This window comes from Thamnophis elegans, chromosome 7 (genome assembly GCF_009769535.1).
Source record: "Thamnophis elegans isolate rThaEle1 chromosome 7, rThaEle1.pri, whole genome shotgun sequence".
Taxonomy (NCBI): Eukaryota; Metazoa; Chordata; class Lepidosauria; order Squamata; family Colubridae; genus Thamnophis; species Thamnophis elegans.
The window spans coordinates 35145051-35388843 of NC_045547.1; the positions used below are offsets into that span (position 1 = coordinate 35145051).

Here is a 243793-nt window from a genome sequence, read left to right on the forward strand (position 1 = left end):
TTCACCCATAATATCTCTGCTTCTTTGAAGGTGTCTTCAGTTCGCCATGTCCTCACTGGAAGTCCTAAACCTAAAAGAAGACTTTTAGACCAAGTTCATACATCTAAACATAAAATATCAGGGCTGGAGGCAAGAATGGGATGCTGAAAAACAATCTCCAAAGAAGACAGTGGCAACTTCTTTAAAATACAGCTTTTAGTATTTCTACCTGGGAAACATGTAAATGCGGTCAACAAATGGTGAACTTGGTTTGAAAGAAACTTCATCAGACTAAGCTATAAAGTGCAGCTTAGATTGGTTATTGTTTGAAATAAGTCAATTAAGTTTTATAATATTGTGTAACATATTATGTTAACCTAGTCAAGCATAATATGTATGATATGGTCTTCCTATCATTTCCTCAACTTTTTTTTCTTTTTTCAGAAAATTTGCTCAGGAAAAAATACTTTAAAAATGTAGTCGCCAATGTCTTTTTATTAGCAGGACATGATTCATTTGTCTGAAATTAACCTTAGAAGGAGGGAACTTTCCAGAGAGACAACTTCAAATAAGGTTTCCACTGATAGTCCTTCAAAGTACAAATGCCAGACACAAAGGGCCCTTAGTTCAAGATAATATAAGCAAAACCCATATTTCATCAGTATATAAAACTATTGATCTTGGAAAGAAGAACATTAAATCGAGTAATTTCTTCTAGTCCCTTCACCTGATAAATGGAATTCATCTATATCGGTTTAAAATCAGATACATGCTAAGGCATGAAAGCAGACTGAACCACATTTGGAATATGTGATGATGATGAATGCATCTACTATGTAGAGTGCTTTAAGGTAGTCATATCTTTCTACAGATCAAGAATATAGTAGAAAAGGTGGGGTAATGTAATCCATAAAATGCACTTAATCAATTCTGCATTTTTAAAAGTGTGATAAGCATAACATCCTTGTGTCCTGAATCTCAGTAACCTTATCATCCTATGTATTACTGCAGATGACAATAAAAATTAAAACTCTAAACGAAGTGTTTGGTTAGTTTCTTCAGAAAACTGTTTTTGCTTGCCATACAAGATAATTCTGATTTGTATTCAATTTATTAATCCTCATTAGAACTCCCACATCTGGATTGCAAAAGTCAGACCACTGATTTTCTGTATCTGTTTGCCTCCATCTAAGGGCTGTCCAAATGTTTAAAGCCTACATATGGTAGCCTTACTTTAATAAAAATTCTAACAATATGGCAAAGATATGACTGCTTTGTCTAGCGATTAAGGACGATGTTTGAGCGACAGAGGTCCAGATCTATCTTTAGCCATAGAAATTCAGTGGATAACAGTTGGCCAAATATTGTCTCTCAGCCTAACTCGTTGCTCTTGTAGGTTTAAAATAAAGTGAGATCCACTTGCAAGAGTTCCTTAAGCTGATGAAGGAACAGAAGGATATATAAGTAATATATGCGCACATACATATATTGCCAAATAGTGGCTTAAAACTGTGAGCAGTTTTAATTTGTAGCAGTAGCATATCTGTGGATAGAGAAACAGCATTTCAAGGCAATGAATGCTGCATCGGAAATAGTAGCATACTTCTTCTCGTGTTTGAAGGGACAGCCTGTACTCTTCCTGGACAGAGTTCCTGGAAGTCCATCACAACAGCATGATAGAACAGTTAGTTGAAGGAGCCCAAATGCTGGATTCAGTTTGGAAGGCAATAGAAGTTTGTCACCATAGGGAAAACAGAAACGCCAGAGAAATTGGCTGACAGATCTTAGTGCTCAGCAATTGCCAGAAAGGCTGATTAGCTGATAATTCTGTTTTCTCAAGTATATAAACATTCCGATGTACGGTATAGCATATTGATCTCCAGATAAATCTGAACATACTCAGAACATCCAGAAGAGACTTGATTCTGGATTCTAGTTAGAGTCAGAAAAATTGGGGAGTGGGGACTGGATTATCTGCAAGAGCTACTGCATGTCTGGGAAAACTGTCATTGGGAATAATAAACTTTTTTCAGGTAACAGATATTGGGTGAAGAGAAAGAAAATATATGTTGTAGGACTTACACTAAAAATTGAAGTTTCAGAGCAGGAATCATTAATTACAGTATGTCAACAGCCAACTGCTACTTCACATCAATTCTGAAAATCACGAAGAAAGGTGCCTCTTAAGCCAGGGGAAAGGTGGGGAAAAGAACTGTTGGGTTTCAATTTCATTACATATAGGAGGGCACCACAATCCTTCAATGACAGAAGAAATGAGCTACATAAGTGGCTTCCTTCTAGCATGTATTAAAGATTCTTATCTAACAGTGCTATGCTGTGTTGAGCTTCTAAGTAGCTTTTGTTCAGATAAGCTGGGAATCCTGAGTAATATGACAAGTTGGCAGACAAGTTGTATATGTGCCCTGAGCAATATATGCACCCTGTTTATATATCCTTAAGCTAGCCAGCTGCCTTCAGGTAGGGAGCAGCCAGCCAATGGTTGAAGGCAGACTCAACAGCCTGTCTGGCCAACTTCTAAATGAGGGAGGGTAGTGCCTTTTCTATTTGCTTTAGGCAGCAAAACATTTTTTGTTAGCCTAAGCCATGAAGAGGAAAACAGGCAAAAACAAGCCATCCACTGCCTGAGGTAGAGCAGCAAATTCACATCTTCTGACTTGCCCGACTTCAGGGCAAAATAACCAAGGCCACCCAAGCTCTGGCAGCTGAGGCGGAACATTTCAAGCTCATTTCTCTCCTCCCTCCCTGATGGTAAGGATGTACTGGTATGTAATAAGTAACAGTTTGTTACTTATTTCCATGGTACCCCAAAACTGATAATGCTCACTTAGGGTACAACCAGATGAATACCTGTCCTGTTTTCTTCCAGCCCACTAGACACAAAGTATGGCAGCACTAAATTGTTCTGTTTACATAGCTGATTTCTACCCTATTATGGACCTGGGTCACTGCCTCATCAATGAAGCCGATGAGTGATATTGTTTTACCACTTTACTATGGGCAAATTAAGGTACAATGATTGATGGCTTTTCTAGGGCTGGAATTGCTCTGTCTACCAATTGCTCTCCTTTAATATCGCTGGAGACTGAGGCTGGGAGAAGTGAAAATTTGTAGATAGCTGGAACACTGCAAAGGGATGGGATGGTAGAAGCTTAACCGGCTTCAATAAAGTAACCAACTGTGAGTTCATGCCTTTGGCCTGAACTGCTCTGCAAAGCAACCTGTCAGTCAAGGATCACTCTGGGGGATAATGCAAACTCAAGTGTCTGCACTTCCCCACTGTGTAAATGATCAGTATTGTGAAATGCTGAACGGCACGGGCCCTTCGATCTGCTACATCCCATTAAATGATCTGATAGTCAGTTGGAGCACTTCTTTCTAATATAGGAAAAAAATCTGCTTTTAGAGCCCCACCTTTCTCCCTGGCAAAAGCAGCCAAAAATCCAAAAAAATATGCAATCATTTCTTCTTTTCTTGGTATCCATCTGAGTTTGTTATCTCTGCCTTCCTGTTCCTTTTTTGTTTGTGTGGTTTTCCTTGTTTTTAACATTTTTAATCATTATGAACTATCTAGGATCACTAGGAGTTGAACAGCATATAAATGTAATTTATTATTATGTGGTTAATCTTTGGTGAGATTCACAGCCTTTGGGGCTGGTTGGTAGCTCAACAGCTCGAGTCCTAACCAAGGACCTGGGAACTGTTAAGGTAATGTCAGAGGATATAAGCTGTTCCAAGTAGGGTGGTTTTTGGTAAAATCAGAATGTTCAAGTCTGATAAATTTAAAATTTCCAAATAGAGAGGTAGCCTTTTAGGTATTGCTCCAAGGGCTCCAATTACAATCGGGACAACACACAATTTCTTTTTCCACAGTTGCTCAACTTCAATTTGCAAGTCCCGGTACTTTGTAATTTTTTTCTTGCTGTTTATCTTCAATTCGTGCATATCCAGGTATTGCAATGTCAATGAACCATACTTTTTTCTTTTCAACTATTGTTATGTCAGATGTGTTGTGGGCCAAGTGCCTGTCAGTCTGAATTCTGAAGTCCCACAAGATCTTGACTTTCTCATTCTCTAAAACCTTCTCAATCTGATGTACTCAGTGGTTTTTGCTGTACTCAAATCCAAACTTTTGGCACAATTTCCAGTGAATGATCTTAGCAACGCAGTCATGGCATTGTAGGTAGTCAGTTTGTGAAATTTTGCTGCACCCGCTGATCAAGTGGTTGACTGTCTTGTCTTTCTCATTACAGAGCGACATTTGCTGTTGGTGGTAATATGTTGAATTTTTGCCTTCATGCAGTTTAATAATAATAATAATAATAATAATAATAATAACAACAACAACAACAACAACAACAACAACAACTCCACCGTTGCCGGTCCTAAGCCCGGATGAGAAAGGAGGAGGGTTGGGGTCAGGTTGACATCTGGTCCTGTAAAAACAAACCCGCCAACCCATACAATATGGTGAAAAAAACAAATAAGAATTCCATACCGCATCGTTCGTCGCACGGGTTAACAAGGGCCGCAGCGGATGTTGGGGTCCCTGGACATCCGTCGACAAGTGGGCTACAAGTGGACCAGCCAACAAAACGACAAAAATATAGTGCAGATGAAAACCGTGCTATAATGGCCTGTTACTACAACTCAGAGCCAAAAAAAAGAGGTTATTTAAAGCAAATGTATGAATTAGGCATTTGACTCATTGCCACATAGTTGGATCATAAAATGCTTAGAAACAACTGGCATTAGCAAAAATATTACATCCTTTACTGAAAAGGCGATGAAACAATGGAGAACTGAGTTGGCAGTAGGGAATGAGATCTACGGAATGGTTAATATCAAGCGAGGAATTTTCCAGGGTGATTCACTTTCACCTCTTCTCTTCATCATCGCAATGATCCCACTATCAGTAATCTTTAAAAAAATGAAATTAGGCTACCAAACAGCCAAAGAAGCTGAAAAAATTTCGCATTTACTATATATGGATTGATTTGAAACTCTATGGAAAGTCAGAAATAGAAATCCAATCATTGACAAATACAGTCCGAGTATTCAGCACCGATATTTCAATGCAGTTTGGCATGGAAAAATGCGCCACTGTATCCATAAAAAGGGGCAAAATCACTGCATGTGAGGGAATTGAAATGCCCAATGGCCAACTAATTAAATGCAAAGAAAATGAAGCCTACAAATACTTAGGCATTCTGCAGTTGGATAACATCAAGCATGGAGAAGTAAAAACTATTGTCAGGCGAGAGTACACCAACAGAGTTAGGAAAATTTTGAAATCTAATTGAATGGTGGAAATACAATCAAGGCCATAAATACCTGGGCAATACCAGTTATAAGATACACAGCTGGCATAGTTAACTGGACACAAGCTGATTTGGACCTTTTGGACCGAAAAAACCAGGAAACTAATGACAATGCACTACAGTTTACATCCACGTGGTGATACTGATAGACTATATCTGCCCCGAAAATCAGGTGGCAGAGGATTATTACAAGTGAAGCAACAGTTGAAGAAGAAAACATGCACTGGCTGATTATTTAAAAGAAAGTCAAGAACATCTATTAATCGAAGTAAAGAACAAAATCTACTGAAGGCCCAACAGACAAAACAAGAATACAGAAAAGATGTGATAAATCAAGAATGGAGAGTTGGCAGAACAAAGCACTGCATGGTCAATTTCTGGAAAAAATAAAAGATAAAGTGGACAGTGAACAAACTGGTTATGGTTAAAAACAGGTACATTAAAGAAAGAAACAGAGTCACTAATCCTGGCTGCGCAAGAACAAGCTATCCGCACAAATGCCATTAAGGCCAAAATTGAAAAATCCTCTGATGATGCCAAATGCAGACTTTGCAAAGAAGCTGATGAAACTGTTGATCACATACTCAGCTGCTGTAAAAAAAATCGCGCAGACTGATTATAAATTGCGGCACAATTCAGTAGCACAAATGATCCATTGGAATTTGTGCAAAAATTATAATATTAAAACAGCAACAAACTGGTGGGAACATCAGCCTGAAAAAGTCACCGAAAATCAGATGGTCAAGATCTTGTGGGATTTCCGTATACAAACCGACAAAATACTGGCGCATAATACACCAGACATCACACTGGTTGAGAAAAATAAGGTCACAATCATAGACATCGCAATACCAGGTGATAGCAGGGTCGCCGAGAAGGAACATGAAAAAATCGCAAGATACCAGGACTTAAAATCGAAATTCAACGACTATGGCACAAACCAGCAGTGGTAATTCCAGTGGTAATTGGCACACTGGGTGCTATTCCAAAAGCACTGGAATTACATTTAAAACAGTTAAAAATTGACAAAATCACCATCAGTCAAATGCAAAAAGCCGCACTGCTTGGATCTGCACGCATATTAAGAAAATACGTTACGACGTCCTAGGCCCCTGGGTGGGGCCCGACTAGTAACCAATGCCAAATCCGGTGAAACAACTGGCCGCTGTGATACAATTGTATAATAATAATAATAATAATAATAATAATAATAATAATAATAATAATAATAATAATAATAATAATAATAATAATTCAAAAATCTACTGAAGGCCCAACAGATGAAACAAGAATACAGAAAAGATGTGATAAAATCAAGAATGGAGAGTTGGCAGAACAAAGCATTGCATGGCCAATTTCTGGAAAAATAAAAGATAAAGTGGACAGTGAAAAAAATTTGGCTGTGGTTAACAACAGGTACATTAAAGAAAGAAACAGAGTCATTAATCCTGGCTGCGCAAGAACAAGCTATCCGCACAAATGCCATTAAGGCCAAAATCGAAAAATCCTCTGATGATGCCAAATGCAGACTCTGCAAAGAAGCTGATGAAACTGTTGATCACATTCTCAGCTGCTGTAAAAAAATCGCGCAGACTGATTATAAATTGCGACACAATTCAGTAGCACAAACAATCCACTGGAATTTGTGCAAAAATTATAATATTAAAACAACACAAACTGGTGGGAACATAAACCTGAAAAAGTCACCGAAAATCAGATGGTAAAGATCTTGTGGGATTTTCGCATACAATGGACAAAATACTGGCACATAATACACCAGACATCACACTGGTTGAGAAAAACAAGATTACAATCATAGACATTGCAATATCAGTTGATAGCAGGGTCGATGAGAAGGAATATGAAAAAATCGCAAAATATCAGGACTTAAAATCGAAATTCAACGACTATGGCACAACCAGCAGTGGTAATTTCAGTGGTAATCGGCATACTGGGTGCTATTCCAAAAGCACTGGAATTACATTTAAAACAGTTAAAATTGACAAAATCACCATCAGTCAAATGCAAAAACCCGCACTGCTTGGATCTGCACGCATATTACGATAATACGTTATGACGTCCTAGGCCCCTGTGTGGGGCTCGACTAGTAACCAATGCCAATCCAGTGAAACAACTGGCCGCTCTGATACAAACTGTTGTTGCGATAATAATATACCCTTCATCCAATATTCCAAATATCTAGGAAATTCTTGATTTTTCCTTTAATAGACTGAGAGCATTTTGTCTCATCTAGATTAAGATCAATGTACTTTCTTTAATACAGTATATTATTGATATCAGATACCTCTTTTCAAACTTTCTTGGATAAATCTATTGTTCCCAGAACAAGCATGTAGATTAAGAATATCTGAATCAAAGGAATTAATTTAAAGGAATGTAAAAATTGCAATTTTTTTAGCTGTTGGGGTGGGAGTGACTTCTCATCTATTTATATCTAAACCACTGGAAAAGACATTGCAGAAAAAGCATCTCTTGCTACTCATTATAAGATAGCCAGCATCCTTTTCAAGCAAAAGACACATAGGGAATCTGTTCTCTATGTGCAGAAGTTTCCAGAATTCATTTCCAGCCTCTTCAGATATGACCAAGAAACATTCCCATTTGCTACTCTGAGCTGCCAGCGAGTTTCTGTGTTAGTAGGAAGGAAAAGGAAAACTCATAAGATAGCTATAGTTGTTTTCTGTGTTGATGTACAAGTGTGGTACATCAAGGGTCAGATTTAAGGAATTTTTGAAAATTCCTCCCAGGTCATATTTGCCTCACGGAACAAAATATCCTGTGCCACTGCTGAGTCTTTTATGATCTTAATCTCTATTGCAGAGTTTCTCAGCCTGGGCAACTATAAAATGCCTGGACAACTCAGCTCCTCAAATTCCTCAGCTAGTTTAGCACTGTTCTAAACTGCATGATGCTATGGACGTTGACACTGACTAGATTGACCCTCTGTTAATCAAATTAAATGTGAGATTATCAAGATGAAAGACAACTAGGTTGGTGTTTTCTAACCAGGCTTATACTATTACCGCTGAAAAAAGGCAGTCCTGTGTCTTGAATATAGAACAGGATTTGCACCATTGGTGAGATTCAGCCAGCTCGCACCTATTCAGGAGAACCGGTTGTTTACTTTCGAAGCAGTTCAGAGAACCGGTTGTTGGAAGAAATCTCATTTTGTTTTTTCCCACTTTACAGGGCTAATCCTGTAAGGAAGGCAGGAAGGAAACATTCTGGTGTTGTTTCTAGCCTAATCGTTATTGCCCTGCTTACAGAAACTGCCTCTCCAGTTAACCCTTATTACATTGTAACACCTAAGGGAAAGTGCCCATCGGCCTGAGTGACGCTGAGTTGGCCACGTCCACCCAGTCACATGACCACTGAGCCCTGCCTACTCACCTGGTCATTAGAGCAGAGAACCGGTTGTTAAATTATTTGAATCCCACCACTGATTTGCGCATGCTGCATTGACCTGATTTGCGAGTCACATCTGCATCAATGCCCTTTTGCATAAAGTGTATTCTGTGTGCAATTGGCCTCACCCTGTAGTGAGTATGGCGTTCAGAAAAGAATCCCAGATGATGCTGATTTTTTTTCTAATCTATTCCTTGAACAGGAAAGGTTATATGCATCCCAGCCCCAGAAAAGTCTCCAGATTGCTTAACCTTTGAGTCCCATGGTCTACAGAAAAAAAATCACAGGCATGTCAAAACAAGGCATGGATGTTATTTATCCACGAATTCTGACATGTATGCAGAATGAGGGTGAAATTACGCCAGCCTGAGGCTAAGTAAGGTGGGATAAAAGGGGGAAAAAAGTTTCTCAGCTCCTGCTCTGCTTTTTATCTGCTCATACAGATTTCCTTAATATTTTGGCTTCACTTTTCCCCCCCTCTTCTTAGCTCATTCAGCAATAAGGTATGAAAATTGTTTGCCAGATGCTCCTGAAAAAATGCAATCAAGGGAGTGACAAGAATTTGTATTATTTCTTTTCTAGGTTGCTGATTATGAAATAATTCTTATCTCCTTGTGATTCCTTGCACTTGGGAATGGGAACAATACGTGGTCCACAACTTACAGCCATTTGTCTAGTGACCATTCAAATTTACCACAGCACTGAGAAAAGTAAGCTGTTCTGATCCCCCCTCCGTATGGTGAGGCACGCTGACACAAGATTACTGCTAGACAATTTATTCACAGTAAATTAACACACTGACAAGACTTTGGCAGCAACCCAGACTTCCAAGATAAGAAATACATATGAGAGCTTCTCCAGCGTTGGTATATTAGTTGAATCCTGCAAACAGCCTCCTCCCAAAGTCTCTCCTTATATACTCTCTTGGGAGGGGGCCTAATCACAACCACCTGGGCCCAATTATCTCCTTTGTCTCCTTAATTGCTGCCGGTGTTTATCCGCCTGCCTATGCCGGGCGTCCGGGACAAATTCCCTCTAAACCTCATCACTGCTCAAAGGCCTGATGTCTTCACCATTGCTCCAGGGCCTGACGTCATGGGCACACTCCCTTTGGTTTTCACCGCTGCTCCATGCTTCAGGCACCTTCTGATGACCAACCAGCCTCTCTGGTCCCTGCTCAGAGTCTGAACCCTGTCCAGGGTCCTCCACATCTTCCAGAGCTGACCCATATGGCCCCTTGCTATCAGAGACTGTTTACAGCTCCAACGGCTCTTGCTGGGCCACAACAGTAAGCTATGACTGTTTTTCACACCTACAACCATTGCAGCATCCTCATGGTCATGTGATCAAAATTCAGATGCTTAGAAACGGATTCATACAGTATTTTTGATGGCTGCAGTGTCCTGGGGCCTAATGATCACCTTCTGCACCTTTTTGAGAAGCAAAGTCAATGGAGAAGCCAGATTCACTTAACAATCCTTTTACTAATTTAACAACTGCAGTGATTCACTTAATTGCAGCAAAAAAGGTCGTAAAATGAGGTAAAGTTCATTAACAACTGTCTTACTTAGCAACAGAAATTTTGGGCTTAATTGTGATCTTAAGTTGAGGACTACCTGTATATTTCAGTGTATGTGCCTCCCAGTGGTGGGTTCCGGATTCCGTTCCAACCGCTACGGCATCACCCACATGGACATGCACAGTGCACATGCGCATGGTGCGCATGCATCATACTTGCCTGCAACGCTTTCGCAAGCCTCCGCGACACTCCAGCTGCTCATGGAGCATTGCACAGGCGTTGTATGCACCATGCACGTGCGCGGAAGTGTGAAAAGCTTAAAGCACAGGTAAGGAGCATGGGCGGGTGGCTCCTGCTCCGGGCAGGATCCTATACGCCCGTACCGGGGCATACTGCCTGCAACCTACCACTGGTGCCTCCGGAAATGTATTTTGGATTAGAACAGTCTTTCAGAAAAAGGAATCAAGGTCTGAAAAGAGAAGACTATGTACACACAATCTAAAACTCTTCAACTATATCAGTTGAAAAACATTTTTTTAATATAATAATAAATGTATTTACAGCCAAAGGATCCATGTAGGAAATTACAAATATAATCTAAAATTTGGCATTAGATAAAACAATTTAACAAAAAAAAGTAAGAACTGCACAAAATATTTAAAACTCTGGCTTATTGATATGTTATCAAAGACCTTGTTTTTATAGCTATAGTTAAAAATCTGTTGCCAATATAACTATAGGAATTTAATTTGTGAGGAAAATTAACATACTGAGAAATATCACTTCTTGTCCTGATTTTGAAATAGGCCAGATAATGTCCTGCCTTGTAAACTCTTGTAAACTCTTGTAAAATCCAAGTACAAAGAAGTATACTCCACTGTTTCAAGATGAATACCACTACAGGGACATCTTTGAGAGATAGGGGTTTTTTGAATCTATCATGGACCAAATGTTTTTTTAAGATTTATTGTGTCCTACTTTTATTATTTTTATCAATAATTCAAGGAGATGAACATTCTTAATACTTCTTCCTATTTTCCTCACAACAAAAAACGTGTGAGGTGGGATAGGTTGAGAGAGAAAGTGATGGCTCAGAATCACCCAGATGACTTTCTTGACTATGGCAGGACTAGAATTCAAAGTGTCCTGACTTGCAGCCTTGTGTCTTAACCCCTACACCAGGGGTACTCAACCTTTTTATACCTACCGCCCACTTTTGTATCTCTGTTAGTAGTAAAAATTTCTAACTGCCCACCAGTTCCACAGTAATGGTGATTTATAAAGTAGGGAAGTCAATTAAATTAAAAAAAGAAAGTGCTTCAGTATCGGACACAAACTCCTACCGCCCACCATGAAAGCTGGAATGCCCACAAGTGGGCAGTAGGGACCAGGTTGACTACCACTGCCCTACACCAAACTGGCTCTATTTTATCTATTTGATGGCAACACATTTAATCTGGCTTTTGAAAAGGCTCTTCTGTATTTAATTACATGTGAACTAAAGTTAAATCTGGAGCTGAACAATATATTTGCAATTAATTCCAAAAGGACATATGGGGGGGATTTGGTTGCAATGTCAGCCACCTGATTGAATGCCAGTGTTGATTTTATTTTTTATTTGTTTCTTTTATTAAGGAATGAAATGAAAATGTTTTACTAAGCCAGTTTTCAGCATCTGTATCCTTTCTCATGCTCTATAAATAAATGTAGACTATATGACTTCAGCAGCATCATTTGGCTGTTTTTGATGGTTTTTTAAACAACTTGTCTGACTGAGATTTCTGGGAAATCTGGAAGTTTCCATTTTTTATCTTGATTATTAAGCTGCTAAGCAGCTGGCTTCAAAATTGTTCTTGGATAAGAAATTATCTGGAAATCTGAGAGCTGTAGACTAGATTGGAAAATTTTTAAAAAATCCAGAAAGAAGGCGAGAGTGAAGCATTTCTGACTTATTGCCAAGAAAAAAAAATGTGTCCATGTAATTATTAGTTGAGCCCAATTCTAAGGAGTCTTTATATTAATAGCATATTCTAATGCAGAATAAACACAACAAACTTTGTTTTCTTAAACCAATTTAAGGGACTTATGAGGACTTCATGATTACTCTGAACTTCCTAAAGATGTCTCTGCTAATGGGACAGTTTGTTCTGTGAATAAAAAAATATTTTATCACCCCTTTTGGCTAGGATGTAGCAGCAATTGAATTTGCCTTGTAATTTTTTATGTATACAGATAACAACACATCTTGGTATTAGAAAACACATGTTAATAGAACAATGGAAAATTTATGGTGATGAGCTGCATCCCATAATGAGGCTGTCACTCCAATGATAATAAATATGTAATATTTTAATAACATGCTTTAACTTAACTGCAAACCAGCATGGGGAACCATTGGAAATGCTTCATTAAAGAGAGCCCCCAGGTGGGAGAAATATATGAGGTCCTTCATTGATAATGGTTTGAGGTCCTAGAAATCCAGTGATGCATTGGTGGCTATATTTGAAAGCATGAACCAGGACAAAACAAAAACTAAATTTAATATAATTTAAATTTCTTGTACTTATTTATTCCTAGTATTTAATAATTTCTTCCTTCTATAACAGTAAAAGTTACAGTTCACTGACAATTTTTGAACTATATTCACAAAATTGCTTTGTCTGGTCTCATTCCTAGATTCAAGCTATTATGCCAACCCAGAAATCTACTCAGTTTCCAAGCCCAACAATTGGGTCAGTTGTTCATTAAACCACTTTCTCTCGTTAGAGTTGTACAAACTAGAAATCCAAATACTTCTAAGCCACTGGCCTTCCATTGCCAGTTAAGAAATGAGGACCTTGCTAAAAAAGCAGCTGAAATTTTGTACTCATGCCATTACATAATGTATTGCAAAGACTAAGGAGCCATAGAAATGTTTTCCAAACATTGATTGGTTGCAGCTTTCAAATATTCTCACTACTCCCAAGGGTGCTTTTTCCTTGAAGACACTTCACTTCTCCCGCAAGAAGCTTCTTCAGTTCTGTCTGTCAGAATATAAGCTTCTTGAATGAGAAACTAAGTATCTTCAAGGAAAAACAAAGGTAGTTCAGTTGCCTTGAAAAAGCACCTTTGGGACAGCCATGACCGAGATGACTCAGAATTTCCATGGTCATTCTTACTACTCACTGCCTGGCCGGTTTGGAAGGGTATGTTGATAAAATGAAGATCCACTTGTACTCTCTGGCACAAAGACTTGTGGGATATCTGGCAGGACTATTTCCCAAAATTGTAATCCTTGAGGCAGCCCACATTATTGTGTGCTGCTAGAGCCAATATAAAGGAGCTTACGCTGAGTAAATAGCTGTGAGTTAAGCATATTGTGGGATTAATTCTTGAAACTATACCCAAGCTCTGCAGTCTGATATTATGCACCCTTATGGAAGAATATTCTATTCCCTATAAAAGTTAATCAGAAATATTGAGAAAATACTTAACAGATAGGAATATACATTTGTATGATTCCTGCTGCAGTACCTTAAAAGGACCTTTTATTTTATTTATTTAGTTAGTTTGTCAAACATGTATAAGATAACAGGTATAAATATAAATATGGACATGAACAAAGGAAATGAGTACAAATAAATGGGGACAGTAGGACAGGGACGGTAGGCACCCTGGTGCACTTATGCATGCCCTCTTTATGGACCTCTTAGGAATGGGGCAAGGTCCACAGTAGACAGTTTAAGGTTGAAGCTGGGGGTTTTCAGGATGTAACAATGGAATCAGGTAGATCATTCCAAGCGTTGACCACTCTTGCTGAAGTAGTATTTTCTGCAATCAAGTTTGGAGCAATTTACCTTGAGTTTGTACCTATTGTTTGCCCATGTATTATTGAGGTTGAAGCTGAAGTAGTCATGTCCTAATGTCCTATAAACAGTGTGGATTCCAAACAGATGAGCTGTATTCGAGAACTGGTCTGACAAAGGTTTTATATGCCCTAATTAGCAGTACAATGTCACTAGAGAAGAAGCTTCGCAAAATTAGGTGAACAACTCTTAATGCCTTTTTGGTAATGCTGTTACAGTGAGCTCTGTACAGACAGAGCGAGGGTTCTGACAGAGTGAGGGTCATCTACGAGGTCGTATCCACCCAGCTTGTATTTGGTGTTCTGATTTTTTTTGCCAATGTGTATCACCAATGCCAGCTGTGTTTGCGCAAAAGGTGGAGTGGAAAGATGGAAAACAACAAGAAGTTGTGGTCCTGCTAATTGACAGCAAACCAAAACAAGTGAGTCAAAAGATATATACGGAAATAAGTCAGGTTGAATTTTATGAGCAACCTCCCCCATGTCTGGCATCAACATTCTCAGCAGGGTTCGGTTAGGCAGAGCATATGCTTCATGTTGTATTATGCATAAATATGTGCTTATTTTGAAAAGCACACAGCTGGATTAAAATGTAAAATTGGATTCAATTTGCCTCTTTCAAATTTTTCCATTTTTGTGTTTTCAAATGCTTAGGAAAATATGAGCTCCACAAATACGTTTATAGTCATGAGTGTTGTATTCTGTATTTGTGACTGATTTAGTGAAGAAATAATGTGTTGGATATTTTAAGTTTAGTTAGTTTAACCTAAAGGGTAAAGCAAAAATATAAATCAAGTTGATAATATGAACCAGCTGTAAGAATTTGTGGCATAATGGGGACAGAGAGCAACAGATATAACAACTTCAGTCCACCTGTTTTTCCATCCTTTGCACTGCATATCTCCATATATAAAAGGCAAATACCACTCACTCATCACGAAATCTCCAAAACCGTAAAGCCTACAAACTTGAAATTAGGCATATATGTTCCTCTTGGCTTCTAGCTTCCAACTGCCAGTTGCCTTATATTAACATGTTCTGATGCCAAGGAGTTAGACATTCTACTACCCCTCCCCACCTGAAAATAATTCTGTTCCAACTGCCAGTTGCCTCACATTCCGTTACCTCAGTTCAAACTGGCAGATGTTGCACTCCTTCACTCAGAAGCAGTCTGGGGCTCCTTACAGTACTAAACATTGGTACCTCATCAAAATGTCTACGCCTTCCACCTATGGAACGGCCTCCAGACTCAAGGTGGTGGGAGCGATATTCCCTTATGTGTTTCAATCACTGACCACCACTGAACCAACGGATTGAACCGGAGTGAACCGTATTTCTCCTGCATTGCCTGATCACATAGTTTCGTCACAAAGCACGGATATTCAGCTAGTTAAATATAAGAATAATACTTTAGTTTCCTTTGCAGATCTAAGTTGACATCTATAGTTTATACACCATGTCATCTAACAAGTCTTTTTTCTTGCTACTTTCAAATTGCTCAGTAGGGAAGTCCCGTTTCTTCTAATCTGCAGATCCTGCCCATTGGGCATTTGAACTTTTACAGGAACTAAACGAGAAAAAATCTGTTAATTCCCCCTCCACGAAAATAAAACAATTCTGTTTTTCCTCTCCCTTTTAACTGCTAATCCCAGTATTTGTATGAAGCTACTTTGTTTGCTTGCAAAAGGGAAGAAAAGAAAACCCTTCTGAGAGGCTGTTGATGGAGAAGGAAAATAAATAATTATAATATGTAAACAAATACCTCTGGATGGAGCAGCAGTGTGGCAATGAAACCTTCTAGGAGAAGCCTTCCTAAATAGCAACAAATATGATATAGCAGCTGCAAGAAAGCTGCATTCAGAAGCCCTCCCACGTGACAGCAAACCTGATGGTATTACTTTAAGCTGAATACAAAAATCTTTCTGTACCATTTAGGTGGCTCAGTAATTAAGACACTGAGCTTGTCAATCAGAATGGTTGGCAATTCAGCAGTTCAGCAGTTCAAATCCCTAGTACAGGTCTCCTGTGTGAGCAGAGGGTTGGACTAGATGGCCTCTAAGGTCCCTTCCAACTCTGTTACTGTTACTGAGATCAGAGAAAAGTAATGAATTCACAAATACCAATATATGGCTGCTCCATGAATGAGGAGGTAGATGCAATACTTTTACAGGTTCAGGGAGAGAAAATTGATTGCATATCTGTAACCTACTGGTTACAAATGGAAATAAAATTCTGAAACTCTGTAGAGGGGTAAGGATATATGGTTTCAAAGATGGCCAATAGGATCAGACCCATTTGAACAGAAGTGAGAGTTTGAATTGGTTTTCCATAGGGCTGCACTCCAACTGTGAAGGCCTCCTGGGTCCTGCCAGATGAGATTATTTTGTAGAGTTGCCGAGCCTGCTGGATGAGATAAACAAAGGAAATTGGAGATTGGAAATTCTGGAAATAATCTGGCCCTATGCCATGAAGAGTGATAGAGGTGATAGATAACCAGCAACTTGAATTTCATCCAGAAATCTATAGGAGGTAGTGCAGCCCACAAAGTAGAATGTTACATGGGCTCATTAAGGTACCCATAACTATTTAGGCCATGCAGTCTAGATCATTTGCAGCTTCTGGATAATTTTCAAGAGCAGATTCATGTTAAGAGCATTATAGTGGTTCAAATGGAAACGAGTGATTGTGGACAGGACTTCTTTATCTGGGTACAAGTACAATTGGTGCTTAAGGTGGATCTATGCAAAACTCTTCCCTCCAACAGCAGTCAAAAATTCAAGAAAATTCCTAAATAGCATACCACTTCAGTTTGGGGGAGTGCAGTCCCATTCAGAATTAAAGGAGGAGATTCCCCTAAATAAGGCATCATAAAGTCCACATCTTTTCTATGCTTGTCTAAAAATGCTAATAATTTGTATGATCTTTTAAACATTTGTTTGGAAATTCTGTTTTGTATATTAAACAAAGGTATGTGTTTGGAAGTATCTACGTATAAGTATCTATGGATGATGTATGCATCCATATAAAATGGCAAGTATGTACAGTATGCTAGAATTATCAAATCTAGGCTGCAGGAATCTGGGTGATCTGCATATAGGAGTAATGATGTAGAGTTTTCTGTATCTCTTTGTTACTGCCTCATGAACATCTGGATTTCTGCAGCCCTAATGTATACCATTAGGCACTTCCCTCAAAAGGTTTTCAATGTATCTCCTGTGCTCACGATCTGTAAATTCAATTTTTTTTAAGATGTAGATTAAATGAGGGCTGAAGTGAAACGCATAATATCTAAGAGAGAGGAAAGATTAGAAAATTGTAATTATCTGTTGAAGGGAAAGTCAGTAGTCATTATTTTTCATAACGTTAGTTTCCTTCCTTCCATTCATTTTTTATTTTCAATAAATTTCAATTTAAAAAAAGAATGCATGAGTCAAACTGCTAGGCACAATGGGAGTTTAATCTGCAGATCTTAAAGGCAGCCAGTTACGGAATATCACCTTATGGATTTTGTTAAAATGTATGACAGATTGGAATCTTTATCTTGAAATGTTAATCCCTCCCAAACATTCACAGCACGCAAGTCTTAAGGCATAATAACATTACATGGTCTGGACTCTAAATTTGTTTTTCAGTCACAGTAAATTCTCTGACACGGCATTAATGCATTTAAGTGGGGGGAAAGCATGAGTTGAGATTTGACTTTTACCAGTAGAAATAGAAGCTCTCTTTTTCTCAGTTTGGGGTTTTGGATGTTCTAATTTATTAAAGCAGGGGAGGGGAAAGATTAAATACAGTTTATATTAAACAGCATACACCCACATTTTTTTAGAACAGGATAAGTTTTCAAAATATTGAGCTTCCCGGACATATGACTAATATCAACTGATATTTTTCAGTGCTTTCATTAGGAGATCGTTTCCTCTCAAGTTCGGTTCAAGAAAACACATTGGAGGGTTGTTTTAATAAATCTAATAAAGTTTGTGTGCTTACCATTTGGGGTACCATTCAGAGGTAACATTTATGACTACCTTATCCTGAATGGCCCCTTCATACTCTATTATGACATGACTCAGTGAATATTATGATGGCAGATTTTTATATGGTTACTTGGAAGGCCAGAATTGTGTATATCTTTGACACTTATATATTTGTCAGAAATGTTAGTCCTGTTTTCTTTTTGTTATTTTTGTTATGGTGTTATATTGTTAGCTTGTTGTTTTTGCTTTTAAAGGAAGGTATGCCTTTACGGATTATGTGCCATCAAGTTGGTGTCCACTCACAAACAGATTTTCTCCATGACAATTTGTCCCTAACCTGGTCCTTCAGGTTTTCCAGAAGTGATGGTTATCCTCTTCTTCTCTAGGTATTTGCATAATATGTCTGAAGTAGGATCATTTGGACCTGGTCATTTGGACCTCAAGTGAAAATTCTGTATTACTCTGTTTTATGAACTGTTTGTTTCTTTTTCTTGGCTGTTGATGGTATTCTCAGGAATTTCCTCCATCAAAGTTCAAAAGTATCAATCTGTATTGTATCCTGCTTCTTTAAAGTCCCACTTTTGCTTCTACTATATCACAAAGAATATCATTGTCCGTTTTTTATATGTGTAGAAACATCGTGGCCCCTGAATATCTTTTTCAATAACTTTATGGATACTCTACCACATACTAATCTGAGGTTTATGTCTTGACTGCTTGTTTCTTTATTAATCTGCTAGTCAGTGTTGACTCCTGATTACTCCCTGGACTAGTCCCTGTAATTCTCATGGCAACATGTTTGGGAGTGAATTGCCCTTGCCTTCTTCCTTAGAGAGAGAGAGTAACTGACCCAAGATTACAAGGCTGTTTTATGCCTAAAGTAGAATTCACAGCTTACTGGTTCCTAGCCTGATGTCGTAACCACTATACCAAACTGGCTGGTGGTTGATCCTAAAAAGCAGAAGCTATCTATCACTTCAATATGTTTGTTGTCACTTCTAAGGCTGGTTGGTGTGCCCGTTATCATTAGTTTGGTCTTCTTTGTATTAATTTTAGTCCTGTTTCTTACTGGGCTCCTTGACTTATTTCTAGAACTTGTAGATCCTTTGCAATTTTTGACTATTGGTGTAGTATTATCAGCATAATGCAAACTACTGATATTTCTTCTGTTAATTTTAAACCACGCCCCTCTTCTTTTAATCCAGCTTTCCTTCATTAATTAATTCATTATATGGGGTGAATAAATAAGAGAAGAGTATGCAGCCTTGACTCATTCCTTTTTCAGTCTACAGCCGTATTCTGTTCATACTGTGACTTCTTGACCTGTAAATTAAGTTTCCCATGAGGACAATGTGATCTTCTAAGATTCCCATTTTTCTAAGCACTTTTCACAGTTTGATATAATCAACACAATCAAATACTTTTCTATTTTCTACTGACTCCTTTTTTATATTCTTTGGCTTTCCCAACTATCCAGCATGCGTCAGCAATAACAACTTATGTTGCTCTGCCTTTTTTTAAAGCCAGTTTGAACTTTTGACATCCCCTTTTCTGTGTAGAGCTCTAATCTAATCTACATTACATGATCCTAAGCATTAGTATGTTAGCATGTAAAACTAAGATTACCAAGTGACAGTTTGCATACTCTGTTAAATCTCCTTTTCTTATATTGGAATTTGACTTCTTCCAGTCTGTTGGCTATTGTGTTAATCCTCAGATTGGCTGCCAAAGCTTGATTAAAATCTTTACTGCCTCTTGGCTTTGTTGCTTGCCATGTTTCTGAGGATAGTCCATCAGTTCCTGTAGCCTTCATACTTGGTAATGACTGGATAATTGATCTAACTTCATCCTCTAGTACTAGAGGTTCTTGTAAGTAGGGAATATTTTTTTAACTATATCAAATGTTGACGTATTTCAGTATACTCCTTTTCCAAATCACCAGAGGGCAGGACAAGAAACAATGGATGGAAAGTAATCAAGGAGAGCAGCAACCTGAAATTAAAGATAAACTTCCTAACAGCGAAGACAATTAACCAGTAGAATAGCTTGCCTTCAGAAGTTGTGGGTGTTTCGTCACTGGAGATTTTTAGGAAGAGACTGGACAGTCACTTATCTGAAATGGTATAGAATCTCCTATTTGAGCTGGTGGCTGTACTAGAAGATCTCCAAGATCGCTTACAGCTCTATTCTGATGAAATTAGTATTTGTCCATTGGTATCTTTCAGTGCACCAATTGAAGGTTGGAAACTTCTTCTGAGTTCTGATATCTTTGGAAGGCTTTCCTTTTTTTTCTATTTCATCTTCTATGTGTTTACATATGTTATTGTAATACTACTACTTGTGTCAGCATTCCAAATATCATGCAGAATTAAATCAGAGTCCAAGGCAAAGCTATCCTTAATGTTCCAATTTAATAAGACAGACATGTTGACATCGTGCTATGGAATCCCAATACTGGAAATGATATCAGAATTCCATCCAGTTAAAAGTTCATGATCTTGTCCCCACACCCACAATTCATCACATAGTCCAATCTTCTTCTTCCACGCTGGCATCCACACCCAGCTGCTTCCGGTCAGGTGTGCTAGTGCTGAGACAAAAGACGACCTTGGCTTCTAGAAAAGAATGATAACAATATATTCCACAATCTTACTCCTGTCTATTCCCCCCTCCCATCAACTATACTAATAAAACAGCATATTGAAATAAGAGAAAGTGTGGCAGGCCAAAATTCTAAAAGGAATATAATTGCAGGCCTGACAACTTGTTTCTTCTAACTGGTCTCAGAAACTCACTGTTAAGAATCTTCTTGAGATTTTTGTCTTTCTCTCCTTTGGTTTCTATTCCCTTCTTTACAATTACTATGGTTTGTTCAGACATCAGTTTGATTTCTTCTGTTTCTTCGTTTTTAGTATTTTCTTTTCACCTTCATGTTTGATAGCATCTTTAAATTTAGCCCACTATTCCTCTCATTCTCTATTAGTGAGGTTAAGGATGCCAAAGTGATCCATTATGTTCTCCTTGAAAGAGTAAGGATATGCTCAAGATCATATTGTGGAAACTGGTTGGCTTTTTTCCGCTTTAGCTTAACTTGGAACTTGCATATAAGCAGCTCATGATCTGTTCCATAGTCAGCACCTGGTGATGTCTTTGATGTTATAAACGAGTTATGTTTTTTATCCAGGTGGTTTTCTTGGTAAAAAAATATAGTAGTGGTTTACTATTGCCTTATTTCATACAAACAAATAAGCAAATGTTGTGTTTCACAGTGTGTTCTTCCTGTCACAAAACATCTTCATAAAGGAGAAGTGTGGGATGATGAGGCTTTGGCATTTAGCCAAAGTGACCCCATGCACAAGCTAATGCATTAGGAAACTCCCTTGGGTCTATGTCACTTTTTCCCTTTAAAATAATTGCTATGTAGCTAAGGTTTTATTTTTACTTGCTGGTGCAGAATAAGGATCTGTTGTTTGACAACATAATGACACTTAGGAAATGTTTCTTCCTGTCTCTCTATGAGATTCTGGATAAATCACTGAATGTCTCCAAGAACATGTCAATATTGCATCATTTATATTACTTGTTTCACTTTTATATTCAAGCAATTATCGCTTGCTTACAATTCATTTTCAGCTAAATATTTAGTGTTCATGCATCCTTGATTTAATAGGGTAGTAGAATATCCTACCTTTTGTTTTAGTACAGTTTCTAGAATTATCAATCAATCATTCTTTTGACATAGAAAAATAATTATAAACAATCATTTAATTATTCAATATCTTTTTATTACTCATCAACTGAAAACCGCTAGAACATGAGACTTTTAGAATAGTTTTCAATGGCAACTGTAATGTATAAACCTGTAAATTTAAAGATGTTCAATATCCAAGACGTGGCCAGAAACAATCCAGCATGCTTTCCCTCTGGACGTTAGCATTCTGTTCTTGTTATAGTCATGAAATCTAGAATGACAGATCAACATGTATTTCAGCCAACATTTTTCCTATGTTGGCGACAGCAACTTCCCTTTTGACTCCAATTTCTTAAGAGGTTGTTAGCAGTTTCAGGGCAAATGGTTAAGGAAAAAAATGACTCAGGTTTGATTCTGCTAATTCTAAAATTGTGTTTATAAATCTCACATCATAAGAATCATATTTATAGAGATTTATAGTCTAGTATATTTCAGAATTGTAAATGGTGGCTAGCCTTGGACACCAGAAAAGCAAAAGAACCAATCTGTTATTAATAAATGTAAGTAGAATTATCTAAGTGAAATCACAGGGATCATATTCTAGTTTTCTAAGAAACATTAGGAACATTAGGAAAGATTGAGATGAAAACTAAAATGCATAGAAAATTATATTCTTTGCTGCCATCTTGGAGTTTGGTTTGTTTCGAAGTCCAGATCCAGTAGTCATAGTGTTTAGATATTTGGGGACTGGATTTTGGATCTGCTACAAGACATAAGTACATTGTTCCTGTTGATTGTAGTAAAAATTAGACAAATTAAAAAAATAATGCAAGCTAAATTAGGTATGCACTGTGTACAGTTCTTACATTTTTTGTCCAGGAATGGGAATTTTAACAAGTAAATGTCTTAAAACAGGAGCATTTCTCTTTTTTCAGTCTCATCCAGAAACCTGAAAAAAGGTTAGGTTCCTTTGAAAAATAACAGAGAGATGCCACACTTGCACAAGATCCTCATCAAATGTCTGTTTTTTGAACGACACGTAACCCAAGTGCCTAGACATGTTGATTCCATATCTCAAAAATGCAGTTTTGAAATTCTTAAGGAATTCACTATCTTACTGCTGAACTCTTTATAACTATTCCAGTAACTGAAGGACTTCTGAGGACATCATATTATAGCCTTCTATATTTTAGTATTAGTTATGGACAACTATGTGGGAAGATTGGGGCCTTCTTAAACTGTGGTTCAAAGGTTTACTGTTTGAGATGAGCTCATCTAGACAAAAAATAGGGGGGGGTGTTAAATTTGCCAGTGTGCACAAGTGTCTTTAAAAAGTTGTCTCTATAATTATCTGTGTAGACGTGCAAAACAGTACTGTGTATAATTCTTCTTCCAAGGGCATAAGCATAGCCACAGAACCCTATTACATTGTGTTTTATTTTTCCTCTACTTTGCGTGTCTAAAAGTTATTTTCATTATTATACATGAGAGGCTAATCAGTGAAGCTGTTCTACCCCTTCTTTTGTTAGGATGTAGCTCTTCTCTACTCCTTACACAATACCTTTGGCCAAGTCATTTCCCTATTTATAAATATTGCAAGTATTTCAGGAAACTCTGAAACATTCAGGATTCTTTCAACACCTAGTATTCAAATTGAGGAAACAATTTTAGCTTCAATGTGGAAAATATCCCACATGCAGACATCATTATATTAATAAAAGAGTTCACTACACTGTTGGATTAATTATGCATACACATATAGCCCTTTTTTTCAGGTGTTTGTGGTTGAACTGGGTTTGAAATTTCTCCAGGGAAAATAAAAAAAATTTTTTTAACAATTTCTTAAGGGTAGGATTTTCTGTAGCACCACTGCTGAAGAAATCTAATTAAATGAATTCCTTCTTAATCTCTTTTCGTGGGATTTAATGGACATGAAGAAAGGATTATACAATAAAAGTCAAGCCATTCAAACACAGCCTTCAACTACCTGATAACAAATAATGTAGAACAGGGCTGTCAAACTCGTAGCCTGCAGACCGGATGCATCATGCGCTGGCCACACCCACACCCAGTTTAGCGAAGGGGGTGGGGAAAGGCATGATACATCACATGATAATTCTGTGATGACATGAGTTTGACACCCCTGATGTAGAAGAAAATCACAATCCACCATAACAATTTCTCCTTTGATAGAATTTCTAAAGCAAATTGTCTTTCCTCTAATTGAATGATAATTTGTAGGGTAAAGAAGGAGCATCATTTAACTGCAAAATGCTATTCTGCAGGAACATGAAGACTTCAGTGGCATGGTAAAAAAAAGTGTGAAAGCCTAATTTGTAATAGCAGGCATCAAAGTGATTTACAATTGACAGATCTTCATAGCAACCTTAATATTAAATTGGCTTTAATCAAGTCACATCTGAAAGGCATTGGGAGAGGTGATCCAATTTAAGCAGAACAGCCAATCCAATACATTATACACAATATAGCTCTCTGTATGAGCCTTCCATCTGTCTCTGTAGCTCTTTTGAAAGTTGACTTACTACTTTTTAAATAGGTAAACTTGAAACTGATGTGAAAATTGTACTATTGGAATCAAAACATTCTGAGTGTGGAGTATTTTAAACACTAGGTCCATGCAAAAGGGAGGGGGGAATCCTTCCAGATCAAAATTACTATTGGTTCCTCATGAGGAGAAGGGTTATTTTAGTACTCTTCAAAAACTGAGCCTTGAAATCTTTACTGTTTTCTTACTCAAAGTTCTACTAATAGATCCTGATTAATCTCCCAATCACTCTTGGTGCTTATTAGTTACTTATTAGAGTAGAATCAAATAACACCCATTAGTTAAAAAGAGGAGATATTTTCTATATTTTATTTTTCCATTTGGGGACCAGATTTGCATGTGATTTGTGTGACAGTGCATGCAACTGAAATGTGTGCCTATGTATATTGTTGGGTGTTTTTCAGATTGGATGCTTGGCATATTGCAAGAGATTTGCTTTGGCAGGTCTAAGCATTGAACAATCCAGTCCTCAGCTGTACCATTTTGATTCATGCAGCTCTGGCAAAACAGCATGATTTTGACTTAACAATTCTGGTGTGTTGATTAGTTCAACTAAGAGTAGAAAAGTGAAGTTTTGGGATGAAAAAAAATAATGAGATAAAAACGAGATGCCAAAAGCATAAAAGATGATGATTTTATGATTCCTCATTTTCTCTTTTTCATCCTAGTACTTCATATGGTAAGACAGAGGTTTCCTTCAGAACCATTTCCCTTACCTGGATTATTGATTTTGGAAACTTCAGGCATCAAAGATGGTGACTGAAGAAGATAAAGAGAACAAACCTGTTTTTTACTCTCAGCTCTGCTCTTTTGGCCAGTCACACACAGGAGCTATTTTGTGATTTCTGCATTTGGCCATTCTGAGAAGTTCTCTTAAAGCTGAACCCTTTTCAAAGAGACAGTGTGGTGACTGTTTGATGGCAGTAGGAAACATTTGGGCTAGAAAGGGCTAGCCATTCATGAGACAAGCACCTTGGCATGGCTTCAATTGACTGAATCAATGTAAAGGAACAAAACTGGCTACTTAAAGTGCCAGTGACAATACTTTTCTTGCAAAGGGCTTTTCCTTTACAACAAAACATTTAAAAAGAAGGTGCTTTTACGGGACTCTGATTTCCTTTTTCTAAGAGCAATGTGTAAAAATAAACAACACCTCCTTTCATGATGGATATGAGAGAACAAAAAAATCATTTTTTTATTTTTCTACTTAATATTTTCTATTATTTCTTCAGCCAAAGTTTTCATTCTGATAATGAAATGGTTCTCAATGGCCTTCCTTATTTGTTTGTTTGTCTTCTTTCGTATTTCTTATCCCCACATCCTTTATCTTTTGTATTTCATATTCATTTGGTTGAAATGTCTTTCTTTGATTCATTTATTTCATGTTAACTCAGAAGATTCCTCATCATGAAAAGTGTCTGTAAAAGTTCCTCACTTTTTTTAAAAAGGAGACAGCTGAACCTACATTTATTCCTCAAGTATTTTAGGAAGTTTTAAACAATTTGTGAGAAGGAAAATTTCCTATCATATAGGCATGTTAATTGATTCTGTTGCAGAGTTCAGACAAGTTTATGGCATAAAGCAAAATCTGAAAAATGCTTATCAGAGGCAAATAAAACTTAGATGAATGCATACAAGATATGCAGAAATCCTAGTTCAAGCTATATTCAATATTCTGTAAAAACTATTGTCTGTTTCTACCATTCCATATGAACATTCTTCCAATATAGTATATATTCCTGGAATATGAGACTTTTATCTCACAACTTTATTTATTCAGCAATGTAATATAATTTATTCAGAGTATAATGCAAAAAGTATGTAATATCTCAAAAAATCAAAATGAAAGAACACAGGATTTGAGAAAGCAGCCAACACTTTTATGGAAATTGATTCCAGAACAGAATCATAACCGGATTTAAATGACAAGCTCATTACAGAGAGGACATTTTTCTAGGTTGCTGTTGATTCCAGTAATTGCAGTTGTCATATTTCTGTTGCGGAGCTGAAAAAAATTCAGAGCTCCTCTCTGAAAAGGTTGTCCTCTGGTTTAGAAGTTTTTTTCTGAAACAATGCAGAATAAAGAGAAACACATCATATCATGAAGGAATATAGCTTGACAAAGGAGTTAAGCTTAAGCCCTTCCACCTCCAATTTATTTTTCAATTTTAGCTCAGTGTCACTTGTACAAATCAGAAACATATAATCCTAAAAATAAAACTACCTTACCATAAAAGTGAATCATTTCTTGTAGCTTAATGACAAAACAGATGTTATGTATTTCAAAAGTCCCAGATTCCGTTTCTATCATCACCAGGTAGGACTGGGAAAGTCTCACCTCTAAAAACTTGTAAAACTTTATGCACTATCCTTCATTACCTGGACCAATAGCCTCCTTCAGGAACAAAGCATTTTCCTCTTGAGTAATACATAAATAGGATATTGAAACTGAATTTTAATACTTTAAAACAGAGGTCCCCAGAACCTGGGCCGTGGTGAGCAGTAGTCCATTCAGAATTGGGTTGTGTAAGTGGAGCTGTGCACATGAAATGGAGTTGAGCACACACACCTGCTGCTTACACAGAACCATTTCCTCTACACAAACACAAACACACAGCACACTGCTCCGCTAAGCCAGAAAGGTTGGGGACCACTCCTTTAAAAAATAGAGGTTTTTTAAAATTTAATTATCCTTATGAAATGAATATATATCTTTCATGGAATCTTTCTCCTCTTCAGGACTCCATATTACTGAAAGTAAAATTATGTTTAGATTCTCTTAATCTTAGATAGGCAAATGCTGGACAAATGGGCAGATGCTGGAAAATATTCTTGTGCTCTGTTGATACTTAATCATCACTCAATTACATATTCCTTGATAGAAAGCAATTTCTTTCATTGTCCTCATGATGCTGTTCTCAGCTCTAAGTGTTCAGGTATTAAAGTAGTCTGCTCCCCCCCTCCCCATTTCAATACCATCCAACAACCGAGGGCAGATAAGTAAACGCTGGTAGGTTTTGCCACCTATTTAAAGAGAAGATATTCAGCTGAAGAAAAGTGGGTATGAGCTTGTCCAGCTGCCATTCTGTGACTTAAAGAGGTATATACTGGCATGTGCAATCTAAAAAAAAAAAAAAAAACGCCCACAAAGAATCGAACAGTGACAGACAAAGCAGCCTCAGGAAGACAGAGCCTTGAAATCATACTCTCTCCATTTTGTCTCATAGATGGGTGTTTTTCTTATTAGCTGGTATAAAGTAAAGATGGAGGAGGACACTGCCAGAGGATTAAATTAGTTACTTTGCATACAAAAAGTGTTACAGAAAAAAGTAGAACGCCATTATTGGCAATGATGGCAGATGGAAGAGAGTGTGGCAATAGGAACTGTATATTGCATGCCAATATTGTTTTCTGACAACTGAGAAATTCGTGGAGAGCAGCACTTGTGTTTAATAGTGGAGAAAGGGCCTAGGGTGTTTAATTAGCAGATTGTTGCCCTTTTTGGCTAACCGCCTAAGAATCTATGCAATGACTGCATTCGAATGATACATGGCATCTGATGTGCTGAAGTAATAGTAGTCATGAATCAACTGTTAGGCTGCAAAACAGGTTTGAAAACAATAAGCTAGTTATTGCTCAAAGACTAAGTATTTTACAAAACTGTTAAGCCTAAGACTTTTTCCTTAAAATGGGTGGGCTCCTAAGTGTTCCTATGGTTTATAATAGAGACAGTCAAGTGCTGAAATTCAATTTTTTTTATACCGGTTCTGTGGGTGTGGCTTGGTGGGCCTGGTGTGGCTTGGTGGGCGTGGCAGGGGAAGGTTACTGCAAAATCCCCATTTCCTACCAATCAGCTGGAACTCGGGAGGCAGAGAATAGATGGGGGTGGGGCCAGCCAGAGGTGGCATTTGCCGGTTCTCCAAACTACTCAAAATTTGCACTACCAGTTCTCCAAACTACTCAAAATGTCCATTACCAGTTCTCCAGAACTTGTCAGAACCTGCTGGATTTCACCCCTGGCATCAGGGCTTTTGACAATACATTGTATGCCATTTCTGATTATTTACATTACAAGAATGGCTCTTGGTTTTTAGCAACATCACTAAGGTTTATAATTAATTCTTAAGATTGCTTCTGTCAAAGAAGTGAATCAATTTTATGCTTATTAATTCCCAAACCTTGCCCAAGGTCTGAAGTATCTGTACACACAAAGTTTACCACACTTCTCTATTTTTCCATGAGTCTAAAGCTTCCTTTCTCTAATCCCTAGAAACACATAAATAAACATAAACTCAGAATTTCCAGAAGTTGGAAAAACAAATTGTGCAAAGGAGAAAACATAAAGCACTGAATGTAATCATTCAAACTAGTCCAATTTGTATTACCTATTCCAATTCTAGAGTTTCAGGTTTAAAGATTAATAACTAATAGAACACGTCTAAATGTTATGGAATTGCACAGCTTTTCAAAAGGAAGAAGCAGTTCTTACATTAGCTAATGAGGTAACATTTTCATGTGATCATCTTTCCGAGGATGAGCATGAACTCCAAATACACTTAGGGAACACTAGGTGGGAAAAAGCTGATAGGGGATAGGAAGAAATGTTTTGAAACTCTATAGTTTTTTAGGCATAAATTTGGAAATGATGTTGACAAGAAGAGAAAAGCTAGCACCAAATTTCCAGGATGATGTCAAGGATATCGCAAGCTGTTGACTAGTCAAGGAATCATGTGTGCAAAAACTCATCTGTATACTCACTTCTCCCTTTTTCTCCAAGAAGGCATTACAAAAATCTGTTATTCTCTCCACAGAGACTTCATCCAAGAGCAGCACATCCTGCTCCTCATCAGCAGTGTAGAAGGCAGCCAAGGCAGGTAGCTGGGACTTCTTTAAGTGGAAATAAGACAGAACCCGATCATTACCCTGGATGCTGATGTCCACCAGGATAAACAGAGCCTTCAAAGAAAGAACAAAAACAAAATTTTAAAAAGTTCATGGAGCAGATTTATCATGATGAGAAATTAAAGGACGATAAGGTTTCACCAGAGTTGTCTTTGTAAACCCTAAGGCTTATAAATTTATCCAAAGAAGTGTAAACCTGTTGCAAGTATATTCATTAATTTTTTTATAAGTAATCATAAAGAGTATTGTAGTTTAAATTCCACTAATGAAAAAAGAGCATGAGAAAAATATTTGTATTAGCAAATCGTGCACGCACCAAACTGGCAATAACGCCAGCAGAAACCTACCCCTGCCCAGATACTATATAATAGAAAAGCTAAAGAAATATAAACATAGTAAAATATACCCTGAATGTGCTATAAAATATTCAATATTTTTACAGTCACAGTTGTCTAGCAATATTAAACAAAAATGATCCAATTAACTTTTCTTACTGCTGACAAAATAATTATCATTGTAGCATGGTGCCAGTAAATGGGTTGTGGAATGGAACAGCTGAATATTGAGCCTTCTTCATTGCATCAGCTTTCCTCTAGAAAATGTATGTGGATGGAGCATATGTTCCAAGTCTGTGTTTACAAAAAATTGATTTCTGTTTGCTAACCTAGTTTTAACACACACACACACACACAAATACACAAACATTGAAAATATGATTACGCTTATAATTTGAATTAATAATATGAAATGATAGAAAGAAAAGATTAAAAACTCCTAGGTGATTTTTCTAATCAGAAATGTGCACTTAAAATTGGGTCCTTCCAATTCCATGTATTTATTATATATAAAATTAAAAGTTTGCTGTGTCATTCTTAATTTGAGCGGGGAAGTGGTGGGGTTTTGTGCAGTATCACACTCACATTTAATCCTCCTACTTCCCCCATTTGTATTTTAATGTATGAAATATGATGTAAGCAGAACTAGCACTCCCAAAAAAATCTTTTGTGGTATTGACTAGGAATATTTCAGACTTACCTTGCTTTGAAAGGCTACTGCTGCTTCACGGTACTTGTTAATCCTCTCAGTATGCAGTGGGGACGTCTTGTCACTGAACAGAAGAAGATGGGTCTGAACTGCACTATCAAAGAGGCCTACTGCAGTCTGTCATGATTAACAGATGAAGTAATATGTTGATTAGAGAATGGCAGCATTAATCCTCACATGTTCAAAATAATCCTCAGCCACGAGATAAATTTATAATCAGGGGTTGGAAGAGAATGCAACTGAGTTGAAGGGCTAGAGAAACAACAAAGGCAGATGATACTCAATATCAGAAGTAGGCATTGTAGAAATCACAAACACCTGTTTTGGTATCTACAAAGCTCCATTTTTTAAAAACTGTCCTTTAAATCACATTTACTTTTTTTTAAAGTGGGAAGCTTGTGTTTTCTAGTTGAAACTGAAACTGTAAATAGCAAATAAAAATGGTGAGTGACTGCAGATAACTGCTTAGTTTGGAACTGCATCCACCTGCCCAGAAAAATGACACAGGTACATCAATTATAACAGGACTAAAAAAGTTCCAAGCATGTCTGCTAAGCTTTGAAAAACAGACTGAACTGACTCAAAATTGGTTACTCTTTTGAAGTTTGCCTGATGTTTGATCTGTTTCATTTTGTGGAATCTCTTTGTTTCTTTTTAAGCCATTTGCTAGTGGCATTGCTGATATAAACACAATTTCCAAATGATGTATTTAAGGCTATTGAACCAAGATATAGGGTTGGTTTCAACGAAATAAATATGGAGAGGAGGAAAGTATGACTAGTGTTGGCACATCTTCTACTGAGTAATCTGTATACCTCATCCCCTATATTTGTACAGCAAACAAGACATTGATAAAAGGACATGAAAGAAGTTGTGTCAAAGGCTAAATCTCCAACCTAGAGCCCTGATGCAATCATCACTGAAAGTGGAACATTTTCTTTAACGTTCATTTTAATGTTGTTGTTTTTTGTATTTGCCATAGTTGTTGCTGTTGTACATCTAAATATTTATTTGAAGATTGCCACCCCTCCCTCCATTTTACTTTACTTGATACCTTAGTAGTACTCATCCTTAATTGGTTCCAGGAGGTGTAAAGAGTACCAAAAACAAGGAGTACTAAACAATTTTTTCCCATAAGGAATAATATAATGAGTCATAAAACAGCTGACACTGACAAATTCTAACTTATGTGTTGAGTACAAACAAATGATGAGTACCAGGACAAATTTTTCATGCCAAAATGCATTGAGTACCAAATTAGATGAATTTCAAAACAGTTGAATACCAAGGTACCACTTTACTTTACTTTACTTTACTTTACTTTACTTTACTTTACTTTACTTTACTTTACTTTACTTTACTTTACTTTACTTTACTTTACTTTACTTTACTTTACTTTACTTTACTTTACTTTACTTTACTTTACTTTGCAATTTAATAGAAAGAAGTTTCAATAAATTTAATGCTACATTTTTCAGTTTCAGTTTTCTTTGTTTCTTACTCATTTAAATATTTAAATACCATGAAATTTCATGTCTCAGTAATTTTTAATAAATGGATTGTTTGCTTTCATCATGAATTTAATTAAAATGGCTGTATGACATGGTGTGCTCTTCTAAGTCAGAACAGAGTGAAAGCAAACCTGCTGAAAATACTGAAATGACCACATGTGTTCTCTCTAATATTACACTGATAAATTATAAAAACATAGCAGAAACCTGGAAAACACCATCTGGAACTGGAAGCCACAAAGTTAAGGCAGGTTGGGAGAGGACACTAAAAGAAGGCACACATCACCTGGGGGTGGGATGATGGAGCAGCACACACTAAGCCTCTGTGAGCAGCTTCCAGTCCCCCTTGGCATTTATTGCATAGTCTCTAGGTGGTAGATAATTTGTCATCTGACTTTTCCTTTCCCCTTTCTCCCCCTGACACTTCCTGAACTGCAGTTGCTGCTCCCACAAGCCAAACAGAGAACTGGAGAGTCTGCAGCTGAGCTGCTGCTCCCTCATGTGCCTCATAGAACCACAGTAAGAGAAAGAGAAAGACCTCTGTGTCAAACCCTGCCAGCTTTTCCATTAAAAAAGAGGAATATGTGAGAGCATTCCAGAATTAATAAGAAAAGGTCAGTGAGTGCACTTCTTGAAGTACCTTCCAGCTCAGGCCACTGGGACTCTACATTGTGGGAGGTCCAGAATATTCTGCCCTTCAGTTTCAAAGCTCCATTTCTCTTTCCATGAAAATAGCTAGACTACAAAACTCAAGAAAAGACCAAGTCAGACATGGGCGATGCTCTGACTATTAACCCACAACAGGACAAAAAAGAAATCTCAGCAAGAGATGCATTCCTCACATGCAGAGTTGAAATGCAAAGATCTATTATAAACCTTCAATTACACCTGTGCAACTTTTTCCAGAGCAAGGACTCCAACTTGCTTTTGAAAGGCATTGCTTGCAGGTCATATTTTAAAGGAGCGACATTAGAGCAAGAAGCAGAAGAAAGTATGATGTTTACATTTAATTACAATTAAATATACTTATAGCAATAGCAGTTAGACTTATATACCACTTCATAGGGCTTTCAGTCCCCTCTAAGCAGTTTACAGAATCAGCATATTGCCCCCACAGTCTGGGTCCTCATTTCACCTACCTCGGAAGGATGGAAGGCTGAGTCAACCTTGAGCCAGTGAGATTTGAACCGCCGAACTGCAGATAGCAGTCAGCTGAAGTGGCCTGCAGTACTGCACTCTAACCACTGCGCCACCTCGGCTCTCTCGCAGTTATTTCTCTTTTTTAGAATTACAGTGGTATATTGGTGCTCAGCTGCTTTGAAATTCATTAACTTTGGTATATAACGCATTCTGACATGAACATTTTGTCCCATTACTGATGGTTTAGTGCCCAATGCACAAGCTAGAACTTGTCAGTGTCAGCTGCCTGGTGACTCACTACATTATCCTTATGGAAAAAAATTTCATGGTACTCATCATTTTTGGTACTCATTACACCTCCCAAAACCAATTAGCAATGAGTATTGAGATACCCTGTATTAGTCATTAATTTTAGAGGTCTCTGGAAATCACATGCAACCTAACTCTGCGGTCAACATAACTCTGAGGTTTGCCCTTTCTGCTCACATATGCCACTGTGAATTATTTAGGGTAACAGATAATCTGACATTAAAACTTTCCTTCTAATATATCAATTCTTTCCCTTATAACAATAAACTGAACCTATTATTATAAACTAAAGCTAAATCATTATAAACTCAGCAGTCAAATAAACTGTACTATTTAGGTTGTAGAAAATTCATTTGTTACCATGGGGTTGTACTCAGTCACCCAACGGAGTTCATTCATCCTGACAAAGCGACTCAACATTGCAACATCGACTTTATTACTGTCCTGGATTTCCAAATCTTGCCTTTTGTTATCCACCTGAAATAAAGCAAATAATTTTGCTATCACCATTGCACTTCAGCTACTGTTCTTTAAAACACTTGCAGAAAGCATTTCAAGGGCAATAAGAAATAATAGCCAATAATAATCCTTCAAGACCCAGACATTACTTCCCCACTTTTGAGCATTATGTTTTTTACACAGATATTTAGCCTTCTGCCTCTCTCCAAACTTGGCTTGGCTAGATAAATAGCTAACATAGATTTCTGAACTATTAGCAGTTGAATTAAACTAGCCTGGATTCTAAAAACTAAGGTGGATTATTAGGTGTTTGTGGGACTTTGGGAATGAGACCTTTTTTATTTTAAAAAAAATCTAATTTCTACTTTTTGCAAAAGTTCATCTGCTAATTTCATTACTTCTAGGCTTAATAAACACTGGCATAAGCATGTGTGGATTTCCTGGAAACATTGTGCAAGCAAGAACCCTCTCCAATAAATACAGGCATTTTTCCAGAAGATCAAGGAAAAATATTCAGACTCCAAACACTCCATTTTGGGGAACAGATTTCCCACTGACATTTTCTGGGATCTTATTGACAGTTCCTTAACAGACATGCAAGTAAGAAAAATTCAAGTAAGTAAGCAAATTCCAGAGGATTAAGTCAGTGCTCAGTTAAATTTCCTTATTGATGTATGCATGGCTGTATAGCAGAGATGTCTAACCTTTTTGTCCTTGTGTGCCAAAGTGTGTGCTTGCCAGTGCGCATGTTTGTGCCCACACCTATAATGCAATGTATGCACAACAACCCCCTTTTGGGCCCCAACCCCCTGCGCATGCACGCACAAATCCCCCATACTCCCAAGCCCCTCATGCATGTGCATGCGACTCTTCCTCCCACAACCCATTTTGGGCCTAGCAGGCATCCCTGAAGCCTCCTTGGACCAAAATGGGATTCAGGAGGGCGTGCTGCTCCCCTCATGCTCCCTCTCGCCCCCCTGACCATGCGCACATGTGTCCTGCATGCGCAGCAGAGACCCTAAAATCAGCTGGCCAGGGGGACGCATGCATGCAAGCACGGTGGAGCTGAGCTGGGTGGCGGCTCGTGTGCCCGCAGAGAGGGCTCCGCGTGCCGCCCGTGGCACGTGTGCCATAGGTTCGCCATCACAGCTCTATAGAGTATAAGTGAATGATTTGTATGAGAAAGGGAGGGAGAGAGGGAGAGGGAGATCCTGGGCAATGCAAATCTCCATATTCTATTATATCCACCAAGCATATGTGTTCTTTTCTCCAGAAATACCTGTCCCAGTCCTTTTTTTAAATAGAAACTGTTTTGACTTTGTTATTACTATATGCCTTCAAATATCAAAGCAGCCATTAATGTCAATTACTCTTTGACTGCTGTGGGAAGAAATCAAAAGTAACTCCATAGAAAATAAGGTACAAAACAAGTGAGAGCCAGAACACATAAACTCTTGAGATACTTCCAGTGACCATTGGAGTCAGTGGAAAAGCCTTTACTAGAGGTTGGATGGATTACAGACTGTAAAAACAGATCAGCCTTATTCCGACAGTGTACATATTTGTTGTTGCATAAAGAGTCTCCTATATCAGAGAAACAACATGTATATGTATGATCAGATAGACCTTCTTAAGGAAATTATTTGGGGAGGGTGAGTAACTAATCTAATGCCACTGGATTGTGCCTGGATTAGTGTGGTTAGTTTTGATTGCAAAACTCTGGTACTTATATGTCATCTTAATATATCCAGAAACCCAAAAGAATGTCAAGTATTGAACATAAACCCATCAAAAGTATTTAATAATCTACCCAGCTATCCCCAGTTTGATGTTTTCAACTTGTATAGGACTGTAATTCCTGTTGCCTTCAGTTTACATGTTAGCCTTATATAGTAATCCAATACAGCAGTTAGTTGGTTATTTATCCCTCCATCTCTACATAACAAGGGAAGTCCTCATTTGGTTTCTGGACCTGGGACCAGCAAATTTATTACTAAGCACAATAGTCATGTGACCGTAATGGACTTACCATAAGTCATGGTTGTGAATTATGATTTTACTTCCATATTCTCTATTTATCTGCTTGTCAAAGTCATTTGGGAAGTACACAAATGTCAATCATGAGATTAGAGAATGCTGCAACAATCATAAATGCATATTTGTTGTGAAGTCCCTAAATGGCAATCTTGTGATTGTGGAACACTGCAGCCATCATGTATGTGAGGATTGATTGCAAGCTGTTGTTGTTGTAAATTCAAATGGTTAGGAATGAAACAGTCAGTAAGCAAGGACTATCTGTAATTGACTGGGTTGAACAGGTCCTCTTCAATAGTGGAACGGGAAAAGAGGTCTTCAAGTGAATCTTGATTTCTGGCAATTACTGTACATGGATAGGTCCATGCAGTGTTCTTAGCAACAATTTTGGAAATCGGCTTACCACGGCTTTTTTCCTAGAGTTAAGAGAAAGGGTCTTGCCCAATGTCACCCAGCTGGTCCATTCCAGCATCTTAACTACTATGCCACACTGGATGTCAATGGAAGTATTAATTGGATGAATTGATTTTTTTTATCAAGCAGATACATTCTGTAATAGTTTAAGATGATAAAAAGCACTTATTCAGACATCATACTAACTGGCCAAGGAAATCTGCTACCAGTATCTCTACTCAAAGTAACTTAAAGATTTTTCTGTACAAGTCAGTCAACTGAAAGTTCAACTTAATGAGTGGGGACTGTATTTGTAATGCCTACCCTGTGCCTCAATAAGGAAATTGTTAGTTTAACTACCTCTCAAAAGGGGGAAAAACCATACTTAATTTGTAGGTATGATTTATTTTCACTCTCTACCTCTTAGTATTAAGCCTAAAAACAGGGGGGGGGGGAATCAAGGTTTATACTAGAGAAACAAAATATGGTGAAGGCCCTAAAACACAGGTGTCAAACTCGATTATGTCACGTGATGGATTATGTTGTAACACAGTGTTTTTTGCCCTTGTGGAGCTGGAGTGGGTGTGCCCTGCACGTGGGCCACCCCTGCCCTGAAATATGCAAATGGAACATACAAGAACAACCAGACATACCCTGATTTCCAGTTTAACTGCCTTATTTTTTTTTCAATATTGTTGAAATGATCTATTTTGAATGTTGAAATGTTGATATTAAAGTCAAAATAATGTTGGAACACTTCTGGTAAGACAGAAACAGCCAGTTGGAATAGGCCTTTTTAGAACTGGGTCATTCCAACCACAAAATCTTTTAAAGCAGTAACAGACAGTGCCAGCTGGTGTCTTTTCAGATTACAGAAAAGCAACTGGCTTGCTTAATGCTTTTGCATGTTTAGACATACATACATACATACATACATACATACATACATACGTACGTAAATACAGAAGCAATCCAAGCCAAACCTATCAAAAAGACATTTTATAATATAGAATTATGCTAGAATACTAGTGCAATAAATAACTAAATGTTATATTAGCACTGTAACTCAGCCAATCGTTCAACAAACTTGCTATTTCTCTCCCTTTCACTTTTCAAATTCTGAAGGAGAACACTTAAGAAAAAAGGTATTGTATGCTACTTTGGGTTTCGTGGAGCCAAGCTGGATAAAGCAGGTCATTTATTTCTTCATAAAGTATATAATCTCCATGCAGTGTATACAATTCTCCTGGGATGAAACTAAGCACAAATTCTCCAAGGTAAAATGGGGATGCATGGATTTGGGGGCAGCAAGACAATGAACAAGCATATTACAGAGAATAAGCACAGCAGAAATGCTACTATTTAGCTTTGGGTGGGGGAGTATAAATTACCCAAATGTATACAAATGTGTACTGATTAATATGATTTGATCTTGCTTTTTTCAATGCTGGAGTCATTCCAAAATATTCCACTGACTTTGAGGAGAGAAGTTCTTTTTTTTAAAAAAAAAAGAAGGATCCCCATTGGATATCTTTCCTATGCAATATATTCATAATTTGTTTCTACTACTCCTGGAACCATCTCTTCATATCTCTATCTCTGCCTTCATGAAGGTAATTGCTTTGCCATGTTTATAGTATCTTAAACCAGACTCAACAATGCTGTTATCCTTCAGCTGTAACACTCCCGTTTTCCTAATGCATCATTTGCTATTTTTTCCTACAAAGGAGGAGGACAATATGGGATAGTTACAGGCTGTTTTGATTGTTTGCACTTAAGAGTTTTCCCCATTCAAGTACTCCTAGGTAAATGATCAGTGAAACACGTAGTCATGGAAACTTGTTTGACAATTGCAATTTAGGTAAATGAAGAGCTCATACCAAATAAGTTCACTCCTGCTTTTATCCCTTAAGTCCTTGTCCTTGGAGAATACTCTAAATTTTTGTTCTGTAAATAGTGCCTCCTCAATTGATAATATTGTTGTTTTTAACATTTGTTCTGCTTCATTGTACGATTTACTTGTTTTGTATTTGAGCTCTCTAGTTCTAGATACTCAACAAGTTTAGCTTTTCAGCTACTTGTTATAGTATCTAATACTACTTTGGGGGCTTCATTGGCCCATAAACATCCAGTTGGTGTCCATGGAAAAGGGAGGATTAGAACATGGACTTCCCTAATCTTAGCCCAGCATCCTAACCATTATGTCATGCTGGCTTTTATTCCTCATTGACATGATATAAACCATCAATATTGAGAAGGCATGATTCCATAGTTAACAGGATATAACAACAAGTTTTGTAATGAAGCATCTTGTGGTTTGGGCAACTCTTCATTCAGCTTCATCACTTTACGTTTGAGGACTGCCTGAGCAGGATGCTCAACAGTCCATTGAGTTTTTAAATTCATACAGCGCAGCTGAATCTAATGGAAGAAAAATAATTCAAAACTTGTCCTAATATAGTTTAGGGTTAAAACTAATTTCGTCTTACTCCAAAATTTGTTGAGTTAGGAAGTTGCAAAACACTATCCTTGTGACTGACTCACTCAAGCTTGTTTTATGAACCAAACTTTAGAATATCATATAGATTCCTACATACCATAAATATGACTGAAGACAAGAACCCATTTATACCTATAGCTGTAACATTTAGATATTATTCAAGGAAGAAGCAGAACTGCAAAACAAAACCTACCATACGAAAGAGGGAGATGGTATTTTGGGTGATATTATAGTGAGAAAGAACTTGAGAACTGGTGCAGATCCCAAATGGTACATCTGGTATATTTTTTACCATGGTAAGGAACTCTAAGGCTTCGGGTTTTTCTGAATCCTGAAAAAATAATGAACAAATTGAGAAAGATTTTGCGACACTATGATGGATATAGAGATTGGTTTTTGTCCCCAGAGCTATCCTATTCATAATTCTAGGAACAGGAAAGGGTATAAAAATTCTCTTAGAGCTTTTCCTGCAGTGCAATTTTACCATCACAGAGCATGTCCCACTTCAGAAATTTAATTTAATGCATTATTTAAAGAATGGTTTATCTGCTGCTATCATTCAATACTGAAGCTCTCAGAGCAACAAGCAAATTAAGCAAAAGTGTATTTGAGGTTTTGCCAATTTTTTAATTTATTTTAGGTACAAAGGTAGATGAAGAGGAGGAGGAAGAAGATACAGTAGATAGAAAGATGATAGAGATAGATATACATACATACATACATACAAACATACAAACATACAAACATACAAACATACAAACATACAAACATACAAACATACAAACATACAAACATACAAACATACAAACATACAAACATACAAACATACAAACATACAAACAGAAAACAATGAAAGAAAATGTCCCTGCATCCTGCATCACATCAAAGTTACCCTGATTATTGACAATTAGACAATCCGTGTCCCCTTGGGTCATCGTTCCACAGATACTTTATTATTAGATTTCTCCACACCTTCAACAATAGCAGAGCTTCTAATGTACTGCCTTCACTGGAAAATTTCTTTAAAATTCAGGGAAATATTCAGACATGTAGCTTTCTTGAAAATAGCCGATGTTGAGCTATGTAACATAGTCAAACATCTACAGTTGATTACAGAAAATATTTTGTAATCATTTTTATGTCGTAAAATGTTTTATAAAATTTGCAAAAATTCAACTCTCCAGGAGCCATGGGTCTGGGATTTTGGATACATTCTGTAAATTAGCCATTTGATGTACCTTGGTTCAAAAATTATTGCCTTGTGATGCACCATTTCACTCAGTTAAAGGTTACAGAGTTTAAATTGTGTGTGTTGTGTATGTGCACGTGGAAATGGTGGAAAGAAACATCAACCTGCAACAGCCTCCCCCAATATGTGGTTATTCAGAGGGCCAGTTGGGAAACAAGAGAGTTACAAGCCAGCTCTTGACTATGCTTCAGGGGTGGGTTACTGCCAGTTCTAACCTCTTCTATAGAAGAGGTTCCACAAATCTACAGTGCCGTTTAGAACCAGTTCCAGCTCCCTCCTCCCGCCCGTCCGCACATCATCAAGATGAAGAGCGAGAGGAGGAATTCTGGGAGTTGAAGTCCACAAGTCTTAAAGTTGTCAAGTTTGAACATCCCTGGGTTTTTTTTCTAAAGGGTTAGGGGTGGAAGGGTCTTATAACTTGACAGCTTTAAGACTTGGGTGCTTCAAATGCCAGAGTTTCTGAGCCAACATTTTGGTTGCTAAGCAAGAGTGTTGTTAAGTAAATTTCACCACATTTTACAAGTTGGCCATGCCTACCCAGTCACATGACTGCCAAGCCACTCCCACTCAGTCACATGGCTGGCAAGCCACTCCCACCCAGTCACATGGCCGGCAAGCCACTCCCACAAAGCTGGCCACATCTACAGAAGAGGTTCTAAAAAAAATTGAAACCCACCACAGTTGCCCTATGACAGCAAACAGGTCATCTGTGATGGCCCAGTTGTTGGTGAATTAGAACTTCCAGCATCTTCTTTACTAGTGGTTGTTATGGCAGGATTTGGTAATTGTGGGTCAATAATATCAAAGGGACATGGCTCAGTGGCTAAGATGCTGAGCTTGTCAATCAGAAAGGTTGGCAGTTCAATGGTTCAAATCCCTAGCGCCGTGTAGCAGAGTGAACTCCTGTTACTTGTACAAGCTTTTGCCAACCTAGCAGTTCGAAAGCATGTAAAAATGCAAGTAGAAAAAATAGGAACCACCTTTTGTGTGAAGGTAACAGCGTTCCGTGTGCCTTTGGCATTTAGTAGTAATTCAGTAAGAATTTCTTCCATTTTGACTGTCTTTTACATTTAGCAGCAATTTAAGGGGAGAATGCTGACATCTGGTGGATATTTATTTTCAGACTCCATTGAAGATGCATTTTAAGATTACTTAAAATATATAAAACTCCAGAAAGGTCTTTTATGTTTGTAATTTTTTGTAATCTTCTCTAATAATAATGAAACAGCATGATTTAGAGAGTTAAAACTGGCATATTGGTTTATTACAAAGTGTTTATTATTGCTGTTGTATTTCTATTCTTAGAAGCGTTCTTGGAATATTTTATCACTGGTGTCAACAATATTTAGCTATGTTCAGATATAATGTCCTTGCTACAGGAAAGGAGATTCCTGTTCCCCTCAAATAGCATAATGTTTTGGACTATCTTCATGGAAAATTTAAAAAATGCCCTTTTAAAACCACAGTAGAAAAATATCTAATGTGATCACATTTTTGTAGGTAGAATTTACATGGGCCTTCCTTAATTTCACATCTGTTTGATAAATTGGACTATAATTATCATAATTCCCGAACAATGTGGATCAAGACTGTGAGTTGTAGATCAATCATGTTTAATAGACTTTATTGATGCCCTTTGAGGAGACTCCAGGGGAGACCCTCTTGTAGCTCTGGCAGCTGCAGGAAGGTATCATGTTCTCCAGCTGGCTCTGATTATGAGAAACAACCTTCAGAAAACATGTTGAGAAAATAAACATACTATGTGCCCTTGAGGTTAATTTGGCACTTATTCGATAATGCAGCCTTCCCTAAGCTGATGCCCTCCACACTTTTTTGTCCCAGCATATCCTGGAGGGTAGCAGGTTGGAAAGTACGGCTCTCATGATTTTTAACTCAGATTTGTCTTGTGTCCTGTAACAGGCAGATTAATCTTTCCTGGATCAGTTGATATTACAGCATTTTATAACATGCTAACTACCGGTATACCTTTCCAACTTCCCACAATAAGTTTCTCAATTAGCAAAAAGTTGTTAATTTAAAAAAATTTCTATGGCATTTTTTTAAAAAAAAATCTTTAAAAATAGTATAGCATAGAGAAATAAAAATATAAAACATTCATACAGAGTTTTCAAAACAATGTTAAAGTAGCAAGGACTGTTTAAAAGTTTGAATTAAAAAGACAAATCTTGATTCTTTTTGAGACCAATGAGGAAAAAGTATTTCATGTGGGATTGAAAACTGAAACTGGCCACAAGAAAGATGGTCCCTTAGATCAGTGTTTCTCAATCCAGCAAGTTTAAGATGCATATTCTTCAATATACTATATATTATTATAAGGGACTTATAATATATGCAAAATAAATAAATGAAATAAATCTTGGGGGGGGGGGTTTGATACGGCATGCCAAATATAGTTCCCTTAAATATAGTTTATGAAATCAAACACATTTTTCATAGTTGACACAATGTGCTAAGCTATGAATCATAGGTAATAAGCATAATGGCTAGGTTTGACAAGTACTAAACCCAAAGCAGGCAAACCACAGTGCATTTTCTGTAAAACCAATCACTTAGTATCTTGTTGCATTTCAGCAGACCTCAAAGAATCCAACAACTGCCACCTCAGCTCCATCAATGAAGGCTGCAGTACTTGGGATATCTTCCAGAAGCACAGGCTTCCTTTCCTCTTCGATAGTATCTGGAGGAAATAGAAGGAAGGTACTGTTTAACTATCATCTTTTTATGGCCAATTTCTAACTATTGTCATAATGACCTGCTTTGAATTTTCATATTAGCAAATCTTCATCTGGACAAATTGTTTGTTCACATATTTATCTTTAAACACTGCCTGGGAATAACATAACAAATAGAAAAAATGTCCTTTTCTGGTTTTGGTGCCACCTGCCATTAAGCAAGATCTGTTGCAGCATGGAGCATTCTTGGATGAGGTTCCTAATGTTTAAAATTCCACTTATCAAATAAGGCCCAATACCATTGGATTTTTCAGATGGGGAAATCTGCTTGTTCATCTGGTTTTTAAGAGATGGATGGAGCTGAAGGATGACTAACTGCATTTAGGCTTCAACTCTTCCTCATGACAGATATATTTCCTCTTAGTGTTTCTTTTCTGCAGCTCAATTTTATTCTTCTTTGTTGTTTTTTTCAATACAAGACAAAAGCATGAATTGTTTTACTATGATCCATGGCATTATTTCCCATCATGAAGAACTGAGACTGCTGTTTGAGTAATTTCATAATAAACAGGAATGAAATAGAAATTTGGTTATGGTGATCCCATATGATTATACCGATGAAGAGGGCCAGTCTGTTCTACAATCTCTTTTTTCAAGGTTTCCTAAGAAAATCATGCATTTGATCTTCCCTGAGATTTTCCTAACCTACTTAGATACTGAGAATTTTGTTCTAGCTGGGAGTTGAGCCTGGTGCTTACTATAACAGCATCCCCAGATAGGTTACCTTTCCTTAATCCAAACTAGTATAGTAACTATTTTTCAAGGCACCTGAGGGTAGAACAAGAAGCAATGGGTGGAAACTAATCAAGGAGAGAAGCAACTTAGAACTGAGGAGAAATTTCCTGACAGTTAGAACAATTAATCAGTGGAACAGCTTGCCCCCAAAAGTTGTGAGTGCCCCAACCCAGAAGTCTTTAAGATGTTGGATAGCCATTTGTCTGAAACGGTATAGGGTTTCCTGCCTAGGCAGGGGGTTGGACTAGAAGACCTCCGAGGTCCCTTCCAACTCTGCTATTGTATTGTATTGCTTACTGCAGGTGATGAGAGCAGGAATCCAGTACCTTTGAAGAGCACTAACTTCTGAAAGCTGATTTAAATGTTGCTGTCCTAGAGTAGACTATTGGTATGTTTCTTGGTCTATTCACTATCCCCTTTTCTAAATTTGAGACAGGCTTTCTTACCTTCAGAGGAAGAATTTTTCTCTCCAGATCCAAAAAGGAACACACCACTGAGGAAAACTAAAAGAAAGGTAAGCATGAGGGAGTTTTCCATTGCTCTGACTTCTTTTCTCCTTGTCAGCTCTTCTGTTTCAGGCAGAAAAAACACCTTTGAGCTGTCACTTAATCAGACGTGACAGCTTCAAAAACTGTGGGAGTGAAACAGTTGGGAATGGCCACCTGTACCTTTTTTTCCCTCTGATGTAATAAATCTAATTATTGTATTGTGCGACAAACTCCACTTTCACAGCTTAGCAAATAAAAAGCAAAAACATTGAAGTTCAGGTAAGTTAACATAGACAGAATTTGCTGCTTATTTCTGTACAACCGGGCTAGCATTAAAACCGTTTTTAAAAGTTTGTTTAATGTTTTAAAAATCACTATAGATTTTGAATTGATTAAATCTTTATATGTCATGAATTCCAACCCCCTCCCCCCGGGTGCCTGGGGAGACGCAGAGGAAAGGGAAAGGGGGGGGGGGGTTCAAAGATGTTTGCACAGATACTAGCATGTTGTCAAACATTAACTTTAGAACTTCATTGCCTGTGAAACTAGATAGCAATATTTTAATTATAAAAATCAACCTGCCAATTTCACTACATACATATTTTCAATTGAAACAAATATTTTCAATTGGTTAAATATTGCAGTTCAATTTTCATAGATGTTATTTGTACTTGTTTGCTGGCCTTTATTAATGCCACCCAGAAATCTTATGGACTGGAATTTAGAGTCTGGAAAATCTTTTTTTCTGAAACTTTGTTTTGTGGCTGTTTCATTTAACCTCTCTTATCTCATGCACATTTTGCCTGCACCACCTTCCACCATTGTATTTTAGGTTTCTATTAAATGAGCAGTGGTTTCTCTTACAAATTTCTGCCTGTTACACAGAATAGCATTTGTAAATGGAACATTCTTCAAGTTATTTGCTTATTTATTTTGTTCCTTAATTCTGTGATTCTCAATATAGCCTTAAATCGTCAACTAGTTCTCATTTCACCTCACCTCCCAGATCAACTAGAGCAAACTGTTGATTTTTTTTGTAGCAAAATGGTTTATATTTTAGAGGAGAGAATGTGACACAGATGCACTCGCCTCCTGCAAAGAAAGACCGTTGGCTTACCTGAACGGTCGTTCTCAGGGCACTGCGAAGAGAGTCCAAATGCTGGGTTAACACAGCCTATCTGCTCTTGGACTGAGTGATGTTTTTGTTGACCATGCCTCCCTTTGCCTGCACATGCTCAGTTCGAAAACGAAGGCACCGTCCTGTAATCATTACAGTCAATACAGCCACATCATTCAATATACAAACACCCGGGTGGGTTTGGACTCTCTTCGCAGTGCCCTGAGAACGACTGTTCAGGTAAGCCAACGGTCTTTCTCCAGTGCACTGCTCAGAGAGTCCAAATGCTGGGACATGCCCAAGCTATTGAGTCCCAGGGTGGGGAAGCGCCGAAGCCTCTGGCATTTCAGTCACTCTTTGTAATACTCTTCTGCCAAAGGAGGCTTCGGCTGAGGCAAAGGTGTCAATCTTACAGTTTCTAATAAAGGCCGTGGGGGAAGCCCAGGTGGCCGCTCTACAAATGTCTAGGATAGAGGCCTGGGTTGCCCAGGCTGCAGACGTTGCAGCGCTCCTGGTGGAGTGAGCGGTGACCCGTCCCGGAGCCGTCTTGCCCTGGTGTTCATATGCCAGTTTGATGCAAGCACGCAGCCAACGGTGTGAGAGGAGACCTTGCAGCCCAGGGACGCAGGGAGGAAGGAGATAAAGAATGCCTCTGACCGGCGGTAGTCCTTTGTTCTCTTTACATACGTGCGCACGGCCCATCTCACGACCAGCTTGTGCCACTCACGCTCCTTAGGGTGAGAAGGATGGGGACAGAAGTTGGGCAAAATAAGCTCTTGAGTCCTGTGAAACAGAGAGTTAATTTTCAGAGCAAATGACGGATCAAGTCTCAATATTACTCTGTCCGGGTGAACTACGCACAAATCCTCCCTGACAGAGAGCGCAGCAAGCTCGGAAACCCTGCGAGCGGATGTAATGGCCATCAGGAAAGCGGTCTTGATGGTGAGGTGGCGGAGACTGGTCTTTTTCAAAGGTTCAAATGGGGCTTTGGTCAGGGCCTTAAGCACAAATGGAAGATCCCATGACGGATACCGGTGAACAGCTGGAGGGCTGATGTTCGCTGATCCCTTGAGAAAACTCTTGATCTGAGGGAGCTGACTCAGCGAGCGAGAGGCGCCCTTTGCCAGGATGGTAGACAACGCTGCAACCTGGTATCTGAGGGTGCTGACTGTAAGGCCCTTATCCAGACCCTCTTGCAAAAAAGTCTAGGGTCTGAGGGATCGAGACTGAGGAGGCCACTATGTTCTTAGTCTTGCACCATTGTGAGAAGGCGACCCAGGTGGCATCGTAGATTCTAGTTGTAGAGGGCTTCCTGGACGCTTGGATTGTTCGAATGACCTGGTCAGAGAATTTTTGCTTTCTCAGGAGCTCCCCCTCAAGTGCCAAACGGCTAGCTGCAGCCACTGGGGCTCCGGATGGGTGATGGCCCCCTGGCTGAGGGCAATCTTGTCCCGGGGGATCCTCCAAGGTCTTTGAACTGAGAGGCTGACCAGGTCTGCGTACCAGGGCCTTCTGGGCCAGAAGGGAGCCACCAGAATGAGGTCTGCCTTTTCGGTCAGGAGTTTGTTCACCACTTGAGGGATGAGCGGAAGTGGAGGGAAGGCATACAGAAGTCCCTGAGGCCACGCTGACCTCAGAGCATTTGTTCCCTCCGCCTGGGGCGAGCGGTAGCGACTGAAGAAGTGTGGGAGCTGTGTGTTGTTGTGTGTGGCAAACAGGTCTACCTGTGGCTTGCCGAATCTCCTCACGATCTGATGGAACAGGTCCGGGTGCAGGCGCCACTCCAAGTGGTCGATGCGTTGGCGGCTCAGCCAGTCTGCTTCCTGGTTGCTTACGCCGGAGATGTGATCTGCACTGAGAGAAGCCAGATGACGTTCCGCCCACCTGCCCAGCACTTCCGCCTCGAGCATGAGGGCCTTTGACCGAGTGCCCCCTTGCCGGTTTATGTGCGCTTTTGTCGCCACATTGTCTGTCATCAACAGTACATGAGCCCCTCTTACTAGAGATGCGAACTTTCTCAGCGCTAGGCGAGCTGCCCTCAGTTCCAGCCAATTGATGCTGTGGGCGGCCTCCCTCTGAGTCCATTGGCCTTGGGCTAGGTGGCCCTGACAGTGGGCGCCCCACCCCAGGAGGCTGGCATCCGTGGTGACAACTAGTCTCTCCGGCTCCTTGAACAAGCAGCCCTTCCTGACTGCCTTGGACCTCCACCATGCCAGAGACCGGATCACCTTTCATGGGAGCCGAACCCGCTTGAGTGAGTTGCTGTTCTTGGCCCTCTGCATTGGCAGCAGAAACCACTGCAGCTCCCTGGCGTGAAGACGAGCCCAGGGAACCACCCCCAGGCACGAGATCATTATCCCCAGGAGCTGGGACAGCTGAATGATGGGTACCGACCTGGCAAGGCTGCAGTGCTTCACTCTGCGTCTCAGGTTGGACAGCCGGTCTGGCGAAAGAAATACCTGGCAGGAGGTGGAGTTGATGACTGCACCCAGGTGCTGTATACAGGTGGATGGTCGGAACTGACTCTTCTCCATGTTGACAGAGAAGCCATGGTACTGCAGGGTCTGCACAGTTAGAGAAACATCGCGGTGTGCCTGCTTGGTGGTGAGAGAGTGAATGATTATGTCGTCTAAATAACATTCCAGACGAACCGGATGGTTGCGGAGATGAGCCGCTAGCACTGCCAGAATTTTGGTGAATGTTCTGGGCGCAGATGATAGCCCGAAGGGAAGAGCCCTGTACTGGAAATGCTCCCCTTCCGCACAGAACCTCAGGAACCGCCTGTGTGCCATATGGATGGGGACATGCAGGTAGGCCTCTTTGAGACCTATTGATGTCAATAGGTCCCCCTCCCTCACACAGTCCAGGATGGAGTGGAGTGACTGCATCTTGAACCTCTTGTAAGCCAGATGCTGATTTAGGCTCTTGAGGTCCAAGATGGCCCTCCACCCCCCTGAACTCTTGGGCACTAGGAAGAGGATCGAATAGAAGCCCCTCCCCTGCTGATCCCTGGGGACTGGCTCTATTGCCTCTATCTCTAGGAGATGGCGGATTTCTGCCCTCATGCACTCCCTCTTTTCTGGGTTCCTGGGGGTAGGACAGCGGATAAACTTTCTTTGGGGAAAGGATAGGAAGTCCAGGACAAGGCCCCTGCGAATGGTGTTGAGGACCCACTTGTCCGATGTTATCTCCTCCCACCTGTCGGCATACAGCTGCAGCCGACCCCCGATGGGGGGATCCCTGCGACTGTCAATTTCCTTTATGAAAGGGCCGGGATCCACCACTGTTGTTTCCTCCTCCTCGGAATGGTCTCCGAAAGGAAGACTGGGAATGGTTGGCACGAGCCCCGAAGGATCTGTCTTGGTGCCTATCCCCACCTGCCTGAAAGGGCCTCTGATAGGAGGAAGGGTGAGAAGATTGCCCTGGTTCCTGGCTCCTGTAGGGTCTCTTACGAAAGGATCCCGCCCCTTTCCGGTCACCCCTTTTAAAGGTTGCCGGAAGGATCTTGCGTTTGTCCTTGGTTTCGGTGACAAACTTGTCCAGGGCCTCTCCAAACAGAAGGCCCCCTTTAAATGGGGCCGATGCCAGCTTCCATTTAGCTTTCATTTTGGCCTGCCAATGCCTGAGCCATAGAAGGCGGCGGGAGGTGATATTGGAAGCTAGAGCTCTGGAAGAGAATTTTGCTGCTGCCAAGGTGGCATCCGCCGAATACTCGACAGCGGTAATAATCTTGGTTAGCTCATGGCGCCACCTAGATTTACTGGGCGGGGGTCTGGACCTGAGTTGGCGCAGCCAGAATAGGGTGGCCCTAATAAAAAAGGAGGCAGAGGTGGATGCCTTGATGGCCCAGGCAGACGCCATGTGTGTCTTCTGACATGCCTTTTCTGACCTCTTATCTTCTGCCTTAAGTCCCTCTAGGAGCTCAGCCGGCAGGTTGGAATTGGAAGTCAGAGACACGACTGGGGCATCTACTTCCGGGAATTTGAGGATTTCCTCCATTTTATCTTCTACTGCATATAGAGTTCTATCCCCCCCCACTGGGGTTGGTCAGGGTGCCCGGCTGTAGCCACTGGCGCTGCACCGCGTCCATAAATAGGTCTGGCACAGGAATAACCTCGGGAGTCTCTACCGTCTCTTTGAACAACCCATGCTTAAGATCCTTGGAAGTGGAAGCCTGAGAGGCCTCAGGTCTGGAAGTGGGGCCTAACTCTGTGGCCGTCATGGCTTTGTGTAAGATAGACTTGAATAATGACGGCTGAAACAGGCCAGTGAATTTTGGCTTGTCAGGGGCAGGGTTCTCATCCTCGGAAAGGACGAAGATCTCCCCTTCTTCCTGCTCAGAACTTGAAAGCCCAGAGTGGGAAGGGCTTGAAGATGGGGAGGAGGATGCAGGCTCCTTAGAAGTGGAGGCCCTAGGTTTGCGTTTTTCCTTTGGGGCCTTGCCCTTGCGAGAGCCTTTGCGCTTAATGCCCTCAGCTATCCCTTGGGAGATGGCTAAGGAAATTACCTCCCTCATTTCATCGGAAAGAGCAGGGCTTTTTCCCCTTTTTCTCTTTTGTTTACTGGGCCTGCGCTGGCTAGGCCTGCCTGAGCTGGGTCCACCCCTCCCAAGGGGGTAGTTCTGGACAGAATCTCGTTCCTCTCCAATGGAGGAGCTAGGGGAGTCGGGGTACCCCCAAGATGCTTCAGGAGATGGATCCCTAGATGCATAGTTATTCCCAAACAAGAATTCACTTTCCCCGGGGGATTGGGCCTCACGATCAGGGGAAGCTGACTCCCTGCTGCGACGGTCCGGGCTAGGTTCTGGCTGAAGGGGCCTTGAACCCTCCCTGGGATCCACTGTGGCTCTTGGAGAAGACCTTTCAAGTGAGCCTTTGTGCCCTATGCCTTTATTTGCAGAGGGATCCAGCTTGCTGCGTTTGCTGGAGGGCCCCACCTGTTCCCCTAAGGCCTCCCTGCATTCCTCAGCCATTTCAGGTCCCCACGAGGCCTGGAATATAGCTGGGTTTGGGATGGGCACGCGCTGGCCTTTGCGGTCCAAAAGCGCTGGCAGAATCTCCAGGAGGGAAGGGCCGCCTTGGGGTCGTATTCCTTCCTCCCACCGCCCTCGGTTCCCCGAGACTTAGCTTATTTTCCGGAGGGAGAGACTAGCTGGCTCCCCAGTCTAGTCTCCAGCCTCCCTGCGGCGTTCTGCAGTCGTTGAGGGCTCGCTGAGGCTGGGCTCTTCTTGCTGTCCTCGCTCCTCGCACGCTCCGAGCTTTGCCGCTCTGCACAGTGAGTTGGATCGATCCAAAATGGCGGGGGTGCGCACGCAGCCACTTCCCGCTCTTTCCAGCCTCAAAAAGCACGCGAAGACTCCAGCCGTCGCTGCTGATGCCGGGCAAAATGGAGCAGGCGAGGGAATCCTAGCAATCCGGCTCGCCAGCTTTAGAGAATTCCCAGAGCCTTCGCTGGACCTTTCCTCTCCGTGGGACGCCTAGCCAGCCCCCGCTGTGCAAGCCTTTTCAACCCCCTGCAGTGCTTGCAATTAGCAACAGCAGGGAAACCCGGCAGCCCTTCTCTTAAAGCGACAGAAACCTCAATGGAGGCAAAAGGACAGACCTGATGTAGAAGCGTGATTTCCTTTATCTGAGAAGTTAAACGTGGTCCAAATTGGGAAACTTTTTCCAGCCTTTCTGCTCTTAGACTGGAGCTCTCCCAAAACAGTCCTAGCTCGGGCGGACTGAGTTTTCGAACTGAGCATGTGCAGGCAAAGGGAGGCGTGGTCAACAAAAACATCACTCAGTCCAAGGGCAGATAGGCTGTGTTAACCCAGCATTTGGACTCTCTGAGCAGTGCACTGGAGAAAACTCCAAACCCTACAGGTTCAGTCATCATTGGCCATTTTAAAAAAGGATGCTCCCCCAAGCAATATGTACTGCCTACACCTAACTTAAGCAAAGGAATAAAAAAAATAGACCCATATACTGATGACAAACCATATTCTTCCTATAAAATGATGCAAAGTCTGGATCTTTGGGGAGGGAGGTGTGAGGCAACTTTGCTTGATAGTCCTAATGTATAAAGGGGAAAATACCATATTTTTCGGAGTATAAGACACACCATTTTCCCTCAAAAAAGAGGTTGAAAATCTGGGTGCATCTTATACACTGAATACAGCATTTTTTGCCTCCTGAAACCCTGCCCTCTTCACCATAGCCTTTAGGAGGCTTTCAGAGTCCTCCTGGGGGCTGGGGAAGGCAGAAATGAGCGAAAAATAGGTCAGTTTTTGCGAAAAACGGGTCTTTTTTGCTCATTTGTGGGGGGCATTCTCCCAGGAGCACTCTACAAGCCTCCTAAAGGCTATTCATGCCCCCTTTTTTGGGAAAAAAAACGGTCCCATTTTTACAAATGCAAAAACTTTTTTTTTAATTTGCCTCTTCAAAATCTTGGTGCGTCTTATACTCCAGTGTGTCTTATACTCCAATGTGTCTTATACACCGAAAAATACTTAAATCTTTGTATTGTGAGAAACACAAGAAGTTCACTCTGAAGCAAAGGACAAAATTGGCTTTATTTTCAAAGACACTGTTATCTTTACAGGCCAGGTCAGGAAGCGCATCCTATATTAATAGACAAGGCAACTCCAAATGCAATTCTGGGAGCCAAATTTAAACAAGACACTATCTGTTGACAGAATTTTTCATATAAGGCAAGGGGAAAGAGAAATTCTAAAGCCAACTTTCTTTCAGTCAACTGATGTGCCATGATAGCAATTGGTTAAAGTTGGTGACTATGTATCTTCTGACCAAAGGCACTTCAAGAATTGATCCTGTGCAACCAGAGAAATGCTTTGTCCCTGTTGATTTTTGTGTAATTATTTTCAAGGTAGCAGGAAGAGAGACAGATTCTCTCCAATAGCCTATACTGGCTAAATTTCTTTTCACAATAGAAGGGTTGGGTTATCTGGAAGAAGCATGGCATGCATGTGCCAGAAACTGACACACTTGGAATAAGCACAAGCAGCAGAAGAAGCAAAAAGAGAAAACCGGGCAAAATTCATTCTGTCCATTCCTTTTTAATAGCCAAGTTCCATTCCCAGGTGAGATGGTTGTGCTTATCATCATCAGTGAAGAGAGACTTATTGCAGTAGTTTCCTCGGGCCACTAGGCCCTTTGGTGCTTCCTCAATAGGCGTCATGAATTCATACTCTTCTGGCCGTGGCCCATAGCTACCCACCATGAATACAGCCTTATCCACTAGGAGAGAACAAGCCATAGAAAGACAATGTATCAGAAGGTGGGACAGAAATAGAATGGAACACAAAACACAAATAATTTTAAAATGCAATACAAACATTTAATTTAATAATGATTGGAGTTTTCCATCACCTGGATTGAATTCAGATTATATCATCCTTTAGTAGATTTATCAGCAGTTCCTACTGCAACTAACACTCAGAAAACATCCCAGAAAGGAATTTTAAACATTAATTAATTTATATTCTCTATATGATAGAAAATAACAACAATAGCATCCCCAAAACTTTCAAAATGCAGTTTGTAAAAAATGCCCCAAATCCTCCCAAGATTATTAAATGTTTCCACATTTCAGTGTTTTCACATAGGTTTTCAACCTCCCTCAGTTTCCCTAGAGATTAGATCATTGCTTCTTCAGAATGTCATTAAAACCTAACTGTTTCAAAGGATCATGAGAATGGACTTGCTGTGAGTGGAGAACTTCTGGTATTGAGAATCTGTTTTCTGCTTGATTATTTCTTTGGGGTGGAGGTTTATTGAAACGGTTTTACATTTTTTGTTTTATGTGTTTGTTTTTTTTGTTAATACAATTTATTGTGAGCTACTGTATTTTTCAGAGTATCAGACGCACCTTTCCCCCCCTAAGAAGGGTGAAAATTTGGGTGTGTCTTATACACTGAATGTAGCCAAACACACCCACCAGCCCCAACCTTTTGGCCTCTGTCTCCCAGCAATTTACCTCCTTGCAGCGAACGGAGACTTGCGAGGCTGCAATAGGCTATAGTAATCCCTGCAGCCTGAAACAGCTGATGATCAGGAGAAATTGAAAGTGAAACGCTGTTTGCTTCACTTGGCAAATTGCTGGGAGGCAGAGGCAGATTTTTTTTTCTTGTGCTAATCGGGCTGTTTGCTGCAAGGAGGTAAGTCAATAACTATAAATGCCTATAGAATGCTTGAATTATTAGACTTATTTTTAAAGACTGCTTTATTATTGTTCTAGACAGCTTAACAAAATGAAGAAGCTTTTTAACATAAATGCTTGATCTGAAGAGGCCCAGTGCTATTGTATCTTCTTTTAAATAGCAGAGAATAACTATACTTCCAGAAAGCACATCAATTTTAACAGCATCTGTATAAGTATAGTCTGAAATGTAACACTATAAAGTGTATATTGTCTGTACTGTTTGCTGTTTATTGCGAGGAGGCAAATTGCTGGGAAGCAAAGGCAGATATTTTCCCCTTGTTTTCCTCCCCAAAGCTAGGTGCGTCTTATACTTTGGAGCGTCTTATACTTCAAAAAATATGGAATGTAAGCCTCTTAACAGACTTTTCTGAAACTTTTATACAGGGAGGGAGGGAGGGAGGGAGGAAGGAAGGGAGGAAGGAATTAAAATTAGGATAGAAGAGGCAGCCCAAGTTAGCTCAAGTCCTGTGATATTATACATATAAGATAATTTTCTCTCTGGTGTCTGAGCATACTATAAAAATTTCTCTAGATAAGGGGTTTTCAGGCATCTCTATATATATGCCCAGTGTTTACCCAGTGAAATATCAAGAGAATAATTTCTGCTCCTATGGATTGCAGTCTCTGTATTACAGTTTAGAGGCAAAGGCTTTCTGCCATATTTGCACTGTACAAAAAGGGAAAGGATCACTTTATCTACAAAGTGTGAACGGTGAGTTATTCAGTGCAATCACATCAAGGTGATTTTTGAAAGAACATGCAAGCAAGGCTATATTTATAGTAGTATCATCTACAGGTATTGAAGAGAAGAAAAAATGATTTCACATATTCACCTTTCACTCCTTTTCGGTAAGTATTCTGGAGATATTTCAAACCAGATACAATATCTTTGTTTACCTGCAAGAGAAAAACTGCCCATTGAGTGAGGTAATTCAGTTCAAATTATCAATACCCTTACTTTGGGATATTGTAGGGAGAAAACACCATTCTGTAACTAAACTAAACAATTTATTCATTTATTATTTCAGTTTATGAGGCTCCTGTGATTAGGAGACTAATCATCAAAACCTAAATTGAAAATACAGCAAAAGGTAAGTTTAACAGCCCAAATCTTCATAAACTCAACCATAAAGGACTGTAGTTCAATTTAAGATTCCTCACAGCAGCTTGGATAAATCACATCAGATCTTCAGCTAGTTTTTATGTTGTGCCAACAAATGAAACTGCTTAACTGCCGCTATCTCTTTATGAGACATTTGGAATTTGAATTGATGTAAATATCAGTGGAAATGAACCGCTATATCTATCTATTACTAGCTATTTTTGTCCAATTTTGGTTGCTCTTCTTTAAGAGGAGGAGGAAATAAAGCAGTTTTCAGCAATGTAGCCTTTCAGTGTGACCACTTCTGCATTTTGCCCAGATGACATTTTCCATTAAGGGGCCATTTTACATTATAGTGATCAAATAATGTTTGGGGGAATGGCATATTTCTGAACAGATTTTTAAAGACCAGCAATTGCATATATTCAGGATTAAATATATTTGGGGAACCTAAATATATTTTGGGACAATACACTTCTTAATGATATTTGTTGCAAATGCACTGTTCTGAAATATAGTAATAGATCTGTAACCTAAACAATGATAAATATTAAACTAAAACAATAAAAAAGCCAATTTAAGAAAAGTAATGGAGTACACATTTCTTTTCATTTTTTTGCTTCGAATTAAGCTGCACAAGCAAAAAATAAAAACTTTTTATCACTTTTGCTGTATCATAATGTTTCATTTAAGTTTATTTTGTCTTTAGTGGAATACAATTAATTAGTCCAGTCAAAAGAATTAAGGAATACAAGATTCACTGGGAATACTTTCCTTTCTGCCTGTAGCTAAGGAAAACGTCTTATTTTGGTTAATGCTTTATTATTTTAGTTGACAGGTGTGACATTTATGAACCAGCAATGTACACATTTGCACGACAAGAGGCTGTAGTGAACATATGCAGAATGGAATGGAATTCAGGTCCGGAAATTTTCTACGAGAAAGACACTTACTTTGAAGTGGATCTTGACTCTATATTCAGCTCCTTCTTTTAATACAAAGGTCTCTTTCTTCAGAGCCTCAAGGTCCCCTGGAACAGGGAAAATGCCTTAATCAATCAGGTTAAAAGATGTGGAAGAGAACAGCTTTCTTCCTATGGATTCATTTGATTGCTGTACAGTGGAGTGCCATACATTCTGTGCATAAGCAGTGCTGTGCTGGTACACATTTAAATAAAGGCTTTGCTGGCTCCATTGCTACCACACAGCTTGTTACCAAATAGCTGATAGGCACACTAGGCACAGTAGCTCAGTTCTGCTCTCACCCAGCTGGCAAAATTCCAGAAAATCAGCTCTCACAAGCCAATAGGAGCCAGCTCTAGCACTTCGTTGCATATAAGCATACTTTTGTTGCAAACATCTGTTAGTATTATGCTTGTTTTAAGCAGCATGTGGTAGTTTTAAAATAAACAAACAATAAAGAAAATAACTTCACTCAAAGAATTCTAAAAAAAAATCACATGGAAAGAGGGTTTTTTTTAGTTCTAACTCCCAACTCTTCCACTGCAACATAATGTTTTTCCAAGGAGACAGAAGCCACCATTTTATGTTTAGTTTATTAAATATGTTATTTAAATGTACCAAATAAGTATGCAGTATCTTGCCAATGAACATGAAATGTGAACGTGCATGCATTAATGAACCAGAAATGTCTATAGAATGAATTGTGAATATGTGCACAGGAGCACACTTGTATCATTCAACTAAAAAACACTATGCACTGGAAGCATTCTTGCATAGCTATCAAAATGCATATTTGTGTAAGTAAAAGCTAGCAGCATTCACCCAGATTGTATAATGCATTTATCAACCAAGCATTTGTGGACTTGCTTCCCCTAGAGATTTCAGCTACAGAGGAAGCATCTTTGCTTTGCTAAGCCACGACTTCCTCTCTTATCAAGCAAGAACCCATATAAGGCAAACTGTGACTATTTCTTGCTGATGTTAGACTCCTGGGAACACAGACTGTTACTTAAGTATGCAGAAGGAATTATTGCACTGGTGCTGTGCCAACAATGAAGAGATCTAAGCAGGCAGCCTTCTGGCTGTACTTGGAACACACTAAAAACTTGATCTGTGAGAAAATTGACTATATCCACTACCACTATATTTTAGCTATTTAGTTCATTTAAATTATGTACTCTCTCAACATACAACTCAGGACAGTGTATAAGTAAAACAACAATAATGCTATAAAATATTTATTAGGCCAGAGGCAATTGAACAATCAAAGATAAACTCTCTAGGCAGATTCACAAAACCGCCTGTAAAAAAAAAGCTAGATCTTCAAGGTCTTACGAAAGGCAGGAAGGATCAGAGCTATCCAGTTTTCATAACATTTCTCAAGAGATATCTCAATTCTGTCAGAGATTATCAGAACAGACAGAGATAATCAGAGACAAGTGGTTCCACAAATAACTAGGCCCCATTGCATTAAGAGCTTTACCAATGATAACTAGCACATTGAGTTGCGTCCGGAAGCCTACTGACAACCAATGCAGGTTACAAAATAACAGTATAATGTAGGTAGCCTATAAGATGAGCCCATAATTCTATGCCATTACATTCTGGACCAACTGTTAACTTCAGAGTGGATTTCAATGACAGCCAAACACGCTAATCCAAAGAAGAGAGGATGAAAGCATGAGTAACTATGAGTTGGGAAAGAGATTTCTGCAAAGGGCCTCTCAATCATGATTTCCACCTTCTCTTCAATAGATGTCATGAGTTTATAGGTTGCTAGCCTGAACACTGGATCTGCCTGGCAGAAAGCAATTCCATTCAGAACTAAAGGTGGAAGATTTCCAGGTTCACCATGCCTCAAAATCTTCAACCACATGGATTTGTTTAGGATTAAATTGAATCTGTTCCTCCTCATACAGATACCAGAACCTACAAACATTGAGTCAGTATCTTGAAAATATTGCTTCGGCAACTAGAGGCTGAGATGTATAATTTGGTATCATAAGCATATGGGCAATACCTAATCCTATGCCAAAGCAGTGGTGAAATTTAATTTTTTTTACTACCAGTTCTGTGGGCATGGTAGGGGAAGGATACTGCGAAATGTCCATTACCACTCCATTCTTGGGCCAACCAGAGGTGGTATTTGCCGGTTCTCAGAACTCCTCAAAATTTTCGCCATTATACCATTCTGCAGAACCTGTCAGAACCTGCTGAATTTCACCCCTGTGCTAAAGGATGACATAGTCCAGAACCTTATGAAGATGTCATACAGGGGCAGGAAGAGAATTGAGCCATGAAGCACCTCATCCCAAAAAAGAGATAGACCTCTTCCCCTCCCCCCATCAACACTAATTGGAACTGGTCCTGGGGGATGGAGGGAAATCATTGCACAATACTATTTCTCCCAATACCAGCCCTCTGAGTCATTCTAGAATTATATCTTGACCCATGATGCCAAAGCTGTTGAGAGATTAGGGATAGCCAGAATAGATGCACCAGCCCCACCAGGCCTGTTCTGGCCTCACCACAGGTCATCCACAAGCAACCCAGGCCTAATCCAGACAGAAAGATGATCCATTTCTTTCTCTGAAGCTGCAGCCAAATACCTATTCCCCAACCCCACCAAATAAGATTTGGAAATAGGTCAAAAAATACCTAACATTGTAAAGCAATAACTTTTTGAGAAAGAGCAGATTATTGTTTCCTTAACAGCAGAGGGACAAACCCTCTCTCAAGTACTAATCACACCTGAACCCAGCCATATGACATCTCCCAAGAAACCTTGAGAAGAACATGTGGTCGTACTAAGAGCTCCAACAACCCTGTCCTCTTGGGATTATCAGGCTCAAACTCTTTTGCCATTTTATCCTCCAGAATTCCTCTGAAAACCAGGTAACCCTCCAGGATTCATGTCCAGAGAGAGGCCCCATGTACACATAAAGACCATTCCAATGTTAAAGACATCCTCTCACTCCAAGACAAGACTGTTAAATTGGGTATCAGAGCCTTAGGAAGTTCTCCAAGCATTGTCTAAAACCCAATGGGGTCCATAATCAGATCAGTGGTGAGTTGCCAATTTTTTTACTACCAGTTGCATGCACACACACAATGCTTCTGCCCATTTGCAGAAGTGTCCAGGTGGGTGGGCGGAGCCAGTACTGGTTTGCCCGATCCAGGCCAAACCGGGAGCAACCCACCTCTGAATCAGATGCCTGAGGCAGACAGTGGGTTTCAGAGAGTGCCTGGGAAAGTTCCTAAGGTGATTTGAGCTCCTAAACCACTTCAGACTCTGCAACTCTGGAAGTTAGGGCACAGTCTTCCAGTACCATAGGTTTAGGAAACTCCAACCCCAGTCAAAGCAACACAGCCAAAACAAAGCCACAACACAACAAGGAGAGTAGCATCAGCAATAGCAATAGCACTTAGACTTATATACCGCTTTGCAGCCCTCTCTAAGTTGTTTACAGAGTCAGCATATCGCCCCCAACAATCTGAGTCCTCATTTTACCAACCTCAGAAGGTTGGAAGGCTGAGTCAACCTTGAGCCTGGTAAGATTTGAACTGCCAAATTGCAGGCAGCTGACAGTCAGCAGAAGTAGCCTGCCATACTGCATTCTAACCATTGCGCCACTCATTGCCAACAGCAATCCCATCTGTTCTCTGGAACCCAGCTAAACAAACAGGGTTTCATATCTAGTCATCTGTGGAAAACAACTTCTGAAAGCCACAAGGGATTTCCAGACAGCAGTATCCATCCTCCTATCCCTACCTGGGAGATGTAGCTGGTGCGACACCCCAGGCCCAATTGATAACATTTCTAAGAGCCCCATTCTCACCCACTAAGTCTCAGTAATACACAGCAGGTCGTCTCTGAAGAGCCTTCATTTCAGGGAGACCTGGCATTAAGCTGTTATAGCTTAAGCCAAGGACTATTGAGCACATAATATCCAGGCATGGGAGCTAAGCCAAGGAGGCTAAAAAGCAATATCAGTGCTAGCCACTAAATGCACTTTCCCAGAGAGTGGCCCACCATGCTTCCTACCTTATCTCCCTCTACCCTTCCCTACTGAGATGTTGCTGTGTGCCCCGACACACCAATCAAGTCAGCATAATCCAAACCTTGTCCCTTTTTCCTAGTATATGACCCCATCCCATCCAACAACGATATGTCACCAACCAATTCCAACTAATCCCATTCTAGCTGGTCAACCACCATAGACACAATCCCCATTATAGCATTCTAAAGTTAGAAAGAGCTACAAAAATGCAGCTTTAGAATCTCTAACAGATGGCCATCCAGCATCTACTTAGATACCTCCTACACTTCGTTAGTTCTTTTTAAAGTTTACTTTTAAATCTTTTTTTTTTAAGGAAATAACTCATGGTGGCCAGAAGAAATAAGAATATAAGGACATTAGATAGGTTAAATGTCAGAAATCCCCTGTTCAAAACCTCTCCTAACTGGTATCTCAGCAAACAGGCCATAAGCTGTTTGTAAGATTCATCACACTCTGCTCCCAACCCATCTGCAACTTATATAAATGCTTAAAACACCTTCCTTGTAAGGAAAAAAATGAAGAATTAGTGTTTTAAATTAGTTGTGAGAAAATGTGGAGCAGAGACTTCTGCTAGAAGTTTATATAATTACATAAACTAGACAAAGTGAAATGTTTACTTTTCTCTCATAATTATTAGACCAACTTAAACTGGTTGATAATGGATTTAAGTCCCTGCCACAAGAACTGTTCACTGTTGATGATGTAAGGCAGGGGTCCTCAAACTTTTTAAACAATTCACGGTCCCTCTGACTGTTTGGGGGGGGGGGCAGACCGGTTGGGTGGATGTGGCTAGGTGGTCATGTGACTGAGTGGGTGTGGCTAGGTCATGTGATTAGGTGGATGTGGCCAATTTAACAGTTTATTGAACAATGCACACAAATTGAATTTTGTTTTGCTCCTCGGCGTGTTGTATTTGCCTTTGTTTGTATGTTGTTCTTTTGGTTGCCTTTTCTTCTTACTAGATCATTTTTTCAGTTGATTAGAAATCTAGTGGTTCATTCAGGAAACTCAGTTTCCCAGCAATTCTTCTCAGCCTAAGGAGCTTGAGAAGTCTCTCCCTCTCTCTCTCTCTCTCTCTCTATCTCTGTTTCTCTCTCTGTTTCTCTCTCTCCGTGTCTATCCATCTCTCTTTATCTATGTTCTGGAGACAGGGGAGGTCCCTGTTTTTTGGCCTCCTGAGGTGTCTGTGTACCCCGTTTTTCACCCCACCTCCAAAAGCATTCTGCAGGCCACAAAAAGGCAAAAACAGCCCATTTTGCCCATTGTTCACCTCCTGGGGTGTCTGTGCACCCCATTTTTCATACACCCCACACACTCACACCTTCCCCACCTCCAGAAAGTCTCTGCAGGCCAAAATTGTTGGCCCTTCCTTCCAGTTCCAGCCCACGGGGCTCACAAAGATAAGTCCTGCACTTGGCGAAACGGGGGAGGCGAAGTGAGTGGGGAAACCTCGTGGTCCTGCGCAGGGTGGATTAATGACTTTGGCAGGCCATATGCGGCCCACAGGCCAGAGTTTGAGGACCCATGATGTAAGGCACTGGACTAATAAATTTTCTGAAATTCATAAGTTCAGTTTTGGACTATTTTTAGATATTAGAAGAATGATACAGGCCAGGAGGCTACCCACTCCTACTCCTCCCTTAAATTCCCTCCCTCCAATTGTCCAAGAACCTCACATTCTTTCACGTTACATCACTGAATCACCAGTTGACCTTAAGTAGTCTTCCAGAAGGTTGAGGACTATAAAAATCTAATACCTAGAAGATATCCATCCCAATCCTATTTTACTCAACATTCATAAAATTAACTTCAAAATGAAGTGAGGCCCAAGAATTCCATTCAACCTGCTATATAATGAGGAGGAAATGTTTCCTACCAGTGAGGTCCATGGTGATTGGTCCTGGAGCAGTGTCACATACAAGAGTAAGTCGAGTGACAGTCACATTCGGAAGTGTTGGGTCTGTGGTGTTAGGAAAAGGATAAAATGTTTATTAACCAAACATTGAGAATCCTGGGGTGCTTCTTTTTTTTATTGCAAATGTATCTTCCTACAGCCTTTATGTGCACAGGAAATTAGCATGTCACTTAATAGCTAATATAAACCTTTTTTCTGACACACTAATAGTTTCGGTCATGCAAGGAAATTCAATCAGATTTCACTGTTCCCACTCACACCCTCAGGAGAGGGACCATAACATTACCTCTCTTCTAGTTTGTTTCTTTAATAAATTTACAAAGATGTCCTATCTCTGGCTAACAATTAAAACAGAATAAAAGCAGAATGAAAGCACAACCTATAATTAAAAACATAAATAATATGACACAGCGTAAACTAGCTGCCAAAAATAATCAAATAACTTCCAAGAATAAATATAATCAAATAGGTAGCAGTCAACATAACCAAAAGGTTATATGAGTTACATGAATTATCTTTGCTGAAATATAGACCAGGGGCAGTAAATTAGTAATGCTTCAGGTTTTGTTGCTAACTTCAAATATTAATAATATAAATATGTCTCAACTAATTTCTTCATATGCTAAGGAATAAGTGTCTACCTAGTACTGTTGTCAACTTGACTGGTAACTGGTAACTTTGACTAGAAGACTCTCTCAGCATTGTTGATTTGATCCTATTAAACTATGTTCTTGTTCCTATGCTGAATAGTGAAGTCCTCCACCCAACTAAGAGCACAAAAGTAGACTTGCGTACTGAAAATAGAATCTATGTCACCTTAAAAGCAACACTGAAAGTTGATCTTCAATTATGGTAAAATACACTCAGATCAACACAATACAGCCACCTAAAATCACTTTATCAGTGAGATGGCAGCACAGGAATTAAATAAATAAATAATCACTTCTCTTTCATTTTTAGAAACAAATTTAATATTCTCCATCACTGACAATATTAATTTCATCACACAGCAAATACAAATACTCCCTTCTTTTTCTACCCCAAAATATGGTTCTTCCAAAGGACCTTTTCCCAGCTGTACCTGCAACCACTGGTGCATCCCCCAGCAAAGACTTCTTGTACTTTGCAAGGCTTTCGTCATCTTTGTCCAGCTCCTGTAATTCCTGAAGTGTCTTTTGAGGTGGAGGCTTGTAGTTTAGTTTATCATCCAGCTCATCATCATCCTCTTCCACATGCACCTCAGGATCTTTCTCAGTCATGACTGTTGGCTGGAGAAGAAAGATATGCCAGTTACTGTAAGGATACTGAGTAAGGTACTGATTACAAGGTTTGTAAATCCTTGGCTGGCTCGCTTTCTACTATAAAAAGAACAATTGTGGGAGTGAAGGTCACAGGCACAGCCATTTAAATACTTTTATAAGCAAATGGATCCAAGATGTTTAACCTGGCAAGATATTTTGTCAAATTCTGATATCCAGTAGCTGGACTGCTTTATTCTGCTCAGGAGAGATGCCATTACTAGATGGAAGGATATAATCGCTCTTAACTATTAGACCAAGAAGAGCCACTTTGCTGAATATTCTCCTCACTTGTAATTTGCTCATCCCAGATTTGTGACATTGGCTGTAATAAAAGAACCCAAACTAATCCTCAGAATTTGTCAATCATTCCAGCTCTCAAACACTTTAATGGTGGGGGACATAGCAAAAAAGAAAGCACCTGATCTGGCCACTGAAACAGCCATTGATATTCCTGTCTTTCCAAAATAGATATAATCAATAACTAAAGGAAGATAATTTTTAAATGATATTCTCTCTCTTTCTGTTTACACACACACGCACACATGCACACATAGATGTAAAATACTGTACATGCAGAGTTCTCTTAACAAAGCAATATGAGCTATAAAATATAACCATTTTAAGAGGTGTGGACTCTAATTCCCAGAATTCCCTAGCCACCATTTTCTAGGTTAAGAAATATTATACTAGATTCATGCATCATGAAGAAGATTCATCTCTGGACATCCATCACCGCCTCTTTTTCTTTACCATTCACACCTATACCTGTCAACAGAAACAGCAGCAGAATCTCAACTGCTGCTGTAAAAGCTTGATTATATTTCTTGACATTTATATTTGTGCTACCGTAACCAAAAAAATAATTTCCTGCTCTCTGTGAAAGTACAGATTCTGGAATATGAGCTATTTGTCCTCATCTTATATAGCTAACATGATTGCAAAGTAAGGCATCTTTCACAATCTTGTATCTCTAGACGTGTGGAATTTCAATTCCTATATTCCTGGAATTCCATACTGGCTGAGAATTCTGGAGAGGGATGCTAATGTGCGTTTGTACTTATATACTTCCCACAATATACTCACCTTCTCTCTATGACATAAATCGAAACATAGTCAAACATGAGGATTCACCCTGTGGGTAACAACTGAGAGCTCTAATTAACCAGCCAAACCTTTATAGGCTAAGGATGGAAACTAGATTCAGTCACATTTTTTAAATATATGCTAGTATGCTGGGTTTGAAGTTCTTGAGCAGAAAAATAAGTACATAAGCTTATTATTTGTATCGGTAACAAAATGCTTCACACTGCGTCCACAATGACCAGCAAATCCTCCAACTGAAGAACCTCTTTGTGTCACATTGACAAAGACAAATAGACTTTCAGAAGCCAGAGCAGCCACATTACTGAACAATAATTATTTCAAACCTTCATTGAGACGGCAGCAATAGAAATAAATTGAACAGTTCATGCAACACCATACAGAGATTTACATCAAAAGCAGACAATGAAGGAAAATACCTGAATGGAGCTTATTAACAATTTTTTTTTAAAGCTGATCAGTCCAACTGCAAATATCATGTAATTTCCCAACTGCACAACATTTAAAATAGCTGTTGTCTGTGTGGGTGACCAGGTCCCCTTCTCATGCAGTAAGGAAACATGTGCCTTGTTCCTATGACAACCCATGCCCTGGCTACAGACTCCAAGGAGCTACCACAATCTGTAACATTGAAATTTCTCTGAAATTGGGGGAAGTAAGACAAAATTCAGTAAGCAATATGCTCACAAAGGACTTAAAATGAAACTCCCTTTTCAGCACCAGAAGAATCAGTCTGCTGTTAGGTTCTTGACCAAGGAAGGATAAACAAAATACAAAGTAAAGAACATGAAAACCGAGTAGAAAAGTATTGCTAATCCATGGCACACAGTATCATGTTGCTCTTGTTTTTAATCTGAGGTTCCTGAACAACTACAATGGAAGAGGCATATGACATTTGGCTCAAGAACAGATGTTCTGTTCTAATATCCCCCAACCTCACACATTCCAGATGCATCAAGGTAGCCACAATTCATGTGTGCAATGTTAAAGAATAGCATAAATTTTTGCTAACCTTTCATGCCTTTGCATGGATAACAAGAATAATAGATAAAAGCAAAATATGGCAGCCAGCCTATTTTGCTCAGAAGAACATTTACCTTTCTGGCTCTATTGCAGTCCAGGTTTGGCTATTTGGATGTGGATATTTTTCAGTGCAGATCATAACTTGAATTATGGCTAGTTTAATGCAAGAGTTATTCATGAACCATACTAAGAAGTTGGTTTATTTGAATCCTTAATTTGTCATATTCAAGCAATACAAAGTAACTAATCTAAGCTAGAAGTAAAATTCTCAAACCTGTAAGTAAATACAAATTCAGCAACTTACAGGATGCTGAAAGTTGAATTCAATAATTCTATTTTACTCTGATAGTAGCGAACTTAGTATAAGACTCCAACAATTATAATCCTCCAGCTTCATCTTAAATGAACATCACAGCAATACGATACTTCTTTTTCATTCAAATAGACCTAATATGATGTTATGGCTTGCTCAACATCACAGAGTGACGCCTAGCCAAGTTCTGAAGAACCTGTTATGGTCTCATAAAAATATAAATCTGAGATCTCACACAGGTCAGTTTTTTGTTATAGTCCAAAGTCAGTTTACTAAAAAAACTCTTTTTTTTAATTGTAAAAACAAGATAAAGGGATTGACTCATGGTTCAGAAGATATGCAAATGAAGTTCCTGTTTATCTAAAGCAGATACTTTCTGAAGAGAGGGGATTGTGCAATGATAGATAGGTCATTAAAGTGTAAAGAATGACAAAAAATATTAAGAAATTAATTGTGCCTCAGATAGTGCAGACAGCTGCTGACCCCCTAGTGATCTCATTTCAATGAGTGCAGAGAAGAGCAACAAAGATGATTAGGGGACTGGAGGCTAAAACATATGAAGAACGGTTGCAGGAACTGGGTATGTCTAGTTTAATAGAAAGAAGGACTAGGGGAGACATGATAGCAGTGTTCTGATCTCAGGGGCTGCCACAAAGAAGAGGAAGTCAAACTATTCCCCAAAGCACCTGAAGGTAGGACAAGAAGCAATGGGTGGAAACTAATCAAGGAATAAAGCAACTTAAAACTAAGGAGAAATTTTCTGACAGTTAAAACAATTACTCAATGGAACAACTTACCTCCAGAAGTTGTGAATACTCCAACACTGGACGTTTTTAAGAAGATGTTGGATATCCATTTGTCTGAAGTGGTGTAGGGTTTCCTGCCTAGCAGGGGGTTGGACTAGAAAACCTTCAAGGTCCCTTCCAACTCTATTATTCTATTCTATTCAATTATGGAGGATTTTGGGACAGCTGGTACAAGCAGAGTACTCTGGGTCAGAGTACTTTGAGTCAGATTGCATCCAAGCAATGATATGCATTGCTCATTGCCAATTATTATGAAGGAAACAATCTTTTAAATTAGAAGGTCTGGAGTAACATGCCAATTAGTTAGCATTTGGAAGCAAAAGAGTAAACAAAGATAATCTGAAAGTTTATAGATTTTTAGTAACTGTTGGTTACAAAAATATTTTGAATTATTTTAAATTATTTAGGACATGACAAAAATCTAAATTAGAGGTAAAATATATGCATATGCTTAAATACTATGAAACTTTAACTGCAGATAAATTATTCACAAGTTACTTCTCTGCTTTTTAGTTTTCTGTTAAAATATTTTATATACATAAGCAAATGTTTTCTTTCTTTCACATATTATTTAATTGTTTTTACTACATATCTCTTGTAGTGGTTCTGTGTTTATACTCTCTATTTTAAATTCTGAACATAATACCACTATGCTTTGATGTTCCCAGATTTTTTTTTTAAATCTTAAACAGTTACTGCAAAAAAGGAGGAAGATGGAGCTGAATAGGAAGAAAAAGGTACCAGTTTCACAGGTAGCAGTTTCTCAAGAAAGATAAATTCATCCACTCCCTTTAATTAGAATTCCATAAATTAAAAGCACAACATAAGAACAGCAAAATTCTCATTCTTCTTGTCATAACTATATAATTAGCAATATTATGGAAAAAGTACTATGTTCCAGAAATGCCATTTTACATCTCTGCTACTTACCATATTTTTCGGAGTAAAAGAGGGTGAAAATCTGGGTGCGTCTTATACACTGAATACAGAATTTTTGGCCTCCGAAACCCTGCCCCATGTATCCCATTTTTCTCAAAAATGGACACACAGAGGGTTTGGGAAACCTGCAAAGTGTTCTGGGGGCTGAGGAGGGCAAAAATGAGTGAAAAACTGGAGTTTTTGAAAAAAAATGATTTGTGCAGAGGGTTTGGGAGGCCTGTAGAGTGCTCCTGGGGGCTGGGGAAGGCAAAAACAAGTGAAAACGGGCCCATTTTTTGTGAAAACGGACTCGTTTTTTGAAAAAACGGAGGGGGTGCCCTTCCAAGCCCCTGGGAGCACTCTGCAGGCCTTCCAAACTCTCTGTAAAACAGGTCCATTTTTTGCTCGTTTTTGCCCTCCCCAGTCCCCAGGAGCACTCTACAGGCTTCCCACACCCTCTGCATGCCCCGTTTTTGCAAAAAACGGACCTGTTTTTCACCTCCCAAATCCCGCACGTGTCACATTTTTGCCCTCTCCAGCCCCCAGGAGCATTTTGCAGGCCTCCTAAACTCTCTGCATGCCCCAATTTTCACAATAAAATGTTTTTTTAAAAAATATACCTCTTCAAACTATTGGTGCGTTTTATACTCTGGTGCGTCTTATAGTCCGAAAAATACAGTATCTGGTTTAGGACTCATCAAGCAATTCTTGTATCTAGAATGCTCTTGAAGGTTTCTATTTCTGTAAAGCTTCAAAATATGCAGCTTACTTAATACAAGAATATATTTTAGTATGATTTCCTGTGCAACCAGCCATTAACACACTTGCTTATTATCTACAAAGCATGTGCAAATTGTGGAGCTGATTAAATTACTTCTTCCTCCCAAGAAACTTGACCACATCTTGCATATGTCAGCAGTACTTTTTAAAATAAGGAGCAGAATCTTTCCAGATGAGATACTTGGGTTATGGGACTTTTCATTAGCAGTTTGATGAGCTTTTATAATCATTCTTTAGCCTAACTCATGAGCCGAGGTGGCGCAGTGGTTAAATGCAGCACTGCAGGCTACTGCTAGATCAGCAGTTCAGCGGTTCAAATCCCACCGGCTCAGGGTTGACTCAGCCTTCCATCCTTCCGAGGTGGGTAAAATGAGGACCCAGATTGTTGGGGGCAATATGCTGACTCTCTGTAAACCGCTTAGAGAGGGCTGAAAGCCCTATGAAGTGGTATATAAGTCTACTGCTATTGCTATTGCTATATAACTAGAGCCGTACTACTTCTCACCTCTGTTAAGAGCTTTCTGATTATCCTCTTATTGCATTTCTGCTTTAAATACTAAATTTTGGAGTTCATTTAGCAAAGAGAAGGGAAACAAAAATTTATATAAATTCATTAAATATATATTGTTTTTCTCTTGGCCAATTATTCTTAATGGTGAATATCTAAATTCCTCATTCGGTATTGTGAGGACCTTGGATAGAATACATGTTCTTGGAAGAGTCAAAAGTCAATCCAGAATCCATGTACTTGTCCTGTAACTCACATCTGTGAACTGTCAGGAGTCAGCGCATCTCCTAAGTTACAAAAGCTAAAATCTTCCACAGAAGACAGTGTCTTTACTGTCAGTCAATAAGCCCAGTTAAGGAGCTTGCACCATCACCTTACTCCTGATTACATGCTCTTAAGCTTATTATGTCATCAGCGCTTATATTAGCTGCCATTTGGAGCTTCTCAGACGTAGAACTTATTGTTATCACTCTTGGTGGTCATAAATTATGGTACACATTATCTAAAAATGCAACTGCTTCAGATTTGGTTGTCACTGTATGCCAGTCATGATGGGAAGGAAGGATGAGAAGGCAGCAGGCACTTGTTAACCAGACATTTTGGTTAAGAATACCATAGGAAGTCAGCCACACCCTTAATCCTTTGCAGCCAACAAGCAGCTACTGCTTCCTGCCTGAAATTCAGATAAGAATGGGCAATAAATTGTCACATTTCTCAGCCCCTGTAACTCTAGGTTATTTGTTCTGGGCTTCCTGGGACCTTGGTGACTGCAGGACTAATGGCAGTTGCAGCCCCAAATATCGAAAGGTCACCAGGCCACCTATTATTAGCCCATGCCTGAATATCACTGAATATCTATAAAATAATGGGGGAGGGGGGGGAGAGAGAGAGATTCATTCTATAGATATGCGCAGGAATAGGATGCGCAATGGATTTTTCCGTGGGTAAGGGCTGCTCCTTTCCCATCCCCTCACCCTCAAATTGTAGATCAGGCAACAAAAAAAAGAGGGGGGGTTGGAGGAAAGACGCCAAGCAGAGCCTTTTGCAACCTTCCTTCGGCCGTCTCTCCAAAAAGTGACACCCCCACCCCTAAAGCAGCGGATTGTGCTAAAGCTTTCCCTGCATTGCAGAGCCATCGCCCTGAAGGCGCTGCTCCTCCTAACCTCCCCCCTCCCCTTTGCTCTAGACTAGAGCCACCTTTTCTGCCCGGTTTCCCCGGTTTAAGGGAACCCTTGCAGGGGGCTGCAGGAGCCTCTCCCCATCGGGAGTGCTGGGCCGCCCCGCTTTTCGCTTTCTTCTTCCACTTGCCCTGATCGTACTTACTTGCTGGCGGCTGCGTCCGGGGTTCCTTTCTGTCTCAGCGTTGGCAGTTAAAAGCAGGAAGGAAGTTGGCTAAAAAAAATAATAATCATTTGCAAAAAAAAAAAAAAATCCGACTCGAAGAGGAAGCTGCGGCGTTGCTAGTTGTTCTATCGCGCAATTTATTTACAGCCCCTCTGTTCTGGGCACACATACGCACAAAATACAATAAAGCATAAAAGATGATTAGCTGTATGTGTGAACTCCCTAAGTTTCCTCGCTTGTGGTCCTTAGGAATTCGTGCGTTATTTCTCCTTGCTTATGATATGTATGCATTCCTTCGGTATGTAGATTTTGGAAACTGTACAATCAATGATAGGTGCCTTGAATGATATTCATGTTTGGCTGTGATGTGACCGAGGTTTCTAAAGGATGCTATTTCTGGGAAGAGAGGAATTATTAAGAGTAAGAAAAAAATCCCATTTTCTCATTTTCCATCCGCTCCATTTAAAAAGTCAGTGTTTCATTTTTATGCCATCTGGATGTTCTGCCTTGACTATAATCACACACTTGAATCAGAAGTATTAGGTATTTGGAGAGGAGAGCTATGTTTTTTATTAAATCCTAACCACAATAGGAAAATTATTTTATTTTGTTTATGTCTCTATGTGCAAGCTACTTCATGAAATTGTTTTGCAAACATCTATAGAATCTTAAGGGATGTGGTGGCTCAGTGGCTAAGACGCTGAGCTTGTTGATCAGAAAGGTTGGCAGTTCGAATCTCTAGAGCCGCCTAACAAAGTGAACTCCTGTTACTTGTCCCAGCTTCTGTCAACCTAGCAGTTCGAAAGCACATAAAAATGCAAGTAGAAAAATAGACCACCTTTGGTGGGAAGGTAACAGTGTTCCGTGCTCCTTCAGCGTTTAGCCATGCCAGCCACGTCTTCGGAAAGTGCTGATTCTTTGGCTTCGAAACGGAGATGGCCACCACCCCCTAGAGTTGGGAATGACTGTCACATATGTGCGAGGGGAACCTTTACCTTTATAGAATCTTAACTACTTTATGGGCTGTATTTCAACAATGCCCAGTCATGTATTCTTTCATTCTGAATAAAATTTGAAAACAGGAAAATTATTGCTGAAAGACCTGGTAAATACATCCCCAAAAAGTAAATCTGCTATTAATTGCAGTGGTACAGAAACTTGTTTTCATTGAGATCAAGTGACATCAGAAATTCCTTATAGAGGTGAGTCGAACTTTTTTCCTTAGGGGAAAAAATGGACATCTGTAATGCTGTACACCCTAACAATCTGGGTATTAATTCATAAACACGTTCTATGCATCTTTGGATCTTATTGAGAAGAATAAATAAATTTATCATGTACAGATTACGGCCAAGATTGAATACTTCCAGTCCTTGACTAAAACAATCTTAAGAGTGGTTTTTTTTTATCATATCAGTATTAAAGTAATGTTTCTACCCCAGGTCAAGAGCATCCAATGGCAGCCAAGAAATGTATAAAGTTAAGATCTGTCACTCATCCTGAAACAGAAATCAGGGGAACAGCAGTGTGTGATAGCAGAGCTGAGCCTAATGGCTGCTTCAAGCTAATGTGGACATGCCTTTCCCCTCTGGTCACTCATCTGCCAACAATCTCTTGTCTCCTAAAAGAGATGGACACAGCCACCTCAGGCCAATGGTCTGTCAGAATGTGCATTAGCAATTGATTGCTCAGCCAGCAGTATTGCACATGCTCTAGTTCTGTGGCCACAAGTGGTTAGCTCAAGGCGGAAACAGTGCAATAACAGGAGGACCAAACAATGTGGAAACCAGCATTTGTTGCATATAGAATGGGGTTGGGGATCCTAAATAGCTTTGTAACTCAATTTCCTCAAATCTTTTGGGAGGTTATGATGGCTTGAAACTTAAGTACCTAAAGATCAGTGACAGAACCCTGCAGCCAAAATCTTTCCATTCCTGCCAAAGCACCCAAAGTGATGGAAGATTTTCCCCATTCATTGTTCATATATAGAAGAGGGAAGACAGCAAATCAGAGGGAATCAAACAATTGCTTTGCTTATCATGGGCTGCACATACCAAACCAAGACAAAACCATTCAACAGCAAGCCCAAAATTCATTAACAGAGGCAAAGTAAGTGTTGCTAATAGGCACAACAAATTTCATATACATATAATTTTTGGTTGACTCAATGCGGGATGGATAACATTCAGAAGGAGAATGTTTATTCACCAGACATGAGGTCACTTTGAAATAGAAGTCCTTCTTTTTTAAATTGATATATTCAAACAAACAAGTGCAGAATTTCTGGCTTTCTAGCCACTGTTGAACAGTAGAAACATCTGTAGTGGGCTTTGATTCTGTCGGTGTGGACAGTGTCCACAGATACCTCATATTCACAGCATTCATTATTTGGTCTCATCTATGAATTAAAGTGAATTGATGTACAGTAAGAGACACCAAGGCTCTTGCATATTTAACAGTTATAGAGAAGATATTTCAGTTCAGCTATTTCCCTGAAAATAAGACCTCCCTGGATAATAAGCCCTATTGGGCTTTTGAGCGCATGTACTAAAATAAGCACTCCCCCCAAAATAATCCCTCCCTGAAAACATTGCAACACAGCAGCAGCCATGAGGTGACCACGCTCGCCGTGTCCTGCACCTCAAAATAATAAGACCTCCTGAAACATAAGGCCAAGTGCTGTCTTATTTTGGGGAAAACATGGTAGTGTACTGTAGGTTATCATATACCGGTAAGCTTTTCTAAAAATGGAATTTATAAAATGTAAAAAATGCAGACTGATAGTCTAAAAACAGACTTTTAAAAGTAACTTCAAAGAATTATGACTGTTATTAATGTAAATTCCTCAACCTTGAAAAAATTAGTTATGCAGTTGTTTTGGAATGTTAATAATTTCCCCTAAAAACAGCCTCAAATTCATATGAAATTTCATGATCATTCTCAATTCTCAAAAATAACCAATGTTATATGTGTAGTTTTTTATATTTGCCAAATGAGACACTGGTACTATGTCTATCTTTTCATCAGTAGAATGATTTTTGGAAGCTAAACAGAAGTGAGCCAAATTTGGTGTGGAGAAGAGAAATTGGCAAAGGAAAAATCAAGTTCAAAAACAAATCTGCAGAGGGGAAATGGGGCAGAGCTTGTTGCTGATTCCTTCATTCTAAGCCCCTTCCTTGCTACTCACATGACCCAAATGGAGCTATTTATTATTAAAAGGTTGGAAGACTTCCAGAAGTTATACCCTAACACTTTCCTTCCTTGTTTGCAAAACATTTATTTCTAAGGCTAACTATTATGATTGCCTCACACTGAGATTTCTTTGAGTTCTTTGAAGTTGAGTTCATTTTCAGAAAAATAACTTAGTGATATGCATCAGTATGCAAGCTTCTCTTATTGCTAGTTTCCTGTTGGCAAACTGTACAAATGATTCGTAAAATACAACAAGCCTACTCAACTCTTGGGAGGTCCTTCTGAATACATGTACATTTAACCTCCCAAAAAACCATATAAGAATCCCTTATATATGTATTTTGAAAGGCAAATAGTGTATCAAATTATTTTCTAGTCACTTAGCAGTTGATAACTATGTATCTTATTTAATTACCAGTTTAATACTATTCAATCCTTAGGATATAGCACAAATTATGTTCAAATGAAGATTGGTACTGTGATGAAACTGGTGCTAACACATGCATACTAGATACATGCTTAAATATACCCAATAAAATAAAATAAATAAAGGCTCTTGAATGCATTCCTGTCATCTACATTTTATATACAGCTCATTTAATAATTTGATAAATTATTTATTTAATTTTTATTATTTCAAAACCGATGGGCTAACTTGCTTAGTTTAATTTTTCCTGAGTACTCACAATGCATTGAACTACATCTGAACCCTAATATAAATTTCCTTTATGGTTTAGTGACTCATGCAAACATTTAAAAATGGATTAATTCAATAAACAGCTCATTTCACAATGAGTTAGCAAATTGACAAACACCAACAACATATCAGTCTATAATGTATGGATTACATGTAATGAATAAATCCTCTTTGTTCATCATGTGATGCACACAGGATGGTGTGACCTGTTCAACAAACAATGAAAAACAAACAGTATATGAACCAAGCTACTGATTCTGGTCTACAGACTTTAAGAAAAAATATGGTTTTAGCTATACTCACCACCCTCCAGACCTTCCGCATAGCACTTAAAACCTGGCTGTCCCGACAGGCCTGGGGCTAAAGACCTTCACCGTACCCGAATTGTATGAATGTTGTGCTTTTAATGATGTATTGTCCTATATGTAACTCGGTTTGTCTCCCCCTCCCTTTGAATTGTGAGCCGCCCTGAGTCCCCTTGGGGAAAAGGGCGGCATACAAATATTAATAAATACAAATACAAAATGTTTCAAATAAAATCTCCCAAGTTCAACAACATATTTTCCTCAGTCATGCACTGTAGATCTGGCAATAAAAGAGGAGTCATCTACCAAGAAGTAAGTATTCCTCAAACATCGAACTTAAGTACTTTTATCTAACTGAAAATCAAGTTATTGTAACTGAACTTTTGTTACAGAGAAAACTGCTCTATTTTGGTGACAATCTTTGATTCCACGTCATAGTTGCAGATGTTTAGCCTCTGATTCATGCCACAAGGCAGCTGCTTAATTCATGTCCCTAATTTAAAACTGAGTAAAATTCATAAGGTAATTTACCCAACAAAAATTTTGGTGAACATCCTTTTTGAAAAGTTGTTTGGTTCATTGAATTAAGAGCATTATGGAGGGTAAGAATCACTGCAGTCTTTTACCTCTCTAAATAAAGTGGAAAGATCTATTGATTTTAATAGAACATACTTCCAAGTAGACATACCGGTATATAGAACTTCAACCTTACTATGTTCTCTTGCCATATACAGTATTTTAACCTTATTCTCTTCCTATTAAGTCTTGTATGGAAAATATTCCTTGTTTCTTCATTCCTAGATATTGCTTCAGTAATTTTAAAACTGTTGATTCTTTGCATTTTAAACTTATTTAAACTTATACTATGTTATTTTAAAATTTAGTCCATGCAATTGCAATATAAAGTTCACATTTTCTTCTAATTTGAGTTATTTTTATTGGGCAATAAAACTCATGCATATTGTTTTCATAAATACATTAATAAAACTGGGAAGAAGATTGGTAAATAAAGAAGACAAATATGGAATACATAACATAAATTATGTTGATTTGTTAATTTTTATTTTATTTTTATTACTGAACATATTCAGATTTTACAACTGCAGTAAAAAACAATAGGTACTTTTTTTAAAAAAATGTCATCTGTGTACTGTGTGTGTATGTAGCTACTGCTAACTGGAGAAAATTCTGGGTATGGAAACAGCCATCTAACCAAGTAAAACTGGGATTTTGAACAAGAACTATTTTAAGCTTCCTTTCTCCCATATAATTAATCACGGGCAGCAAGCTCCTTGTCTTGCAAACTGCCATTTCATTACAGCAGCTTTCAGCTTCTGTATAAATCAATCTAACAAACCTATATTATTATCTAAAAATAACATGCTGCTGTTGCTAGTACTAAATGCCGGATTGGTATACAATAAGGATCCTACATTCATGATTTAATAGTGGAGAAGGCCAACTTGGCATGGATAAATGAAATCTGGTAGGGCATAGAGGGAGATGGAGCTTTACATCTCTACACTGGGCTGGTGATGTCCTTTCCCAGTTATCTGGAAGGAGGGGAGATTTAGATAGGAAAGAACCAATGGAGGACTAGTAACTCTGGGGTTTAGGGCCTTCCCCCAGAATGTGAAGACTTCCACTCAAAGGAGATTGTCTCTCCTAGATTTAACTGGTGCACAATTTAGGACTTTTCTTCAATTCCCATCTTCTGAATGAAGGGCAGGTGGCAGCTATGGCTAAAGGGCCTTGGAATAAGTCCATTATGTACCTCATTTGCACCTGGATCCACATTTAGATGGTTCCAGTCAGTGGTGAAATTCATTTTTTTTACTACCGGTTCTGTGGGTGTGGGTTGGTGGGCGTGGCAGGGGAAGGATACTGCAATATCTCCATTCCCACCCCACTCTGGGGCCAGCCAGAGGTGGCATTTGCCAGTTCTCCAAACTACTCAAAATTTCCGCTACTGGTTCTCCAGAACCTGTCAGAACCCGCTGAATTTCACTCCTGGTTCCAGTTTGCTAGCCTTCTGAAAATAAATAACTGATGTTTCCATAGTTTGAGTTATACATCAGTTATGGCCTTTTCTGGACTGGGGCCCTGCCAATGGTCACTCAAGCCCTCTTGACCTCTAGATTGAACAATTGCAACATGCTGTACATGGGGCTGCCTTAAAGAGTGTTTGGGAGCTTCAGCTGGTGCAGAATGCAGCAGTGCAAGCAGTTAATAGCAATATGTGTCACCACCACTCCATGAACTGCATTGGCTTTCTGCTGGGGGCAATTTCAAATGCTGGTAGTATTTTAAAGTCCTTTAGGGCTAGAGACTGGGCAACTATGAGACCATCTCTCTCCAATTGTTTTTACCTGGTCCAGCAGGCAGGGCATTGTCTGGGTGCCATTGGCTGAGGAGTGTCAGCTGGCAAGGCTTAAAATGAGGATTCTTTCTGCAGTGATGCCCACCATGTTTAACACCATTCCTCTTGAGAGTAGACTAGCCCTGGCCCTCCTTGTCCAGGTGTGCAGCAGAGCCCATCTCTTGACTTTGTTCAGAGTTATTTTATAAAGCTCAGCTGCCATGTGTTTTTATTTTATATTATGCATTTTATTTATGTTCATCTATTTTATTGTAACCTGTGTAGTCACATATGTGAGACAGGTGATTATATAAATTAAATAATTCCCCTTACGGTTCCACCACAAAACCGCGGATGACAAAATCGCGGTCGACGAAAGCGCGCATTTGACGTCATCACAGCACGACGAAAACATCGCGCTGTGATGGAAAAATGTAAAAATAAAGCAAAAACCTTACCCTAACCCCCCCAAACCTAACCCTAAACCTAACCCTAAACCTAACCCTTAACCTAAGCCTAAATCTAACCCTAAACCTAACCCTTAACCTAATGCTAAACCTAACGCTAACCTTTAACGTAAAATTTAACGTAACCCTAACGCTCTAAACCTAACCCTAACCCTTAACCTAACCCTAACCCTAAACCTAAACCTAACCCTTACCTTTATGTGAATCGGCTTGCTTTAATTTTATTGTTATTTCAATTTTTAATTTTTTCTGTCGCGCTGTGATGACGTCAAATGCGCGCTTTCGTCGATCGCGCTTTTGTGGACCGCGGTTTTGACGGGTCACGTCTCCTTACAGCTCAATGTTCTGATGAGCTTTTCAGTCATCTTACAGGGATGCTTTAAATTCCTGCATAAAACAGGATGATGAAACTAAATGCACCTTTACAAATGAACATTCTATGAGCTTGGTTTTAGCTTCAGTCATCTGAATGTATTAGGCTGTTCCTGAACAAAGCAAATTTGTAGGTGCTAAAAGACAAAAACTGTGCAATCTTAATATTAAAACAGACTCTTGTAGTACGTATTTGCCAACATCATGGTCTTAATAATCCTTTTGGTCACACAGCAGTGAGACACTTTCAGTGCTTGCTATATACAAGCATACATTTACAAAGAAACTGCAATTTTCTCATCCTGCATGTGCTATAAATATTAGGTTGACTCTCAAAAATGTAACTAGTGAAGAGGGAAGAAATGATAGCTAGAATCTATATCACACAAAAGTTAATTTTGTCCTTGCTGCTTAGCTTGAACAAAATGGCTTATAGACTGTTTGAATATTGTTAAATTCTTTATTAAAGTGAAATTTGACAAAGATAAAATAAAACTGGAAGATATTTTGCATATAACAGCCCACTCCTACCTCAGGAGAAGTCTACGCTGGCTTCCAGTTTCTTTCTGGGTGCAATTCAAGGTGTAGGTCATCATCTTTAAAGTCCTGTATATGGCACATGGCCAAGCTATCTGCAGGATTGCCTTTCCCTAAGGACACCTATCTGACCTATCAGATCAGATAGAGTGGGCAGGCTCCTAGTCTCTTCCCTTAAATATTGCCAACTGATAGGAACTAGAAAGCATGTCTTTTCTGTGAAAACCTTAGCCCTATAAAATACTCTGCCCCTTAAAGTTTGGCAGCTTCTACCCTCCTAGTCTTCCTTAAAGCTTTGAAGACCTGGCTTTTTCCCCAAGTGCTGGAATAAGATGGAATAATTGTATGTTAAAAGGTTGACATGGCTCCTAGTTTTGTTGTTTTTCTATTATATATGTTGCCTTAATTTTTGATTGAGAGATGGGTGGGTATGTTATTTATTCTAAATAAATAAATCTCAGATACAACTTGAAAATTTTCTTTAAAGTGGAACATTCAACAAAATAGGCAAGAAGAAAATGATAAGAAAATCCATCATAACTAACACAGATCAAACTACCAAGGCAAGAGTTTTGAATGTTAGTCCTCATATAGCGCACCTGAAAGGATTTATTTATTTATTTATTTATTTATTTATTTATTTATTTATTTATTTATTTATTTATTAGACTTATATACTGCTTCATAGGGCTTTCAGCCCTCTCTAAGCGGTTTACTTTTTTTTTTAAAGCAAATTGAGTCAGCAACTTGCCCCCACAGTCTGGGTCCTCATTTCACCCACCTCGGAAGGATGGAAGGCTGAGTCGACCTTGAGCCAGTGAGATTTGAACCGCTAACTGCAGATCACAGTCAGCTGAAGTGGCCTGCAGTACTGCGCCCTAACTACTGCGCCACCTCGGCTCTTTTTAATTAATTAATTAATTCAAAAATTAATCCTTTAGAGTGTGTGTGGGGGGAAGTGGGGAGTTCAGTCCAGTGCCTAAGAGAATAATTTAAGTAGGTGTTGTATTAGTAGCTCAGTATCAGTGGTGGGTTGCAGACGGTACAGCCCGGTACAGGCGTACCGGAGCCTGCCTGGAGCACCGGGTACCGTTCCAATATGATGCTCCAGAGGGCCCACCCACCTGCCCGAGCTCCTTACCTGTCCTTTAAGCCTTTGGCACATACGGAGCATTGCAGAGGCTTGCGGAGGCATTGCAGGCAGGTGCGACACATGCACACGTGCACCGCGTGCATCCATGTTCCAACGCCAGGTTGGAACGGGATTTGGAACCCACCACTGCTCAGTATATGTAGCAGTTTTAGTCATATCGCTTACCTTTTTGATGTGGAATATATTAAATGACAGTAGGACACTAACACATAAGCATGTATTTTTCTCTAAATCGTCCTTAGATATGATCTTCCATTAGTTTTGTGTTTGCTTTTGCTCTTTTAGCCAAGTAAAAACTTTCCTCAATCTTGTGCTTCTTTAGAAAGCTAAACAGCAAAACTTGAAATGATTAAGAAAAATAATTATTAATGTCATTGTTTTTGCTTTTTATTTCTTTAGTTACTACACTTTTGAAAAACTGTGTCTTTTGGGCAGCCTGTGAAGATTAAAAAATTCCCAATTGTCTTGGGCTTTGAAATATAAATTCTCTCAAGGCTTTTCTATTGGATAGCTTTAAGCCACATGATTCCTGGCTAAAAACTGGCTGGGAATGAATCCAGTGTCAGCGTTCCAAATACCATGTAGAATTAAATCAGAGTCGAAGGCAAAACTATGCTTAAAGTTCCAATTTAATAAAGCAGGCATGTTGGCACATAGCTGTGGGGATACCAACTCTGAAAGTTACATCAGAATCCCACCCAGTTAAAAGTTCATGATCTTGTCCCCACACCCACAATCCATCACATGGTCCAATCTCCTTCTTCCACGCTGGCGTCTATGCCCAGCTTCTTCCGGTCAGGTGTGAAAGTGCGGAGACAAAGGATGACCTTGGCTTCTAGCAAAGAATGAAAAACAATACATTCCAAAATCCTACTCCTTCTAATCCCCCCTCCCATTGACTATACTTAAAGAAACAGCATAAGAGAAGTGTGGCAGGCCAAAATTCTAAAAGGAATATAAATGCAGGCCTGACATCCAGCTTAAAAATTGCCTTTCATCTTCAGCCCTTTTCTCTAGCTACAATGATCACCCACTATTCTCTCTGGACCAGCTGACCAGAGTTGATGATCCCTGATCCTTTATCCCTCCCACCCATTCCAGGAGAGCAAATAATAGTTGCTCTCTTTTCTGTCCTTTCTAGAAGAAAGTTTGTATGCACGCCTTTAAGTGAATCCCCTTCATATCGTCTAGAGCAGGGGTCAGCAACCTTAAACACTCAAAAAGCCACAAAGGTCCTAACCGGAACCACCACCATCATCGCGGTTCAATTCTGAAGCCAACTGGAAGTCCGGTTCTACCACCATACAGTCTTCTCCTAGCGCATCATCCTATTTCTTCTACCAGTCCTAACTGAAAGCCCTATCAATTGTGGAGCCGACCGGTGACAGGGAGCCGCAGCAGAGGGATGATAAAGTCACATGTGGCTCCAGAGCCGCGGGTTGCTGACTCCTGGTCTAGAGCATCTACAAATAGACCCATAAAAAGTCTTTTATTATTATTTTGGTACAGTACTTGAGTTAAAAGAGGAAGCTGGCAAAACTCTTGTTAATTTCAAGGAAGAAATGAGTGACTCAGCATTCTATTATTTCATGGGTGAACTTGTGCAAAAAAAACCCAGAAACTCACTGGTCAAATCAGTTTTGAAGTCTAAATTTCAAGAAATTTGTGGTTCAAATCATACTACATTGGGCAAGCATAAGCATTGCATCTGATGCAGTAATTTGGGAATACTGTAAAAAGACTTAAGCTTCCATAGTTTAGTAATAGTTGCTCTTTCCCTTATGGAGTATTTCATGAAAATGGATAAAAATGAACTGGTGATTTCTTAATTTACCATGGCTGTATATGGGAAGAAAGGAATTATGTAATTACATAATGTATGAGGGAAAGTGCTGTAAAGAAGATTGGAAATCCCTTCTTTAAGTATGCTTTTCTTTTTCTCTTTTTCTTTGCTCTGTTGTTTTCAACACTTTTTATCTTTCCTATTCTTCTAATTTTTTTCCTGTTTATCTTTATTTTTTTAATAAAAATTATTTAAGAAAATTATATCAAATGATCTTTCCATGAACCAGCAAAATGGTCCTATTGAACTGGGGGGGGGGGGGGGCGCTGGGTGAGTAGTTTTTTCAAGGCAATAAATAAAAAAAAACATCAGAAACATCTCTATTTTGTCTAGCCTTGTTAAATATATCAGCCCAAGGATCTAGTTTGCCTCTCCTAAGGGATCAGAGATTAAAACTGAAAAAAGAATAGATTAGGAAGAAACTAAATCCAATTAGAATAGAAACATTCCTATTTACAAGTCAACAAATAGGAGGAAAGAAGGACAGAGATTAAGATAGAAGTAGGTTGCCATCTGATAGCATCATGATAAGAACCTTCTAGGGACAGATTAAACTAGGTAAAATTAGCCATCAACGCAAGCAAGATGGATTGACTGCTATGCTAAACAAGGATATGTCAGAGGCAATTACACTGAGTTTCACGTTGAGAAGGGCAGAGAAAAGTGGGAAGAGAAAGAACATCATTTGTACAGTAGTCTTCAAGTCTTACTTCACTGCTATTGCTTACATTGATTTGCTCATCATAGGATTACTTTTTCCAAGAACTGTGAGCAATTTTATTAAAAGAATCACTTTGGACATTTCTTGAGTAAGGTAAGATTGTAAAGAATTTTTTGCTTAAGACATTGAAGGGAAAAAAATCCATGCATAAATAGGTAGGCAAGTGAGGGGGTGGAGAAGATGTTCAGTTAGTGTTAGGCACCGGATGTCTTATAGTGATGTTGAACTCCTAAATAATTTATTTTAAAGTATATAAATAAAGTGTAGTCTGTTTTGATGAAAGCTACCTACAAACAGATTCATTGATTTATAATAAGACAAGATCATTGTAGAAAACTAATTGATGTTTCTGGTTTTGGTAGGAAAAGATTGTTATATGACTTGAGAATGTGAGAACCTTTTGTTAAGGATGAAGGGTTTTTTCTTACCGACTGTTTTTCATGTGAAGACAAGCAAAATAAGTTCATTTTAACTGTTCCCATTTTTTGCCATTTCTTTAAACAGCATGTTCACATACAAAGAAAAAATTGTGTAGATCTTGAGATCTGTTTGTGCTTATAAAACTGGCCCTATAAAGGCAGTCAGGAAATCAGGAGTTTAACTAAATTTTTGGTTCTGCAATAAATGTCACTGTCAGCCTGTTTAATGATTTCTACTCACCCTCCTATTTGCAAAAATTACATATTCCTTAAATCAGGAATGGGTTCTTAAAGCAAAATACAATATATAACTAAAATTGCTAGTCCAACATACAACAATGATTCAATATCTATTTACTCACATATATATGCATACATATTTACACTCATACTGCTTTTAACGGGACTTCCAAAGTAAAAACAATATTACTTTCCGATTAAATCCCCACTGAATTCAATATAACTTTTTTTCTGAGTGAACAAGCTTAGAATTTTATACAAATGATATGTCTACCAGCAAAATTTAATTGCAGATATGGCTCTTAGGCGTATAGTTATAGGAGATGTAAACCTAAATTGTATGAAGTTTGCTGCATTTTCATGATTCACTTTGGCCCATGATACAGCATATATTTTATCAATACAATCAAATATACAAATGGGTATGGAGATTATATGTTGCAATACATTCTCTCACTTGACAATTGCTAGAATATCTGTTTTGTCCAAGTGTGACACCCTTCTTCTGCCACTTCTACATGTCAGTAATAATAAGAATCAAAAGAACAAAAAATAAACAAAAATATTACGTGGCCAGTACATTAAAAAATAGCAGGCGAACTAGATAATAACAAGACCTGGTTATGGTTTAGAGTAGGAAAGTTGAAGAAAGAGAAAAAGGGGCTAATTCTGGTGGAAATAGAATGACGGTGGCAAAAGAAAGCAAAGGCAGTAATAATAATAGGGACTTTGGGTGCAATCCCAAAACAACTGGAGCACTATTTGAATACCATTGGCACTGACAAAATAACCACTGGTCCATTGCAAAAGGCAATTGGAAAAACTTATATTCTGCCACAATACCTTTAGCACCATATAATATCAGCATCTGCCTATCTCAAGCCCTTGAAAAGGACTTGATCGTTTGCCAAATTCAACTTAAAACATCTGGCTGATTGTGTGATGATCCAATAATATGTTATTAAATATATGTGCAAACAAATTCCCACCAAGTGAAAGACATAGCTACTAAGATGTGCCCCAGTGGTTTTGTAGATGTGATTTTTATTTATGAATATTCTCAGTGCTCTGAATGATGATTTTTAAAAAACTGATCATGTGAAAAGAACTCAAGACTGTATTAAGAATATACTGTTATGGTCTGATAATAATCATTCATTTAAAAAAATAGCACTCCCCCCCATATTTCTATGAGTACATACAAAGAACAAATAAAAGTATAGAAATCAAAATACTTATAAGGAGCAGAAATTAGCAGCATGTGACCTTCCATATATGAGAGAGAAAAGGTCAAAGACAAGCACTTTTCTTGGAGGCACTTGATAATACATAGTATTAAGATCATTAGCAACATAATGTTGTCCTAACAAACATTGGTCTTATTCTGATGTGAAATAAAAGAATCAGATATGGAAGAGGAGGAAGTGGAGGGGATTAAATTTATGTAAGCATAAAACCTATAGACTGCAGAGGAAGATTGTTATCTGAGCTAAAGAAAAGAACTCTAATTAGTACATTTATTTGTATTTAGTAAATAGACTTCCATAAATTTACTGAAGATAATTTAAACCCATTGCAGCATTATTTTATGAGTGTTTTTAAGTATAAAAAAATAAATTGGAGATGAAAAAATATAAATAGACATAACTTCTCTTTTTGTCAATGTATTTCTATGACCACATTAATCACTATGGCATAAACTATCCATATTAACTGCTCTAAAATTTTGTCCATTTTTTAATTCAGGGATCATTTTATAAATGATAAAGAAGAAATAAAGATTTATACATGAAACAACACAAAAAGGAAAACCAGATTCTCTGTTTCGAGTGGGTGGGAGGAAAGAGAGGAATAGCCTTATGTAACAGTATTAATTAGTCTACATAGCTTGAAGTGTATAATGACTCTGTACTAGTTAGAATTTTCAATCTTTGTGGCATCAACTGTTATATAAGACCCTCTCTTCTCCAACTTTATTAACCGCATTATTTTCTCTTTTAGAAAGGAGAATCTTAAAAAATCTCACTGTAACTCAAGATGTCTGATAATGCTGCAGCTACTACCCTCAATGCAAAAGAATCAACAGGGCCAACTACCCCACGTAAGGGCCCTCCTAAGTTCAAGCAAAGGCAAACAAGACAATTCAAGAGCAAGCCTCCTAAGAAAGGCGTAAAAGGGTAGGCGTTATTATCCAGAAATCAAATGATTACATATCTGAAGATTCTGCAACAGCCTTCTCCAACTTGTTCCTTCTAGAAGACTTAAATTGTGGCTTTCTTAATTTTCTTTTCTCAACTGGTCTAGTCATTGGCTATTTCAAAGACTTCTTGTGTCTGGGCTGTCTGACATCTTGATAATGCCCAATTACACTTACTAGAGTATAAGTATTTAGTAATTACAATTACTAAAGGCATGACCCTAATATTCCCCATTCTCCATTATAAATGATCCAGTACATACCGCCTTAGAAGGTTTTTGAGTAGTGGAACTTTCAGATAAATATGAATAGCAGTAAAAATGCACATTCTTGGTGGGAGGGAGAATATGCATGTAAATTAATATGTTTGTATGAGAATGTGTGGGTGTGTATTCTTCCTTCATTTATTGCTGCCTTTAATTTTCTTCTTCGTTTTTTTTTGTGTTAATTCTCATTTATAGATGATAGATAGATAGATAGATAGATAGATAGATAGATAGATAGATAATACATAGAAATTATATTATATTTCAAACCATAGCATACGTTGCAAGTGCTACAACTATCTTGGTGTAATCTTAATGATGTGCAAGGGAATAAGCCTCATGATACATATGGTGTTTATTTCTGAGCACACATGCATAGGATTGTATTGTAAATGGAATTAGTAAGTGTCCTGTACTTGGTAAGAGCTGGTCAACATAGTACCCCTTTCAGAACTAAAGATATAAAATTAGTTCAGTTTCTTGGACTGCTTATAAAATGGAATGATGAAATTTTCTGAATTATCAAATTGAATAACTACTGTACTTGCCAAAACCAGTACCACTAGGACTATTGGCTTACATATTAAATGTGTACATATATAATTATATTTAAATGGGACATTTGTCTATGTTTAATTGTTTTATATTTTAGGCCTTAGGTAAGGCACCTGTGATATGTGCATAGACATCTATGTTAATAAAGTCAATTAGGGTGGCATGATGACAGAAATATTTTCAAAGGGCTGCAAGAATTGTGTTTATTTGGTCTTTGTTTCTTTTTAATTGAAATAGCATTTCCTGTTCTGTTCTGTTATTTCCTAAGGCAGCCAACCTGGACACTGAAAGTTCATTAGATATTAAGGAGTCTTTAATGCCTCTGACTTAAACAATTAGCATGTAACTTGTTTCAAGAAATAGATTACATCTTAGTTTATACTGTCCTTCTATTTGTCCAGACAGTCTATATTTTAGATCAGAACACTAAATGGCAAAACATGATAATTCAAATGTAATATGCTACTGAAAGCCACATTCAAGTCCAATAGTTGAAAGAGTTCTGACATATTAATTTTTTGTCATTCAGCTACTAGGTAAAGAAAAAAGTATTGGTGTGTGTGTGTTATATTATATATAATTGTGTGTTATATATAAATGTGTGTTATATAGTATATATAATTATATATATATATAATTTTTTCCCTTCCTCTCATTCATCTTCTTTCTCTACTTTCTTTGTCCAAAGTTTTGGAGATGATATTCCAGGAATGGAAGGACTTGGAACAGGTAAATAATTGTGTTATTAAATATTCTTACTATTTAATACAGAGAATAATATTATGACTTGTTTCATTTACCTAATTAATCTCCTAAATATAATCAGTAAATTTTGCACCAGGCAGCTTTATGATAAATTGACCAATTGGTTGGTGCAGGTCACTGTATAGGGCAGAAACAAACTGGCAGTTTGATCAATCCTTTATCATTGTACGTGCCACCATTTGAAAAGTCTCTGATTTAAAAACAGTATTTGACTCAATTCTTATTTATGCCATTATTATCAGCACATATATGGAGTACTGCAGTGCAGTGTACATAGAGTGCTTTTCCAATCAGAAGATACAAAATGTTGTAGTTTATTTCCTATAGGTACTAATGCCCAATAGCCTATTAAACTTTTGCTTAAGGCCTAGACTGGATGCCAATAAGCTTCTGAATGAAATTTAAAACACTAGTTTTGCCATATGTAACCTTCTAAATTTGGCATCAATGCATCTGCAATATCATTTTCTTAAGAATCTATCCACACAATATAATCTAAATTATTAAGGATTTTGTTAAATTTCATGTTCTTCATGGACTTCATGTTCTTCATGGACTTCATGTTCTTCATTGTACTTTCAGTTCTTTATTTCATTTGAAATCTAGAGTAGCCCTTCTAGAATCATACATGTAGCTCACTTATTTCAAATTCTGGCTACTTGGTTACATTTTAATTGATGGTCTCCTTAATTCCTTTGGGGAGCTTTCCATTATTCTAGAAGCTACTGAATATGATCTAATATATTATGAAATCACAGTGCAAAGTTTCATAGCACATAGTTTTGAAAGCATTAAAATGTAACCAAGTATCTATACCACAGTTTAGCTGAAAGTACAACACTCAGCTATTAAGGAGGTGATCGATCTGGAAGACTTTTTATTTCAGCCAATTATAACCTGTGTTTGCCTTACTGGCAAGCTTTTTATTTGACCACGTTAATGTTCTCAGTCTATATTAATAGAAGGGAAATAAAATAAAATAAAAGCCCAATGAAAGTTTGTTTATCCACGCTTGCTAGGACAAACTGAGACCTTTATGTGTGTATCCTAAATGGCCTGGTAGTGCACAAAGTTAATGATACTCCTTTATTTAATAATTTGGTAGGCCAGAAAAAGAGAACATTTGTTTTACTGCATTTGTCTGTGAAAAAGACCTTGGGGACCTATATCAGTTGTTACAAATAAATAAATAAATTATTATAATTCTATATATCACTAAGAACTGATTATTTGTGCCATATTTGGTATACTAATTCATGAGGCATATAGTTATAAAAGATTCAAGTACAATGCAAAAACTGACATAATTCACTAGAGCTGGACTTATGACTCTAACAAAACATCTGCATACTACAAAAAGATTTTGATAGGATTCAGAATTGCCTTTAGCTATTTTTCCTAATTGCCTTCTTTTGTGAGGCACCATAAATAAATAAATAAAAAAGAAATAGCCACAAAAAGAAAATAAATGTAATTGGCAAATAATTTATATTGGTTTTAGAAATGAAATTTCAGACCAGAAATAGAACAAAGTAGCCATCAATTCTTAATCTAACTAATAGCATGTGTTAGATTAAGGGCTGCTTCCTTGCATTTCATATCCTCCATTTTCTGTGTAAATGTACACTTTAAAGTCACTTTAGAAATGTCTTCCAAAAGAATAGCTAAATTCTTCTTGAATGCCATTACTGTTTGTCACAACATTATTTAGTTTTCCTTGTTCCTTTTTTGTTTAGAAAGTTATAGATCCTCAGAGCACAATTTTAAGACTGTCATTTTCTGATTTCACAATATTGAGTAAAAGACAGTGATAATTCACAAATTTATATTCATTTATTCATATCAATCTTTCAAGAGCTATCATTTCAGTAGCCAACCATTTTAGTTAGATTTGAATTAAGTCTCTTACTGATCTTTCAGTAAGACAAGCAACAATTTGTTTTAGTAAGTAAATTAGCTTAGAGCAATTTTTGCTTTGTTATACAATACTCCATTTTATTTGTATTTTTTGAAGTTATACTGCTTTAGTCAGACTATAATAATGAAGTTAACTACATTTTAAGAAAAAAATGTTAATGTGAGATGTTTTTGCATGAAGTTTCAACTCACAGATATCCTTCTTATATGACCTTGTTATAGTTTGATCAGTTGCAGAAATTTCTTTGTCTCATTTGCAGATATCACTGTGATCTGCCCCTGGGAAGCTTTCAGCCATCTGGAACTTCATGAATTGGCACAGTTTGGAATAATATAATCACCCAAAATTCCTGCTTGGCTCTGATGGCATCTGAAGCTCTTATCTTCGTTACATACAATTCTCATTTTCATCTTTCCATCTAAAATATTAACATTTTACACAGCAGATGGTTTTGTAAATAAGGATCAGCAATGTGAAACTTTGGTCTTGGATTCATTTTTCAGAAAATTATGAAAGTCTGCTGAAGTATTCACCTGGTTAATCAGCTAAGAACCTTGAAAGCTTCTGTTTCCTATGAAATAGCTTGCATTTTTTGTAAAATAAAATTGTTAATATAGAATTTTGTAATCTAGAATTCCTCAAGCATGGATTCATATTTCCCAATTTTGTACATTTTGTGTTCTGGGCATATACATACACACACACACACACTCCTTGATTTGAGCCCATGCATTGAACTCCCCCGTGCATGTTGGCAAATTTGATATGCTAATCTCATAATCATTCCCTTGTGCTATTGCATCTCTAGATGGAAATTTCCAAAGAATTAGAAAACTAGGAATCATTTTGGGAAAAGAATTTGTAACTGTTGTATGAATCATAGCACCAGAAAAAAAAACAAGGGCTTTATAATACTGTAAAACTTTTAGCTTGGTTTAGACATAATATGGTTTGGTTTTGCCTTAGTTTTTCTTGTGAAAGGGGTTTCTGGCAAGTTATATATGTGTGCTATGTATATATATATAACACAATCTTGTTTTCATGAATAGAACATTTCAAAGAAAACTGGTTCAACTATTAAGAATACTGAAGTGGCCACTTCGCACTTCAGATATTGAAGAACACAGAGTGGCAGTAATTTAGATTACACAATCTGTCCTATTTACCTTAACTTTCCTTTTATCTTTAGTATAGAAGAGGCAACCTGCATTTAAGTGAGAATCAGCTGATCGTTTAGTCAGTTTTTGTAGATTGAATGGTGGTGGAGTAGGGACCTATCTTAACTTTTCCTGATTTCAAAACTAACTAGTTTCAGATATCATAGTTTTACTGGTGGATTTGGTTGGTAGATTTTACTTAAGAAAAAATGATGGTTCTCAAATGAATTAATAGTTTTCTGTACTTTTTGATTCCAAAATAGGATGAATTCTCAGTAAAAACTAAGCATCTTTCAAAAATATTGAGTTTTCCAATAAAGACTATAACTTTCATAGCAGTTTTTATTAATAATGTGTCTTCCAATACTTGATTTTAGAGAGAAAAACTTTTTGCCCTATCAATAGTGATGACTACTTAAGTTACCTTACTTTACCACACCTATTCAGCATGAAATAGAATTTTGCAATTGTGAATCAGCTAAGCTGTGAAGTATATATGGTAGATTCCGATGGTTTCAGTTTTTTTTATTGGTGCTTCCAGACACAGTATTTATTCTCAAAAGGCTGATTATATTCACATAATGTTTTGGTGGATCTATAATCTATTGTTTTTAACTCTCCAAAATTTATATGTCTTCTTCCATCTTTTCCTTGCCAGAATATGTCATTAAGAAAAGGAAAAGCAGAATAGTGATACAGTGCCTTTTTATTGATAGTATAAGATCTATCCATTTGGACACTCCAATTATTTATGGAAGCACAATTATTACCCACGGTTTCCTCTAGCGTATCTTTGATATCTCATAGCTGCTTATATTGTTATTGCTGTTGCTCATCTATTCCAATTTACCCTTGCTATGGTAGTACACAATTCCAGTAAATATTACTATTTATCTGCTAATGATTATATATTCCCCCAACTCTATTCTACCACTAAGTTTTACTGTGTTATTGTTTTTTTATGCTTCATTGAGCTCATTTGGAATAGGCCCAGAAAGTTGAAAATGTTACTGATTTAGAACTCCCAGAATCCCTCACCATCATCAATGCTGATACAAGTTCTTGGAAGTTGCACTTTAGAAATATTTGAAGGACAGCAAGTTCAAATAATCTTATTTATTAATGAAAACAAATAAAGGGTGAATCAGAAGGAAGAGCCAGCCAATCCTCTATATCTCATATGCTGGATCAGGAAACGCTCTGCTGTCCTATTAGCAGCATGGCCACAAAATTCTGTAACCATTGAACTGATAGATTTCTGTATAGTGTAGTAGGATTTCATCTTTAATGTCTTCTATATGATATTCAGGATGAAATATGTTATAATATTTCACTGTCTCATATTTTGGGGACAATTTTTCCCTTTTACTATTGATTTTGATTTATACCTTTTAGAGAAGTATAGGGGTTGTCAGAGACTATTTTATTTACTTATTTATTCATCAAATTACTACACAGTTCATCTCACCTAAGTTTACAAATAGCAAGCCATTAATTTGCATATACAGGACTACTTCTGAACATGCATCTGTGATTCGGTTATTAATTGGCTTCAAGGTAAAATTTTCTTGCATTTTTAAATGTTTTTGTTTTCTAATTATTCTTTTTCCCCTGAAATTCCTGGTTTCTCTGCTCCCTGAATCCCATATTTCCTAATATATTTTTATATGGCGACCCAGACACACACTGAAATGAATGGGAAATCAGTCACATAGTTTGGAAAATGAAGGGTTTTTTCCCATAAATGTGTTTAGGATTATAGTTCAAATCATATTCCTCTGCAAAAATAAATAAGTAAATAAAATTCCTTTCTTAATTCTTGTTCTCAATTTCCTAAGAGGGAATGGTGTCTCAGTCATGGCTTCATCTTCTAATATTTATAAATATATTTAAGAATATAAATACGCCTTCGTTCTTTTACTATAAACCTGTTTTAAAAATTGCAGTAATGCTTGGATTGAATTTTCTTTTTAAAACTGATACATGCTTCATATCAATAACATTCCTGGTAATTAATTCCAAAAAAATAGTTCTGATAGGAATGAAGGAGGTGGGGTCAGAAAACTGGCTGCGGGTATCCTAACATATAGTAGGTGTTTAATATGCTTCACCATCAACTTCCATTACAAGCATCTTATGAAAGCTTACTCAGAAATTTGACACAATTTCAACAGAGATCTTCAAAATGAATCAATGAATGCTATCCTATTTATCTATTAGTGTATATATAATGGATATCAGATCACAAGTTCAGTATAAACCAATATGAGTATTTGTACATAAAGAGATACAATGCATTATCAGGCTCCCTGGAGTATCTTATGCCATTAGTATAAGTGTATTACCATAGAAACCACCAGTGTTAATATAAATAATTTATAAAACTTCCTCCTTAACCCCTTTTGTACTGTGTGTGTGTGTGTGTGTGTGTGTGTGTGTGTGTGTGTGTGTATATATATATATTCTGGAGCGCATGTGCGGGTTTGGAATGGCGACCGGGCTTTTTCGCTCCACACTAACTTGGCGAAAAAGCACCGGGAAGCCTCCAAACGGACCGCAAAAACCGTTGGAAACAGTTCCTGGGAGAGCCCAAGAGCTGCGGAACCCATAGGACCTGCTGAAATCCGGAGGCTCGCATTTTCGTTACAGCGGCGGCCCGGGTTGTCCAGCTGTGTGAGGACGGCGGCGGCGGCGGTGCGCGGCGGCGATAGCGGCGCGCGGGCGTTCGGAGCCTCCCCTACCATCTTTTACCATCTCTTGATTTCTGGAAGCCCTTGGTGCTGCTGGTGAGCCCCCTGGCCATCTATCTGCTGGCCCCTGGTCCTGTTAGTCGTCCCAGAGCAGCGGAACAGCAGCTGCTGAAGTTGGAAGGAAAACGTGGAGGAACGCAGGGAGGGAAATGGCGGCGCCAAACAGCTGACTCACAGCATTACATCTGTACATCCTCCTTTCTGGCCAGCCTGTTGACTTCGCTGGAGCTGAGTGATTGTGACTGTGACTGTGAGCCTTGGTGACTAGCGAGCTGAGAGGGGTTAATTTTCTAACTTAGTTCACTTTAAAGAAGGGGGCTGTCGGAGGCTGCATTGAATCTACGGATTGAATGGTTGTGTGTGCTACTGCCCTAGACGCCCCCCCCCCCTCTGATTTATCTCTGCTTACTTTACTATCTGTTACCTACTTTATTATTCATCATCTGCTGTTTTATTGTATATCATCGTTGCAACCCCCTCCGGACTTTGCTCCCTGCTCATTTAACCATTAGGAGGAGTAGGTTTGTGGCTTAACTGGCAGGGAGCGATAGAGGATGGCGGCTGCAGTGACGAGGACTGAGCCCCGAAAACACCAGCAATTTTCCCTCCATCTGCAAGAGCGGCACAAGTCAGCCTTGAACTCTGGTCTCCTACATTGTGGCCCTTATCTATCTTTGGAAAAGAGACCTTTGAATATACAGCCCACTAACCTCCACCAGTGGGGTAAGACTACATGGTTGCCGTTCATGAACTTTGGAGCTTTGTATTTAATCTTGCTTGTACACAGCCACCTTATATATTACGTACTTTTGACTTGGTGGCTAAGGACATTTCCCCAGGACATAAGAAGGGAGAGGAGCAGGCCACCGCTTCCTCCACAGTTTCCATATTACTATATATTATAACTGCGCAATTTTAAATAGTATGTTGAGTGTATGGGAGTTGGCTGGAATTGAATGAATGGCCCACTTTTAGTAATTGTTACCTTTGTATTTTATATGTTTTAATATTTTACGTGGGAACTGTTAGTGTGGATAACTGAGAATGTGTGACTCGGAGGACCTGCTGGGGAAGGCGGGGGGTACCGGGGTGGTTGGGGGGACCATGGACATGGGAGTGGGTCGGAGCATAGCGGTCGTGATAGGGAGAGGCAGATATGGCGGGGACCTTAGGGCTGGCCATTACCGGGGAAGGAGGGTTCGCTACATCACAGAGATCCCTCCTTCCGGCCCTAGGAGTCCCACTCCAAGACCAGATGGCGCGAGTAGTCAGGACCCTGGTCTCAGGCTGTTGTCGCTAAATGCCAGGTCTGTTGTTCACAAAGCTCCCCTCGTCCGGGACTTAATTGTTGACGAGAGGGCAGACCTGGCATGTATTACTGAAACCTGGCTGGGCACAGAAGGAGGAGTCCCCCTTGTAGAGATGTGCCCAGAGGGATTTCAGGTGCTTCATCAGCCGAGAGCCCAGGGAAGGGGTGGCGGTGTGGCTATTGTAATCCGGGAGTCTCTGTTACCTCGTAGGGTCCCTGCTCCGGAGCTTGTCGGGTGTGAGTCTCTGCTGATAAAGTTGGACCTCAAGGGTCAAGTGGGTTTGCTGCTAACGTACCTGCCTCCCAACTGCGTTGCAGCATCCCTCCCCTCGCTCCTCGAGTCAGTAGCCGAGCTGGCAGTTGAGTTCCCCAGGCTTATAGTTCTGGGGGATTTCAATCTGCCATCGCTCGGTGAACGCTCTGATGGGGCGCAGGAGTTCATGGCTTCCATGACAGCCATGGGCTTGACCCAAGTAATTCGGGGCCCAACCCACGCAGCGGGTCACATGCTCGACCTCGTATTCCTCTCGGAGCAGTGGATGTGTGATCTTGGTCTGAGGGGTAATGAGATCCTACCCCTGTCGTGGTCAGACCACTGCCTACTGAGGCTTGACTTCCGGAGGCCAAACCCCCACCGTAGGGAGGAGGAACCGACCAGATGGTTCCGCCCCAGGCGACTTATGGACCCGTTGAGGTTCCAGACGGAGCTTGGGGTTATTCCTGATACTCTCGCCCACAGTTCGGCGGAGACTCTGGCTGCCGCCTGGTACTCGGCGGCGTCGGAGTCTCTCGACCGGATTGCGCCACTACGGCCCCTCCGGGTCAGTGGATCCCGGAGACCTCCCTGGTTTACCGAGGAGCTCCGGGAGAAGAAACGCCGGAGGAGGTGCCTAGAGCACCAGTGGAGGTCCGATAGGTCCGAGGCGAACCGAGCACTCTTAACTACCTGCACCAAGGACTATGTCCGAGCACTAAGAACTGCAAAAAGATCATATATTTCAGCCTTGGTTGCGTCCGCCGAGTCACGCCCAGCCGCCCTGTTTAGGATAACCCGCTCCCTCCTCAATAGGAGGGATGCGGGAGACCCCTTGCAGGGTAGGGCTGAGGATTATGCTCAATTCTTGGCGGACAAAGTAGCTCGGTTTCGATCGGACTTGGACTCCACCGCAGTAGATCCAGCTGAGACACAGGAGGATCACTTGCCACACCAGTTCTGGGTTGAGTTCCAGGACGTTGCCTCTGGGGATGTGGACAGGGCCATTCGAGCTGTAAGTGCCTCCACTTGTATTCTGGACCCGTGTCCCTCCTGGCTGGTTGCCAACAGCAGGGAGGTGACACATGGCTGGATCCAGGCGGTTGTCACCGCCTCCCTTCGGGAGGGGCACTTCCCCGCCGTTCTTAAAACGGCGGTGGTGAGACCCCTCCTGAAGAAACCATCGTTAGATCCAGCCATTTTAAACAACTTTCGTCCTGTCTCCAACCTTCCCTTTATCGGGAAGGTTGTTGAGAAGGTGGTGGCCTTTCAGCTCCAACGGGCCTTGGAGGAAGCTAGTTATCTTGACCCCTTCCAGTCCGGCTTCAGACCTGGTTACAGCACAGAAACCGCTTTGGTCGCATTGACCGATGATCTCTGGAGGGCCAGAGATGGAGGCTATGCGTCCATCCTGGTTCTCCTTGACCTCTCAGCGGCTTTCGATACCATCGACCATGGTATCCTTCTGCGACGACTGCGGGAGGTGGGAGTGGGAGGCACTGTTTTGCGGTGGTTCTCCTCCTACCTCTCGGACAGGTCGCAGTCGGTGTTGGTCGGGGGGCAGAGATCGTCCCTGAGGCCCCTAACGTGTGGGGTGCCACAGGGTTCGGTCTTATCCCCCCTACTATTTAACATATACATGAAACCGCTGGGCGAGATCATTCGGAGGCACGGGATAAAATACCACCAATATGCGGACGATACGCAATTGTATCTGTCCGCCCCGTGCCAACTCAATGAAGCGGTGGACGTGATGAACCGGGGTCTGGAGGCCGTTAAGAACTGGATGAGTGCTAACAAACTGGTACTCAACCCGGACAAGACCGAGTGGCTGTTGTGCTTCCCCCCCAATAATTTGGCTAATATACCAACGCTTAGGCTGGGGGGTCAAATTTTATACCCCTCAGATAGGGTCCGCAACTTAGGAGTCCTCCTGGACCCACAGCTGACTTTTGATCACCAGCTGTCAGCTGTGACCAGGGGGGCATTTGCCCAGGTTCGCCTGGTCCGCCAGTTGCGGCCCTACCTAGACCGGGGGGCTCTCACAACAGTCACTCGAGCCCTTGTGATCTCTAGACTGGAATACTGCAATGGGCTCTACATGGGGTTGCCCTTGAAGTGCATCCGGCGACTGCAGCTAGTCCAGAATGCAGCCGCGCGAGTGATAGTGGGCGCACCGCGGTTCGCCCACGTTACACCTGTCCTCCGCGAGCTGCACTGGCTACCTGTTGGTCTCCGGGTGCGCTTCAGGGTACTGATGACCACCTTTAAAGCACTCCATGGTAGTGGATCTGAGTACTTGAGAGACCGCCTTCTGCCGATTACTTCCCTAAATCGACCAATTAGATCGCACAGACTGGGCCTCCTCCGAATCCCATCTGCCAGTCAATGCCGACTGGCGACCACACGGAGGAGAGCCTTTTCTGTTGCTGCTCCGACCCTGTGGAACGAGCTCCCCATGGAGATCCGTACCCTCACCACTATCCAGACCTTCCGCGCAGCCCTCAAGATCTGGCTCTCCCAGCAGGCCTGGGGATAGGCTTCCAATTCACCCGCCCGAGTGTTTGATTGTCGAATGAAAGTTGTGTTTTACTATCTTTTCTTTGTTCACATATTGTTTTGTTTTTGACCTTGCACCCCCCCCCCCTGTGGTTGTAAGCCGCCCTGAGTCCCCTCAGGGAAAAGGGCGGCATATAAATCCCAATAAACCTACAAAAAAAAACATATATATATATATATATATATATATATATATATATATATATATATATATATATATATATATATATATATATACACACACACACACACACACACATACATACATACATACATACATATGTAGGTCTCTAGTTGTTCGGGTTTTCTCCCGCATAGAATTGGAGATGTCTTGGCGACGTTTCGACGAAGTCTCATTCGTCATCTTCAGGCTGCTTCAGGCTACTTCAGGCTTGGTGTTTCCAGGAGTAATGTGAGATCTCGGCTGTTTCTTCCTTTTAACTGCCAGTGGGGGTTTGAAGTCGCCAAGACATCTCCAATTCTACGCGGGAATATATATATATTTATTTAGTGTCACAACCCCTGGTAAGCCCCAATTATGGGAGGAAGCTAACAGCTTCCATTATCTGTCAATCGACTCGTCACAAGAGTCCATCACGACAGAAACTCAATATTTTTACTGTTGCCTTTGTTACACATTTTGTGTTATATTTGTGCTGATAAATAAATAAAGGGAGACTAGTATAGATCTATTTCAAGCTATTTAGCTATCATCAGCTAGCCATATATATTATCCAACAGTGTGTATGCTAAAGAACTACTGAAATTGTTTTCAGTCTCCCTAAACTTGAGTTCTCTGGATATGCTTCCCATAATTTAGTGGTTATTATGGGAATAATAATTTAACATGTCTAGAGAATGCCACGAAAGAAATATCTATATTATAATGGCACATGCAAAAATATCTTCACTGAGCTGGTCTCTGAACTATATTCTATGATAAGAAAGCAGTACCGCATCGACTATGCATCCTAAACTGACCTCAAGTCACAAATTCTGCTAGATTCCAAGAGACAGAATCATTCAGAATCACAAATGAGCAAATTAAACACTTGTGTTTGCATAGGGAACCAAAGTGGATTTGATTTTACTGTTTATATAATATATGATCAATGTTAAAGCTGTGCGATTAATGATTACATTTTAACAATCTTTTATAAATTGAATGTGAACTTGTAACCAACTATTCTCAAAATGTTCATGAGCAGAATAAGACAGCTCCTATTTCTTTTCATTTATTGAAAGCCATGGATTACTGATTCACATTTCCCATGGATTGTCTTCTGCACATGGAAGGGAAGCTTGGTAGATTCTATATTTCATAATTTGTATTTATTCCTTTGGCAGGCTATGTATAAGAACAAGCTGCAAAGATCTTTAAAAACACTTTTCCAATGATACATAAAAATATGATTTATACTATTATAACTCATTTGTATTATTTATTCATTTGCTAAATTTTTCCTATCCTTGCTTCTCACACCACATTTACATTTTTGAATCATAAGCATTACATCTTTGTTGTTCTTTTCAATGATCCATACTAATGCTTAGAAACATAATTTCCAGGATTGCTACAGTAAGCAAGCAAACCACACTACTTAAAGCTGAATTTAACATTACTTGTTAAAGATATTTAGTATATTTCAAGAGTTAGGAATCTTTCAGTTCACAATCTTATTCCTATTCAATTTAGCTGATTTTAAAATGTGATGTAAAATTATAAGTGCATAAAAAGACAGCAGCAGAAACAGCAGCAAATTTACTCAACAGTTCTATGCTTAGCAACATTTCCATGTAATCAAATTCCTTGCTGTTCCCAAATTTATTTTAGTGTTGGGAAAAGACACAGCCCACACTCTCTCATTTCCCATATATTATACCAAATCCACACTTTTGGGAAATGAGAGTTTGTGGGCTGGTTCAAATTTCTTACATATTCTAAAAAATGTCATGTGATATGCTTATAGGTGTACAATTGGCAGTGCGTGTACAATTGGCAGTGCAGACATGCCAAATGCTTCCAAAGTCAGAACCAAAATACATATATAACCAATTTTTTTCTCCCATAAATTTTCAGTTAATGTACCTGTTCAAATATAAAAGCATGATAGGCTCTGTATTTATACAGGTGGCCGATTATGTCAGTGTGCAGAAATGTGAACAACTACAGCCAGAAGTTGCAAGCCTTTCACTGTATGGGGGATTCAGAGCTGAGATGAACTTTTGTCAATCTCTGCCGGATCTTTCCAGGATAGGAAGGCTGGGAGGGAAACTCACAATCTTCACAATGCCACCATGCAGGTAAGCGCACTTCTCGGCAATCTTTCCCCCCCTTTTGTGCTCCTGGGAAGCGATTTCACCAACTCTCTCTCAGTAAGTAGCAGAGTTGCGAACAGGGCGAAGTGCAACCAAAGAGTGTAAGCTATTAAGAAAAAGACATTTCCCTCTTTTCTCCTTCCGAGTCCTACGCCCGTTTTCGAAGGGAAAGCGGAGGCATCTATTTCTCGCCCCTCCTGCCGCGAAAGCGGGGCTGCCTTTCCAAACCTAGGCGCCTCTCGGGAGAAGGAGCGGGAAAGGCGAACGATTCTAGGAAAGAACCGGGTCGCTCGGGGTCGCCATAGCAACGCTCTCCTCGTTGGAATTCACGGCCGCCGCCGCCATCACAGGCCACGAGAGAGTGCCGAGGCCACGCCCTGGCAGTGCAGCGGTTTGACATTGCTGCGGGCTGGATGCTGAGGTCGAAACTGAAATTTAGCCATGCGTGGTTAGGGATTCCTCTTCTTTGCCCGGCACTCGGGAATCAGCAGTCACGCGTTATACCAAGGTGAAGGAAGAGAGAACACAGAATACAGTGGAAGTGTGCATCGCTGAGCTCGAATTATTCTAAGTGTGCGGGAGGTAACGGAAAAGCATCGCAGGCAGTGGGTTACGTTAAGGCGATAGCTTTATGAAGCCAAGCAGATTGTCGGCTAATAGCATGCAAGATTTTGAATTCTTCAAAATGCAAGTGAGAAGGGGGAGAGATAATCTGATTGATGGATTAGGAGGAGATACTTTCCAGACTCATCTACTGAATTTTGAGCCATAATCTTCCCCGTTCAACCAAATAGGACTTGCGATGCCTTCAAATTGCACTTTGGACTTTCTCTAGAGCTCCTGAAATAATCACAGTACAGAGTTATTGACCTCCTGAAAATCCCCCATTTTGATGTCATAAATCCATCTGTTTAATTGGATCAGTCTCCATTTAGCAGAAACTGCCTAGAAATTATTTAACTAGTGTTTCTGCAGAGTTGATGATTTATTAAAGAGGAAAACCTTAGAGCAGTGTTGCTCAATCTTGCAACTTTAAGTGTGAACTTTTAAACTCCCAGAATTTCCTGGAGAACTCTGGGAGTTGAAGTCCACATATCTCAAAGTTACTTAGATTGAGAAACATCTCCTTAAAGTATGTGTCTGCATATTGCTTTCGGTAGAAAAGAATATTTGTAGCTTACCTTTGAACTGTGATGTCCTTAGTGCCTCTCTGAACTTGGTTGTTTTTCTGCAGATGTTTCATTACCCAACTAGGAACTATGTACGTTGATAAACAAGCTAACCGTAAACAAAAGTCTAATGAAGGAACCATCAAGAACACTTCCACCAACACTGACAGGGCAAGCCACTAGTATATAAATAGAGAAAATCCCATTCCCTTCCAGCACTGAAGATGTTACCTATTTGGGTAATGAAAGAAAACAACCAAGCTCAAGAGAGCAACAAGGACCCACATACTGTTTTAATGTGCACTAGGAACAGATACTTTAAGGCAGTGTTTTTCAACCTTTTTTGTGCAAAGGCACACTTTTTTCATGAAAAAAATCACGAGGCACACCACCATTAGAAAATGTTAAAATTTTTTAACTCTGTGCCTATATTGACTATATATAAAGTAATTCTCTTGAATAGGAATCAAATAAACAAAAAGAAATTATTTTATAATTGCAACTTTCGGGACACAGAGATGTGTCACACCCGGCGGGTGTTTTTCCCACAGCACACCTTACACTATGTCACGGCACACTAGTGTGCCGCGGCACAGTGGTTGAAAAACACTGCTTTAAGGAAATGTTTCTCAATCTAAGTAACTTTGAGATACGTGGGTCTATGTTGACTTTTTAGCTTGAATAACAGCTTTTATCAGCTACCACAAGCTGGGGATTTAAAGGGTTATAATTTCAGATGGAATAATTATATACCCATCCTTGGGCCAAAATACATTTTTTTCCAGGCAGAAAAATTGCTTGCAGATACAATCATGTATTTTAGGCTGAATAACACAACTCTTTAAAGCTGGAATGCTCTTTTAAAAAGTACCCACCTTTCTCAGATACTTCTCTGCCTGCCTTCTAACTGTAGCTTAATCAAAGACCATCTTTAAAGTACCCAAGACTCTGTTGGGCTTAGCTGTCACAGGGCCAGGGCAGTGCAGTCACTAGAGGCAGGGGAGGTGTGGCCTCACCAGTCAAGAGGAAAAGAAAAGAATTTTAAAGAATTTTTAAAATAATTAAAGCCAAGGTAGTTGCTGCCAGATCACTATGACTTGGAGTTTGCTTAGTGTTAACTATTGGAGGAGGCGAGAGAAATAGGGGCCTCCTGTGTATAAGCAATTTTTCACCTTTTAAGAGTTAAGCAAGGGTTAAAAAGCAAAAAAATTCGTATGCAAAGGAGGCACGGGTTCTCTCGACTCCTGTAGAGGGCATTTTTAGAGGCTTTTTAGAGTTCTCTGGGAGCGACTAGCTCAGTCTGACTCACAGCTCTGGCAGAACCACGTTGCCTTTTCAAACACACACACACACACAGAGAGCTGGATAAAAGTACATAAGCCCAGCTTCACTGATTACAAGGTGATTCACCTGCAATCAAAGGTTCCAATCAGAACGCAGCAGGGGAAGGGGGGGGTATGGCAGAGGAGCTGCTTTCAAGCCTTTGGAAAATATATCCAATTCAACTTCTGTGTTTGTGTTTGTTTGAGAGTGAGTGAGTGAGTGAGTGAGAGAGGGGTCCAACTTCTCTGTGTCCGTGTGTCTGTTTGAGAGAGGGGGGAGGGAGGGAGAGAGGGAGGAAGGAAGGAAGGGGAGGGAGAAGAAAAAGAATGGGAAAACTTATTTTGCAAGGGGGGGAAATGCTGTCACTTTAAATCGGAACTGAGCATGCCTGGCTGTGGAATTCTGGGAGTCTAAAAAGCTGCCTCACCAGCCATAAAGCTCACCGCACATCACTGCACAGGGCCTTTCCCAAAATTGCACCTATATCAACACAACAACCTTCCTTTTCTTGTCTGGTCTTCATGACAATGATTTTGAATTCTTCAAAAGATTTATCTCACCCTCAACCAGTATAAATATATAAGGTAACCACAAGACTAGCAGCCCTAAGTTCTTAGACTTTCTAGTCAGTTAGTTGCACCTTCAATGGATACTTATTCTTGATTTATGTTTTACAAGGATAACATTACTGGGAGGCAATGGAAATTACTAGCTTTTTCTTTACAAATATATTTAAAAGTTAAGTTTTTATAGCATTATATAGTAGATCTTAAGAAATTTTACCAGACAGCAAAAGTGGTACAGAAGAGGCAGTCACTGTGTCATACTTTTCTGTTCCTATGTTGGTACACCTCACATGGCATAAAATAAAATAAAATAATAATAACAACAACAACAATAACAATAATAATAATTTATTACCTGTATACACTGGTTGGCTCCCAGCAATTCTGAGCAGTTTACAAATTATTTAAAACATTAAAAATAAGAAACCAGAAGAGTAAAGATAGCAGGATGACAAAAAGGTAAAGATAAAGATAAATTATAATTAAAACACAGTCAAATGTGTCCTCAATTGAATAAATGAAAAATGTGGAGAGATATTTATCCTTTCCTCAATTTTAAACCCATTAATATAGCAGTAATGACATATTTAAATAAAGTATGAATATTATATAAGTGTCCGGAAAAACATATATGGATAGAACTGAGACTATAGTTCAAATTACTATCAACAACAAAACGTGCAAGTGACTGAAAATTGTTAATATTTTTGGTGGAGAGTATTGCAGATAATTTAGGGCTATTACAAGATTGTTCATGGGGCTATCTGGATATTTATGCAAAATATTTAGGTTGATACAAAATAAGACAGCTAGAATACCAAGTGGAATTGTGTATTATCATGGTAAAGACAGTACATATTTTACTTATTGGTTCCCAGTTTTCTTCCAGTACGATTATCTTGGGGCTTCACTATGGGGAAGAACATCTGCAACATGTATTCCTTTTTAAGTCCTGAGATCATAGAGTAAGGCCCTACTCCCAATGTTTCAGGTGCCTACCTGGGTGGGTCATTTGAAGTAGGTATTCCAAGATAAGGAATGCTGTTTCCAGAAGTGTCCATGTAGCACCTATTGAGTTGCTATTTAACCCTAGAGCTTTTTAATTTCCTAGAACTTCATCCGGTACGTAGTGCTTTTAATTAGTCTGTTTCAGTGGTATTTTAATGATTGCTTCTTTAAACTGTACTTTTAATCTTTGGTTTTTAATCATTTTATTTGTGTTTTTACAGTATGTTATACTACTATACTGAAAGCTTTCAATAGCTTGACTAACATGTTTTTAGAAATATTAACAAAGGAGACTGTATATTTGCAGTGTTCAATATAATAGATTTTGATTATGTTTCAGTCTGTGGAGGAAAAATAAAGGGCCTGGTTTCAGAAGATTATGTCCGAAGATTCAAATAAGGTCAAGCAGTACATACAACAATTAACGAGTGAAAATTACAACTCAGTATGTTTAACCTTCAGTTTTGTATATTCTTCTAACATTTAATTAATTAATTACTGGGTTTGTATGCACTTTAAACTTAGCTAATTCTAAGCTATATAGTCCATTTATTTGTTAAAGGAAATATACAGTAGATAACTATTCCTCTCCTACTTGTATATTTCCTCATACGCATTTAAATTGTATTTGCCTAGGCAGTAGATACCATAACAATTATTTAAAATATACAGTGCGTACTTCCTTGTGTTATCTGTGCAATATTTTCTCCACATTACATTTTTTATATCCAATATTTTTTTAAATGTGCAGTTTATAAAATCCAAACCTGCTAATCCCAACATTGGGCCGAGGTGGCGCAGTGGTTAAATGCAGCACTGCAGGCTACTGCTAGATCAGCAGTTCAGCGGTTCAAATCTCACCGGCTCAGGGTTGACTCAGCCTTCCATCCTTCCGAGGTGGGTAAAATGAGGACCCAGATTGTTGGGGGCAATATGCTGACTCTCTGTAAACCGCTTAGAGAGGGCTGAAAGCCCTATGAAGCGGTATATGTCTACTGCTATTGCTATTGCTATTGTACTGCCTCTTACAGAAATGTATTGCATTTAAGCTATTATCGAATATATGTAGCCATTCTCCTAGCCAAATGCCACATATCCAGACACAGAATCGTTTTCCATAAATAATTATCACATTTCCTAGTGCTTAATAACTTTAGTAGAAAACAGCATCTATTCATATTTACTTCTTTACTACTATCATTTTTATGTACCTCCATTCAAGTCTCAAGGCAGTTCATGATCTAATAGAAACAACAGAATAATAAAGCAATTATCTAACAAACAATATAAATTTATAAAAATATATCTCAGTCATTCCTTAGCAGCCCAGACGTGAGAACTTGTTTGGAATATTCCGTTCCAAATACTATACAAGACAGGATCATCTTTATAGCCTCATTAATAGGCCATAATGTCAATAGCCTTTTTCAACCCAAATGATAAAATGTTGCAGGGGAAGGAGCTGGCACTGAGAAGGTCTGCTTCTAGACCAGGAATGTCAAATTCTTGTCATCAAGACAATGTCACGTGATGTATTGGGACTTTTCCCCCCATTTGGTAAACTCGGCATGGGCTTGGCCAGCATGTGATGCATCTGGCCTGCGGGCCGTGAGTTTGACAGCCCTGTTCTATACCTTCAACCTCCTGATATCTAAGAAAGTAACCTCAACATCCTCTCAGCCTGTTCGTACCAGATGGGTAAAATCTACCAGACGGGCAAAATCAAATATAGTATTTCAGAGACAGAAATCTTAATTCATAGTAATCTTGCCTTATCCAATAATATAAGATGTATTGAATTACATTTCCTTCCCCTACCACCCCTATGAGATGCTGAGACTACTGTGATATGAATTGTAGTCTATTGTGTACAACTAAAAGATATGCATAGTTTGGCTTAAGTACCGTATTACTCTCTGCTTTGATCTCTAGCAATCCACGCTGTGTTCTTTACCAATGGTACACTGGGATTAACCTGTATTTATTTATCTAGGAAACATATGACTACCTTATACATGATAATCCCAGGCAGCTCACAATAACATTGAATAGATATATAGCTAATATAGCAATACATTTCTATAAGAATTCCACAACATATTTATATGCCACAACATCCAAACAACTTTACATTTATAATTAGATTAGCTGTTCTCATTCCATCCTAGCCCAATACCTGGGTAAAGAACCAAATCTTCATTGCTCTCTAGAAAGCTAATAAAGTGGGAGCCCTCTGAATCTCAAAGGGGAGATTTTTCAAAAGGGCTGGGACTAACATGAAAGCATGTCTGAGATCCCACCATATGGCAACATTTAAGAGAAAGGACTGGAGCACATTCACCCTATTTGATGCCATAGGACAGGCCATCCTAATATGCATATTTTCCATATTGTATTCCAAAGCCCCGAATCTATTTTTCTTTTTACCTCATTATTATTATTTTTTAGTTTTGTCCTACAAAATTAATAATAAAGCATGAATTTTAATAGTTATTTTTACCAAATTGTTAATTTTCATTTTGCAGGAAAGAATCACATTTTCTCTTTTATTTTATTTGTATTTTAGGATGAGGATTCCTTTATCCCATACGGAGCAGAAGATCTTGAGCAGTGTGCATTTGTTGCAGGTCTGATTAGTCCTATTTCTTGCAAACTGAGGGTACATAAATATGGGTAATATTAAAAATGAATTGCCATGTAGGTGTAGCAAAAGGTTGGCATACATAATGCCTTCTAAATATATTGGAACACATCTGAAGCAATTGTGTTCACTTTTTTTGTGGATGAATTATCTCTTATACTAAGAAATAAACATATCTGTATGCTCATCATAATTGGAATTTTAATTAGTAGCCCAGAAAAGGAATTAAGAAAGTATGGAGCCAAGGTGGCGCAGTGGTTAAATGCAGCACTGCAGGCTACTGCTAGATCAGCAGGTCAGCGGTTCAAATCTCACCGGCTCAGGGTTGACTCAGCCTTCCATCCTTCCGAGGTGGGTAAAATGAGGACCCAGATTGTTGGGGGCAATATGCTGACTCTCTGTAAACCGCTTAGAGAGGCCTGAAAGGCCTATGAAGCGGTATATAAGTCTACTACTGCTATTGCTATAAGTATAATCTACATATGTTAAACCATAAGATCATAAGAAAATATATCGAATTCTAGTTTACACAACAATATTTACTGTCTGTTGTTATTTTATTATTTATACTTGTTAAGTACACCATTCCTATTGCATTCTGTTTCAATTTTTCTGATATATCTAATATCCAGTGGACTGGGAATGGAAGTATGTTCTACTTCATTCAGCAAACATTTATTCCTTGCAAAAACCATGTAATTCCTGCTTTCTGCCAGCATTTGTACATCTTCAGATTTCCTCAATTGTTTTCTTACCTTAATCAAACAATTCTGCAAGGTGTACACATTCATCTATTTCATCTAGCTTTAGCCATTTATGTAGCATATGGAATAATTCACTACATTTTCCCTGACAAAAACTACCATATTTTTCGGAGTATAAGACACACTGGAGTATAAGACACACCAAGATTTTGAAGAGGCAAATTGGAAAAAACAAGTTTTTGCACTCTGCAGACCTCCCAAAAATGGCCTGTTTTTTTGTCAAAAAAAAAGTGCATGCCAAGCCTTTAAGAGGCTTGTAGAATGCTCCTGGGGACTGGAGGGGCAAAAATGAGCAAAAAATAGCCCATTTTTCACTCATATTTGCTCTCCCCAGCCCCCAGGAGCACTCTGGAAGCCTCCTAAAGGCTATGCACAGCCATTTTTGCAAAGGGGGCGGAGTTTTGGGTGGCCAAAAATGCTGCATTCAGTGTGTAAGATGCACCCAGATTTTCACTCTCTTTTGGGGGGGGAGGTGCGTCTTATACTCCAAAAAATACAGTAATTACTATAGTATTTGATACATTAATTTTCAGAGTTACATGTCTTGTTATAAATTGATATCATCCAAGTTCTAAAAAACATAACATCATCTGCATTAAGAGATATATGTATATTCACATTTCCAACCAATACACCTCTAGTGTGTCAGACTCCAAATGCCAAGAAAGGCACACACAAGTTTTTCTAAACAGTTTCCTTTATCATTCTCATCCTATAGACAGAAATCTTGCCAAACTAAAGCAGACTTACTTGCACTATTAAAATATACTCTGAGAACTCTTGGGGATGAACTGTTTTAATTCTTTCTCTCCCACACAAACTTAGTTTTCTTTTGCTCCTCTGGAATGCACACCCTCCCTCCTGGGAATTTGGGCTACATTCCACCACAAATGTCACCAAAAGCATTCTGTCTATATTTACTTATAAATACATTAAAAACTATTACATATCACATGCACTACATTCAGCAGTTACCATCATCTCCATTGTTAGACAAAACATACCAAAATTCAAGCTTATTATTATCATATATTTTATCTGAGTAAACATGTGCACAATTAATTTCCTTTCTCACATTGCTACATTTCTCAGTGACTTGCTGGAAAAAAAAACATGGCTTGGGTATACACATCCCACAAAAAGGCTCTTTCTAACATTCCATCATTTCAGTTTATCACTTTTAATTCCATTCATTCCACTCATGGTTCCTAACTGAAGATTTCTTTTCCATACTTCAATTTTGATTCAATTTCCATCAGAATAGTTCTAAATTTTCTATGCTCCTTCATTTTCACTATTTTTGTTCTTTTTACTGCATTTTTGGCAATCTTTTTTCTGCAAACTATAAATATGTTACTACCATCCAGTATAATTCCATCATTGCCTCGCCTGTTTCATCATTCTGTCAGGTTTCCTTTTTCATACTTCTCATTCGAAGAATAACTCCACGGTCTTCTATGGCACTCTTAATATTTTTTTAATTCTTTTTTCACTTTTCACAGTTCTTTAAGTCCACTTTCACTCATTCTGCTGGGAGATTAATCTATATTCTAATAGCTTTTTCATACTTACATGTTTTATTCCTGTCATTTCCTTTCCACTTTCTTCCTTCAAATTCATTTTTCTCAAGTTCTTGGACTACCAAACTGGTCTGTTCCACATTCAGAACTATTCTTGTTTGGGTCTTTAAATGTTCCAAATAATAGTAAAACAATCTGCATTAGATCATCTTGTTCTCATTCATTTATTCATGTTACATTACAGAATATTTTCTCCTAGTTGTATTGATTCAAAATGTTGCAACTTCAGTCATCTTTATTTTTCCACTGCCACTGTGCAATTCTCATCAAACAAGAATTATTTCAAATATACCCCCATCAAACTAGATAATACCATATAAATGTTTAACCCTTCACTCAAAGTCAAGCCTTATAAATTCTGCATTTGTTTTGTGGAGCAGTTTTTGTTGCTATTTTGGCTAATTTGCAGCTTTTGCAAAGTTTGCAATATGCCATAGTCATAAATAATATTTTTATTTGAGATATAGAGATGACAAGATTTTTGATTTGTTTGAGAAATACAATTCCAACATTAAAAAAAAACTCTTAAAACTAACAAAATAAGAATTTATTACCGTCTAAGATCAGATCCTAAAAATTAAATGCAATCTGCCACAACATCATAATGAATAACTTACTTCTTTTGTCAGATCTGAATGTGGAGGAGGCTTATAGCATTTAACAATCATATAAGTGATTTTGGGGCACTTAAGTTTTAGGAAAAACATTTGAATTCTATTAGTCAGATCAATTTATTTCTACTTATTCATAATATGTATTAAGTGCTGGGTTAAGTGTGAGAACACAATTCTATAGCTGTTTAAATCTACCACCCATGATTGCAGAGGGAAGGGTATTGAAACATCAAGCTCAAAATTGATCTGTGATCAACATATGTACATATTTGTCTTACAGATTCTTTTTGTGATCAACTTTTGCCACGGACCACACAGATTTTATTGGAATATAACTCTGGAAAATGGGTGCCACGACTTCGTGAACCACGAGATTTATATGGCCTTTCTTCTGCAGGAGATCTGCACTTAGTACGCTGGCCACATCAGTATGAAGTTATCAGAGAAAAAATTAAGCATATTGGTAAGTAATAATTTAACCTTTTCTAATGTGACATTTTATTGATAGGTAGGTCACAAAGAAATATTATTTCCAATATAGCACTCTCTGACTTGCTGCAACCACTTAAATATTTTTTTCTTGATTCATCACTTTGCATTGCTGCAGTTAATTCAGCTTTCAAATTTAAATGTAAACAAATGGAAAACTCCATTATAGGAGATTGGACATATTAAAAGAACAGTTTTAACAATTGACTATTCAACTACATCAAGCCTAAATATTCTCAAAAATTGTATATCTTTTTCTTGTCAGCAGAGCAATCCCATCCTCAGTTACAGTTCTATACTAGTTGGAAGAGGATAGGAGTGCAATTGTGCCTATTTGGATAATCCAATATTCATGAATGTGTTATTGCTCTTTGATTTGATCAACTTAACATTTCTTTGAATTAATTGCAATGGCAATGAAACACTGAAGTTAGACATGCAGATGGGTTTAAAGCATTGCAGTAGATAACAGCAGAGACTTCATGATGACACAAGCATTTTCTGGGATCACCAACCCTAATTTCCTTGCTCCAAGGACTTTTTAAAGAGAGAAGCATTTGCTCCAAAGGGTGACTGAAATAAGGAGAGACATCTAGAGAGATAGAATGTAATGCCATTGTTTTAGCCTTATCATCTCCGGCAGCAGGCCTCCCCTACAAAGGGAACTGACCATGGCAAAATAGAATACTAAATGAATACTTTGTTTTGGGTATCTTCTTTTAATTTAATTTCAGATACGGCAAGTGGGAAAAATCAAAATTAATTTAATACTCTTAAGATGACAAACCTGACCTTTTATTTTGAAGACTAGTCTGCTTTTGTGAATTTCCATTTTTTGTTGTGATTATAGGCCAACCTTGATAACTGGTTTTGAGAAGCTAAGAAAAGCCAGAATCTATTCAATATTTTGATTGTGAACACCAGGAAATTTCAGAACAGTAGATGGGGAAATTTTCTACATTGAAGCAATTAGTGGCAAATTGCTTCCTTATTATTCCAACTAAACGATATGGAAATGCCTATCTATCTACTTCCTAGAAATTGTGTTGGAAAGAAATTTCTATTTGTTGAAGGTTGCATTGGGCCTTAGCAAAAAGAATTGTGCAGGGGGTTTTTCTGCTAAAGTCTTGAGTTCCTCTGATGACACCTTCTGGCAAAAGCAGTCTTTTGCTATTTAAGATAAAATTGAATAACTTGAAGGTAGGTTACATAAACCTACCCCTACATATAACAAAGGAAGCATGTATAAAAAAAATATGCTAACATATTTTTAGTGGAATGAAGTCACTCCGTTTAGAAGCTCTTGTGGCATGATAGAATATTCTACCAGTACAAATACACTTGATTTTTTTAACTGGTCAACCAATATAACAACCAAATGTAAATGCACTGTACAAAATTTTACACAAGTATATAATTATTATATATTTCAGTATAATTACTATATTTTGTTATGGTTTTAAAAATTTCTACAGATTCTCTGAAAAAAAATCTGAACAGGAATATAATTAAAATAATTAATTAAAATACATTAAACCTATTTATAAAATACAGATTAAAGTAATAATGAAACCATAATAAAAAGTAAATATAACAAGGTCATAGTTGCAGAGTTGTACACACACGTTTCCCTGAAAATAAGACCAGTCTCATTTTCTTTTGGGCTCCAAAAAAAGCACTAGGGCTTATTTTTAGGGTGGGGGTGTCTTACTTTCCCCCCCATGTATAGGAGGCCCAATTCTGCTTGCTTGTGGTGAGGCAGGAGGCTGCGTGGCATGCGAATGCCGCTGCCACCGCGAGGCAAAGAGGCAGAGCTGCCCCACATGCCCATCACCACCTTCCCTCAGGGTCCCTGCCACCAGGTCACCCACACCCCGACACCTGCATCACCTTGTGGCGGTGGCTCCAGCAGCCTCGTCCAGCAGGAATCCCATGCAGCCACTTCTGCTTACTCGGGGCTGCAATGGAGCAGAAGGCTGAGCAACATGCTGGTGCCATGGCCATGAGGTAAGGCAGGGTGATGGTGGGTGCAACTGCCCTATGTGCCCTGCACTGGCTTACCTCAAGGCCCCCATATTTATGCCATGCATGACCTGAAATGCCTCGTGGCCGTAGCATCAGCACACCACTCAGCCTCCTGCTCCGTTGCAACCACAAGCAAGCAGAAGAAGTGGGCCAGCAGCCATGTGGACTCTTGCTGCACATGGCTGCTGGTGCTACCACCGTGAGGCAGGAGTCAGGCTATGGATGGCCTAGCTAAGGGGGCCCTGAGCTAAGCCAGTGCAGTGTTGTGGGGCAGCTCGATCACCCCTCACCTTGTCTCGTGGCCGTGGCACCACAAGGAACCAGACGGAATGGGTGGACGGCCATTTGCACAGGTTGTTCAGTAGAGTTGATTTTGGGGGTAGGGCTTATATTAGGTGCACAGGTAAAAAAAACATGCTAGGTCTCATTTTTGGGATAGGTCTTATTTTGAGGAAAACGGGATATTTTTATTTTTGGTTTTTAACACATCATTTTAAAGCTATTTTCTTTCTTTTTCTTTCCAGAATGGATTCCATCTCATCCGGAGCCTCTCTATAATCCCACAGGTTTAGAGATCGAGCCTCCGTGTCCAGATCCAGGGGAAGGTGCTGTCGTGTATTTATCAGATGAAGGTTTGACCACATTTTATTGAGAACACACATATAACTTAATTATTTACATCTTTATTGTACCAAATAAAATAGAATTCTACATGCACATTCTAATACAAAAGGCAAAAAAAGCTCTAGAATTTAGAATCATAAATTTTAGCAGCATAATCTTTGTAACACTAAATGTACAATTCTCAGCATTTTCCATAATCCATGCCACAATTCTTTTGAAGTATATTAGTTTTAATGAATTAATTTCTTTCTGCCAGAATTGGTTCTTTTCTTTGGTTATCCTTTTAGTTAATGTAACAGATTATTACTTTTTAAAAGGTTTTATTGTGCCAAGTAATAGGATCAGTGTTTTTGAAGATAATTCATACCCTGTTATCTCCTTAAGAGTTTAATCCAATCAAAACTATGGCTCTATTCCCTTTCCTTCCCTCCTCTCCCCTCCCTTGGTCTCCCCCTTCCCATTTTCAAGCATCCTCAGGATAGTGCTCTCTTATATATGTTTCTTGGCTACATTTACCTTTCTGTCATTCTTCTTATTGCTTCACTGAAATGATTTTAGATTTTAGATTTTTGAAGGATGAGAGAATAAAAGAGTAGTGGTGAAGATATGCCTTACGCAGTTATGGCTAAGGTGCTAATCAGTTTGATAAACAACCACATTCTGCTTTAATTATTCAAGTATTTTGTTTTTAAGTACTTGGCTTGAATAGAAAAATTGCATTTTTGATTGAATGCAGTGAATATCTCCTTAGCTTTTCCTGTCTATCTTCTACTCCCCCTTGAATTACTGTATGTCTTGAGCCCAATTTCTTGAAGTTCTTTTTTTCCCCCTTACAGGACCTTTATTAATCTAGAAGACTTTCCTTGTCATTATGTTTCCAACCAAATACGGTCCTGAGATTTCTTTTGCCAAATGAGCCCACAATACTTGCTGATGTCGTCAATCCCTCTTGTTTTAGGTCTCTTTCATGGACACTTTTTATCAAAATGGAATCCATTTTATGACCACCTGGCATCAGTTCTCTTGCTATGTGATCAGTCCATTTCCATTGCAATTCTTTTACTCCCTTGGTGATATTACATACTTTATTTTGTTCTTTAATACGCGTTCAGGTCTTTCTATCTTGTATTGTAATGCCAAGTGTTCTGACCCCCCTCGTTCCACACCAAAGCACACTCCGAGCCAAAGATACTTTATGCAATTTATTAACAGACAGACAGGTCCTTGGCAGCAAATCGGCACAGACAAGCTGGTCAGCAATCCAGCACAGATAAGCCCTGGCAGCAATCCAGCCTGCCAAGCTCACAAAAATGTTCTCCAACATTCATTCCTGTGTTGACTTCTGCAAGAGGGGCGTGTGCACAAGCAGTCTTTTTATACTCTGGAGAGGAGCCTAATGACCCCCAGCTGAGTGCAATTACCTCCTGTAACTGCGCAACTGTTCCTTACACCTAGTAGCTCTTCGGTGCCGGGCATCCAGGAACAACTCACTGCTGACCTCAGGCTCACACTCCCTTGTCTCCTCCCCACTGGTCCACGGCTCAGGCGCTTCCTGGTGGCCAACCAGCCTCTCTGCACCCTGCTCAGAGTCGGAACCCTGTCCAGGGTCCTCCACATCCTCCAGAGCCGACTCATAGGGCCCCTCACTGTCAGAGTCTGGTGGCAGCTCCAACAGCTCCTGCTGGGCCACAACAGCCAAGCATGTATCTTTTCATGGTTCTTTGCACCACTTTGTAGCTTTTGTATCTATTGTAAGGTTAGTGTCGTGTTTCACTGGCCTATGCTAGAGCAGGTAGCACACGCTGATTGAAAACTTCTCTCTTCAGGCATAGGGGAAGGTTGTTCCTGAAAATGCTTAGCTTGCTGACTGTCTGCCAACTACATTTAAGTTGCTGCTCAATTTCCTTCCTTGTATCGCCTTCTATTGAGATTCATAAATGTAGTTGTCTACAACTAATTATTCTCCAGATATATATTTTTTTCTTTCTTTGATGAATTTATTAAACATAATGTGACACTTTTTCAGCTTTATTTCTAAGACAAATGGTTTTCCTTCTTCATGCAGCTCGTTATGGGTCTTTGTAGTTCTTGGTCTTGTGAGAAGAGAACAACATCATCCAAAAATCTTAAGTGATTTAAATAGATTTAAATAGATTTTTATTCCATCTTTTTCCCTTCCTAGTTGCGAAATACTTCTTCAAGTCAGGCTGAGAAAAGGATAGGTGACGTTGCATCGCCTTGTCGTTCTATGTTGGTTTCCACTTTAAGTTCATTAAGGGAAATTGTTGCCATTGTTTTTTATATATTGATTGTAGTAACTTTATGTAAGCAATGTCTACACCTTGGTTGAGCAATGCATTAATTATTGCTTGCTGAAATACTGAGTCAAAAGGCTTTTCGTAATCAATGAAATATATTAAGAAAATGTTTTTTAACAATAATTTGCCACTGAAGATTAAGTATATTCTATTCCTCTCAACAGCCAATAAGGACCCCAACTTTAGATATTCTCGAATAGGGGGAAGTTTCCCTTCAAAGCAAGTGCTTCCTCAAACATGGAATGACTGGGATAATACTTTGATCTTTGAAGCACGATTTGAAAGTGGAAATCTGCAAAAAGTGGTCAAAATGTAAGTTGCTTCCCATTTAATTTGCAAAATAGTCCATTTTTCTGAGGCATTAAGCTAATCCTTGGTAGACCTTGAATTTAGACAGCATGAAATAAGATTCAAAGTCCAATTCACTGTTTTAGGAAAATAGTCATTATTAATAAATTGTACTTCATATTTTCTTCAATGGTCTTTGCTGATTTCCTGGCTGTCACAAATGAAGCAAAAAATAATACCTGCAGTCTAGATATGCATTTATAATACAGATAGTCCTCAACTTACAACAGTTTATTTAGTGACCATAGTTACAACGGCCCTGGAAAAAGTGACATGACCATTTTTCACTCTTAGAATTGTTGTAGCATCCCCTTGGTCACATGATCAAAATTCAGATGCTTGCCAAATGGTTCATACTTATGATCATTGCTGTGCCCCAAGGTCACGTGATCACCTTTTACCACCTCTGACAAGCAAAGTCAATGGGGAAGCCAGATTCATTTAACAACTATGGCAAGAAAAGTCATAAAATCAGGCAAAACCCATTTAACAAATGCCTCACTTAACAATAGAAATTTTGGGCACAATTGTGGTTGTAAGTTGAGGACTATCTGTATTTTAATTTTTTTATTCCATATTTTACATTTTTATCTCTTGGGCTTTTTAATCAAAATATGATGTGAATGTGCAATACGATAAATAATCTTCAATGGTAATTTAGCAAATACTGCCCAAGTACAGGATTTAAGTATTTATTACATCAATTTATACACAGTTCCATTTATGAAGATTCTAAATAGATTCTAAAATAATATAAGAACATTAAAAAGAAAAGAAACATTTAGTACAGTTACAAACGCACCATCATCAGTGGTAGCTTGGTGTGCTCGTTTTCCTCTGTAAAGCATAAGATCTAGCCAGCTGAAGCACTGTAATTTCTGCTCATATTGTATGGTTTGACAGGCATATTTTGTGCCTTCTGCCTATTACACCTGTTATGCTGCACCCTCGTCTTTTTCCACTTTTCTCTCTGCATTCATTCTCCCAACAGTTCAAGGGAATGATAGACATCCCATTTCTTCCCTCTTTGAACTTCACTGCATCCATCCATAACGGTAAAAGACAGACTAGAAATAAAAATTAAAATAAGCAAGAAAATAGTAAGAGTACACCTGTCTGACCTTGATGAATATAAATCACCTGGACCTGATGGATTGCATCCCAGGGTTCTGAAAGAGCTAGTAGATGTTTTCTCAGAACCACTTTATCATATCTTTAAAAAATCTTGGAGCACTGGGGATCTACCAGAGGATTGGAAAAGGGCTGATGTGGTTCCCAGCTTCAAAAAAAAGGTGAGGGGGACAGACCCAGGAAACTACAGACCAATCAGCCTAACATCAATACCTGGGAAGATACTGGGGGGGGGGGGGGGGGGGCAGATCTGTAAGCATCTAGAAACAAATAAAGTTATAACTAGTAGCCAGGTTTGTTAAAAATGGATCTTGCCAAACCAATCTTATTTCATTCTTTGACAAAGTGACTGAATTAGTAGACCAGCAAAATTCTGTGGACATAGTATATTTAGACTTCAGCAAGGCATTTGACAAAATAGACTACAACCTTCTACTTGGTAAGCTAGAAAAATGTGGGATAGACAGCATCACCACCAGATGGATTTGTACCTGGCTGGCAAACTGTATTAAATAAGTAGTCCTTAATGGTACCACATCCACATGGAGGGAAGTAAGCAATGGGTACCACAAGGTTCTGTTCTCGTACTCTTCAATATCTTCATAAATGACTTAGATGAGGGAATAGAAGGAGAACTCATCAAAATAGCAGATGACACTGAACTGGCTTCAATACCCCAGAAGACAAGCTCAGGATCCAAAAGATCTTGACAAATTTGAACAATGGGCCCTATCCAACAAAATTAAATTTAATATGGAGAAAAGCAGACTTTTACACCTGGACCAAAAAACCTAAAGGTACAAGTACAGATTAGGAGAAACCTGGCTTCAAAACAGTAACTGTGAGAGGGACCTTGGGGTCTTAGTGGATGATCACTTAAATATGAGTCAGATGTGTGGAGCAGCAGCCAAAAAAGTTAATACAATCCTTGATTGTATAAACAGAGGCATAGAATCAAAATCACATGAAGTTTTAGTATCGTGTAAGGCCTTGGTAAGACCACATCTGGAATACTGCATCCAGTTTTGATCACTACATCACAAAAAATACATTGAGACTTTGGAAAAAGTGCAAAGAAGAGCAACTGGAGGCTAAAACATAGAAAGATTGGAGGAATTGTGTTTGGCTAGTCTAGAAGGACTAGGGGTGACATAACAGCAGTATTCCAGTATTTGAAAGGCTGCCACAAAGAAGAGGGGGTCAATTTATTTTCCAAGCACTAGAGGGCAGGATAAGAAACAATGGATGGAAACTAATCAAGGAGAGAAGCAACCTGGAATTGAGGAGAAACTTCCCAACAGTGAGGACAATCAATGGGACAGCTTGCCTTCATACGTGGGTCCTTCATCTCTGGAGGTTTTTAAGAAGAGACTGGACAGTCACTTGTTTGAAATGGTATAGGATCTCCTGCTTGAGCAGGGAGCTGGATTAGAAGACTTCCTAAATACCTTCCAGCTCTATTCTGATTCTGAATCATCCAATTATCGCTTTGGAAAAGTCAGTATGAGCAATTCATTCATCTACATATGAGAATGCAATCCATTGCAGCCCACTCAACCTTCCTAACCCCCTATATACTGCTCTTATTTAAGTAAAAAAAAAGTTTCCCCACAATTATTATTTTAGAGGGGGAAACTACTACTACCCCTTATAACATCAGCATTTTTAATCTACCACAAACTCCAGTTCAGCCATCAGACCCTCTTCAATTCTGTATTTTCTCCTCCCAACAAACAAATCTACTGGGTGAGATCATTCGACGGCACGGGATAAAATACCATCAATATGCGGACGATACACAGTTGTATCTGTCCGCCCCGTGCCAACTCAGTGAAGCGGTTGACATGATGTGCCAGTGCCTGGAGGCTGTCAGAGTCTGGATGGGGGTTAACAAGCTTGTGCTCAATCCAGACAAGACCGAGTGGCTGTTGTGTTTCCCTCCCAAGAATTTGGTTAATATCCCATCACTCAGGCTGGGGGGTGAAAATTTACACCCCTCAGACAGGGCTCGCAACTTGGGAGTCCTCCTGGACCCACAGCTGACCTTAGAACACCATTTGTCGGCTGTGACCAGGGGGGCATTTGCCCAGGTTCGCCTGGTGCACCAGTTGCGTCCCTACCTGAACCGGGAGGCACTCGCAACAGTCACTCATGCCCTCGTGACCTCAAGACTGGACTACTGCAATGCGCTCTACATGGGGCAGCCCTTGAAGAGTATTCGGAGACTTCAACTTGTCCAGAACACAGCTGCACGAGCGATTGTGGGTGCACCTCGGTACACCCACGTTACACCTATCCTCCACGAGCTGCACTGGCTACCGATCAGTCTCCAGATACGCTTCAAAGTGCTAGTCGTAACTTATAAAGCCCTGCATGGTATTGGACCTGGGTACTTGAGAGACCGCCTGCTGCCAATTACCTCCCAAAGACCGATTATATCACACAGGGTTGGCCTCCTCCGGGTGCCATCTACTAGCCAATGCCACCTGGCTACTACCCGGGGGAGGGCCGTCTCTGTGGCAGCTCCGGCCCTCTGGAACGAACTCCCCGCAGAGATTCAGACCCTCACCTCTCTCCAGGCCTTCCGAAAAGCCGTCAAAACCTGGCTTTGCCGGCAGGCCTGGAGTTGATGAGTTCCCCTCCCCACTCGACCTGTGTGGTTGTGTGATTCTTGGCTATTTTTAATTATTGTATTGTGCTCTATGTTCCCCTTTCCCCTTTTGAGTTGTTCGCCGCCCTGGAGAAGGGCGGCATACAAATAAAATAAGTAAAAAATAAAAATAAAAAGTAAGTAAAATCCATTACCTTAGATTTTGAGTGACCTGAAAAATGAATTCTTATCCACTTCTCCTTGCTTCTATTTCTGGAGTCCAGGAAACTGCTGACCTAATTCCTTGACTACAGTTACTCCCTTTACTGAATGTCTTCCTGGAAGTAAGAAAGGGGTTGCCAGTGACAAACACAAATGTCAGATTCTGAGAAGACCTTTTAATAGCTTTGGGAATCAGCTGATGTGCATGCAGTAAATGTTAGCAATAGTAGCAGCAGTAATTCACACACAGCCCCACTAGACTCCAAACTGCATTTATAACATCAGCAATCTTTTTTCTTCTCTAAGACCACACCTGGCAGTTTCAAACAAAAGATTGTCCTTTTGAATCTCTTCAGTCACTTTATACTGCGTGCCCTCATACGAGCCGTCTTGCTTTTAATGTTCTTCTACATCCAATTTCCCTTCCTTATTATTTATTTCCATTTCTCCATCTCCAGAATCTTCTCTCCATACTCCTCTCCTTTCTGCATGGACCCTTTCACTTTTCTTGCCTTCACCTTCTCTGCATTTATAATTGCCCAATTGGCTTTCTTCCACAAAATTCTCTTATCTCTGTTTCAACCCAAACCATTTTATTAATTTATTTGATTAAGCTTTATCATGAGCAGCTTAGTTTAAAAATTATTTTTCTTCTGCAGCAGTATACCTATTGAGCTGTCAGTTCCTTTGTTACTAACTGCCAATCAGTCTATTTATATGCTTTATAAGACAAAGACAACAGCTAGTTGTCAGGAAAATAATGTTGTTTTTTCAAGTACAATTAACTCTGATTAGCAGAAATGCTGCTCTGCTTACCAAAATCTTTGTAAATGCTAAAAAAAACCCACCTAAATTAGGCATCCGTATTTTCTTGTAGAACTATTCCAATCCACAGCAGGAGCAGGAACATACATATTTATATTTGCCATACTTAGTATTTTAGAGGGAGGAATGAATATTATTTAAATTTTTAAGCAATTCTGAACTGGTAATGCACCTGAAATTGGATCCCAAAAATAACACAAGGTATTTGTGTATAGTTTGCACCACTACTGAGATCTGAGTGTTCACATTTGTAAACTTATCTTTGCACAATAAAGTAATAAAGCCTCCCATTGAACCTTGTTTGGGCATGGAGAGAAACTTGGATACCTAATTACTTCCACACAGATGTCAGCTTCTCTCATCTTTTTCAATTCCCTGTAGTACTTGGCATGTATCTCATTGTTCACTAACATCTACTGTTGCTCCCTCCAGCTGGACAGCTGGACTTTTAAAAGCTGGAAGCAACACATGCTTTGCCCTTGCTGTTCACCTCGCTATAATTAGCTTTACGTTAAAAAAAAAAAGAATCATTACTGTGGGAGTGACAGTTATTTATCCAATCAATAATAAAGGACAGACGAAGTCAAGGCACTTTAGCCCCTTGACTTCTGAAAAAGGAAAGAATCCCAGAGGTGGGTGGTGGAATGAGGTGGGAATTCCTGTCATTGGGAAACTACCCTACCCACCATTCTAGAGGACATTTTGAGACTGACATCATAGCATGAGAGCCAAACTTATTAATGATTTGGAGAGGCAAAAATATTATGGAGATAATTAGCTCAACTTTACAAGGTCCATAATGTTGTGAGGCATTGATCTCAGATTGGAGGGGACCTTGGACATTGAACTATAGATCAAGACTGGGCTAGTGAGGGCTGATAACTACTCATGAATTTCAAATATTCAGCTGGATTTTTTAAAATATGGGTTTTATTTCTTTATTTTTGCTTTCATTGAGTTGATGTATGCCCAGGTTGGGTATTCTAGATTTTTACTTATTTATTTGTATCCCATATTTATTATTTTTACAAACAACCCAAGGCAGTGAATATATCCAACACATTTTCCTCCTTCTATTTTCCCCACAAAAACCTTGTGAGGTAGGTTAGTCTGAGAGAGAGTGACTGGGCCACGGTCACCCAGTTGACTTTCATGGCTAAAACAGGACTTGAACTCACAATCTCTGGTGACTTAGTCACTAGACCAAACTTGCTTATGGAACCATATAGATTTGTAAATCACATTTGGAGGGTACCAAATTAAAAGCTTATTTTTCAAGTAAACCGTTAAAATAATCTCTGCCCTGAATTTCCACATGTATCCAAATTCTAATATTAAAACAATTTCTTGACATTTGTTATATAATCGAATTAAAAATGCCATTCCTGGGAAATTTAATACATACATATGTATGGTTTTACATCTGTAGCCTGTTTTACTTCTAGTAAATTCAGGACAGCAAACTTTATTTTTCTTTTTCCATTTATCCTTTTGTAGCAAACTTTATTTTTCCTTTTCCATTTATCCTGATAACTCTGCAAAGTAGATTAGCCTGATACATTGCAATGGGTTCCAGATTACTAAATGAATTTTGTGCCAGAATGAGGTTTGGATCTCTCATCACCCTCAATACCACTCAGTTTGTTTGTAACTCAGTATAAATGTTAGTGCTTATTTTTAAATGTTAAAATATGTCCATAAAAAAGTTCCATTCAAAGCTGAAATCAATAATTGACAATGGGACCCTGTAAATATAATTTCAAATAAATTTGGCTTTAAAAAAATATGTGTCGTTAAAAGGGATGAAGGAAATATGGAATGGTCAAATATGAATAAATGACATAACATAAATTACGTTCTATGTATAATTTATATTAAAAATATTTTTCTCCTTTTTCCCTTGCTAGTAATGATTTTGAATACCAGTTGACACTGCGTACTGATCTCTACACAAATAAGCACACCCAATGGTACTACTTCCAGGTTACCAACACCCAAGCAGGAATGCCTTACCGATTCACCATTGTCAACTTCACCAAGCCAACAAGTTTGTACAATCGTGGCATGCGCCCATTATTATATTCAGAAGCAGAAGCAAAGATCCACAAGGTGGGGTGGCAAAGGACAGGAGATCAAATCAAGTACTATAAAAACAATTTCAGCAATGATGGGCACCAATATTTTTCCTTGACATGGACTTTCCAGTTTCCACATGACAGGGATACTTGCTATTTTGCCCACTGCTATCCATACACTTACAGCAACCTGCAAGACTACTTGTCAGCCATCGCCAGAGACCCAAGGCGCTCAAAATTCTGCAAAATCCGTATATTATGTCATTCTCTGGCTAGGAATATAGTCTATGTTTTAACTATTACCAATCCCTTGAAAGATTTTAATAGGGAAAAATGCAAGTCAGCAGTCATTTTGACAGCAAGGGTGCATCCTGGTGAAACAAACAGTTCATGGATGATGAAGGGCTTTCTGGATTACCTTCTGGGGGATTCAGATAATGCGCAATTGCTCCGAGACACTTTTATTTTTAAAGTGGTACCGATGTTGAATCCAGATGGTGTGATTGTGGGCAATTATCGCTGCTCTTTAGCCGGCAAGGACTTGAATCGCAATTATAGATCAGAACTTAAAGAATCTTTCCCTTCTATTTGGTATACCCGCAGCATGATCAAAAGGTAAAAAGGTAACACAATCACTTCTATCTGCTTAATACATTTATTCTCTGTTCAATATTAGTTCACTATTAATGAATGCATGATTTTATTATCCAACCAGTTCCAGAGTTCAGAGATTACTGGTTTTTTTCTGTACAGTATGTAATTTTTATTGTAACTATTATTTTTTTGTAATTTACATGTGGAATGAAAAGACCAATTTCTGGAAGAGAAGAAAAGAATAGGTATTATATATAACAATAAAAGTCATACACTGAGCTTTAATTAAGTTATATAAAATGATGAAGCCCATACATATGATTTAATTTTAAAATATTAACCTGCTATGGAGACAGCATTTTAATATTGTATATTTAATATTTCCAAAAATTAAGGGAAATGTGACGAGATGAAGTTGAATCTCCAGTATATACAATGAAAAAGCTTCTGTTGAAACTGGATCATTACTTGTGGTTGTCATGCCTACATATAATGGGTAACTTAAAAGCTAAACTATCTTAAAATGATGCCTACAATCAGTGGTGGATTAAGGCTCATTGGTGCCCTAAGTACTTACAAATCTTGGTGCCCTTTTGTACATACTGTACAAATCTTCATTGGTTTCTTTTTTCTTTCTCAACTTTGTGGTGCCCCCTTGAGCCTGGTGCCTTAAGCACGTGCTTAGTCTGCTTAATGGTTAATACACCACTGCCTACAAATTCCTAGTGTAACCCAATCAGAGTATCCAAGTTTCAATAACCAAAGCTCTCATCATGTGATTTTGTCTCTTGTAACAGAATAATGGAAGAACGAAATGTTCTTCTATATTGTGACCTTCATGGTCATAGCAGGAAAGAAAATGTCTTCATGTATGGCTGTGAAAAAAAAGAACAAGATGAAAGGGCATGCGTACTCCAGCGCATTTTTCCTTTCCTCATGAGCAAAAATTGTCCAGATAAAGTAAGCCAACTTTTAATATTATATCTCAGATTATTAATCAAATCCCTTTGCATTTTAGTTTAATATTATACTGTAATGATCGTAAACTCAGAATCAGTCTGTCCCTCAATCTAATAAATATTTTAAACGTAGATTTCAGATATATCATGTTAACTATTAATTCTATTAAGATATAAATGCATAACTCTTTTCATGTTTGGGACAATACTCATTCTTTGATTGTACTGTACTGGGCGGTAGTAGGATAAGGAGAAAAATGTATTTAAAATTTAATAAATTAAACACTGTAATTGTATATTCCAGGTATTTAATAACTTTTCTTTATAGTACCAACTTTTGAACAAATATGTTCAACATGTGAACAATTTGCCCAAACCTTTGAGCAGAACTTTAGGTTGTGCATCTCTATACTAACGACAGCTTCATAAATCTACCTCTAGAAGTTTGATCAGATTTTACAGTGGGATTTTTAGTTCATATAAAACAATAACTTCTGCAGCTGCACACTATTTTCTCCCATATCTTAAAAGCATTTTATTTTGACTATGCTCTGCTGTTCACATTATTTTTATGCATTACTCCAGTTTTTTCTATAGGAGCAGAATGTTACATTATACACTTCCCTTTTTCTTTCAGAAATGATGTGAATTATGCAAAGGAATGACATGAACTGATAGCTTGATAATATAGCTTGTATATTGAAGGGAGAGGATTATCTGAGGAGGTTGTTTTAAATCATGTCTGCGTATCTGCTCTGTAATGAGTAATTTGTCTCTTTAGCAGGAATTCCTAAACTTTATTTCATTTCTTATCCTATTAAGTTCTCATTCCAAGATTGCAATTTTAAAATGCAGAAAGGCAAAGAAGGAACAGGTCGAGTAGTTGTGTGGAAAATGGGCGTCAACAACAGCTATACCTTGGAAGTAACCTTCTGTGGCTCTAAACTGGGTAAAGGAAGTAATATTACTCCAGAATTAATAATTAATGTATTCAATAGCAGCTCTTGCATTGGAGAGATAATTGCTAAATAAAGATAAGATAATCAATTCCTGGTGTCCAAATGGACATGTTCTCTCTTGGCAAACCATGAAAGTCGTGTTGCCTTCTTTGAATATTTTTTTCCTTAAATTGCCAGTCTAGCCTGCCAAGTACTAAGCAGATCAAACCATCCTCAAAATTGGCTAGGTTGAAAATAGATGTTTACAAAAGTGTCTTAGAATTTTATTTAACTAAAGAAAAAATAGTTATGAATATCAATTATCACAGATGAGCAATTATGTTTCAATTACTACAGTGTGCTACTTTTAGCCCTATGAGTGAAATGGGAAAGCTAGCAGTTCCTAACAAAATTCTTAATTGCCAGAAGGTTTGGAGTAGAGTCAAGAAGTAACCATTGTGCAAAATGAACAAAGTAAAGACACTTTAAAATATAGCTAATTCTTCAACTATAGTTTCAGCACTTTGTACAGATTGTACAAATTCAACCAAGATCCATCAATGATTTATAAAATGTATAAGAATATTTTCATAATTTTTTTATTTGATAAATTTGTAAAACAGTAGCCAGAATTCAGTTTTCTTATGTTCTCCAGAGCAGGGATGCTTAAAAGCCTGGAAATAGCAATGGACCGGCCCGCGGTACCTCTGGCAGCCAAAATGGGGCACGCCCCATTTTCAGCCTGGACAGTCTCCTGCAGCATTCCGCTGGCCAAAACGTGCATCTTGTTTTGGCCAGCAGGAGGCGTCTGTCCCATCTCCCTCCCCTCCTCCTGATTGGCCCGTGGAGAAGAACTACAATACTGATCCAGCCCTCGAAGAAATCCAGTTTGACACCCCTGCTCCAGAGTATATAAAATTATTGCTGGACAATTCTTTTTTCCAATATGGTTTCCCTTTTGTATTATAGGAAATAGAAATGCTACCCACTTCAGTGCTAAAGATTTGGAGTCCATTGGATACAATTTCTGTGATTCATTATTGGCATTTTGTACTGAAAAGAAGAGCAAGGTAATACAGAGGAACATTTTTTTCCCTACAGAACTGAATAATAATAGGCACTGACTTTCACTGCTGACTCTGTGATCTCTCCTAGTACAATGAATGCCTGAAAGAATTGGAGGAACTAGTAAAACAGGATGATCCAGCTGCCTCTCTCAATGATATAGGAGACAGAGGAGATTCTAGGTAAATGGATTGTTTCTCCAAAAATATTTCTAATCGTATTAAAAAATGAAATCATTAGCTATGATATGTTTCCCAGTTCTGTTATCTGATAAGGTAATTAAGTATTGTTATAAGAGTATCTTATTGTTCACAATCCTGTAAATCAAAATAACATACTTGTTTTCTTTTGCAGTTCAGACAGTTCGGACTCTAATGAGTTTACTGATAAAACAGAAGGCCAGGTATAGTAAAATTATCATTCAACTATTTACATCACTTTTATACTTGAAATGTATTTTCTTGGCATTTAATATAGAGATAAACAAAATTGTTGGGATATATCAAACATTATCATCTCCCCTCATTTAATTTAGAAACAATGTCAAAATAAAGTATATGAGACAAAGTGTGTGTTAAAAGTAATTTCAAACATTTATATACCTCCTACATGCCTAGGATTGAAGCTGAAGGATATCAGTGATTTTATTTGCCTTGTTTGATTATTAGCTATTGGCTAAAAGATTAAGAATTCTATGGTATCATGCTTTTTTTTACAAAATAATGTAAGGGAAAGCAATACTTAAGATAAATTGTTGCATGATAAACTATTGCATTGACCTAATTTGACAAAAAAAATTATGTTCAACCATAATCTGACACTAAATTCAATAAACCAGAGGATGCAAGTTACCCAATCCAGACTAAGAGAAGTCTTTTGATCTTCACAAAAGCCACAGATGATAATTCCCATTCTTCTAAGATGGAAGTAGCCATAACTGAATAAATTACCTTTTTAAAAGATCTTTAAAATGAAGGGACCTTTTAAAGGTCTGAACTTGGAAAGCCATAAAGAACAATAGGGTCTGAAAAGATCCATTAGTGAAATGCAGCTTCCATATTGTCTCTTTGGCCTGGTAGAATAATAGAGTTGGAAGGGACTTGCTGCTCAAGCAGGAACCCTAACCATTTCAGACCAATATTTGTCCAATCTCTTCTTAAAAAATATTATGCAGGAAATTAGATAAATCATTTATGGCAGACAGTCTCTCTGAGCAAGTTACAAGTAGCTAATTTACTGTACATTAGACTTTACTCCAGTTACCTTGCTATCCAGCAACAACTTTATCTTTTGAAAGGCACTGCTATCATTGCAATTGAGCGACTGAGAGGAAGAAGTATCTGCTGCAGGCCAATAATAATTGTTATTATCCTATATTATGTATCCATTTCATGTTAGTTGCAAACAGGCCAGAATGCAAATTTCGTATGAGGAAAGTAGCCACAGAAGCCAAGAAAAAGAGATTCCCAAGTGCCAGTGAAAATGATTTTATTAAAGCTGAATGCAAATCAGAAATATAATCCTTTCTCAAGGATACTCTAAAAACATAAGTGTCGCCAGAAGGAATAGGCATTCTGTTAATTAATGAGTAAATGAAAACAAAGTTCACTTTGTACTTTAAAGAGGAAAGATATATCAAGCTCTGGGTCTATGTACATAGTTATATATTGATAGACACGCTTGGGAAGGAACAGAAGTCAATAACAAGCAAGCTCTATCTTAATGAGTGTTGCAAAGAAAGAGCAGGTCTCATCACAAGTGACTGCAGCACGCAGAGGGAGCCAATGAAGCAGGCAAAACAGAATCTCTCCCAACTGTAGTAATAAAATCAGAAAAGTTGGGTGAAAAGCAATGGAAAACCCATAAAAGTAGTCATTAGTGACAGAAGCAGCACTAAATAAATTAGTAGATTCTGGCTCCTTTTCCTGCCTTAAATCAACTTGTGCTAGTGCTCTTTTAAAAGTGCATTTGACTGATTAGAAAGCATAATTTCAGTCATTTGCAAGATGACACTACAGTAATCAGATGTCCAATTTCTTCTAGGAGCAAAACCAAAATACCCAATACCCTGGAGGCAGGTGCCAAAAACCAAAGCAAAAGAGGGCATACCTCAAGTCTAAAGCAGTCATTAGAAACCAGGCAGATCCCAACTCTTGGTCATATCAGCCACCTATAAAAAATGGGTTGGGAAAAGAGTGAAAACACTATATTGAGTTGCTTCAATTATGGGTGGATATGAGAGCATTGGAAAAAGTTACCCAGGCATATCAGAATAATTATAACAATTTGGAAATTGTGGGAGTTGACAGAGATGTGTCATATTTCTTATAACATTTGTATTTGCCTTTAAATATTTTGGAGATAGGGATGGTATAGTTTAATAATTAAAATAGACTTAAGTAAATATTCTACTATCTTTATCTTGTTAAGCTTAACTAATTTAATTTTCTCTTTCTTGGCAGACAAAATCAAAGAAAAAATATTTGAAAGTAAAGAAGGAAAGAAGCTTTGTTTTGGAATCCTCAGGAAGAAGATATTCTAAACATTTACATGAACCAGTGGTAGATTATAATTATTGTATAGTAACTATTCAGTACAGTTTGTTGAGTCTTACAGATGTTCACTACATACCAGTTATGCTATTTCCTTTTGGGATAAGAAATGTTAGGTGGAATAGAAGTAAGAAATAATAAGGCAAAAAAAGAAGTCTTGAAATAAGGAAAAGTAAAGAAAAAGTGCAGAACATTGTTTACTATCACTATCAAAGCACTGTTGCTTCCACTATATCTGTTTTTTTTTCATAAATGTATTCTTTAAATTTCTTATGTCCCTCAATTCAACCATGGCTTTTAGTCTTTTTAAAATTTTTATTATTATTATTTCCCTACATAATGTAGATATTCTCATTTCTGTATTATATTTAAAAAGGGAAAGAAATTGGAAGAATAAACAATATTTGCTGTAGTTTAGAAAGAACCAGAGGTGGTATTCAGCAGGTTCTGACCAGTTCTGGAGAACCAGTAGAGGAAATTGGTGATTTTACAGTATCCTTCCCCTGCCACACTCTCAGAACCGGTAGTAAAAAAATTTGAATCCCACCACTGGAAAGAACTATAAGATTAGTTCAGACTATTTATTAGCCCAGTAAATGAACCATTTCATAAAGATGTATTAGTGCTGTTGCTGGGATTACGTTTTTTCATTTCGTCTACAAAATTCTCCATCATAATATCAGGAGGTGTTCTAATCAAGGGCAATTTATCTCACAGAACATTTAAAAAACATACTTATAAATTTAAATACAATATTTTCCTATTATGGGATACACAGTAATTCAGAAAGATTGTATTCTGAATGTTTTGTTCTTCTGTGGAAATAGAATTAGAAAGGAAACATAGAGTCTTGAAAATCTGGAAATAGTTCTATAATATCTTGAGTGATCGTTCCTTGCAGTGATAATTTTTTTCTTATTTAGAATGAATCCAAAAAACCAGAAGACCTTTCTCACAGAGTTTCCAAGACTCAAGAACAAATAATTAAAAATGTAAATATTTTATTGTATCATTAAATTCCAATATAAAGCTCAGTAATCTTGTACAATAATTCTACAGAAAATAATAATTGACATAGGAAATATTATGTTTGGAATAAGTCATCCTAGCCAATCACATTTGTTTATTTTATTTTGTTGCACATTTCTGTCCATGCATAACAATATCAAATGAAAACATCTTAATTTCATTGATTTTTTTCTGAAATATTTTCAACTGTCCTTCAATAGTTAGACCAATGAGAAATATAACTGATAATTTATCCAACCATAATTTTTACAGCATGATCGTAATGAGGTAACCTTGATATAATTTTAAAACTGCCTGAGTAATTTTCTACAAGTCATTAATGTAGAAATGAACGATTTCTGAATAAGTTAATTACTGTTAGGAGAAATGCTGTGTATAACTGTTGCTACAAGTAATATTTTTATAATTATAAAATATAGATACTTTATTCCAGCTAAAGACATTACAGAATGTTTTTATTTATTTATTTAATTAGTTAGTTTGTCAAACATGTGCGAGTTAACAGGTATAAGTATAAACGTGGACATTAACACAGGAAATGGGTGTGAATAAATGGGGACAATAGGACAGGGATGGTAGACATGCTTTTGTGCTTATGTACGCCCCCTTACAGACCTCTTAAGAAAGGGGTGAGGTCCACGCTAGACAGTTTAAATTATGGGGGGTTTGAGGATGTAACAACAGAGTCGAGTCGTGTATTCCAGGCATTGACCACTCTGCTGCTGAAGTCATATTTTCTGCAATCGAGTTTGGAGCGGTTTATCATGTATCTACTGTTTGCCTATGTATGATTGCGCTTGAAGCTGAAGTAATCATTGACAGGGATGACATTATAGCAGACTAGCCTTCCTCAGTGGGTGCTTTCCAGCTGTGTTTGATTGTAACTTCATAGTTCCTAACAAATATGGCATGTACGGTAAGTACAATTTATAGAAGTTGTAGTCTCTATTTCTAGAGACATTGGTTTTAAGTCTTGACAGTCAATTGCCTCAAAAGCAAGATTCTCACAGAAGTCTCTTTAATCAGATTTATTGAAGCAGAAAAGGGATTAGGTTACAGAAATCTCAACACATGGATTGTTTTCATTTTCAGGATTCATTTTATTTCCCAGCCTTCTAAGGCAGAAATCTCAGTCTCTTAACTATGGCCTCTAAGTGAACTGGAAAAAAGGCATTAAAAAATGTAAGAGAAGAATATCCAGGTGTCCAAAAGGGAATCTGTTTGAGGCACTGAACATAACATTACATCCAGATTGAATTTTGTCAGTGATTTGTGAAGTAATTTTTTTTTACCTCAAGCTTTCTTTCTGTTATTGGTACATGTTTAGTTCTGTACATTAAGTATATTTGTTACCCATTTATTTTTCTCCACAGGCCCAGGTTTTTCAAAAATTAAAACTGATGGAATTACAAAACATTGAAAGAGAAAAATATGAAATTACCAAGAATGTAGAGAGTTTTTCTAGAACAACAAATGCAAAAAAGGTTTGGCTGTCATCTTAGTAGAATAAATTTTGCAACATAAATAAGAGAATGTTGACTTCTTTTTTCTATATACTTTTAAATCTTATTGCTTACACTGTTGCCATTTGCAAATATTATATTCATGCAGTGCATCATTTAAGTTATTGCTGATGCTTAAATATATGTTTAAATTACTGAAATGGAATTATATTGTAGAACCAATTCTGCATTTCCCATTTCTTGCTTTTCCCATTCCTGATGTCATCATAAATGCTATAGGAAGAGTGTGTGTGTGTGTGTGTGTGTGTGTGTGTGTGTGTGTGTGAATGTTGCATTGTTTCTGTTAATTGGAATAGTACCATTATTGTTCCTCTCTACAAAGATAAAAATAGCAAAATTAAATGCAAAAACTAGGGGGTCACATTGGTATGTTTGGGAATGCTGAAAGCTTGGGATAACCATATAAGGAATGGTTAAATGACTTAAATGGGATTGGTTGTCGATTTGAATATATATGTATGTGGCTGATGGCTAACAGTCTGAATCATTTGCAGTGAATATTGATTATATGGTTCTGAAAATTAATGTACCAAATTAGTGGATTTAACAGCAATTGCAAGTTATACATAGTGAAAAGCAGAGCAATAATATGAATATTGGTGACTTTATAGAATTTCACTAATATGTAAACTAAAGTTGAGGAACTAAGTGGAGAACTGTAAAGATGTGCAAACACTGGTAGAAGACATCGCTACAATAGTATATAGGCTATTGCAAGGAAATATAATATGTGACTAGCATATAAGCAGTTGTGTGTTTTATTGCAAGAATGTTGTCCATGATATTGTAAAAGAAGGTGACATTTTTATGTTTAAGAATATACTTCTGCCTGTTTTGTTACACAAAATAAAAGCTGGTTATACCGGGAAGAAAAGTAAATTGAATGCATTGGAAATGGAGTATTTAACATGTAGGTATGGAAAACAAGAAGAGATGAGTTCAAGAAAGATGCGAGCTAAGTGAATTAATGTGGATCTCGTTCAAAAATGACCTGTGTGCAAAAAATGTGTTCAGGTGATTTGATCATATACCAACCATGTATGTCAATCAAATTGCAAAACACACACACACACACACACATATACACACACACACACACACAAGTGACTTTGTAAACTAGACTTAGTGTATAGTGTTGGTGTAAACTAGATTTGGCTTTTTTTTCCCTTTGCTCATGCATCCTGGTCTTTTGCCTTAATATTTCCTACTCCTTTTCTATTCTTTTCTATTATTGTTCTTCATTCCAAAAGAGCATGGTATGTGCATGTGCATGTATTAAGGTTAGTTTTTATAATTTTGTGGAATAACTCAATTATGTCTGATTAGAAATAAAATAGATGTGTTTATGCTTTAAAATGTTGACTTTACGTGCAGAGAGAATATTTCATCTATAAGCATTCCATTCTTTAAACCAGTCTTCCTCAGCCTGGTACCCTTCTAATACGTTAGCCTTCACTTTCTCACATTCTCTTAATTTAGACTACAGCATCTACCTACATAATTCATTGGAATTATGGCCAGACATAATGAGGAAAGATGCAGCAGTATTTAGCATACCCAGACTACTTATAGTCTGTGCCATAAAACTATTTATCACAGATTTTAATTAGTCTTTACATACAAAGAAAGAAATTAGGGAGTTCAGTAATGTGGAAGAATAATAATCATGCATTTGTCTCTGTTTTCTCTAATAGTCAAAGACTTTAGCAGGGGTTCATGAATTGTTTAAAGAAACTAGTTCCATTTTAAAAAGTAAACCAGATCAAATGGCTTTTCCCTCTAAAAAAGGTAAGAACATTTTTATCAGCTTGTACATTTTGTTAGTTACATGGTACATTATAAATAGGGTATGTTCTACATTTTATATAATCTTCCCAGTCCTGTATAATGTCCTTATAACTTCCATGGTCTATTTTAGCCGTGAAGTAGCTGGTACCTGCACTAGTGACCAACTTAAAATGTATTAAAGATTAGATTAGAGTGACTTAGGTTAGATGACTGGAGTAGAAGTGTGAGGAATAAAATAAATTGCATACATACAATAATTATGGTTTGAGGGAAGGAGTTCCACTGGTAGTTACAACTTAATCTGAATGAATGGGTGAGTATAAGTCAAGCATATTAAAAATAACACCTATAATAAAGTAAACTGTTTACTCATTTTATGACATTAAACATTACAATATTAAAAATTCAAAATACACAGCCAGGAATTGTTAAATGCCAGTTTAAAAAGATAATTTTTAAATCTTTTTAGAGCCTGATCTTGTTTGCAGATTTAATGATACTGTGAGAGGATGGAGGAAAAAATTTTTTGGTGATAAGATATCTGTAAAGAGATTTGATCATGTGCTCTAACACTATACTTGCATTGTACAATTTAAAAAAAATAGTATAGAGGGAACTGGTCTTTCATTCCCTTTGGACATTTCACTCTCACTTCCCATCCAGCATAATTGCAGGCAAGGATTAAGGAAGAACTGGAATTTATTCTCAGATTAGATTGTTTCTTTTAGAGTCCGAACAAAGACTTCTTGTATTTTATATTGTTCACTTAGTATATCTATTGGGCATTTTCTGTGTTCCCAATTCTGTATTTTAATAGGAAATTAAGTGTAGAAACTTTATGTAAAAAAAATACGATTCTTCCAACCTGCCATATAATTTCTGATAAACTCATGGTGCATATAGACATGCTAGACATTCTGGATACATTCCAGTTCTACAAAACACTAGTTGAGCATGTCTTGAGGTCTGTAATTTCATTTATTCTTTAGTGAACCTTAATGTGTGTATGTATGTGTCTACCACTTTCTTGAACTTTTTATATTTGATAAAAAAGACTCTCTTTCAGAAAAATCTACTACAAGAAAACATTTTTAAAGTTAGCATTAGGGTTATTTCTGGTCTCATAGATATTTATACAATAATACAATAGCAGAGTTGGAAGGGACCTTGGAGGTCTTCTAGTCCAACCCCCTGCCTAGGCAGGAAACCCTATACCATTTCAGATAGATGGCTATCCAACATCTTCTTAAAGACTTGCAGTGTTGGGGCATTCACAACTTCTGGAGGGAAGCTGTTCCACTGATTAATTGTTCTGTCAGGAAATTTCTCCTCAGTTCTAAGTTGCTTCTCTCCTTGATTAGTTTCCACCCATTGCTTCTTGTTCTACCCTCAGGTGCCTTGGAAAATAGTTTGACTCCCTCTTCTTTGTGGCAACCCCTGAAATATTGGAACACTGCTATCATGTCTCCCCAGTCCTTCTTTCTCTTAAACTAGACATACCAAGTTCCTGCAACCGTTCTTCATATGTTTTAGCCTCCAGTCCCCTAATCATCTTTGTTGCTCTTCTCTGCACTCTTTCTAGAGTCTCCACATCTTTTCTACATCATGGCGACCAGAACTGAATGCAGTATTCCAAGTGTGGCCTTACCAAGGCATTATAAAGTGGTATTAACACTTCACGTGATCTTGATTCTATCCCTCTGTTTATGTAGCCTAGAACTGTGTTGGCTTTTTTTGGCAGCTGCTGCACACTGCTGGCTCATATTTAAATGGTTGTCCACTAGGACTCCAAGATCCCTCTCACAGTTACTACTATTGAGGAAGGTACCACCTATACTGTACCTGTGCATTTCGTTTTTCTTGCCTAAATGTAGAACCTTACTCTTTTACCAAAGTGTATGCATTTTAGAGAGTTAGAATGTAACCTTGAATCTAAAATTCTGTTAAGTCACAAAATCTATCATATGTTTTAGGCTAATCAGTTACCTGTCTTAGATTATTATACCTTAATTTAATAATTGTAAATATGAATACAAATTGCACTGTCACACCAGTCCCTACTTTTCCTCTTATCACTATATCATGACTAATTTTCAAATTAGTCGATTGTCTTTGCATTCAAATATGGAAATTATTATTACAAAATCTTTAAACTGTAATTTAACATTCTGGATTATTCCAGATCTGGTAAACATAGTTTCCTGGTGTACACATAGTGGTATAAATGCAATATTTTATATTATTATGTTACAGTACAGTACTGTATACATCTATACCGTATACTTTGAGATGAGAATGGGAAGGAGCAATGCCAGGATAGAAGGAAAACACATAAGCCTATTGCTTGTGTTAATTTATTTATTGAAATAAGAATTTTTTTTCTTAGGGTATACTAATTAATATTAATTCCATGAAGTTATATAAAAACTATTCCAAATATCTCTGTTTATCTCATGGAAATCAAAGCAAAATAGACATACTTTTAAACAAACTTTTCTGGAGTTTATATTTTGTGTGCATCATCATCATCTGATAAATTTATATGAAGCCCAACTCTGCGCCATTACCAAATTTTATCGTACCTTAAAAGCTAACAGATAAACAAATGTCTTATCAGATACAGTAAATCTTAATAAACTATGGTGTAATTCAGACACATGAAGTTATGTTTGAGCGAGTGTAAACTGGGAAAGGTTGAGGATACTTATTGATTGCTGCACATAAACAACACAGCAAGATAAACATTATCATACAATAAAGGACGTATCCATTGGTCTCTGTCTATAAGCATTAGTCACCTTTGCCAGTGAACAAGATGGCTCATTTTGTTCATTTATCTGTTTTATTGATACAGATAAAAGCAACAGCCATAGGCTTCTATGGTGATGAGGAAAGAAATGAAATGTGTGCAATGACATCCCAACCCAAACTTTGTGAATCATTTTTCCTCCAATATTAGGATACAAGTACAAGAGATAGGATGGCATTTTTTATCATCATGAATGTCTATGGCCACAATAAATCCATTACTGTTATTGCCTTTTATATCTTCAATTTCTTTTTCTCAGATGCTATACCGAATGTGCCAAGTAAATATACTCTTCAGTATCTGAGTCATTATTTCCCTGAGCAAGGATTAAGTGAGTAATTCATATATAAGTACAATTAAGATAGAAATGCATGTGTAAACAGTTTATTTACAGGCAGCGCAGTATAGTGAAATTATGTCTATGTCAAGCTGTTTCAACAGTGCTTATTCCCAGGTCTAGTCACCGTTTGCAAAAATAAATTCTTTAATTCTGCATCTTATTACAGTGGAAGTGGACTATGCTTCTTGATTTCCTTAGGCAAATTAAGAATTAGATTCCATTGTGACAAATTAATACTATAGAAAAACTACTGAAGAGTAAATATTGTTACAGAAACATAAACAGTAAACATACATAAAAAGTTCAAATGAAATCTAACCCTTAAAATGCTGACAGCTAAAATGTCCCTAACAGTCTTTTGGGTAAAAATTATCTTGTCTGAGGTTGGAAGTGGAATGTGGTGTGAAAGAGGTGAAAGTGTTAAGTGTTTGATACTATTTTTATGGCCAAAGACAGGCTTATAAAATCAAGTTGACGTTTGCCATAATTCTTTTTGCGATTTTGCGATTCTTGGTAAAATAATTACACTTCCAGCTTTTATGATTATGGAAAACTAAAAACAAAATATGATTATAGTAGTGTTTTACAAAATAAATTCATTAATGTGATTTTTCATTTTTCTTAATTTCCAAGCTTAGTTATATATGTCAGTTCACTTAATTGTATAAAAATGTGCACACATTCTGCCTTTTGTAGTTTATATGATTGTATATACAGTACGAGAGAGAAAATCTAGGCACTTAAGAGCTAGATAGGTTCCTTAACAATATTTGATACTGTCAACTTTTATCATGTCAAGATTGTATTACAGTACTATGTCTGGGTTTGGTCTTTTATACAAACAGATTTGGGATGGGACCTAACCCACCCTTTTAAGCACGTTGTTTCCCAGAGACTTTTCCTACCTCCCACTGCCCATAACCAAATGTGCAATACACCAAGGAAAAATAGTGCACTTCTGGGTTGCCGACTTCCTAGAGTGGAAAATGTGAAGAAGGAAGTAAGCATCCATCAAAAAAGTTAAGTATTGTAGCACAATATTATGAGATGGAGGAGGGGGTGGGGGAGGCAATGCATAATAAGTGATCAACCATGCAGATATAGTAAATATATAGTAATTCCTTTCATATACAAATCTGATGGTAGTTATAGACAGTTTTAGAAGCCTTCTGTAACCTGACACCCTTCAGTTGTGTTAGGACAGGGGTATCAAACTGGCGGCCTGCAGGCCGGATGCGTCATGCGCAGCCCATGCCCACCCCAGCTCTGTGAAGGGAAAAAAGTCACAATACATCACTTGATGGCAACGTGACACTGCAACTTTGACACCCGTGTGTTAATGCTATGACTCTGTTTACTGGTTCTCAGGACACCCAAAAGGAAGACCAAGTCATTTTACTCAGAATGATGTAGATATTAGAAAAAATGTAGATATTAGAAACTATCAAACATCCTAGAGATGCTTAGAAATTTTCGCATTTTTATCTAGACCAGGGGTGTCAAACTCAAGGCCCGGTTGCCAGATCCGGCCCACAGAGTGCTTAGATCTGGCCTGCAGAGCCAGTCTGAAAACAGCAAAGGACCAGCCTGCAGTGCTTCTGCTAGTAAAAATTGAGCTTGGGGGGGGGAGGGGCTGCGTGTATTCACTAGCAGGAAAGGAGAAAGGGAGAGAGGAGAGAAAAAAAAAGGAAAAATGGGAAGAGAGCAAGGAAGGAAAAAGAAGGAAAGAGGGGAAGGAAGAAGAAAAGAAGGAAGAGGGAATAAAAAAGAAGAGGAAGGAAGGAGATTATAATGAGAATGAGGGTCTCAGGGAAGTCCTGCCTTAGCACTTGGTCACCATAGGTGTCCCCAATATGAGTTCTGTGTCATGCCCACCATGGCCATGCCAACATGGCCACGCCATACGCTCCCCCCTTGGCCCTCCAAGGTCAAACACAAACCTTATGCAGCCTTCAATGAAATCAAGTTTGACACCCCTGATCTAGACAACTATCCAATAAAGTGTGCTAAGTTACAACTTGTCCAACTCCTAGTGTAGAGTTTAATGACTAGATAGGGTTTTGAATTTCATCGTATTTCATCAAATATAAGAGGCTTAACAGCAAAACCATTGCCAGTTGTTAATATCTGGCAATCGTTAGGGTTGGAGTTACACCATACAAAAATAAAAGGTTATCCTTTCTTGAATATTACATACTTATATCATTGTAGAATAGTTAAATATACAAGACCTCAAAAACAAATGTGCTTAATTGCTTGAGTTCTTCAACAATAATCTAAAATATCATAGCAATAATTTTGATGTTCACAATTTTTATGAGTTGTTTTTTCATAAATTCTATATTTTTATATAATCATAGTTGGAAGAAACTATTTAGGCCGTCCAATTTTGTTTTGTTATAAATCATTACTAAAATCAAATTGCTTTTTTTAATGATAGCAGCTAACATTTTGTGTTAAAAGTTGATTATTTAAAATAAGAGGCCATCCCATCTGCATAATTTGAAGTGTCCAAATAAACAAACAAAAATAGAATTATTTTCTTGTACAAAAACTACATTAGTAATTGAAAATATTAATGTGGTTCTCTAATGTGGAAGAGAATAATGATTTTCATTCTTAACATAAGAAAGGATTGAAATCCATGTAGTAAATAAGGACCATTATTTTTAATTATATCATATGCCGTCTTTGTATCTTATTTGTAGCATCACTCATACAAGTGGACAGTCACCCAAGGTAGGAAAATATACTGTATTTGTTATTAGCGATTTCTGAAATCCTATTAAACCTTGGGAAAAATCTCACAGAATTTAATTTAATTTAATATGGATCAGTCAGGTATATAAGAGTGGACATGTGCTTTATAAAATTATTTTCTTTAGTCTTTATTTTAGTTAATATCATTCTCTCTTACAATAAATTTTACATTGCATGTTTAGATGCCAGTACTATTTAGTGGATTTATTTATTTTAATCAAAAAAATTCACTCTAATTAACTGAGCAATATTTTTTAAATAAGTAATTATTAAAGAAAATCTGCCAAGGGTAAAACATTGTTCTAATTTCTTCTTTTTCATATTGAAGGTTGGAATGCTCTCTTCTGGGAGAAAGCTTGCATGACGCTTACATATAATCTAGAGAGAGAGAACACTTCTTATTTTAGAAATGATATTTTATTAGTTCAGATAAAACCAGTAGGTTATTCAGAAGTCATAATTTCATATTTTAAATGGATTGTAGCCCAAGTGGTAATATCTAGATTTTAATTTATTCAGCATTTTAATATGTTTTATGATTCTGCCACGATAATACGTTTTCTAATTCTAACCTGAAAAATACTGAATGCTATGAAGTCATTTTAGTGTTTATCTATACTTTAAGAATCCACTTATTTAAAGTGAATTATGGAAAATTTGCTTATAAAAAATAGAAAAGAAACATTTGCCAAGAATTCCTGGAAGATCAGAAGTCAAAATTTTTCAACATCAAAATTTTCATATCCAAATATAGCATAAATGTAAGCATAAGTACTATTTCACAAAATGGTTGAGTTGACTGTACTGTATATTTCAGAAGCCGAAACATTTTTGAAGTGTATCTTTTTTGTATAGCATCTAAAAATTGGTTCATTTTGCATGTTATTTTCTTTTGAGTTTTGAGATGCTTAATTTTACTTTGTGTTTCAGCTCTTTATATCTGTCTCAGCCAGAAGAAGAAAATCACTCTGAAGGGGGCTGTGTCACGCTACAGTTGGAAGAAAAAGAACTACAAAATATTGCTCTAGCTCAAGAAATCCATTTAAATGCTCCATATAACAAACCTGTAGTCTGGAGATTAGAAAAGTATCAAACTGGAAAGACCAATAGTTGCAGAGAGAAGACATCTCCAGGAATCAAAGGTTATTTCTCATATTGGAAATTAAATCTTTATCAATTACAAGGGGTTTTATATTCTCATCAAAATTTCTAAAATATATTGGCTAGTTACTTGTATATTAAAAAGGGATGGACCTTACAGTCTTTCAAGTCTCAATGAGCAACTTGTTACATAAAATATTTTAGTCGATTCATTATCTTTCTTAGGAAAAGGAACACTAACTTTAACGTAAGGATTTCTTTTTAATTGATGAAGAATATTTTGATAGATTAATCAACTATGACATAAAGGCCAATTTGAAATAGATTTTTTCCTAATTGAGTATAAGAAGATATACACTCACATGACTACAAGATCTGAAAGAAGGATACTACAGGGTGGAAGATTATTTTTCTTCTGTAGAATAGGTTAATGTGAATTTATTAATATATCACAGAAAAAAATTCATGTAAAAGGGGTTAGGACTGAATTGTTGAATTTTAGGTTAAATTGATCTTTGGAAAGATTGTCTCAAATTTACTAGCACCTCCCGCCCCCATCATTGGAATCGGCGTTCAGGTAAGTACCAACATTCGTTTTTCATCACAGGTTTCCTCGAGGCACAAAAAAGTATTTTACCTGGAAGCAAAGAGAAAGTAAAGGAATTGTCACCAGCAAGGAATGCTAAAACTAACAAAATTGGTGGAGGGAACTGTGAAGGTGGTCTTAAACTGAACAGGTCTTCCATTAATCAAGATTTACTGCTCTCCCTTCCTTTGATGTCTGAGGAAAAATACAGTCAACCCACTGAAAAATATTTGAGGAGTGAACGACATCTAAAATCCTTGGGCCGACACCGGTAAGTAAAATGTAGTAGTATCCTGACTTTTAATGCTTCCATCCAAAATTGTTTTGTGATTCCTGTTTTTAATGAGAAAAGCAAGTTTGTGTAACAATGGGTAAAAATAGATTCAAACAGAAAATTTAGCAAAACTCTACAATTCCAGATCAGAAAACATTTCACTGAAGCAAGTTTCAATTAAATTATTTTGCAAATAATATAAATAAGTATTCTGAATTCACTGAATAAAGAATATGGCCACAGCAAGTCAGGAAGAAAAATATATACTTCTAAGTATTTAGCCTTATAGATAAGATTTTGTACTTTTTCAAAATAAGCAGCTTCCATTCATCCATGTTTTACATCCTGAACTCTGATTCTTTAAAAAAAAAAAAAACATGGTCTCTGTTGTTGTGGGCAGCCTGGATAACAAGCATGTTATGAACCATATATACTGTATAAGTTGCAAAATAATTTTAAAGTATTGCTCTTTAAAATTACTTCGTTTTGCTTATTTGTGCAGACCACGCCTGGCTACTTTACTGACTACAAAAGGGTCCAACAAAACAATTTTAGTGAAACATTCTGAAGAGGATGAAACATCCAGCCCTCTACTACAAAGCAGGCCAAAAATGCCACCAAGAAACCTGCTTTGCCAGAGTGAAAACAAATTTTTTCCTAAGAGATGTAAAAGTGACAGACCTTCAGTGCAAGATCTTCCAAACACAACTGAGAGGATTTCTTTTCATGCGTAACACGAGATGCCGTTTCTTTTGTACCGTTTCAGACGACCCAGCAGTGATATCATCTGAGCATACTGCTTTACCTCTTTAGACATCATATTGGGAAGATGTTGCATGCAGAGCAGTTGCACTTTCATAAGATTGAAATATTGAATACAAACTAGCTGTCATCTGGGAGGAAGGTGGCTGTGAATAATATAAAGAAAACTAAAATATGATCTGACTTATTTATTTATTTTTATTGTTAGCCAATTGCCCAGGGAAGCAAGTTGAATCATTTCATTTCTAAATATAACATTTCAAGAAAATGATCTAGGAAAAAATGAGATGGGAATTGGGATTCTCAGTGCTGAATCATATTAAATATAAAATTTTCATTCCATAAGGAATCTAAGAGGGAAAAAATATAAACTTGAATGGTTTCTCTTTGGGGTTTGTCTTAAGAATGCATTAGAAGAAGTAAGGTCACTTTTCCAATTTGGAACTGCTGTCATTAACTCCCTGTTTCTTATGAAGAGGCAAAATATACATTGCTGTATATAAATGTCTTGGACAATCCTTATAATTAGCTATTTTCCATTTCCAATGAACTCCAGCTTAATAATGTCAAATCTACAAATAGCTGCCATGTGACCAATTTTGTATTGGACGGCACCAGTTTTTGCTGATCTGCTGTAATTTCCAAGTATCAATAATTATGTGTACCTGCCAGCTGATGGAGCCAGTGAACCAAAATCCCATCCATGAAAACTTATGTTTTAGCACATATAGTTGCTTTTAAACCATGCTCTTATTTTTTGTCACTTGCTAAGGCAATGCTGATGATAATGTTATCCATTCAGTCAAGTCCGACCCTTGGCGATTCTATGGGCCAGATCTCTCCAGATCGTCCAATCTTGCACTACTTTCTTGCGTTGTTCTATGCTGTGGTTGGTATCCTGTTCAGTGGTATCCAAGCACTATGTTATTTGGTGCTTTGATTTTCTTTTTACTGCTAAATCTTCCAAACATAATTGTTATCACCAATGAACATGTTAAGGCATTGCTTTTGCAGAATTACCTAGAATTAGAAATAAATGGAAATTCCAGTCAGCATTTGATTAAACTTCTAATAGCCAACCAAAGGCTTCTGAATAGCCAAGATCCTCCTAAAGTAGGGGCAGGTTATTAATTTTTCTAAGGAGCTACATGGGAAAATGGGACTGTGGTGAAGGGCCACCCACCTCCATATCCTGTCACATGGCACTGCCCCACCCCTATCCCCAAAGTCTGTCCTAGAGTGTTCATGCACAATTAAGTTCAACAATGGATTTTGGAATTTTCAATGAAAATAATATGACTATTAGTTAGCCCCATTCCTTCCTATTGATCCTTACTAGGATCATTAACTTTTTGTTAATTTTCACTTGAATTCCTCCTCTCTTCCCATTGGAGCATTAGTGATTTTTTTCTTTCTCTTTTAAAAAAAATACATACTTCTACGTTACTATAAAAAAAAGATGAAAAAATAATCAATAAAAGAGACTTGAATGAGGAGCAGCAGTTAAGATAGTCGATATTTGAAACATTTCATCACTTATGTGCTGCTGGAGTGGTTCAACAGATGCCCATAGACTAGAATAGTTTTAAAATACAAAAATTTGAAATATCAGTAAAAATTGAAGTATTTTTGTCTGAACAGGATGCTTTTCAGATTTTTTTAGTTAAGATAGGAGGGAAAATCAAAATTAAATGAATCCCATTTCCATTTCTATTCCCACACACAACAGGAAAGTGAACTTGCTCATTTTCAGATATAAAAGTATAAAGAACACCAAAATTTCATCTTAGCAGGTGCTTCTATGCTGGGTAGACATTATACCTGTAACAAGAAAGGAATCCTTGCTTATCGACTTATTCAGAGGCTGTTCATAGTTATGCACAGTGCTGAAAAAGATTTACGACCAGTTGTCAAAGTTCTCCCCATGGTCACATGATCACCATTTGCAATCTTCACAGCAGGCTTTGTAAAAGCGAAGTCAGTGGGGAAGCCAGCAGAAAAATACAAGTTGTAGTCCAGTGACATGCTTAACAGCGGCAGCTGCAACTAGTGTCCTATAATCATAATCACGTGATATTTCATTCTATGATCGTGTCACTTAGCCAAGGAATTGCCAGATCGAGTTGTAAATGAGGACTAGCTGTATATATTACATTAGGCTGCAAGAATGGATCACTTTTAGATTTTAGTAAGTTTTTTTGGATCTTATGTGAAAGGATCCTGAACAATAAGATAGCAATGAAATATTCACCAATGAAAGCATTAAAAAAATCTTGTTAGTTCAACTTAAGAAAAACCCTGATAAGAAGCCAAGCAACAAAATCCTAACCTACAAAAACAGAAAATAGGAAGGAAGCCTACAATTACAACAGTTATAATAATAACTGCCTAGAAACAATGTACCTTATGCCTTGCATTACATTTTTGTAGATGTGCCCGAAGCCACACTATTTCATAAAGGTCTCTGCTCTCTTACTATTGGTGTTTGGAGACAGGTGCTTGTTCTGCTTCTAAGAGGAAATCTTTTAAGAAGTGCAATGTGTTAGGAGCGATTGCGCAACGCATCCCAATCTCTACCACCTCTCCTGGAAAGTGTCATCAGCCCAGGAATACTGGAGTGCCTTAGTTAGCAGGGCCATTTTAAAAAGACTGTGTTTCTCGATTTCAACAACTAAGATGCATGAACTTCAACTTCATACAGACTGAGGAATATTGGGAGTTGAAGCTCGCACTTCTTAAAATCACTGAGGTGGAGAAGCATTGGCCAAGACCTCTGCCTAACAACAAATGACTTCTGCTGTCTTCTGCAGGGCCACCGAGAGGATTAAGTGCTGGAACAAGACTAATATGGGCCCCCAAAATGCAATGTGCACGCACCCTTGCACATGCACACCCCCACCCCACCCCCGTGCATGCACGTGTGACACCCCCCCCCAATGTGGCCCCTGCATGCTGTGGGGGATGAGGCATGTGCTGGGGGGGGGTGTATCACTGCTTTGCCAAAAATCCATGAGGTCATTGTTTCAACCTCTGTCAATATCTGCAGTTATTAAGTGAATCACATGGTCGTTAAGTAAATCCTCCTTTTCCCCTTCGTGGGCCACCTTTGAGCTCCATGGGCTCCAGAACAATGTACTCGGTTGCAACCCCCCTTTCCTCAGGCCTGCCTCTCTGTATTTACAAAAAACGCTTATAACAGACCAGCTCTGAAATTTGGAGTCGTTGGCTCTTCTGCGTTTTGCAAAAGCCAGGAATGACGAAACAAAAGCGCCTAAAACAACCGGACATTTCTGCTTTGTCACCTAGCTTTCGCCCTCTAATGGTTAGAGCAGAGGTCTTAAAACTTGGCAACTTGAAGTCATGTGGACTTCAACTCCCAGAATTCTCCAGCCAGCTATACTGGCTGGAGAATTCTGGGAGTTGAAGTCCACAAGTCTTCTAATACTCTATTAGAGTATTCTATAATTCTGTAAGTCTTACAGAGGCGTGCCAACACTGTGAGGTAAATATTTAAAAAGCGTGTAAACAACAAAATGTCAGAGTGTTTCTGAAAGATGACTGGATTCTGTGGGGAGATGCACGAAAGCAGCCACGGGACAACAGACTCACCGGCCTCACCCACTGATAGGAAAGCACCCGACTGCGGAGAAACATAAAAACGAAACCGAAAGGGAAATCTGCTGACGTTAACACGTGATCCGAAAAATAAAAACAAACCAAGCAGTAAACAAGAGTGAAAGTGAGTGAGCCCGACCTCTAAGGAGGATCGATTCCCAGCTGTGGGACTTTAATGCCTTTTGATTCGCCGGCAAGTATTTTAACCTTTTTACTTTAATTATTAAATTACTACTACTCCTAGCTACTAGTTTAAGCGTTCACAAGGCGTATGGCCATTGTAATGCGGAATTCGAGAGAGGCAAGATGACTCTAATTCTTCTCGGTTATTTTGCAAATAGTCTTGCATATTTGGCAGCCCCCTGCCTCCGACGCCTCCCGATTAGGGCAAGAGAACGGAGGCCCTGCGGGTTTTCCAATTGAATTGGCTTCAACGGCGGGCACCCTAAACTAAAGCAAAGCGGTCTGGACGCCCCTTTCCCTTCCTTCTCGTACTAAGTCAGAAGATTTCGAACGAGGTCTTTCACCCAGCCTTCCTAATACTCCGCGGATGGGATGGATTGCGCGTTGCCTGCGATTCTAAATATGTTCATCAGACTTTCCAAACAGTAGATTTGTTTTTCTCTTAATGCCTATGACTAAAGTTGCCTTTTTAAGGCAAACTTAATTCACCCATACATCTTATCCACAACCCAAAGGGCATTCTTTGCCTACTGGATTTAAAGGAAAAGGGTGTAATGTTGTATTACAGGGTGTAAATATTGTACATATGCTTATTTTACTTTGCAAAGGAAGCATGTTTAGTCAATATCCAAATATAAGAGCCATAGAAGAAAGCCAATGATTGTTATGATTTGCTTCAGCTGCTCCTGGTGTAAGGGGCATATTGCCTATGAAACTGGAGGTAATATATAACTAAATATTGCTAGAACTATTATCTAGGAACTTGTATAATTACCACTTTAAAACATTTTCATACTGTCAGCAATAAGTATTGTAGTGAATTCCATTTTTTTCCAGGCATCTTCTGAGAAAGCATCTTTTGTTGTTGTGAATTTTCTACTGTTTATTATTACAATCTTCATAATGTGCCAGACTTGTTTCCTTAATCCCCAGCATATCAACTGACTACAGACTATGATGGTTAAAATTCAAAATAGGAATATGAGTAACATCAGTTTAGGTTATTTGTAATATCAGATTATGAAATATGAGGGGGAATACCTATTTGTTTTTCCTTAACATGCATAATTTTATAACACTGTTCCTTTTCTGTTTTTACTGTTCCTCCCCTTTAAAAAAATTATCTCCAACAGGCTAATATTTACCAGGTTTGGAAAAGGAATTGAAAAAAAAAGACTCCAACATTACATTTGAAATCTTCTGATAACATAATTAACCTATTTAACTTGGTCTTTGAAAGATCTGTTGGAAGCATGTACAAGCAAATTAAAAGCATTCAAGTTCATTCCATTTCTACAGTATGAAATTCTTTTTTATCATTTACAAATTACAATTTGTAATAACTTTTGGAAGTCTCAATAGCTGCATCCAAACATTTCCAGGAGTGTGAATTATCTTGTGTATGATATATATTTACCAACTGTAGATTGTAAACCATCGCATATGGCTTGATATTGTGTGAACTAGGCAAATTGTAATTTTTTAAAAAACACTGTTGATAGTAGAAACATGGTTAGAATAAGGTTGTTATAACATTGTATAGAACTGGTCCCTAAGACAGTTGGGAAGTATGTGACAAAGTGGAGATATAGTTCCTAGAAGCCAACCTGACTGTTTATTTTCTTCTGCTAGGTATTCAGGTGAAAAATGCAGCTGAAGATCCAAGAAACCATTGTTGAATTCATTAAAGGGTTCAGAGAGACAATCTACAGTTCCTTCCTTTTGTACCTGAGTCATTTCTCCCTTGCCATTGGTTATAATGCTTTGCTATTTTATGCCCTTGTCTGGGAAGCTGGGAATATCGTCAACCTTCCCACCAAAAGAATTGGCTTCTACAATTTCTGTTTGGGGAATCAGGCGGCACAACTGGACTGCCTCATGATCGAAGAAATAGAGAAGCTGGGAATCAGCAAGGTTGCACTGGTGCTATCAAGATTCTGTGTATACATCAGCCCGGTTTTGTGTCTCTTCAGTACCAATACAATCATGCAGCAGGCCCTGTGTTTCAAAGACAGAGATGGGTGGAAACTGACTCAGATTCTTTTGTCTATTAGCAGTGTGAGTTTGCCTGTTGGTCTCCTTTTGTTTATCTTTCCCAGTCAGAAATGGATTACAGTCTCTGAACTCAGTGAGGGATTTGCAGCCCTAGTTGGAGCTTACATTTTACTTCTCCTCCACCTGCTCATAATTACCCTCTATCTTGCAAAGTACAAAGACACTCTTCATAAGAGACCTTTCACTGCTGTCTAGAGCCTTCCATAAGTTTTTGTTCAATTGACACATTGAACTGCAAAATAGACTACAAGAATTGGCCATGCAACACCATCCTCTGTTTGTTTATGGTTCAATGAACTGTGTGTGAATCTAGAAAACTGAGTTCAATAAATCTTAGTTGGATAACTTCTGTGACAAATGTGAGGCAGCATCTGAATGTAACACGCATACTGTAATGAGTTAAATGGCGGAATCAGTGCAAAAGCACCTTCCAAGGTCTGAATATGTTGAATTCAGAGAATGTTTTCCAACGTAAGTGAACTGGAAGGGAGGTAACACTCTTAACACATACACTTAATGCATAGCTTCCCCTGTTTCAAAGGCTGGAAGATCAACTAAAGCTCTCTCAAGAGGAACCACACTTAGATTTAAGAATGTATGAAGTTTGAGGAAAGGATTAAGGTAAAAAGGAGTAAAGCATTTGAAGAGTCATAAAATCCTCCCACAAATGGTTTTAGTCTCTTCTATTTTTGGAGCACAGTGCTTGCCATAGGAAGCATGGTATGGCCTGTAAACTGAGAGAGGGAGGGAGGGAGGGAGGGAGGGGGAGAGAGAGAGAGAGAGAGAGAGAGAATTTCCATTGCTGAAAAGGATTGTTAGTTGAAATCCTAGCACATAACAGAAGACATATTCAGTTTCCACAAATATTATAGGTATATCTCAATATTTTGTTATTGTGCAAATAAAATGGTTGTAAAATTATCTACAAACCAATGCACTGCCGTTAATCCTAAAATGGGAAGTTTTGCTTTCTCCAGCGTTCTAATTGCATATGAACAATGCTATTAATTAAAACTAAATTGCTTGTATTTTTATGTTAGTATATGGGAAGCCCATCAATCAACTTTCTGATGGAAACCAAGTAATTTGTAAAGTAAATAAAACGATTTCAATTAATAGATGTGTCAGAGTTGCATTTGTAAATAGCAATAGCTCTTAGACTTATATACCACTCCACAGTGCTTTACAGCCATCTCTAAGTGGTTTACAGAGTCAGCATATTGCCCCCAACAATCTGGATCCTCATTTTACGGACCTTATAAGGATGGAAGGTTGGGTCAACCTTGAGCCTGGTGAGATTTGAACTGCCAAATTGCAGGAAGCCAGCAGTCGGCAGAAGTAGCCTGCAGTACTGCATTCAAACCACTGTGCCACTGCTGCAGCATGTCAAGGATGTTTTTTTCTAAATAGCATTTTTATAGCTTTCCCTGTCTGACGGATATTAGCACAATACTTTTTAAAAAAAGAATATGTCCCTGATCTGTGGTTTAAAGCTACCACATGAGTAATAAATGCACTGAGATCATTCCTTGGTTCTTAGTCATAACCCAACTAATTGTCAAATAGTCTGAACATTAGTGGAGAAGAGACACCTATTTAAAGACTACATAATAGAACCTGATCCAAAAATACATGTCTCCAGGGTACTTGAGCACTTAGCAGATTTTCCCTATTATTGTATTATATTCTTGCATCATAGGAGTTTAATCATAAATTAAAATACAGGTAATTCTCATTTACTGATCACTCATTCACCTACTATTCAAAGTTGCGATGGTGCTAAAAGAGGGGCAATTACAACTGGTCCTCAGAGTTCTGGCTGTCACAATGCCTCCATGATCACAATTCAGGTGCTTAGCAGCCAGCTTGCACTTAACAATGGTTGTAAGAATCCCAGGGTCACATGATCACCATTTGCAACCAGCCCTGCCAGCTTCCCACAAGCAGCTAATGAGAAAGCCGCCTGCCCAGGTTTTGTGGCTCCCGGTGTTTTCTGTAGGAAACTGGTCTCTCTCTCTCTCTCTCTCTGCCTCTTTCTCTCTCTCTTTTTCTCTCTCCCTCTCTCCTGTCTCCCCCACCCTCTCTCCCGTCTCTCTCATATGTCTCTCTCTCTCTCCTGTCTCATCTCATGTCTCCTCTCTCTCTCATCTCTGTCTCTCTCTCTCTCGTCTCTCATTTCTCCCCCCCCCTCTCTCGTGTGTGTGTGTGTCTTGAACCATTTCCAAAAATGGGAGGGTTGGTTGAGGTTTTTTTGCTGATGTTCTTTCTTCTTTGGGTGCTTTTTACCATGATTTAAATCAAGAATCACTTCAGGTTCCCAGATAAATGAAGTTCTTTCATCCCTCTGCTGTAGCTCCCTGTCAGCTGAACCCACCACTGGCTGCCCCTTTCCCTTCCCTCCCAGTCTGACCTGAGAAGGTAAGGGCAATGATGGGTGATGGAAATTCCCTCCATATTCTAGAGCAGAAGCGAACAGCCCCTGTATTTGCCTCATCTTACGGGTGCTTCTTCTGACCCTTGTTGGTGCTGCATGCACCTCGGTCGCTCAGCGAGGCGCGCGACTTTCTCTCTGCCCTGAAACACTGGCCCGGCCAGGCTGCGGACAATGCTCCATGTCGTAATGGGCTCCAGAATGAGACACCATCTCCCCCATTGTGAAGTGCACTAAATTTAATTGTGCTGTCTAAACCGCTGTGAGAGCAGCGGGCAGGCCATAGGGATGGCGAGAGCAGCAGTGTTGGCTACAACTGGGCCAGGCCAATGTTTCAGGGCAGAGAGCAAGTCGCATGTTTCTCAGAGCGACCAAGGTGCATGCAGCACCAACAAAGGCTGAAAGAACTGCCCGCGAGTTGAGGCAAATACAGGGGTGCTTTGCTCCTGCTCTGGAATATGGAGCTAGTCTCCATCCCCTGCCATCACCCTTACCTTCTCAGGCTAGGCAAGGAGTGACGGGGAGGGGAGGGGCGGGGCCAGCCAATGATGGGTTCAGCCGACAGGGAGCCACAGCAGGAGGTCGAGTCACATGTAGCTCTGGAGCTACAGGTTGCCGACATCCGCATTACGTCATTAGCATTCTTGAAACCTTTTTCTTCCAGAAATCTCATACTTTGTCGCATGTGCTCGACACCCCCTCCCTGTCACCAGGCCCCCTGCCCCATCCAGAAGAAGTCACCTTGGCCCTGCCACACTCACACCACAGCCGCCATTTGTTGAACTGTTGGCCTGTTTGCAAGTTATCTAGGATTTCCCAATGACTTTGTTGAAAACTGACAGTAAGTTGTGAGGGCCTGAATGACAGCAAAAGGGACTGTCAGAATTGCCATCACCAAGCAATGCAGTCATGTGATGTTGCCTTTTATGACTGCATTACTTTAGCGCTGGAAATTCCAGTCCTAATTACTGTTGTTAAGGAAGAAGTACCTGTTTACAAAATGTAACAGTGCTGAAGATTGGATATTTTGCTTCTGGGAGCCCAAAATTAGAAAAATAATTTTCTGAGTCAGGAATTAAGTCAGATACTTCAGGAAGCTGGAGGTGAACACTACTCTTTCTATGACTGGATTCACACAATTTGCTAAGCCAAAACATGTGCTTGTTTGTAAGCTGGTATAAACTTAGGCACATATACACAGTAAAAAACTGTAGCTCTTAATTTGTATGAAAATGGCCAGTGTAAAGAGAAGTAAGAACTACTTACATTTATTCTTTAAATACAAAATTCAAATCTTCAAATTCAAGAAAAAAAAGTGCTTATCGAACCAGGGAACCCAGTGGGATATTCCTCCATTCTTCTCCCAATGCATCCCATTAAATCTCCAATTATAAAAGTAGTTTTCCAGAGTCCCTTCTCCTGATCAGTTATTTCATGAAATCCTGCCGTTGTGATTCTCCATTACTTCACCTCTGGTATACAAGCCACCACTACCCTAGCTGTATCTCCTATTTATCAACTTAAAAAAACTAGATGTTGCTTATAAATGTTAAAATTATGTAAAGAAAATCTCCCTGACATATTTTAAGGAGTCATCATCTTCCTCCAGTTTGGTCTCCTCACTGCTACTTGAAGAAGCTGACTGATCTGGAGGTGTGGATGGTACAGGAGGATCCTTGGCAATGTTGACAGCAGTCCTTGGAAGGTGACCATCTATCGATTCCTGTTGACACTCTTGAACCTTATCTTCTGATGAAATCACATCACCTTCTATAGCCTTGCAATTCTAAAAGGAAGCAATCATATTTTCTTTCATTTTAGGATCAAGACCAAGTTTCTCTCTCTGCCATCTAAATCAGGATAAGTGAGGCTCGATGCCTAGTAGAATATCTACAATCATGCCTGGCTGATAAACATATAAATAATTCTCTGTGGTCAAAAGAAATGTGCCCAAGTGTCCTTGAATTTATAGGTGAGTTTGATCACCTAGTACAATTGGCTGTACTTAGGCCCAATTCTTTTTTACAATTCTCAGAGAAGAAGATATTCTGGCAAAAATTAAACTGAAGAGCTGCAGCCTCCATAACTGCAGGTAATCAATCATATGGAAAAAGGAAGAAGTTGCCACCTGGGCAACATCTTTACATTGCTCACCTCAGCTAAAATACAAAGAGCCATGTCGACCAACTCAGCTTCATTCATACAATACACAGTTTCAGTCCTATAAAAGAAAATCATATTGTAAAGTAATGTACAGTAAGAAGGAAGATCAACCCTCCCTTCAGTAAATATCAATTTATAGACAATCAGCAGATATCAGAAAATGCACATTAAGTCTTGTCAAATTCTCTGTAGCCTTATTCAGTATATCTATCTATTTCAGTATAACTATATATTTTTAGCCCTGGTGTCAGGAAAAATAGCAAAGACCAATTCATACATCAATCTTTTTTTTTTTAAATTACGGTCAAAGACCAGCATATAGTATTACAAAATTTGGTGGCATTCAAAGAAACTATTTCATACAATTGATAACAGCAGTTGTAGATAAGAGATCAGTACTTCTCAGGTATTTTATTAGGTGAGGTGCAGTGGTGGGTTTCAAATTTTTTTAGAACTTCTGTAGGTATGGCCTGCTTTGTGTGAGTGGCTTGCCGGCTATGTAACCGGGTGGGAGTGGCTTGCCAACCATGTGACCGGGTGGGAGTGGCTTGCCAGCCATGTGATTGGATGGGCGTGACCAACTTGTAAAATATGGTGAAACTCACTTAACAACTCTTGCTTAGCAACCAAAATGTTGGCTCAGAAACTCTGGCATTTGAAGCACGCAAGTCTTAAAGCTGTCAAGTTACAAGACCCTTGTACCCCTAACCCTTTAGGGAAAAAAAACCCAGGGGTGTTCAAACTTGACAGCTTTAAGACCTGTGGACTTCAACTCCCAGAATTCCTCCTCTCGCTCTTCATCTTGATGATGTGCAGACGGGCGGGGGGAGGGAACTGGAACCGGTTCTAAACGGCACTGTAGATTTGTGGAACCTCTTCTATAGAAGAGGTTAGAACTGGCAGGAACCCACCTCTGGTGAGGTGTTACAAAGTGAATCAGTGAATCCTCATAGAAGATACAGTATAGCAGGACATGAGCTGTAATTCCAATGGCCCCTTGTCCACTGGGGCAACCATCTCGAATATTTCAAAGTTCTTTCCTATATCTCAAACAGCTTTTCACCATGATCTGCCTTTATTTTTGTGTAACCTGTCTCCCACAATTTCTGCACTGTATAACAAAATTGTGGCTGTTGTTTATTTTTAGTTTCCTACTCTTCAAACTGTAGAGGGAAAGCTTTTTAACATTTAACCCTAATGTAACCTCAATTGAATCTGAAATATAGTTTCTCACAACCAAACTTTCAAGATAAAAGTTTAGCTATTTGGGATGACATATTCTGTAAACAGTAAAAATATAGTAAATACCTTTTTAATTAGTCACAAACTGATTCCATGGACTATATTGGATGTGTGTGACTATTTACGGGTATAGAAACAGAAAGATAAAGCTGAAATCAAGAAATGTGATAGTTCTACAATTATGGAGAAAATCTATTTATGTAACCACTAAGAGTCCACACTGATTGGATGTCCCCTAGCCTATCAATAGCTCTACACACACATTGCACAACACACACACACAAACACAAAACCCTCATCCCAATTCAGCCTTTGGGAGTAGAAAAGGAAGTTTAGAACAACCCATTCTTCTCTGATTTTTAAGAAACAGGTAGGCACCATACCTTGCTAAAGCTGTTTTTTTTCTTCTCTTTGACCTCATTTTTGTCCATTCTTCTGGTTCAACTACATTCTTGGTCATCCATGCTGGGAGGATCCTCTTCTTTGCTGCCTCAGGGGAGCCCATTTCTGTTAATTAAAAAAGAACAACAACAATTTGTGCAACAAGAACACTTGAAATTAAACTTTGGCAACTGAATTAAGGGTTCCATGCAGCCTATTGTTCCTCTCCAAGACAATGTTTACACATCTCAGCCATTTTGGTACTAACCATAGGCAAAACTGAACTGGCAGCAAACAAAGCAATTGAAACTACTTTTGGTGCATCAATCAAAAAACATACTGGCTCATCTTTGCCATAGCTGGTCAGCTAACACTTTATTTTATAAATATTCTAATAAATAAATAAAACTATGCAATTACACTCCGAGATTGTGGAGGAAAGTTAAGTATCACCCACTCCATTTGTGTCCCCCATTTCAATAACTTGGAGGTACAAGCACATATGTAGAAAAAGTAACAGATGGAGCTAGACAGTTTTAAATATTCTAAACAAAGGACAGGCACTGAAGGTTTTTACGTTGCTTTAATTTGCTCCCACTCAGCCCCTCCCTCCCACCCCCAATGTTCATCCTTGGACCAAAAGATCTTCAAAAGGTTTTCTGCTTCTGGCTTCTTCTACACAAGCAGCTCCTGAGCCTCTTGATTAAGAGTTAAGGAGGCAATCTTTACCCTATAACTCCTTACCTGTAACAACCTGAATTTGGGGATTTATAGACACTTGTGGTCATTCAATTCCTAAACGGGCCAAATCCACCCAGTGTTGGAACTTGTCCAATAATAAGGACCTCTCCTCTATCTCCCATGGTATTATGCTGCAAGTCTAAATAGAAAGAAAACAAAACAAAACAAAGAAAAAGAGTGGGAGTTCTGGATGAGAACCAACATTAGATTTTTCAGGCATCGAATATTTCAGAGATTTATCGATATCACTAATCACAACAGGCAATTTTACTCGTTTGCATTATCTATTTGGAGCCATAACGACCAGGCACAAGAATAAAATTAACAGATTAACAGAGTTGAAGGCACCTTGTAGGTCATCTAGTCCACCCCCCAAGCAGGAGACTCTACACGATTTCTGATGGAAATATAAAGGCAGGCACGAATACTGTTGTGCACTAAATTCACTCTACTCCATGATGACGCTTATTCTCAAACCACTTCACAAGACTTCAGGCTGAATCCAATCGCTCCTACTTCCTCGTACGAGAAACTATGCAGTTACTCTTTTAAATATCCGAAGCTAGGAGGATCCGTAAAACCAATAAACCCGTTTTTAAAACAAAGAAAAAGACCACGGGGGCGTTTACTCGCCCTGCGAATCAAGATGCTTCGCGTCGCTCGCCGATGCCCACCTTGGAAAGCCGGAGTAAGTGCGGGGGCTTTCCTGGAAAAGTGCTCATAGAAAAAAAAAGGGGGGGAACCACCTTCACCCAGCATACCTCTAAGCACAAAGCAACGGCATAAACAACCACTTTCTGCTGGCAGGCGGGGGGGAGGGAAAGGGGGCGGAGAGCGAGATGAGCAGCGGCGGGAACGAGGATTTACTCCGTCACGTGAGTTGCACACCAGAAGCTTCTGAATTTCAAGGAGGCAACCGGAAGCAGAATGAGACCTGTGTTGCGTAGACTAGAGTCCAGTGATCTCCAATCTTGGTAACTTTAAGACCTATGGACTTCAACTCCCAGAGTTCCTCAGCCAGCAAACCTGGCTGAGGAACTCTGGGAGTTGAAGTCCACAGGTCTTAAAGCTGCCAAGGTTGGAGACCACTGGACTAGACTAGAGCTCTTGGCGAAAAGAGCTTTGCTGGGAGTTGAAGTCCACAGGTCTTAAAGCTGCCAAGGTTGGGGACCACTGGACTAGACTAGAGCTCTTTCCGAGAAGGGAGGAAAAATGATCGAAACCAGTTCCCCCCCCCCCAAAAAAAAACTCCTTTAAGATGTGTGGACTTCAATTCCCAGAATTCCTTCAAGTCCACACTTTAAAGGTAGAGTTTGAAAACTCACGTGTGGTTCCCCCCCTCCTTTGAATAATTGCCAGTTCCTCTTTTGTATCATTTTTATAGTTGATCTCCAAAATATCCACATTTTTTCATTTATCAAAATTCTATACTTTTTAAGTGATAAAAAGGGTTTTTATGTGCAAAAATTTTAAATATACTTGATTTTTCCTCTTAAGAAATCTGATATGCATTTATTCTTCCCCTTAATTTCATAAGCTGTTTACACAAAACATTAAACTACACAATAGCTATACAGGTAATCCTCAATTTACGACAGTTCAATACGGCAATGAAAAAGGTGACATATTCACATTTATGATCTTTGCAGCATCCCCATGATCATGTGATGCTTGACAACTGGTTCATATTTATGACCGTTGCTGTGTCCCAAGGTCATGTGTTCATCTTTTGTGATGTTCTGACAAGCAATGGGAAAGCCAGATTCACTTAACAACCAGGTTACTAACTTACCGGTATCAACTGGGGGATTCACTTAACAACTGCGGCAAAAGGTCGCAAAATGGGTCAAAAACTTTCTTAACAAATGTTTCACTTAGCAACAGAAGTTTGGACTCAACTGTGGTTGTAAGTCGAGGACTACCTGTATTTTAGACTAGGGTTTTGTTTTAATGAAATTAATGTGGTTGGTTCATGATTTGGTGTGCAATGTCAAGCCATTAATAAACCATAATTGTTAACCATAAAGCTTGTCATAGGAATGCAGCCACATTGCACTCCACATATGAGTTTTGATTTACAGGAATGCTTAAGTATGGAAATTGCATATCCAACTGAGATTTCAAACTGTTGCAATGTGGATGCTGCCATTTGAAATTCTATCAGCTCAACCCTTTTCCTCCAGTGAAAAAGACCTTACCAATAATGACAATATTCAGCCTTAAGAGGATCATTCTGGGCTCCCCTCCCCGCTTTTTAATCAGTCTATATCGCACTGCCATAAGCATGCTATGGTTGCAATGGTGCCAACTCATCTATCTCTGCCCTAACAAAAAACAGAATGATTCTAAATTGTTATAGGCTGTAGGCCTGAACTTTTCTCCATTTCTTTCAACTATCTTCAGTACTTGCCAAACCACATTTATTACAGACACTATTGTTCACCTTCTGCTTGGAATTATTGTACTCAATCCGTTACAGCTGAAGGCCACAGCTATGCCTCCTTAGATGTATTTCTAAGAGTAACTGCATGTGGTGAACTCAGGCTGATGACCAAGAATACTATTCATGACACAAGTACATCTAAAAAATTATGGACTGACATAAAAGCAATTCCAAGGTATCATATGCTGGTGTTTGTATGTTTCACTGTGTACAATGTGTTCTTATCCTCTCCAAACAGGCAAATTGCTAGAAATATAGAAGAAAGCAAGTTGAGAGTTCTATAAAACTCTCGGCTTTCTTTCGTAACAGAACTTAATTAGGATGAACTGATTAGTAAGAAACAGATGCCATTTCATAACATTTTACTATCATATGCTTTTTGTAGTCTATATCAGATGTCCAAAACTCTAAAGGAAAATAAACAATATGAATTATATAATTTTTTTTTCTTCTAGGAGCATAGCACGGAATGTTCTTCAAACAATCAAAGCAACATAATGTAAATGCAATCAAGTTTTCTTCTAGTAAAAATGCAGTCAATACTGTTAAGAGTTTTGAACAAGACTTCCCGCTCCATCTCCCACCTGCTAGATCCACAACAAATTTGTACTCGGTCTTGGGACCAACCCAGAGAATTATGGCTGTGCGCAAATTAGGACCAAGAGGAAAAATGGGCTGATCCTTATTGAAAGGAACTTGATGATCAGGGAATGTTTAATATTTGTTGAAATGAATTGTTAGAATGTACTCTTCTAAATGGCAGTAGTTTGGCAATTAAACTTAACTCCTAACTTAAAAAGAGATGATGACATTAAGACAAATGATCTCCCCACCCTACAAAGTTTGAAGCTAATAGTTAATACTGATAATTCATTCTTCTGTAAAAAAAAGTTGTTCACATCTTGGAGCACAGTTTCATTCATGACTTCTGTGCAAGTAGAGTAGTTAGTTTGATCTTCCCATCCATGGATGCAGTGAGGCAGGTCCCACAGTCCATGGCTGTGCACCAGTCCACAGTGACCACTGGAGCCCTGTGTCCTCCAAGGGAAGACAGCTCTCTAGTGCTTTGTCATTGCTATTCAGCTGAAAGAGAGAAAATATAAATCAAAGATTAGCAAGGTTTTATGGTAGAAATAATTTACCAATCTGGGATCTAAATTCTGGGACAGGGTGTCAAACTCCCGGCATATGGGACAGATGCGTCACATGCTGGCTACACCTATGCTTGGTTTAGCGAAGGAGAAAAAAGTCCCAATATATCATATGATGTACGCGGTGATGACATGAGTTTAACACCCTTGTTCTAGGACAACTCTGGTCCTTTTAAAAAATAGAATACTACCCTGGACTTTAAGCCATAGAGCAGAGCTAAGACAAATAATGCCAGAATGATTATTAAATTACAATATATACTAATGTCAACACAGGTTACGTGGATCATAAAATAGACTAAATTTCATCACTCTACTTCTCAAAATATGCTGCATTTACTCTGTCCCCACTTATGAGTTTCCCAAACCCTTTAACTTTAACAAGATATATGACCATAGGAAAGACCTATCTGATATAATTAGCTGTTTCCAATATCTATCCAGATGACTACTATAACCCTTCTGATCTTCTTTGGTAATTCCACCCAGAGGCACTGTACGTAGTCAGATTAACATGTAATATTACATTTCAATGTGGCTATTTGGTTTTGGCTTAGACATGTGATTTTTAAATCATTTATGCTTTCGCAAGTTATGCAAGTCCATCAAATTGATACTTATTCATAAATCATAGCTGAAGGCCTGGTTTAGAATGAAAAAGTATCTGTTCTTGTTACAGAGACAGCATGTAATCATTTTAACCGATAGCTTGTACCTTGTAGATAACACCTCCAGTAGAAGAACAGGTTAACATGTAGTTTCCTTCAGAATCAAATGCAAAGAGCCTTCCACGTGGAATTGGACTTGTTTGTATCCGCTATAGCCAGACAACACAAAGGGCCCAGTGGCATCTTTAGGGAGACTAAATTCAGAAATTTTGCATCCGCTTTTATGGATATTCCATTGAATAAACTACAATGATATAACAGATCCCAGTAAGATATACAATACAGATGCATTCTTTACTTTGCAATAGCACCTACAGATACAGAGAAAAAAAACATTGATACTCGAAAAAACATAACCAATGGGGTCCCTATAAATTAGGACATCTGCTAGTTTTCAAAATGATTTACAGATTCATTGGATTAACAGCTTTCAGATGAAACTTCAGAAGATATAGAGGATTGCATGGTCTTTTCCAGATAAGATGACATTAATTACATATAAAGGTAAAGGTTTCCCTCTCACATATGTGCCAGTCATTCCCGACTCTAGGGGCGATGCTCATCTCCATTTCAAAGCCGAAGAGCCAGCGCTATCCAAAGACATCTCCATGGTCATGTGGCTGGCATGACTAAACACCAAAGGCACACGGAACGCTGTATCTTCCCATCAAAGGTGGTCCCTATTTTTTCTAATTGCATTTTTACATGCTGTCGAACTGCTAGATTGGAGTTCGAACTGCTAACAGGAGCTCACTCCATTACACGGCACTAGGGATTTAAACCACCAAACTGCCGACCTTTCTGATCGACAAGCTCAGTGCCTTAACCAGTGAGCCACCACGTCCCTCTATAATTATAGTTACCAGCTATTTTGAGGGCTAAATATATCTCCAAATAAATAGATAGATAGATAGATAGATAGATAGATAGATAGATAGATAGATAGATAGATAGATAGATAGAGATATTGATTGATAGATAGATAGATAGATATAGAAAGATAGATAGATAGATAGATAGATAGATAGATAGATAGATAGATAGATAGATAGATAGATAGATATAGATATAGATATTGACAGATATTGATATAAATAAATGTGTTGCTGTCGTATATGTCAGTTTGGCCACAACTTTTTAAAAACCTACCTTTCCATCTTCACCTATGCTGTAAACAGCATTCTCATCATAGCTGAATTCAACAGAATAAACCTCTCCATCATGGGCCTTCCAGCTCATAGCACACTCATGCTGCTGCATATCTGGAAGACAGAAAGGAAAAAAGTGCAGGTGGATTACCTTTACAAGCTTCCAAGTGTCTCTCTTGCCAGCCCTGTTGATATTCTACAGGAAAGATTTGTGCTGGCTGGTATTATAACGGGATGATTTCTCTAGAGGAAGAAAACTAAAGGAGGAAAATAATCTTTGCAACAGTTAAAATGGTGTTCAACATGACTAATTCTACTAACCTCCATCTCCGTTCTATTAAAAGGCGATAGATGCTCTGAAGCTTGGAAGACAGCAATTTGGCAACCTCCATTGATTTTGGGCACAATATTTACATGTATTTGTGTATTTTCTCGCTGGCTTTGCTTCGGGAGAAAATGGAGTTAGAACTTCATTCCTACAAATGTTCCTCCTCCCTAACTGAAGCTACATGCAACAAAAAAAGACCAATTTTGAAATCTTAACAAACTCTACCAAAACAAAAACAATTGTTAGTCCCGTTTATTCCAGTATGAGGTAGAAAGCAGGGAGAAAGAGTGAATCGGGATGGCGAATGTATGGCATGCTTGCCAGAGGTGGTACACAGAGCCCTCTCTGTGGGCACGTACTCATCACCAGCTTGTCTTCTGGTTTCCAGTGCACACATGCACACTGGCCAGCTGATCATACATGGCGGAAACCCGAAAACCCAAAGACCAGTTGGCTGGTGCATATCCGCGTGCCAGCCACCTGGTCTTCGGGTTTCCAGTGCTCTGGCAGGTGCGAAGACCAGCTGGCGTGCTGGAAACCAGAAGACCAGTTGGCCGGCACACACATGTGCACCAGACAACTGGTCTTTGAGTTGCTGGGGCTCTGGCGCAAGCGCATTCCAGTTTAGGCACTCAGTCCCAAAAAGGATCTCCATCACTGATCTAGTGGTTAAAGCACCAGGCTAGAAAGCAGGAGGCTGTGAATTCTAGCTGGATGACCTTGCGCCAATCACTCTCTTTCTCAGACCCAATTCACTTCATAGGGTGTTGACATGAGGAAAATAGGAGGAAGAACGTGTGCTGGATATGTTTACCACCTTGAGTTATTTGTAAAATAATAAAGGTGGGATACAAACAAACAAATAAATAAATAACTGCCTGCCAAGTCCTAACATGAAACCTGATATAGAGACCCTCACTCAATGTTATACATATACAGAACAATAACAACCTCTCTGAAAGTGCACTGCATTGTATCTATTAAAATGAGGGATCTAATCAAAGTAAGGGATAGAGAATGAAACATTACTGGTTAACTTTTGTCAGTGTATCAGCCTTTGGCCCATTTTCTTACTCCTGCTCCACAACAAAATGTCTGCTCAGTAACTGGAAATCCTAGGACCTACAGAATTTAAAATGGAAAAAAAAAGGAAAAAACCATTTACCAAAGAGGCGAATTATGCCATCTGCTGCTCCAGTGACCAGGAGATTCCCATTATGGTTGAAGGCTGTGCAGTTTATAGCAATGGGCTCCGGTTCAAGAGAAAATTGGAGCTGAAACAGCAAATAAAAAATAGGGAATACAGAATTTAAATTGTTTGTTCTTTTCCAAGGGAGCAGTTACTCTGAGATATCCATCTGAGAATTGCATTAAAACGAGATCGGCAGCAAATAATTCAAATAAGTAAGTAAGTAAATAAATAATCCAGTTATTCAACCAAACTTACATCTTAGTTACTTCATCTCCCACTGTATTTTGTAAATACTAAATGAACACAAGGAGCTTTTCATATACTAACCTACTTTTCCTGAAAGCAGAAACCAGCTATTTATAAAATGAAAAAATTCCCACCGAGAGGTCTAAATATAACTTCTGATTAGAGAGGGAGGATATTCTCCTGCAGATTCATTGGAAGAGACATACTTTTCTTAACATATTTTCTTTGCTGTTAAAAGTGGTTCAGCTTAGAATGATTCAGTGCTTAGTACAACTGGATCTTTTCCAGGAAGGATGTAAGCCCTGTGTCTTTCAAAGCTGAACAAAAGTACATGTGGCCACAAAAGCCAAGTAGGCATCCTTGAGCAACATTGAATCTAGAAACTGACAGTAAGCAAACAAAATAATTTCATTAATTTAGAATTGGCTCACATCAACATTAGAGCTGCTATGATGACAATTAGTCAGAAATATATGAAGGATCTGTTAAAAACATCAGTTAAATACCTTCTTTTGTTGAGCTACAGATTAAGAAAACTTTTATTTTTATCAAACAAGCTCAAGGGTGGGAAAAACACATACTATACCTGCTGCTTCATAGTTTTGGTATCCCACAAAAGCAATTTTCCAGGAACTTGATTGATGCCCTTTCCTCCAGAATCTGATGTAGCATAATCTAGCTGATTGACAAGGCCGGATGCTGCAGCTGAACAGACAAAGGAAGCACCACTTGGACTACATGCAAGGGACAAGATCCTAAAATAAAGAGACACAAAATTTATTGTGGCTTTCCATAGATATGTCAGAGAACCAAGAAGGACACCAATTACTACTGGCAGTGATCAGAATTCTGCATTCTTTTTTCCTAACACAAAAACATGCATTTATACACACTAATGCCCTCAATATTATAAATGTAAACATACTATCTTCTTCATTGTCTTCTCCAATCTCTGAAGATCTCTTAAATAAATGTAAATGAATAAGAACAGCTATGGCAGGAGTGGGCTTCAAAAATTTTAGCAAAGGATTTTTCTGCCCAGCTGCTGGGTGGGCATGGGCATGGTGGACCTGGCCTAGTCGGCCTTCTGCACCACGGCGGTGGGAGGGGTGTTTTTGCCCTCCCTGGGCTCTGGAGGCTTTCTTTGAGTCTCCAAAAGGGCGAAAACAACCTCCCCAGACTCTGGAAGCCGGCAACGGGCCCGTTTCCAGCCTTCCCGAACTTCCGATAGGCCCATTTTTCGCTCTCCCGAAGCCCAGGAAAATCGTTTGCTTCCCTCTGCAACTTGGCTTAGCCCTATGTCTGACCATGGCACCACCCTAGAACTGTTGATATAGCAGCATTGTACTTTAACTTAGGCACTGACTTGCAACCCAAAGTGGAGAAGGAGGCTCGTCACACTTACCAGAAGTGGTAAGTAAAATTATTAAAATCTTATGTGATTCCTATGACACAGAATTTTCTTATGCAGAGAAGTCACAGTATCTAAAACATCCCAAATACAGCATTAACAACTCCTCCGCAAGACTGTTAAAATGGCACAGAAGTGACAGAAGCAAAGCCGAAAATACACTCATGGTTTCAATAAATATTTGTAGCTCAGAGTTGAAATGAAGGGTCCTTGTTGCTTTCTGAGCTTGGTTGTTTACTTGCAGATGTTTCATTACCCAGCTAGGTCACATCATCCAACCTTACTCTAGCTTGGCTGCAAGAAAACAGCCAAGCTCAAGAGAGCACTAAGGATCCCATAGTCATGATTCCAATTCACAAATAAGCAATCAGCTTAAGCAACAATCAATATTATGTCATGGAAAATAAGTGCAGATCTCAAATAGATGCCACAAATAGTAGTACTATTCTTATTCTTGTCACAAAAATCACCATCACTCTAGATGAAATACAAAAGCTTATACCTGGGCATATCTTCATCAATGCTAATTTCACAAAGATTCTTTTTGGCTTCAGTGTCATAGAGGCGAACAGTACCAACTCCACTGCCAAGCAACAACTTCAAAGAAGCAATAGAGGAAAAACAGAGATGAAGGATACGATTATTATATGGTCACACAGCAAGATATTTAAAGAGGATTTGCATTTTTATCCACCTGAGTCCTTCCCAATAGGCAGGTGTTGTTTGATGGTGTTAAAGGTGTCACTGTAAACTGTTCCAAGAAAAGCTCCCTTTTGCAATTGACTGATGGAGATTTTGTCAATGCCAATGGTGTTCAAGTGGTGTTCCAGTTGTTAAGAAGTATTATATAGTCAATTCAATGATTTGGGATAGCACACATTTATAATAAATCACAGCATCAGCCAAGGAATACAAACAAGCTGTAAGAAACGATCAATTGGGTAATCAAAATAGTTTTTAGCCACCGAATATTCCCAGTTCAGAGATCCTTGTGCAGAAGAAACTCAATAGTGTTTAGCAACAATAATGAGCTGATAGCTGTTACACTGATGGAAGACTTTGGAAGAATGCTTGTTAGCCTAATATCCAAGCTACAATATTTTAGTTTCACTTTCTGAAACTTGTTTTCCAGAAAGCACCTAACACATAAAATTTGGGTTCTGCAATCCTTTTCTATTAATTTTGCTATAACCCTAGCATTTGTAGCTTCATCAGTGAACACGAAGATTATGGATGTCTACTGCAATGCCCTAAAACCATAACTGCCACCAGAGCCAGATATCTTAAGGTATTTTATGCCTAGCAACATCCAAGCAAAAAGGAAGGTGGCTTTAGTACAACTTCTTCAATACAGTTCCCTCCTCATGCACTGGACTAAAAATCATCCCCGGCCAAAATTGTAGTCCCAGTAATCCCCCCCCCCTTACTCACCAGCCTGTCCCGTTTAGTTGCCCATTCCAGAGAAAGCAGTGGAGACTTGGAAATTGAAGATGCTTTCGTCTGCATGATAGGGTTGAAAGACCACACCTTGATGACTCCATCCACATCTAAACTGGCCACTCTTCGGCCAGAGCAGTCCACCCTGCACACAGAAAGAAAATACGCTTTTGCGTTGATAGCGTCCTCTTCATCAATATGATATGGATTTCTATTACCCATTTGATCTTTTACATCTATTAAACCAGTGTTTCTCAACCTTGGCAACTTGAAGATGTCCGGACTTCAACTCCCAGAATTCCCCAGCCAGTATCTGCTGGAGCCAAGAATAAATGTCCATGATTTGGTAAGTTCACGAAGATTTGGATTCCACTCCATTGAGATGATACTGACAAATATGACATTCAGTTTTCTAATCATTAGCCAATAGTTACCGGCAATGCATGATGGATGAGTGGTGTTCTCCATATTCCTCTTGACTCAGAACAATGAAGGGCTGCTCATGCCTGATTCCTCCAGCATCCATGCCAGTTCCAAATATTTTTGTCTGATTTTCCAGATGTTCAGCATGAAGCTCAGGGAATGGCTCTGTTTCAATGGCAGAAATATCCACTTTCTTCTCAGCATTCTGTCCCTAAAAAGACACAGCCCACTAGGGAAATCAATTAAACTCTTCAAACCTGCCTTGTCCTAAGGTAGGTTTTAGGTAACTAAGGCTTCAGATTTGTATCCTATGAGCAACAACACAAATATTGTGAAAGTTACAAATGGCAGAATGAGACGTTTTTGTTCATTTGATCTGTCCACTCTCACAGACGTCATCCTTGGGAGAAAAGCAAACATTGAGCTATTTGAACTAGACCCTGTCCAGGATCCAGTCTATAAATGCCATCTCATTCACAGACTGCACTGCACGTCAGACCATAGCTTAACTTACTATATTTAAAAAGCAAACTCCCGTCATGCAGCTGGCAGAAAAGAAATTCTGTATGATCTACTATAATATCTGATCACAGGCCAGTGACATTATTTATGGCATTTAGGAGGATGTTTCAAACTGGTACTTTAAGATCTCATTATTAGAAGATTCAAAGTGTAGATTTTTGAGATTTTATTTTTCAAATAGACAATTAACCAATTTGATGACTATCTAGGCTAGGGCTGTCAAACTTGATTTCATTGAGGGCCACATCAGGTTTGTTTGACCTTGTGGGGCCAGGGCCATCTCGATGTCATGTCGGGGGCGGCTGTGGCAGCCAGAGCACTCTGCCAGCTAAAACGGGCTCCCGATCTCCGTTTCCGGCTGCGACGGCCACCAGCAACCTTCTGCCAGCGAAAATGGAGCTTGGAAGTTTTTTTTCACTGGCAGAGGCATTGCAGGCCTGTTTCCAAGGTGACCCCGTGGGCCAGATCTAAGCACTCTATGGGCCTGATCCGGCCCACGAGCCTTGAGTTTGACATCCTTGGATCAGAGTGTATTTAAAGTGGTTATATGTAATAGGACTGGGCCATGTTTCATGGAAGACAAAAAAAAACCTGCTCAAGTATTGTGTTAGAGGTTTCATATATATTCTAATGATCTTAAGACTTATTTAGTCTGCTCAATTTTTTTTCCTACTGGATTCCTCAGTAGGTATTTAATAAGGGCTGGTTATACACATTTTATGGTAGAGAAGTGAAAAAAACAAAGGTAAATTGTATCATGACTTGGTTGTATCTTCTGATTAAATATTCATTTTTATTAAGGATTCAAGTTTCAAACGTGTAAATATATTATTATATTACAGTCTAAAAATTTAGAAATAATCTATTTAGGAGCCATCATGCTTGGATGGTAACAAAAGTTATTAAGTGTCCTAGGAAATATATATATATATGTATATATATATACACATACATACATACATACATACATACATATATACATATATACATATATACATATATACATATATACATAACAGAGACCAAAAAATTGGCTAGATTAAATGTGTGCTCAGCTTTCAAAATGTTTCCTTAGCGATACAATAAAAAGATTGGACAATATTTTTGCCTGTGGTCAAGATTTAATTTATTTTTAAAAATTAGGCATTATTTAATTCACTTTCCTTTTTGTACTTTATGTTTTCTATTCTATTAAACCATTTTTTTAAAAAGAAAAGCAGTAAATATTAAATGGTGAAAAAATGGTGAATTATTAAATACTCTTCTATAAAGTATATGCCATTCCCAAAATATAAACTTTCTAAGCTTCAAATACAGCAAATGGTCCCATACCACCTTCAGGAACACAAAACGGGAACTTGCAAAAAATCACTTCTGCATAGTGCTAGCTCCATGCTACAGAAGCAAAATGATTTTAATCAGTAATCACATAGATTGAGATCATGTTGCATCCACATATTTATGTTTGTATACAACTGCAGTCTGAAAGGATTCCCAATGGTGTACACTATAACAATCAGACAGACAAATCAGCATCCCCAGGGACATGAATAGTCTATAAACATTTCGACCCTTTTTCAATATGTCCTTAACCATCTATTTTGTTTTTAGAATATGATTTTATACTACAGAATATTTTGCATATCTACAAACCTTACAAACAGTACCCTGGGCAATGTAACATTTCTTAATGCAATGACAATTAAGGTTTAAGGTTTAAGGTTTTTGGGATTTATATGCCGCCCTTTTCCCTGAGGGGACTCAGGGCGGCTTACAACCACAGGGGAGGGGGGTGCAAGGTCAGAAACAAACAATATGTGCACAAAGAAAAATAATAAAACACAACTTTCATTCAGCAATCAAACACTCGGGCGGGTAATTGGAACCTATCCCCAGGCCTGCTGGGAGAGCCAGATCTTGAGGGCTGCGCGGAAGGTCTGGATAGTGGTGAGGGTACGGATCTCCATGGGGAGCTCGTTCCACAGGGTCGGGGCAGCAACAGAAAAGGCTCTCCTCCGTGTGGTCGCCAGTCGACATTGACTGGCAGATGGAATTCGGAGGAGGCCCAATCTGTGCGATCTAATTGGTCGATTTAGGGAGGTAATCGGCAGAAGGCGGTCTCTCAAGTACCCAGATCCACTACCATGGAGTGCTTTAAAGATGGTCATCAGTATCCTGAAGCGCACCCGGAGACCAACAGGTAGCCAGTGCAGCTCGCGGAGGACAGGTGTAACGTGGGCGAACCGCGGTGCGCCCACTATCACTCGCGCGGCTGCATTTTGGACTAGCTGTAGTCGCCGGATGCACCTCAGGGGCAACCCCATGTAGAGCCCATTGCAGTATTCCAGTCTAGAGATCACAAGGGCTCGAGTGACTGTTGTGAGAGCCCCCCGGTCTAGGTAGGGCCGCAACTGGCGGACCAGGCGAACCTGGGCAAATGCCCCCCTGGTCACAGCCGACAGCTGGTGATCAAAAGTCAGCTGTGGATCCAGGAGGACTCCTAAGTTGCGGACCCTATCTGAGGGGTATAAAATTTGACCCCCCAGCCTAAGCGTTGGTGTATTAGCCAAATTATTGGGGGGGAAGCACAACAGCCACTCGGTCTTATCCGGGTTGAGTACCAGTTTGTTAGCACTCATCCAGTTCTTAACGGCCTCCAAACCCTGGTTCATCACGTCCACCGCTTCATTGAGTTGGCACGGGGCGGACAGATACAATTGCGTATCGTCCGCATATTGATGGTATTTTATCCCGTGCCTCCGAATGATCTCGCCCAGCGGTTTCATGTATATGTTAAATAGTAGGGGGATAGGACCGAACCCTGAGGTACCCCACATGTTAGGGGCCTCAGGGACGATCTCTGCCCCCCGACCAACACCGACTGCGACCTGTCCGAGAGGTAGGAGGAGAACCACTGCAGAACAGTGCCTCCCACTCCCACCTCCCGCAGTCGTCGCAGAAGGATACCATGGTCGATGGTATCGAAAGCCGCTGAGAGGTCAAGGAGAACCAGGATGGACGCATAGCCTCCATCTCTGGCCCTCCAGAGATCATCGGTCAATGCGACCAAAGCGGTTTCTGTGCTGTAACCAGGTCTGAAGCCGGACTGGAAGGGGTCAAGATAGCTAGCTTCCTCCAAGGCCCGTTGAAGCTGAAAGGCCACCACCTTCTCGACAACCTTCCCGATAAAGGGAAGGTTGGAGACAGGACGAAAGTTGTTTAAGATGGCTGGATCTAGCGATGGTTTCTTCAGGAGGGGTCTCACCACCGCCGTTTTAAGTACGGCGGGAAGTGCCCCTCCCGAAGGGAGGCGGTGACAACCGCCTGGATCCAGCCATGTGTCACCTCCCTGCTGTTAGCCACCAGCCAGGAGGGACACGGGTCCAAAATACAAGTGGAGGCACTTACAGCTCGAATGGCCTTGTCCACATCCCCAGAGGCAACTTCCAAACAGAACATATTTTTTGGTTTAGAGAAGATGATTATTGCCAAACTGAACTTGACATTCAGACACAATTCTCTAAGTTAATAGCATTAAGCAGGATTAGACAGGAATATTAGTAGTTGCCATTTCCTCACTGAAAAACAGAACCACTGCACAATTTTGACACAAACAGAAAATAACATACTGTACAAAAAGAGGAAAATTATAAAGCACAAGCAGACACATTTTTTCAACCATCACTCACCAAGCAAAAATAAACCAATCAAATGTTTTTGTTGAAACAGTTGAAAATCAGAAAACAGAGGGCAAGATTATGAAATATGAAAAAACCAGACTGTTAGTTCCACATTTAAAAATATTCTACACAAGGATATTTAATTTAGGTTGAGGAAAGCAAGGCTTCTTCCAATATTGTAATAATATTTGACAATTATTAACAGCAAGACTAAAAAAGTTCCAAAAGAGTATTTGGCACTTTTGCTACAAAATGGCTGATAAAGCTAATTCATTTCATATGTACATGCACACAACACATTCAGCAACAAATTCAAAAGTTAAGAATTAATTCTTAACAGGAACTTTAATCTTCCTGAAGAGAGATCCAACAAAAAGCAAAAAAAAACAAATAATGAGACAAATTTAGAATTACAAACACTTAGGAAAAAGATTGAGAACACCAAGTGCATAATGTTGTAATCTATACTGAAAATATTGTCAATGTTCTAATTACCCAAGTTAACAAAATATTGAAGGGCAATGAAGAACCTATATTCTAAGTTTATTTCTAAGGGTTCAATTTGAAGGACATTTTGTTTCTAAAATCTGTGCTGTGACAATATCTTGTGTACATGTTCCATGCCTTAGTAACATGTTATTTGCCATTAGAAGGGTAACTGTAAAAAAATACATCACATCCAGTCAGTTCTAATAGAAGAGGCAACAGTTAGCAACTTTCTACCATTATAGAAATAAGTAATTGATGGCTTATCACAATCCACATGAAGTGCTCGTATAAAATGCAAATATATTTTCTGACCCACAGATCACAATGCATCTTTTGGTCTTTAATAATCAAAAATTTAAAGAAACTTCTGTTTATCTCTTTTCTATCAAGGTTCAAAAGCTGAGAAGGCCTGCACAAGTTCTTCCCCTACGTAATATTGCAGAAATAAACAGCTGGCTAGTCATAATGCAAAAGGCCCACATATACTTCTGCTGCTCAAACAATTTTCTAGGCAAAAAAACAAAACAGAACACTTTGTCCCTTTTGTTCATAAGAGAACATCAGCTGGCAGAAGAAATAACACTGATGCTTCACTTCCCCAGTTCAAATAGATGAATCATTAAAAAAAAAAACCCAAACAAACAAGTAACAGCTCAGAAGCCATGGGTCATTTTTCCTTACACCAATCAGCTGGTTATGAGCAGAAAGTCACATAATTCACTTTACTCAGAAATACTCGGGAGAAGGAAAACTTGCCCTATCCACACAAGACAGTAACTGCACTACCTGGAAAGTTATTTTAGATCCAAACTCTTTTTTTCCTTCCCATGATCCTGTAAACGTCTCTGATTCTGTTGTACTGAGGTAGGCTCCATGGAAACCACACCACTGATGTGACTTTTTGATTCCTTGACTCCAATTGCTGCCTCTTTCCCTCTGGGCACCTAAAAAACAAAGGGGAACATTTGATATGATTTTTATTCTCCAAAGCCCCATGACTAAATTAATAGTTCAGGTACAAAACAGAATAGCAGATACAGAAACATTACTGTATTGTGTACTCTTGATTCTTACGTATCACACAAGGAGAGAAACCACAATTATTTCTCCTCACCTGGTGGTTTGGCAGCTCTTTTTTGTTTCCCTGTGTGGTCCCCGTCTGTGGTGAGCTGGTTGCTGTTGACTGGGTTGCTCTTGCAGGGCCCTTCTTGCTCTGAGGTAGCAAGGAAGACAGGAATCCTCCTCGGGCCTGTAGAGAATGTGAAGTGCTTCTCTGGCTGGATATCAAGTCACTAAATGAGACACAGGCAGTAGTGGTGGGAAGGCAAATTAATGGTGGTGAACCTAAATCTCCATACCTGACGGAAATTCCACTTTCCAAAAGAATTTTCATTTATGTTACACAATGTTCATTTTCAGACAGAGTCCTTGAACTACACTTCTCCAACCTGCCTTGTTCAGAAACATTTAAAAAGGTAAAGGTTCACCTCACACATATGTGCTAGTCGTTCCCGACTCTAGGGGGCGGTGCTCATCTCCGTTTCAAAGTCGAAGAACCAGCATTGTCCGTGGTCATGTGGCTGGCATGACTAAATGCCGAAGGCACACAGAACGCTGTTATCTTCCCACCAAAGGTGGTCCCTATGTTTCAACTTGCATTTTTTACGTGCTTTCAAACTGCTAGGTTGGCAAAGCTGGAACAAGTAACGGGAGCTCACTCTGTTACGCGGCGCTAGGGATTCAAATCTCCAAACTGCCAACCTTTCTGATCAACAAGCTCTGTGTCTTAGCCACTGAACCACTGCGTCCCTTCAGAAACATTATAGGGTTGCAATTTTCAGAATTCCCACTCTTGCAGAAAGCTAGCTGACAATTTATAGCAATATATTCCCAGGATTCTTCGAGGCACCCAGTTGGGGGATGCTTTCTTACACGAACTGTATTTAACAACACATGAAGCTTTTATGGGGGGAAAAGAGATACCTAACCATCAGTTCTATGAGAACGTGGAAAGCCAAGGACAGGGAGAAGATGCAAGACAAGCAATAATTTTCAAATGTTTCCTTATCTTTCTCTTCCATAGATCTATCTATGTCTCTAGGAAAGCTGACTAAGTAAATCATGCAAACACTTCTAAAAGGTCCAAGATTTCTCTGGGTAATCTAATTGTATGTTCATTGATCGGCCTCTCACATACACTCACAGCTCTGAGTCTCCCAGATGGTCCATATTAACTACATATGAAGGAAGCTTATGATTAAGTGTCAAATCTTCCTCCTCCTCCTGTAGTTCCTCTTTTTTTATATGGGAGTATTCTGCTTGCAAAGCAAATAACTAGAAAAAATGGAAGAAAGAATAAAAATTAAATTGCTTTCCGTCTGTATGAATGCAAGCCATAGAAATGGAAATTAATTGGTCATAATTTCAAAACAGCAATTATATCACCACAACGTATTAGGCAGGAATCTTAGTTTATGAAACTACAGCATGAATGGGCAGCATGCACAAGCATGCTTGCAAGGCACAAGGGAACATTTTATATAACTCAAACATTTCAGGATAATCTAACAAGCACTACTTGAAATTTGGTTAATAAATCCTAACTTGATTGATAGTTAATTCAAGTTCATATTAGGAAGAACTATTCTTTCCTGGTTTTTCCAACTACATATAGTGAAAGTTTGAACAATATATTTCAGTGCCAGAACTGGGACACAAATCTTAATATACAGGTGCCATTCTTACCTTTTGACAAAGGATTTCATTTCTTTCTTGCAGAACATTGTTCCGCTGACATTCGGCTTCGAAGTTCAGAATTACTGGCAGAGGTAATAAAGGTTAAGGATAAACTTAAGATATTTACAGACCTCTTTCCTTTGCATATACACCAAAGTTTTAAGAACTTTCTAAGAACCTTAGGAATTTTTTGGGAAGTAATTTTGCCTTCCCTGATGCTGCTCTTGCCCTATGAAATATCATCTCCTTCCACCCAGATCCAACATTAAAACTTTTGTGCCAGAGCAATATGTGATCCCATCTGAATGCTAGTTTATAACAGGAATGTCAAACTCAGGGCCCACTGTCCGGATCCGGCTGCGGGTGCTTACGTTTGGCCCACAGTGAAGGACTGACCTGCAGTGCTTCTGGCAGTGAAAATGGAGTTCATGAGAGCCACGGTTTCAGCTGCGACGGCCTCCTGCAGCCCTCTGCCAGCAAAAACAGACCTGGGAGGGCCCTGCGTGGCCGAGCTCCATTTTCACTGGCAGAGGGCTTACAGGAGGATCCCCCCCCCCCAATCAGGCCATCACAGGTGCCCCCAATACGAGTGACGTCAAGCTCCCCCAACCCCCGAGGTCAAATACAACTCTGATGTGGCCCTCAAGTTTCACACTCCTGGTTTATAACAAGAATATCTTTCTCAGTAAACCACACAGCTATTTCTGAAGTTTATCCAAAATTACATGTAGTTGGGTTTCTAGCATACAGTTCTAGCATGGCAATGTGATGGATGATTATTTGAATCATGAGAGAATATTTAATTCATTAATTATAGAAGCAGTTGTGTTGGAATGCAAAGATGATTCCTACTGCCCTCATAAAAATAATTATTATTTTCTAACAAAAAAGAAGTAAAAGAAAACATGTGCACGGAAAAGCAGTTGATTCAGGCTTACAATATTCTTCCATATGGAAAAGGATATGCATGCACTGAAATAAAACACTGAGAAAGTTATGTAGAGAAACAATGAAAATATCTATCCATCGACGGGAAAAACATGGCAAAGTTAGGGTTTGCATCTGGATTTGAGATAAAAGGCAAAACAAACCAGTCCTTCCATTCAGTCTGATTTTGAAGTTCAGAGGCTTGCTTGAGAAAGAATTCCTGTATCTTATCATTTCTGTTTGCCTAAAATGTACAAAAAAGAGCTTTAGATATCACTTGTTTTCCCCACAACAGCAACTGTTCAATCTTCAGCAGCTGAAAATACAATTTTACAGCTCTCTAACAGAATAACAGGGATATATTTCCCACTAAACCATGCAGCTGTTTTCTGAAGAATTATATCAATCGTGTTTTGACAGAATGCAGATAGTCCTTGAAATACGACCACAACTGAGCCCAAAATTTTGGTTGCTAAGCAAGACAACTGAGTTTTGCCTCATTTTGATCTGTATTCCACAGTTTTAAGTGAATCACTGTAGTTCTTAAGTTAGTCACATAGTTGCTAAATGAATCTTGTTTCCCCATAAACTTTGCTAGTCAGAGGGTCACAAAAGGTGATCATACAACCTCGGGCCACTGTCATAAATGAGTCGGCTGCCAAGCATCTGAATTTTGATTACACAGCTATGGGGATGCTGCAACAGTCATAGGTGTGAAAAATGGTCATAAGTCACTTTTTCAGTGCCATTGTAACTTCAGTCAATCATTAAATGAACTGTTGTAAATCAAGGACTACATATAAGTATTTTTAACTATCCTTATTCTGAAGCAAGCTTATTAAGTTGATACAAACCTGCACAGCGTGAATGAGATAATAGCGATATAAACTGATTTTCAGCTTGTTCACTGTAGGTCGATACATATCCTCCAGTCGACTGAAAAGGCGTCTGTCAAGGTAACTCCAGTACTCTCGAAGGGCAGCTAGATCATAATTGTGAACAAACTGCAAAAGCTGGTCCACTATTTTGTCCACCTAATTAGAAACCCACCAAAATAAGTTATATAACCTATAACTTCAGCCATCAAGAAAAACACAGCAAATTATAGGGGAAATTATCTGTCACAGTATATAGAAGGAAAAAATCAAAATCATGTATGTTGACCATGATTTTCCATGCAAATGCTTGCCTCCTTTATAGAAACAAGATTAAAATACATATAATTAAAGTACACTTGACAGAATTTAATAGTTCAGGGAAGGACAATACTCCATATTAAAGGGGCAGTATAGTAATACATGTGGGGCTGTCTCTGTTACCCAACTTCACATGGGCAATTTTTCCCAATTTCCCTACTTCCTCTCCAAAAATATTGAGGTCTGATAGTTAGCCTAGCTAAGGACAAAATTTTATGAAATACATGTGCAACATTAAATAAATGGTTAATAAAGATTAACATCCCACGGTTAGCTCCTTTCCATTTAAGTTTTTGTACATTTAAGTTTCATATTCAAGACTTTTTGATGATTTGTATCCAATACAATAAGCTACTAAAAAACGAAGACAATTGTCCTGAGAATGTACAATAAATTGCTTCCAATTTCTTTGTTCCAGGAGGAAATAACCATGCAGTAGTACAAACAATGCAGTTGAAAAGATGTGTCTACAATTCCAAATGAGTCAAATATTTGAGGTAACAAGATGCATATCTGGGGTCCAGGATGCAATTCTTAAAATGTTTGAAGAACTCCAGCAATCTGAAATCTTTATAGCAGCAGACCTAGTCACAAAGCATTTGCTTGATTGTTTTAACTTTGAAAAAAATAATGACAAACAGCAAGTAACTGGCACATGTACCAATATTAAGTAAAGATAGGGAAGCTTAGAATAGTTCTGGAATCTCTTTGGTTGCTATCTGGAACAATCCTCATTTGCTCCCTTCAAACACTGAAAAGTACCTCTAAATTCTGATAATCTAATTTATTCTCCAACTATCTTTAACTCTATTATTGAGAATACCATAACCTTTGTTTTGATATACAGGTAGTCTTTGACTTACAACGATCCATGTAGTGGCCACTTAAAATTACAACAGTACTGAAAAAGATGATCTATGATAAGCTGTTTGTTTTACAACCTACAGCAGTATCCATGATCAAAATTTAAGTGCTTGGCAACCAGTATGTATTTATGACATTTGCACCATCTCAAGGTCACATGATCACCATTTGAGACTTTCCCAGCTGGCTCCCAACAAGCAATGTCATTGGGTGAAGCCGAAGTCACTTAATGGCCACATGATTAAGTATAAGTATAATCTTTATTGCCATTGTACTTAAATACAACAAAATTGGTTAGCTTGATAACCATAGGAAAAAAGGTTGTAAAACTGGATGCAGTTAAGTATTGCCTTGCTTAGAAATTCTGGTTCTAATTGTGATTGTAAGTCAAGCACTATCTGTAATTTGTAGCCAATTTTTCTTCTTTATAACACCCTGTCTCAAGTCAGCTATAAAGGGAATGTCAGATTACTGGCCTGTGAGTAGAGTAACATACAGCTATTGTCGGCTAAAACCCATAGAAATAGGAAAGAACAGGTCATTTCAAAAGGAACTTGAAACAGAACATATAAAGAAAAACCAGGGAATATAGAAACATTTATTAATATATACAGTAACTTTCCAGACAAGAGTTGCATCTGGTCTTTGAATGTTGGGTTAAGATGATCAATCCAAATATTAGTTAGTAGGATCAAGAGAAAAATATTTTATTTCATTTACTTTTGCCATTCTTTATGTTTATGTTTCATAATTTTCCCCTTCCATCATATTTTAAAAATTACAATTTGATACAAGTGTTCTGCATATTGGGGAAGAGCTGGTTGGGACAATAAGGATACAGTTATGAGTTGGGTGTGTGGTTTTTCTTAATTCTATTTTACTATTTCATTCTTTTCTTTTTATATTGGCTTTACTGTTTGTATTTCTAGTCATTGTTAACCAAGCAGAGTTGTGGGTCACATGGTAGGTAGCTACGTTTTTAAACAAAATGAATTTAAAAGATCTATTATGACTGCACCCTGGCTTTAAAAGCATTTATTTCAGAAATTACATCTGTCCAATGAAATATTAAATCAATTTAATAGCTGTTAAACTTTTTATATGAGATATGTCTGGACATGCTCTTTTTAAATAAGAAATCCTAGTGCCAATTATTTTATTTTGATTGATAATCTACTGGGCAGATTCAATAATAGAAAAATGTTATATATAAACAGAATGACAACATCTAAACCTAAACTAGATGCGGGAGCGATAATCCATGATGCCTATGGACTATAGCAGTCACTCAGTTTTGAAAGAGATGCACTCTACACATGCTCATCGTCTCCCGTTCTCTGGGAAGACTGGTTCTAAAGAAAAGCTGCAAGGGACTGAAACTGGATGCCTTCTAACTAACGAATTGGAAGTAAATCCCAAAACATTTCAAACCAGCCCCTGCTGAAAGGCAGGCCCGTCCAGCCAGATACCACCGTTCCGGCAAAGACGCTCAGAATTCCCGGGCACAACAATGCTCTCCCTGTTCCTGTTTCTAGCGGCGGCCAGTCAAGCATGAAAAGGAAGACCGGGGAAGGACTAAATGCCCTCCCCATCACCTAAGCCTCCTCAAACCAGCCCAGGCCTTTCCTCCCTGCAATCCTCACCCGGAAGCCTTTCTCCTTGTCTGCCTTGATCTCCGCATCTAGTTGTTTCAGCGTGGCAGTGAAGCCACGGAACAGCAAGTATTCCCGCACCAATTCGTCAACGCGCTCAACCGCAGCCGCCATCGCGCCATCGCGCCCCCTCGCCGACAAGACGAAGAGACGCCCCGAGTTCCATGCGCCGCCCCACGCTCGCTCGCTGCCCCAATCCTCCTCCTCGCTCCGCCCCTGGGTGTTCTTTTCCTTCGCAACCCAACTTTTTTTTTTATTACAAATGAATATTGACATTTGTTTACAACTTGTGGTTTTTGTTTTGCTTAGAAAACTGGGTCTGAGCCTTAAAGCATTGATATCCTCAAAAGACGTTCGTTCCTTTGACTGATTTCTGGTTGAAATATAATTTATCTTGCTATTACATACATACATATTATTCCATGTATGATGCGCTAAATAAATAAATCCTTTGACTGAGAATTGGCAGCGCTGTTTAGTAAAGAAAATTCATGATTTTGGCACAATTCCCCCTATTTCAGGTTTTAAAGAACCTAGATGTCGCTTAATTAGTTTACTTAAGTTATGAAGCGTATGCAAATAAAAAATCCTTCATGTGGATGGACCCCCAACTTTATTACTTATCCTGTATATTAATGCTGTTAATCCTGTTAATATTTTGTTAACATGCACATGCAAGGCCTTTTTAAAGCAATTGTCCAGGAGGAATGGTTGGGAGTTATTCTATGCATCTCAGTGTTGACAATGGACTAATATTTTTCATTCAAAACAACAAAACTAAACTATAAAATATAATAAGGAATACTTCAATTGTTTGCCCTCTCAATTACCGGGCTATTGGTGCAATTGACACAAACCAGTGGAGAAAAAAGGAATAGGATGCAACAAAAATTGGGCATGGTACTTTCAGCTTTCAATTTCTGGGCTTCTCAATCTTAAAAAGGTTCTGGTAGTGCTATGTGAATACATTAACATCTAATCAGGTTTTTAACAGTAGATTTCAGAACTTATTGGATCATGGTTACAAAAAGCTACTGTAGACCATGGTCTCCATCCAGTTAAAGTGGACTTACAGAAATGGAAAATGAACCATCAGTACAATTTCAAGAAAGGTAGTCATACTGATGTACTTAGGTCAACATTTTTAAGTTAATTATGCAGTTTCAATCTGCAATATCTATAACAGATCATTACTTTGTTACTGGCACCAGGATATTTTTCAAGTCAGCAATGATACCTGGCTAGAGCAAAACTTACCCTACCCCTTAAATTGAAATTATTCTCTTAAAAAAACTCTGAAATAAGTGCATTATAGGTGTTCTTAGAATCTGTATGCTAAGCTCAAATTTTCAGTACCTCCATAAACAAATGAACTATCATCAATTGGGGAAGATATAAGTATGGTGTATTTATCTAGACAATTAGTAATTTGTCCTAAGCAAATTTGTTAAAGAAATAGGGCAGAGTAAAAGTAAATGCCTGCTTCAATCTGAGAACTGGGTCTGTTTTTAGGCATCTGATATTTATATGAAATAAATTATCAGTTGCTTTAGTACTACAAGCAAGTAGATTCGGATTAAATTAAATACTGAGAGCACAACACCCTTATTTGATGACACTGTACAGTACACACTGCAAACAGCTAGAAGCAAATACGTAGAACTCTCCAGGAGCTTAAAAGTACGGTGTGAAAACAACCCCATTATATACTTAATTATAATAAACAATATACAATCAGAACTATTTCTTTTCCAGAAATAGTTGAAATCTCCACTTTCTCTTAACTATTCGCTTCGCCTTATCTTTCCCGCGTTTTTGTTACCATTTCCGGCATCACTTCGGTCAGAATCGCTTGCTTAACATTCGCGTCTTCCTATTGGCAGTTGGCGAATTCTCCTGCGATGTGATTGGTCTTGTTATGCGCCGCTAAGTTAATGCTATGGTGAGAGCGTGTGCAGGATGGTAGGTGGGCGAGTAGAATGTATGCAAGGTGGAATGAGCGGTAGGACTTGGGAGTAACGAGTGAGTGAGTCACGTAACCCTGAAAAGTGTAGCTTTCGTCTCTCCTATTCCAGGGTTGAGTCTGTAAAGACGGGAGACCGTGGAGTGAGGAACTGGGAGCATAACGTGGGGAAAGAATTGCACTCCTAAGGAAGGTTAGTCAGGCACGGTAGAAAAAGATGGTGAAAAGAAAGGGAGTTCTACAGAAGGGGACGGGACAAACCCTGAGAATAGCTGGACGCAGACGCTGGTAGACACATAGAGTGGCTGATTGGTTGTATAGTTTAATAGAAAAAGTAGTAAGTTTCAACCTCTTTATCTTTTGAAGTCAGGAGGGACAATGATACTTGTAGTTTGAAAAGCCAGGGGAAAACAAGCTGAGAAAATGATAAACGCTGCTATTTCAAATACCAGAGATATTCATAGAATGTTGCCATATCAGTTCATTGGTCCAACTTATCTCTGCAGTAGCAGTAACTCTCTGGGATTCAAGCAAAGAAATCTTAGCTTTTTGCATGCAAAGTGTATGGCTGACCTATATAAGAGCTATTAACCCCCCACTTTTTAAAATGTCCTAAACAATATATAGTCAGAAGCAAGGAATATTTCTCTTTCAATAACATCAGAGAAAAAAAAGGGGGGGGGGAATGGACCCAACTGAAGCTGCAAGGTGTTTTCTGTTGCCACATACCAATAAAATAACAATTGGAAGCCCCTTAGCAAGAACGGAACACTGCTATTTAACTAGTAGCCATAAATAGCCTTATCACATCCTGTGCTAAGCACATTGAGCTACAAGCATATTCCACAGTTTTTGGAATCTGAATAAATAGCCTTATTCTCCATTAATTTATCATGTTTAAATCATTCATTTGAACTAATATGGTAGATGTATTCATTGAATATGTAAGGAGGATGATTTTTGTAGTCTTTCTCGCTGCAGTAAATAATTTATGTTAAAGAATTTATATACAGAGATACAGAGAGAGCCTTAAAGTATAAAGACACAATTCTGCAATAGAATTATGTATTTTTCAAGTCTCAATATCTTTATTTTCATAAATAATAAAAGTATTACATGCATTTCAAATTGGCAGAACTAGGAGACATAGTGTTCCCACTTTTATTGTATTAAAATGATATACTTTTATTACTGTATATAATAAGGCACTTCCGACGTTTTCATATGGACAAGCCCTATTCATAGCAGTTGGCTAGATAGGCCATATTTCATAAAGAATTGTGGGTCAAATAAATATAAATTTGAGAAATAAGGAAAAACATTGACCAGTTCTAGCTGGTTTTCTTCTAAGAGCTTACTGGTTTTGTATTGCAATAAGGCATGACCAACATTCATCCATTTAAATTGATAGCAAACCATAATTTACTGTATAGTTGTAAGCAAATTAACTAAGTCTTGAGTATGTCTCTCTGTCTCTCAGTTGCATCAGATTTCCACCTCAGATAAACAGAATTGCAGTCAAACGTGTGAACAGACATTTCATGTAGGACTAATAAGTTTGGGCTCCAGGCTGGGAGCATTTGTTTTCACACACATATTTCTTGTTACCTCTGGGTCACAGTATAGCCTGACAGCAGGATTATCATGATTAGAATGAAGCCTAGGGTTGCCTGTATTTAAATCCATTTGCTGAGTTATATTATCGAAGTAATGTCTATTTGCTCAATTTTTCTAATGAAATTGTTGTGTATAAATTCTGTTGTGTCATCTTGAGCCCCCTAACAGAAATACTGAATTTAAATAGAATTTCATTCAAAGACAGCAGCAGATGTTTCTTTACTGTCTTATGCTGTGGATGGAAATTTATATGGTGAATATTTCTCATAAAAATAATGAAAATTTAATAAATACTAGTTTAACTAATACCACTATGAATAATAATTCTTTAAAGCATTGGAGTCAATATTATTTGGCATCAAGATATAACAAAATGACAAAATATTAACATGAGGTAAAATTAAGCACTTTGACCTTTATAACAGTGAAAATGTTGAACATATTTCATCTATTTTTGGCCATCTTATTTGTCATTATTGCATAAATATAAGCAATTAAAATGAGGTTTGATCTAATTCACTCAGTGATGGGAAAACATTAATACAGTAAGAAACAATAGGCTTCACATTATGCATATTTAGCTCAGATATTATCTTTCAGCTTTTGATGGAGATATCTGGAGACTTCAGCAGCTCATATGCCAGAGTGACTCCTAATACCATACTCGTCTGCAATGTATAGAGCCACAAGTGGGCAAAAGACGCTTATCTCAGGCACGTCATAGAGCTACTTTGACAGCCTTGGGGGAGGGGGGGGGGGGGGGAGGGGGGGGGGGGGGTTCAACAACTTACGAGAAACTGTATTTTCACAGCAAGAAAATTCTGTCTCAAAGGTACAGAAATAAGTATGTGAGTTTCTAAAAGTGGAAAAAAAATAAAAGTAATAATACTTAGCAATAAATAGTAATAAATATTATTCTTGCTGTATTCACATGTTGTTACAATTGCTATTTTAAATTTTATTTCTGAAATTAAAGCTGTCATGGAAGTTTGATTTAGTGCTTGTTCCAATTTTGTCTGTAAATGTAGGGATTTGTCCTCTGGGTGCTAGAATTTTTTTCTGAATGAGAGAGCAGCTTTTTAAATAAATAAGTCAATACCATGGGAGAGTGCCAACTCACAAAAATCCTGCCATGACAGACATAGCAATCCATTTATTTTTAAATTATTTTTTATTAATTACATTTATTTGCCACCCATCTCGTTTCAAAACAGCTCTGGGCTTTACCACCACTAACATCCATTTATCTAAAGGAATCCCACAATTTTTCTTTTCAGTGTCAACTGTTCCTCAAATAAATAATATTACAAATAACTGCTTTGCTTTACTTTGCAACATGTCAGCTTCTTATTTTACTTAGTAAAATAATCTTTCTTTAAGTCAGATGTAAGGGAAGTTGGCGGACACCAAGAGTCTGTCTTTTGGCTTAGAACCAGCAAGCTGTGTGTAGAATGTGATATGGAAATAAGAATGTGATATGGAAATAAGGTTATAAATTGGTTTCTTTCTGGTGGATAACATTTTGGTATTATCTTAATTTATAAGCCTGTTACATACTGTTTCATGTATTATTTTTTTAAATGACCGAAAGACTGATTTATCCAGTGCACTTAACGCAATAAAAAATGTTAGGGAAAACAAATATATACCCAGGCACAAATATACTTTTATTCTATTGCTGAGATTATTGAGGTACGTGCAAAGTCAAAGCAAAAACTTCAGCCTTTGAAAAATAGCTACTTCAGAGAACTCACCTCTCTACTGAAAGAATAATTAAGGTTTAATGAAGAGACTATTTTTTTCTGATAAAAGTACCTTCCCATAGAATGAGGTTTCCTAGAAAAATTAAATACATATTAAAGCAGCTCAGGCTTTTTTTACAGGTATGCTATAATACAGGAAGTTCTTGACTTATAACAGTTCTATTAGTAACTGTTTGAAATTACAGCGGCACAGAAAAAAGTGACTTGAGCATTTTTCGTACTTTTGACCTTTGTAGCATCCCCATAGTCACATGATCAAAATTCAGATGCTTGGCAACCAGTTCAGACTTATGACCGTTGTTGTGTCCCAAGGTCATTAGATCTTCTTTTGCCACCTTCTGAAAAGTAAAATCAATGGGGAAGCCAAATTCACTTAACAACCATGTTACTAACGTATCAAGTGCAGGGATGGTGGGATACAACCGGTACGCCTTGGCTCGGGTGTACCAGTGCCTGCTGGGAGCACCAGGTACCATTCTGGTACAGTGCTCGGAGGCCCTGCCCCCCACCCGCTCTCCTTACCTCTATTTGAGCCAACTGGGGCATTTGCACACACATGGGGCGTACGGCGCTGCACGACTTCTCCGACAGCTGGAGCATCGCAGGCAGTGGGTTCGCATGCGCACGCTGCGCACATTCACGTGGTGGATGCCTGGCCCCATTGCAGCATACCGGTTGCAACGGGAGCCGGAACCCACCACTGGCAGGGATTCACAGGGACACTTAATAACAGTGTCAAGAAAGGTCATAAAATGGGGCAAAACTCACTTAACAAATGTCTCACTTAACAACAGAAATTTTGGGCTCAATTGTGGTCATAAGTTGAGGACTACCTGCGGTCTGTCCTCTCAAGCTTTTTTCAAGCCTCTTGCTTCTCGAGTAGTAATCGCCTTCCTGATTGATTATGTATTATACTTAGTGTAGGTAGATTAGAATACAGGTAATTCTTAACCTGCAACCATTTTTGAATGTTCTAAACTACAATGGCATTGAAAAAAGTGAATTATGGCCATTTTTTCAACTTACAGCCATTGTACCATTCCATGATCAGAATGTCAAAATTTGACAACTGGCATGTATTTATGACGGTTGCATGTAATCACCTTCACAAACTTTATGACAAGCAAAGTCAATAGGAAGCCATATTACTTAACAACTGTCACTAACTTAACAGCTGCAGTGATTCACTTAACTGTGGCAAGAAAGTCCATAAAATGAGGCAAACCTCACTTAGCACAACAGAAATTTTGGACTCAATTGTGTCGTAATTTGAGGACTACCTGCACATTAATTGCCATAAGAAATGTTACTTTTTCCCCACATGGATTTGATTGCATGTTTCATGATTTTCACATGGGAGATGCTTTAATGCCTTGATATTATCACGTTATTTGATATTATATGGAAAATATGAATCCAGGCCTCAACAATCAGTCAATATAATATGTAAACCTGTATAGCAGCACTGGTTTTCCTCTTTTAACTTTTGTTTCTTTCTCCTCATAACTTGATATATTAAATTCTTTCAGAGTAGTCCTCCAGATCGGTTCCACCACAAAAGCGCGTAGGAGAAAATCGCGCTCGACAAAAGCGCTCTGTGACGTCATCACAGCGCGACGAAAAAGTTCGAAAAATGTAAAAATAAAGCGAAAACCTTACCCTAAGCCCCCCAAACCTAACCCTAAACCTAACCCTAAGCCTAACCCTTAACCTAACCCTAAACCTAACCGTTAAAGTAACGAAAAACCTAACGCTAACCCTTACCTAACGCTAACGCTAACGCTCTAAAGCTAACCCTAACCCTTAACCTAACCCTAACCCTAAACCTAACCCTTACCTTTATGTGAATCGGCTTGTTTTAATTTAATTTTTATTAATTTTATTTGAATTTTCGATCTTTTTCGTCGCACTGTGATGACGTCAAAGGCGCGATTTTGTCGATCGGGCTTTTGTCGTCCACGCTTTTGACGGGTCACGCTCCAGATCTTGCTAAAGTACAGTCCCCAAGTGGACTGTAGCCAATGTGAAGGGCTATTGGGAGCTATATTTTAGCAGTTTCCATAGGCCAGTGATGGCGAACCTATGACACGCGTGGTCAGTGTTGACACGCGTAGCCATTTGGGGTGACACGCACAGGATTTCATGCGATTCATCCTCGGCTCCTGCACGGCCGCCGAGGATGAAGAATCTGTGCTGGAGGAACCGGGGGGGGGCGGGACGTGTGATCTCCCCCGCCCACACTCACTTACTGTATCGCCGCCGCCCCTTTCTGAGCGCAGGGGCTGCTGGTAAGGCGTGCGTGCCGTGAGCACACACGTCATCAGCGCGGCGAGGGAGGACCCGCAGGAGAGGAGCATGGGAACAGTGCGCGCCTCTCTCCAGTCAGGCCGGCACAGAGAGTCTACTCCTGCTTCCAGCTCCACGTCCTCATCAACATGCCGCTCCGGCCCGCCCCCGCTATGAATATTCATATTCTTCGCCTCGCGTCACTAGGAATATTCATAGCAGGGGCGGGCTGGAGCGGCATGTTGATGAGGACGTGGAGCTGGAAGCAGCCGACTCCACAGCCCTGGTTCACGGCACCCCAAACAAGTTCAATAATATCAAGGGCAACATACGAAATCGACTGATGAACAAGAAGTTACTAAGCAGGTATGTTAAATAATTTGTTTTTGGTTTATTAAATACAATTATATATTGCAATTATACATTTTTGTAGTTTAAACTAGAAATTGCGCAAAATTATGTTTTTGTCGAAGTGACACACACGCGAGTTATGCTCGATTTTTTGCCGATTTTTGACACACCACGCCAAAAGGTTGCCCATCACTGCCATAGGCCAGGGTTCCCCATCAGACAGGAGCAAAGGCTGACTAGGAAAGCAAGGACATATATGTGCCTGGGTGTTATTTAAGGTGATGTTTATCACCTATAAATCCCTTCATGGTATAGGTCCTGGTTATTTGAGACACTAAAAAAAGCTACAGAAAACGATCTCTCTCTGATAGCTATTTGCATGCCCAGTAGGATTTGGTAGAGTGGACATGCTCCAAGTTCTTTAAATTAAGTGTTGTCGCCTGTTGGTGCTTAGGAAGCACACCTTCTCTGACATGATGCCTGTCCACTGGGACACCTTGCTCCCAGACATCTGTACAGTTATTCTACAATTCTTTCAAAAATCTGGCATTAATTTTGTTGTTTCATACCTTTAGGATGGAAACCATTCAGAACTATTTGAAAGTTGGCCTCAAAATCCAGTTAATTAATTAGCTAACCAATTAAATGAACACATGAATATTAGCCTATTCTGAATGCATACAAGTGGCTCTTTTTTTTTTGTTTGTTGTTTAGTCTCAGGTCCGATGCCAAGCTAAGAATTATATCCAGGAATTGGAGAAAACTTTGGAAAATCTGTTGAAGATGAAAGGTACTATATGAAAGTTCTCACTAAATCTTTTTCCTCTGCTGTGTCCTTGTTTCTTCTTTTAAAAAAATAGATTAGTGGCAAAGTTAGGCTGGAACATCAGTATAAGGCTGGAACATAAGAAGATGAATCTTTTCCATCTCATATTTACTAGCACAAGAGATCCTTATGAAGGAAATCCCAACAACAGAATTACCAAAGGTGGGGAGGGTGTGCTTAATCTCTAAAAGTTTTCACATAAATTTCCTTCTATGTTTGATATTCAGTGAGCATTCATAAGATAAGTCTTTGACTTGATCTCACTGGGGGGAATTTTACAGACATACCTACTGAGTTTTTCTTGGCAGCAATATGAAAGCACTGCTTTCTTCCAGAAATACTTTGAATTCCTGATCTAATTCCCTCAAGTCCTGGCTTTGTTATCAGGCTTGGAGGTCTCAGACAGATAGGGTCTTGAGACTGCTCCATTGCTGATTGAATCTCATGGTGTGCTATATGACTGACATACTTTTTATACTTTTTTCTGCATGGCCAGAGCTCTTTCTTCTGACAGGGCCATATAAAATAAATAAATTAATCTATGACTTTGAGATTTTTTTGGGGTGGTCTCCTACCCAAAAACTAATCTGAAGAATCCTGTTTAGGTCCTTTTTGGATCAACTTAAAATTAAATAGGTGCTGAACTTAATAAAATGTATAGTTATCCAAGCCAAAAAAAGGAAGCATCAAAAATATCTGTTCAGAGGAATGGACAATTCTGAAAGGCATGTCATTCATTCATTCACTCAATCAACGCCTCTGAGCAGCTTACAATTAAAAATATTTTACAATTAAAATACTAAAAACATTTTAAAACTGTATCCTATATTTGTTATCTTTAGCTGTTATCCTATATTTGTTAAAATGTTCCCCATTGTTTAGATCAGACCCATGTTTCTGTTCTTTATATGATTCAAATCCAGACAATATTATAAGGGTGGCAAAATTTCTCTTTGGCACTGTGCTTACCAAGAAAGGAATGATGATATAAAAGTTGATGTATAGATTAAGTCCAATTTTGCTGCTCTGTTTTAAGTCTTACATTTTTCTGTGCATTTTGTTGTTTGTTGTGTTTATAATGGTGTATATATATATTCCTAGTTCTGGGCTGAAATAAAGTATCTGTTTCTCCCATTGTCAAATAGGTTTTATTAAATGTATTGTTATATTTAGATCAAAGAGAACTCTATTCACTTCCTTTTTTCATTATGACATTCAATTCATTGCTCATGTCATCATTTTCCAGCCTAATTTTTCCAGTTCTCCAAGGTGCTATTTATGAATGATTTGTTTATCTATTCAAACATCACACACTAGTGATTGGCTTTTGCATCATCTATTACCAGGTGGTGTTAGCTGAAAATATAAGGAACTGAAACTTCTTCAGAGAACATTTGTGCTTCATCAATGAGCTATAGCCCCTTCCAAAAATAGACCTAGGTGAACTATCATTATCAATAGAACTTTCTCTCTCGTTGCTTATATAATGTTTATTGCCATTATATTATCTGTTTTCATTTTGTTATATCGGTTGAAATTATAAGTTTGGATTATTTTATTGACAGATACTTCAGGTATTGTCTATTGTTTGGGCAGCAACACTATATTAATAATACTAGTAGTGATAACAGTACAAATAACCAATAATAAAGAGAATACCTCTCTTTTTTAAAAACATTTTCCTACAATACTTTTTTCAAATGCATTTGATTATATTCAAATTTCAAAATATGCCTATTAGTAACAGATGTTCTTTCTGTTGCCAACAGAAGTTTTAAATCTGGAAGACGGCAATCCATCCAGTTTGGACGATGTAAAGGAGGAATACGTCAAGATGTATTTCAACAATCATAGGTTACAAAATTTAAACTTTCTGAAAGCACCCCTTTTAAATATCTCAAATAAGCCTGTGGGCTTCAGAAAATGATTACATTCCTATCCTATGAAATTTGCATGGACTTGCAGTCTTTACTGGGTTGCAGAAACAACAAGAAGGAAAATTAGTGTGAAATAGAGATTTTGAAAGTGGGATTTTTAACACTATGAATTTCAATCCCACCTTTTATGCTTGTTTCACTTTATTCTCTTTGTTTATATTGCTTCTCCATGAGGCTTCTGTAGCCTAGTGTATTTCTAGAAGAATAATTAACGGCAAACAAAATTTGTTGACTTCTCAATTCATGTTCCTGACAAAAAAAAAAATATGGATGTAGGTAATCCTCCATTTATTTTCTAGCATCATACATTCTTCAGATGTTTTGAGTCCAAATGGCACCACAGTCTGGTACGTGATCCAAGAACATGAGAAACCAATTGTAGAAGAAGATGTAAATCAAAGGCTAACACAGTCTTCCACTACCTCGTCTCCTGATCTCATGGAGTTTGAACGGTACATGAAGAAATATGATATTTCTCCTTTTGAACTGATTCAACAAATAAAGTTATATAGGGTTATATTGCTTGAGTTAGTATGCATCTGAATGAATGAGGACATTTGATAGTTTTTAGTACCTGCAAGATAGAGGAAAGTAAGTGGGTGTTATATTTCACATCACAGCCTTATATTTTGTTTCTTGTGTAGCAGGGAAAGAGTGCACCGACAGCACAATTGCATCTATCAGTGCAGTATAGTATATTTTGTCTGTAGCTATAGTATAGCTTAGTGAAAAGGTTCATTTGTGTCACATTATTCATAATCATAGTCACAAAGTTGCTTTATTTATATATATATATAGTTTTAATTCAGAATAAAAACAAACAAGAACCAATATTGAAGGGAAAAAGAAAAAAATGAGGGAAGAAAAAAGCAGAAATAAAGGTGCAGAAATGAAAGAAAAGAAAGATGTAACAATAACTCCAAATAAGCTGGAAAAAGTGCTTATTGATACAAATGCAAGTCACTACTTAACCTGACCTAATTCTGAAAAATACATGTTCTGTTTCTGCCTCTTCTTAAATGTGCCTATCACGTAGTATGACCCTGTGGACATGGCATATATGATGTACAGCAAGCTACTTTTTACTGAGAAGAAGTAGGGGCAACATTGTAGAATAACTGTGGAATATGACCAGCAGGTGGTGCAAACATATTTCAGTTACACAACTTGAGGCATTTCTTCATTAACCTACTGGTATCTATTTTTCAGAGACAACAAAAATCAGATACAACGGTTTGTTTTTTAATACATGACCTATAAAATTATTTTGTGATTTCTTGTCTCATTCCTTCCCTCTTACAGTGATACTTTCAAAGCAATTCTGATCACTTGTTTTATAATCAAATTGTTCATATTCTTCAAGATTTACTGTGAATTTGCTTGTATTTAATTTCTAATTCCCAGTCTCCTAATTAATGTAAGAAATTAATTCCTGTTCTTTTAGGTTATACTTAATCAAATAAACCCAATGCCATCCAAAATCATAATTAGTTTAATAATATAACAGATAGCAAAGTAAGAATCATGACAAAACGTTCATATAGAAGGAATTCCTTCCTCATTTGATAAAGTCCATTAACTCAAGGATCTGTCTTCAATTTGCAGATGATTTTTGTAAAAGACATCTATCTGCTATCCTAAAAAAAAAAAAAAAAGAAATAAGACCAAACAGTCTTGATGTTGGTCATCCTTTTCTTTTTCCTTTCCATTTATTCTTCAAGTGAGAAACTCTGGATTTGTTTGTACTATGATGCATTATTTGTTTTCCCAGCTACCCATAGTATTATTGAGTTTTCTCCAATATAAAAAGCACCAATACTTTTTTATTCTGTGTCAGTACAAATTTGGCATCTATAGAGTATCACAAAAAAACCTATTGTCATTACAATTCTAATCTTATAGGTCACAGTAAATGTAGATATTGGGGAAGAAGGAGATGGTTATCAGGCCTCTGAATATCTTTCAGATTTTCATTGTCAGGTGCCACCTAATATATTTGTAGTTGTTTGACTGTTGGCAGTCAATCCCAAAAAACAGAAGCATTCCACCACTTCAACTTTATTGTCAGTTCTAATGTTGGTAGCTGTGCCTGTTGTCATTAGCTTAGTCATTTTTTTGTATTTAATCTTAGTCTATTATCTTTTGCTTTGTGGCTGACTAAGTGAGAGTTTCAAGGTTACCTCCAGTGCCGGGAGGCTGTCTGTGTTTGGATGGGGAAGAACCATCTCCAAGTCAGCTCTACAAAGGCTGAATGTGGCTTGAGGGGGAGGGTGTCTTTGAGCAGTCCAGATCTTGAATATTCTATCTGTGACCTGGCTGGATTAGATGTAATTGTATGTGACAGGCAGGGAAAAGAGATGCCTCCTAGGGAACACTCAGACACGAGAGTAAAAACCCCTTAGTAAATTAGAGAAAGAAACAAGAAGGACCCACCCTAAGTAATCAGGCTGCAAAAAGATGGTGGGAGAGTTGTATTTTTAGATATGCAAGATTCTGTTAGTGTAGCCTTACAATAAAGTAGAATTAGTTGAGGGGGATGTGTTTCTTGTCTGGTTTCCTGAGAGAACTGACAATGGTAAGCAATTTGGGGATATTCCTTAACTCACAGCTCCTGTTAGCCTTTTCCTACATCAGGGCCTCTTCATTCAATCATCCAATCTCACAATTTAACCCCAATATATCCTATGTAGGGATGCCCTTAAAGACCACCCAAAAGTTTCAGTTGGTCCAGAATGCAGTGGTGCAGGCAGTGATAGTCATACCTTGTTATCCCATGCAACACTTAAGCTTTGGGTGCTGCATTGCTTGTCAGTTTACTTCTGGCTGTGATTCTTTGTGCTGATCACTATTTATAAAACCCTGCCTAGCATAAGGTCTGATAACTTGAGGGAGTGCCTGCTACCCATAGTATCTGGCCAGTTGATTTGATCTGGCTTGGTTGGCTTTCTCTGTTAGCGTGCTTGATTAAACAAGAGCATCTGTTGGGATCCAGAAGCATGGCTCCTCCATAGCACTGCCCACCTTCTGGGATACAATTCCTCTCAAGATCCAAACAGACCACACCTTGATGTTGTTTCAAAGGGCCTTGAAGGCCCAGCTCTTCATCTAGGCCTTTAGCAAGGATGAATTAAGCTCCGTTGCATTATGTGGGTTTGTTTCCTTTCTGTTCCTGTCTGGTTCTTGTCACATTTACCATTTTACTGTTCATGTGTGTCTCTTATCTTTCTCTTGTTTTTAATGTTTTATTTGAATACCCCCTCCAAAGCTGCTGGGAGTCTCTTGGCATATAAATGTAATAAATTATTATTATCCCCATTGTTGTACTGTGCTCTTTTATCATCATTACTAAATGTTGCAGATCATTTACATTTTCAGCTGTCAGTTTGAAATACTTTAGAATTTTATGAAAAATAATGCTGGCAATTCTGGATTTTACTTTGGATATATTCATTTTGTGAAATTTCATCATAATTACATTATATCTGTATAAATCATGGTTGTAAGGTATGTATGTTTAGCATTTGAGTTTGATTTTATGTGGCAAGCTGGTTGTTTCCATGAATAGCAAATATAAGAAATGGCAGCTCAAACTTTGTGTTTAAAACAGGAACTCAATTTACAGCACAAGTTATCTTTTCCTCTTCCATGAAATGTTTTAGAAAGCAACCTCTTGAATGTCGATTATGATAAAAGCAGACACTACCATTTTCTTCTCCTTTTATTCCTTTGCTGTGGAACATTAGCAACAGATAATGTTAACATAGAATATTAAGTGGTTTAATTAAGGATGTGATTATTGGGTAACAATTTTCTGCAGATATTGCCTTGTCAGGCATTCCAAATAGAAAATAAATTTTCCAAATTTTTGATCATTCTCATCAGTTTTGTTCTCTCACACTTTATTTTCTGTAGTTAAGCTATTAAGCTCTGTGCCCTTGCAATTATTTTAGAAATGCAGTTGAAGTAGCAATCTACCTCGTCCAGACCTCTAGTATTTGTGACCTCTAATATTTGGGTTGAGACATGGAAGATAATTATTATTACTCAACATGTAGACATATTCATTTTGTATTATCTTTTTACCATTATGGAAGCTGTCCAGAGTCGCTGTGATAATGAAATAGGCAGAATATAAATTTAATAAATATCAGATTAGTCTCTTCAATAATAGTGCAGGTTATTTCTTCAATTTTAAAACTGCGCACATCTTCTAATGCCGCTTCTCTCATTATATTTTCAGATAACAAGATAATATATAGCCTTATCTATTATTTTGCCAACTAGAGCCGGTCTGTTTCATCATATTCTGTGGCATCCTGATCTGTGCATAAATTTTGCATGAGAATAGTGAAATGTTCTGTTAATCCCATTTTTCTAAAGACAATAAACAAGATGATATGGTTGACACAATCAAAGTCTTCTATAGTCAAGGTACATTGACATTTTGGGGGTGTTCCTTTATTGTTCTTATTCTTAAAATACATCTGCAATAATATCTTCCTCTAATCAATTTGAACAACTGAATATAAGACTCTAATTGTATTGGATGATCCTAAGCATTATTTTGCTAGCATGTCAAATTATGGTTACTTATTGTGTGGCAGTTGTACAATCTCTGAAGGATCTTTTCTTTGGTACTAATATGTAGCCTGACATCTTCCTACCAGTTGGCCATTGTGTTCTCCGCATGTTTAGCATAGTTCAATTAGAACCTTTACTGATTCTTCTTCATTGTTTACCATGTTATTCCATCAATTCTTATAACTTTCAAATTTAGTAACAAGAGTATTGATTTAACTTGGTATTCTAGTGTTAGAAGATTATGTAAGCAGGGAATATCTTCTAAGATGTCTTGGATGTTGACATCTGTATTGTACATAATTTCAACATACTCCTTCCTTATATGTTTAATTTCTTTGAATCTGTTTGTTGACATCTTTATTAAATCAATTAGACATTAGACCCTCTTTCTAGTTTAATAAATCTTTTGGAAGACTTTCTTTGGTTTTCCATGTCTTTTTCCATCTTTGATGTCTTTATAGATATTATAATACTATTTCTTCTCTAGGCCATGGCAATATTTGATTAGAGCCTTCCAGAAAGTTTTGTCTTTCTTGGTTTTTGCCTTCTCTTTTCAAAAATTTCTACTGTCTGTTTCAAACATCCAGTTCGGTTTCTTCTTGATAATAGACAGTGTGTTTTCACACTTTTTATTAACAACTTATTTGATTTCATTCCACAGTTCCTCTGGCTCCCATCAGTAAGGACTTCAAAGTTCTCCTTGAAAATGGTGGGTATACAGTATTCCATATTGTATTGTGGAAACTGGTTGGTTTTCTTCTGTTTTAGCCCTGTCTTGGAACCTGCACACGAGCAAAAAGGCCCTCACCACACCTTTGCTTTTGTAACTGAACTTTTCCATCTACTTATCCCAATAATGTAGCAAATATTTGATTTAGTGATGTTCGCTAGGCCATATAGTCCAACTAAATGTCCTCCTTACTTTTTCCAGCTTTAGAATTCCACTTTTCAATCATAAGCTGCATATCATGTATGCATGTTCTGTCAGTTTCTGATAAATGTGATCATAACGTTTGTCAACTTCTTCTGCCTCAGTGATTGGGCCAAAAATAGAATAACCCTCATATCAAAGAGTTGTTCATGAAATCTATTTAACTGCATTGTACCAAAGTACTGTCTTTGTACACTCTTCATGACACTAAAAACAATGGCATCCCTTCATCATTTTTCATGTTCTGAGCAGCAAACAGTATGATCTTCTGACAATGTGCCCAATTCCCATCCATTTCAATTCAGTGATGCCCAAAGTGTAGTCAGTTTATTACTCTCTGCCTGTTAGATACCATCCAGAAGATATTGTGAGAGATGTCTCTTTTCCTGTTTCATTCCAGATACTTGTATTTTTACAAGCAGACTGTAGACTTGCTGGTTGATAATGCAGTGGTAAGCCCAGAAGAAGTTATGCTCCCTGTGGTCTCCACAGCTGTTTCCCATCTGTGGCAGGGACTCCCAGAAGACAGGAAGGACAGTGTTTTGCAGTACTGTAGTCAAAGACAGAATTTCATCTCTGAGTTCAAGACAGCTTCTCAAGAACCTGCCTGTACTGACGAGAGCAGTGTGAGGGACAGTGGAACCAATAGTCAGGAAGCCAGCGGTTCAGTAGCATCCACACCAGAGGAGGTGAGAATTGGTGTCTTCTACAGTTATAGTTGAATAGTTAAGTGTATAGTTCTAACATTTAGAATTGCTGAGAGCAATATAATCATTTCTAAAAACACCAGGAAATATTATGGTTAAATTAGCAATAAGTATAGATCTTGACAATAATGTTCAGAAATTGTTCAAAAATAGCTCCAATTTTTTTTAAAAAAAAGGATTTCTCTAGAGTAAATAAAATTGTAACCAAAATAACCTATATAATATAATAATCTTAATTACAGCACAATCACATTTGGTATTTTCAGAATGTAAGCTCATGCTATGTCATTGCTTTATTCAGCAGTTGACTCATATTGGTGATAACTAAAACATGTTAGGTACCAGATGAGATATGTGATTGGTAGATTAGGTGGAAAAACTACAAAGCCTCATTTATCAACTAGTATTTATGTGGGTTACTCCACTAAATCCATGGTAGATAATTGGCATTGGGGAAGGATATGATTGTTTTTTAATTAAATAGGTTCCAGAGAAACTAATTCCTGTCCTAATGTCTTATGGCTAAGATGTTTTGACAGTGCTTTTTTTTGTTACACTAGCAAAGCAGCATTTGTGGGGTGTCACTGTAAATAGCAGTTTCAGAAAAAGAACAACATCTAGTAAGGAGGCTGAGAGTAATTTACAGTATTTTTTGGAGTATAAGACGGGCCTTTTTCCCCCCCAAAAGAGGATGAAAATCTGGGTGCATCTTATACACTTAATACAACATTTTGGCCTCCTGAAACCCCACCCCCTTCACAAAAATGAATGTGCAGAGGGTTTCGGAGGTCTGCAAAATGCTCCTGGAGGCTGGGTTGGGCAAAAACGAGCAAAACCTGGGTAATTTTTTGCTCATTTTTGCCACCCACCCCCAGGAGCACTCTACAAGCCTCCTAAAGGCTATGCATGCCTTTTTTTTTCTTTTTTTTTTTTTTTCAAAAAATGGGCCTGTTTTCGTGGAAAAAAACAGACCATTTCTTGCTCGTTTTGGAGGGACAGCCCCTAGGAGCACTTTGCAGGCCTCTCAAACTCTGCATGCCCCATTTTTCACAAAAAATGAGGTGTGCAGAGGGTTTGGGAGCTCTGCAGAGTGCAAAAACTTTTTTTTTAATTTCCCTCTTCAAAATCTTGGTGCGTCTTATACTCTGAAAATATGGTAGTTATTCCCTTACACTGTTAGATTCTTCTTGAGCAATCTTAATTAGAACCAAGCTCAGTGAGAACATAAATAGAGATTAATAAAGTATACTCCTTAATAATTAGAAATTATCCTAAACTATAAACCATAAAAATAAATGTTCTTGGGCAAAAGTTATTAACTGTTTTTTAAACTTGAGTGCTAAAAAATTAGTGCATAACAATTATGCATACCAACCAGTTTCATCTTAGAATAACTAAGTGCCACACTTCTTACTTAATTAGGAATCACTAGAATAAATGCTAGTCAATAGCAGGAAATTAAAAAGTGATTTCTTGTATGATGCTTTTGGATATAATGTCCAGAATGCTTTCTATTTTAGATTCTCTTTGAAGATGCTTTTGATGTGGCCACTAGTTTCCTTGATAGAAATGAAACACAAGAAATATCCAGTCAAAGGTAACGGTTTTATCTAGATAAATTGCTATGTTGCTATATAAGGCAGACTAGAAGAGAAAGAACACTTAACATCTTCTGGAACATTAATAATTAGTGCCTAAAGCATTTGCCTGTTTACTTATCAGCTTGAAATTCAAGCACTGTCTAATCAAATGACCATAAGTGAGAGAATGGTACATAATCTAGGTGAGGTGTTTTAATAGGACAGGGATAATGTGAAAGTTATAAATTTATAGAACCCATTTGGAAGTAATTAGTGTGACTGAAGACTAAAAAACGGGGTCCGTCTTTTTCAAAATACTATAAGTGTTTACTGACTTTCTCTTAAATGTCATTGTTGAGGTGAAGGAATAGATGTTTCTTGTGAGACTATAACTAACAGATTGCCCATGACTGTCAGGACTACTACTGTACGTTTGGTATGTAAAGGTTCAGTGTTATAGACCGATACTAGCCATCCAAGTTGAGGATCTTGCAGTGTATATGAGGGGCTCTGATTTGGGGAATATTGCATTACTGGGATAGAGATGACAGGGAGAACTACAGTGGGAAAAGATGCACTAAAGCAGGGGTGTCAAACTCCTGGCCCACGGGCTAGATGCATCATACACTAGCCACGCCCACATGCCACTTTAGTGAAGGGGGAAGGTCGCAATATGTCACCTGACGCCACCGTAACAACGTGGGTTTGACACCCCTGCACTAAAGGGAAGAAGGAGATTTGGAATCACTAACTAAATCAGAATAATTATTTGCCCGTATCTCTCTGGGCTATTCATCGCCTTGGTCAACTTCAGGTCATACCTGCATAATCTCCTGACCCTACTACAAGCACTTCCTGCTCCCAGTCTACAAGTTCTTCTACCTTTGCCTGTATATCAAGGCAGCCTATAGCTGGGGTAGCTGAAAGAGGTTTTCTGGTGTCCTATTCTAGAAGTTATGCTGTGTGTAATATTCTGCCTCAAGACTCCACATGCAGACAACATATGGCACATGAATGCTCATGGGGAAGGCAGTCTAAAATTACATGTTCCAGCTGGTTCCACAAGTTTTCCTTGGTGGTGCTGTGGTTAGAATGCGGTATTGCAGGGAGAGTCTGCCCACTGCCAGGGGTTCAATCCTGACTAGCTTAAGGTTGACTCAACCTTCCATCTTTTTGAGGTCAGTAAAATGAGGACCCGGAATGTAGGGGGAAATATGTTGACTCTGTAAACTGCTTAGAGAGGGCTGTAAAGCACTGTGAAGTGGTGTATAAGTCTAAGTGCTATTGCTAGTGGTATTGCTATTTCCTGTTGGACCATACCCTCTCTGCCCCTCAGTCCTTTTTTTGCTGTGAAGGTAATTAATCTTCCAGCTCTAGCAACCATTTTTATTTCCTTTAATGGACTAATTGCTTGACTAGTTGCCGACATCCCCCAAAGGTGTTGGAGTGTCAGAGGTTGATAAGCTGATCACATACAGAGGTTACACATTTGATTATCCTTATGAAGAGAGATACACACAAAAAAAACCCTACATGTTGATTGTGGCTTTGTCTGCCATCAGTTGTGAACTCTGGGGTGGCAGACTGAGGGGGCAGTGATGCAGACCTGCTCAGGTGGCACCACAAGGAACTCTTTGGGAGCAGCCCAATTTCAGGAGTCACAGTTTTTCCATTAGTTCTGGCACTGCAATGAAAGCAAAGCTAGATAATTGTGTGAATTTCCTTTCAGCCAAACCTGTAATCATACAGGCCTTTCTTTATACACATTTTCTTAAAGTAAAGGCTTGCTTTCTCTTCCACACAATTGATAGGGAACCTCAGTATAGATTATTTTGTTTGCAGCTCAGCATTCACAGTCTGTGCTTCAGATAGTCAAGAGGATAACCATCGTCTCTACTTGCAGATCATCAGCTTCTTGAAAAACCTGTTTTTTGCTAGCACACAACCGTCACAGGTAGGATTTTGCAATGTGCTTGAAACTAGCTTTGTTAGTACCATTTCTTATGTTGTGGAAGAAGCACAAGCTCTGTCACAAAGACATTGAAGCAGTTGGGAAAAGTTGAAAGTGACTAATGCACAGTGATGATAAATCACTTTAAATCTACTTTCAGAGTTCCATAATTATGTTATTTCTCAGCTACTCATGTGGTAACAATTTTCAACTGAAACTGCCCTAGGTTAGGATTAGGTTTGGTAATTACATGTATATGGCTATGCAGTTTTCTTGGCAATAGTAATGACATGATTTACTGTCACTTTGTGGGATTCACCCCACCCCACCACACTTTAGCCTACAACCTTGAAATCTCCTGGTGATCTCTCACCCAAGTACTAATCACTATCAAACCTGCTTATCTTCCAAACCTAAAAAACAGCCAAGTTCTGCCACCATCTATGGCAACATTTATTTTTTCTCTGTCATTCCTTGAGTTGTAAATGGAGACCTTTCTTAAATCTCTGGAGAACTGTAGCATAATTAAACTGAGCATTTTGAGAGGAAATGGGGTTGCCTAATGCTTTGTAAGTAGCATAAAAAGTTGAAATTTGCTTGTAGTTGTTGAAGATCTTGTCACATATGTATTTCATTGATAAAATACTCAGTCCCTGGATCTTTTAAGGCATGGCTGTCAAACTCCCAGCCCGCAGGCCGGATGCGTCATGCACTGGCCACGCCCACATCCAGTTTAGCAAAGGGGGAGAAAGTTGTGATACGTCACATGACGACGTGAGTTTGACACCCTTGCACTAAAGGGAAGAAGGCATGATGCTGCTGTGACCACGTGAGTTTGATAGCCCTGTTTTAAGGCACACTCTTCATGAGAAAAACCACAAAAAATGAAGGAAAGCAAAATTGTGTAAATGAAAGTATTTAGTAAGGGGAAAAAGTAGAAGTACATTGGTGTGGTTTACAGCAATTGGCACCTGATGCCTAAATATGTGGTCATTTGATTAGGTCTTATGGGCCTCTGACACACCTGGGACTCCTAAGATGACATTATTTAATGAAGGGATCCTGTATATGTGCATTTTATTCAAGTATGTGGAATGGATAGATATTTTGGGGAACGGGCATCCCACAAATTACACAATCCTATGTCCTAAAAAGGCTTCATATGTGATAATCAGGCACTCTGAACTGCAATCAAAAACTTACTGGAAACCACACAGCTGGTAAGGCAGAAATATCACATGGCCACAGTGCATTTGTATCTTACCCATGGCATTGCATTCTGGATCATTTATGACTGCTGGGTGGTCTTCAAAGGCAGCTTCACATAGAGCAGTAATGAGTAATTATTAGCAATAAATAGTGAGTATTATTATAGTATTATATTATTAGCAATAAATAGAGGGTCTTATTTATAGAAACCAAATAGTACAGCAATATTATTTCATTTCTTGTCTTTTTTACCTAAAAAATTAATCAGTGCTATTTCTAAGCAAGTGAATTTAGTCCAAATATGTTTTCTCAGTAGTAACTCTGAGCTTCATATCCAATAAGTGTGTTTAATATTGCCAGACTCTTACATATTTTAAATACCATTTTGTTCATTAATAATCTGCTGAAGCATTTTTATTTTGCGCATCTAAAAGCTAGTTAACCAGGACCAACACCTGCTTTCTCTCTTTTAAATATAATTTATTATCATATTCAAATACATTGCTTTTCATCTGGCTGTATCTGATTGCTATCAGATGCTACCTAATTTCTACTCAAAAGAATTATGTAGGTCGATTTCAAAACAGGATGGATCACAAAATGACCACCTATTTAGATCTGTTTGATGAAGTACTGTTTTGATAGTAGATATTTTGCTAGTGCCCTCTAGTTTCAGGATCAAGCATTTCCCCTTAATGAGGTGGAAGAAAAATAACACAATAAAGGGATGGCCTTCACACTTCTAGATTTTTTACAACTTTTCTAGATTCTTGATGCAAAACATTTGATAGACATTTTGTTAATGTTGAATCAAGGAATCTAAACAGCTCATATCACTGGCATACTGTCTGTAAGACAATTCTTATGTTTCACAGATTTGAAACATATTGGGTAAATATAACAGTTAATCTTATTATTTTATTATTTCTTACAATCTGGAACGTTCAGAAAATGATTTAAAGCATAATTTTTGGATATTGAAAAAAGGTAACTGTCATGAAAAGTCGCAGATTTATAAAATCAGAAATGGCATGCAAATTAAAGCAGGTATGTTAACCTTCAAAGTGAAATTGACCTAGCTTTTCATTTTTAAAAAATATAAATTTCTTTATCCTACATACTAATGTGCAATTAGTATTAAGTATAGATAATGATTTTCATGAAGGCGGGTGGTAGTATTTGTTAAGCATGTATTTTAGAAGCCAGTTGGAGCCCCTGGTTTTGTACAAACACAACTAACTGGAGCAGGGAGAGAAAATCCATTCATAAATATGTTGGAAATTAATACGTTCATTAAGTCTATCAGCTTATACTGAACATGGAACATAAAGGTAGATCTTCTCCAGGATAATATGTCCCTAGACTGGTCCTTTACACCATCTCTTCTCTACGAAATTAATGTAGAAAGTTTGAAAAAAGAGAGAAATTGAACAAGATTTGTGTATGTGTTGGATTGAATTTATGAACTTCCAAAACTATTGGCTAATAGGTACTAGATTGAATGGATATTTAGGGCACTTCCACATCATTGCTTATTTTATGTTAAGCTGGGTTTGACTTTGGCTTGACTGTTCTCACAATATTGTTTGAGGAAATTGATATGCTTGTTGTCCGTGTTTCTTTTAATCTCTGGGAGACTACAAATTTGTGGTTATCTGTTTTATTAGTGGGGAAAGGTGCCTTACTCAGCCATGGATTCAAGGCAAGACAGCCATTAATCTTCTTTGTATCATCCCAAAGTTCTACATCTTATTCCCAGACCTTTTCCCTAGCTGTATATTCTGCTTAGAACATATCTCTTCCTTGTTCCAATTAAAGTTGTAGAAACATGCAACCATTCTCATAACTATTGGGCAAAGTGACTGGTTTCAAATTTGCCAACAGGCTGTTTCTTTCCAAACACTTTCCCGATATGGAATTCATAGGAGTTTTTAAATAGCAGCAAGTTAGCTGGAAAGATGCTACAGGAGGATTTTAGTGCATTTCTGTGTTTATTCTTCACCATCAACTTTCTCTCTGCCTAGCTACCCATCACAATAATCTCTCTAATTTAGTCTGCCAAACTACCAAGTACTGAAAAATGATGGGATGGGCAGTGGGCACTAACAATTTATTTAATTTCCTTTTGTGTGTAGCAAGGGTGGGGGAATTTGTATTGCTCCATGACTAATAGAAATGTTCTTTAAAGTCTCTTTTTGTTAGATGTAGGGTAAGCAATAATCAGCTTGTGGGATTCTCTTTGTGTTCTCAGTTTTCCAAGGCTGAAAGATTTGAAGTTACTTGTTTCAAATGGATTTATAAGGAATGACAATTTGGGTGTTGTGGAAACACTCATACTGTAAGCCTCCAAATTAAAATAATGCCCACAATGGTTTAAGTTTAATAAATGATGGATATCAATATAATTTTATGTAATTTGCTTGTAAAAGAATGTGAAACTATGTTGAGCAATTTTATTATGGCGGCGTCCCACAAACTGATATATCCTGATATGCTGGCATTGCAACTCCTCAATTTCCAGTTAGTTTCTAGAGAATAACATCTGCATTATGGAAAAACAATTTAAAATCCTTCCAAATCCTAGTATGGAAACATGAATTTAAAGAGGAGAAAAATAGCACCCGTGGAAGTGGAATTGCTTAGGAGAATGACTTAAAAAATCAACGAATAAATCCCCAATGCAGGGAACTCCAGCAGTGACCTCCAGGGGCTTCCCATTCTAATGCTTACTATCTCTATCCTAGTACAGCTTATGTATAGGTTGCTATACAATCTAGGTAATGAACCTTAACCAAAATTAATCACCTACAAGTTTTTCTTGATATCAATGAAATGTAGATGTTTCTGTTGTTTAAAAAGTATATTGAATCAAAATCAATTCAGTAGTTTGATTGAGAGGAGCTAATATATCGTACTTTATTTTACACACATCATTTGCAACTTACCCTATCTTACTCTTCATCTGTTCCTTCTGAATTTGACATGTTGTGGTGATAAACTAAGCTTGATGGATCGCAATAAATGGGTGTTTATCTATATGTTTCATCATAAATCCCACAAACTCAGTAAGCACGTGTGATTATATTAATCAGCCTTTAGTATCTTTTCTACATTATTTTTAAATATTTTTAGAATGTTAATGTATGAATTTCCCATTAACTCATTCTAGAAATGAGTTCTAGAAATCTGAACACTGCACTTAGCAAAACAAAAACAGAAATTACATCAGATACAAAGAGACATATTTAAAAGAAAACGTCTAAGAGAATCAGTTCTCTGTAAGTTTGACTGTGTTTGTGTATTTGCTTTTCACTGCAAATCAAAACTTCTGCCATAGGGAGAAATTGGTTTTTCAAACTGAACAAAAAGCTTGTCTATTTAGTAACGTTCTTCCTTTAATTTCCACCTTTTTAAAAAATGCACTTTAGGATTAGAGCCACTCTCTAATGGGAGGTACAGAGTTAATGTGGGATTTTGTGTTTCAAAATAGTATTTGAATAACTTTTTTTTCACATTATTGTGGGGTTTTTTTCTACATCTTGATTTAAATTCGGTAGACTTGACTTGCTATATTTTTGAGCTATGAGATAGCCAGCCCTCCTGGTAAGGAAACCAGCTGAAGGGACAGCATTCACATCCATAAATCAGCAGACTCTGATTAGCATCTGTCACAAAGTCATGCTGCATTTATGTAAAAACACAAGTAAGCTCAGTATATCGAGAATCTGGCTACCAAAAAATTGTTCTGTAGGTCATTTAAACTTCATATGGGATGTTTATTCATTAACTCCCAAAAATAGTCTGGCTCCTAATAGAACTTTAATTATTCTTCTCCCCACCTTTATTTTTGGCAGGAAGAAATTCTTCAGTTAGACTACGAGACTGTGATGTTGCGATGCACGGAGACATTTGATGATGATGTATAACTGAACATGTGAAGTGCAGAAATATAGCTGCTGTTTAACATTTTCCCACTTTCCTTAAAAAGGGGGAAAGAAGCATTACCACAGGAGACGTTATTACAATTTCTCATCATACATCATGTTACAAACAGTTCTGTTTACGTTGGCTTTGCAGTTTCTCAGCAATTACTTTACATGTATCGAAGTTTAACATTCATAAAGTTCTTTTTTAAATATGTGTCTTCAGTGTTGCCAAGTGTCATGTCACAGTCTTCCCACATCCTATAGTTAAAATTAAAAACTAAGGGCAAACTACATGTGATACCAATTGTTTCATTAATGAAAACAGCTTTGTCTCAACCTGATGCCTTTAGATATGTTAGAACATATTCCCAAAATTCCCATCAAGCAAGGGCCCAAATTAGTGAAAGTCCCTTTAAAATTAGATGTTTTCTGTACTTCTGACATCATCTCAAGGAAAATTCACAATAAAACCAGTATAATATAATAGTTAAAATACTGGAACTGCATCTTCATGGAAGTAAGTATGCAGTGGAGTACCCCAAGGCTCTGTTTTCGGTCCAGTACTCTTCAACATCGTCATCAATGATTTGGAAGAGGGAATAAATGGGGAACTCATCAAATTTGCAGATGACACCAAGCTGGCAGGAATAGCCAACACTCCAGAAGACAGGCTTAAGATACAGAAGGATCTTGACAAACTTGAACATTGGGCACTATCTAATAAAATGAAATTCAATGGTGAAAAGAGTAAGGTTCTAATTTAGGTAACAAAAATGAAATGCACAGGTACAGTATAGGTCAGCGATAGCTAACCTTTTTTGGCTCACGTACCATAAGGAGGTTCGTGTGCGGGCGTGCTGCATCCATAATGCAATAGCAGCAATAGCAATAGCAGTAGACTTATATACCGCTTCATAGGCCTTTCAGGCCTCTCTAAGCGGTTTACAGAGAGTCAGCATATTGCCCCCAACAATCTGGGTCCTCATTTTACCCACCTCGGAAGGATGGAAGGCTGAGTCAACCCTGAGCCGGTGAGATTTGAACCGCTGACCTGCTGATCTAGCAGTAGCCTGCAGTGCTGCATTTAACCACTGCGCCACCTTGGCTCTTAATGCAATGTGTGACACACACCCCCAGTGCGCATGCATGCACTACAGACGTGACCCCCCATTTTTTGCAGGCTCCAGAGGCTTTATAGGAGTCTGGGGATGGCGAAAACAGCCTCCCCTGCCCCCCCGGTAGCCCTCCGGAGGCTTCAGGGACCTTCAGGAGGCTTCCCTGAAGCCTCCAGAGCAGTCAAAACGACCCTCCGAGCAAACCAGAAGTGACTTCCGGTTTGCTCAGAAGGTTGTTTTGAACGCTCAGAAGGTTTCAGGAGGCTTCCCTGAAGCCTTTGGAGCAATCAAAACGAACCTCCGAGCAAACCGGAAGTCCATTCCCGAACTTCCTGTTTGCACGTGGGGCTGGGTTTTTGCGCTCAGGAGGCTTCAGGGAAGCTCATGAAGCCTCCGGAGGGTCTCTGGGTGGGTGGCGGGCTCTTTTTGCCCTCCTCAGGCTCCTATAAAGCCTCTGGAGCCTGGGGAGAGCGAAAAATGGCTTTAAAAAAGGATGAACTCAGCTAGCCAGTGCGTGTATGCACGCTGGCCAGCTGACAGGGCAGCACCTTGCGTGCCCTGACAAATGGCTCCACGTCCCAACTATGGCAGGCATGCCATAGGTTTGCCATCACTGGTATAGGTGGTACCTTGTTCAACACTAGTAACTGAAAGGGATCTTGGAGTCCTAGTGGACAACCATTTAAATATGAGCCAGTAGTGTGCAGCAGCTGCCAAAAAAGCCAACACAGTTCTAGGCTGCATAAACAGAGGGATAGAATCAAGATCACGTGAAGTGACCACTTTATAATGCCTTGGTAAGGCCACACTTGGAATACTGCTTTCAGTTTTGGTCACCATGATGTAGAAAAGACTCTAGAAAGAGTGCAGAGAAGAGCAACAAAGATGATTAGGGAACCAGAGACAAACATATGAAGAACAGTTGCAGGAACTGGGTATGTCTAGTTTAATAGAAAGAAGGACTAGGGGAGACATGATAGCAGTGTTCCAATATCTCAGGGGTTGCCACAAAGAAGAGGGAGTCAAACTATTTTCCAAAGCACCTGAGGGTAGAACAAGAAGCAATGGGTGGAAACTAATCAAGGAGAGAAGCAACTTAGAACTGAGGAGAAATTTCCTGACAGTTAGATCAATGAATCAGTGGAACAGCTTTCCTCCAGAAGTTGTGAATGCTCCAACACTGGAAGTCTTTAAGAAGATGTTGGATAGCCATTTGTCTGAAATGCTATAGCGTTTCCTGCCTAAGCAGGGGGTTGGACTAGAAGACCTCCAAGGTCCCTTCCAACTATTGTATTGTATTGGAATAGGGTGATGCAGTACTCTTATCAACTGCTGTTCCATGCAACAGTTAAAGCACCTGGTCAAATTGTATCTTTCAATAATCACTACCGGTAGATGAGATCACAGATACAAACTACAAAACTGAAGCTAAATCAAAACTGAAGCTAAATGAAGAAGCTTTTTGCATGAGAAGCAAAACATTTTCAAATAAAAGAAAGGTTTTTTTTTTAAGTACCTTTGGGACAACCATGATCTGGATGAACATTTGAAAACATACTTAATGTAAATAGGCTTCAAGAACCTGGGAAAGAGAATGGTGATTTGAAAAATATTATAAATGCTGAATTTCTGTACATTCGTTTATCAAGAAAAAAGCAAAAACTACCCCATCAAACAGTGATTAGCAAAAGGATCAAGAGCTCAACACCCTAACAAACTTAAAAGATAAAATGGGTACTAAAGTCAGTGTACTCAGTTGCTAAATTTTCTGTAACCCAATTCCTTTTTTTTTTCAATAAATCTAATTAAGCCTGCCAAGAAAACCTTGCTTTTTGGTTATAAACTAAGAGACAATCATCAATCATTTTTTATGTGCAACTATTTGAACTTAATAGAGAAGGTATCCACATCAGAGCTTCCCTTGTACAGCAATGATCTGCATGGAAGAGTTACTGTAAGGAAAACACATCCCACAAACCATTGTTCAAAGTATGAACAAGAAAACTTCAATAAGCCTGAAAAGTTTTACAACAAACATTGAACTGTCTGGTTACAATCACACAAGATGCATTTGGAGAAAAAGGAGTAAAGCATGTGAAGAAATGGACACCTTGCAAACCATGAAACATAGAGGTCGGGTTTATTTTCGGGTTAGATGGCAATCAGTGGCACATGCAATATTGTGCAGGTGGAATGAAGAATGGTTTCAACTATATATCAATATATCTGGAAGTTAATGTCAGAAACAAAACAAGGCCACCTATCTTAGCAAGGCAATCTAAACTACCTCCAAATTAATTATAAAGTATATACAGGAAAGAAAGCTAAACATTCTGGTATGACTTTCACAGTCTTCAGAATTAAATATCAACAATTTATGACGGGCCTAAGAATATTTGTGAACTTAGAGGAGTTATGCAAGAAAGAGTGAGGAAAATTTCAAAAAGCAGGAATGAAAGATTCTTAACTGGTTAGAGCAGGGCTGTTGTTACTCCCGGCCCATGGGCCAGATGTGTCATGTGCTGGCCACGGCCATGCCTGGTTTAATGAAGGTGCAGGGAAAGCTCCAATATGTCACCTGATGTTTGACACCCCTGAATTTCCTCTAGGAAATGTTGGAAAGCTATTATTTCTGCGAAAAGTGGAATTAACAAGGTACTAACTAAAAAAAAGTATTCAAAATTATCCCGTATTCAATTTCCTTACTTTGAGTCTATTAACAGCTGCACATATTTTCTAAGTATGTATTTAAAAGTACACTTACAAGACCATGCTATAGTGATAGAAGGGGATATTTGTAGCTCAGAGTTGAACTGGGGCACCCTTGATGTCTTGGTAGTTTTCTTGCAGACTATTCATTACCAAATTAGGTAACATGCTCATGTAATGGCCATGTTATTTAATGATGATGTTACCGAGTTTAGTAATGAATTGTCTGCAAGAAAACTACCAAGATGTTGTGTTTAACTTTGTAGCATGTAAAGGCTGTGTCAACTTCCATTCATGTGGAGATTCACCAAAATCCACTATTTAGCTAGGGGGTACCTAAATCTTTTCTTACATTTGTAAGGAAGTACCCTGGAGAACTTTATGCTAGTTGTCATCTCTCTGGCCTCTTATGGGGAAAATTGGAGATAGGAATGCATTTGTAGCATCCTGAGTTTCTGAAAGAAAGTTGAGATGTAAATCTAACAAGTAATAGTAATACAGCGGCCACCAGAATGATCTGGATTAAGAATATGGCAATTTATTAAACTTCTTTCAGATGTCAAGGATAGACATTTCTAGAATAGGTCCAAAATATAGTAGTCTGGTAGTTCTTTTGTCTTTATAGTACTTTTTTATAGCTTCTGTAAATAAACTGGAGAAGGGCATCTACTACTTGCAATCACGCAGTAGTGTTATGCTGCAAGGAAAGAAAGCAATTAAGGGCAGCTATTAACAATCTTCCCTTATTCAGCAGAGTTACCATATGGATATTTTTAGAAGTGGGACAGTACCATCTGAAACTGTTAAAATATGCATAAATGGTAATTTATTCAGTTATTAATGCTATTCAATCCCAACAAACATCAGCAGTGTATTTGTTTCTGTTCCATTCTTCCAAGTCATGATATACCCAAGGCAGTTTACAAAGCTGTCACAATAATGAAAAATTTTTAAACCTATCAGTTAGTCCAAGATATAAAAAAGGGGTTACAATCTTACATATGCCGAATGCTGTATACAATACAGCTTCTGATTGCTTCTCTGAACTAGTTTCTGTATTTCCCATCTGCATGAGATCCATTCCATATTTCTTCTTCATTTGGAGCATCCTAATCAGTTATAGAAAACAGAAGGTAAGTGAAAGCCAGTTTCTCTGCAGAGATTAAACTAGACAGAATGTGATTTCCTGCTACTGAAATCATTGGTCTTGTTTCTCTATACAGTATACTTATTTCAGCCATGCACCAAAGAATTACTTCAAGATTTGAAATGTTAAGCTCAGCTGCCAGTTGCTTGCCAGCCTGCAGATCATCAAGCCCTTTTGCCTTGAGTTACAGTATTCTTGCCAAACCTCTAAGTTAGTGATAATGGCTACAAGGCAGGGCACGTACAGAAAGTGGCATTCATTTTAAGCACATTCTGGATAGATTAGATCTGGACCCAGCACAAGAATGACACACCTTTGTAGTCCTTTCTTTTTCAAATACCTGCTCAAATTAGGATGTTCATTGTTCTCCTAAACAATGTTTGTTTGTTTGTTCATCAAATTCCTATCACTGCTCATATCACCTCAGTGATTCTGGGTGGCTTAAAACTTATTGTTTTAAAAACAGTTTACTTAGAGTGGTATAAATCTAATTTTGGTCATGACAAAGTCTAACACAATATTTCATTTAAAAAAAAACTATCCAAGCGACCTTTTTTCATATTAGTTATGAAATTTACCTTATCTCCATTTGAATGACTCATTAAGCATAAAATTAAAAGCAGTATGGCATAAAATTAAAAGTAATTTCGTTAAGTACACAGATTAAGGCAAATTTAATCTGGTGAAGGGTTTTGTCCACTAAAAGGTATTCTGATATTTGTTACATATCTACCTAATTACTTTTGCCTAACTAACTATACAGAGAAAGTCTGGGCACATATACGGTACATCATGAATTTTTATTTACATGATGCATGTGTGCCATAGAAGGAATCCGTGGAAAAGAGCATATTCTATAACTTTGCTTTCTTTATCTGAATAGAACAAACTTTTCCTATTCTAATTTCTTCACATGACCAGCAACTGCCCCATGCCAATTTGCTCCTTGGAATGGGGAGGATCATTAAGCCAGAATTTGTCAGAATCTCTTCTTATTTATAAAGAAGCATACTATACAGCACATTCTCTAGTTGGGCATGTGTCTACCTACCTTGGTTTATTCCATTCAAACTATTCATATGTATGTATGTATGTATGTATGTGTATGTATGTATGTATGTATGTATGTATGTATGTATGTATATGCTATGAAGAAAGGCTTCCATTCATATTTCCTAATAACCATGTAGAGAAAGAAGATGCAATTGCTAGGTTGAGAAATAGTGTATGTAACCTATCCCTTTGCTTAATTCAGAGTAACGATACTCAAAGTTTAAAACCAGTATTAAATCCAAAATGAAGACTGAAGAGTGCACATACAGGTGGTATGAAAAAAAGGAGATACAACATGGAAATAGAATATTTTATTTGGCACATGTAATTAGATACATATAACAGGAAACTGAAATGGGCAGAAAGGGCCTGATTTGGCCTTCCATAATGCCCTATGGTTAATCAGATCAAAATCCCTTTTTTCAGAATTTTAGAAAATATTGATTTGCAATGCAAACCCTTAATGTGATATGATGCAATTACAAACAAGACATCAGTGCAATCCTCCCAAAATCAGAACATAGAAAACAACTGTCAGCATTAAGTAGGGCTTATTAGTAAACCAAAATGGCCTACCCACAAGAGAATGATCGAAAGTGTTTCCTCATGCATATCAGATTACTGATATTTTTCTTTGGATACAGTTTAAAATAAGGGAGAACATTATACAGACAGATATTTATCTGGATAAAGTACAGATAGTCCTCAACTTATGGCTGGTCACTTCGCAAATGTTTGATGTTACAAGGGACCCCCCCCTCCCCAAAAAAAGGCACATATGACCCAGATTCAAAATTCTGATCCCCCCCCCCAAAAAAAATCACACAGATGCATTTTAAGGGCCTGGCAACGCACTGATTTATGGCCATTTGCCGCATCCTGTGGTCATGTGACGATTTACATTTTTATTGGAAACCAGAATTTATTATCCTTCAGAGCTTTTATAAATCTAACCATTCTGATGATTTAAAAATAGGGAGATACCAAAAGTCCAAAGCATGCAAATGTAGGGTTTGATCAACTGCATCCAATCAGTTCAGCTGACACAAAGCTTGAGGCTGTATTTACCAAAACCTCAGATAAATGCTTTAGGATTCGTTTATTCATCTTCCCAAGAATTAGGCTCAGATTTTCTAGGCAACAGTTTTCCATCATGGAAAAGAGAGTTCTTTTCCATGACCCACACCTGTACTTTCCAATCCCTAAATAAATGATTTCCTGAAATGATGCCATAAAGAAATTGACATTCAGGATTCTTCCAGTCGGGGTAGGGGGTAAGTGGGAGAGGAAATCATGGAACTGTTTTTTGGACATTAGTCTTGAGTCACACACAACTCAAGGGCCGCAAAACCCACAAAAAGGAAGGTGGTTTTTCAAAACCTTAGGAAAGTGGGTTTCCCTCCGCTTCTGGGTGCAGATTTAAACCTTTGTGTTAATATCATTATCAGAGTTCCTTTCAAAATCAGCTTTGTTGCTCTTCAGTTCCTTTGCACCTTGGGTAGCCATTTGCTTAGGGCATATTGGAAGATATTTAAACCAGTTAGCAACACAGAACCTGGAACCGATTCCAAATGGAAGGTCATAAATGTGCAGGTTATTCACAGCACCATCAGACTCTTCACTATCATCTTTTCTCCAAGCGAGGAGTCCTCGTTCTTCTTGGCTTCCTGCAAAATGGAAGTAAGATGGTGAATAGCAGGACCCCTCAACTAAGTTATGGTTATTTGCTGTAAATGCTAGTACTACTATCAGAAATACTAGTATCAGAATGTGTGATTTTAGAAAAGCCCACATAAAAGGTCAGGGAAAGTGGAATTTGACCACCTATCCATCCCAATTCTCCTTGATACAATAGTTTCTGCCCCCCACAATTCAGCTAATTTAGGATAAACACAGTATTGATTTGAGGAATGAAATAACTTGCATCACTTTTCTCCAATATGATAGATTATCTGTTACTCCTTCAAGTAGCTGACCCCATGCTATCACAGTTAGGAAGGGAGCTTCTATACAAAAGCATCTGATTAGGAGGCTTCCAGAATTGGTGGGGGGGGAATGTGCAACATCTAACAGCTGCAAGCCTACCTGTCCTTCAGGATGAGAAGATTACAATAAATATTTCCCATAATGTACTTGATCAGTGATAACAAGTTGGTAAGTGACAGAAATATGTTTCTCATATTCTTTCCAAAATATGTAACGTGAGACATGCACAAATCCACAAGACGTTCTAAACAGAAATATCTGTGATCCCGCTCAACAATGCAACACTCTTGCTTTCTTCAGGTGACAACGACAAGGACGCTAAGTGGTTTTACCAAGTGGATAAGGCCAAATCACATGACTCTTTCCTAAGGAATTGGCATGAATATTCCTATAGGCACTGACTCACTGGTCAGAGTGTATGCCAGTGGTGGGATTCAACATTTTTTACTACTGGTTCTGTAGTACATGGCTTGGTGGCCATGGCATGGCTTGATGGGCAAGGCATGGCTTGGTGCACATAGCAGGGGAAGAATACTGTAAAATCTCCGTTCCCACCCCACTTCAGAGGAAGGATACTGTAAAATCCCCATTTCCTCCCGATCACCTGGGACTTGGGAGGCAGAGAATAGATGGGGGCGGGGCCAGATAGAGGTGATATTTGCCGGTTCTCCGAACTACTCAAAATTTCCACTACTGGTTCTCCAGAACTGGTCAGAACCTGCTGAATACCACCTCTGGTGTATGCATGAATGTAATTATATAATTTACTTTGCACCATCAATAGAACAACTTCTGACACAGCTAGGTAGCATCTCAATCTTATCTTCAGGGGCAGCAATTAGAAAAGTATAAATGGTTTTCTATTTTCATGTCACATAGTAGTGAACTGCTTGTTGAAAATGTTTTGTACTGTCCCTGATAATGGGATCTAGCCGGTTCCAAAACTAAGTATTTAACACAAAATAAAAATTAAATTCTGCATAATTTCTCGGATTTTACTTACAATTAAATAAAATTTTAATTAAGCTGTTACGTTTTAAAGCAAGTGGCCATATAAATGTTTTAAATAAAATAACTAAATTAATATTTGATGGGGTGATCATTGCTTACTTTTTTATTACTTCTCCCATAGCCATTTAAACATCATAATGTCTTGGCAACTTCTACAAGAGCCCTTGGAGTATCATTGAGGGCTCTCAAGGACCACTAGGCAGCCCTGGAGTAAGAAATTTTGTATCCATAGACAAATTCTCAAAATGCAAGTGTAGCCTTTACTCTTACTGCTGCACTACATACAACCATAAATGCTATCATAAATTCAAGGAAGATGAACCATGATCAAAAGTTACCTGGAATAGTGTTATCAAGAAAAAAACCCAGGAATCCACCAACAAACATGCCAGTAGTTAGCAGTACTTGGATCACTTGGTCTAGCTGTAAAGTTCCTAGAAAGAGAATCCAATGAGTATCGGATTAAATCACAACCTCCCAATCCTTTCCTAAGGGAAGAAAGCTGAGTCATTTGAAATTAACAGATTAACAGAGTTGGAAGGGATCTTTTAGGTCATCTAGTCCAAACCCCACCCCTCTGATCAAGCAGGAGACCCTACTCCATTTCTGACAAATGGCAGTCCAATCTCCTCTTGAAAGTCTCAAGTGATGAAGCCTCCACACCTTCCGAAGGCAAGCTATTCCATTGGTTGTTTGGTCTCACTGTCAGAAAGTTCCTCCTTATTTCTAGGTTGAATCTTTCCTTGGTCAGTTTCCATCTATTATTCCTTGTCTGGCCTTTAGGTGCTTTGGAAAATAGCTTGACCCCTCCCCTCTATGGCAGTCCCTCAAATATTGGAATACTGCTCTCATGTCTCCCCTGGTCCTTCTCTTCACTAGACTAGACATGCCCTGTTCCAGTAACCGTTCTTCATATGTTTTAGTCTCCAGTCCCCTAATCATCCTGGTTATTCTGCACTTTTTCTAGTGTCTCAACATCATTTTTATAGTGTGGTGACGAAAACTGGATCCAGTACTCTAGGTGTGGTCTTACTAGGGCTTTATAGAGTGATATTAATACCTCACTTGATCTTGATTGTATCCCTCTGTTATTGCAATCCTAAATTGTCTTTTTTGGCTGCCACTGCACACTGCTGACTCATATTTAGCTTGTTGTCTACTAAGACTCCAAGATCCCTCTCACAGTCACTGCTATTAAGCCTGGTTTCACCCAGTTTATATGTCTATTTTTGGTTTTTCTTATCTAAGCGTAGGACTTTACTTTTCTCTACATTTAATTTAATTTTGTTAGATAGGGCCCTGTGTTCAGGTCTGCCAAGATCCATCTGGATCTTGAGCCTATCTTCTAGGGTGTTAGCTATTCCTGCCAGCTTATTATCAGCTGCAAATTTGGTAAGTTCCCCTTCTATTCCCTTATCAAAGTTGTTTATGAGGATATTGAAGAGTAGTGGGCCTAAGATGGAACCTTGTGGTAGCCCACTGCTTACTTCTCTCCATGTAGACTTTGAACCATTAAGGACTACTTGTTGAGTACGATTTGTCAGCCAGTTGCGAATCCATCCGGTGGTGAAGCTATCTATCCCACTTTTTTTTTAGTTTACGAAGAAGTGTTCATAAAAAAATAAATGTTTTTTTTTCTTTTAATGATCTGGCTATGGAATATACTTTACACTAAAAACATTTGTAGTCCATGCGCAATGTTCATTTTGTTTCTGTCTTCTATACAGAAACCCTGGTATTATTGCACATGATTGCATAAATTATCCATGTAGCCCTGTGATAAACAAGCAGGGAATATAAGAGTGTAGGTTTCAGTTTTGCAGCTTCACATCAATGGACCATTGACTTTAGCATCATGAATGGGATGCTTTCTGAAGGACTCAATTTTCAATACTCCAATTCCTTAATTAGCTCTTATCCAGCAACTGGTAATTTGATTGCTATGATTCAACCAGTTCAAGTTGCTGGTTCAGTCCTTTTTATGTTAATGCTCTACTAGAGTTATCTAATAGGAAATCATCCAAGTCTGAGCAATGTTTTAGAATGCTGTATTGTACAAGATATGTGTAATGGTACTACTCAGTAAATTTCCCAAAATGTTGTCACAAAGGTTCAATTGAAGCTACAGTTTTGCAACTTGAATTCACTAGAGCCAAATTTCAGATCTGTTACAAACTGGCAGCTCAAATATAGACTTGCGTGTATAGATTTCCCAAGGAAAGTTAAGTAATATCATACAGTAGGATAAATAGTGAATAAATCAGAACTGGAAAACCTTAAACTATGTTAGATACTGATAATATCACTTCCTCATACTTGACTACGCTAGCTAATAGTTATTGTAATATTACTAATAGCCTCCGAACTTCTGAACTAAATCACAGCATTTGCAGTCATATTCTCCTCATTATATAGCCCACACGTAACAATATTTTTGCACATACAAAAGATCTTTTAGAGTAAGAAAACCTACAGTGTAGAAGACTAATATATGATCATACTTCCCCATTATTGTTGTACTTCTAATTATTGCTCTGACTTAAACCTTACTTCAGATGAAAGGCAACAATCAAAGCTGTTGTCCTATGTACCTGTTTTTAGTTTTTCTGCATTATTTTCCACCCAGTGTGGAACAGTCAAGCCAGCAAATATAGAAAATCCAAAGATGAATATGTTTCTTGAAGAATTCATGTCTGTGTACTGACAAAGAGGTATAATTGAAAGAAAATGTATTGAGTTACGCCAATGATTTTACATGTAAACAGATCAGCATTATTATAACATACTAGATACTCTGAGCCTTACCTGGCCAAACTTTGATCCCCCCAGTATTAATCAAGATTAGCATCGATTGATACTAAGAAGGGGAACCTGCTGTAAATTCCCAGATTGTTGTGACAAGTCTCCATGAAAAAGAGACAGGTAGTCCTCAACTTACAACCCCAATTGAGACCAAAATTACTAAGTAAGATGGCTGTTAATTGAGTTTTGCACATTTCCTGATCTTTCTTGCCACAGTTGTTAAGTGATTCACAGCAGTTGTTAAGTTAGTAATATGGTTGTTAAGTAAAACTGGCTTCCCCATTCACTTTGCTTATCAGAAGAACACAAAAGGTGATCATATGACCCAAGGACACTGCAATCATCATAAATATTTGTCAGTTGTCAAGCATCTGAAATTTGGTCATGTGACCATGGGGATGCTGCAACAGTCATGAGTGTGACACAAGGTCATAAATCACCTTTTTCACTGCTGTTGTGACTTCAAATAGTCACTAAAAGAATGGTTTTAAGTTGAGGACTCTCTGTTAGTAGCAAATCGGTTCCACAATGCTGCCAAGAAAAAATTGCATGAATGGTGTTTCCTGCAATCTAAATTAATTCAAGGACACTTGAATTGCTTAACTTTGCATACTCAGGGTGCCAAAGGACAAGTTCCTGAGCCCAAGAACATAGATTCTGAAAATCCAACACTGAGTAAACAAGAGGCAGGAGAGACAGAAGTAAAGCATGTGTTGTAAATGAAGCATATACAGTATTGTAAATATTCTCTTCTACTGTTATAGTAAAGCATATATTTAAAATATAGTAAATAAATTGGGTTATGGCAAGACATGAGAATTTGGTAGCTAAAGTAAAGACTTCATAGGAAAGACTGAAGAAGAGAGGTAGTTGATAGTTCCACAATAGGTAAAGGTAAAAATTCCTCTCCACACATATGTGCTAGTTTTTCCCGACTCTAGGGGGCGGTGCTCATCTCTGTTTCAAAGCCGAAGAGCCAGCACTGTCTGAAGATGTCTCCATGGTTATGTGGCTGGCATGACTAAACGCCGAAGAAGGGGCACGGAATGCTGTTACCTTCCCACCAAAGGTGGTACCTATTTTTCTACTTGCATTTTTACATGCTTTCAAACTGCTAAGTTGGCAGAAGCTGGGACAAGTAACCGGATCTCACTCCGTTACATGGCACAAGGGTTTCAAACCACCAAGCTGCTGACCTTTCTGATTAAAGAATTTTGACTGGAGGGGTCCAGGAAGAGGGCATTCTCTGCCATTGTCCTTGTCTTATGGAATATCTTTCTTCTAGAGGTGAAGCAGCCTGACTGCCAATTCACTTGGGGCTTACTGAGCAGCATGCAACCTTGAGGGTTGATGGCCCTGTTCCTACCTTTGAATTTCTAAGTTATTTTATTCTTGTTTTATCTGCCTCTTTTATTGATATACGGATTTTTATATGGATTTGGGGTCTTTATGTTTTCTGATTTCATACTTCTCAGAATCACTCTGAGCGAGAGGCTAGTATCTAAATTCAACAAATAAATTGGACTAAATCCCTATATGTGGGTAGATTTTCAATACAAGATTCCTACAAGTCAATACCACTAGAATTAGCATGGCACATTAAAACATCATAAAAAGAATCAATTGAACACATTCACAAACTGAATATTGGTTGTGATCATCCATGTAATTTGGCATGTGAAAATACCAAATGATACTCAGCACATCTCAATTTGTAAATCATCCTACAAGTAATTTTCCCATTGCTCTGTCTTATCCATGCAAAATTATCCTAGAAAAAAGAATCCACTTACCTGTAAATTAGAAACCCCCACAGCCGTGATGATACCAAACATCACAAGAAACATTCCTCCAATGATGGGTGTTGGAATGCTGGCAAACACAGCCCCAATCTTGCCAAACATGCCAGTCAAAAGCAGAACAAGGCCCCCAGCTACAATGACCATTCTACTACCTACCTGTGGAGAGAGAGAGAGAGAGAAAGTAATTACAAGCAACAAAAAGAGGAGAAACCTGACCTATGACAATTGTCAACTTTGATAGGATTGAAAGAAAAAATATCCTTTACCTGATAATATGCCATAGAATGCCATATTGTCAGTATGCCAGGGGTGGGTTCCTGCCTGTTCTAACCTCTTATATAGAAGAGGTTCCATAAATCTATAGTGCTGTTTAGAACCAGTTCCAGCTCCCTCCCCCCGTCCGTCCACACATCATCAAGATGAAGAGCAAGAGGAGGAATTCTGGGAGTTGAAGTCCACAAGTCTTAAAGCTGTCAAGTTTTTTTTCTAAAGGGTTAGGGGTGCAAGAGTCTTGTAACCTGATAGCTTTAAGAGTTGCGTGCTTCAGAGTTTCTGAGCCAACATTTTGTTTGCTAAGCAACAACATTGTTAAGTGAATTTACAAGTTGGCCATGCCCACCCAGTCACATGGCTGGCAAGCCACTCCCACAAAGCAAGCCACTCCCACAAAGCAGGCCACACCTACAGAAGAGGTTCCCAAAAAAATTGAAACCCACTACTGCAGTATGCCATAGAACAGTGATGGCGAACCTTTTCGGCACTTGGTGGGCAGAAACATTATGCGTGTGCTCATCAGGGCCACACTCCGGAAAAGCTGAACTTCCGAGTTGTAATGCACATGTGAGCTTGACCATCAGCTGGCTGGTGCACATGCTGGTTTTTGGCATTGCAGCACGCATGAAGGGATCGCATTCCGGAAAAGCCGAACCTCCATGTTCTGGCATGCATGTATACCCAACAAACAGCTGGTCGGTGCACATGCGTACACTGGCACTGTTGCACACACAAAAGACAGCTGACCTTTGCATGTGCATGCACGCCAGAAACCCAGAAGACAAACAGGCAAGCCCACATGCGCCAGGAGACATGGCTTCACATGCCATTTTGGGCACGCATACCACAGATTCGCCATCATAGCCATAGGACTTTCATTTAACAATTATCAAGCTAAAGGTGTCCCCATTTCAGTCATTTTGAATAATGATTGTAAAATATACCAAATAATAATTTTTTTGAAAAAAAAAAAAGAATAATACACTGTACTTATAAAATATAATATAATGGGTCATATAATGATACAGTTATCATTAATATGTAAAGATATGATACAGTATAGGTGAAACTCAAAAAATTTAGAATATTGTGCAAAAGTTCATTTATTTCAGTAATGCAACTTAAAAGGTGAAACTAATATATGAGATAGACTCATTACATGCAAAGCAAGATAGTTCAAGCTGTGATTTGTTATAATTGTGATGATTATGGCTTACAGCTCATGAAAACCCCAAATTCACAATCTCAGAAAATTAGAATATTACATGCAATCAATAAAACAAGGATTGGACATAGAACAATATTGGACCTCTGAAAAGTACGAGCATGCATATGTACTCAGTACTTGGTTTGGGCCCCTTTTGCAGCAATTACTGCCTCAATGCGGAATGGCATGGAAGCTATCAGCCTGTGGCACTGCTGAGGGGTTATGGAAGACCAGGATGCTTCAATGGTGGCCTTCAGCTCTTCTGCATTGTTCGGTCTTATGTTTCTCATCTTTCTCTTGGCAATGCCCCATAGATTTTCTATAGGGTTCAGGTCAGGCGAGTTTGCTGGCCAATCAAGCACAGTTATCCTATGGTCATTGAACCAGGTTTTGGTGCTTTTGGCAGTGTGGGGAGGTGTCAAGTCCTTCTGGAAAATGAAGTCAGCATCCCCATAAAGCTCGTCTGCGGAAGGAAGCATGAAGTGCTCCAAAATCTCCTGGTAGACGGCTGCGTTGACCCTGGACTTAGTGAAACACAGTGGACCAACACCAGCAGATCACATGGTTCCTGAAATCAATACAGACTGTGGAAACTTCACACTGGACTTCAAGTATCTTGCAGTGTGTGCCTCTCCATTCTTCCTTCATACTCTGCGTCCTTGGTTTCCAAATGAGATGCAAAAGTTGCTCTCATCAGAAAAAAGGACTTTGGACCATTGAGCACCAGGTCTGTTTTTCTTTAGCCCAGGTAAGACACCTCTGACGTTGTTTGTTCTTCAGGAGTGGCTTGACAAGACGAATACGACATTTGAAGCCCATGTCCAGGATCCGTCTGTATGTGGTGGCTCTTGATGCACTGAATCCAGCTTCAGTCCACTCCTTGTGAAAGTCCCCAACACTTTTGAATGGCCTTTTCCTGACAATCCTCTCCAGGCTGCGGTCATCCCTGCTGCCTGTACACCTTTTTCTTCCACACTTTTCCCTTCCACATAACTTTCTATTAATGTGCTTTGATACAGCATTTTGGGAACATCCAACTTCTTTTGCAATTACCTTTTGAGGCTTTCCCTCCTTATGGAGGGTGTCAATAATGGTTTTCTGCACCACTGTCAGGTCAGCAGTCTTTCCCATGTTTGTGATTCCTACTGAACCTGACTGAGAGACCATTTAAACGCCCAGGAACCCTTTGTCGGTGTTACGGCTTAATTAGCTGATTAGATTGGGACACTTTGAGCCTAGAATATTTCACCTTTTCACAATATTCTAATTTTCTGAGATTGTAGATTTGGGGTTTTCATGAGCTGTAAGCCATAATCATGGCAATTATGACAAATCACAGCTTGAACTATCTTGCTTTGCATGTAATGAGTATCTTATATATTAGTTTCACCTTTTAAGTTGCATTACTGAAATAAATGAACTTTTGCACAATATTCTAATTTTTCAAGTTTCACCTCTATAACTAGGAATACTGAAATGTTATTGCAATTTATTAAAAAATGGAAAGTAAATCCTTTGAATGCTAATATCAATTTAAAGCTCCAACTTGCTCAGAGAATGTCTAAATCCCTTCACCCAATGTTCGTTATTATCTTCAAAATCTGGAAGCTTACCAAACTCTGTGGTGTGCTTTGAATATAGGAGAGCAGAATGGCATGTTTGCAATCAGTTGCTATTTTTAAAGGCTGAGGAAGCACCCACTTTCATCCACAACTGCTGCGTGCCAACCAGAATCACACTCTTGTGAAATAGGTGGCCCCATAAATATGCTCCATATATTTTAGTTAAAACTATACCAAAAAAGTGTCATTGGTTTCTGAGTTTATAAAACTCAGGATTCCCTTTGCAGTGACCTTCCAACCAGAAGAATGTTAGGGAATTTAATTCATGGTCTCAGATCAGATACAAAAATGTCAATGTCTTATAACTACCAGTTCTGTGGGCATTACTTGGTGGACGTGGCAAGGGAATGATACTGTAAAATTCCCATTTCCTCCCAATCAGCTGGGACTTCGGGAGGCAGAGAATAGATGGGGGCGGGGCCAGTCAGAGATGGTATTTACCGGTTCTTCAAACTACTCAAAACTTCCACTACCGCTTCTCCAGAACTGGTCAGAACCTGCTGAATACCACCTCCAATATGTATCCCAAAAATGCCCCCCAATTATCTCCTAAGCAGAAGATGCACTGGAATTTTCTTCAATTGTTTCTAGTTACACACGGCCACTTTTGGTTTTGATCATTCAGAATCAGACTTACCCGAGTGATCCCCAAAGCTCCAACGTTTTCACTGTAAGAAGTGGTACCATTTCCTGTTCCCCAGGCTCCAGCCAGAAGGCAGCCAATCCCTTCTACTCCAATCCCACGATTGATTGCGTGCTTGGGAGGGGGTGGAGCACCAGACAAACGAGCACAGGCATAGTAATCTCCAACTGACTCCACCATGGAGGAGATCACTCCAGCTAAGATGCCAAATACACCAGCCAAACTAATTGTGGGCACTCCCCACTGGCCTAAATAGAAGAAACAAGCATGCTAAAATTGAAGATATGAAACTGATAAATTTACCTGAAGTTTTTGATTTGCAAAATTCAGGAAAGCTAAAAGCATGTATTGTTAGCAACTCCTTGTAAATATCTTGTAAAATCTTATATCAGTATTGTACCCTAGTCTCATGTATATTAAATAAAAAGATAAGAGATTGTTCCAACAGTTTATCTAAACACTTTTTGGGAAAACTCTATACATCATAACAATCATATATTTTTAATGTCCAAAGCAAAGGCAGATCCAAATGGGAAGCGGAAAGATATTAGAAAAGTGGTGGAGTCTCTTTGTTTCTTATTTGCTTCTGCACTTGGATTTTTTCATTGTTTAGGATGCTTACTTACAGGATTAAAAATTACTCCCAAGGAATGCAGATATTTAAAAAGGTCAACAGCTTGGACATAAGTGATGAAGAAACTGGATACACTGAGGAGCTCCAGATCTAATGGGCCACAACATAAACATATTTTTGCATAGAAGAAACTGAGAATTTCTCCCGTTTTTTTGCTATGCTAAACAGGAAAGAGCATCATCATAAAAATACCTGGGTAAGGAAATCGAAACCAGGGTGCCTTGCTTATGACATCACCTTTGCTGTCAGTCCGAGCTAAATAACCATAAGCTCTTGTATCTGAAGGGAAAACGTTGGTGATTGTCAGTATAAAACATAATAGCCACGTAATTGTGAGAGCAAACAGCACCTATGTGTTACAAATGACAAGGAATTTTTGTTAGCACAAAACATAATAGCCATGTAATTGTGAGAACTAATAAAGGAATCTTTATCTGTTAGCACGTAACTCAGACTTCAAAGCATAAAGTTCTATGGAAATAAATAAAGGCATATATTACACTTCAGAGGTGCATTAAAATATGTAATTATTACATATAATTCTTCTTATTTATTCCTTTAAGTTATGTCAAATTTACAGTAGAGCTATTGAGATTATCCCAAAGGTGCTTCTTCAAGAAGCAACTGAACTTTCTGGTTTTTCTTTGAAGATGTTTTGCTTCTCATCCAAGAAGCTTCTTTAGCTCTGAGATGTACTTGATTGCCATATTTTTGGAATATAAGACGCACCTTTTTGCCTCAAAAAAGAGGCTGAAAATCTGGGTGTGTCTTATACACCGATTACAGCATTTTTTGCCTCCCAAAGCCCCGCCCCTTCACCAAAATGGCCATACATAGCCTTATGGAGGCTTTTAGAGAGCTCCTGGGGCTGGGGAGGGCAGAAATGAGCAGAAAATGAGCCATTTGCTTCCCCCCCCCACCCCAGCAGCACTCTATAAGCCTCCATAAGGCTATGCATGCAATTGTTTTTACAAAAAACAGCCATTTTTTGCTCGTTTGTGCCTCCCCCTCCCCCCCCCCACTCTACAAGCCCCCCCCCCAAGGCTATTCATGCCTTCTTAAAAAAAACATGGGCCTGTTTTCGCAAAAAACGTGCCATTTTTAGGAGGTTTGCAGAGTGCAAAAACTTTTTTCCCCCTTTTGGAAACCTCTAACTAATTGATGAGAATTACATTGATCAGGTGCTGTGCCAGCAGAAACAAAGTCTTAGGTGCTGCAGATTGTCAGCAATTTCCTTCTCCAGCACATGGATTAATACACCTGGAAACATCTACCTACCTACCTATTCTCTCTCTCTCCCCCTACCTACCTACTCTCTCTCTCTCTCCCTACCTACCTACTGTATTTCTCTCTGTCTCTCTGTATTTCTCTCTCTCTCTCTCCCTCTCTCTACCTATGTACCTACCTACCTATTCTCTCTCTCCCTACCTTACTGTATTTCTCTCTCTATCCCTCTACCTACCAATCTACCTACTCTCTCTCTCCCCCTACCTATACTGCATTTCTCTCTCTCTCTATCTCTTTCTATTTCTCTCTTCCTCTACCTACCTACCTACACACTCTCTCTCTACCTACCTACTGTATTTCTCTCTCTCTCTCTCTCTCTCTCTCTCTCTCTCTCTCTTCCTTTATCTACCTACCTACTACCTACCTATCTACCTACCTACCTACCTACCTAGCTAACTAACTAATAACTAACTAACTAACTAACTAACTACTCTCTCTCTCCCTACCTACCTACCTACCTACCTACCTAGCTAACTAACTAATAACTAACTAACTAACTAACTACTCTCTCTCTCCCTACCTACCTACCTACCTACCTACCTACCTACCTACCTACCTACCTACTACATTTCTCTCTCTTTCTCTCCCCCTCCATCCCTCTCTCTACCTACCTACTTTTTTAAAATTTGTCTCTTCAAAACCTTGGTGCGTTTTATACTCCAGTGCGTCTTATACTCCAAAAATACGGTACTCAAATATCATTAGAGTTTACTCACTGGAAAGATCTGGAAGAGGTAGATCTTGGAGAAATGGCATTTTTTGCTTTTTGTGTAAGATGGTAGTGGAACAGGCACATTTTTCAGATACTGAGAGAATAAAACTATGAAGAAAATTGTTCTAAAGTGGTAAAAAAAGAGAAAAAAGGTTTCCATTAATAACATTCCGATTCAGAAATTAATGTAATATCTTTACAGTTAATAATTTTATTGCTGATGTTTGCAAATATTAATGTATCAAACACTTAGTCAAAAACAGAATGTCCATTGTCTACACAATGGACTTTCCTTATTTAATTCATATTTCTTGTAATATTCACAATATGATGGAATATAGTCGAGTCACAGGAGGGGGAGGGCTCTTTTCCAGGGAGTAAAGGGACAACATAGCTTGGAATTATTGGTATGCAAGAAAAGGGCGAAGTCATACCCTTCCCCTCCACATATCTAATAGTTATTGCAGATAAGTGCTTTAGATCAGCAAGATTCTTGTCTATAGGAGAGAACAAAAAAGAAACTATTCTGAAGCAACTCTTCCTAACAGTCTTGGTTCCTTGGTTCCATTGATCTTGCAAGACTAAAGCATTTATCCGTAATAACTATCTGCACTGGAAACAAGTGTGTTTAATTACACTTGCCCAAATAAAGTATTTTATATACCCTATGAACTGATGTGTGTGGAGGACGAGGGGTTTCACTTTCAGCCTTTTCCTGTATTCAAAGATTCCAAACTATTGTCTCCTTGCTCCCTGGGGAAAGAGCCCTTCCCTTCTTGTAATTCTGGACTACATTCTACATTCTAAAAAAAAAAAAGCCAATGCCATCCTAAATTGCATTAACAGAGGTATACAATCAAGATCAAGTGAGGTACAACTAATACCACTCTATAAAGCCCTAGTAAGGCCACACTTGGAATCCTGCATCCAGTTTTGTTCACCACACTATAAATCAGATGTTGATATTCTAGAAAAAGTGCAGAGGAGAGCAACCAGGATGATTAGGGGACTGGAGACTAAAACATGAAGAACAATTACAGGAACTGGGCATGGCTAGTCTAGTGAAGAGAAGGACCGGGGGAGACATGAAAGCAGTGTTCCAATATTTGAGGGGTGCCACAGAGAGGAGGGGGTCAAGCTATTTTACAAAGCACCTGAAGGCCAGACAAGGAATAATGGATGGAAACTGACCAAGGAGAGATTCAATCTAGAAATAAGGAGGAACTTTCTGACAGTGAGAACAATCAACCAATGGAACAGCTCACCCTCGGAAGTTGGGGGGGCTTCATCACTTGAGACTTTCAAGAGGAGATTGGACTGCCATTGGTCTGAAATGGTGTAGGATCTCCTGCTTGAGAAGGAGGTTGGACTAGATGATCTATAAAGTCCCTTCCAACTCTGTTAATCTGTTAACCTCACATTTATTTAGCACATTAGATGTATCAACATACAAAAGCTAAGATTTTTCTTTTTTAATTAATCCATAAAAGAAAAAGAAAAAAGCATTATATTCTCAGTTTACATTACATCATTTTGGTCATTAAAGGAACACAAAACTTACATGGCTGCTATTCCCCAGTGTTCTCCAGCATCTTTTCCTGCTGAGCTAAAGAGAGGCAGCGCTACCAAAGTTATGGTTGGAGCAATAGTCAGAGGGCCAATGAACCGCATCAGGAATCCAATGAGACCCGAAAAGCCAACAAAAATTTGGAAGCAAGATGCAACCATAATTGCTCCCTGCAACTGAAACAACAAAGGCTATAAATGCTTTTTATTCTTATTTTTATGGAAATCCTTGTAATTAAGTTGCAAGTGGTGACGTGTGATTGACAGTGGCTGGTAGTTGATCAGGTTAATGGAATTGGATGTCATCTTCATAATCCTAGCAAAATTGCCATATACTTTATATTTAGTAGGAAAACTAATCAATTGCTTTTACTAATTTGTCTTCTGAATGGTTAACAAATACTGGAAAGGAAATATCTTTTGGATGATGTTTCTGATTTGGAAGAAATTAAAGTTAAAGATAGGAAGTGCAAAGTGGAAGCTTTGTTCAGGATCCATAAATATTTCTGTGGGACTGTGATAGATCCTCTGAAACCTAAGAGACGGGCAACCATCATGTCATTTTTATTTGACAGGCTGCTGTTCTGGAGGAGGGGTCTCCAACTTTGGCAACTTTAAGCCTGAAGGACTTCAACTCAGCTTTGCTGGCTAGGGAATTCTGGGAGTTGAAGTCCTCCATGCTTAAAGTTGCCAAGGTTGGAGACCCCTGTTCTGGAGGACATTTAGCTACTATTCTCAACATTATTTAGAAAACCTAAAAATTAATAACAGTTAACTCATCCTGAAAGAAAAATAAAATCTTCTCTCCTTGTAGTTGATCAAAAGCTATTTGAAAGGCAAAGTGGTATCAACTCTCCTACTACCTTATCTTTTGAAGAAAGAGAAGTTACACAAATTTGTCAGGTGCACCACAAAAACAAAAACTGTCCACAAAATAATACATTTATACAAATATCCTTGGTAGATTATTACCTCTCTCATTCGAACCTGCCATAATTCAGTGAAATTTGAGGAAGTAGGATCCACCATGCTGGCATTACTGGTCCAAGCAGGGCACTTCCAGGAGGGCAAGCTGAGCATGGCCAGTGAAGGCGTTAGAAATGCGAAGGTTCCTCCTTGTAGAATAGGTAGCCTGTAATGAGGAGGGAGAATTGGAGCAATGCGTACAAAATGCATCATCTACTTGTACACACACTAGATGGCACTGCCGTTTACTCACACAATTTAGTATGAGTCTGTTTTCCAAAGGCTTGTTAGAACAACCAGGTTTTGACAATGTTCTGGAAGATCATAAGGAAATAGGTTACCCTTACCTCTGGCAGCAAACTATTCCGAGAAGGGAATTCCTGTATATAATTACCATTCTGTTCCCCCTTCCATCAAACAACTCAATAGGAGTTCAATCAGCATTCTGCATGCAGTGGGGGGTTATAATCAATTTAGATTCAGAAAAGAGAATTTTGAAGATGCCAGGCCTCAAGCCATATAAGCATTTATAGGCAATAACTAGGACCTTGAAATGCACTTGGAACCAGATAAGTTGACAATGCAACCTCACCCTATTGGTGTTATGAGACAATACTGTCTGTCTTCCTTTATCAGTTTATTAGCTTGTTACTACTCACACATATATGCTAGTCATTCCTGACTCTAGGGGGCAATGCTCATCTCCATTTCAAAGCCGAAAAGGCAGTGCTGTCTGAAGATATCTCCGTGGTCATGTGGCCGGCATGAGTAAACGCCAAAGGGGCACAGAATGCTGTTACCTTCCCACTAAAGTGGTCCCCATTTTTCTACTTGCATTTTTACTTGTTTCGAACTGCTAGGTTGGCAGAAGCTGGGACAAGTAACAGGAGCTCACTCCGTTACGCAGCGCTAGGGATTCGAACCACGGAACTGCCCACCTTTCTGATTGACAAGCTCAACGTCTTAGCCACTGAGCCACTGCATCCCATACTTCACCTTATACACCACTCCATTTCCTAAGCTTCTGAGGGGCACCCATTTATGCCCCACTATTGCATTCTATATATACTGAAGTTTCCAAGTGCTCTTTAAGGACAGCCCCTTTCACAGTATGTTGCAGTAGTCCAAATGAGAAACTATGGGAGCCCAAGTGATGTGAGTAGGGATCCTCAGTGTAGGAATGGGTACAATTGAAGCACAACAAGAAGCTTTGCAAAAGCCCTCCTAGCCATGACTGTCCCTTGCTTTTTGAGCAGGAGCTGTGAAACTAATCTTGGACAACCTGCCCATTCCACCTCACTCTGTTCCTTTGTCCCAAGAGAGTAGGTTGGAAACTGGATTGAAATTGTCCAGGTGCAGCAATGGCCTCTTGAGGAAGAATGTACCACTGGGCCCTTAAATGATGTCAATATCCAAAATGGCTTAGAGGATATTCTATACTTACAAGAACCTCTAGCACTAATTGCTGAAGTTAAGCCAACTTTGATCATTACCAAGACAGAATTGTCAAAATATCTATGAATATATGGGGAGGAACAGAAAAAGGATCAGTAAAGATTTAAAGCTAGTAAGTAAAGGTAAAACTAAGCTATGCCAGCAAATCTGGAGAAAAACAGAATGGTCAAAAGAGATCCTTTTTTTTTTCAGGGAAGAACAACAAGGATGATAAAGGGTCTGGAGGCTAACCCTAACCCTATAATAAATGGCTAAGGGAACTACCAGTAGGAATGTTTAGCCTAACAAAGAAGAGGCTTATGAGTGACATAATAGCCATGTTCCAATACTTCAAAGGCTTCATAGGAAAGAGGGGGTTGGTTCATTCTTCAAAGCACCTGAAGGCAGAACAAGAAGCAATAGCTTGGAAACTTGTCAGAGGGAGATTCAACCTGGAGCTAAGGAGAATTTTCCTGCCAGAACGATTAGTCAGTGGAACAGTTTGCCTCCTGGAGTTCTGAGTGCTCTGTTGTTGGAGGTTTTCAAAAAGATATTGGACAACCATTTGTCCTAGATGAAAAGGACTCCTGCCTATTGGACTAGAAGACCTCCAAGGTTCTTTCCAGCCCTATGATTCTATCATTCTTTTCTAAAGCTAGATTGAACATCTGATATCTCCTTTTCTAAATGGAACTCTAATTTGCACTGGTTGAGCATAAGCATTATTTTCTAATATGTGAAATTAAGGATATTGTAGTCATAGTTTGCACTCTCTGTTAAAGTGTTCCTTTTTTGTGTGTTTGCATATAGTCTGATCTCAGCATCTTTTTTATATCATGGTAACTAGAACTGGATGCAGTAATCCAAGTGTAGCCTTACTAATGCAATATAGAAGGGTACTATCACTTTTAGTGATCTTGATGCTATCCACCTGTTTATGCAGCCTAGGACTGCACTGGCTTTTTTGGCAGCTGCAGCACACTGCTGACTCGTACTTAAGCGGTGGTCCACATGGACATCTATATCTCTCTCACAGGTTCTACTATTGAGCCAGGTACTGCCAATTCTGTACCTGCATGTGTGGTTTTTCATGCCTACGTGCTGGGCCTTACTTTTCTCACCACTGAACGGCATTTTGTTGGATAGGGTCCAATATTCAAATCTGTCAAGTTCCTTCTGAATCTTGACTCTATCTTCCAAAATGTTAGTAATTCTGCCCAGCTTAGTATCATCCGTAAATTGGATGGGCATGCGTTCAATATCCTCATCTAGATCATTTATCAAGATATTGAAGAGTATTGGGCCCAAGACAGAACCTTGAGGTATCCCACTGCATGATTCACCCCATATAGATGTACGGTAGTTCTATTGAAGACTGCAATCTGATTATCATGGATAAAATCTATTTGCAACTAGTCCTCACGAAATGATTGGTTGCTTAGTGACCAATGTGAAATCACAATGGACCCCCCAAAAAGGTATTTATGACCCAATTGTGAAGTTCTGATGATCTCATATACACACACCTGCAGTCATATAATTGCATTTTGGGTACTTAGCAAATGACTTGCATTTACAGTCATTTGCAGTGTCCTGCAGTCACATGACCAAGATTTTTGTGGTTTTTTTTTTACAGGTTTCTAGAATGTACTTTTGGTTTCTGGCAAAAAAAAATAATGCCCAATGTGTTTAATAGATTTGGTTAATACCGTGGTGTTTGCTTAATGAACAGCGGACAAAAGTAAATTTGGGTGAGGTCACATAGTGATCCATTTATTGACTGCCACAATCTTCAATTGTAATTCTTGGCTCAATTACAGTTAATGCACCAACCTTCTCCTGTTAATATTTTTCTCTGAAATAGTTGTTACTAAGGCTAAACATTTACATCACACATCCATTTAGATAAGAAAACCCTAAAGAAAATAAACTTTTAAGGGTTTTTTTTTCTTTAAAAAGACTAACAAATAAAGAGTTTAACCATCCCCTTTCTTCTCTAAAGCAGAAGATCTATTTCTTAGGGCAGGTTGCAAAAACATAGCCTTGTAAGACTTGGTTAAATAAAGTACACTGTGTAACGTATTTGAGTCAAACTGAAATCAAACTTGTAAATTTGCTCCACAACACAAACTGCTCCTTTTTTCTTCCTTCCTAAAAGTCTTTTGATCTTAGTTCTCAAAGAATGTTCTGCAGAAATAAGGACATCATTGGAATGTGGAGGCATATTCAAGTAATCTCTGTTTTTTATGCCCCTGGAGACACATTGTGCTATCATACAGTGACAAGAGGAGAACACAGATCTCTCACAGAGGGATACGTAGGCTATGTAATTAATCTGGAATGTTGTCGTGAACATGTCCAGCAGTCCCACACTGAATGGGCTCACAAAACACACTGATTTGGAGTCTGTAAAGCAGTTCCATAGATACCTGCCCAGTACTTCGGATGTTGCAAAGAAACTGCACCAAAGACATACAAGGGCCCCTAAAATGTACATGTAAGGCATTTACTAGAATCTTCCAACTCACGGAAACTAAACAAGTAAATATTAGATTACATCTGGGGCATTCATTAAAGTGTCCTAGGTGTGGAGGAAATAGGATTCCTGAAAATATTAGCATTTTCATCTGTTCTCTTTCACTTCACGGTACGGTGTTGCTATTTTCTCAGAGATTGAGAGAACTGTAAAGCAAAATAGTCTTAGCACAATGGAATTCCTCTGTCTTTATAAGTTTATGTCATAGCTTCATAATCTGCTGTAGATGAGCTAAAACTGAATTTCACAGTAAAAGCCACAGCTTGAACTTTAACTGATATTAAAAAGAATTCCAATAAATATTTTACTGATTACCAAACAAACTGAAGGGACTTATAATTTACAACGGAATTATTAGCTCATCCAACAGGATTGCTTTTTGCATACTTAATTCCCACTCAGACTTCCAGTTTTCCAATGTGTTGGTTATTTGACCAACACATGAAATAAAATACATTTTAAAGTGCAAACATTACCAACTTAAAAAAATGTATTTACAACAGCAATAATTATACCTAGAAAATAAATCTCTCATTTTACCTCAAGGCTTTAGTACTGGGCTTTAAGTGCAGCAGAAGAATCACTGTTTCATAACTGGTGTGTGATCACTATTCATGAGTGAGACCCATGATGATCTGGGGTAGGCCCATGGCCACGAAAGTGGTCAAGAACTGCTGGGCTGCTTCTGAGGCCGAAGGGATGGCAAGTGGAAATCTCTCAGAACCATTAAGTAGGGGTATTCCACTTCCAGACCTGAGACAGTCTCCAGGAGTTCAGGCAGGGAGGTTGCCACACAGGGTTCACCAACAAATGCGCGCTCGACAAAAGCGTGCCGACAAAAGCGCGGGGAGAAAAGCGCGAGTTCGAAATCATGCCAAAGAATGAGCACAGAAGCGTGCCGACAACAGCGTGCCGACAGAAGCGTGCTCTAAACCTAACCCTAAAGGTAACCCTAAAGATAACCCTAAAGGTAACCCTACCCTAACCCTAAATCTAACCCTAACCTAACCCTAACCCTAAAGATAACCCTGAACCTAACCCTAAACCTAACCCTGAACCTAACCCTAAACCTAACCCTAAACCTAATCCTTACCCTTACCCTAACCCTTACCTTAACCATAATGGCGCTTTTGTCGGCGCACCTTTGTGGGCGCGCTATCGACATCGCGGTTTTATCACCGCAGTTTTGTCGGCGCGCTGTTGTCAGGCACGCTTTTGTTGGGTCACGGCCATGCAGTAGGGTGGCTGGTACACTAGCAACAATCCCAGCTGATCCCATAAGCCCAGCTTCAGAAGTTGAGTCTCAATATTTTCTCCCTCATATTTTTGCTCAAATGCACAGACTAAATTAATGGCCAGACCCTGAAGGGTTAATTTCTTTCAGAGATGGAGCCTGGAGGAAATGGCAACAGCACTTAGACTTAGATACCACTTCATGGTGTTTTACAGCATTTTCTAAGCAATATGTAAAAGGCAACATATTGCCCCCAACAATCTGGGTCCTCATTTTACCGACCTTGGAAGGATGGAATGCTGAGTCAACCTTGAGCTGGTTCGGATCAAGCTCCAGGCAATGAGCTGAATTAGCCTCCAATACTGCAATCTAACCACTGCCCCACTATGCGTCCATAGGCAAATCTACATCAAGATACATTCTAAAGCAAAATGCCTTCGGATATATGTTTGAAATCCCATTTACCATTTATCAAAGTTTATCTCAGCTCTCTTTGAAGTTATAAGATAAAATAAGATAACTTTTATTGTCATTTTTTACTGTGTGCACACTGGCTCACATTCAGAATATCCCACACCCTTTTATTATGTGACCATTAAGAATCTTGTTTTTTTATATGACCTGAATGATTGAGAAACCGAATATGAGATGCTCATATTGATAACATTTTCAAAATGCATTTATTTATTTAAAATATTTTGTAACTTCCCATTTTATAGACAAATCTGAGCGGCTCGCAATCAAAAGTTTTAAAAAAACCAATAAAAATTACAGTAGAACGATAAAACATTAATGATTAAAAACAACAAAAACCTGGCACCAAGTCAATGTCTCTTATCTCAGCACCTGGGTGAAAAGATGTTCAAAGTTGTGTAAGGCTAGGCAGATAAAGGCCTGCCAAACCTCAGGGGTCAGAGTGTTCCATAAGTCAGGGGCTGCCATGGAAAAGATGTGCTTTCTAGTTCCCATCAAGTGACAATATTTAGGGGAAGGGACTATGAATGTGCCTATCCTATTTGACCTGGAGGATTGGTAGTTTCTTTAGGGAGGGCCATTCCCACAGATAATCTGGTCCTGTGCCATATGCAGCTTTAAAGGTGATGACTAGCACCTTGAATTGTATTCAGAAAGAAACTAGAGGCTATTATAGTTTGCACAAATAAATTGTTTTTACCCCAATGCTGGACAGTCCTAGAATCATCTAAAAAGAGTATACTATAGATACCTTGATTCAAAATTGTTGCACTATAATGCATCATTTGGGATAACTTGAAGATATAAAGAGACAAACAGATAACACAAAGGAGTTTTAGTAGTATATGAATTGAAAGTCTCTCCTAATTGTTGGGTGGCGTTCACCAACTTTATTCCTCATTCTGTAGCAGAGGCCAAGTCTCTTGTAAAGTATATTCTTTGCATCTAAGTAAGCACTTGGCAAAACAGATTTAATTTAGTAGCTGTGGATGTAGTTTGCAATTCCTAGCAGAATCAAAGGGGTTATTGTGAAATTGAAAATCTCCTGAGAGGGTGAGGAAGGGAAAGGAGTCTTAAATAAATTAGAATCTTGCTTTATTCTACACAAAGGGCATTTGTTGCCCGGTTCTGAAAGTTTCATTGTTGGGTAGAGGAAACACTGTTTCAGAGAATTACTCTGCTGTGTTTCTTCTCTTTAACTCTCAAAAAAATAAAGATGCATACAGAGCAGCACATGTCCCTTTCAAAAAAAGTCTCATGATACTCTCTAAAAGTTGTCCAACTCTGAAGTTGCTTCATTTTGGCTAACCGATCTGTTCTAATACTACTTGTCAGACTAACATTGCTATTTTTGTAGCAGATGCTTGATGGGAAATTGATATATCAAATAATTTATAAAGTTGAAAATACATGTAGTCTTGATTTATAATCGATCACTTATTGATCATCTGAAGTTACCACCCCAAAAGGTACTTGCGATGTATATTCAAAATTCCAATGGAAGGCTCCCTCCAGGGTCATGAGATTGCATTTTAGGTGCTCATATTTATGGCCATTTGCCACAGCCCATGGTCACGTGGCCACAATTTAAGACATTTTCTTTGCTGGAAAGTGTTTATTTTCAATTTCCAGCTAAAATCTCCCATTGTGGACAATGAGTTTACTTAATGATCCCAGTGTTCCCTTAATGACTGCTGCAAAAAGGTCGTAAAACCAGGTCAGTCATGTGGATGCCTTGACTCATGGCAATCATGATGTACAACAGTAATGCTAGGTTTCTTTATTGTCATAAATCAAGGACTACCTTTAGCCATTTAGGCCTTTGAGCCTAATCCCAGTATTGTGCATACTGTATATCCAAATTAAAGTTCTATCTCTAACCTTTTATTTCAATACAACTACAATATACAATTTTCTGATTTGTTGGCTGCTAGAGTCAAGAAACTGAGAGAATTTTTTGCTTCATTTGGCACAACAAGATTTTGAAAGGTCGCCCTAAGAGCATCCAAACAGAATTCCAGATTATTTATTTCAAAGTATTCCTCAGTTAAATGAACTGGAAACATCTCCTCAGTCCCAAGAGCCTATTAATCTCAGGTATAAATGCATAGTTTAGTTAGGCTGTCTGCTCTGATTTTGTTTAGAACTGAGTGAGTGATTGTTGTCTTTCATTCTCTTCTTGTGATTCTAGTTCCCAGCAAATTTGTGGTTGTAACTACAGATATAGTTTCATTCATTTAAAAAAGGAAATTTACATTAAAAAAAATATTCATAGATAGTTGCCCAACTGCCCTTATGTTTCTTGAGTTTGTTAGTGCCAGCTTTTCACTAGAGAATCTTTTATTTTTTTGGATGAAAAATTATAGCTATAGGGTAGATGTAATCAAAAAGAGACATCATGCTGTAGATATATATGACTACCTTACTCCAAAGATAACCTGAAGAAGAGTGCAGATCCCTGAGACGAAAAATATGGTGCTGATCAGGTGACTTTGTGTCAGAGTGTCCAGCTCCAGACAAAGTGATTTGGAAAGGATGAGAGGAATTGCGACGAGACCTCCAAGTGCAGTCAGGTAATGCTAAGAAACAGAGAAGAGGGGGAGAAATGCAATTAAGAGATAAAGAGTCCTGCTTGCCAATTGTAATGGTGAATGCATAAAACAATACTTTGTGTATCATGGTGCCTATATTATAAAAGACCATCTTAAAATATTATAAGGTCCTCCTCTTTTAAGCCTCAGATATGGTACCGCCAGACTTTTGATGTGATTTTTTTTTAATTGTCTTTGTACTTTAGCCTGTTCTTGTTTTTATGATCAAGTTTAGTGTTTAAATTAGCTTACTGCTTTTGCAAGCCTCAGTGCATTTCACTATAAAGGAAAGTGAAGTTTAAATGCCTACAATCTAGAAAAAAAAAAGAGAAATCTTAAACTATCATAGAACCCAAGGCCACACCATTAGCTAGCATTCATTCTGCCTGACCTGACATTCTGACATTCCCTCAATTTGACAAATCCATGTGTTATTGCAGTAACCGATGACAATGAAATCAGGAAATATATCTACCAAAAGTCCTATTTGCAAAGAGAGCAAAATTCATGTTTTTGTATCTACATTTCCCATCCAAAGTATGCAATGGAGTGAATGTCCATGTCTTTTGGGTGGCTTCTGTCTCTTATCTTAACAAAGGACAGATCTGACTATCTGCCAGAAGTCCTCTGTCCATATAAAAACTGACTCAAATAAATTTTAGCTGAGAAACTGATATCCATATTTCAACTCAAATGGCAGAAAGTACTTTGAAGGATGATGGACTTTCCTTCATATAAGATTTTGAACCACAGGTAGATGTCCAATTATTGATTATACCATGCAAATATTCCTTAGACTAGCATGGTACTTTGCATTAGGTTAAATTCTGAAGTATCTCCCAAATGGAAGGTGATTCCTTGCAGAAATCTCTACATTGTGGATGTTCCTTTGCTTTTGAGCAGCTCCCAAGGAATTAAGTTTAAATAGGCCATACTGTGAAACAGTAGGTGTTTTTCTTTTCATGTACACTCCTGTGAATTGCTTCATAAGTTATCTGTAGTACTTAAATTAGGTAATCACTTATGGAGTCCTTGGTGGAACCTCTATTTGATTTTTGAAATACATTTACTCAGTTTAAACAATAAATTTACCAGTACTCAGTTGGAACTAGAATTGATTTAATTGTTTTGCTAACTTGAATTGCTTACATTTAATCTATCTAAATAATTTAGTGTCTTTAAGTATGCTTCTTTCTCCATAAGTACATATTTTCTAAACCCGCTTAGGGTGTGATTAGCTATGTGAGTGACGTCTAGTGGCACTCCAGAATGAGGAAGGTGTAGAACGGTCAACACTCTAATCACGAATCCCTTGTTCCAGGTTCAGCTTTCACACTCAGGTTAGTGTGAAGAAGTGACTCATAACAGAAAACTGCTTCAAAGAACTGGTTAATAATGCTTTGCCAGTAAGCTGGATCTACTAACATTTTCTTCTTAAACAAGAAGAGACAAGTGAAGTATTGTCAAAGATCTCAGGCAATGGAGAGATAGAACAGAAATCCCTATGCTCAGTTATGCAAGGCATGACAGTTGTCACACTTCATTGCCTTAGACAAAACTAGAGTTTCTCTTCTGGTGAAGATACACACTCAAAAATAAGGGAACAACAATGAATTAGAAGTGGCCTCGGAAATCCAAAAATGTTCATTTTCTAAAATTTATTCATTAAAATTCATTATGTTGTCCATCTCACTATTGAAGTGACTGACAGGATTTTGCACTAAGTTGACAGGAAAATCTCTGCTCCTATAAATTTCATACTTTGTAAGGGCAAATAAAAGACTCCCAGATCCTTTTATTTATTTATGTTTATATTTAAATATTTGGGGTACAGGTTAAAGGTTGTGAACTGAAAACCAGGAGACCACGAATTTTAGTCCCATCTCCAGCATGATGCCAATTGGGTGACTTTGAACCAGTCCCTTTATCTCAGTTCTAGGATGAGGACAATGGCAAGCGACTCCTGAAAATCTTGCCAAGAAAACTGCAGGGAAGAGATAGATAGATAGATAGATAGATAGATAGATAGATAGATAGATAGATAGATAGATAGATAGATAGATATAATGATAGATAGACAATGATAGATAGATGATAGATAATGATAGATAAATAGACAATGATAGATAGATAGATAGATAGATAGATAGATAGATAGATAGATAGATGATAGTAGGCAGTAGACAGACACAGACTTTCTGACAGACATCCTTATATTGTGTTAGTTGACTCACATTTTTATTCACCTTTTTGCACAACATACCCCTGCCAAGAATTCCCAGCTAACTTGTTATTTGAAGATTTACCTGAATTCCCAGGAAGATGCAAAGATGCCATGGAGGTATATCTGTGACAGTGTATGCCAGCTTGTTACCACCTTTCCTACTGAAGTCTTCTGGTTTTCCTTCATAGTCTCGAACTGTAGCACCGTCCTCAGTGAAGTTACAATGTTTACCATCATCAGTCTGCAGAAACAACGAATCTTTTCATACCATGCTCATGGTCAACTGACACTAACCAAGTGCTTCATTACCACATTAACAAATCAACCTCCCACAAGAGGAGCTATATAAAAGCAGTATTACAAAGAACATCAACCCACTAGCAACCCAGAACATCAAGAAAAGGAAACAGACCATCTATACAATATCTTCCAATAAAATGAATACCCACGCAACTTTATCAAAAAATGCCTGACCACTCAAACAACTACCAGACAGCTAATAGAAGCTATAAAAAAGATTAACACTATCATACATCAAAAACATGAAAACAACTATTACATAACAACACTGTTGCACACACTCCAACTAACACCCTCCAAAATATCTTAAGGAAATCAAGACTCAAAAAGAAAAAATATGCGTCATCCACAACATAGAAGGTAAAGTTTGTAACAGCCACTATGTAGATGTCAATAGACACATAGAAATAAACCCCATTGACAGATAATGTAAAAGAGACAACAAAAATTTAAGGAGGAAATAAAAATGAAGGAAATAATTAAATTCAAACTATAAGTAAATAGCTATAAATGTAATACATAAAGGCATGTAGGAGTAGAAAAAGAAAGAAAGAACGTGCAAAAGGCTATAAAACTATTTCAAGATTTCCTTTGATGAGAAGTGGTATTTAAAAAAGCCTCCAAACATATAATGTGAAAGCCTCTTAAATTGTAACATTATATTTGTCACAGTCTGTTCTATTTCAGGTAGACTGTGAATAGCAAGAAAAAAAAACGAGAAGGAAATTACAGTATATGATTCAAAGTGAATTAATAACCTGACAAAAATAGGAGGAACGGCACATATTAAAATGAATATCAGTCCTTTCTCCTACTTTTTTCCAGAATAAGAAAAGGGAAATACAAGCAGCAAATGTTATAGCTTAGATTTGAATGTGCTAAATACCATTCTGTTATATCTCAGGAGAAAAAGCATATTTTTACAATAAACAGATCAAGTGATCGCATATGACACCAGCTATTGTCCACCTCATTCTTGCTCTTTATTTTATGTGATTGAAACTCTTTTATACAGATATTTAATTTAAATATAAACTTACAAGAAAAGTGGGATTGTCTAATCCATTTGCTTCTTTTCCAGCGTTGGTCATCTCCATTTCATGGGACGTCCTTGAATAAAGCAGAGAGAAAGCGGAGATGAGGCCCCAATCAAACCTCATGTTTGCCACCCTGAACAACAACAAGTTGCAGGAATCCAAATTTCATTTCCAGGCATTCATGTGAGAGTAACTATAGAGTAATTCCCCCTTCTCTAGTCTGCTGAAATCATTTACTCATGTTCAGCTCAATTACACAGCAGCATAAAGCTTTGAAAACTTTTTTTAAAAAAACATTATGCTGCTTGAGCAATAATGGATCAGTAACTGAAAGGGGGATTCTTTCTGCCAATATCATGGATTTCCTATAGCAGATCTATTGATTGTTCTTTTCCTATACAAAAAAATGTTTCATACTGAATAGCAAAATTTGTCTACTTCTTAGACTACATGTTATTATTACAGGTAGTGCTCGACTTACAACCATTTCTAGTGACTGTTCAAAATTACAATGATACTGAAAAAATATTTCTTACAACCAGTCCTCGCATTACATCCATAGTACCATTCCCATGGTCACATGATCAAAGTCTGGATGCTTGACAACAGAATTAGTGATGGTTGTAGCATCTCAGGGCCACAGGATTGCTGTTTGAGAACTTCCCAGCCAGCTTTTGACAAGGAAAGTCAATGCAGGAAATGATTCACTTAATTACTGTGATGTGATTCACTTAACAGCTGCAGTGATTCATTTAACAACTGTGGCAAAAAAGGTCATAAAATAAGGCCCAACTCATTTGCTTAGCAACATAAATTCTGATCCCAATTGTGGTTGTAACTTGAGGACTACCTGTACAACTATGATGATTGTTACTATTTTAAAAAGCACATTTGCTTAAATGAAAAAAAAGCAAAGAAGTGTTAAAACTAGCTTCCTTAATTAAATCCTATCTTTGCTGTACTAGAAATAATATTATTGTCTTATCAGGCTACTAAGCCTTCATTTTTACTGTTGCCTTTTTATTGGCCTTCTATATGCTTTTTAAATACTAATCTCTTTCTTCCTCCATCCCAAAACCCATATAAATTCAGTTCTGTATATTCAGTTCATATATATATATATGTGTATGTATGTATGTATGTATGTATGTATGTATGTATGTATGTGTATGTGCATGTGCATGTACATGTACATATACATATATATATATATATATACACACATACATACACACACACACACATACATACAAACATACACACACATAGACATACATATACACACACAAACATACCTATGATATATTGCGTAATGTAGTTGTAATTGTAATGTAAATGTAATTGTACTATTTGTTCTGAGGTTTTAACAATGAAAATGAATATTTTATAGATAAATTAGAAGTAATTCTATTAGATGAATAGAAACAATGGTGTTATTTTAATTTATTTATTATTATTTTTTGCATCCCATCTCACCAAAGGCTACTCTGGGCAGAAAATGTAAAATTACAACAATTGAAAATTTAAAACATACTAAAAAAAAAACAATGAAACAGTAAAAAACAATGAAAGTACAGCAATATGAATTAAAAGATGGCAGAGAGGGAGCAGGATGCATAGGAAGGTGGTGGGGTTTGCTATTAGTCAAATAATCACCTCCATGTGATGCTCTTCTTTCTCACCCAAAACTGTGGAGATATTTAGGACTAGAATTCCTATCAATAGCAACAGTGTTTAAAATTGTAGCCAAACACATTCATAAGGCACTAGATTGGAAACCCAATATACATTACATCAATCTGCAAATATATTTTTTTCTCCAAACTCTAGTTGACTGTAGTCTTCCAAATGTCCAAAAGCTGTTTGTAACAACAAAAATCAAGCGACCTGATACCCTCCAGATGCTTTTGTCTTTACCACCTGTCAGTCCAGTCTTCATGGACCAAAATAAGCACTAAAACACCTAGATAGCACAAGATTACTGGAACCCTAACATAAAGTAGTGTTAGATTTGTTCAATAATATAAAAAGTCAGAATTCTGCACTTAAAAAACCTTCACTGGTGTTCTGAAACAAGTTAAACATAGTTCTGGCTAATGATGATAGGGATTGTTGTTGTTAGTTGCAAAGTCGTGTCTGACCCATCGCGACATTTCTCCAAGCCTTTCTGTCCACTATCATCCTCTGGAGTCCATTTAAGCTCACGCCTACTGCTTCAGTGGCTCCATCCAGCCACCTCATTATCGTATGTATAGCAATTGAAAGCATAGTCAGCTAGTCACTTTTCTGATATTTAATGACAGTTATGACGACTCTACCTTATGTATGAATCCAAAAGCTGAAGATCACTTCTTCCATCTCCAAAGTTAAATATCTCTCCTTTTCTGTTTTTACAGGTTTATGGAATGGCTTTAGTACAGATTTTCTTCAAGCCCATTATTTATTAATCATGAATAGTTCACTGTGTAACTAACATTTTTGATCAATAATTCTCTCAAGCATGATATATTGTGTCTCTACAATTATTAATGGAAGCATACCCTGCCTGGAATTACTGTCTTTGCCATTTTGCTCTGTATTAATTCAAGAAGTTCTTTTTAGTTACTGTGTTTGGGCATCACACTAATCATCGGTTATTGTAACACAAACTAACCTAACTTCCCCCACTACTCCAGCACAGCTGCATATCAAACTGATTTATTTGCCACTGGTTGTACCTTGCTATTCATTTCATGTACAGTCAACAAACTGATTACTTGAAAAATAGAGACGATGTAAAAATAGAAACTATAAGAACGGTATTAAGTAATGAATGTAGCCTAGAGGCAGAAACCAATAACAAATAAAATAAATTTGCACCTGAAATCTTAGGCAAGTAATCAATAGTCAAACCAGCCAGACAGGTTGTAAGCCCCAGCAGCAGCTATTTCAGAATAAATTCTCCACTCAGATATTTATATTATATAACTGCCATTATTTCTGAGAAAAATCCCAGAAGATGAACAGAAGAAAAAGCAGGAAAAGGAAAGGATGAGTAAAAAAGAGTGTATTCAGTTTGTCTGCTTTGACCACATGGCCATCTCATCCCAGTTTATTATGAGGAGACCAAAAAGGGCACCCCCTAGTTCTAAGGTTTTAGGAAGGTGATAATCATGTAAGACAATATGAATTTCAATAGTTTCACTTTTAGACCTTTTTAGATCTATTAGACCTATCTTTTAAAACCTGGGCAACTTGAGATATATACATTTGTATGCGCAGGATTCTCAAGAACAGCAATGAAGACTTGAAATTTGGGATAGGGATTGAATCCCTCATGACTGGAAGTTTAGGAAAAGAAGTGCTAGACAATCACAGTTCATCTCCATAGCAAGGCCATTTATTTTGGAGTACTACTGATTTCTCTGATAGATTATGAAAATTACTTCTACTGATAGTACTACTGGGTAGTTTTAGGAGAAAATATGTCTTAGAAAGAAATGACTAGAATATAAACAGAATTTTAATTTTCTATTATTTTAAGGATTTGTTAATTTTATTTTTATGGTTTATGTGAAACTATCATTTATTGTCAGGCCTTTTGAATAGAATAGAATAGAATAATAGAGTTGGAAGGGACCTTGGAGGTCTTCTAGTCCAACCCCCTACTCAGGCAAGAAACCCTACCCTATTTCAGACAAATGGTTATCCAACATCTTTATCCACATTTCTAGAAGTGGTACATCAAGCAATCTTAATTTTGAAGATAATAATAATCAATAACTGACTATTACATATTTATATATAAATATCTGTGTTCTCTGATAAGCAACAGACCTTGAGCTTTTCAGTTATTTTCTAGTCATTGCGAAAGCAATTACAATACTCAAAAGAAACTTACAACATTCAGCAAACAAAATCCTTTGGGAGGTCAAGAAGCCACAAGTGGCCAATATAATTATATGAGTAATTTATTGGGCAAGACACAGCCTGAGTCTAAAATGTATCATAAATATAAAACAGTTACCAATTGATAATTGCTTGGTTATGGATGAAGGTCCACTTAATCTCAAAGTACTTGGTTGGCTTACCATTTTCTTACCAAAGGATTTTTTTTTAAAAAAAGTCATAATATTGATACAATGAGAAAATTATGGGTGCAATCTTGAATAAAGTGACAAAATATGTCTAGGGAACATTAGGAAAAATCACAACATAGAAAGCACAAAGGAAGAGAGTGTATCAAAGATAACAAGTTTCCAATACGATGGGAATGGACACTCTTGGGAGTATTAAAATTAGTTTTCTTATCTGACTTACCCTGCAGTGTCCTCTGATCCAGTAAAACTGCTTATCATAAATATCTTGGCCTTTTATATTTTAGTGGCAACCATTCTCTGATGTAGCAAATATTAGTACTTGTGTAAAAAAAAGAATAATACTTAATTATTATGAAGATTCACCAAACTCATGAGGAGGAACTTGGTTTAGCCTAGGTAAAGATAAGCAGTAGAATGACTGTAGCAGTCATGAAAAATGGTCAGGATCCTTTCCTTGTTTGAGAAAGGCACATAGAATACTAGAATAGTCCAAGGCAAACATCACTAATTCAATGGTTCTTCATGTCTATTTAATGAAACATCACCAAAGAAACTGGAAATACAATTTAGTTATTAACAGAAGGCAGCTAAGGCTTTCTGCAAGGATTATTAGCTATACATTAGAAACAGAAGAAACTTTGGAAATAAACTTTATCTTTCCTATTATTTGGAAAATATAGCTTGGGGGGGATTTATAGTTAGAATAAATCAATAGATGAAAAGTGATAGTTTTAATCATTTTTCCATTGAAGGATAACCATCTATTACCGTAAGTAGGATCAGTAGCTGAATTTAGAGTTGTAACATTAACATTTAGTGATAACTTGGTTTGGAGCTGCAGTATTTTTAATCCTGGAAGCATCTAGGTAATTATTAAATCCTATGACACAAAAATCCCGACAATTACTCTTTATGAAATTCTGCTGGTAATGAATCCATTTCATGATAGGACCTTAATGTTTGAAGATAATAAGGACTTAGATTTGTATTTTGTCTAGAGAATGAAAAGTGATAGTTAATACCAAACCTATATTTTCAATAGTTTTTAGATTCTATTTTATTCAAAACCAACAAGAATGTTTCAGACTGGACTCCACTGTGTTTATATAAAACTATGCTTATAACAACAGACTTCAATAAATTGATATTTTATTCCAGATGCAATAACATTACAGTAATGCTATATTTAAATGCATATTTATACAGTGATATAGTTTTTCTATTTTTGAAAGAAAGTTGTTACATGCAGTCTCCTAAGTGTGAGACAGGCTTTAACATTTTGAGTTTTACATACTCTTTTTAAGTATGTTCTTGCTGTATGGAAATTGACATTTGGAGAACAAGTGGATCGACATTCCCTATTAATTCCTAAAAGATTTATTCTTCAGCAATAGAAGGAAAGCTATGTGGACCTACTCAGTGGTCTACAGAAAACAATAAAACCTCACCTTCAAATAGAGTTTGACTAAAATAAAATACAATGTATATCTGTTTAACAGCTGCTTCACATGTATTCCATTTAGTGAAGTTATGATTCACTAGATCAAACGTATGCAAAACCTTCATCACACTATACTTTATTTCCCACTTTTAAAGAACTCCTAATAGATCACTGTTGTTGTGGAGATTAATATTCAATATATCAATTTCTGTCAAACACTACAAAAGCACATTTTAATGAAAAGGGCCCACAGGTCTTTCCACATAAATCCTAGATAAATATAGCACATATGGTTATCCTTCAAGCTACTCAGTTCAGGGTTCTTGGGTTTATTTTGGCAGCTGTCTTTCAATAACAATCAGACTGATTGATAGACTGAAGTATATGTACATATATGATTTGTATTCTACCTTTTGTATAAGAACATATTTACATACATCTATTTTCCCTCAGAATAACATCCCTTTGAGGTAAGTTGACTAAAAGAGACTGCTTGCCCCAGTCACCCAGTGAATTTTTGTGTGAACTATAATCTGGTCTCCTGCTCCTACTAAATCTAATTACTAAACTATATTTGCACTTACATGCACACTCCTTAGAGGAATTCAGGTCACATTTCATCTTCACTACAAGAAATATGTAAGATAGTGGAACAAAAGAAAAAGAGTGTGAAACTACATGAATGAATACAGAAACAGCCAAACTAGTATAATCAAAACCAGACATACAGACCTAGAATAAGTTTAGGTTAGCTCAGCTAACCTAAACCATCAATCCAATGGTATAACTTACTGATGATGAGCTTCAGACCTTTGAAAATGCTTTGCTTTCTGTATTAAAACTGTTGCTCCAATACCACTAAAGTCAGTGTATATGCTATGAACAAGGAGAAAATTAAAATAACTGAAAAAAGTTAAAGTTTAACTAATTCTATGGATTTTATTACATTCTAATCATCATTATGAAGATTATTTTATACAATAAGATAACATAAGAAATTAATGATGGTGAAAAGAGCAGATTGTGTAATATTTCTAGTCAAATTAATTTTAACAAGCAAAAATGAACACTAGAATGGTAATAGCAATGTGTCAACAATGAGACAAAATGCAAAGGTTACAACTGAAGAACTAGAGTTATACCTTATTACTTCACTTGGAAGTAATAAGATAACATTTCATTACCAGTCTATGACAATAAGATTTGCATCGCTTGCATATTCCTTTGTAGACTAGCGATGAAGAAAGACTCCATTTAGAGCACAACCCAAGTCTTTGGTAAAGCCTGGGCCAAAATGGCAGGGACCTAACAGAGGCAGAAGAAGAGGTGGCAAAATTACAGAGAAGAACTTTACAAGAATGAGCTTAACGTCCCTAATAACCATGATGGGGTGGTCACTGACCTCAAGCCAGACATTCTAGAATGTGAAGCCAAATGGGCCTTAGAAAATCTGAGCAACAACAAATCTAGTGGAGGTGACAGTATTCCAGCTGAGCTATTCAAAATCTTAAAAGACAATGCAGTAAAAGTGCTACACTCAATTTGCCAGCAAATTTGGAAAACTCAACAGTGGCCACAGGATTGGAAAAGGTCAGTTTACATTCCAATTCCAAAGAAGGGCAATGCCAAAGAATGCTCAAACTACTGCACCATTGCACTTATTTCACATGCTAGTAAAATCCTACAAGCTAGGCTCCAGCAGTATGTGGATCGAGAACTACCAGAAGCATAGGCAGGATTTCAAAGAGGCAGAGGAACTAGAGAGCCAATTGGCAACATATGCTGGATCATTAAGAAAGCTAGGGAGTTCCAGAAAAACATCTACTTCTGCTTCATTGACTATGCTAAAGCCTTTGATTGTGTGGATCACAACATATTGTGGCAAGTTTTTAAAGAGATGGGAGTACCAGACCATCTTATTTGTCTCTTGAGTAATCTATATGCGGGTCAAGAAACAAGAAGTGAGAACTGGACCACTGATTGATTCAAAATTGGGAAAAGAGTCTGGCAAGGCTGTATATTTAACTTATATGCAGAACACATCATGAGAAAAGCGAGCTAGGTGAATCAACAGTTGGAATTAGATTGCCGGGAGAAATATCAACAACCTCAGATATGCAGATGATACCACAACCAAGTGAAGAGAAACTAAAGAGCCTCTTGATGCAGGTGAAGAAGGAGAATGCAAAAATTGGCTTGAAACTCAACATTAAGAAAACTAAGATCACAGCATCCAGCCCTCTCAATTCCTGGCAAATAGATGGGGAAGAAATGGAGGTAGTGACAGATTTTATTTTCCTGGGCTCCAAGATCACCGCAGATGGGAACTGCAGCCAAGAAATTAAAAGACGCTTGCTCCTGGGGAGGAAAGCTATAGCAAATCTAAACAGCATACTAAAAAGCAGAGACATCATCCTGTCAACAAAAGCACATATAGTCAAAGCTATGGTATTCCCGGTTGCAATGTATGGCTGTGAAAGTTGGACCATAAGAAAGGCTGAGCGCCAAAGAATTGAAGCCTTTGAACTATGGTGCTGGAGAAGACTCATGTGAGCACTGTTCCCTCTAAGGTGCGCGGCTGCGCGGCCGCGCACATGGCAAGAAACCCCCGCGCAGAGGTTTCTAACTGCCGCGCAGAGGTTTCTCTCAAAGCAAACGTGGGGAAGTCCTTTGCAGGCGGCTAGAACTGGCCGCCTGCAAAGGACCTCCCCAAACTTGTTTCAGCGGCAGCTCTCAGCCTGGGCGGCAGCGTCACGCAGGCTGTGGAAGGAGGGGGAGGAGAAGGGAACCAAAGAGAGGCTTTTACCGAGTCTGCGCCCCACAGCCAGCACCGTCCTTGCGCCTCAAGCCGCGTTTCTTCCTGCAAAGCCCTTCTGGCGTCAAGCGGAACTCTCGGGTTGCCCGAAGGGCTTTGCAGGAAGAAACGCGGCTTGAGGCGCAAGGACGGTCCTGGCTGTGGGGCGCAGACCCGGTAAAAGCCTCTCTTTGGTTCCCTTCTCCTCCTCCTCCTTCCACAGCCTGCGTGACGCTGCCGCCATAGGCTGAGAGCTGCCGCTGCCGCTGCTGCACAACTGAGGGAGGGAGAGCGAAAGCAGAGGTAGCCTCAAATTTAATTTAAATTCTTTAAAAGAATTTTTGGATTTCTCCTCACCAAACCTTTAAGACTGAAAGTTTTTCCTAACATGAACTTGAGCTAATATACTTAATATGAGAAAGGTGCAGCAATTAACACTGCTTTTTAAAAAGAACAATATTCCTCAATTGTTTATCTGTATGAAGTCTGCCTATCTTAAGTTCCTACTATACAAAAGGTATTGCCTTCTAAGGCAACCTGTATACAATACATTAGTGGCCAATGTTACATTGCTCCTAATGACAAAATTAGAGCTGTGTTAAGCCTATGAAAAAAATCCCAAATGAATAAAATCATTATTAAGACCCAATGAAAAAATTACAAAAATTATGCATAAACTTTCATGTTCCCCAAATTTCCAATCCAAAACTTAACCCAGATTCTTCAGACATAGATTTGTAATTCAGTCAGACTCAATTATTAGAATGAATGCATTAATCAGGGGTGAATAATGTTGGTGAAATCTCATCTAACCTTCCATAATAATAACATACATACACAAATAGCTGACAGCCACATCTCTGAAACACTATTAAATCTGAACTAAATGTTTATCTAGAACTCAAATAAATAGCTGCTTTTTGGTTTTATTTTTTTTAATATTTATCAGTCTCTCTTTTATTCCATACTTCTGGTTGAAAGACTATTCTATGTCATGCTAAACAAATGCATATTCTAGTGGCGGTGGGGGCTCGTTGGCATCTTCAGCAGCACCCCTGCCCCCTGTGAAAAAAACCGAAGATGGAGCAGATCCACGCAGATGACGT

The 243793-nt window shown here is 38.3% G+C and overlaps 9 protein-coding genes and 1 long non-coding RNA gene across 11 annotated transcripts; 4 read left to right on the forward strand and 6 right to left on the reverse strand.

Moving 5' to 3' along the window:
- Positions 1-26200: 26200 nt before the first annotated feature.
- ERP27 (endoplasmic reticulum protein 27) lies at positions 26201-43907 on the reverse strand. The gene is made up of 7 exons (XM_032221160.1): positions 43817-43907; positions 42480-42580; positions 38827-38964; positions 33608-33724; positions 30279-30404; positions 29100-29297; positions 26201-26405 (listed from the first exon to the last, which is right to left on the reverse strand). The coding sequence occupies exons 1-7, from the start codon at positions 43905-43907 to the stop codon at positions 26358-26360; spliced, it is 819 nt and encodes a 272-aa protein (XP_032077051.1). The 3' UTR covers positions 26201-26357.
- Positions 43908-51509: 7602 nt separating this feature from the next.
- Positions 51510-69389, reverse strand: ARHGDIB (Rho GDP dissociation inhibitor beta). The gene is made up of 6 exons (XM_032221826.1): positions 69291-69389; positions 62299-62485; positions 61179-61262; positions 55233-55309; positions 54011-54074; positions 51510-52213 (listed from the first exon to the last, which is right to left on the reverse strand). The coding sequence occupies exons 2-6, from the start codon at positions 62474-62476 to the stop codon at positions 52014-52016; spliced, it is 603 nt and encodes a 200-aa protein (XP_032077717.1). The 5' UTR covers positions 62477-62485; positions 69291-69389; the 3' UTR covers positions 51510-52013.
- Positions 69390-83653: 14264 nt separating this feature from the next.
- On the forward strand, positions 83654-87711 carry PDE6H (phosphodiesterase 6H). Its single transcript, XM_032221970.1, has 3 exons — positions 83654-83793; positions 85323-85363; positions 87577-87711. The coding sequence occupies exons 1-3, from the start codon at positions 83654-83656 to the stop codon at positions 87651-87653; spliced, it is 258 nt and encodes an 85-aa protein (XP_032077861.1). The 3' UTR covers positions 87654-87711.
- Positions 87712-102084: 14373 nt separating this feature from the next.
- AGBL3 (ATP/GTP binding protein like 3) lies at positions 102085-139234 on the forward strand. The gene is made up of 21 exons (XM_032220932.1): positions 102085-102175; positions 104297-104357; positions 107610-107792; positions 110368-110475; positions 112950-113097; positions 119809-120591; positions 121368-121530; positions 122352-122478; positions 123437-123537; positions 123623-123714; positions 123887-123935; positions 125995-126093; positions 127008-127076; positions 128487-128597; positions 130331-130424; positions 133493-133564; positions 134419-134592; positions 136282-136312; positions 137264-137475; positions 138042-138291; positions 138797-139234. The coding sequence occupies exons 1-21, from the start codon at positions 102110-102112 to the stop codon at positions 139026-139028; spliced, it is 3225 nt and encodes a 1074-aa protein (XP_032076823.1). The 5' UTR covers positions 102085-102109; the 3' UTR covers positions 139029-139234.
- A 92-nt stretch (positions 139235-139326) lies between these two features.
- LOC116511117 lies at positions 139327-142715 on the reverse strand. The gene is made up of 3 exons (XR_004255720.1): positions 142666-142715; positions 140878-141110; positions 139327-140076 (listed from the first exon to the last, which is right to left on the reverse strand). It is a non-coding gene; the product is annotated as an uncharacterized LOC116511117 (long non-coding RNA).
- TMEM140 (transmembrane protein 140) lies at positions 142452-146025 on the forward strand. Its single transcript, XM_032220933.1, is given in 2 exon segments — positions 142452-142864; positions 144487-146025. Coding segments are annotated over 2 exon segments (636 nt in total). The 5' UTR covers positions 142452-142846; the 3' UTR covers positions 145105-146025.
- Positions 146026-148582: 2557 nt separating this feature from the next.
- Positions 148583-152776, reverse strand: CYREN (cell cycle regulator of NHEJ). Of its 2 annotated transcripts, none has more exons than XM_032222160.1 (5): positions 152629-152776; positions 151871-152006; positions 151129-151252; positions 149495-149561; positions 148583-149126 (listed from the first exon to the last, which is right to left on the reverse strand). In XM_032222160.1, the coding sequence occupies exons 3-5, from the start codon at positions 151248-151250 to the stop codon at positions 148896-148898; spliced, it is 420 nt and encodes a 139-aa protein (XP_032078051.1). In that variant the 5' UTR covers positions 151251-151252; positions 151871-152006; positions 152629-152776; the 3' UTR covers positions 148583-148895. The 2 variants fall into 2 exon arrangements, with proteins under 2 accessions (XP_032078051.1, XP_032078052.1); XM_032222161.1 differs by lacking the exon at positions 152629-152776 and adding an exon at positions 152542-152627.
- Positions 152777-154657: 1881 nt separating this feature from the next.
- WDR91 (WD repeat domain 91) lies at positions 154658-174494 on the reverse strand. The gene is given in 19 exon segments (XM_032221214.1): positions 154658-155360; positions 155363-155393; positions 156177-156259; positions 156262-156373; positions 157279-157391; positions 158771-158879; positions 159630-159798; positions 160957-161051; positions 161886-162036; positions 162326-162525; positions 162572-162581; positions 167789-167949; positions 168120-168297; positions 169209-169339; positions 169751-169833; positions 170707-170780; positions 170782-170912; positions 171523-171702; positions 174372-174494. Coding segments are annotated over 19 exon segments (2265 nt in total). The 3' UTR covers positions 154658-155229.
- Positions 174495-178566: 4072 nt separating this feature from the next.
- STRA8 (stimulated by retinoic acid 8) lies at positions 178567-200008 on the forward strand. Its single transcript, XM_032221161.1, is given in 10 exon segments — positions 178567-178615; positions 178618-178702; positions 178738-178792; positions 183075-183150; positions 184956-185040; positions 185423-185575; positions 191036-191324; positions 192863-192939; positions 194765-194876; positions 199937-200008. Coding segments are annotated over 10 exon segments (1053 nt in total).
- Positions 200009-206328: 6320 nt separating this feature from the next.
- On the reverse strand, positions 206329-237245 carry LOC116511784 (solute carrier family 23 member 1-like). Its single transcript, XM_032221974.1, has 13 exons — positions 236692-237245; positions 234377-234446; positions 233119-233277; positions 230643-230800; positions 222550-222709; positions 221573-221754; positions 220016-220136; positions 218205-218361; positions 217373-217626; positions 213625-213789; positions 211621-211729; positions 209368-209463; positions 206329-207699 (listed from the first exon to the last, which is right to left on the reverse strand). Exons 2-13 carry the CDS (start codon positions 234431-234433, stop codon positions 207452-207454), a joined length of 1866 nt encoding a protein of 621 aa, XP_032077865.1. The 5' UTR covers positions 234434-234446; positions 236692-237245; the 3' UTR covers positions 206329-207451.
- Between the last annotated feature and the right edge of the window lie 6548 nt (positions 237246-243793).

What these genes read in the sequence shown, in the direction of transcription:
- ERP27 (XM_032221160.1), bottom strand. Translation starts at nt 43,907, where the DNA reads ATGGAAAACTCCCTCATGCTTACCTTTCTTTTAGTTTTCCTCAGTGGT. An exon ending in GAAAAATTCTTCCTCTGAAG is followed by an intron (nt 42,581 to 43,816) that starts GTAAGAAAGCCT and finishes TATTTCCTCCAG; the next exon opens with ATACTATCGAAGAGGAAAGG. An exon ending in CCATCTCCCTCTTTCGTATG is followed by an intron (nt 33,725 to 38,826) that starts GTAGGTTTTGTT and finishes GCTTTATTTCAG; the next exon opens with GTGGATAACAAAAGGCAAGA.
- ARHGDIB (XM_032221826.1), bottom strand. Translation starts at nt 62,476, where the DNA reads ATGACTGAGAAAGATCCTGAGGTGCATGTGGAAGAGGATGATGATGAG. An exon ending in GAGTCAAGATCCACTTCAAA is followed by an intron (nt 54,075 to 55,232) that starts GTAAGTGTCTTT and finishes TTTCTCTTGCAG; the next exon opens with GTAAACAAAGATATTGTATC. An exon ending in TTACCGAAAAGGAGTGAAAG is followed by an intron (nt 52,214 to 54,010) that starts GTGAATATGTGA and finishes GTTCTCTCCTAG; the next exon opens with TGGATAAGGCTGTATTCATG.
- PDE6H (XM_032221970.1), top strand. Translation starts at nt 83,654, where the DNA reads ATGTCTGATAATGCTGCAGCTACTACCCTCAATGCAAAAGAATCAACA. An exon ending in CCTAAGAAAGGCGTAAAAGG is followed by an intron (nt 83,794 to 85,322) that starts GTAGGCGTTATT and finishes CTTTGTCCAAAG; the next exon opens with TTTTGGAGATGATATTCCAG. An exon ending in AATGGAAGGACTTGGAACAG is followed by an intron (nt 85,364 to 87,576) that starts GTAAATAATTGT and finishes TCTCATTTGCAG; the next exon opens with ATATCACTGTGATCTGCCCC.
- AGBL3 (XM_032220932.1), top strand. Translation starts at nt 102,110, where the DNA reads ATGTCCGAAGATTCAAATAAGGTCAAGCAGTACATACAACAATTAACG. An exon ending in CTTCTGTGGCTCTAAACTGG is followed by an intron (nt 122,479 to 123,436) that starts GTAAAGGAAGTA and finishes TTTGTATTATAG; the next exon opens with GAAATAGAAATGCTACCCAC. An exon ending in AGTAAGCATCCATCAAAAAA is followed by an intron (nt 134,593 to 136,281) that starts GTTAAGTATTGT and finishes TCTTATTTGTAG; the next exon opens with CATCACTCATACAAGTGGAC.
- CYREN (XM_032222160.1), bottom strand. Translation starts at nt 151,250, where the DNA reads ATGGGCTCCCCTGAGGCAGCAAAGAAGAGGATCCTCCCAGCATGGATG. An exon ending in AAAAAAACAGCTTTAGCAAG is followed by an intron (nt 149,562 to 151,128) that starts GTATGGTGCCTA and finishes TTTCTTTTATAG; the next exon opens with GACTGAAACTGTGTATTGTA. An exon ending in CTCTTTGTATTTTAGCTGAG is followed by an intron (nt 149,127 to 149,494) that starts GTGAGCAATGTA and finishes GCTTCCTTTTAG; the next exon opens with AATTGCAAGGCTATAGAAGG.
- LOC116511784 (XM_032221974.1), bottom strand. Translation starts at nt 234,433, where the DNA reads ATGGAGATGACCAACGCTGGAAAAGAAGCAAATGGATTAGACAATCCC. An exon ending in GCATCTTCCTGGGAATTCAG is followed by an intron (nt 230,801 to 233,118) that starts GTAAATCTTCAA and finishes TCTGTTTCTTAG; the next exon opens with CATTACCTGACTGCACTTGG. An exon ending in GAGCTTTGGGGATCACTCGG is followed by an intron (nt 213,790 to 217,372) that starts GTAAGTCTGATT and finishes CTCTCTCCACAG; the next exon opens with GTAGGTAGTAGAATGGTCAT.